The sequence below is a fragment of the Trachypithecus francoisi genome, unplaced genomic scaffold (genome assembly GCF_009764315.1).
Source record: "Trachypithecus francoisi isolate TF-2019V2 unplaced genomic scaffold, Tfra_2.0 Lachesis_group2, whole genome shotgun sequence".
Classification (NCBI taxonomy): domain Eukaryota; kingdom Metazoa; phylum Chordata; class Mammalia; order Primates; family Cercopithecidae; genus Trachypithecus; species Trachypithecus francoisi.
The window spans coordinates 58,427,521-58,715,878 of NW_022681465.1; the positions used below are offsets into that span (position 1 = coordinate 58,427,521).

General features: G+C 35.3%; 1 protein-coding gene across 1 annotated transcript; it reads right to left on the reverse strand.

Moving 5' to 3' along the window:
- Window positions 1–8,689: 8,689 nt before the first annotated feature.
- LOC117064974 (cadherin-10) lies at window positions 8,690–174,789 on the reverse strand. The gene is made up of 12 exons (XM_033179263.1): window positions 174,398–174,789; window positions 121,414–121,767; window positions 60,782–61,076; window positions 58,751–58,870; window positions 58,163–58,330; window positions 33,843–34,030; window positions 32,084–32,337; window positions 27,295–27,431; window positions 20,657–20,778; window positions 14,448–14,556; window positions 13,198–13,449; window positions 8,690–9,741 (listed from the first exon to the last, which is right to left on the reverse strand). Exons 2-12 carry the CDS (start codon window positions 121,642–121,644, stop codon window positions 9,251–9,253), a joined length of 2,367 nt encoding a protein of 788 aa, XP_033035154.1. The 5' UTR covers window positions 121,645–121,767; window positions 174,398–174,789; the 3' UTR covers window positions 8,690–9,250.
- Window positions 174,790–288,358: the final 113,569 nt, after the last annotated feature.

The window sequence follows — 288,358 nt, forward strand, 5'->3', positions numbered from 1 at the left end:
GGCAGGACACACAGTGAATATTGGGTTTAGACAGAGGAAGAAATGCCATGGGGACTGGGCCACACAACAGTTTCACAGTGAATTTTGCTACAAGGAAATTCCTCCAAGGCTGGTGGGCAACCAAATGTCAATCAACCCACTCTCTGATCAACCCATTCCGTTGTCATTATATACACTAAAGCCAAATTATTTACAATACAAAGTAATGTCTGGTACCTCCAAAAGCCAAAAGGTTAAGGTAACACAATCCAAAAGAATACAAAAAACAAAAAACAGAGGTTTAGGTTTGAAAGGACTCTGTTCATTCCAACTCTTGGGAGTCCCTGAAGAAAAACAAACAAACAAACAAACAAAAAACACGGCAGTTTCTCTAAAAAAAGAATCTCTGGTGCCTTTTCTGTTTTTTCTTAAGGAGGGAGAGGGGGTTGGCCTGGGGGTTAGAATTCCTGGGGTGCTAATTTTTTTCTTTTTGTCCCCTTATGTCATACCAAGGGTTGCAAGAGAAAGGATGGGCCTGTATAAATAACAGACAGAGGGAAGTCGTGTGGCTGGCAGAGGTTTAAGAAGACAGAAATTTAGTTGACTGAGAAAGCTTCATAGAGAGAGCAAATAGAGGTCTTAAAACTACATATATATCCATATACAATCTAAATGTCAGTTTTTATTGTCGACTTTTGGTGATGGAGCTATTAAAAATTCCTTTCAAATTTTCTTATTACTAGATTTTAGATAAAACAAACAGTTAATATTTCTGGCTTTTGAACTGCTTTAACAAAAAGTATACTCCCAAGTACCTTAACCAAGGATATCACTTAACCTTGGATATACAAGCTGTCTCCAAAGAGGTGACAAGCAGATTTTTACAGAATCCAGAATCACCCAAAAGATAGCTCAGAGAAGGACAGTTTCACTAGCTGTAAATGAGGTATAACCCACATTTCTGTCAGGCCATACTCTCTGGGGTCTTCGTTTCTCAGATGACCTTCCACTCACAAAGGCCCAAAACCCTGTGAGCTCCCTGCAGATAGAAGAAGGCAGGAAATCAAAGGTTGTTCAAGGAAGGGGGAAAGATTAATAGTAAATTGGTACCCCCAAAAGTCACAGAAATATCAAACTAAGAGAGACTGGTTCACTGACCAGCAATCAAATCCTTGCCATAGAGGTGAAGGTGCAGAATTGAATTTTAGCTATTATGCCATAAGGTTAAGTGGCCCTTGTTCCCTGACCAGATATAGCAAACCTAAGCCATGGTGGGAATTTTAAACTGTTTTGGGTCAGATTTTTTTTTCTCTCTTTTGATTTAGTCAAGAGAAATTTTAAGGCTAGCCATGACACTATTATGTGTCCTTTTGAAATTCGATGTTTTCATTAATTATGTAGAATAACAGATTTCTAAAATTTTTCAATTAATAGCACACAGAAAGAGGCTGGGATAGAAGGCTTGTTATATAAAGAAAAAACTCTCAGGTAGTCAATCTTTTTAATTTTTCTTAACCGGCCAGGGTTTTTTAGAGGTGGAACTTAACTTCATATAGCTATGAGGGTTTCAGTTGACATTAGAGGGAGCCAGGAGGTGGTTAAATCTAAGGGAAGATAGGCTAATATTTAAAAAAGAAAAGAAAAAAAAGTCCGGGTGCGGTGGCTCACACCTGTAATCTCAGCACTTTGGGAGGCTGAGGTGAGTGGATCACCTGAGGTCAGGAGTTCGAGACTCACATAATGAGTCTCACGCCCACGTAGTGAAACCCCATCTCTACTAAAAGTACACAAAGAATTAGTTGGGTGTGGTGGTGCATGCCTGTAGGCCCAGCTACTTGGGAAGCTGAGGCAGGAGAATCATTTGAACCTGGGAGGCGGAGGTTGCAGTGGGCCAAGATTGCACCACTGCACTCTGGCTTGGGTGACAGAGTGAGATTCTGTCTCAAAAAAAAAAAAACCAAAAAACCAAAAACCAGAAAAAAAGGCAATCACACAATTTACGTAAAGTCAAGATCACTGAGCATAAAAAGAAGTGATAGCCAACTAACAGAACTTGACCTTTAGCTACCAAACCTCAAAATGAAACCCCAAACCACTTACCTGGAGATGCAGCCCAACCAGAAGCCTGTTCTCCACCATCCCGGAAGCAGAAAACTCCTAGAAGAGGTGCTCAGCAGCAGAATAAACCTCAGATCTCAACCAAAAAGTATTCGAAGATGAGGGATCTCTGGAGGGAGAAGCTCCCGGACTTCAGCTAATCAAGTCATTTATCAGGACAATACGAGCTCCAGCTTGTAGCAGGGCTACAAGTGCTGGGATTCAGGTGTGAGCCAACCATCGCACCTAGTGGAGTCTACTTTTTACATGAGAAAATAAGAGAGTAGAAGGAAAAGTCAATTATGCATGCCTCTTCTGCTCAGTAAATCTATGTTTTACTTAATATTAAACTTTAAAAATATTTAATTTAAGCATGTGGGATTATAGCTATCTGTTTGGGAACAAAAGAAAGTCAGTGACGCAGTTCCCAAGTTTAACTTTGCTTTTGGCATAGTGAGTTTGGGGTCCTAGGATTCTAATTTTCTTTCAAAAATATTTTGGACAGGGAGTTTGAGTTCTTAAAACTCTGGTAATCTCTTCCACTTCATCATTCCCTTTGATAACAATCTTTCTGAACTGAACCAACTGCCTGAATGGCAGTCCCTTTATTTGGCCTTTTCATTGTCTTTAAATATGAGGTTCCCCAAAACTGTGACTCAGACTTCAACTGCATGAGAACAGAACCCGAAAGGGTAGTCATTCTCTGACACTAGTACTTATTTTGTGTTAAATCCTACTATCATTATCACTGGCACTTTGCAAATGTTCTAAATATATTTGCAATGTAACTTCACTTTTTCTCAGATTCTTTTAAGGTTTATTTCTAATTTCCTAAAGCAATTAACCAAAATAATTACTGGCTATCATTTATTCTTAAAATGGTGGGCAAGCACTGTTGTATTTTGGGGAAAAAATCAGTTGTCTTTATAAGAGTTAAATAAAGAGGAAAGAAAAACGAAACGTGGCTGGCAGTTAAAGACAGGTTTTCTTTAGTGAAAACCTGAGAGGCGCTCCTGGCTGGTTTCGGTCAGGCGCGCTTTCTCTTACAGACTGAGAGTGTATATTAGTTTTAGGGTGAGGGGGCTTATCACAAGCTTGGAATGTTTCTGTGTGTGGAGAAGTTTTTGACGGGATTAGAATCTCTCTGGGAGGACGGGGTGTTATTTTGCAGCAGGCAGCTTTCCGCACCGGAGGGGGGTTATCGCGGGGCTACCATGTCTCTGGTTGGGGAGGGATTTGGAATGGTTTTGGTTGGAGATATTATTTGCGGCTTATGGTCATGCTGACCTTAGCCATTAGGCTGATGCCCTTTGGATTTAGGTGGCTTTTTATTAAGGTGAACTTTAGAATCAGGGGCTTGTCCAAGATGGCAATGCTCCTGCTCTGTCAGTCATAAAAGGAACAAACAAATCACTAAGGCACCTCCTATAACTTTAAGTAGTTCACTAAAGGAGGAGGCAGAAATATTGCATACATATAATATGTTTATTGCCTACATTTCAGTGTAATATGTGATAAATTTAAAAGTAAAGTGTGTGTTAATTCTTCCAACAAATGTTTTTGAGCTCCTAGGCAGATAGACATCATTCTATATATTTGGTCATCATAATGACCAAATTTACAATTAGTGACATATTGTCATGAATTTTACATTCTGTCTGAGGGAGACAAAAAATAATCAGTGTAAAAAGTAAGTTACATAGCATACTCAAAAGGCGGTAGCGTTCAGGAGAAAACAAATGCAACGTAAAGGAGGGTCTAGGGAAATGCTGTAGTTTTAAGAGTGGATAGGGTAGACCGCAAATCAAAAATAGCATTTGATCAATTGATCAAGAACTTGAGCTAGGTAGGGAGACCAGCTGCAAGAAGAAGGAATGGCCAGTGTGAACACAGAAAGGAAAAAAGAAAGAGTATCGAAGAAGAGATCAGAGGGAAGTGAATAAATGGGAAAACAGCAGAAGAGAGGTCAAAGGGGTATGGAGAGACTTTCAGTCATTATAAGGAGTTAGTTTTCTACTCTGACCAAAATGACAAATGACTAAAGAGTTTAAAAGAAGGAAATGACCACATAGACAATTTATTTTGAAGATTCTTCTGACCACAATGCTGACAGTTGTGTGTAAATGGGGCAGGATGGAAAGCTATGAGTTAGGAAGTTAATTGTTCCTAATAATTGAGGAGGAAGGTATTGGTGGCTTGGATCAAAAATAGAAATGATGAGAAGTTGTAGGACAATGTGTGTTTTAATACGAAAACTAATCTGTTTGGAGGTGAGATTTGCAAGAAGCAGTATACGGGGTGACTCCAAAGTCATGGGCCTGAGCACTTCACTGGAGTGAAAACATTGCCAAACAGCGCTGAAGCAGATTGCAGGTGAAGTAAGTTTGGCATGTATTGGTGGGGAAACGTGTGGTACTCTCCTGGATATGTCAAGTATAAGATGTTACTATTAAGTAGTAGGTATCTTTGGAATTTCAGGAGAAATTCAGACTTAAATAATAAATTATCTGGTCACAAGTTTTAAAATGACAATTCAAATCGTCATAGAAATGAGAGAAAAAAACAACTTGAGGGAAAATAATATTCTATACTAGGAGTTTGGAATTGAGCCTCTAGGCAAGAGGGTTCAGGGAAGTATTTGACAATGACTTCTTTGTTCTTTGAAGATTACTAATCTATTTTTTGATTTTTGCTTTTAGTTTTTTTTTTTTTCCTTTTCTTTCATTTTTTATGAAAATAGATGGGTAAGCAAAATGCAAAATTGTATTGCAGGAAAGAAGTTTGAAGACTGTCACACTGACAGTGGCTCAAGTGAAAAATACAAAGGGCTCAACTGCAAGGAGAGCATCTTCACGTTAATACCGCAGTAGTTTGCAGCTCTATTTGTAAATCTTGTATGCTGTGGGGATATTAATACATTGGAGAACTTATTGTAAAGATTAAGGGCAATCTACTTTAAGTGTATGGCAAAAAACTGACACAGTGGTGCTTAATGATTGTAACTGAAAAATTTCTTTTAAAACAAGAATGGCAGTAGATCAAAGCATATTTATTTTGGGAGAGTCTATAGTAAATGAAAACTGATGTGATAGGTATGGAAGAAAAAGAAGGCCTCAAGTCTACCTTGAAGAGCCATAATTGATAATGAGGCCATTGGAGAATGACTATAGGAAATATTTAGAAAATGTGTTGGGGAGAGGTAATGAAATTATTTAGCATTATTAGTGACTATAATGTGCCAGGGACTGATCACTGAGAAAATAATGGGAAGAAAGACATACTCTATCCTTGAATTAAAGGAGCCCACAACATTTTTTATTAATTTCTTACTTTCCATGTTGTATGCCACTTAGTTAATCTTGGGACATATATGTAATATTTATTATACCATAACTGACTAGGGACAGTGTCCATAATTCAGTTATTGCTTTTGTATCCTTGTACAAAATAATTATATGTTCTGTATAATTCAGTTCTTGCAAATTTATAAACTTTATCTCATTTTACTGTTCACCAAAATCTCTGAGGCAAATATCAAACATGATTAATAATCGAGTTCTGAATGAATGTAAGAATCGCACCATCTTTCCATTCCTTCATTTGTCTGTTTGAGCACAAAGGACCTATAATGAGTAAGGGATTTTGAAAAGTGGCTCTATTTTCTTGTTAATAGCTATGTTAAGCTGAAATTTTTAACAAAGACATGTGAATATAAGTGTGTGTATGTGTATTTGTAAGTGAAAAAATAAAAGGAATAATTTCCTTGAATGTTAGAGTCTAACAGTTATGTTTTATAAGTACATACACATATATATATAATATAGACATAAATTATATATGGACATTTAGATAGCTATATTGATAAATGAATACAGATATGTAGATCTCCTTAATCTTAAAAAACCTGAATGTTAGGTTTCTATAATTTTAGAAGATCCTAGACATCGAATTACTCACACTTAATGTCTACCAATAAATATCTGTAATTCTTGAGGTTGCGTAAGAGTATCTACTTGATATACAGTGAAATCTCAGCCTATGAGTGTATCATTGCATAAATTTTCTTTCATATTTTGTTGGTAGTAGAAACAATGATAATTGATGAACTTAATCACCATTTTGAATGATCAAAAGATTTATAAATCATCTTTTTTTAGCTTATTTAAATTATGAAAAATGAAGAGCAAAGTGGTTTATTTATTTGCTGTTTAGAAAAGTAAACAATCGGGCATAGCATGGTGGCTCATGCCTGTAATCCAAGCATTCTGGGAGGCCAAGGTAGCTTGATCACTTGAATCCAGGAGTTTGAGTCAAACCTGGGCAACATGGCAAAACCTCATCTCTATGGAATATAAAATAAAAAAAAATAAAATAAAATACAATAAAATAAAATAAAATACAAAATTAGCCAGACGTGATGGTGTACACTTGTACTGCCAGCTATTGAGAGGCTGAGGTGGGAGGGCTGTGTAAGCTTGGGAGGTAGAGGCTGCAGTGAGCAGTGATCAAACCACTGCACTCCAGCCTGGGCAAAAGAAAGAGTGAGACCCTGTCTCAAAAAAAAAAAAAGAAAAAGAAAAAGAAAAATTAATAATAGTACAAGTTAGATACTGTGTTAACTATTTTGCAATATTTTAATTTTAATTAATAGAAAAATCATGCAGTAATATAAAATAATGATCTATGATTTATTACATCTCTAGTGTTTAAAACATCCCTTGATTTTATAATAGCTGCTCAAAAGATATGTGATGAATGAAGGTGTAAGAAGATGAATAAAAGAAAAGCCCACATTTGTCAATGAAATCAATGATACAGAGAGGGTTGCCCCAGTCCCCATGTAAAGGAGATTTGGGGCATAGAATAATCTGCATATTGGCCATTCCTTTCTCTCCATTGGGAGAGCACAATGGCAGGGAAATTATTGAGAGAGTTTTAGCAGGTAATTATAGGCATACATTTTACATTTCAGGATCACCAATTAATTTTTAACATATCCCCTTCAGTATCAACAAGTAAGATGGCTGTTACTGAATAATTTCTCTGCGACATAGGCCTTATATCGACAAAGAAGCCTGTTACTCAATCTCCCTAAAGAGAATTATTGTAAACCTGGATTGGATGATGTTAAAGATTAGTCCTTTAATTTAATAAAAACCAGAATGATACAATAAATGATAGCAAGTTCATGTTACTTTAAAATTACATAAATGAGGAAACTTAAAATTATCCAAATAAGAATTCCAAATATTAACATCAAGTATTAATAAAAATAACTAATGCTGTAAATTTTAAAGGTAATTTTAATCAAATGTATATTTTGAATCATATCTAATATAAAATTCTTACAATTTGTACCTTTTTAAATTTTTCCATTGTTAACTGATTTTGTTTTTAATGAGTAGTCCTTTTAGGACATTGAGGATTTTCTCTCTGTTTAGTTCAACATATATGATCAAACTTTTTTGTTCCTTAAACTTTGTCCTTTTGACACCTAGCCTTCAGTAAAAATGAATGGGTTCTTGGAAAAGAGGAAGTCTGCCAAATCGTGTTATCATTTAGCCTTGTCACATGACTGTATTTTTAACTAGAATATATTTTTTTTCTTTTATAATCAGACTAACATGCAAACAAAAATATCTGTGTTCAGAGTGATGTGGGGCCCTTTCAGTCTGGAAGTTGGGAAAATATTACCATTTAATAAGATTGAAATAATTCTACTTTAAGGACACATCAGTATTGCACCTTGATTCAATCGAAAAGCACAGCATTTTCACTAAGTAGAGAGCACATAGATCTTTGGTATTATTTACAATATACTCAGCAGGGAATGTGGTTTCCTAGCCTATGTCCAACAAAGTGCTCCTTTTATAAATAAATCATGTTGTGGAGGTTGAGAAATAAGGAATCAGTTAGTGTCAGCTAACTTTCATGATCCTTAGGAACTCTGGATAATTAGCTGCCAATGTTTTACTTTTTTTTATTTTTATTTTTTTGCTTTCTATGGAATCATTGACAGAAAAGCAGGCTTTGTTACAAGCAGATGCATCATGGCTTTTAAACTCTTGATATAATTGTAAAGCTATGTCTTAATGGAATATTCTGCATTATTACTGTCATTAGTAGGCATTTTCAAAGTCACCATGGGAGGTAAGGATATTTTCCATTAAAGGATTATTTTAGTCTGAAATCTGTCTGAACTATTATTCTCTATAAACTTTAATGGCATGAATGCCATAAAAAATGAGAAAATGTTTTATTCTTTCAGGTATGATTTTAGTGAACATAAACAAAATGAAATTACTGCATTGCTGGTGTCTTGGGATATTTAGCATAAGGATGGTCATGTTTTAAGTTGTTTGAATGGCAAATTTTTATGTGTTTTATAAATGACTATTACTTTGTATATGAAGAGTTTTCCACATACCACAGCGTATCAAAACTCATTGGAAAAATAATTCTTACCTAAATCATATTAATTTGGTTAGTATTTTCAATGCTAATGATAATGACATTGTGTTCTTACCTGTATGTAAGGTAATTTTGTATCAAGATATTTAGTTCAGGGAGAAAGTCTTCCATCCTAGGGGAAAAAAAGAAGCTACAGACAAAGTAGTTGTAAAAACTGGTTTATTTTTTTAAAAATAAATACAAAAATATAAATATAAAACATTAGCAGATAGAATTTGATGAAATGAAATTGCACAAATGTCTGTATACCAGGTTGCATATCACACCTACTAACACCACATGTACATTTTTTTTAAATTTAATGTACAGAACAGGATATACCTTAAAATTTTTCTTCACCTTTTTAAAAGCTTCATTTGCAAGGGCAGGACATGTATCTAACAGAAGCGGCTTGTTTGTGAGGTTGCTTAAGGGAGAACTATCCTGTTCATGTTTCTGAAATTATCTTTTATTTACTAAGATGGACAACACTGTATTTCCATAGCTTTGGCTCTTGGAAGTGATTAAATAAAATGTTGTATATATTCCATGAGACATCCTACAGGAAAGAATTAATGTAATTAATGAACAAATTAAGAAGTAAATGGGAAAAAAAAAACTGTGCTGACTGGCAGGAAAAACCTCCTGAATATCAAATATTGTGAAGTGGAGACAGCATGGGTATAGTTACTTTCTCTTGTTTGAACAGAACATATATCCTACGTTAAGAGTCTTTGTCACTTTCCCCACCACCATACATTTCTGCTAGCTTATTAAACCGAGGGCCCCATTCTCGGAGGTAATCATAGTTTTGGTCTCCTTCAGTAGTACCTGATTCTAATGAACTCAGAGATTCAGCAATGGAATCATTTCCTTCATAAGCATAGGTTGCAAGTGAGTCGTATGGGGGTGCGGTGGGGTCAAGATCGTGCTCTTTTAGCCTTTCATTAATGAAATCCCGGACGTCCGTGTTATCTGGAGCTGTAGGAGTCCTCCGAGGAATAAATAACGTTTCTGGAATAATATCTCGCCGGAGCTTTTTTTCCTCAATGGCTGCAGGATTCCTCAGGGTGCCGATATCAAAGGCCTGGGTGTCCTCCTCTCCACCACCCTCATCGTTATAGCTCACAATGTTGTCTCTGATATCTTCTTTTGACAAGATCAGAGGCTCTTTTTTTCGCTGTCTTTTCAGAGCTGCAAACAGTACTACTATAACTTGAAAAAAGACAAGAAGATACATTAGACGTCCGTTCAAAACACTGTAAGAAGTGGAAATACTATAAAGGAGTTTAAGCTACCCAGGCTTTCTATAACAGGTTAGACTTTCAGATTAATTTTATGCTTCCCACAGTTTGGGGGAGGTGTCAGGGGAGATGCTGAAGAGTTTAGCAAGGGTGGGTGGTGTTTAAGATCAGTGTCTCTAATTTATTTTTAAAGCAACGTAAAATATTCCTTAAATACAGTGACTTATTTTTAAAGCAACATAACATATTCCTTAAATATAGTGACTTACACTTTATTTTTCTAGGAACCATTTAAAAAGGTTCCTCATTGTACAGATACTATTTATCTTTTGCATTAAATAAGGAACATAAGATGCTATATAAAATTTGTGTGTATAAATCTATACAAATTGAATTCAGCTTCAAGTAAGATAATTTAAAAGGACAACCTGAGGCTTACTTTTTTCAAAGCCTTTACACAATAGCAAAAAGCAACATCTTTCACAAGATACTGAGTACTGACTTCTGTTAAATAGCTTTGCTGATGAACTTACATATTTTTTGTTACTTTATTAAAAGAATGCTGTAATTATTGGGAAAAAAATTATTTAGAGTTAGATGGATTTAGAAATTTCTAAGGTTTCCATGAAAATATATACCTTGCATGAGACCCCCCCCAAAAAAAACATTGTTAGGTTACAAGATGGCAAAGAGTAAATTTCTCAAATTACAACACTGGATTAACTCCCCCCCAAAATTATGAATCTTGGCTAGATTCACAATAGAAAAGTGTATTGCTCAAAAAGGACATTTTCTCACTTCAATGAGAGACAATATTCATAATCATAACAGTGGTAATAGCATAAATGATAAGAGAAAGTTAGTATCAAATTCTTCTGATTGCAGTAGAGTTTCTCACCCTTACTCATTATTTCCAAACATTTTGATCCTCAACCTTTAAAAGGATTTGAGGGAAAAAGTGTGAACTCAGTTATACAAGGATGGGAAGACTCTTACTGGAGATGTGTGTGTGTGTGTGTGTGTGTGTGTATCAGAAGAAATATTGATACAAGTATTGATTTACCTTCTTTGAACACACATTTAAAGAGTATGTAATTAATTACATTATTATATGAAGGGGTATTAAGTTATGTTTTCTGTTTTAACATCGAACGCATAGACTAGTCTATCTTCAACCTGTGTGAGAAGGCAAGCAATAAACTATTTTAATGTAATGAAAAAGAAAGTTTTAGCCATTGATAAGTGTTCTTGTCCGAGTAATTAAAAAGCAAATAGGCAGAGCTTTTTAAAAAGTGTCTTCTTCAAGCTTTTAAGAAAATATGCCATTTTATTTTGTCTAAATTCAATTATTTATGCACATAAAAATGTGTAAAGATTTTAAATCTCAGATTATTTATCATCAACCAAATGACCTTGCTCAGCAAAACCCTTCTAATGTTGAGAATAATGACAACTCATTACGATTTGCTCCAAGTTCAAGTTCATTTCCCTTTTTCTTGAATGTTTTTTGATTAGGGTAATAGAAATATAAAAATAGGTTTAAACTAACAAAACTAGAGAGAATACTTAAACTGATTTTAATTCAAAAGCAGTTAAAAGCAGTCTGCTCCTGATTATAAAATGAAGTATCATTGTTTGAGGGGAAAGTAAATCAGGTAAAAATCTATTTTAATATTATTTTGGTGAATATGTAAGATAGTGAGGCCTCCATCCAGCCATAATAAAAGTGGAAATACAGATTCCACAGGATCTCTGCATACACTAATACCAAGGTACCTTAGCTCAAACACTCAGAAATTATGTGACCTTGGAAAATATTCAGAATATTTTGAATTTTCAGTTTCATTATGCATAAAATGAAAATAACACCACACATGCCAGATATTTTTTGTCAAGTGAAAAAGGTTGTCATGGCAAAGTGCCAGTGACAGAGTCTGAAACACAGTAAACACATACTAAAAACTTACCACCATTAATATTATTCATACTAGAGACTTTCATTTTAATTGCATATTTTAATAGAACAAGTTTTCTATATGATTTAAAGTATAAATCCCCCAAATAAATATTTATATTACTCATATTTGCAATTGTGGATTCAACTATTGTAAAGCACATTTATTTTTCCTCAATGTTTGTTGTATTAATGGTAAGTCAAATTATAAAAACAGAATTATACCAAATTCTCATTCTATGAAATAAAATGAGGCATATATTTTTTGTGGTACAGAGAAAAGTTTTGTTCTGGATTTCATTTCATAGTAACAAATTATAAAATGTGTATTTTTTAATATGCATGTTCTCATTTCCTGAACTAGATAAAAATCTAATCTAGAATTGTTCGAATCATCCATTCAATGATTTATCTGTCATAAGTAATTTACCTTACTGCTATTTAAACACAGAGTGAAAGTGCATAAGTGCTATGATAAAAGTAGAGAAATGGAAACTTCTATAGAATGAAGTAGACATAATCAAATCAAATCAAGAACGTGGAAATATTTTTAATCCATTTTTTGTTGTTGCAGGCCTTAACTTCATACACAAACGTGCTCTCTTTTTGTAATCATAAAAATATTGCTACAATTTATTATTGTCTACATCATTTTAATATTTAAAACAAATGCTAAAGTTTTACTTTATTTTGTATGTATGAAAAGTTAGCAATTATTGAATACAGGAATGCTGATGGGAAGTGCTTCTATATCAAGTTTTTGAATGGCTATTCTAACAAATGTTATCAACTTAACCTTTGTCTTTGTTGTTTTTAGTCTTGTTGAGATTGATTAAAGTCTACCTTCCAGAGTTGCGGTTTGAGACCCTACTATTTATCTTTCATCTCTTCCAACTCTTACTTGATTCCTGTATGGAAGATGTTCCAGAAGAACCATTGCCCCAGACTCTGTTACTACACCACTCAGGAGGAAAATAATGGGCCAGCAATAAAATAATTGGAGTCCTGGCCACTGATGTGTCTCCTTTCATTTGTTCACTGGACTCAGGTTCTAAAGATCTCTTAATTCCATCAGAACATTCAGCATGGCTAGCAAGAATTTTGTCTCTCAAATTTCCAAGCTCCTACACAAGCCATTCTGCATTCATTCTTCTTGCCTTTTCCTTTGTTTACTGCATTGTGGTGAAAGATAGTTGTTGTTTTTTCTAAATATTTTGATTCGCATTACAATGAATTCTAGGCCTCATGAGGTAAAGTTTCGCTATTTCTATGACTACAACAAAAATTCTTTATATATTCTTATATATTCTGATCAAATAAAATATTTTAATATAAAGAATATCACATAGCTAATTTATGTCTATCTTAAAATTTGGGATTGGTTTTGGGAAAGGGATTTTAATAGCAACGATTCTTCTTCAAAAACATACTAAAGAGCCTAGAAAATGTTCCCATTGTTTTAAGGTTTCTTACCCAGTAGAATGATGATGCAGAGGAGGATGGCGATCAAGGCCCCTGTGCTGAGGCCAGCAGGGAGGAGCAGGGCTTCAGCACTGCAGGACTGCATGTTGCCTTGGCTGTCACAAGCACACACTCGAATGGTCAGTGTGCCTGTGCTGCTCTGAATTGGATAATCATTGTCTGATATCACCACAGGCAAGAGATAGGTACTGATTTCATGTCTATTGAATCCATTTTTTCTGGTTAAGATTCTGGCAGTATTATCTAAAATAAATTTTAAAATATTACAATTGGTTTGGGATAGTACATTTTTCCCAATGTGATAACCAAGGTTTAATGTATAAATAAAAGCGTATTTATGTAAAAAATAAAATTGATATACATTTTCCTAAAAAAAGTCCAATGCAATTAATATATAGATAAGACAAATAATTACTTTGAAAAATATACTATGAATTGTTTATTTATTAGGTTTTCACATAATTCCTCAGTACTGTTTTCAAAGTGGTAAATTTTTATAAGTGAATCATTTATGAAGATTACATAGATAACAATTGCTTTCTCTTTTCAAAAAACTTATTTTGCATACTAAGAGAAAAACCATACTAAATGTGTGTTTTTTAAATTTATGTGCATCTGTGTGTGTGCTTACACAATACAGAACACACATCAATCCAACATTCAGGAAGAAATGGATTAGGTAAATTTCATGCGTTGTTGCACGTTTTAAATCAATAACGAAGAAGAGGAAGGTTTTTTAACCTTCAAGAGGCATACATCTTGCCATTGCAACAGTACCTTTGTAACAATGCCTTTGTACTGAATCAACTCACAGGCTACTTCTCATTCTTTTCACTCATTCTTTTCACTCCCTTATGCATATTTGGCTTTGGTGAATCTGCTGCTGCTAAATCTCACTGAAGTCTGCTTGAGAGTCTTACTGAATCATTCATTTCTCTACCATATGTGTCCTATATTATTGTTGTAAGAATTATTTCCAGCCTTTCTAATCTTATCAAGACTCAATCATTTCCTTAACATCCATAAAGAGACCTCTTTCACATATTTTATTATTTTAAAATTGAAGAGAGTACACATTGCCCAATAAGGATTTACTAAATATGTCATTAAATACTCGATTAAAACAAAATTGTGTAATTCAGATCAATAGATTGACATGGCATATATATTGCAATGATTACATTAGGGACATTTCCTGTTAATATCACCATAAGTCATAGCGAACAAGTTCTAAAATTTACCTTCATTATCCTGTACTGTGAAGTTTGGATTGACAGCAGCTAAACTGAAAAAAAATTTCTGTCCACCTAAAGGGTCATCTTTGTCTACTGCACTTATAGTCTGTATTAGCTGCAGAAAGAGAAAAATATATCTCATCAATATATCTCTTATCCATGAGTATAATCTGCACCTTTTTAAGATCTTCATGTTGTCTAAAGTTGTTCAAAATAATTGACTTTTATTTCTTGTGAATGTATCCTTGAGTTAAACCATCTTTTTATTATTACTTTGATTTTAATAATCTCTCCCTCTCTCATCTCTATCTCTTTTGGATCGTACCCTTTCCTTCAAGATGGTAAACAAAAATATATTATTTGGGGTTTTGTTAATTTAGATATAGCACTTAAAATGAGATTATTTTATATGCATTTGCACAGTGATATGGAAGAGTTTTTCTAATGTCAGAAAAATTTAGGAAATTATTGTGACTATGTTTTGCTTCTCCCCAAAAATAAAATGAAAAATGATTGAGGAATGTAGAGATTTTATAGGTAATGTTATATATTACTTTTTAACAGAGCCTTAAACATGATTAGAAACTTTGACAGTCCAAGTTCAATTAACTTACACTTTCAGTAAAATTGTATTTTAAAAATTCAACATATGTATATTATGTGGTAATTATTTTAAAAGGGTAAACTCTGATTGATTTTATGGTAAGAGAAAACACAAGAAGCTATATGGTAGCAAAGTACACAATTTAGCTCCAATACATAATCAGATCACTGCTTTGGACATATATGATTAATATACAAATATGAATGTAAGATGTATATGTATATGTAATATTAGGGTTTTTTTGCATCTATATTCCTTTTGTTCTTTAACGTATATTTATAATACAATTCGTATATGTTTCATGTATTTTAATTTTGAAGACAGCCTCAAAAGTTGTTAAATATGTACACTGATGCTTATATAGTCAAATTAATGCTTAACCAAAAGGAATATACTTTTTTACTGCATTAAACTCAATGTTATGTGGATGTTGGGTTAAAATATTTGTTGCTGATGTTTTGTTGGTTTAACAAGTGATTTCAAGTTAAAAATAATATGTAAAAAATTACAAGAAACAAAGAAATTATTACAACTATCTGTATTAGAATACTTGTCTTTTAAAATGTCTTAGAGCAATGAAAATGTGATGTATTTGTGGTATTAGCCTATTTAATTACAACCCTAACCATTTATTTCAAAAGGATACAAGAAATATAATTGGACACAAAGATGTATATTTATTGCCTAGAAATAAGCAGCAAGAAAAACATCATTTAAAACTTCGAATTATTTCAAAAGTACATTTTAAAAACATAACAACATAATTATTTGACTAAATTTTAATTGTAAGTTAAAATTAAATATAAGAGATAATTATAAAAAAGCAAGAATATAAATCTATTAAAATTAATAAAGTCAAAATATTGTTAACTAATACTTCTTAAGATATGCCAATTCAGTGAAAAAACATTTCTTGACTGATTTCTTGTCTGTCAAATATACTCTTAAGGATTTCGTTTTCAAATAATGATTTATAAGAATATATTGAAGAGGAAAAAATGACATAAATGGAGTAATATCAAAAAAGACAGTAGACTACTAGAAATCCTTAGTCATTAAGATTAATATTTTAACATTCACATACAGACACAAAAAGTGATGGAAATGTAAAAATAAGGCTAATGGCCTTTGAAAATGGAAACTCAAACATCTCAAAATAAATATATATTTCCAACTGTATATTTTCCCTCAAAATAAACTTATAAAGTATAATTTCAATTTATTTTTATGGATCAAAATAATGCAGTTCAAAAAACAAATGGCAACATCTTTACCTATATCTATAAGAAATTTAAAAAATTAACATTAAAATCTTTAAAATGTGCTATTTTAATCAAATATTATAGCACTATTGATTTAAAGATCAGTAGTTAATTTATACATTTTCAATGAATATTATAAAAGGGGTAAGTCAAACTCGTAGAGATGATACAAACAAAATCATATGCTACAGAATCTATATTACATTACAATATATTTTTATGACCTTAAGACTTCACTATTGCAGATGCAGGCACTTATATCCTTTACAAGATAATAGGTTTTTTTTTTTTCCTTTGAGACATTACTTCTAGTGTTCAACTTCTTCATATCCTGAATTTACCTCTCAGTCTTCAACCATATATTAAAAATCACAATGCTTTTGTTTTGGTAAATATGCCATGAAGACTGGTAACAGATATCAGAACTTGGCAACAAGGAGGTAAAATTATTTTCCCTGGCTCTCTCTGTAAGCATCCACTGTCTTTTTTTGTCCTGGAGAAAATCTCATTTTGATCCATTTCCAATAAAAGAGTTTGCCACAATTAAGAAACAAACAAGGCCCGGCGCGGTGGCTCAAGCCTGTAATCCCAGCACTTTGGGAGGCCGAGGCGGGCGGATCACGAGGTCAGGAGATCAAGACCATCCTGGCTAATATGGTGAAACCCCGTCTCTACTAAAAAAAATACAAAAAACTAGCCGGGCGAGGTGGCGGGCGCCTGTAGTCCCAGCTACTCGGGAGGCTGAGGCAGGAGAATGGCGTAAACGCGGGAGGCGGAGCTTGCAGTGAGCTGAGATCCGGCCACCGCACTCCAGCCTGGGCAACAGAGCCAGACTCCGTCTCAAAAAAAAAAAAAAAAAAAAGAAACAAACAAACAGAAACTAGTGATTTCCAGTATTCGTTGTGAGCATATGAAGAAAAGTACACAGATAAGTCATTTACATTTTATCTCCTTAGCAACAATATAATTGATTTCTATTTTCACTGGACTATTCTAAAATAATCTTAAAACAACTTGAGGAGTGTTTCAGTGATTATATTATTATGGTGTCTGGAACAATGAATGGGTTTTAAGATATTTAAAGTTAGAAAACTGGTTAAGTTTTAATATGTTTTAGCTTTTTCTGTGGGAAGCCTTGGAGTTTCTGTTATTGAGAACATTTCCTTTGTGCTGGTAAAATGCATCCTTTTGGCTGGGCACCGTGGCTCACGCCTGTAATCTCAGCACTTTGGGAGGACAAGGTGGGCAGATCACAAGGTCAGGAGATCGAGACCATCCTGGCCAATATGGTGAAACCCTGTCTCTACTAAAATACAAAAAAAGATCAGGCAGGCATGGTGGCATGTGTCTGTAGTACCAGCTACTTGGGAAGCTGAGTGAGGAGAATCGCTTGAACCGAATCCAGGAGGTGGAGGTTGCAGTGAGCTGAGATCATGCCACTCACTGCACTCCAGCCTGGCAACAGACAGGCTCCTTCTCAAAAAAAAAAAAAAAAAAAAAAGCACTGTTGCACCCTTTTCAGTTTCAGGGAAGTAATAAGGATAGAATTGATTTCTGTTTTCACTGGGCTGTTCTAAAATAATCTTAAATCAATTTGAGGAATGTTTCAATGATCATATTATTATGTTATCTGGAACAATGAATGGGTTTTAAGATATTTAAAGTTAGAAAACTGGTTAAGTTTTAATATGTTTTAGCTTTTTCTATGGAAAATATGTAATGGGATATTTTTGATTTCTTAAAGGCTTAGTTGCCATTTGGTTTGATATCTGTTGTTAGTTGGCATGTGGTTTGATAAGTCACATAGATACTATTGAAGGCAAAGGTAAGCAGCATCTCTCCCTAGAGAGACACCTTGGGAAATCTGTGGTATTAAATTCTTTCCATGAAGATTAAAATTATTAAAATGTATTTTATTTACTTAAAATATATTTTACTGACTCCAGGAGTAGGCATGAGTGAGACAAGACAGAATGAAAAACAAAAAGAGCCAGCCCTGGTCGGGCATGGTGGCTCACGCCTGTAATCCCAGCACTTTGGGAGGCTGAGGCGGGTGGGTCACGAGGTTAGGAGATCGAGACCATCCTGGCTAACACGGTGAAACTCTGTCTCTACTAAAAATACAAAAAATTAGCCGGGCGAGGTGGCGGTTGTCTGTAATCCCAGCTACTCGCGAGGCTGAGGCAGGAGAATGGCGTAAACACGGGAGGCGGAGTTTGCAGTGAGCCGAGATCGTGCCACTGCACTCCAGTCTGGGAGACACAGCGAGACTCCGTCTCAAAAAAAAAGAAAAAAAAAAAAAAGAGCCAGCCCTCTGTCCTCTTTTGCTGAGGTCCTCTGACTCTCTCTGTGATGGAAATGGTAAAGGGTCAAGCCGCCTAGTTCAGGCGCAGGAAGGGATTATTAATATTACATCAGTTAAAAGTTGTAACATTTCCAAGGAGAAATTCTACCCTTAGATCAGAAAATAGGCAAGAGCAGAGAATGGTCATTAGTTTTATTTGTCACCTCATTTTGTCCACAACCAAATGAATGGATTATTTTCCATGCCCGTGTCACTCTTAAGTGCTACTCTTAAGGAGCAGTTAATTCAGAGGAGTGTTGGGTGGATTGAGATACACCATAAGTAACTAAAGCACACCTTGAAACGCTGACATTCTTCTGCTTTCCTAGGAGAAGGGGAGTCAGAGCTAACAAATTAATTTTAAAAAGGTTCTGAACAAGAATTTTATCAAATTACCACTTTGATTTTGCCTGCTAGGATGTCATAACCTAGAATTTCATCCCTTAATATATCACAGTTTAGTTTAACCAAGGCATTTTTCAGCTATGAGACCAAAGCGACATCTAACAAACTGGTGTTATTAGAATTTGCCTGTATGGGAGGCTATTGCACAGGCAGCCAATTCGACAAAAAAATATTAATCATCCTCTTCCTATCAGGTGGGTCAAGACAGGCTAATTCCCTTTTTATTGAAATCATCTTTTATTTGATTATTTTCCTTCAATATGCCAGCTGTTTTTTAAATGTCCAAAAGGTATGGAGACATTGTGAGCCAGTTATAGTTAAAAAGAAAATCGGCAGAAGGAAAATAAACAAACATACTTTCCATTTTGTATATTTTGAATACATTTGTAAATCAGTATTTATAATGACTTGAATGCTCTGAAAAGATATCTTTTGAAAATCAAATAGAATAACCATAGAGGGAGCAATGTATGCAGCAGTAGCAAAGTCGGTAATTTATCTCTTAGAGAAAAGACTTCAGCTTATATCATGCTGAGCCTGCCAAGCAGAGGATGATTTGGAATGGTATTTTCGGGGCGTGAACTGTTTCATTAAGTAGTAAGTGGGAAGCAGCTAAGTCATTTAAATATTCCAAATGAAACATTTCCATAACATTTTCAAGTTAAAAAAAAATGAATCAAATTGCAGCAATTTTGCCATATTCAGACAACAGACAGGCTATTGAATCCTTGTTAGAATCTTCAAAAGGAAGAATTTGAATTATTCCACAATATAATTTGCATAAAAATGTAACAATGACATTGATGTTTATAAAGAGTATCAAATAATGTCAAAACATAATACAATTTCATGATGCTTCCTTTTTTTAATAAAACACATTTGATTCCCAATTATTATTTATACCACGCAGCTTCCTTCTGTGAAGATAGCACTCAAACCAATTAAGAGCATTCTCTTTCAGCCATATACACTGGAGCTTTTCAATCAACAAAACGAGTCCACTGAGGAAAAGACTTACAGAATTATAAACAAAGCTGACGCAGAAAAAATGTTTTAAAGTACTAAAGCCAAGTCATTAAGCACTTCATATGTTGCTGTAATGATGAAATGCAACGTGTAAGTCTAAGGTGCAAATTCTGCTGCTGCCCCGATGCAAAACCATATCTGTACACATCAGAATAGTGATTAAATATTCTGCTGCTCCGGTACATTTGTCTCTGGTTTTCCACAGCATTCATCTCTCATCTCTCTAGCAGGTATCAGTAGTTACTTAATGACACAGCAGGGGGTCTTAGGGGTTTGCTTGTCTTTGTTTTTGAAAGTTTTGAAAGTAGTTATTTCTTCTTATATTTTGACTTTTGTGGCAAAAATAAAATTTTATTTATGCATTAGAACTTTACAGAGGAAATATGAAACCTGGTATATGGCTTTTAAAAACGCTTTCACCTTTAAAAACATCAGTTGCGGTTTTTAAAAATGATATCGGGACTGTATACGAATGTCTCCATCCCTGTGTATTCTTTCCTCTCAGGATTTTGAAAACAAAATATTTCGCAGACAGTTAAAATCTTTCCATAGTTTTAATCCTGTAGGTGCTTACCTGCCCTGGTCTGGCATTTTCACATACAAAAGTGTCATAGAACACAGCAAACTGTGGGGCATTGTCATTAACATCCAAAATTCTCACAAAAACAGCGACGCGTGTTGTCTCTTTGGGATTGTCTAGAAAAGGGGAAGAAAAATATTGTTTAGGAAAACAAATTTTTGCATCAAAGTTAATTTATACAGGCATCTTGTGGATATGAAATGCTCACATATAAATAAGCATTGCAATCATTCTACTAACATAATGAGCAAATGCAATAAAGAAAATTACTGCAGAGCCTAATTAAGTAGTCATGGATTCAGTTATCATTGGGCACAAGGGTACTATTATTATTTTGGAAAATCATGTTAAAAGTACAAGCCAGTATAATTGAGTTCACACTATATTTGTGTCCTTATTGTCCAAATATATAAAATAAGAACACTTATTTATTAAATCCTTGTTATATTTCATTGTACCATTTAATTTTTACCTATATTTTTTCGGATGAAGAAATAGTTTTAAATAAATTGGTAATTTATCCAAGGTCATTTGCTCGTAAGTGATAACTGTCATAAAACCTACATTTGTGACTAGTTTTATCACCAAAGTGTATTTCAACAACTGCTCTCAAATTTCTGTTTGAAAATTTTGTTATATGGCTACTTACTTTACAAACTAGTTGAAAAATTTATGATGAAATATGAAGATTCAAATATTTTATTAATATAGTTATTGCTGGTACCATCTCAACAATCTAGCTCAATTTTGCATTACAATCTATTGTCACAAATTAGCTCAGTAGTAAGACATTGCATACTAATCATACCTTTTGCAACAAATGCTGAAATCAACAGCATCAAAGTTCTCACATAGAAAGATGCATTTCTGGCTGGTCACGATAGCTCACGGCTGTAATCCCAGCATTTTGGGAGGCTGAGACAGGTGCATCACTTGAGGTCAGGAGTTCGAGACCAGCCTGGCCAGCATGGTGAAACCCTATCTCTTTAAAAAAAAATACAAAAAATAGTCATGTGTTGTGACGAGAGCCTGTAATCTCAGCTACTTGGGAGGCTGAGGCAGGAGAATCACTTGAGCCCAGGAGGCAGAAGCTGCAGTGAGCCGAGATCGTGCCACTGCATTCCAGCAAGGGCTCCATCTCAAAAAAAAAAGATGCATTTTCAAACTTGTTTTGATATGCAAATTAAGAAAAATATAAATGCCTCTTTATTTAGTTTAGCTTTGAGTAACAACCCTGTATTGGTTATAATTGCATTTTTTTCTATTATAGATTTTTCTAGGCACTTATGCCAGCTGAGAGTGTGTTTACATTTTAAATTCAGTTTATATTCATCAGTTTTTATGATGTCAATATCTCAGTCTTTGGATACCGTTAAACTTCTGTGTAAATTTTGGAAAAGTGAAGCTGAAGAGCAATATAATGCAATAAAGACTATAATTAGCAGAAAACAAAACAAAACAAAACAATAGCAGAATAGCTAGGGGACAGCGGCAACCTTATTAAATGGTCTCAACCAACATCGGCTGTGGATATCATTTAGCCCTGTAAAATTTATTTGACGACTTAAGGTAATCTAAATAATTTTCAGATAAAAAGGTAAAATATACTGTCACATACAAACAGGAAGTATATTACTACTAAAAATAATTTATATCCCCTTGTTCTGTCCATATAATTGAATGTTACTCCAATATTAAAATCAACACTTTAAAAAATGATATATAAGAACAGACTACTTAGCAGGGATGTATCAACAAGGCTGAGAGAGATTAAAGAAAGGCAGACAGAACTGAAGTGTATTTATCCCTCTTTGCATAGAAAATTTAAAATGCATCCTTTATTCACCATTTCTTTAAGTCTTACTGCAGTCTACTGAACCCACATGTATTCAGTTGTCAGGTTCTAACTTCATATTTGCTAATATGTTGTTGCATATTATCCACTCGTTAGTGTACCAGGAGGTTTAGAATTCAGACCCTGGAGTCTAACATAGCTGCTGCTTTGATTCACAAGTTCACCACTCATTTGTTATGTTACTTTGGCCAATTTACTCCACGTATTCAATGTCCTAGTTTACTCAATAAAAATCAAAGTAGAACCTCTAATCTCACAGAGTTACTTGTAAAATTAGGAGTTAATGCGGCCGGGCTCGGGGGCTCACGCCTGTAATCCCAGCACTTTGGGAGGCCGAGGCGGGCGGATCACGAGGTCAGGAGATCGAGACCATCCGGGCTAACATGGTGAAACACAGTCTCTAATAAAAATATAAAAAATTAGCCGGGCATGGTGGCGGGTCCCTGTAGTCCTAGCTACTCAGGAGGCTGAGGCAGGAGAATGGCGTGAACCCGGGAGGCAGAACTTGCAGTGAGCCAAGATGGCGCCACTGCACTCCAGCCTGGGCAACAGAGCGAGACTCCGTCTCAAAAACAAAACAAACAAACAAACAAAAATAGGAGTTAGTGCATGAAAGTTTCTTATCAAAGTATCAGTTTAATGATCAGGACTCAATATGAATTGACTATAATCATTACCAGCATCTTTATTATCATTATTATATCTTCTTTACTTTCTTATGTTACTTAAAAACTTATACTTTCCACATAAAGTATCTACCTAATAAAAACACATTAATTAGCCTTCCTACCATCCATGTGAGTCTGTAGAGGTGTGCGTTTGGGAAGAAGTGGAGAGAGGAGAAAAAAATAAAAAAAAAGGAGAAAAATGCTATCTCATTATTTTTCGCTTCCTCTAAGCCGGATAATTTGCTAATGCCTAGAGCCATGGTGTTCTCTACAAATGGACCTTTTGCTATCTACTTGTTGTTATGGAGAAAAGTGGGAAGCTATACTTCTTCCATATTTTCTGGAATGTGCTCTTTAACCAAATTATATAGTGAGTAGCAAAATATTTCCTTTCAATATAAAGTCTTGACATTAAAAGAACTTTGTTGGTAACAATTCACTTTCTAATGATGCCACAGGAGCCAGGAGAGACAAAAGTTTCATATCTAAAAAATTGCATCGTCAGCCACTTCCCTCATACAATATAGAGATTCTCCGGGATCTTTACAAATAACTCAAGGCTCTTAAAATCAAAATCGAAATCCACAGGGATGAATGTGCTTTGTAAAGCATCGAGCCTGGAGCCACCTATTCAAAAAACAGTGCTTACACTAATCTTTTTTTGCTGGCAGACGTTGTCGCTTATGTATAAATAAAAGTATAAAGTGTTCCAAGGAAGAATCAAACTGAATAGCAGTTGGCATATATTTACCACCTGAGTTTCTCTCAAAGTTCTTCAGGGAAACACTGTTGCAGCAAGAATGGATCAGCAATAAAGGATTGTAAAATGTATATCCTATGGTGAAGCCATGACTATGCATCCACGGGCCTTTTCATGCCTCCCGATGGAGAAAGTTTAAATAATTATCTAGAAATCACAGGCATTAGAAAAATATAACTGTTTTACCTGCTTTGGGTAAGAATTTCTATGAATAAGAACTACAGTGTAGATAATGGAGTTCTTTAGTCATAAACTCAGTTCTATTGTCCTCAGAATGTATTGCAATGATTATAGTCAAATTTTCACATGTAGTGAGAGGAGCTCTTTGGTTTCTCTAACAAATATGCCCTAAAATCCCAAATTTATTATTAAGTCATTGATTGTGACCTTAATTTTAGATTCCACATGGCATTTTAAAATATTTTTGCAGAAGGAAAAGAGGAGTTATTCCATGATATGTGCACTAAATAAATACCTGGAGTGGTACCTGCCGTACGATGTGATATATTTGTATGGAATGTAGACTTAAATGATTAGAAGTCAAGCCTAAAACATATTGGTAAGAAGTACATTTGAACGCCATTTTGTCCTGCTCAGGGTGTGATGTATGACAAACTGACTGTAAAGTCAGTGTTTAAAATCTAGTAGAAAAAAAATCCTTACATGTTTTTTCCCTCTCCTCCTCATTGCATTTAATGCCCAGAACAGAATAACGGGATCCTGATTGTTTGTGGTTTGGCAGGTAGGCATTTTTGGCAGTTGTTCTACAGATTGATTTTATTTGAGGACAAAAAAAGAAGATTCAGTCCTTTAAAAAAAGAAGTAATTGGCTTAGCTTTTTACAGAATTGTAATTACTTCAACTAGCTTTAGAAGTTAAATCTCACAAAATATCTGAAAGGGAAAACGCAGTTCCTTGTTCACTAGGCTTGAATAAGGATATTGAATCAAGCAGAGAGGACAATCATAATTCTGACATGACCAGATTGTATCATGTTAGGTACATCTAACTATGGGGATGTGGATACAGATATAGAAATAAAAACTTTCTTTAAAATAAAAACTTGGAAGTATTTAGTTAGCTTTAAAATCAAAAGCTAAATTCGTAGGGTATTTAGCTTTTATATGTCATATATAGCAATTATATGGAGAGAACAAGGGGATATAAACAGATATTTATATCTCACAATGGAAAAAAATTGGACCATTTGAGATTAATCTGTATTTCAGGGGCAGATGTAAGCAAGACACTAAATCTATTACTTTGTCCTGAAGCTTTGAGTTCATTGCTGATGATCTGTCTAGCCTAATTCAATTGCTCTGGGACACTTGGTGATTCAGCCTCATCCAATGCTTTGCCTTCCAAAGCCTGTAGCAGTTACTTCAAATAAATAACTTGAAGTTGATACGTGTTTGTGGATTCAGCTTAGTATTACAGATCTAAAATTTATGGGCTTAATTTTTAAAAACGATTCCGTCCCTAATTAACGCTTATTTTAAAAACAGTTCAAGAGTTGCTCTATACCACATACATCACAACATGGGAATTAGAAAATCTGAACAGGTTTGCATGTACATGTGCCAGTAGGGCTGGCTTCATGGGCATGTGATCCAAGCAGTTCCACAGGGCCTTACCCTTAGAAGAGACTCATATTTGTTTTAATGCTCCATCTTACATTTCTTAATTTACTTTTAACAAGCACCTGACATTTTCATTTTACAATGGGCCCCATAAATTGTCCTAGTATGGGCAAGAACTTTCACTATTAGAGGCAAACGTGACTTGAATCTATCAGGTTTTAATGAACACAATTTTGTAAATTAGCTGTGGAATTAAGTAATGAATCTAGAAATGACATGGTTTCAAATCTCAGTTGTGCTAACTCTGACATTACAACTTTGGACCAGTTGCTAAAGTTCCCAGAGCCTCAGTACCTTCTCTGTTAAAGGAGGTTAATAAAAATATTAAGAGAAAATCTTTTTTTTTAGAATGACACCTGACATATATGATTAATGTGAACTCTGATTAACAATATATACCTGGGATTCCTCATCTGTAAAAGAGAAGTTGTAATATCTACCTACATGTTTGTTGATAAGATTAAATTGCATCATATATACCCAGCATTTAGCATAGATCCTAATTATTAGTATGCGAGTGACAAATTTAATACTTTTAATTTTTCCACAAATGATAATATCTTTAGTCTATAATTCAAGCTCATTTTTATTAGTTAATGTTAAATATACATTTACATATATGGAAAGGTGGCAAAATATGCCTTTTTGGCATACAGATTATTTTGAGTTAAAGGTACTTAAAACAACAACAACAACAACAACAACAACAAAAAAACCAAAAACAGCAGATGTAAAAAGGGTGTTCTGCTCCTCCCCTTTTCTTCCTGAAAGCAGGAGATAAAACCCCCATATAGAAGATGTCCTCTCTATACCAGAAGAAAAGTAACATTCTTATCATCAAAAATGGGAAGTGAGGCCAAGAAAATTCCATAAAAACAGATTCAGATTTTGTTAACATAATTTTTATCTTTATTTATGCTCTGCATATACATTTAATTACTTTTTCACAATTGCCTCTCTTTATCATCCTAGTATAAAAACATTACAGTTTTGCCACTTCATTGGGTCTTTATTTCTTTATGAGAGCTCCTATGTCACGTAAAATTTATATTAAATGCTTTTGTCCTGTTAATCTATTTGTTGTTTGTCTTTTGTTTGGTTGGTTGATATTTTTCTTTTTTTGAGAGGGAGTCTCGCTCTGTCACCCAGGCTGGAGTGCAGTGGGCGATCTCAGCTCACCTCAAGCTCCGCCTCCTGTGTTTACGCCATTCTCCTACCTCAGTCTCCAGAGCAGCCGGGACTACAGGCGCCCGTCACAATGCCCGGCTAATTTTTTTTTTTTTTTTTTTTTTGGTATTTTTAGTAGTGACAGGGTTTCACGGTGTTAGCCAGGATGGCCTCAATCTCCTGACCTCGTGATCTGCCCACCTCAGCCTCCCAAAGTGCTGGGATTACAGGCGTGAGCCACCGTGCCCGGTCCGTTAATCTGTTTTATGTCAGTGTTATTTTGAGGCTCAGCCAAAAACTCCAAGAAGGCAGAAATAAAATTTTTGCATCTTCTACCAATACTTATAGGTGTCTCTCTATGTATCGATGTAGGAAATATTAAAAAAAAAAAAAGTATAAGTGCTGAGAAAATTACAATTCATCTGTCCAATGAGAATGAATTATTTCTAATATAAAATAAAACCTATAAAATATGTTAAAATACTTAAAATATATAAACATAAACATCTAGATATATGTTAGATACATAAAATTCATCTTACTGATTTCAGCAGCAATAACAGTAAGATTATGCCACTGAGATAGTTCTCGGTCAAGAGGTTTTGAAGTATAAAGAGATCCATTTCCTGAATGAATGTTAAAGATTCTGTCAAGGTCAGTATGGCGATCCAAGGAAAATCTGAACATAGAGAACAAGAAAAAATACATGGTAGCATTATTAATAGTTTACAGGAAAAAACAGTGAAATACAAAGACACACATATCACTGATAATTACAGGAAAGAACACAGTGCTGACCCAGGATGTAGATTGTTTGAATGACTTTTCAAAGTTGCACACATACATTCTCCTCAAGGCAAAAATTGGTACTTTGCTCTGCATTCAAATGCTATTCTCCTGAATGCTTGTGTTATTTAAATTAAATTATTATCTTTTGTCATATTCATTCAACTGATTTTGATATATTTGGCCACAAAACAGTTGGAATTACAGGCAGTTACATTGCCAACTGACATTATTTGGTTATTGGAAGTTCTACTGAATAATAATACACAGATTTATTGCAAAAGATTATTCTCAGAAGCTATGTGTTCTTAGAAAATTGAAGACAATGTTAGTTTCATCAAAGTAATAGACTATCAACTTCTTATGGTGTTTAGTAGCTTCATGGTATGACACTCATGCAGCTTCAATTTCCTAGCTATTTGTATCATTATTATACATATTGCTTTTAACGCAAAATATTTAAAAAATAGAAAAGTTTTGGATGGCCGGGCACGGGGGCTTACGCCTGTAATCCCACTTTGGGAGGCCCAGGTAGGTGGATCACAAGGTCAGGAATTCAAGACCAGCCTGACCAATATGGTAAAATTCCATCTCTAATAAAAATACAAAAATTAGCTGGGTGTGGTGGCACACGCCTGTAGTCCCAGCTACTCGAGAGGCTGAAGCAAGAGAATTGCTTGAACCCGGGAGGCAGAGGTTGCACTGAGCCAAGAATGCATGCCACTGCACTCCAGCCTGAGTGACAGAGCGAGACTCCATCAAAAAAAAGAAAAAAAAAAAAAAGAAAGAAAAAGAAAAGAAAAGTTTGGGTAAGAGTTTTTAATATATCCGTATCAAATAATGTCTATATGCATTTAAAAAATATCAGCAAACTATCCTGCAACTTGATAGCAAGCATGGTCTGCTGTGTGTCATTTTAAAGCCTAAAACTAGATTTAACATTCTGGTTGATGTAGTTTAAATAAATCTCATTATCTTTATCAAACTACATATCTAACATTCACATATTAAGAAAATCGTTGTGTCTCTCCACTTGGAATAATTATTTTATTACCGAAAGATCTAACATAAGTTTCACCTCTTCATTGTATTCCCTCATGATCATGTAAAGTAGAAGCTATCTGTCCCCCCTTCACTCATAAAGCAGCTGTACCACCATCTTTCCATTTACCACATTGTATTAGGAATTCATTTCATATAACATCTCAAACAGACAACAAAACATGAAGACACCAAGCATCAAACTCTACTAGGCACTCAATGAATATTATTTGATTCTCATTGTGAGTCTTCTTTTCTAATAGACTGAGAAGTCCTTAAGAAACATGTTAATAATATCTGATATGGTGATCCACAAATATTTGTTAAATGAAAGAAAGAATGACCTAATCATTTGGCATTTTGGCAAATAATAAAGTTCCTTATTTCTGTAGAAATATGATATAAAGTTGAAATATATAAATCAATAAAAGCCTCTGCTGTCATGCATCACTGATTTTGCTAAATCCATTTCATGTGTGTTCTTTCTTTTTCTTTTTTTTTTTTTTTTTAAGACGGAGTCTTGCTCTGTCACCCAGGCTGGAGTGCAGTGGCCGGATCTCAGCTCACTGCAAGCTCCGCCTCCCGGGTTCACGCCATTCTCCTGCCTCAGCCACCCGAGTAGCTGGGACTACAGGCGCCCGCCACCTCGCCCGGCTAGTTTTTTGTATTTTTAGTAGAGACGGGGTTTCACCGTTTTAGCCAGGATGGTCTCGATCTCCTGACCTCGTGATCCGCCCGTCTCGGCCTCCCAAAGTGCTGGGATTACAGGCTTGAGCCACCGCGCCCGGCGTGTGTTCTTTCTTAATTATTTCTTGTAGTTCAGAATGAAGAAGTAATGACAAAATTTCAAACATTATGTCACATTATCTTGCAGATACACAGAGATCACAGTTCTTTTACAAATATGATTCAAAGTATATAGCTTGCAATTCTGTATTGGAAAGTTATGTGTGTTAACTTTCATTTTCCTTTCTAAAATAATTTCCAGAGCACACATTTTAAGAAAATCCCTTTGAAGAGTGTATTAACATTGACAAGATATGACACAATTTATAGCATGTCAAATATGATTCTTCCCATAATGACATATTGCATTAGTAAGGCTATTCTATTTTTTTGAATATATATGTTCTAACCAAAGAATGACATCCAAGAATATTCATTAAATTTTCTACATCAAATTAGTATAAAGTCAAAGTATACAGCAACTTTAATGGCATACCCTCTGTCATTGATAACCAAAGGAGTTATTATTTTTGCTATAATATGTATAATATTATACCTAGGAGGACTATAATATACATATATAATATAATATATGTAACAGGAATATATGTATAATAATAATATACATAAGATGATTCTTTCCTCCTAGTCTTTAGACTTGCATCCTCATTAACCATTTTATTTTATTTTAAATATCCACAGGTATATTTTGACATATAATAATTATATGTCTATAGGAGGATTTAAATTCTATTTCATTGTGTGGAGAAATAGCTTGATGTTACAATTTAAGTATGCCACTTAATATACATTTAACTAACAATATTATATTTTATTTTGTAAAGTCCATTTTAAATCTGAAACACAGAAGACAGCTTGCTAAACCTTAGAATCTCTGCCAAGAAAATGCTTGGTAAGTATTTAATGAAGAAAATTAGGCCTGTGTATTGGTTATATAAAACCTCCAAAGGAAAAAACAAAAACAAAAACAAAAAAACAGAAGGAATGCAGCAATTTAGATGTTGGTAAATGAACTGGGAAAGAGGCATTTATGGGAACATCATGTGGCATGTACAGATTTCTTCTGCCAATATGTAACCTGTGATGCCGTGTGAGAATCTAAGAAAACATATTTATGTGAAATTATATAAATAAAAAGTAACATAGATATTCATAAAATATATGATTTCACTTGAAGATATGGCAGACCCTACAGAATTTTTAACTGGTTCAAGTCATGTGGCACATAAAATTAGAAGTTTCCTGCATGAGCTGTGGCATGTGTAGGAGAAAGATAAGCGTGCACTCCGAAAGTGAACAATAACCATCTGAACTCATACTTGACTGGTTCACATAGAAAATGGGCAAGCAAAATTAGCCTGCAGAGATTTAGAAAACAAATGAAATCCAAAATACAGGATGGACTAACGGATTATGGTAAGCGTTCATTTTCATACTGAATAGTGTATATCAACGTACGTATTTCTTTAAAGTAATAGAACAAGTGTCACTGAAACTTTTTTTTTTTCATTTTCAGGAGTTTATGACATTTCATATGTTTTTAAGCTGTCATAAGAGGGAAAACAAGAATCAAAAAGACTCATCTTTCTAGAATGTTCTCAAAGATTTTGAAAAAGGCAGAATAAATAAACATAAAACAAAACAGAATCCTCTCAACTTTGATGGCTGTGTATTTAGGGGAGTTTCTAATATCATAATATAACCCACATTGCAGCATCATAATTACTTTTTTCTTTTTTCATGGAGACAGGGTATTGCTTTGTCAATGGAGAGCTGTGGTGTGAATGCAGCTCACGGCAGCCTTGACCTCCTGGGCTCAAGTGATCCTCCCATCTTAACTTCCTGAGTAGATGGGACTGTAAGTGTACACCACCATGCCCGGCTAATTTTTAAATTTTTTAATAGAGACGGGGTCTCAGTATGTTCCCCAGCCTGGTTTCGAACCCCTGAGCTTAAGCAATCTGTCCAACGTGGCTTCCAAAGTGCTGAGTACAGGTGTGAGCCAGCACATCCAACCTACTTTATAACTGTTAAAACTTCTCTCATTCAACCTTACATTTTATTTAATACCTTTAAAGCACAAATAAAGTGGTTTGGTTGTACTGTAAATGCAGAGTTGACATAGTACCCTGGATCTGTACCAGGGATCAGAACAACGAACACCGTAAGGAGACATGCAGGTGTAACAAGCAAGATTTCAGTCTAAAGGCCATGATAAAAATAAGAAAACCATGAAGCTTGTGCATGCCATACCCCAAAAACATTCAGAGGCAATTTACTAGAAATGCCTGTGCTCACCATATTTGTATACAACTTATGGAAGGACTCTTGTATCTTTCATTGCAATAAATGTTTTAAATAGAATTTCATGATCTCTATATGTATCTCCGCTTCTTTTTTTTTTTTCTCATTTTAAACTACATTTTGTTTTCCGATTTATTTATTTATTTTGAGACAGAGTCATGCCCTATTGCCTAGGCTGGAGTGCAAGGACATAATCTCAGCTCATGCAACCTCTGCATCCCAGGTTCAAGTGATCTCCTGCCTCAGCCTCCCAAGTAGCCAGGATTCCAGGTGTGTGCCACCATAACCGGCTCACTTTTTGTATCTTTAGTAGAGACGGGGTTTCACTATGTTGGCCAGGCTGATCTCGAACTCCTGACTTCGTGATCCACCCACCTCAGCCTCCTAAAGTGCTGGGATTACAGGTGTGAGCCACCGAGCTCAGCTATTTCCATTTTTAAAAGGCACACTTACCTAATAGGGCTGGAAATAGAATCTGGGTCCCTTGCCATTACAGTACCAATGATTGTGCCAACTTCAATATCTTCATGAACTTCAAACAGATAGGAGGACCTACTAAAAACAGGAGGCTCATCCACATCTTCTATAGAGATTTTCACTATGGTAGTATCTTTAAATGGTCCTAGGTAATAAAAACGGGGATCTACATGGGTATTTTCTGCTTCGACTTTCAGAGTGTAAAGTCTTCGGCTCTCATAGTCAAGTGGCTGTATAAAAAAATAAATCATCAAATTAAAGTGAGGGAAATTGGATGATATGCTCCCACCAAGGTACAATATGATTTTTAAGTTGTGGTTGAGTTCTCTTATGTAGTTCATTAATTATAAATAAAAAAGACAAACACAAATAATACAATCTTCATGTTGCATTTAGGATTCAACTTTTACTTTTTATGCATTCAATTAGTAATACTTTGGAACATAGGAAATTGAGAGTTTAAACCTTGGAAAAATTGGGATGGGTATTGAAACCTATCTTATAGTGGTAACATTACAAAAAGTGGGCTGATGGATGTTATATGTGTTTGTGTGTGAATGCGCATGTGCGGAGGTGTTAGCTACTGCTCAATGTTTCTAAGTAAATACATGCAGTTACCGTTTTACATTTATGCCATGATGTTTCCATTCAATGCAATGGGCTTATGATATTATAAAAGCATCATGAAACCCTGGAGACTAATATAAAACTTTCAAGTTATATCAAATATTCAAGATAAGAAAAACCTTCTGTAATAAGAAATATTTTGATAGTAATTTGGTAAATAGGTTATATGATAAAACAAAATACCTTAAATATTCATGTAGTTTAACTGTCAGAAGTATAAAATCAAGTATTTTATATCTCACCTATTCTAAAATGTATGTTTTGTTACCAGATAAAAGACGTTGTTAGTTCGGATTCCCTCAACCTTCTATTTTTGTTTCAAAAAGAAACAGATTCTATTTGTATTATTCCTGCTATCTGGTCTGAAAAATGACAAGACAGTTGCTTTCCCATTTGATAGTTACTGTCTATTTAATAACAGTTGGTTTGTACTTTGTACCTTGCAAAAGTATCTCAGGATAGTTTAATTATTAACTAATGCCTATGTAGTTACTCTATGTATGGCATTTCATTAGTACCTAAAGTTTAATGTGCCTTATTTTTTCTTCATAATGATGGCACTGTTGCTACAATAAAAAAACAGGTTACCTTTAGATTGTATCACTGAACATATGTTAGAAGAAAACTTACATTTATACAGCAGAAGGGAAAATGTGAACAATTAAATTATGTTCCAATCCATGCTGTCTCTTTTATTAGTAACTCTAATTATTGCTTCATCAGCTGGATAGATGGCATCACACTTTTTATACCTCCAACTAGGATGATATATTGCCATTATTAGGTATTAACTACACATTTTAAAATAAAACAATGTGATTATGATGTGCTTTTATTAATGTGGCTTAGAAATACGATTACACATATATTAACTTGCCTTTTATATTTTCTAAAATTTCAGGTTTCATGTCTCAATTAACCAAAACACGTGGTCAAAATTTTCAAGGAGCTCTTTGGCTTTATGTCTTTCTTATGTATACACAGTATAAATCACATTTTTGGAACATGAGAGTGGCATTTCCCAATGGATAATTCATGAGTGAAGAGGATATAATGCAATCCCTACTCCTGAAACACACAGATACTTATTTATATGAATGCTTTGCACCTGTTTCACAGTTATGATGCCTTCCTGTGTGTCCTTCTCAGTCACGATGTCAAACATATCAGTACCATCACCATCAATAATTCGGTATTCTACTTCAGCATTTTTCCCAGTGTCAGCATCAGTTGCTTTGACACTTCCAATGGCTGTGCCAACTGGGGAGGATTCAAGAACTCGAAGATGAATAGTGTCTGTAAAGTATAAAGAAAAGAAGAGAGAGAGAGAGAGACAGAGAGAGAGAGAGAGAGAGAGAGAGAGAGAGAGAGAGAGAGAGAGAGAGATTTCTCAATAGAATAGCCAAAAGCAAAATGTGTACAAGGCAATATAATAGATCTTAAACCCTAAATCAGATGTTGACAAATGATGAATACATCTAATATGGATAACATTAAGGTTTAGGAACTTTGGGGGCTTTGGTCTGTGCGTATTATGAATAGTAGGAAACAAGTCCTAACAGTAGGAGAAATTCTGGTTTAAAAATGAGTATGTTCATAAAGAGAGACAAGTTCATATCTTTTGCAGGAACATGGATAGAGGTGGAGTCCATTATCCTTAACACACGAATGCAGGAACAGAAAATCAAATACCACATGTTGTTACTCATAAGTGGGAGCTAAATGATGAGAACTCGCAGACACAAAGAGAGGAACAACAGACAGTGGGGCCTACTTGAGGCTGGAGGGTGGGAGGGGGGAGAGGAACAGAAAAACAATAACTACTGGGTAGTAGGCCTATTACCTGGGCTATGAAATATATATCTGTACAACAAACCCTGATGAAACAAGTTTACCTATGTAACAAACCTGCACATGTACCCCGAACCTAAAATAAAAGTTAAAAAATATTAGCATGTTGTCTCTTTATTTATTTATTTATTTAGAGATGAGTGTCTTGCTATGTTGCCCGGGCTGGTCTGAGCTCAAGCTATCCTCCCACCTTAATCTCTGGGTAGCTGGGGTTACAGGTGCAAGCCACTGCACCAACCAAGTATGTATTTTTTCATTGCATAGATCTGTTTTGAGTGCAGATATGTATTTATGTGTGTTTATACAATCACAACAAACCACAGGATATACAGTGAATGTTTCTATTTAGTTGTTTTGACTGTGCTATATTTAGTTATTTACTATTCATACTTATTTCAACTGCATGGCAGAACATGACAAAATCCAGTGAAATCAGCCATTATGGGTAGGAATCCTATTTCTACTTGTGACAGCAGGAACAAAGGACAGTCTATGGAAAAAACATAAAGATGCCCTTCGCAGTGTCAGAGTAAAAACACTAAATACTGACAAACTCCCCTTCATTCCAGAGCAAAACAAAAATTTATGTATGCTTTTGGTGTACTTAGATGTACTTCCAGCATGAACAACCTCTACTGCTAATGAGATTTATGTTTCAGCACCTGGTCATAAACTACGTATTTCTGATGCATTAATCGACCTCAAGTACACTTCTGATTATAGCACCTTCTTGCTCATAAACCTTAAGTAATTCTCCTTAATATATATAATAAAGTCCAGACCTCTTAGCTTGTCACAGTCTTGCCTGAATATATCTCTCCTATATCATTTTGCATTTAGTCACTTCCATGAAAGATATGGACCAAACTGGGCTTTTCAAAGTTTTCTAGTCAAAACTTAATTTCCTATATCACTATTTCTTCTTTCTTTGTCTCTTTTTTTCTTTTCTTTCTTTTTTTTTTTTTTTTCTAAATGGAGTCTCACTCTGTCACTCAGGATGAAGTGCTGGAGTTCTGTGACATGATCTTGACTCACTGCACCCTTGCCTTCCAGGTTCAAGTGATTCTCGTGCCTCAGCCTCCCGAGTAGCTGGGACTATAGGCACCTGGCACCACACCACAGCAGGTTAATTTTGGTATTTTTAGTAGAGACAGGGTTTTACCATATTGGTCAGGCTGGTCTTGAACTCCTGACCTCAGGTGATCTGCTCACCTCAACCTCCCAAAGTGTTGGGATTACAGGCATGAGCTGCTGTGCCCTGCCCTTATATCACCGTTTCTGTATTTCTCATGCTATTTCTCTCACATAAAATTCCTTCCCCTTAGCCTCATGTTATCATAATGCAGTTTACCAAATCTGAGAAAATGATACTGTTCAAAGCTGACTGTTTGTTGGGCTATGACAAGCCAAGGAGAGAGATCTCAGAAAAAATGAGCCAGCAGACACCTTGTTCTTAGGATTCTACTTCCTAGAACTGTGAGAAAATACATTTGTGTGGTTTAAGCCACCCATTCTGTGAGACTTTGTTGTGGCAGCCCTAACACATGACTGTGGGCATTTACATACACTACACGTTGGAAGACACTTCCTAAGAGACATCATTAAAACTCAGTTTCCATCACACTGTAGTTGGTGCCTTAGCCTGTATCCTTCTTCATTTTTCCATCTCTGGTAACACACCACTGAAAGCAATTCTCAACTCGTTACTTTGCCACCATCTTATTGGTTCTCTTTGCCTTTGCGGATTCTTCTTGCAACACCTGTCCCCTGGATATTCTGATGGCTCCCCTGTTCTCTTCCTTCAGTTGTCTGCTCTACGGGGACCTCCTCAAGAGCTTTCGCTAATAGCTTAACTGAAAATAGACTTATCAAAAATAGTGCTCGCAATCACTTCTCCTATCACCAGTCATCACCAGGCATTCTATTATCTACTTACTTATTTGTATGAAACATAAGAATGTAACAGTAAACAGGCACTTAGTATTTTTATCTAAGGGTTCATTTGAGTGTAGTAGCCACCATATCATTATTTGTACATTATCTTATACAATAAAATAAATTGTTTGTATATTGTATATTGCGCAGAAGCTTCCTACGTAGTCTACTAGCTCCTATGCTTGACCAAATCAAATCAATTTGTACACACTCTTAGTCCACATTGCTGCCCTGTTGCTCCTTAAAAACATTCTTATTATTAAGCTTTACTCAGTTTCAAAACTCTTTGATTGTTCCCATTTTACTTAAAAGAAAATATCCATAGGCTGACCCTTCGTAATTTATTTAGATCCTCTGTCCTGTCAGTTTCTCTCAAATTAATACATCCAATTATCTTGGTCTCTTTTAGCTTTGTCCAACAAACTTTTCCTACCTCAACATTTTTTCCTTCCCTATGAAAGATTTTCCACACAACTCTACCTCATAACCACATACTCTTTTAATATAGTTCACTATGATTCTACCACAGAACATCATAAAATCTAATCTGTTGATTGCAAGAACTTTCTTTAAAAACTAAATTTTATACAAGTGGCACCTCAATAAATGAATTTATTACTCCTTAGCAAAGGTGACCTTTCTAAAATACAAAAATGATTTCACTGCCTCAGTGAAAGCACTTATTGTTGATGTTAAATGTTTAATTTCATTTGGTGTATAAAGTCTTATAAAATTTGATTTCTGCTAAAATCTTCGTTGTTACTGGTATCTATTCTCAAAGCTAGACCATAGGAAATGCAGCCACAATATATTTTTTCAATTAATAAGCTTTCAATGAAAAATTTTAAATATGAGGAATATTTAAGAAAACAAATACAAACATATGGATAATGAAATCGAGATATATATACAACTTGAACACATCATTTAGAGAGCACAGATTCTTTTAGAGTCGACATAAAACATTTAATCCAATCTAACCAAATACTAAGTTATTAGGCAAGTTTAAATACATTTTGATAAACCACTGTCTACTAAATACTCTGACCATGCCACAATTAAGTTAAAGGTTAACACAGAAAAGATAAACTCAAATCCTTATATTCCTGAATATTTTAAAAGAATAAAATTAAAAATAACAGATAATACCAAGATTGTGAATGTTCGAAAATATTACCAACACTTATCTGCTAATAAAATTGAGTACTTAGCCTTAGTGGAAAATTCCTAAAAATAAAAAATATACCAAAATCTACAAAAGAGAACAAAAGAGAAAATCAAGTATGATTTAAAATATTCTACCCTTCCAAATCCAAAATGTTCACTCAAACAGTTTTTAAGGAACATTCACGGAAAAGAAAATTCCAGTCTTAATGGAAAGTCTTCTTGAGGAAAGAAAAGTGGGGTTCCTATTGCAACTCATGAGAACAGTATTACCCTGACATAAAACCAGACAGGAGAAGAAGAGTGAAGTGGGCATATAGTGTGGTCAAGATTCGGGCTGTATCACACCGTATCACATGGAAACGTATAATACTTAGTAAGTTCATTGAAAATTTTTTTGGTTTATGATCACTTATGTCAAGTTTAGCCTATTACAGACACTATTCTAATCATTTTACTACTAACTAAATTCCTGACTTCGTTCAAATCTCATCTTTGCCATTACAGTCACTCTTCTTTTCTGGAGATCTCATTTTGCATTTGATTGTCATATCTCCTCTGTCTTCTCCAATCTGTGAGAATTCTTTAATCTTTGTCTTTCATGACTGATAGTGTTTAGCTGTGTCCCTGCTCAAATCTCATCTTGAATTGTAGCTCCTGCAATTCCCACGTGTTATGAGAGGGACGTGGTGGGAGGTCACTGGATCATGGGGGCAGGTCTTTCCAGTGCTGTTCTCGTGAAATTGAGTAAGTCTCATGAGATCTGATGGTTTTATAAAAGGGAGTTCCCCTGAACAATCTCTTTTGCCTGCAGTCATGTAAGATGTCCCTTGCTCTTCCGCCATGACTGTGAGGCCTTCCCAGCCATGTGTAACTCTGAATCAATTAAACCTCTTTCCTTTATAAATTACCCTGTCTCAGGTACGTGTTTATTAGCAGCATGAAAACAGACTAATACAATGACTCTGACACTTTTAAAGAATACTTGTCAAGTTACTGTGCAGAATCTCTTTCAATGAGGGCCTCTCTGATATGTTCTTGTCATTAGATTAAAGTTATGCATTTTTGCAAGACTATCAGAAGCAGTCTGTTCTTAGTGTATTATATCATAGCAGGGAGTATTCAATATCAATATGTCTTAGGACTGATGATCTTAAGTCAATTAAGGTGTTTCTGCCAGTTTCCTCCTTTGTTAAGTTACTACTTTTTTTCCTTCACAGTTAATATATATCTTGGTGAAGACATTTTGAGTATATGCAAATATCCCATTCCTCCTAAAAAAAAATGCCCACTAAATGTAGCATCAATCAGTGATCTTGCTGGCAACAATTAACACTGCAGTTTACTAACAATGATTTTCAATTATTTTCATTCAGTTCCACATTTATTATTTGAAATTCTTCTGTAAGGAAAAGCTACCCCTTCTCTCTCATTTATTTTTACTTACACTTTTATTTATTTAGATCAGTATAGATTCAAAAACATTTATTTTATTTTATTTTATTTTATTTATTGGAATATAATAATATGGTTATTTATTGTTTTCTGCAAATTCTTCCAGATTCAGTTATTGGATGATATTTTTAGGCTGGCTCTGGTACTTTCAACATGTCTCCATCATTCTTTCAGCATGCTTCCTTAATTTCTGGCATCAAAAACTGTTCCAAGTTTATCTTATATTTTTTGTGCCTAAGCCCTCAAATCAAACAAGTTTCCATATATACATATATACATAAGTCTGGTTGCTTCTGCTTGAGAAAGAACCATAATTGTTTAATATAGTGCAGTATTAAGAATAAAAAAATAACTTCATAATGTGTAAATATGTCAAAATATGTACACGAAAGTAATTATTTGTATTTGAAATAAATCTGTGTATTGAATATAAAAAACTAAATAACAGCAAGTTATTGTTTACATGTTAATTGACCTTCATTTTAGAAATCAACGTACCTGCATCCTCAAAAAGTAATTTTGAAATCTATGATTTATAATATTAGTATTTAAGACTTTTCAGCAAAAGAGAAAAATTCACCACAAGAATAAAATGAAAGTATTTAAATAGCAACACTATAACATTAGAACTGATTATGTATCTTTTCACAAATGTGTATTTGTAAAGTAGTCACACATTTTTGTTTAATCATTGTTGCTGAAAAAGGCCTATAATTTCATTTCTTGGCAAGAAACACAACTGTAGTGCCCAAACACTGGTCAGCAATACCACTGTTTTCACATTGATATAAACTAAATTTTCTTAGAGATTTGCTGTCTTCTAAGTTTGAGGAATTGAAGAGAAAGTGAGAATAGGATTTCTTTTTGAGACGAAAATTAAGTGAGATATCAAAGATTAATGGGATCACAGAAACATACAAAGAAACCAGTCAACTTGCCTCCACTGGCCAACATTTAGAAAATTTGATAATCAATAAGATAATACATTCAGGTGATTAAAATACATTAAATCATATTTGGTTTTTGACAATGCAAGCTAAATAATTCAGTTCAGTATCTTAGTGACAAACAATTAATAGTTGTGGATTATATGTAAAGATAAAGATAGTCATATGAAGGTGGCAAAAAAAACAGAAGCCCAAATTGAAGGGAAATGAGAACCTAGAGAAGTAAGCACAAGACTAAAAGCTTTTATGGCCTGGGGATATTTGCCCTTTTCACAACATTTATCTTTATTTTTATGGCCTCTTGAAGCAAGCAGGAGATAGACCAAAGTCTAGGTTATCTACAAGGTTATTTACTGAAGCCGCCGATAGACTCCACAACAAACTAAACTTAACGAGCTTTGCGCTAGGTTTAAGGAGGATCCAGATGTAAGCCACCCTTGACAACATTTTAGATTTCACAGTGTAGGCTCAGATAACCCTGGTGATATCTATTTCTACAGACACAGATAGCATTAACTGCTAGGGGAGAGGGTGACACTGTGGTATCCACGACGGAATGGGATGAAGGATCATAAAGCAGTCTAAAATTACCTGAGGGAGATTCTGTGTACAGACAAGAAAACCTCTAAGCTTGTCCTAACTGACAGGACCCTTCCTGGCTTCTTCACATACATTTTTCTCTCAAGCGTCTTTTGCAAAAGTGAGGGACATTAATATCTCTGAAACGTTTATTATATAGCTCAATGAGAGTATAGTTGTAAACATTTAGCTCATAAAGCCAAAAAGAAATGAAAATGATGGCATTAGTTACCCTAAAATATAGAACAACTCATCAAATGTATATTGGAGAGAGAGATACATACACACACACAGATATACACACATGTATACACATATTCATATATACACACACATAAATATATTTATATATACATGCATATACATAATTATATGAGTGTATATATACATATGTGGATATACAATGGACAGTTTTACCAAGCTAATAGATCTTCAATATTTTCATTTATTCACCCTCTTTAGCAAAAATTAACTTTTGAAATTTTCCACTGAGGGCAAATTCAGCCCTGTCGCAATGTTGCAGTTTTTCCTGCCTTAAAGATCACAAGATCTCCCCTTTCAATGAATATCATGGTTTTTTTTTTCCCCCTGTTCTCTTCATGTCTCAACATAATGCTTGAACTGAGAAATATTAAAGATCTCCCCTTTCAATGAATATCATGTTTTTTTTTCCCCTGTTCTCTTCATGTCTCAACATAATGCTTGAACTGAGAAATATTAAGTCATATCTGTATATTAATCAAGTTATTTTATTGCCAAAGGCAGCTTTGACCTATATGGGAGAAGGATTACACTGAGGTGGTAATTTCTAAGTTTATCTTGCCAGGGACTAATTTTGATTTTTTCACACGTGCACTTTTTTTTTTTTTTTTTTTTTTTGAGGCAGAGTCTTATTTGGTCACCCAGGCTGGACTGCAGTGGTGCAACCTTGGCTCTCTGTAACATCCACTTCCGGGGTTCAAGTGATTCTCATGTGTCAGCCTTCTAAGTAGCTGGGATTATAATCGTGCAGCACCATGCCTGGCTAATTTTTTTTTTTTTTTTGAGGCGGAGTCTCGCTCTGTCGCCCGGACTGGAGTGCAGTGGCCGGATCTCAGCTCACTGCAAGCTCCGCCTCCCGGGTTCACGCCATTCTCCTGCCTCAGCCCCCGGAGCAGCTGGGACTACAGGCGCCCGCCACCTCGCCCGGCTAGTTTTTTTGTATTTTTAGTAGAGACGGGGTTTCACCGTGTTAGCCAAGATGGTCTTGATCTCCTGACCTCGTGATCCGCCCGTCTCGGCCTCCCAAAGTGCTGGGATTACAGGCTTGAGCCACCGCGCCCGGCCAAATTTTTGTATTTTTAGTATACATAGCTTTTCTCCATGTTACTCAGGCTGGTCTCAAACTCCTAGCTTCAGGTGCTCCACCTGTCTCAGCTTCCCAAAATGCTGGTATTGCAGGCATGAGCTACCGTGCCCAGCTCACATGCAAAATGTAAGTTAAAAATTCTCAGTCTGCATCTTTTTGGTTTTCCCCAGCAATCCTAAATTTATAAAATAATTTTTAGCAAAAGTTTAGTTTATAAAACAACATAGATCAATATTTTAATGATCTTCAGTTAGAAAGGAATTTCTAAAACAACAAAACAAAATTTAAAAAGGTTGATAAATCAGTCTATACTTAAACTAAAACCTTCTATAAAATGAAGGCAATGTAGAGAAAGTGAAACATTTTACAAATAAAGAGAAGATAGTTTCAGCACACATATTTACAAATATAGTATGTTTAAAGATCCATAAGAAAAGGCAGAATAACCTAGTAGAGAAATTAGTCAAGGATGTTGATAGAAAACAATTGACAGAGGAGGAAACATGAAAGATCAATAAACAGAGACAACTGTCCTAAAATTAAACCAGGTAAGTGCAAATTAAAGGCAACTTTATACTTATGAAATTAATAAAAGTTAAGTCTGACAATCCCAAGTGTTAAAAGTATGTGGTAGAATAAAAACTATTATGTAGAATTGATGGATGTTATATTTGACACAATGACTTTCGGAAATGTAGTTTCCTACAGCTGCTGTAACACAGTAACGAAAGCTAGGTGGCCAATAACTATAGAAACATACTGTCTGGCAGTTCTGGAAGATACAAGTCTGATAAGGACAATACTGTTAGAGGATCTTACCTTGCTGCTTCTGCTACTGGAATTAACTAGAAATTCTTGGTGCCCCTCAGCTTGTAGCTGTACCACTACCATTGCATAGCCATCTTCTCCCTGTGTATTCACGTGGCCTTCCCTGTCTCTGTGTCTTAATTGTCGCTTTTCATAAATATACCATTCCTATTGGATTAGGGCTTTAACTCTAGTAACCTCATTTTAAACTGATTTTCTCTATTCCCAAATAAGCTCAAATTCTGCGGTACTGGAGGTCAGTAATTCAACACATATGTAGACATAGGACATATAGAATTATTGTTTGTAAAATGAAAAAAAAAGGAAGTAAACCAAAGTGTCAAACAGCATGAGAACAGATGAATAAATCATTGTATAATCGCACATCTCAACATAATACAAAAGTGAAAAATGTGAGCTATACTTATATGAAAAAATATGGGTGAATCTTAGGTACATATTATTGAGTGAAAAAACCAAGTTTCAGAAAATGAGGTACAGTGTGATACTAGCTTTGTAAACCTAAAACAAGAAGAACTCAGTAAATTTTCTAGGAATACACACATACTACTATGAATATATACACACAGTTATATACATATATGCCTCCCCAACCCTGTCCCTTTCTATATCTATCATAGTCTCAATGATCAGATAGTATCACATGGTAACTAACTCTGGACTATCTAAAAGCAGAGGATGATGTATGTCCATGTGAAGTATTCTTAAAATCTTTGTAATGTAATTTTTCAGGTGGTGCTACTTATATTCTTTTGTATTTATTAAATACTACTAGAAAATTTAAAACAAACTAACAAACACATATACAACACAAATAGCTTTTTTTTTTTTTTTTTTTGAGATGGAGTCTTGCTCTGTTACCCAGGCTGGAGTGCAGTGGCCACGATCTCAGCTCACTGCAACCACTGCCTCCCATGTTCAAGCGATTCTCCCATCTCAGTCTCCCAAATAGCTGGGATTACAGGCGTGTGCCACCATGCCCGGCTAATTTTTTTTTTTTTTTTTTTTTTTTTTTTTGTATTTTTAGAAGAAATGGGGTTTCACCGTATTGGCTAGGCTGGTCTCGAACTCCTGACCTCAGGTGATCCACCAGCCTCCGCTTCCCAAAGTGCTGGGATTACAGGCATGAGCCACCGCACCCAGCCACAAATAATTTTCAAGTTGATAATTTAAAGTATGGATAGTATTCCTGGCACTCAACAGAGGCAAACACAGCTCTGCTATTTAAGATTTAAACAGAAAATCAAAAAACAGAAAAGCAACAATAACCCAAACATACAAAACACCTCCAAAACAAAACAACCTCTAGCAGAATCTGATCAACAAAATGGCTAATGTTGGAGTCATCAGATGCAGAACAATCCACACACAAACTCATGTTAAATATGTTTAAATAAGTAAAACTTGGCCAGGTACGGTGGCTCATGCCTGTAATCCCAGCACTTTGGGAGGCCGAGGTGGGTGGATCACCTTAGGTCGGGAGTTTGAGACCAGCCTGACCAACATGGAGAAATCCCATTACAAAATTAGCTGGGCATGGTGGCGCATGCCTGTAATCTCGGCTACTCCGGAGGCTGAGGCAGGAGAATCGCTTGAACATGGGAGGTGGAGGTTGCGGAGAGCCAAGATCGTACCATTGCACTCCAGCCTAGGCAACAAGAGTGAAACTCCATTTGAAAAAAAAAAAAAAAAGTAAAAGTTGACATAAAAATATGACTAGACTATAACTCTAAAAATGACTCAGCATATTTGATATTAAAACTAAACATAACTGAATATTAAAAACATAATCATTGAAGTTAAGAAAATAATGGATGAGTTAAAAAGATTAACATCATCCAGCAAGAAAGTAAGTGAGCTGAAGGATAAAAGGAAGGAAGTACAAGCATTTAAAAACAGTATGTAGGCTGGGCGTGGAGGCTCATGCCTGTAATCCCAGCACTTTGGGAGGCTGAGGTGGGCAGATCATGAGGTCAGGAGTTCCAGACCAGCCTGGCCAATATGGTGAAACCCCGTCTCTATTAAAAGTACAAAAATTAGCCAGGCGTGGTGGTGGTTGCCTGTAGTCCCAGCTACTTGGGGGCTGAGACAGGAGAATCGCTTGAACCCAGGAGACAGGCATTGCAGTGAGCAGAGATTGTGCCACTTCACCCCAGACTGGGCTGTAACAGAGCAAGACTCTGTCTCAAAAACAAACAAAAACTAATATGTAATTGTGAACGTTAAAAAAAAAAAGATTAAAATGTCAGTGACCTTTCAACAGCAACCCCTGATCCCACAAATTATTGAACAATATTATCAACATTTTATGATAACATGATTTTGAACCTTGAATGCTCATTTAGCCACCATATTAATGAAGTGTGATAAATCAGTGAAGATGGTTTTAGATTCAGCATAGTCCCTTTGGACCTTTTTAAGGAACCTAGTAAAGAACGCATTCTAGGAACATAAGGGACTAAAAATCAAGTTTTAGGAATGCATGAGATCCAGAAAGCTTGAATCCAAAGCAAGAAAGTAAAAAATAAAATAAAATAAAATAAAATAAAATAAAATAAAATAAAATAGTCCCCCCCATGCTGGAACCAGAATACTGAGGGCTCTAAGATTGCATCTTCAGGTCTGCCAAGTTGAAGCAAATGCTATAGAGCTGCTCACTAACAAATTTTCAACAGCTGCACACACAACACATCAAAAACACAAGCCTGTGATATCTTAGAAAATATCACCTTGCTAAAGAAGATCTATAATATTCATCAGTTGGAAATAATTACTTAGGAAATAAAATGCCTACCTTTTTTTCTCATTGACCTTTGGGAGCAATGCTATGCTCTGTTATACATTTTAGCACACGAGATCTAAATTTTATAGTTAACAGCACAGCATTTTTGAAAATTACACTAAAAAATCAGTTTGTGTCTTAAACAATAAAAAAATTTTGATACATTTAGTGCTGTTGTGAGATTGCTCTTGGGACAGAAAGCCAAAGAGGGAAGTTGACAATGGTGAATGTTAAAACAAAATACAGGCACACAGAAAGGAAACCTTTCATAGCATGGCATTTAAATATGCAAAGATAACTAACACAGAAAATGGGGGTGTGGGGGGGTGGGAAGGGAGGATGGGGAGTGAAATTATATTTGGGGAGAATAGAATGATGTGTAACTGATGTCCATTTTCATTAATCGTAAAAGCAAGTCAATGAGCAATGTATAAAAATATCTCAACAAATAACAAGAGGATATTAGTTAGAAAATTGTAGCTTAATCCTAGGTGAACTAAAAAGAATAATAAAGTTGTTATCTGTGAGAATTAGAGTTATAGATGAGAATGGAATGGATGGCTTATTTTATTTATGTATATATGCACACATATAGGCATACATATACACATTTAATACTCTAGTAAAAATTGTTTTTAAAAAATCAAAAAAATGTCCTAATGATAGAAGAAATAATCAGTTTATGATAAAAAGTTACCATATCAATGTTCTCTTCTGAAAGAGAGAGAACAAAGGGAGAAAACATTCCTTTGTTACATTAATTTTACTTTCACATGAAATTCATTGTGAATATTATCTCTGGAAATTTGTTCTCAAACATTTTATTTTTAGTTTGATCTCTTTGAGATTGTTTGATTTGTATTCTTAGGCACATGCTTAGAATCTGAAAATATGTCTGATTTAAACTTGCCATTACAGTTCTGGTCAAATATCCAAAATTATTTATTACTGTATTTTATTTTTTGATTGGTATAGAGACAATATTTGTTACAAGGTGTATTTCATGTTTATGAGAGTTAGTGTTTTTCATATTAATTCTATCTACTTTCAAGACTTAAACAGGAAAGTGAAGCATTTAATGCTTCGCATTAAAATGAATCTAAATTTTTTAAAATTTTACTGATGATACAATATAACTACATTGATGGTCGATCAGTTCTTTTCCACAGTAATTTCTCTGAAGAAATATAGATGGGGTATGTGTGTGCATGCATGCACATACGTACATTAATTTTTTTCTAGAGCACACATGCACATAAACATATTTATTTTTCCCTAAAACAAAAATTGATTATATGGCAACATCCGTAATTAATTCATTCAACAAATTTATATTCAGTTCCCTACATACATATGTTTATCGTGCTGTCTCTGGAATTACGTTTATGCTCAGAAATCATTTTTAGGACAAGATTTATTGGGTCCATTTCAAAATTGAAAAGTTAATTTCTATATTTTAAATGTATGAGAGTAATTCATTCACACTTTCTAATTTATTTCTAAGATGAGTCTGTTGAATACAAGTATCCTACTTTGTCAAGCAAACTGAAATTACTAATTGAGAACCAGCATGCTCTCCCTCCAAGGGTGTATGCCATTTCGGGCAAGCACTAGGCAGAGAACTAGAAAGCAGGCGTAGATCGTTTATGCATATGCTGACAAAGGCAAATGAGTGCTTAAGTTTCATTTCTCCTTAAAGACACCTATTTGCATGCTCCTTATTTTTTATCTTACAGTGATGAAGCTTTAATTATGTGGTACACTTTCCTATCAATTCTAATTTATAGTTGTTTTAAATTCATTTCCAGGTGTCAGATTGAATCATCTGCTTCCCTTTGAATGTTTAGGCAGATAAATATTTCCTCCTGGTGAGTACATTCTTAGTGTGGTTACCCATTGAAGCACAAAGGCATGAATGTGAGAAGGTGAGAGGTAATTGCCATTTCTATATCACATAAATAAAGTCGTATTTGTTGGGTACAGTGGCTCATGCCTGTAATCCCAGCACCTGGGAGACTGAGGTGGGTGGATCACGAGGTCAGGAGATCGAGGCCATCCTGGCTAACATGGTGAAACCCTGTCTCTACTAAAAATACAACAACAACAACAAAATTAGCCGGGAGTGGTGGCGGGCGCCTGTAGTCCTAGCTGCTCCGGAGGCTGAGGCAGGAGAATGGCGTGAACCCGGGAGGCAGAGCTTGCAGTGAGCCAAGATCAGCCACTGCACTGCAGCCTGGGTGACAGAGACAGACTCCGTCTCAAAAATAAAATAAAATAATAATAATAATAAAGTCGTATTGAGCAAGTAAAAATCTAGACGGTAATATTGCAAAGAAAGCTTCCAAAGGACTGAGCAAAATGTGGGGCTACATAAATAAGTGCAGTTTCATCCTGATACTGACAACCTACCACAGCATCTGCACTGTCAGTTATTAATGATTTCAAACAATTTTGATGCATTTATGGTTTTTCACTATTTGAGGCTGATATACCTGGTCACTTCTTCTATCAAAATTTGATCAGTAGGACCTTTGCACTTGAATATTTAAAATACTGCCAATTTGTGTACAAGAGTTAAAAATAACTGACAGCTCAATGTGAGTAAGAGACTTTGGAGGAAAGATATAATAGGTGATTTAAGAGATGTGACAGGGTGACTTCCTTAAGAACAACAAAATGATGCCAGAAATCAACTGGGAGGGCGACAAAGGCAAACTGCTTACCTCTAGATTTTGTTTAGCGACAAACAGCTGCTGTTTCTTTTTGTTGATAAAAACCAATAAAGTTCAAAGAGATATAATTTGTCCTCATCCTTTATTTTCTACTCTCGTTGCTACTCACATTTACATTAAAATTCTACTTTTCCAGAGTTGAGATGAAAAAGGCATCACATATATGAATCAACAAAATAATTTAACATTAGCTTATTTTTTTATTTGCTTTGTGTATAATCATATTGTAACATCTCTATGCTACATGATAATCTCGAACAATACTTGCTTTAAGAAAAATGACATAATTATGCATGTTTATAAACCATTCCATTGTATAATGCTTAAAAGATGTTTTTTAATGAGCTTAAGAGGAAGAAATTAAAAACAAGATAAAGCTCCTTGGAGGGAACTGCAGAGTAGTTAAGGAAATTATGCAATGCTAAATGGGCATTTAGGAGAAAGCAGAGGAGAGCTGAAAGTCACACCAGAGACTGAGAAACTACTGAGGCTTTCGAATTGAAGATTCTTACCAGAGGAAAGAGAGAAACCCAAATTTGTGAGCACTGGAGATACTATCATCAACTCAGCTTTGGGCATTTAAGTTAAATTAGAGCAAAACGAGATGCTGTACGATGTCTTAGTTTCCTGTTTAAGCTACTGAAGAAAGTAACTTGACAAAGCTTTCAGTGAAGCTGCCATGGATCCCCAGAGTCCTGGAAATCCGTTTTGCTACATTCCTCTAAAGCGGTCCCCAAGTTAATTGGCATCAATAGATAACACACAATTGCAATGTGTATAAACAATAAAAGCATATAGGATTCAGGAAAGTTAAGATAAACTTTAATCACTCATAAGTACATGATTTTGTCCTAGGTATTCTTTACAATGGATCTCACCTGAAATTGTTAAGTGTACTAAAAACTCTGTAACAACAGCTTTAATTGTGTCTAAACAGGTATGCATAACTGGTTTTACATCTATATTTGTAAATTTATACCTACAGAAGGTTATTGTCCACGTTGTCCTAGAGGATATCACGATGAAGAAGGAGTGTGAATCCCATTATGTAATATGCCAAGTAGTTCGGTCTAAGGCAACTTTCCACTGGACTAACTGGAATGTTCCAAGTAGGTTTTTGTGTAATTTCCATATACATGATTTCTCTTGGAAAACTATACACTTCATCACACACGGAAAATGTGTATTTCCCTGGGTTCTGTCATGCTAAACATTTAGCCTAGCTGATATCTTACATGTCTATTTTCACTAATATCTCGTTTGCACACATCTGATTGACATGCTGTATTTCACTAGCTACTAGATAGCACTGTCTTTCTGCAGGCATCTCAGTTCAAAATGCTCAAGTCCAATTGAAATCCCTGTCCCTCTCTTCAAATAAACACTTCTGGTAGAAAGCTTGAAAGTATCTTTTCATTGATATTTTACCTTTTATCCCTCAAATCTTTTATTTACCTAGTTACTAAATTGTCTTAAATATATCTCAAATTCCTCTTCTCTTCAGCATTAGTTCAGACTGCATCAACTCTTGCTGTTTCCATCCAGCAATGTGCTTTATCGCTATCAAAATAATTGGTCAAAACGAAGAACTGTGCCTGATGTTCTCCGAAAAAAAGATCTCTTAAATAATACATGTAGCATTTTATCTTTTTATTCAACCCTTTCATGATGCTAACAATGTCTTATCTCATAATCTCACCTCTCACAATCCCTGATTTAAACCAAATTACACATATTTCACTGAAGTCTGTTTTTATTCGTTTTATCTTCTCTAACAACAATAACCACCAAAAATGTTCTTTCCCTCAGCGCCCCTTATTTTCCTGCCTGGAAAATTCTTATTCATTTTAGAAGTAGTTTTAAATAATGTTCTTTTTCATGATTCCCTTATGTCTAAAATATTTAATTATTTAGGCAATTATGGCACTAATCTTATTGCATTACACTCCAGTTATATTTGTGTACATGTTTATGTTTTGTGTATATGTGTATAAATATAAGTATATATAATCATATATATTTTTGTGTATATACAGATAAATATAAGTATATATAGTCTTATATAAACTTATATAAATATATGTAGCCTTATATATACTTATATAATTAAATATATAGTCTTATATAACTTATATAAATATATGTAGCCTTATATATACTTATATAATTAAATATACTTATATTCATACATAGATACACAAAACATAAACATGTACACACATATTATATATATTTATTTTTATACATTTATACACAAAACATATATATATATGTAGAGTTATGTTTCACTTAACAGGGATACGTTCTGAGAAATGCACTGTTAGGTAGTTTTGCTGTACAAACATCACAGAGTGTACTTACACAAACCTAGATGGTATCGCCTTCTACACAACTAGGCTATATAGTAGAATCTACTGCTCCTAGTCTAGAAACCTGCACAGCATGTTACTGTATTGAATACTGCAGACGTGTAACACAATGGTATTTGTGTGTCTAAACATAGCTAAACACAGTAAAAATTAAGTATTGGTATTCTAATCTTATGAGACCACCATCGCAATAGGTGGTCCGTCATTGACTGAAATGTCATTATGGAGTGCATGACTGTACAGTTACAAAGGCAAGCGAGAAAAAGTGAGACAGACAATGAGTATAAGAGAAACTGAAATGAAAAAAAGTAAATGTGTGTACGTACGTGTGTCTGTGTGTGTGAGAGACAGAGAGAGAGAGTTTGGGTCTGTTTATCCCACCAAAATGCAAATTAGTTGTGAACGTATCCTGTACATAATTTCTTACTTTAAGACAATTACAGTTCATTTTTATTTCTTAGCACAGTTCTCGGCACATATAGGGCTTCAGTTAATGTTTAATAAATCAATGAATGCTTTAATGATATAATTTCTTTTGTAACTCCTTCAAACTATAGGCATTGGGAACATGAGGGAAAATCACTCTACATCTAACCAACATAAATTGTAGAACAGTGCTTTTGCATGTCAGTAGGTTCATTTATTTCTAGATAATAAAACAGGGAAAAAGAGACATTTTTAATTTTATTCTCTTCTTTCTCATGCTGAACCATCTTCCTTGGGGCATACCTGACAGTTGCTGTAGTTGAAAAGTGCTTGATAATTTTAAAATATGCAAATCAGCCTGGGGCCTACATTACCCTGGGATCCCCGGCAGAGGAGAGGTTGACTCTATTTACAAAGTGAAAATCAGCACTTATTAAATCAAATCTCTCTTGTACCAGGCAGGGATTATGATAGTCTCACAGCTCACTGAACGTACGTGTCTTAAATCCCTATGTATATCATATAGATATTTCCTTGAAAGACCTTGTCCCATGCAAACTTGTTTATCTGCCCAGGCAGTATAAAGATCCCAGAAAAGAGGTCAGTCGTGTTTGGTCCTTGGATACTGCAAAAGCACCAAGCAATAAAAGTATGATTTACCTGTCTCTGTATCAACATGCATACACATTTTAAGAATTCAGTGTGTCCTGCCTGAATTTTGCCCTATAATCTATATAAAAGTAGTGAACCACAGAATCAACTAAAGTGGGATGCACGAAGGAAGATTAAATTTTTGATGTGCCAGTATCTTTCTAGGTGTAGTGCTTTGAAGCATAGGCTTAAAAGCCAAATAACCTGGATCCTCAACCTGCTTCTTATTTATTTCATGAACAAGCGACTTTACATTTACATGATTCTGTTTTTTTAACTAACGAAAAGGGGTAGATTTATGTTGGTGCAAAAGTAATCACAGTTTTTGCTATTAATGGCAAAATTACTTTTGCACCAACCTAATACATTATCCATCTCATACGGATGATGTAAAGATTAAGTGAGTTTATATTTGCACTATATTTTATAGTAGCATTTAGTACATGCTATAACAATGCCTAATACTATTATTTTTATACTGTTGCTGTTTTATTTGGGCAAACCAGATAATCCTTTTTAAAGTAATTTAATGAAATAAAGTCGGTAGCCCATCAATGGCATTCAGATAAACAAACAAGCATGCATAGCTATGACATCTCTTTTAGATGATTATTCTGTAAATAATTCTGGAATTGTTTACAGTTGCTTCTGAATTGGTTGTAGTTGTGGATAATCCTTAGAGTTAATTTGATGGGAAATATGAAGAATTGATGTTGAAATTCTCAGGAAGTAAGATCTTACCTCACTTTATTTGTATACTCAAAGTCTTCCATCACGTATAATTTATTTTAATAAAAACTGTCTTTTAAGTGTGGAAATTTTTATTAATTTTCAAAACTAACATTAACCAAATGATGAAAAACTATTTATATTTGTCCTTATTGTCAATAATCCATGGGAAATTATAGTAGACAACAATACATTCACTCGTTTGAGTGCATTTAGGATCGATCTGGATGCTTACATAATAAATATCATATCAAATTCTCATTTAAGTTGACATTGGTTATCTATATACATGATACCCTGCATACATATGAGAGAGTCACTCAATCACACAGTGACCTTTTGCTTGGAGTTTGTAAGTTTTTTTCCTCCCTCAAAAAGGCTCAGCAAAGCTGACACTACATAAATGTACATGTTATTGGTCCATGACTTTTATTTGTCAACCTAAATTGTGTGCAATAATGTCTGTGAGTCAGTGAGTGTACAGAAGCATGATTCTATAAAAGTCAGGTTTCTTAGGAGCTCACACCATTGGTAAGTGGAATTTGAAAACAATCTGCTTTCCTTGACTTTTGTCCCTGTGATGGGATGTATGGAAGAGCACCTACCTGTGAATAAAAGGCTCTGTTTTCTTTCTTTCTTTTTTTTTTTTTTGGAACTAGTTCCCAATCCTAGGCACCAACCAGTTGACTGGGAACCTGACCTCCTGCTTAGCTGCTTTTGCAAACTCTTTTTCTCTAGGCCTTGGCCTTCTTCTCTGGTGCCTATTTTTGTTCCTTGAAGATATTGGAGAGCCTTTTCAAATAGAGATTCTCTGGAGTGTTAAGGCAAAGATGGAATTAGCCAGACCTCAGTACATTAGATGTCCCTTAATCATTAACTATGGACGGATGAAAATCAATATTGTAACATTTTCTCAGGGACTTTTTTTGTAAAACCTTTTGGAAACAAATACTGTTGTCCCAGTTGGTTTTGCAAAGCCCTACAATGATCATGTTTCAGTAATTTAAGCTTTTCATAGACCTTTCCAATGATCTGCTTTAACAATTTTACATAATTTTATGATTTTCTATGTTTTTATGATTTTAGAGAAAGAAGGAAGGAAAAGGGGTAAACAGGACTAAAAATATTCAAGTGAAAATACCAGGCAAATAGATTTAAGGTATGGAAGTATAATATTTTTCTAATATTAGCACAATGAAGGAGAAAAACTTAAGGATTATTGAATGTTTGGCTGGAGACCAGGAAAATTTGCTCTGGAATCCTCCTTAATGGAACTGTTATTGGTACACATGAAGTAAGTGCATTTATTTTGTATACATTTTAATATTTAGAGCAAAAGAGTAGAAAATACTTTTAGATATCAGTTTTAAGGTGCATCCCGACCTTCCAATCCATGGACTCCTTTTTAGAATTATACTAATGTGCATGTATTAATGTTCACATATTTATATACTTTTAAAACCATGAGACTATAAAGATAACTTCGATCAGGCACACAGTTATTATTTTGTTAATGCCAATGATAATTTATAATTATCAATGTTACCCTGAGGATAAAGCCCTCTAAACTCATCTCCCATCAACCTCCTCATTCTTTGGAATGTTTCAGTTGTGGATAGACTCCCTTCAATTTCCAACCTCAGGGTTTCCCACATGCTGATCTTTTTGCTAAGTGGATTTCTCCCTCTGTTGGTGGCTAGATATTGCAGTGCTTAGGTGAAATATCACCTTTTGAATGAGAGCTTCTATTAGCCTTCCCCCTCCCCTAATCGTTAAATCCTGCTTACAATGGAATTGTTTCACGTTACTCTTTTTATACAGGACTGAACTACCCCTTGCCAGTGTACAATGCTTTTACTTATGTATGATTTGTCTCTGCTGCTTTAAAGAAAGGCGACAGGGATACAAACCAGGACTTTTTGTTGTTGTTTTGACAAATGCCATATGCTTGGACTTAGTTTCTGAAATGGCTATATTAGTCTGTTCTCATACTGCTAATAAAGACATACCTGAGACTGGGTAATTTATAAAGGAAAGAGGTTTAATTGACTCACAGTTCCACATGGCTGGTGAGGCCTCACAATCGTGGTGGAAGGTGAATGAAAAGCAGTCATGTCTTACATGGCAGCAGGAAAGAGAGAGCTTGTGTAGAGGAACTCCACTTTATAAAACCGTCATCTCTCATGAGACGTATTCACTATCACAAGAACAACATGGGAAAGACCACCCCTGTGATTTAATTACCTCCCACTAGGTCCCTCCCATGACACGTGGGAAGTATGGGAGCTAAATTCAAGATGAGATTTGGGTGGAAACACAGCCAAACCATATCAATGGCATTTGGTACAAGGGTGATCTCAATAAATATTTCTAAATCAATGAATTTGTGATTTACTTGAATTGTCCCTCATATGACATCAAAATTTCTCACTTAGATGCTACTGGAATATTGGGCCAGATAACTCTTTGTCATTGAAATTTTAAGGATGCTTAGAAGCAGCCCTAGCTCCTACCCATTAGATCCCAGTAGCATTTGCCAGTTGACATAATCAAAAATGTCTCAAGACATTGCCAAATGTCCAGGGCCATGGCTGGGGAGGGCAAAATTACCTCTGAATTAGAAACATTGTTATAAATCCACACAATAAAATAAATGAAAAAATAAAGCAACATATCTGAGTTTTCATTTGTCTCTGTCTCCTCCAAATGACTGAGATTGTTGATACAGCATATAGGGAAATAATGAATTTGGATCAGCGAACCTAAAAGAAAGTTTGAGTTGCGACCTAACTTTTATAATATTGAATAATAAAAATAATAATGGTAATAGAGAACTAGCATGAATCAACATTATTGGATGCATAAATACACTAAATGCCAGCCACTGAGTCAATGCTTCTTAGATATTAAATTATTTAGTCTTACATTACTCTGCAAAGAAGAGACCGCTATCCAGTGTTACTGATGACAATGAAAAATAGAACGTCAGTTTAACTGACCCAAGTGAAAAAACTACTAAGTGAAAATTACTGGGACTCATGCAGGATGACTGCAGGGCCTGCTGCTGAGCTATCCAACATGGCAGCCACTAGCCAAGCCACTAACCCTCATATAGCTATAACTACAAATGTAGTTTTTGAATTGAGATTTGATGTAAGTTGAAAATACTTGATAACTTGGTATAACCTTAAGACTTAGAGAAAAAAAGAATGTAAATTATTTGTGTAAGTTTTATATTGTCATATTCAAAGGGTAATATTGGGTTAAAGAAAAACATATAATGCAAATAAATGTCTCTTGCTTTTTGAAAACTTTTCCTATGTGGCTTTATCATTTTTACCCTGAGCCTCCTTTTCTTCTATGTATGGGTATAATAATAGTAATGGTTTCTATAGATTAGTTGTGAGGTTTCAATGATATGCTTCATATGAAAGGGTTTGTGAACTGTAGAACTCCCTCCAAAGATTGGTTATTTACTTAAATAATATTAAATACTATTTTCCAGATGTTGTATGATTTAGACAATCAAATAACATTCTAATTCCCATGAATGTGGGTTCCCAAAGGTTAGATGAGGTTGTAAATATTCATAACAAAAAAGATAACTTAGAAAATAAAAATCCATAAATTATATTTCCATCTACAATTTAAAAATAATGGGACAGTTCAGACAGACCAGCCTGGGCAACATGGCGAAACCTTGTGTCTACTAAAAATACAAAAATTAGCTTGTCATGGTGTCATGAGCCTGTAATTCCAGCTACTCAGGAAGCTGAGGCAGGAGAATCATTTGAGCTTGGGAGGTGGAGGTTGCAGTGAGCCAAGATTGCATCACTGCACTCCAGCCTGTGCCACAGAGTAAGATTCACTCTCAAAATAATAATAATAATAGTGATAAAAATAATGAGACAAGATACGGGATGATCTAAAAATCTCTAAATGTATTGTACTATACATTTGGAGTTGGAGGTAGATTTAATTTAATTATTGAATGTGTCATTCGTAAATGGACTGTATTTTAGACACATGTGTATATATGTTCCCAAAAATGTAAAATACAATACTACTCCCAAAGGAAATTCATTACTGATAAAATACTTTTTTTTCCAGTAATAGTTTTGCTCATTGTAGATTATGTAATTAATTCGTTATGGTTTATTGTGCTGAATTTGCATGCTCGTTGTCCTGGTAAAAGGCTCAAGCTAAGAGATGGTCAAAAATACATGTAAAATGTGAAATTTAAATTTTAAACGCACGCATCTTTAAACCTGTTCTAAGAAATATGCAGGATTATTATTGCTTTTATTTTTGTTACCAATATTAAAGGTAACCTGGACCTGACACCTAATGATTTGAAACAAGCATAAGCACATGCCTTTCCCTATGAGTTCTGGAGCCCAGCACCATACCAGCAGACCTTATGGGCATACTTTAAATATCTAATCAAACAACCATCACAAATACATAGGCATGTGATTAGCCTGCTCAAGAAAATTCTATATGAATTTTGAAATCTTTCCAAATACATGCTTTTAAACAATTTAAATCGAATTAGGTACTATTAATAATCAAAGTTAGGTAAAAATAGTACAGAAAAGAGAAAAAATGCTTTTAAAGAGTCAAAACAATGCTGTTAATTCTAGACAGTAATTCCTCTCAGCAATGGTCTTTAATATAAAGATATAAATATTACAAAAAAGCTACTGCCTTTAAATTTTAATATTTTGTCACAAGGTATTTAAAGTAAATTACAAACTAAAATGGGGAGACCAATTCAGAGGTTAATATTCAGCATATACGGAAAATTCAGGACATAGATGGTAGTCGTATATGTTTTTTTGTGTCACCTTTCTGATGACCCTACATTCTATCTTTAAGTACAGGATCTTCTGGCAAAGCAAAAATTTGGGAGTTTCCATTGAGACTTGATACCATCCTCTCTAGTATGCGAGTTGACATGTAATCTATCAAATTTGTACAAGAAAGAAGAATAAATGCATGTGTTTTTATGGTCAGGGGCTAAAGGTTCTTAACCTATTCTTAATGTATTTTAAGAATTTGAGAGATCAGTTCAAAATAGATCTATGTGCAGATCAGGAATACAAAATGTTGTACTAAGTTTATCACTCCACACATAATAACATTACATGCAAGCCAGATAGTTTCCTGAGGTTCTCCCTCTACAGTGCTTTCTGGCTTAGTCCTTATAATTTGTCAAATTAGATTTCTTGTTGAAAAACTGTGTCCTCAATTTAGGATCCTCATTTTTAAATTTGAAACAGAAACAAATACGTTTATTGTAAAATTATGACTTAGTTTGTTTTCTAATAAACATTGTTTCCTTTTGTTAGCTGAAAGAAACATTTCTTAAACTACAAGTATAGATGCCAAGCTCACATATGAAGAGGTCTGGGATCATAGGTCCTCCTGTCTCTGAGTGAAATATGCTTGAAATATTCAATTTTATTTTATAATAACAGTAATTCATCAGCATGTACACCTTCACTTTTGTAGCACATTTTTAGTATGTTTTAAATTAAATGAATGACAATTGCTTTTTGTTTTTTTCTTTGTCTCTCTTTTTTTACTCTAAATCTTTTGCCCTGCAGAATGACCATTAAAGAGTGCTTACTCTGGGGAAAACGTGGTGGGTTGTCATTGACATCTGTCAGCGTGATGTTCACGGTGGTTGTCCCTGATAGACCTCCCATCTGGCCGCCCATGTCTTTGGCCTGGATGACCACTTGGTATTGTTCTCTGTTTTCTCTGTTCATGTTTGGTAAAGCAGTCCTGATGATACCTTGAGAAAATACAAAAACTTCCATTATCTTCACTGAAATCTCCATTATTATTTTATTAAGTCCACAAAAAATATTTTTAAGCTAGTGATTTTTTGAAAAACATGTTTTGATACTCATTTTTATTGTCTAGAAATTATAAAAGTGAATCTGTGGAAATATAATTTGTATTTTGTTTCCATTTCCTAGCAACATCGCATGTGCTTAGAGTGGCCTAAGCCTATATGTTAAAATATCTACACAGAGGTTTCCATTAGTTCACTCTATCATTTAACTTTGAATTCTTACATCTTTAAGTGTTGCATCCTCACTCAACTGTGAGTATTAACGTTAAAGTTTTGTTCTTATTCTCCCATGGTCTTTCTACCGATAAAGGTCACAAAGATGATCAAATGAACAAACAGCAATTCATGATTCCTGACCTGTTTCAGGCTCCACAGAGAAATAGGGCTGCCCTTGAAGTATGCTGTAAATGACTCTGGCGCTGTTCCCGTATGAAGGGTCATCGGCATCTGTAGCTGTGACTTGCACCACAGAAGTACCTGAAGTATCCAAATTCAGCTTAGTTCTGCACAGTACCAGAAGGAGGAGCAAAAGCACTGGTTTTCATTGAAGACTTGAATGATTTCTGGCTTTAATAATGACCTCTTAAACTTTCATATATAATTTGGATGAATATGTACAAATATAGTGTTATTACAGGTAAACTCTGAGTTCAAATACATAATATTTATTTAGTCAACATGCCTATTTTGTATGTATGCAATAAATAATGCTAGTATATCAGAATATGATAAATACAATTACTTTACAAATGCTCAAGTTGGATACTGAAATTCATTTTCACATAATAGATTTGTTTTGTGTAAAGGGCATATCTAATCACACAGGAGTAAGTGTATTCTTCTTCCTGCTCTCCACTAATTAACTCTAAAAATAATTAACATCTGCTCTAGAATACAATTTTATGAATAGATTAAATTCTAAGTTTAGAAACAATTCAACATGATCCCAAGTCCCATGAACTACTAAAATCTATTTAATAAAGTTCAAGATATTTAAAAGGACTTTATAGTGAGATTACTGCCAAAAGTTCTTGGGATTTAATGAAGCAAATATTAAATAACAATCCCAGAACAATGCTTTTGAGAAATGCAGAGTCTGAAAATGTGCTATTATGACTGTTAACAAGTAAAAAAAAAAAAAAAAAAAAAAAAACTTCAGATTTGTTTAATCAGTTTAAACAACTTCACACATATTTGAAAAGTGTCTATTCTCCTACTGAATCCAAACATATTTCTCTAAAAATATTATCACTGTTCTCTGATGCTTTTCACTGCCTTTCATTCTATATCTAAATGCAGTTTTAATTTTCTTGGCCTACTGATACATCTCCCATTTATTATTATTATTTTTTTATTTTTTTATTTTTATTTTTTGAGGCGGAGTCTCGCTCTGTAGCCCGGACTGGAGTGCAGTGGCCAGATCTCAGCTCACTGCAAGCTCTGCCTCCCGGGTTTACGCCATTCTCCTGCCTCAGCCTCCCCAGTAGCTGGGACTACAGGCGCCCGCCACCTCGCCCGGCTAGTTTTTGTATTTTTAGTAGAGACGGGGTTTCACTGTGTTAGCCAGGATGGTCTCGATCTCCTGACCACGTGATCGCCCGTCTCGGCCTCCCAAAGTGCTGGGATTACAGGCTTGAGCCACCGCGCCCGGCCACATCTCCCATTTATTTACACTGAAGAGAGAAATTCTATTTTCTTGAATGTTATATTTCTACCTTTTTTCATGCCTTATGTTTTACAGGTTCCACAATCTAACTTGGTAATTCTGTATCAGTATGTATTTAACCATGGCTTTTCAACTGGTTTCTTTGAATATAAGATTTCAAAGAGTTTTAAAGATACCAGCAGAGTTTTATATATAATAATTATAATGATAGGATATTTTATGATATTTAATAAAAAAGAAATAATCTAATCAATTTCCTCAATTGAAATATGTAGATAGTACATATTCAAGATGAAATCTTTTGGTAAATTATGACTAGAGTATATGGGAAGATTATATAACCTGTATGGTATTCTAAATATATTTATATTATATTGGGATCAAAAAATTACACAACTTTTATCTGAATCCAAGTGACAAAAAACAATTTATTTTCACAATTTTCTACTGAAGTTCAATGATAGTTTCTTGATTTTTGAGGAAAGTATCTACCTATAAGTATTATAAAGATTCACAAATCTGTAGGAAGTGTAAATTGCATTGATCTTTTTTTCTGATTATCTCCTAAAAGAAATATATATATATATATATATATATTATATATATATATTCATGGTAGCAAATCAAAGAGGATTTCAATTAATTGATTATACTACTATAAGAATTTCTTGATTTTTAGAACACTTTTTGAATACCATCATAAATGTTGTAAATGAACTTACCTACAACAGACATTTCCGGAACACTTGCTGTATAGATTTCTTCTGGAAACGTGGGCTCATTGTCATTGATATCATGAATTTTGATCACAAACTCTGACTCTGGCTCTACTGGCCTCAGAGTTCTTCTGTTAATAGCTTGTGCACGTAGAGTATAAAAGGCCTTTTCCTCCCTATCAATTCGTCTTGTGGCATGAATATCACCTGTTTTTTCATCAATAATAAAAAGAGTACCAGCTCCATCTCCAGATAAGATATATTTGAGTGATCCATCTCCTTTATCTTGGTCTGAATGTAGCTAGGGGAAATAAAAAAGAGTATATCCATGATAATGTATAAAGGTACATGAGGCTGAAAGAATTCACAGAAGGTTTTTCAAGTCTCATCACTGAGCAATAGGGTCGCCTACAGTAGTTCTTGAAATGAGAGTTGAATAAGTTTGATCACACTCATTTATACACTTTAAAGAATATGAATAGCCTTTTATATATCAGGATAATTTTTATTCTAAATGAAAAAAATGTAATAAAATTCAACCAAGCTCCTCTCTTTGCTTGGTAAATACTCATTTTCATGGGCAAATAAATTCTGTTTCAGATATAAGATATCAGTCTTGATAGGCTGGTGTAAACACTGCTCTCTCATCTCTTTCTGTGAATGGAAGATTATTTTATTCTTATAATGTACAAAAAAACCATCTGCTATAAACTTGTTATTAGCTATTATATTTCTGTTGATGAATTAGTAATGTCTTAAGAACTGTAAGACAAGCAAAGCTGTAGGAGACAAAGCTCTTACTTTAAAAACAATGTACATCATTTTTTGGCTTATACAATAGACAGTGATTACCCCACAAATATTTGTAGTAATCAGAGCAGACAGATATCTACATAACACATGTCTTTATATTTTAAAGTTATAAATCAAATTAATGAACTATAAAATAAAATATGTTCTAGCCTCCTACCTAGTCACATCTAACTTTTTAAAAACCTACAAGGACAAATTCTGTGCAGGAACAAGGCAATACAAGGCCTGTGTCTTGCTCCTTTTCCTAAGCCTCTAACATAACCACACTGAAGTTTTGAGAATCAATTCATCATATCAAAGAGCTCTGCATACCTTCATGTGGACATCTCAACCCAATACGAGTGCAAATGCCAGTCCAGGAGGCCACATGTCATGGATAAATTCCATGTAGGTTATTTTTCAACAAATGCCCTGAAGGCTAGCCAATAGGCTTAGGAGTACATGTACTAGTGACTGAGTCTAATCTTTGGGCAATGGACTTAAAGAAGAGCCTCTTCTAAAACCTAGAAGCAAGCTCCGGAATGTTTGGGAAAGAAATAATAGGCCCCAATGACCTTGAGAATTCTGGAAATGGACAGGCAGTTGCCAGATGGGTACACCTCCTGCCCCATATAGAATTCTTACTCTGAAAAGTAAAGCTTGGCCATAGGAAGAACAGATCTTGGCTTTGAAAAACATAAGAAATGTAAGATTTTTTTTTAGTGTTACCACCCTACCAATAAAAGTTTTTACATGCTGGAATCACAGTTTTATTATGTGCAATGTGATTATGCTTCAACAAATTTTTATGTTGTTACACTTTTGATAAGAAATATTTAAAAAACTGTAGATCTTAATTTCTACAAAACATTTATTATAACAGACATCATTATAGACATGTTTTATGTTTTAATATTTATATAAAATGTAGACATAAATCAGAATAGGCACACTGACCTACAGTCTACAGAATTATGAATTCAAGACAGTAATCTTCAATTATATGAAAAAATACATAGAGTTACACATTTATCTAAATGTTTCATTTTTCCTCTCTAGACTGTTTACATCAACACTCATTTTCATCTAATTAAGTATAGAATTTTAAACTAATTACTTCCTATTTAAGAAGACTTTAGTTTATTTAATTGAAAGGTTCTTTTTTACTTATGAGAACTTATTTCAATGAACTTGCCCCTGAAAACATTTTTATGTAGACACCAAAATATTTAAAATAAATAAAATTTTATGCATATTTATCTTTAATGTATTACTTGTTATAACTGGGTCTACAAAAGCAGTCTACTTTTTGGTTAACGGAAGTAGTAATTAGCACTTAGCCATCAACTCTGGATAAAACTACATTTCTGGATAAACTGTTTATTAATACAGATATAGCAGATTAAGAAAACTCCAAATGGACATATATTTTGGAGAAAAACATAAAGAAGTCAGGGAGCAAATAGTTTCTTACTACATTTTTAGCTATTCATAAACAATAAAGTAAGGTTGAGAAACTCAGGAAATAACTCCTTTTAACTAAAAAGCTTTCCGAAGTAACATGTGACTTTTATCCAGGAAACCACTCTTAAAAAAAGTCACAAGACTGATGCTTTACAGGAACTGAAAATGTACATAGTTGCTGGGAAACTTTCCAATTATATGCATGTGCAACACAGTGGCAATTTTCCAAGTTACAGATTTAAGCACTGCATGTTTCTTGTTCTATCTGAGAATCAAAATAATTCAAGAAAAATTATTGATATTATCAATAATTTGATCAGATAACATTATGTTTTATAGTAGACAGTTATATTTATTCTCTATGCATTCAATAATTTTAACTGGAAATATTTGTTTATTCTCATAAGAATCGTGTACTTCTTAATCCAAATCAACAATTCCAGTTTCTGTGGAAGATTCAAACATTTTGTGAAATGGAAATTCACAAGACAGCCCCTAAAAAAGCCCCCAGGAGTGAATGAGGATTTCTTAAGCTTACAATACCTAAATTATCAAAGAATGAGTAGAGGTTTGAACCTGGGGAATTTTTATATGTTACTAATTTTGCATTTTAGAAAGAACACTGCATAAATATAGAATATAGATTTGTAATGAAGAAGGATCTAAGGCAAGATAGGGGTCATTAAAACCCTTTCTCCTATTCTAATCAAAAAAGCTGCTAAGATGGTGAGATTTTAATTTTTATAAAGCTCAGTTTTGGAACATAAATTATAGCAGGATTTATTATCTTCACTTATACTACAGAGAGTGAAAATTAAATCTTATAATTGGACCACATACTGTGGGAGTTTCTGTTGGATTAGAAAATTGAACATGGTAGTAGGGAATCAAAGAGATGGAGTTTGCAAGTAGACTGTGGTTTTGAGAATCAGAAAATGAAAAGATTTCTACCTTCACCAATGGGAATACAATTAAGAGAAGCAAATTACAACTAAGAATTTATACCGATGGATTCTAAGACGACAGAATTACTATATGATTTTCTCAAGCCACTAGAGCTTGTACTAATGATAATGTGCACTAAAAAAGTCACAGAGGGAAATAAGTGATCGCTAGCACTAGAATAAAAGGCAAAAAGGACCATATTTGAGGGCATGACATTAGTCTATGTTTAATGAAAGATGGTCTTTGAAAATATATTTGATACATGGACAAGTAAAGAAACTACAAGAGATATTTACTGTAATAATGAGATTATGTGAATAATCTTACACTTCTTATGTTTTTCAAAGCCACAATCTGTTCTTCCTGTGGCCACGCTTTACTCTTCAAGTAAATAAAGGAAGCAGAAAGATGAATTTCCAGATCTCCTGAGACTTGGGGAATAGCTCCTCTTGTAGATGAAACTGATGGGATACAAGAACTAAGTAATAACAGATCTATTGATATTGATGATTTCCTAACAGTTACAGAAACAGACCAAAGGACAAAGTTCTTGAGTTATAGTCCCCTTCCTAAGCTCCCCATCTTCTTTTTAAATTTCTCTTTACTTTTTAAATTTTCTCTTACTCTGCATATTTTTTCAACAGTTGTTCTGGTATTACCACCTTCCCTCATTCTTTGTGTGTCTGTGGCACAATTTTATTTCCTATTCCAATTCATACACTGAGTAATGATCAGGCAAGGGTTAGTCTTTATAACTGCAGCTTTCTCATGACTCTTCCTTTTTTATTTGGATATCAGGTAACAACACTTGGATTTGCAAAACAAACATTTTATTGAACAAAAGAGTTCACGTTGCTGAGAAGCTGGGATCAATGGGTCACATGCCAAAAAACTTAAAGCATCTACTTTGAAAGATATGACTTATATATTGATTTGTGTGTTACTATTTTATTATGTGAGATATTAAGTTTTCTTTAAATATAAAAAAAATAGATTATTGTGGTTTTAGTTCCTCAGTAACACCTGTTCTTCGGTGTGAAACATTTGTGTCACACATTTTTGAAAAGAATTTTATGTTAATACTGACCTTTTCTTTCCTTGAGAAAAGTCTATTAAAAATTCACAACCTGCTGTGTTCCTTGTAAATTCACAACCAGATAAAGGACATGGCAAGATACATGACAACTAATGAAAATAGAACAACTGGCACTGCCCTGCACATTTAAAAGGCATTTTCCCATTCTTTAACTTTTTTATTCAGACATTTTAAAATTATAATACATTATTACATTTGTTTGTATTAATTTAATATTTAAAACCAAATGGTAGATTGAATTTAAAGAAAAATTTAAAGAAATTTTTTAATGAATGTCTGGTCACTTGAAATGTGTCAGTTTTCTGATAATTTTATAACATTTCTTGCAAAACATCTTCTTTGTATAAAATGAAGTTTATAAGCTAAAGGGGTCTTGCAGCCTATCTAGCTTAAGAGCATTTTGTTCGTTTGTTTTTAAAGAGGACGAGAAGAATATCCCATCAATTGTTTATCAAGTGGAAATGAAATAAACTTACACTTAAATATAGGGACAATGTTAGCACAACATTTTAGTTTTTATCTGTTCAGTCTGCTGTAGCAAACTACAATCACGGGCCACGTGAAAACATTTCAATGACAGATTGCATAGACAACAGTAGTCCCATAAGTTTATAATACTCTATTTTTACTGTACATTTTCTACATTTAGATACAGAAGGACTTATCATTGTGTTATAATTGCCCACAGTACTCAGTAAAATAACATGCTGTACAGGTTTGTAACCTAGCAGCAATAGGCCTTACCATATAGCCTAGGTATGTAGAAGGCTATACCATCTAGGACTGTCTGAGCACATTGTACAATGTTTGCACAATGACAAAATTGCCTAATGATACATTTCTCAGAAGGTGAAACTATGCATGATTGGGCCACAGACTGGGTGGCTTAGAAACAACAGAAATATACTTCTCACTATTCTGGAGACTGGGAAGTCCAAGATCAAGGTGCCAACAGATTCGGTGTCTAATAAGGGCCCACTTTCTGGCTCATAGATGATACCTTCCGGCTGTGTCTTCACATGGTAGAAGGGCAAAAGGTCTTCCTTGAGGATCTCTTGCTAGAGCACTAATCCTATTCATGAGGTTTCTACCCTCACACCTAAGCGCCTCACAGAGACCCCACCTCCTAAAACCATCACCTTAGGAGTTAGGATTTCAACATATGAATCATGGTGGCCAGGGCACAAATATTCACACCACAGCAAATCTTTAACTCTTAATTCATTTTTAAGTTACATTAAATGAGGAAATAGTACCAAAAAAAAAAAATCTACAAAGTATAGAAAATTTAAGTAATTTGTTACCAAAAGGATAACAGATAAAATATTTGACTCTTATTTTCACCATTGGCTAGAAGAAAAATAAAAAAAAAAAATTAAAATAGTGAAAAAACCGTATCTATCAATAGACACTTATATTGCTATATTGTGAGATTATTTCTCATTCAGAATACTGATACCATTTTAGATATTGGTATTTGCTGGTATTTGATTTCATTCCAAAAACTGGGAAAGCAGAGATAATTAGAATTATATTTGTAGCACTATATTACAAATATATTTGTAATAGACTAGCTTTTAGAAAGATAAATTTTGATGAATGAATCACAAGGATTATAACATTAAGTATCTGAGTTAAACAATTTATGCTAAGTTTTTACGTACATTAACCTGAAATAACAAAATTTTTGAATAGATTTTTCAACTTACAGTGATAATTTATGCCTGATTTTCTTTCAGACAGCCAAGGTATTTTATAATTGTTGAAAAAAATGTAGAATGTGGCAAATACGCCGTCCTCTCCCAGTGGCATCATTACTATTCTCCTCTAATTGCTCCAGTTGATAAACATAATATTACACAGAAAATAAAGCACTGAATCAAATAACTTTAAATTTGCACCCAATAAAAAAACAAAAACACATAGGTGAAAAATTATCTGGCATGAGAAAGCAGCTGAAAGCATGTCAAAGCCAGCAAACACAATCTGGTCAGAAATAAATAAGTAGTTTCAACTCATGTTGTTGGGGCTGAAGAAAAAGGAGGAGAATGGGAGAAAACCTTGAATTGGATGGAATATGGGATATATTACACAGTAATACCGGCAATATAGTCCTCCAAGTGTAGTTTGCTCCCTCCAGAGCACTGTTTTAATATTAATGTACAGAAAAACAAGACCAATTTCATGAATCTCGATAAAACAATTCTTCCTTCAAAAATGGAAGGCTGGGCGCGATGGCTCACGCCTGTAATCCCAGCACTTTGGGAGGCCGAGAAGGCGGATCATGAGGTCAAGAGATCGAGACTGTCCTGGCCAACAAGGTGAGAACTCGTCTCTACTAAAAATACAAAAATCAGCTGAGCATGGTAGTGCATGTCTGTAGTCCCAGCTACTTGGGAGGCTGAGGCAGGAGAATCGTTTGAACCAGGCAGGCAGAGGTTGCAGTGAGCCAAGATCACACCACTGCTCTCCAGCCTGGAGACAGAGCAAGACTCTGTCTCAACAACAACAACAACAAAAATGGAATAGGAGAGGGCAAAAAAACCTTAAAAATAAAATAGATTGTAAAAACAACTATAAAAATTTGCCCATGTATATGATGTAGATTGATAAGTACTTTTCTGAATAATTTCTTTCTGGGACCAGAGGCAAGTTTTGAAGATGTAAACGATGGGTGGGCACACATAGCTGCATAAATTAGTTCTTGGCAAAAAAGTTAAGTGGTTCATTCTTCACATTTGACAGGGTTCCCCAGAGATTTCCTCCAAGAGGAAAAATGTCAATAGGATCTGGATTAAATAACTAGGCATTCCTCTTTCCCATTTAGTCTTCCAAGTCTGCAGCCTATTGAAAGTTGGCCTTGTGCTTGTGGCCACTTCTGACTGAAGTGTCCAATCTGGGATGGTCCTGGAGACGTTGGAGCTCTCTTTGAAGTCAACTTGAATTACTCAAGAACCTACAAGAGATCAGACTTCTTCATGAGAATGCTATATAATTTTAGAAGGCAGGTCCTGCTAAAAATGTTGCTATGTCACATCTTGAAGCATCTCAACCAGGATATATTTATTTGCTAGCATTGGAAAGATATTGAGATTACAATGAAGGCAGTTATTTATTTCAGAGACACACTTTCACAGGCATTATCTGCTTCCAAGGCCAGAAATTTAAAAAATATATTTACAGGCATTAATTGCTTCACAGGTCAATAATTTAAGTACATAACTTAAGGCACCCGCCTTGTAAGTCCTTAAGTGATATATAAAACACAAAATAGACACATTATTTCTCATGCATTAGCTTACCACTTGTAAAGAGAGTTATTGAAGAAATGATTTAGAGAAGGTTCATATTCTTTTAGAAGCCTGGAATCTTATATTTTTGAAGATCACTGAATTATGAAAATTATCTCCTTGTGGTCTTAAAATGACATTGAATGTTTTTACATCTTATTTCTTCCCAACAACTTGGAGAAGTCTTCTTAAGCATCTTGGATTTGCAACATAGGGATATATGTACATAGGTGTCTAAGAAGTTGTTAAGTAAATTCACAACATTCAAAAGCAAGAGATTCATTTAAAAGGAGATCACAGAAAAATTAGTAGGGAAAAATAATTTCTCTGCTATGAGATATACAAATAGCTGAGAATCATTCTTTCCTCCTTTTCACCAAGAAAGGCATAGTGACAGACAATTTTAAATGCAGATGAGGGCTCGGTGTAAGTATTCACTAAAGGAGTCTTTTAGGCCTGGCATGGGGTGCACACCTATAATCTCAGTGCTTTGGGAAGCCAACATTTCCTTTTGAGGCCAGGAGATCAAGACCAGTCTAGGTAACACAGACTCCTCTCTACATTTATTATTATTATTATTATTATTATTATTATTATTATTATTTTAATTAGCCAGGCATGGTGGCATGCCTGTAGTCCCAACTACTTGGGACTCGATTGGGACTCACAGGCAGCATTGCTCGAGCCCACGCATGCAAGGTTACAGTGAGGTATGATCCTGCCACAACATTCTGGGAGACAGAGTTGAACTCTGTCTTCAAAAAAATAAAAATAAAAAAGGAAATATTTCTGTAACTGATTGAATGAAACTAAAGAAGTGATAGAAATTCGAAGGGTGGTATTTTTGGACTTTAAAAGGTTTGGAGACATTGCTGCAGAGACAATATTGGAAGGTCTGTGCTTCTAAGCCTTCTAAAGATGCTTTTATTTCAGAAGGTATAGGGTGACAAATACATGACTGGATGCCTGAAGAAGGATGAAACAGCAAACTACAGTCTCGAGGGACTATGGTCAAAGAGAGGAAAGAGATAAACGAGGCTGGATCTTTACATTTATTTGATTTTTGAGACACGAACTAAAATGAGTATTTTTTAAAAAGGCTATGAATGATATCCTTGAAAAAAAATTGTGTGTGTGTGTGCACAAAACACACAAAAATGCTAATGCAGTATCAGGGAGTACAAAGATCCTCTAAAATATAATCCAAGACCCCTAAAAAAAGAAAAAAAGAATTCTTGTTCTAGGTTAGCTTTCTGTGTTGTCCCCAATAAAAAAGAACTAAGAAATCAAGATCAATACTCTCACCAGGAAAAGGGATTGCTCGATTGACTGGAAGATATTCATATCTTCATCAGATGAATATACCTATCCCCAAACATACCAGTGTCATGCGTCTGTGATTTGCCTCCTCCCTCATGACATCGATTTATCCACCCTAAAAATTCATACTCATCTATAAAGATCTTATGTATCCAATTATACTTTTTATGTGTAGGTATATGTATATACAATAGTATATAAAATTAAATGTTTAAATTGCTTATGTATGTATATATAACTGAGTATGTAAGTGTATATGCATATATAAATTGTGTGCACAAATATATACACATATAAACTCTTATAACACCTGTAACAATTTTGAACTATTATTTTTGTAATTTTTTCTGAAACTAAAAGTATATTTATTTTGAAAATAAGAACCAAATTTTCTACTCTTATGGACTCCAAAATTTTCACAGCACATGGTACATTTTCCTTTTATCTATTTTATTTATTTATAAAAGGAACTGGACATCCAAGTCAAATGTCACACAAATAAAATAAAAAGATGAGCAATGATGGGTATATTTTGTGCTATTGTTTGGAAATCCTGAATATTCTGAACAAAGTGCAAGAGAGTCAGAAATTCATAATGAAACATGTGGTCAACAATTACTCTACATTAAAAGTGTGAATCTGCACAAAGAAAATTTTAGCTTTCAAACTGAAAAAGATGGGGCTGTGTAAGATATACAGGAATTCCAGTTAACTATGAAATTGGATCAGTGGACAATTAAAAATTTTTAGTGAAGTGCTAATAATGGAAATGCTCATCCAAATTTGCCTTAGAAACTGGAAGTTAGATCACTGTAAACATGTGTAATTTATCTTAAGTGTAGGATGAGGTAGGTAAGTAACAGCAGGCCAGCGTTCCCACTGACAACATGTAGAACAGCTAAGTAAATCACAGAAAATCATATTGCCAGGGCCAAATTGCTATGTAAACAAGAACTGAATAAACTGAAACCTGAGAGAAGAGAATTGTACAGATGCAAGCTTATGACTGGCAGCTGCTTTTTCCTGAGGGAATTTGCCAGTTCTTGGCAGGGGGCTTGAAGGCGAATATCTATAACTGGTCAATGAAAGGGCAATTCTAGGACGAAAAAAAAAAAATTAGAGTTTGTATGGTACTGGAGTAAAAATATTGGTAAACTGTGGGTCTTCAAGCACATTGTCAGCCTCCCCAAAAGACTTTTGTAGAATAGTCTGTAGGAGGCTAAAGGGCAAGGCTGAAAGCTGTAATATAATCATCCACATTTCCAGAGACTTGTGGTTCTTAGATTCAATTTTTTTTTTTTTTTTTAAGTAAAATGGTGAAAGTTGGAAGTCCTCCAGAGATTTTGGAGTTGAACCTGAGGATTTACAGAGATTTATTTTTTAACCTAAGGGCATTCAACAATTCTCAGTGCCTCTAGAAACTAAACATACACACTTGGTCCCTTGACAAATGGCCATCGCTCAGGAGAAGAGAAAGTAGAAGATACGTTGCTCTTCATGTCAAGCTGAAGTGGCAAAACACACAAGCAAATTCCTCCTAGTGACTTCTGTCAATTGTTGAAGAAGCATAAAGCAAATAAACGTTAAGACATTGGGTCATGCAATTGTGGGGGTTGGCAGGTCCAAAATCTACAGGGAAGGGCAGCACATTCAAAATGCATGTAATGGTTGATATTCCAGTCTTGAATCAGAAATCCACAGACTAGGCCACCAGATGGGAACCTCAGCAGGGTTTCTTTCTTTCTTTTTTCTTGAGACTGAGTCTTGCTCTGTCACATAGGCTGGAGTGCAGTGGCGTGATTTTGGCTCACTGCAACCTCTACCTCCCAGGTTCAAGCGGTTCTCCTGCCTCAGCCTCCTGAGTAGCTGAGACTACAGGCTCCTGCCATGATTCCCCACCAATTTTTTTTTTTTTTTGTATTTTTAGTAGAGACAGGGTTTCACCATGTTGGCCAGGATGGTCTTGAACACCTGACCTTCGGGGATACACCTGCCTCAGACTCCCAAAGTGATGGGATTACAGGTTTGAGTCACCGAGCCCAGCCAAGGGAACCTCAGCAGAATTTCTATGTTATAGTCTTGAGATAGAATTCCCAGTCCTCTTTTTTTTTTTTTTTTTTTTTAAGAAAACCTCAATCCTTGCTCTTAACTGATTTGATGGGGCCCAATGGTATTATGGAGAATAATCTGCTCTATTTGTTTTCTGATTATAAATGTTGAGCATATCTAAAAATTACCTTCATAACAACAATGAAACTAGTTAGTTTGATCAACTGTGTACCACGTCTTAGCCAACTTGACATATAAAATTAAAAATCAGAGTGATAAGCAAATAAATAATCCGATAAACAAAAATAAAACTTTCCAGTAAAAAATAACCCACTCTGGAGTCTTCGTGTTCTTTACATATATTGTGTGGTTAAAAATAAATTTTACTATACATGCAAAAATGCATGATTATGTGATTAATATGTAAGAATAAAAGTAGAGGTAGAGAAAAACCATAATTGAATAACAGATTTAGCAAACAAAGCTGAAAAATAGCTATATTTAATATATTTAAAAATGTAAAAAATATGGAAAAATAGATAGTAATTGAGATAAAATGAATCAAAAGAGCATTCTAAAACTGAAAATAAAATATCTGATATTCATAAATCAACAGAGAGGTTTTACAGCAAATTGGATACAGAAAAATGTAAGTTTAATCTTTCAGAAGCCAAAACAAAAATTCCCAAGTGAAGTCAGATATATAGAATATACACAAGATGCAGAAAATAAAAATATGAAAATGAAAATTACATAAGGTCATTGAATGCTTGTGAAGCAGAATCAAAAGTTGCAAGACATGAAATCAGATTTCTAGAAGGAGAAAGAAAATGAAGTCGAAGTTGTATTCTAAGAGAAAATAGGTAAGAAAGTTTTAAAAACTGGTGAAAAATGACAGCCTACACATTCAATAAAATGTGAGAACTCTCAAAAGGATAAATGAGAAGAAAACCACATCTAACTCAGTTATACTCAAAATGCTAAATACTCAGGACATAGAGAAAACTATAAAAGTACCAAGGAGAAAGACACATTAATGTCAAAGTAGCAAAGTGGGTAATAGTTGGTGTTTCAGTAAAAATAAGAGAAACCAATACACAATGGAAGGACTTTTTTTTTTTGAGGCGAAGTCTCGATCTTGTCGCCCAGACTGGAGTGCAGTGGCACGATCTCGGCTCACTGCCACCCCTGCCTCCTAGGTTCAAGCGATTCTCCTGCCTCAGCCTCCCAAGTAGCTGGGATTACAGGCACCTGCCATAATGCCCTGCTAATTTTTGTGTTTTTAGTAGAGACAGGGTTTCACCATGTTGGCCAGGCTGGTCTCAAACTCCTGACCTCAGGTGAGCTGCCCGCCTCGGCCTCCCAAAGTGCTGGGATTACAGGCATGAACCACTGCTCCTGTCTTGGAATGACATCTTAAAGCATTGATAAAAAAATAGCTAGCAGTTTAACATTCTATATTGTATTAAAATAGGTTTCAAAGAAAGGTGAAATAAGTATATTTTTGGAAAAAAAACAGGGAATTTATCTCAACAGCATTCAGTAAAAGAAATATTAAACTGATATTTTCAGGCTTAAGGAAAATGATCCCAGATAAAATCACAGAAAGAAATGAAGAATACCAGAACAGCAACTACGTGGTAAATATAAATAATTGCTGAATATACAAAACAAAAATAGTCATGTCTTTGGATATAGAAATAAAGTACATGAAAATAATACATAGAAGAAAAGAGGGCAAATGTTTAAAATATTCTAAATTTCAACCAGTTTGTGAAAATACATTGAATTGTGCAGTTTTGACATGCACATTTTTCATTATTATTTTTCTTCAATACAAAGTTTTCATCTTTCATGTCTTTCCACTTTCCATTTGACTCCACCACCTTCACCCACCAACAACATCCAGGCTTGTACATCCAATTATAAATCTAAAAAAAAAAAAAGATGTAATCCACCAAAATGGAATGTAAAGAAAACTACATAGAATAAGAAAACAAAACAAAATAAGGAAATACTAGTATTCCATAAATGTCAATATTTTTCCAAATTTATATCAGATCTTTTTTACTTTAAGAATTAAAATTAAAATGAGCTGTCATTCATTCAACTGAAATCTCCTCTGTCTTTTTCTCCCTTTCATTAGATGCTTACACAACCTCCATCCTGAGGTGAGTATGCATCTTTTTCATTCATATTTTATATCTTTACAATTTTGGTAAGAATACTTGCCCTTAACAGAATGCATCATTTCCATCCTCCCCACAAAACAGTCCTTCTCATTTTACTAACCTGCATGATAATCAAGCCAATTTTTCAAAATAAAAACCTAGGAGTCATTGAGTTTTTCTCCAACTTTACTCATTTATTCCATAAGAAAATCCCTTCTGACTTCTAATGTACGTCCAATTCCTTCTCACTGTCTCTGCTGTTCCCATTCCAATACAAATCATCCTAAGCCATCATCTCAGCTCTCATTTAGTCCCTTTGCTTCTTTTTCCATCATTCTACGGCTACTCTCTACCCAGTAGTGAGAATGATGATTTTTAAATGCAAAACTATGCATGGAATTTCTCTGCTCAAAACCCACCAATGACTTTGCATCACATTAGAATACAATCTAAATCCCTTAGCCCAATTTACAACATCCATATGATGCAAGCTCCTGTCTGTCACTTTGGCCTCATCCTTTTCCCTTCTTTAGCCATGTAAACCTAAACTGGCCTTTCTGTTTCTTAAATATGCTACATTTATTTCTACCTCAGCGTTTTGCATTTACTATTCCATTGAATGAGACTCACTCCCTCACTTACATTTTTATAGACTATTCAGCATTCCTCTTTAGTACGTTTATATTTTATTATTCCCTCTTGTTTCACTTGCTCTGTCATATTCTTTTCAATTTGTAACAGATACTTTATATATTCTGATTTAACAATAGGATAATATATTACTACAAATATCTTCTTCAAGTTTGAGATATTTCTTTTAACATTGGTAACAGTTCATTTTGTACTAGAGAAATGTTTAATTTTAATATAGTCAAATTTATCAAGCATTCATTTTATGGTTACTCTTCTTTGTATCTTATTCAAAAATTATTTTTCTAAGCCAGTGTCATCAATATGGTCTCATAGTCTCTTCACTTTTATATTTTTAAAGCTTTTCTTTTGATATTTCAATTACTTTTACCATGCAGATTTGTGCTTGTGTGAATATGTGTGTGGTGTGAGCAACAGATCTATTTTTAAATGAGAATTTACTGGAGATATTCATTTAATCATTGATTTTAAATTTCAATTTTGTAATGTAAATATGTCTGGTATGCCCACCATCTGCTTTAGAGCCTTCTCTCTGTTCCATTTATCTATTGGCTCCAGTATTACACTAATAACATACTGTTAGCTTCTTACTCTTTACAACTATTACCTGATATCTATCCAAATAAACATACTTCCTTATCCATCTTTTAGAAAAATCATCTTAGGGTTCTGGGTCTTTGTGACATGGATTTTTATTTATTTATTTTTCCTTTGGACATGGATTTTCTACATGGATTTTTAACATCAATATGTTATCTTCTGTTAAAAACAAAGCAAAACAATAAACAAGAACAAAATATTCTTGCAAAATATTTTATTGGAATTGCAATTAATTTATGTGAAATATATAAGCACTTCTTGGTCTCAAATACACATGTATCTCCATTTATTTAGGACATCTTAATGCCTTTCACTATAATTTTACATTTTTTTTTGATACGTAGCTGACTTTTCCATATGAATTTGTGGGACTCTATTGGCTTTCTAGAGATATTGTGCTATTGTGAGTGAGATTTTTTAACGTAACCTTTTGATAAGAATAGTCACTTCTAGTGTGCAAAACTGTTATGCATTCTAGTAACTTTAAGAAAATTCATTATGTATGCATATTAACATCAATATAATTACAATCAATATAATAAATAGGTTTTTCATTATATACCTCTGTATAATTTATACTTTTCTTGTGAGTTTTTCTTATAATCTGATAGAAATAACTCACTATAGTATGCTGTTAGTAATTTTTTGTTTATTATCATATTGTTAATCTTTTTCTGTTAATGTTTGATTGGTGCCTCATTTTCCATTCCTTAATTTCCAACTTTGTCAATGTAGATTCCCTTGTTAGCATAGGCAATAATAGGTTGACTATAATACATACATAGAATTGACATTAGTTCTATTTCTCCACCCCTCCATGATTAATTAATTTTCCCTTAAATTCAATATTTTTGTCACCACTATTATTTCCTTCTTTCCTCACAGCTACTAATTGTCTAAATTCTTATTTTTCTGTGCTCCCTTTTATTTTTTTAACTGAATCACAAATTATTCCATAACTTCATAAATTTCCTCTCAATCTCCTGAGGATAAATGGGTTTCATCTTGTTGGAGATAAGATAAATCTCCCAGAGCCTTCTGACAGATTCCAAAAGGGACCGTTTGTGATTCAGACTTTGTTTAGAGCTGTCATCCTGTAATATTTCTTCACCAGCATCTTTGGCCTCTCCAATCTCCCAAGTTTTCCTCTTTTTTGTGTTTATTCTTTGATTTTAACGTGACAACAAAATGCTGGATGTACATGAACTCTCTTATTGGGCAAGGCAGACAAGACTGATTTTTTTTTAAAGAGAATATTGAACCGAACATTTATTTCATTCACTTCTTCTTAATATTGCTATTAAGAAATCCATAGTCATTCTGATCTCTGTTTGTATAAGAGCCACGGATTTATTTATTTCAGAAGCCTGTAGGAGCTTCTGTTTGTCCATATTCCTGAAACATTTTGGTATTGTTCTTCGGTGTGTGTATGTATTTATCAAAATTGCAGAACGCTCATCAGGCACTTTCAGTCTGCAGTTTCATGCCATTCTCTTCTGGGACAGTCTATAAGTTTTTCATGGTCCCTCTGCTCCATTTTTCTTGTTCAGTCATTTTGGAATTCCTATTTATTAGATATTGGTCCTCCTGGCTTTTCCCTTTAATTTTACAGTCCCTTGACTCCTACTTTCCGTCTTTTTGTCTTCTTGCTTTGCTTCGTAGGACATTTTCCTGTTATTCTCCCAGACCACTATTGAAATTTTTATGATTCATACTATATTTTTAATTTCCAAAGACAATTTTTCTTCTATGTGACTTCATGCTTTGTATTATATATATAGCATATAATATTTTCCACGGGTGGTTACAGTGACACCTTCCACCCTATATCTTCTTTCAGTAACTTGCCATTCCATAATCAAGAGGAAAAATTCTATACCCCGCCCACTGAATCCCCATCAAGATGTGGAATCTAATTCCTCTCCCCTTGAATATTTTGTAATGGACAGAACGTAAGTAGCTAAGGTGATACTGCATCATTTTTGAGCTTGGGTGGGGCAAGGTGAAGAAAGATGCCTTTGCCTTTGGAACTTGAAAACTTGTACTACCGTCCCCCGAGTTACCATGGACGCTATCCAGTTGTCTGACTACAACTAGACTTTCAGGAGCTCCCATTGGGCTGTGCAGAAACCACGTGGGAAAGTCATTGGACCACATAAGGACAGAGTGAGAGTGAGAGCAGAAGTGAAAGAGCAAGCAGAAAGAGAGAGAGAGAGAGTGGGGGGGGGGTGTTGGGGGGGAGGGGGAGAGAGAATGAGAGAGAGAGAGAGAGAGAGAGAGAGAGAGAGAGGAGAGAGAGAGAGAGACATTCAGTCAGTCCTCAGGAACTCTAGCCCCTCACCTACCATTTGACTGCAACTTCATAAGTAACTCTAAGTACTTAGAGAAAAACCCGGCCAAAACCTTTCCAAGGTCCTGAAACCCAGGAATCCCGGCTGATAAAATTATTGCTGTTGTACTAAATTATTAAATTTTGTAATGCTAGGCAGCAATGGCCAACTAAAAATGTAATTGATTATTGTTTTATGAGTATTATGTATATAAAATTACATTGCACAATATCTTACATACCTGTGAAACTTGGTGCTTCTTTGGGGGATTTTAGTTTCTCTGCATATTCCCTAACTTTTCCAGTTGCTCTTTCTCCCTATTCATGTGTGTGTGTGTGTGTGTGTGCATGAATGTGATTTTTAGTGATGGCTTTCCTCAAATGTCTTAACTGATAATTTAACTAGTTATACATCCTATGATCCAAATATTTTTTAATCAGAAAATTTTAGAAACTGTCATTTTCTTCTAATACCCATATGGCTTTTGGAAAGTCTAGTCAAATCCGATTTTCATTTAATTATGGTAAAAAAAGAGAAAGACTATTCTGAGAATGTGTAAAAGATCTTGTCCTTGTGGTTTTAAAATCTCATAATAATAATCATAGAAATTGCACTCTTTCATTTATGTGGTAATGTATCATCAATTACCTTTGGTCTGACCATTAATGTTTTGGAAACACTATTGTCCAATATTATGTCTTTGAAAAATATTATGTAAATTAATATTTTATCTTTGCATTTTCTGATCTTTATTTGCTTCTTGCCCTCTCTTTATATTTTATATTACAGATTTACTAGACCTCAATTAATCCCTATTTTTCCCAGAACCTCCTTTAACATTTTCTTTGATTATTTATTTTTGGAATACAATTTGTGCTTGCTTCAAATAACTCTTTTTTATAAGAATGTACTGTACTTTTTCCAGTCCCTCGGAAGATATGATTTAATTTTTCTAATGTTCTTAACTCTTCTCTGACTTATTTCTTGGTCCCCCAGAGAGTGATGCTCTATTTATTAAATGAGGTTTTTTTGTGCTACTGGATTTCCTAAAGTATAAGTGACATTTTATTATTCTTTTCTAATTTTGCAAAAGTTTCATTAGAGGCTTAGGTGACTTTTCTCTTTCCTTGCAAGTCTGACCATTAAATGAACACGAAGACTATAAGCTATCCAAATAGGACTGTCAAGCAGTTCCCAAGCAGTAGCATGGTAGCAGCTGCCAGGTTGGTTTGTCACACTTCCGTGGATGTGGTCACTAAAGACCCAATGAGTTCAAACAGATGTAGACATTACTTACTCCGTCAGCAGAGCAGGCAGCATAAGTTTCATGCTAGTATCAGTTTCTCTTGCCCCCTCGTTCACAGGGGTGATGTGGCATCACAACTCACTGATCATATAGTGGGTCAGTATCACAGCTGAGAGACACTGAGCCCAGGAGACCATCAAGAGAACCTGTAGCTTTATCTATTTACCTGGAATGTATGCAAGCTTCATCAGAAATGAGAGGGAGAGATTATCATCTATCCTCAAATATCACTTGACAGTGAGCTATATTATTATTATGAAATGTAAATGAATCTAAGTGAATTAGCTTTCAATCTCTAGAAGTGAAGAAAAGTGAGAAATCTATAAGCAATCGTCTTCTAGCAAGGTTAGCATATGTCTATTGGAATTGGAGAACTCTAATACAAACTGCACATGAAAAAACATGAAGACAACGAGCTGCCATCTTTACTATACTGCAAAGATAATAAGCTTGACGCTAGGTAGTGATATCCAATTTTGAAACCACAATCACTTCTAGGAAGATACCTTATTGGGTGTTTTGCTTCTGTTAATAGCAGAGGTGGGTATAAGGGAAAGAGAAGTGAATTGATGTAGCTCCTTGTTAAGAAGAAAGTTAAAACAAAAATAGTGCAAGTTAAAGGTGACAATTAAACCCACTTCCATATCAGCTTTCTTCTACATTACTAATCATCAGTGTTTATGTCTGCTGTGGTGATTAGCATAGCCATTATGGAAACCCAATCCACGTTTAATTTATAAGTGTTGTTGATCTGTTGTATCATCTGGTTGTTCCTTGTGCTTCTAATTTATACTTAATTCATTTTTTCTTTAGCTAGGAAAGCAAATAAGAGTGAGTAGGCTATGATGTTGAAAGAAGCTTAACTTTAAAAAAATACACTTTTACAGAATCAAAATGAATTGTAATTTCTAATTGCTTTTAAAATAATTGTGTTTGATGCCTATAGATAAATAAAATATAGTTGTGAAGATCGTGTTAATTTGTATATTTTGGTAGAATCTCCAAATTTCAAAAATATTTTAAACATTTTTACATATTATTTTATATGATTAGCTCTGCAAGCCTTCTTTAATAATATTTAACTAAAATCAAAGTTATAATGAGCTCCATCCTTATTTAAAAATATCTTAAAAGTCTTAATACTACTAAAAATTAAACAATTTTTTTGGTTAAACTAACCATTAAATACTTATTGTTTGGATGATTCTTAAAAACGTAATGACTAGAGAATTGTAAGTAATAGAATTAAAATATTTACATAATTTAATAAAATATTTAATATAGCTGTATTAAAAATCAGCCCGTCCATTTTGTATGCCTGTCATTCTATATATAACAAAGTTAATTGAGCATAATTTATTCTTCCTAATTCTGTTATAATTATTACACATTCAATTGGCTTCTAGAGATGTTCACAAAAAGTATTTCTATACATATTTCCAGTTACTTCAAAATTTTTAAATCAAATAAAATTTAATCTGAAGGTTTTTTCATATTTTTCTTTAAAAAAGTACAAAAAGAAAACATATTGGAAGGTATTCTTTTCAACTTGCCTAGACAAACTCATTTGATGTGCTTAAAGCCTATAAAAAAAGTTGTTGTGTATATGTAGTGGTCAAGTGTGAGTAGGGTAGAATGATGGTGAACGGCTTTCTGTTAGTACTATTAGTATATTCTGTAACTTTAAACAAAGATCATAATAGAATTATTAGCATCAGCTTTTTAAAAAGAAATTACTTACTATACTTTAATTTAGATTATTTCTATCACTGATACCTTTCAGATAATTTTTTAACTTGAAATTTTCTGGGGTTTTTTGTATTACTTGTAATTTACTTTTGTTGCCAACTAAAAAAGATGTGGTTTTTTTCTTTCCAACATTTTAATGTCCCTAATTTAAAGAATCACTCTTATTTCCCATTGTGTATTTTCAATTTACATCCATTTCATTTTTAGTAAAACAGAACCAATTGCTGACTGAAAAAAAGAACTCAATATATTTTCATATAATTTCATGCTTAATTTCATTTGTGATCCTCGGCCCCCTTCACATAGCAATAAAGATAACACCATTAAAATTCCACAAGTTAATCTCATTTTTTAGCTAAGTTGTTTGCTTGCATCCTTTAGTCTTGTCAAGGGAAATGAATTGAGATGAATTCACGATGCTTACTTCTAGTCAGTTTATAAAAAAAAAAATAAATAAAAGCCTGAGGTTACCAGTAAGCATCTCTGTCTAATATAAGAATAAATAACTACTTGAGCTTCTGCAGCAACTGATTGTATTACGATGTTCCAATAAAACCCTCCCTGCTGAATCTAACAATTACTTAAAAATTAGTACAGTCACTAAAGAAAATAAGATGAATGGAATGGATTAAAGAGGTAACTAATGATGCATAGCAGTTTTCTCAAGCAAGAACCAAATTTAATTGTTTTTAATCCCTTTGAGAAAGCATTACGGTAGTTTTATATTTGGCTTAAAACTTTCAAGCACTACCAGAATTCAAATTTTTAGAAACAAGAGGCAAAGTACGAAAATAAAATATTTTTTTGTCTATTAGAGTTCCAAGTGATACTTAGTAAACTAAACAGGAAAAAGGGGAAAAAGACAAAATATATTTTGAGAATCTAGAATAATAAATGCAATATTAACCGCTCACTTAAGTGTTGGAAGTCTTAAATCCTCTGTAGGACTTTCTGTAAAAAATGTTGAGAATTATTCATGTTTTGGGGCAAACTTTCTGTATTGGAGGCTGTTTAATGCTATGTTAGTGCATTTTATCATTTCAGAACACTTTGTTATATAGAAACTATATATTTGTTTAATAGTTCATTATTATAAACTATGACCAGGATTCTGAATTTTCCGGGACAGTCACAATTTCAAATATTTCCCCAGACTATAATTTGGATTTAGCAAGCAATGACAGTATGGCAAAGGAATTAAAATAAATTAAATAATAGTAAAAAAAATCATAATTAGTCTATATTTAAAATACATTATTTAACAATCAAAAATGTATTTTAAATAAGTGAAAATAATTTTAGACAGCCATACTTTATATAGAATACTGTATCCAACTTCCAAAGGATGTAAGTATAATAGAATACATGTCAAGGAAATGAATCTAATCAAGGAAAAAAGTCAGTCAAGAAATGAAGATATCTGCATAAGAGTCAAAAGAGAAAAAGAAACAGATAAATGCTTTTAAATATTGTAAGATACATTTATATTATTATAATTTATATCAGTTTGGTTCAGGCAATGTTTACAAAGCTTGTGCAATATGTTAGAATCAGGACATTTAATCATGAAGTCTTAGTTTTTGCTTTGCTGTGGCCTGCAAATATAAACTTTTTAACATATATTAGGTATTAAAATATTCCATTTCAAGATCCAGATTATTCTCTCATTAAATTAGCTTAATCTCATTCAGTATCCCCCTTTTATTTTCAATTATTTTAGAGATTTTAGAAATCTCATCTTTTTTTTTTTTTTTTTTTTTTTTTTTTGTTGAGACGGAGTCTCGCTCTGTTGCCCAGGCTGGAGTGCAGTGGCCGGATCTCAGCTCACTGCAAGCTCCGCCTCCTGGGTTTACGCCATTCTCCTGCCTCAGCCTCCCTAGTAGCTGGTACTACAGGCGCCCACCACCTCGCCCGGCTAGTTTTTTGCAGTTGCTTGGGGTGATGTCATGGGGAGGTCTGTCTAGTTTGAATTATTTGTTTTAACTTGTCTTTCTAGTAGAATAATTCTTCTCATAAAACTAAACATTGGATCCCTTATTTTGTTTTATTATTGTACACAAATAAATAGGCTGTTAGGAAACAGGTATTCAAGGAATTATTTCTGTTTGTTTAGTAGAAATAAATGACTAAATAAAATAGGCTGTTAACATTTTACTCCTTGAGCAAATCATTCCATAAAACTGTTTTAGTCAAGTTGTATCAGGCAGCCAATTTTAGCAATAAATAAGCCTTTGTTGAAATTTATTACTTGATTCTGACATTGTTTAGCTACAAATATGTATAAACAAATGTATATCTGGGCACATAAGAGAAACATTCACAATAAATTATCTTTTTAATCCAACTGAATGCATAGCTACAATATGCATAAATTTATCTTAGATCAATATCCAATCAACAACACTCCCTTCAAACATTTCACTATTGAACTGATTCACACTGTAGTACTTTATATTGAGATCTCTGTATATGGGAAAAGAAAACTGAAAATGTCTTTGGTCAACTGAAAACATGGGAAAAAAGAGAAAAATAGGTTTGTTCTGATATTGCGAAATTGTGGTTAAGATATTACCACAACTGATGAGGCTACATGATAATGAAACAGGTGACAACAATAATTCAAAAGTTTTTATTTATAAGACTGACTGCAAAATGATGCTTTGAAAGAGAAGGCCAAGTTTCATACAAAGTAAATGTTAAAGTCTAGTTCAAAATTACTATCAAAAATAAGAATTGAACATTTTCATTTGGAATCATTGAACTGATTAAAATGCAAATAACCCTATCAGTCTCTTTATTTTATGAGCCAGATTTCAGTTGCTATATGGCTTGTGGCCAGAAGACAAAGGAAATGTGTGGTCATACTTTCTGTGTTTTAAAGTGTGACTGCATACTATTTTGCTTTCATATCACTGTTCTTAAATAATTTACCAGTTTTCATTATTTTATCTCCAAATTCATGAACACCTATTTGTGTCTTTCCTTTAACCTTTTAATTTAACATGTTGGCTGATTTCACTTTGGTAATCCATGATCCCAGATGATCAACTTAAAGCGAGATTTATTCTTTTTTATTCTCCAGGTTAAGTTTAAATAAGATGATAATCTTTCATTTGGAAATATTTGCAATCCTGTGTGTGTGTGTGTGTGTGTGTGTGTGTGTATGTATCTGTGTGTGTGTGGGCGTGTGTTTGTGTGTTTCAACATTCTACACATTTCCTCTGGTTTGCATGCTTCCTGCATATTAAACAGATCTGTAGGGAAATATGTTGGGAAAGAAGCCCAGCCACCAACCCACTAATATGGCGCATGGCCAACATGTAATTACAACTTACACTGACTTCCACTTCTTACTATTTCCTTTAGTTTTTTCTTTTCATGTATATAATTAAAACTGCATTGAATTAAATATGCTTTTTGAGAGAAACTATTGTATTTTTTCATTGAGGTGTGCCCTAAGTTTGAATAATGCTGGGCATTTGAATAAAACCTGAGAGATTTTAAAGGATTTGCATATGTATCACCTAATTCTGATTCTCAAATTACAGTTTATATAAATAGATGCTATTATTTTATTTAAAACTATAAAAACTGAGACTGTAGGACATGAGGTCATGTTTTCAAGGAATCTTGGCTGCTAATCCATGCTGGAGTTAAAGCTCCACGGTTCTTTTCTCTATAAATGGTTGTCAATGTATTTTTAGACCAAAGCAACTTCAGCCTTTAAAATGTATTGCTGATAGGTGGATGTATTCAATCTGAAACTTGTCCATGAAGATAAAGTTGTTACTCTGTGGTGTCTTACATATATTTACTAATATGCTTCTTTTTTACTAGAGTGAAATAATCCAAGTTTCAGAAGTATTCCAAGAAGTATTACATATATTTTATTTTTAAAAACAAAGTGCTAATATCATGTCAATATATATGTAGTAAAAATGAATGGAACAGAGTATGTTTGGGGTTTAAAAAGAGTAATCTCTGGAGGACTAACAAAAATTTCATATCCTATACTAGTCATGGCAAATATATGTATTTGGTATTAATTTATTTCATAATCAAGACAAATAAAATTAAAAAAATAATTATTTGAGAAAATTGTGAGGATAAACTTCAGTGGGAAGAGGTAAAAGACAAAACTGTATCAGTTTCTAGGAATGTTACAGTAAATTTACTCTGAACTTAATTTAAGGGTAGTTCACCTGGAGATTAGCTCAAAGTGAGCCATCGTTTGTGACCCTACTGCATTTTTCAGTTCCCGTTTCCCTCCCTGTAGTAATTCTACAAGGCATATACCAACTTACAGTCATCCCTTCTCTCCCACAATTAGGTTAAAATGAAAGAATCAGGGGCAACCTGCTCAGGTCCCCTTCCAGGGGGACCTGTTCTTTTGTGCTTTGTAATAAATCTTGCTGCTGCTCAAAAAAAAAAAAAAAAATGAAAGGATCAGAACAAAAGCTATAAAGTTTTTCAAAAGTACCCACATGTTAAGATTTAATGCAGATTATTTGGAATAATGGAAAATTAAAGCAAAGTAAAACCGCAGCATAAGACAACTGACAGTAAGATCAGTTCATCTCTAGGAAATCCTGAAGAAGCTCAAGCTTGGAGCAACAAAACATAATTTTGTAAAGAAACCACAGGACACTGATCATAGTAATTAATTAAAGATTTGGATTCAGAACGTTAAGGGAGGTCAGGCTCATGTTTCTCTTCCCACTATGAACCATGCACAGAAACTTAAAAAATAAAAACAAAAACAAACAAAAAACATATGTGATCAAGACTTTAGTCGAATTTGATTGGAGTCTTTCTCTGTAGGCCCAATAAAAGGTTTGTTATTGTTGTTTCTAATTTGCTGGATACATATAATAAAATACTGTGCAACAGTTAGATGCAATAATACAGATGTAGAAGTTATGATACTATAAATCTTTATATATATATATATATATACATACTGTTGAGAAAAATGAGAAAATAGAAAAAATGAGAAATAATGAAACTATATTCATGTAAATTTAAACATACACTTCTAAAACTATAGTCACAATTTTTATGTCGCCATGCCATATTCAAATTATACATTCATAATTTAAAACATTCCTCTTAAAGAGATTTAAAAAGAGACTTAAATATGTCAAGAAGTATTATCTCCCCATCCTGTATTTATGAGTGTATTTTCCTTCTTTTATGTTTATCACCACTGTTGATACAGAATTAAAGAGTCTAATGGTGTCTCAAATTTAATTTCACTCAACTACTCTGCTTTTAGTTTTCATCAAACTGGAAACCAAAGGAATTAAATGATTTTCCTATAACCATACTGACATTTAGTGGGAGAGCATGGAATTCAACTTGTCTTATGATATACCCTACGGAAAAAAAAATCTACAAGACTATTTGACTGTATTTTATCTTATTATTTCACTGTAAGCCACTTTAAAACTTGGTTGTCCATTTAGTCTACAAAAATTTCTGTAGTTAATATCATATATGATGTAGAAAGACAAAAATGATTTCCCTGTAAGTTAAACAAAAAGAGAATATCTATTCTCACTCCTTGCACTTAACCTAACACTAGAGATCCTAACCACTGCAATTAGTAAATAGAAATACAATCACAGGTGTACTAATTGGAGATGGAGAAAAATACCTCTTTTAAAAAAATCCTTTGAAACACTAACAAACTTATAGAAAGGTAAAACTAACATATAAATAATTTATTTTTTCTTCATCCATTTGACAGCAAGCTGTCAACTTGACGAATCATTATTCCTGAGTAATTCAGTGGACAGATCCTACAAAAGGATATTCTTACATGACCTCAAATGCTCTGTAAAAATTGGTAATGAAATATTAATTTGTTATTATAATCTAATTCTCAGATTCCATTTAAACTTCACCAATTATTCCAATAATATCCTGTGTAGTACAAATAACCACCTCAAATCAAATGCTACATTTAGTTGTCTTGACTTTTGGCATCTTTGAGGCTAGAAGAGTATCAGTCCTTCCTCAACTTGAAGATTTAGGGGACTGCAATTATAACAGATGAGTTGTATTGTAGTATCTACCTCGATTTAGCTTTGATATTTCCTCATGTTTATATTTAAGTTAGGCATTTAGAGCAGGATTATCATAGAAACGGTGCTATGTTCTTTCTGTAGACAGGTGTGTTTCCACTTATTCCTTTACTGACAGTGATATTCAATTTGGTTAACTAATTAAGCCTTCTCCACTAGAAAGATTTACATCTGCCCTTCAGAATTAATACATCTTTTATAGAAGCTTAAAAAATAAACAAACAAACAAAAAAACTATGTAAATAGCTGGGTGTGGTGGCTCAAGCCTGTAATTCCAGCACTTTGGGAGGCTGAGGTGGGCGGAGCACGAGGTCAGGAGATGGAGACCATCCCGTAACATGGCAAAACCCCATCTCTACTAAAAATACAAATAAATAAGTAAATAATATAAAAATAAACATATTAGCTAGGCGTGGTAGCAGGCGCCTGTAGTCCCAGCTACTAGGGAGGCTGAGGCAGGAGAATGGCTTGAACCCAGGAGGCGGAGCTTGCAGGGAGCTGAGCTTGTGCCACTACACTCCAGCCTGGGCGACAGAGCACGACTCCGTCTCAAAAGAAAAAAAGAAAAAAGAAAAGAGAAAGGAAAGGGAAAAGGAAAGGGAAAAGGAAAGGAAAAAGGAAAGGAAAAAGGAAAGGAAAGGGAAAAGAACTATGTAAATATCCCACTCTTCATAAAATGTTCTAATCAATCAATTAATAAATTGCATCTGTATAGACTAATGGTTTTCTATCTTCTTCAATGGGTTGTAATCCATCACTAATATTTATTTTGATGTTCAAGTCATATTAATCTGCTTCTGAATACTTTAGACAAGTTCCGTTTATTCTTTGAGCATTTACTTGCTTTTTGGCCCAGAAGGGTTGAGTTTATCTTGTACTTACAGTGGATCACCTGTGAAATCACCTATATCTCAAAAGATCTCTGGTTCTTCTTAGTCAAAAATGATATTTAGAAACAAATATCTCTGTAATATGTGTACTCATTGCTATTGGGATACTGCTTTCCTCAGACCCTCCTCACTGGACACAATGAAGAAATATTTGTACACACACATACTATATATAGATATATTTCTTTTTGTTGTTGTTGAGATAGCTCTGAATATAGATCATACCAAAATGTTGAATGCTTTATTTGGATCTACTTCTGTGAAGAAAAGTAGAGAATACTAATTGGCATATAGAAACATTACTGGTGGTGGCATTCGTCTTTCTTACAGGGTCTACATGGTGTGTTTTCAGTTCAGTGAAGGATGAATAATCTTTAGAAAGTAATCATTTCTATAATGAAGTCAAGAAGACTTTTCCTCTTCATAATGGTAGAGGTCAGATCCTAGCACAGCGTTCTTGGGTTCTGTGCTGCTGGTGGAGCTAAGACTTCTGCCCCTACAGGGGTTGTTAAAAGTGAGCAAGTCCCCCATGGCCCCCTCCAGGACATTTTTATATCAATCTGAATAAATATGTTTAAAACATGAGTTCACACCAGTATTTCTAATTGCTCTCCAATAGCACAAAAGTGATTCTAATTTTCTTGCTTTTCTTATTTGCAACTTTCTTCTATGAGAGAAAGAATACTTGTTCTAATGCTCCTTAGTATATTTACTTATTGGATCAATCCTCCTGCATATAACAAATCTCCCATCTCTTCCACCTCTCTCAGGATACTTCATCTAGTAATTCCTGCCCAGGGTCTGAAACTTCATGCTGGACCCTCCTATGCATGGCTGCCCTGCTCATTCTGCCCTCATCTGACCCTCTCACTGGGCCACTCTATTGAGTGTATGCCCACCATACCCTTTGCTGACTCTGAATGCCCACATCAGTCCAAATCCCTGTACAGTAACTTTCCATACCTCTCCTGATGCTCCACATCAGTTCCCATCTCTAAGAATGCCTCCTTACCCCAATTTAGTTCTGAAACCTCATTCTATGCAATAGGGGCCTTTTTAACCTGGAAAGTGGATATATAGGTTAATCTTCTTCAATAGAACTGAATTGTTTAAGAAAGAAGAGACGAAAAAGGGAGGAGGAAAGAAAAGATGCAAAATTGTTTTTATTCAGACAACATGATGATGTATATAGAAAATCCTAAGAAGTCTATATTTTCAAAAACTTCTATAGTTGCTAAGTAAATTAAGGTCATTTTTCACAGAGTCAAAATAAATACAAAATATATTTCTATGTACTAACATTACATTCTTGGAAATTGAACTCTAGCATACTATGCCTTTTATAATAGCACAGAGAACATAAAACACTGATGATAAATGTAACAGGATAATATGCAAAATCTCTACACTAAAATCTGTACAAAATTGTTGAATGAAAGAAGTGCTAAATCGATGGAAAGGTATAACATATTCATATATAAGAAGATTCAACGTTAAAATTTATTATTGACTGGATGTTTTTGACCCCCACCAAATTTAAATGTTAAAGCCCTAATTCCCAGCATAATTAGATTTAGAGATGGGGCCTCTAAGGAAGTAATTGAGGTTAAATGAGGTCCTAAGAGTGGGACCCTGATGCTCTAAGATTAGTATCTTTATAACAAGCCAGGGAGAATTCTTGCTCTCTGTCTCTGTCTCTCTCTTTCACACACACACACACACACACACACACACACACGCCCACCTTGGAAAGGACATGGGAGGACATAGCAAGAAGGCAACCATCAGCAAGTCAAGAAGAAAGCACTCATCAAAAAGCAATCCTGGTGCACCTTGATCTGGAACTATTAGCCTCCAGAACAATGAGAAAATAAATTTCTCATTTAAGTAACTCAATCTATGGGATTTTGTTATGGCAGCCCAAGCAGACTAATACAAAGTATTAGTTCTATCCAACTTGGTTTACAGATCCAATAAGATTCAAATAATATAATCGATTTTTATTTTGTTTGCTTTGTTTTGTTTTTGAGACAGAATCTCGTCCTCTTGCCCAGGCTGGAGTGGAGTGGTGCGATCTCAGCTCAGTGCAACTTCTGCCTTTCGGGTTCAAGTCATTCTCATGCCTTAGCCTCCCGAGCACCGGGGATTACAGATGCGCACCACCATGCCTGGTTAATTTTGTATTTTTAGTAGAGGCAGGATTTCACCATGTTGGCCAGGCTGATTTCGAATGCCTGACCTCAGGTGATCCACCTGTCTCAGTCTCCCAAAGTGCTGAGATTACAGGAGTGAGCCACCACTCCTGGCCCCTAGCATGTTTTTTTTTTTTTTTTTTTTTTTTTTTTTTTTTTTGAGACGGAGTCTCGCTGTCGCCCAGGCTGGAGTGCAGTGGCCGGATCTCAGCTCACTGCAAGCTCCGCCTCCCGGGTTCACGCCATTCTCCTGCCTCAGCCTCCCGAGTAGCTGGGACTACAGGCGCCCGCCACCTCGCCCGGGGTTTCACCGTGTTAGCCAGGATGGTCTCGATCTCCTGACCTCGTGATCCGCCCGTCTCGGCCTCCCAAAATGCTGGGATTACAGGCTTGAGCCACCGCGCCCGGCCACTAGCATGTTTTAAATATATTTTTGGTAAAGGTAAAATATATGTGAAAATGCAAAAGATACAGAATTATTTTAAAAACACTTGGAGAATGAAACACAGTTGGTGCCTTACTTTTGAAGCTACAGTAATTAAGACAATGTGTTATTGGCCTAGCTCTATATATAGAACAACCGAACAGAACTGATCATTCATAATTAGACCACAAAGTATATATGGTCAATCAATTTTTGTCCAAGGTATGAGAACATATCAATGAGGACAGAAAAGTTGTTTTCACAAATTATGCTAGAACAACTGGTTCTCTCTATGGAAAACAAACAAAAAAAAATCACCTATTTATATATTATTATACTATATACAAAAATATATTTACGTTCTAATGAAAATCTAAAACTATATATTGTCTAGAAGCCAATACAAAAGAATAACTTTATGATCTTAAGGTAATAAAGGATTTGTTAGACAGGACCCAAAAACACTAACCATAAAAAAATAACAAAATGGAATGCACCACAATTAAAACTTCTCCTAAACATAAAGAAAATGAATGAGCAAGTCGGAGACTGGGAGTAAAATCATTTATAATGCCTACATATTTGGTAAATATCTTATATCCAGAATATATAAGCTTTTATAACACAATTATAAAATCCCAACCACCCAATAAAATATTTGGGCAAACCTCAAAAACATCCTGAATAAACCGATATATACAAATAGCCATTAAGCCATTTTATTAAGCCATATTAAGGATGCTCAACATCCTTAGTTATCAGGGAAATGCAAATAAAAACTACATTACACTGTTATTATATACCGTTTAGAATGACTCATTTAAAGACTCTAACAACACCAATATTATCCAGGACATTGACTATTAGGAGTTCTCATGTACTAATTATGATAGCGTAAATTTTTACATACAACTACCTGAGAAAATGAGAAGGTTCTCATTAAGTTAACACATCCCTAGGCCATGACCCAGAACTCCATTTCTACACAGTTGGAGAAGAAGTGAAACTATATGTACATAAAAGACCCTAAATGCCCATCAACAGGAAATGGGATACACAAACTATGATATACTAATATTGTGGAACAGCACTCACTGAGCAAGGAAAGGAACCACTGATTAATGCAATAGCATACAAGATCCTCAAAAAACACGCTGAGAAAAAGAAGCTATCTAGGTAAGAGTATATGCTCTAAAGGTCCATTTAAGTAAAATTTTAAATAAAAGAATATTAATTCCTATTGAAAAAAATCAGAAAGGTGGTTGCCTATTGAAATAGGAAATGGACTGGAAAGACATAGAGGGAAATTTCAGGGTAATGAAAATGATTTGTATTATCATGTAATTGCAAATGTATATGTATTTGTTAAAACTCATCGAAGTACACTCTATGTCAGTGTACTTTGCTATATGTAAATTATACTTCAAAAATGTAAAAAAGGACTTCTTATAAGGACATTTAGAGAGAAAATTTAAATAAGCAAATAAGTGGTATTCCTTCTTCCTGTGACTTTGTATTTTTCATTTCTTTTCTTTTTATTTTGTCAGCAGTGTTGATATAAAAATGTAGACTTCAATGAGGTCTCAAATTTAATCTCACACAAAAAATTCAATTTTTAATCATGATCAAAAAAGGAACACAAGAAATTAAATAACTTTCCCATAATTTTATGGAGAGTAGCAGAAGGTGGAATTCAACAGAGGGTTCATGATCTACTCTCCAGAAAAATATCCACAAGACTGTTTGCCTGAATTATCTATTTTTGCTTTGAGTTTTTAATATAAGTAAATTAAAAACCTTCTTTAAGAGAGTCTTGTTATAAAAATAAACAAAAAACATAGAATATAAACCAGAGAGGAAATGTTAATATGTTGGAATTATGACCTCCATAAAGAAATATTGGGTATGGAGAACGTATTCTTAATTCACATAAAAAGTAAAATTATTCAAAACTAAGGAATTTTAAGCAGGTAACACAATTTAAAAAAGATCAAAGAAATGTAATAGACATTTCTCCAGAGAAGACATCCAAATGGCCAATAAGTACATAAAAAGGTACTCAATATCACCAGTCGTTAGGGAAATGCAAATCAAACCACAATGAATTAGCATTTCATACCCATAAGGATAGTTATTATCAACAACAACAAACAGAAAAAGTATTGTCAAGAATGTGGTGAAATCAGAACCCTTGTGCATTGCTGGTGGGAATATAGAATGGTTCAACCGCTGTGGAAAACAATATGATACTTCCATGAAAATTAAACATAGAATTACCACATGATCCGGTAATTCAACTTTTGGGTATATACACGAGAGAATTGAAAGCAGGAATTTGAACAGATATTTGTATAGCAGTGTTCATACCAGCATTATGCACTACAGCCAAAAGGTGGAAACAATCCAGATGTTCATCAACAGATGAATGGATAAACAAAATACAGCATATACACAATAGAATATGATTCAGACTAACAGAAAGGATTTCTTGTCCGGGAGCAGTGGTTCATACCTGTAATCCCAGCACTTTGGGAGGCCAAGGTGGGTGGATCATGAGGTCAGGAATTCAAGACCAGCCTCGTCAAGATAAGGAATCTCCGTTTCTGCTAATAATACAAAAATTAGCCGGCTGTGGTGACAGGCACCTGTATTCCCAGCTACTTAGGAGGCTGAGGCAGAGAATTGCTTGAACCCGGGAGGCGGAGGTTGCAGTGAACCAAGATCCTGCCACTGCACTTCAGCCTGGGCGACAGAGGGAGACTCCTTCTCAAAAAAAAAAAAAAAAAAAAAAAAAAAAAGGATTCCTGAGACATGCTATAACGTGAATAAATTTTGAAAACATATAATTCCACTTATATGAATGACTTAGAATAAACAAATTTATAGAGACAGAAAATAGCGTTAGTAGTTACTATGGGTGAGGGAGATAGAGTAAAGGGGAGTTATTGTTTAATTTGTACAGAGTTTCCATTTGAGATGATACAAATATTCTAGATAGTAGCGATGTTTGCACAATGCGGTAAATTAATAAACTGTACACTTAAAAAAGGTTATAACACTAAATATGCTGTGATTGTGTATTTTTTTATAATAATAAAATAAAAAATCATAGGAATTGTGGTAGCATATTGATTTAATAAACTTGATTTATAATGCCTTTTTCTATATGTGCTAAAATACATGCTACATATGTATGCATGTAAATAACTCATTGAAATATTTTCAAAATAATTTTCATAAAAATAATGGGTTTTTTAAATTTCCCATTAATGTATCATTAATCCCGAATCATTAATGTAATTTCCAAAATAATCTGTACAAATTTACGCATTTAAAAATTACTCCATACTTTTTCATTAAAATAATGTATTTTTAAAATAAAATTGTAGCAGACATTTCAAATATATACTCTTTTTTTTCAAAGATTCACTGGGGAATTTCACTTTCATCAGCGTGAATCTTTGTGTGTGCTTTTTTTTTTTTTTTTTTTTTTTAATAGAAGGAATCTGGAGTGCAGTGTCGCCATCTCAGCTCACTGCAACCTTTGCCTACCAGGTTCAAGCAATTCTCCCGTCTCAGCCTCCTGAGTAGCTGGGATTACAGGCACAAGCCATGACGCCCAGCTAATTGTTTTCTATTTTTAGTAGTTCAAGCAATTCTCCTGTCTCAGCCTCCTGAGTTGCATGGGACGACAGGCGCATGCCACGACGCCTGGCTAATTTTTTTGTACTTTTAGTAGAGACAGGGTTTCACCATGTTGGACAGGCTGGTCTCCAACTCCTAACCTCAGGTGATCTGCCCACCTCGGCCTCATAAAGTCCTAGGATTACAGGCGTGAGCCACCACGCCCGGTCAAGAAGTGTGTGTTTTCTATGAGATTTGTTTTTGTCTGAAATTGTTCCAATTTTCTGTTAAATTGGGAATCATCCTCTTACATATTTTGTAGAAACTTTTGCGTATGATTTTAACAGATAAAGTATTTCTATTCAACTTTGTTTTAACTGAAATAATACGTTAAAGAAAAAAAATAAGTCAAACAATAAGACAAAAATAATCGTCTAGTTTGTGCATAGATATATACCTCCAGTTCTGCCTTCAAGGATAGAGTATTACTACAGTTGTACGAAATCCCTTTCAGGGATGCTTCACAGGGATGCCTAGCTCCATTACTGTCTGATAGAAGTGGAAGGGTAAAGGCCTGGTCATTTCACTTCAAAGAAGGACAATTCTGGTAGGATATTTAAGCTTTAGAGACCAAAGAAGGTGGGTGGAGGCTGTAGAGACTGCATCACTGCCCAACTGTTGACGTTATCAAATCCTATCCGCAGATGTTTATACAAAGAGCATTACCGAATATATATTCTGATAGGCTACATCCTGCGACACCCATATCCAAATTATACACTGCTTGTTACCGTACTGTAAAAAAAAAAAAAAAAAAAAAAAAAAAAAAATTCTAGAGTAAAGTGGCCTCTCTGCATTTCTATCTAATCAAATCCTTAAAACTGTCTCTATGAAATATACAAAAAAAGTCTGCTTATGATAGTTTTGTACTTCACATTTTTTATCTAATTTGCTTTGGAAGCTTTCAAATTTTACCTCATAGATAGAAGCTCGTTTTGAGAATGATTTGAAATCTTTTTTTTTTTTTACAAACAAAAATATGACCTGGCTAGACTCACTTCGGCGTGTAGTGTGAATGTATTTCAACCCCTGGTTTTGAAGTCCTGCTGGTTTATTACCTATTTTAATAAAGACTTGTTCCTGATGACATGTTTTAAAATTTGATCTGGATAAAGTAGAGGAACGGTGTCCATGAGCCCATTCTTTCATTCAGAGGTTTCATATTCTTCATAATGGAATTTTCTGTCAGTGAAGAGCCAATTTAAGAGTTTTATGGAGAAACAATCTTTTCTTTTCATGGAATCTCTCACAGTCAGCATCTCAGTATTCTGAGGACTGTAACTGTATACATGGGGTAAATATATTAATAATTCATATGCTTCAGTGCATTTTAATTGCTATGTTCATGATAAGCCTTGAAGATTATAGAGATAAAGGGTAAAACCTTTTTAAGAAGTTGGAAAAAAATTAAGAAAAAAAGCAGGATGTGAGAAATAACAGGGACAATTCAATTAAGCTGAGAAAAGACTGATTAATGCTGAAAGCCACAGGGGTCAACAGTAAGAAAATGCCTCAGAGAAAGGAATAACTGAGAGGTTTATGTGACAAGAAAATAAATTAATTTCAGTCAGATGCCAGGAAAGCATTATTAACCAGTTTGGAGTCAAGGTCAATATAAGAACAACGAAACAATTCAGAAGAAATTTTATATTGGCCATGAGAGCTAAAGTTAAGATACTGAGTAGAATAGAGCAGCAGGAAGACAAAAAGTGGAGGAGATTTACTAAGCATTTATAATATGCTAGACAGAAAACCTATGTAAGGTAGTCCATACATTATTACATCAATTCTATAATAGCAATAGTTCTATGAAAAAAAGTAATGTTATGTATCGATGAGCTGGAAAATCTTTATCAACTAGCTCTCTGGGAGCAGGAGTCCTGACTTGTAGTGTTTGCCAATTTCTGTGGTGTAAATACTGCACCATTCCCGACTTAAAACTACCCCCATGACCTCAGCTGGGCATGTAAAAATCCTAAAAAATTAACAATGGGCTCTTGCAAAGTAAGCATGAGCCAGCTCCAGCACACCACACCATTGCTATATATGTTTTACAAATGAAAACACTGCTACAAATTAAAAAAACGACAGAAGGGTGGACTCAAATTTATGTAAAATTTTTCCGGTTTAAAATCCACATTTTTACTAATCTAGTATTCAGGAAACAAACAAATAAAAACAATTGTTGTCTGGATTTCTTTTGTGAAGTCTGTATTATCTTGGAGCTCTGTCTGAAGAAGAAATCAAAATTAACCTGGAACTTACAAGGACCTGGGAAACCCAAGGAGCAGAGCTTGAGAAGTGAAGTCAGCCATCTTCTGGGAATCCGGAATAACACCTTTGAACCATGCCTTTCAACTTCCAGGTAAAGAAGTAGCAATGCAGAAAGAGAATTTCCCACTTTCTTTAAAAAAAAAAAAAAAAAAACTAAAGGAATTTGGGAGATCTGGAAGGAAAAATGCCAGCACCTTCTTTGAAGAAACCAAGAGATAGCCTGAAGTTATCTGAATACTGTAAATTTTAAAATATTAGGAGAAAAAGACATGGGGAGAGGATTTCTGGAGCTGAGGATCTTAAAAACAGAAAAGCTGACAGAATTCAGTTTGACAAAACAAGTAATATTAAATGCCCCCCGCCCCTCCCCCCCAAAAAATCAACACTATCTTGTTTAGAAAAAAGGGAAAGGTTATATTGGCTGATGGCAGGGAAATAGTGGATCAGTTCTGGCAGAAAAATAGCAAGGTAAAATGAAACAAAGAGTAGAACTGTATTTTCAGGAAGCCCTGTATGTATGAGACTAAAAGAGGAGAGACATTTTACGGTATAAGTAATCTTAGAGCCACCAATTTCAGCTGACAATAAAGAGGAAAGCAAGCTGACAATAAAGAGGACATATAAATCTTGTGTCTTTCTCACACCATATTCACATATACAGAGAATTCCTCATTCTTGCCTCTGCTTCACATATTATCTATAAAAAACTGGGACAGAAAAGCTTTACTTTATTCAATCGTAAGGATGGGGTCAGAATCTGTATAATTGTACTTAGAAGAAGGAAAAAAAACAAAAAAGAGCAGAAGACAGAACAAAAAGATGTACGCAAAAAATAAAAAAATAAAGATCATCAGAAAATTATGATAAAACAAATATAAATTGATTTTTAAAAGTAACAAGAAAATGTGCTTTTATGTAACAAGACTACAAATATTGATGAGTTCATAGAAGATAGCGCAATAAAATAAAAGCTACTACAATAAAATAAATGATAAATATATAAATAAACAGAGTTCAGGAAAAAATTTGAAGAGTTAAAAAATAGTGACAAGAATAAAGACATGATTGTAAACAATTAAAAAGATAGTAGAAATTGTAAACATAGTAAATGAAAGAGAATACAAGATGAAGAAATTAAGCAAAGGTAATTATAAAAATAGAGTAAAAAGATTTAGAAAGAAAAATGAAAGAATGAAAGGAGTTATTTCCGAGAGTATCAGAATAATGAGGGAAGAAAGTTTAAAGACAAAAGCAAATAAATAACTTGACTTCAGTAAAAATACTCCATTAATCTGTTTATGAATATATACTCCAATGGTTAAAACACAAAATATATTGGGACAATATATTTGCAACTCATATCAAAACTCTTAGAGAGAGACTATCGTTTTCAGACATGGTAGAGAAGTTTGTTTGGAAAACAATTATGTTAAAATCAATTTAAAATGCTGGAAATAATACAAGAAATAGTTCTGCAAAAGTAATAAAGACAAGATGTCAGAAGAAAATCTAAGTACTAGTAAAAACATAGAGTTGTAAGTAGAACAACAGATCACAATCCTGCTTTTTCTGTGAGAATAGATTTTGTATGGGAAAATTTGCTTTTCAGCTTTGCTGCTGTCCTGGGGTAAGATACACAATTCAAGGACAAAGATGTAGACCCAATGTGCAAAGACTTAAACAGTTAAAACCAGCTGCTCATCCTATGTAGCTGAAGAGAAAATTGACTTATGAGCAAAGCTAGAGGAAAAAAGAAAAAAATCATCAATTCTATAATAGCAATAGTTCTATGAAAAATGTACAAGAAACTAAAGGTAAAGAAAAATCAACTAATTCTGGGAAGCTATGGCTGCAGGCTGGCCCTCACCAATATTTTGAGCCAGATTTAAAATATGTAAGTAAACCAGAAGAGCCTAAGATAAAAACTTGGAAGCATCGGACAAAAACGACAAATTATGATCAACAGACAGGCAGACTGTCAGCTGATCTCTCAGCAACAACAATCCATTAATAATCCAGGAGATAGAGAAAATTTAACTGAACTAGCTGTCATCTTTAAATTATATACCGACAAAAATTAAGTTTTTAACAGAAGGGCAAAAATATCTTCAGATAAACAATGCTAAGAGATATCAACTTTAGCATACACACTAAACAAAATGATTTCATAACAAAGACAAATGACCTACAATTGAATGTGAGATAGAAAAAGAAGATAAAGGGAATGTAACATACATGAATAAATCTATATGAACAAAGAACACAAAAAACAATTGTAATGTAATTCAGGTCAGAGATGAGCAGTTATAATGTATTCTGTGGTACTTTTATAATGCAGCATCCAGATAACATTATAGATTGAAACTAGATTTTGATAACTAATGGTACATAATATGATTTGTGGGGCAAACTATAAAAGAGTTACTAAATAAGTATTAACTAAATTTGTAATAGCTAAAATAAATTAATAAACTGGTAGAGTGAAAAACTAAATGATTAAAAAAACTTTAAGAGAGGAATTTTTAAATTTCTAGGTTTGATTTTGGAAAGTTTTTTTTTTTTTTTTTTTTTTGAGACGGAGTCTCGCTCTGCCGCCCAGGCTGGAGTAGTGCAGTGGCCGGATCTCCGCTCACTGCAAGCTCCGCCTCCCGGGTTCACGCCATTCTCCTGCCTCAGCCTCCCGAGTAGCTGGGACTACAGGCGCCCACCACCTCGCCCAGCTAGTTTTTTGTATTTTTTAGTAGAGACGGGGTTTCACCATGTTCGCCAGGATGGTCTCGATCTCCTGAGCTCGTGATCCGCCCGTCTCGGCCTCCCAAAGTGCTGGGATTACAGGCTTGAGCCATCGCGCCCGGCCTGATTTTGGAAAGTTTTTATTGTTTTATCTTCAAGTTCTCTACTCTTTTCTTCTGCAATATCCTAACCTACAAATAATCATATCTCTGTAACTTTCATCACATTCATTTTGGTTTTCAACTCTAGTAGTTTAATTTATATATCTTGTATATATTCATATCTTTACTTAATTTTTGTCACATTAAATATTTATTATAAACATTTTCATATTCTTATCAGCTAATTATAATATCTATTTCATTTCTGGGTTGATTTTAACTGATTTATCTCCTTGTCATGAGTTATTTTTCCTGCTTCTTTGCATGGCTCATAATGTGTCTATAGGATAAACATTAAGAATTTATTTTGGAATTCTGAGTATTTTTGAATTACTATAAAGAGCCTTGCACTTTATTTTGGGACTGTTTGTACTTTGATTCTTGCTTTTGTAAGACCATTATTTCTTGTATGTAGAACTGGAGTAATAGCTGTTGGATTAATTGTTCCCTACCAGTAAATCAAGATTTTCATGTGTAATCAGCCATAGACCTTGAGGTTTTCCATGTCTGCTGATGAGAACAAGCATTATTCTCATCACTCAGTATGGGGCACCGTTTCCTCTAATCCCTTAAGTGGTTCTTTCTCCAGCCTCAGGGAGTTTCCACAGGTTTTGAATGATTGAAGGAAACACTATGAACATCCACAGAGTTCTTTCTCTCTGTGTGCACCTTTCTCATCTCTGCTTCTCTGTCCTGTGAGCACCAGCCATCCCAGTCTTCCCAGACTCAGATTCAACAACTTGTTATCACCATCAGCCTCAGCCTGCGTTCTTCTATGCACTTGTGTCTGAAGGCAGAATGCTGAGGAAAAGATAGTTTTTAATCTCATCTAATATTCTGTGTTTTAGGGATCATAACCTTCATTGACAAAAGGAGAGAAAAGGAAATATTTTCACATGATGCATGAGGTGATGAAATATAACAAAAACTATGATGTTAAAATTGAGTATGTGGAGTCCTCATTGTGCATAGTTCTTTTATGAATACAGCTCAGTTATCACAGTTGAAAAAATGCCATTCAGCCCGGCGAAGTGGCTCAGGCCAGTAATCCTAACACTTTGGGAGGCCAAGGCTGGCGGATCACGAGGTCAGGCAATCGAGACCATCCTGGCTAATATGGTGAAACCCGGTCTCTACTAAAAATGCAAAAAACTAGCCGAGTGTGGTGGCGGGCGCCTGTACTGTAGTCCCAGCTCCTTGGGAGGCTGAGGCAGGAGAATTGCTTGAACCCGGGAGGTGGAGCTTGCAGTGCACCCAGATCGAGCCACTGCACTCCAGCCTGGGCGACTGAGCAAGACTCTACCTCAAAAAAAAAAAAAAAAGAAAGAAAGAAAAAGAAAGAAAGAAAGAGCCATTCATCTAACAACACAGTTCAATTTTCAATTATATATATATATATATATGGCTCGCTCTGTCTCCCAGGCTGGAGTGCAGTGGCGCAATCTCGGCTCACTGCAAGCTCCGCCTCCTGGGTTCACACCATTCTCCTGCCTCAGCCTCCTGAGTAGCTGGGACTACAGGTGCCTGACACCACACCCGGTCACCACGCCTGGTTAATTTTTTTTTGTATTTTTAGTAGAGACGGGGTTTCACCGTGTTAGACAGGGTGATCTCCTGACCTCGTGATCCACCTGCCTCGGCCTCCCAAAGTGCTGGGATTACAGGTGTGAGCCACCGCTCCCTGCCTATCATAGTATATTAACTTGAGTAATTGCATGCTAGCCTAGCAGTCCTCAAGCCACTACATAAATAACAGTGATTATACTGACCAAATATGTCACTTTTTTCAAAATTCATTGGTGATTGACCACTGTGTATCTATTCTTCAATTCATTCACAGATACTCAAATGTGTATTGCACTGTCTGGTTGGTTCTCAGTGATAAACTCACATGACATGTTACAAAAATGGATAATTGGAAGAGGATATTGGCCAACATAGATGAAAGTGTAGTAAACTAAATATGACACCCTTGAAAGTAAAATTCGAATCAAACACAAGTGTAGCTGTAGAAGAAATTACAACCATAGGAATATGGACACAGTGTCACCACTTGAGATCTGATGCCACTCCAGATCTGATGCCAACTGAACAGTGAACAGGATATTGACATATTGAAGAATGTGGATGTAAAGAAAAGAATGAAATGTCACAGAGGAAGTAACACCAACACAAAATATCCTATTGAAGGAACTCCAGAGATGTTTTACAACAAACTCTGAAAGGAGTATGACAATTTGCCAAGGCAAAAAAAGATGCATAAAACATGATACAGAAGAAGGCAAGCACTATTTAAACTGTGCTTAAGTTTTGTTTTTGTTTTTGTTTTTGTCTTGAGACAGGGTATCTGTTTGTCGTCCAGGCTGGAATGCAGCTCAAGAGATCCTACCACCTTGGTCTCCCAAGCGGACTACAGGTACACACCAATAGCATCAGATATTTCTCACTTCCCCTTCCCATTCCCCTTCTCCCTCCCCCTCTTCTTCCCCCTCCCCCTCCCCTTCTCCTTTCCTTTCCCTTCTTCCCTCTTTCCTTCCCTTCCCTCCCCCTCCCCTCTCCTCCCCTCCCTCCCTCCCTCCCTCCCTTCCTTCCTTCCTTCCTTCCTTCCTTCTTTCCTTCTTTCCTTCTTTCCTTCTTTCCTCCCTCTCTTTCTCTCTTTTGTAGAGACAAATTCTTACAACATTGCCAGGCTGGTCTCAAACTCCTGGGTTCAAGAAATCCTCCTGCCTTGACTTCCCAAAATGTTGGGATTACAGGCATAAACCACCAGGCCTAGACAAGGTTTTCTTTCTTCTTCTTCTTTTTTTTTTTTTATAAAGAAACAAAACACTTGAATTCTCAATGTTTCTAGTGTGTCAAATTATAGCATACTCAATAATAGTTTCTTACTGTGTTTTTTTTTTCATTTTCTATACATTTATGACCAATTGTAGAAGAGTTTTAGAGCTTTGACTAAAAAATTTAAAGGTAGTAGAACAGTTGTGATTTTCTCAATTAATTATTAAGATAGATCACTTTGCACGGTTTTCAGCAGGCACAGATGTTTCTATGGTTTCTCACTGCCATACAACACGTAGTAGAATTCTTGAAGAAACCACTAAGAAGGGATCAACAAACTACTTTTTTTTGTAAAGAAGCAGATAGTAAATATTTTAGACTTTGAAGGCCACATATAATATCAATATCATCTTTTACTTTTCTTTTTAACCCAGCCTAATAAGATGCCAAAACCATTCTTAGATCAAGAGCTAAGATATTGCTTTCTAGATTTAGCCCACTAGTCATAGTTCACCAACTTCTTAACTAAGATAACAAAATAAAGACTTAAGAGTTAATGAACAAATAATAATATTATTTTTTAATTTAATTAGTTCAAAAGATGATAGAAAAAAAACAAGAGAACAAAAGTAGATGATACAAATAGTAAACAAATAGTATGATTATAGATTCAAACCTAACCCATGAACGATACCTTACATGTAAACAGTGCAAATATCTCAACATGTTATTTAGAAATGAAGTTAATCATCATTACAAAAGTCTGTTTGCAGGTAAATTTTTCATGGTCAAACGGATCTGAGACAGGGAGGTTAATTTCACATTCAAAATGTCTCCTGCTGGCCCAGCACCAGCACCATGGCTCACGCCTGTAATCCCAGCACTTTGGGAGGCCGAGGTGGGCAGATCACCCAAGATCAGGAGCTCCAGACCAGCCTGGCCAACAAGGCAAAACCCCCTCTCTACTAAAAATACAAAAATTAGCCAGGCATGGTGGTGTACACCTGTAATATCAGCTACTCAGGAGGCTGAGGCATGAGAATCCCTTGAACCCAGGAGGCAGAGATTGCAGTGAGTCGAGGTTATGCCACTGCACTCCAGCCTGAGCAAAAAAGAAAGAAAGAAAAAAAATAAAGTCTCTTGCATACTCAGTCTGTAATTATAGAGTAGTTTATTATTTCCATCTTTTTTATGAATTGCATTATGATATTTTACCTAAAAATCAACAATGCTTAATGAACACTTCGCTGTATTATATTGCTTTCACATGTTTGGGTTTTTGTCAAAATATAAAGTTTTTGAAAGCCAGAAGTAGATACTACTGGTCATAGTATTTCCTCAGCATCTAACTGAGGTTCTCAAATAAACATTTTTATTGAATGATGGAATAAATAAATATAAATGAACAAACATATATGTCCACTTAAATGTAAGGACTGCCTGCTTTGCTTTTGGCAACATTCTTTCCAGTGAGGGAAATATTCCTTTCCAATAACATTTCCATGTGCTTTTGTATTCTGTATATTTAAAGACCTGTGCGAGTTTTATACTGTGTTTAGATATCTTAATGTTTAGCCATTATTCTGTTGTTGAGAGTTTGAATAGGTTTCTATTGTGTATTTTATAAATAGTACTTCCATAAACATTTTTTTTTCTCTTTGGAGTTAACTTCTAAAATGTTCAAAATGCTATTATTGGATCAAAGATATAAAAATGTACTGTTTGTTACCTATTGTCTGAAATATTGATTCCCAATGATTTGAATTAACCCACAGAGCTATCATTCATGCATATCTGTTTCTTACAAACCTGCCAATAACATTTTTACTTATTTTTATAACTTTAATTATTTTTAGGGCATTTATTTTTCTCATGTGGAGAGACAATTTGACTTTTCTATGTGATAATCTGTCATCTGTATTTCCTCAATTATATCAGCTATAGACCAAAATTTAATTTCCTTATTGCTAGTTACAATAGCAGTTAAGGTGAGGATGACTTTTTCCATTACTGAGTTGTTCCTGATGTGTATTACATTGATATCTCACAACACTTTATATCACCTTTTAGAATTTCTTTTATTATTTTCAATTGTTTTTTCAACTTAGAGCTACGTGCTTTAGAAAATTATGATATAACTTGACTTAAATTCTGGTAGGTTAAACCTCACCATCTTTTTCTTTGAAAAATGTCTTCTTGAAATGTCTTATTCGATCACTGGGCTAGAAAATACAAAATGATACTGAGACATCTTGCAGTGCTCAAAATAAGAAAGTGAAAAGTGCTCAAACCCCAAAACAATAAGCCAGGGTTCCCAGTAGTAAAAGCTGGATCAATCTGAGTAACGAAGTCAGTCAAATAGCATTAGATTATAACCCAAAGTAAAAACTAAATATCCAGGTGTAAAGGTAAATATAAATAAATTACCAAATAAATAAATGAAGAGGGGAGAAGAGACAAATATCCTAGAGAAGAATTTCAGGAAATTTTGTAAATCTACACTTCAAAAAGTTAGAGAAAAACTGGCAGTCCCTCAAGTGTGGACTATGCTTAGTGACTAGCTTCCAAAAGGACAGTTTAGAAAGCAGCATTCCAGTGGAGACCTTACCTAGGTTTCAAGGTTAACATGATCACTAATGAGCAATATTGAAAACATCTGCCCATGCCATGCTATGATGTGCTGAGAATGGCATTTTTACCTCTGTAGTCTTCCTCCCAAAGCCCATAACCAAGTCTGTCCATTAGCTAAAATATTTTTAAAAACCCAAACTGAGAGACATTCTACAAAATACTCGAGTCCACCTCAACAATGTCAAAGTTATTAAAAAACAAAACAAAACCAACAAAAAACAAAACTGTGAAGCTTCCACAGCGTAAAAGAATCTAAGGATACATGATGGCTAAATGCAATGTGATTTTCTGGTGGAATTCTAGAGGTGAAAAAGGTTATTAGGGAAGAAACATGAAAATCTGAACACACCACAGAATTTATTTAGTAACAATGTATCCCTATTGGCTGATTATTTGTGACAAAAGTACTAAAGTAACTGAAAATGACCGAAAGAGGGAAGTGGGTTGTGGGATATATAGGACCTTCATACTATTCTCTAACTTTTCTACAAACCTGAAAGTATGATAAAATATAATAATTCATTAATATGTCTTTCAAGTTTTTAATTACATAGATTTTCCATCACTCTTTATTACAACAATATTCATCCCATTTCCTTGTCTGCATACATGTAAGAAGACATGACAATAAAATAAACTCTGGCAGGAAATATTAGATAAACCAACTGATCTGTTAATGTTTCTCTTTCACTACATATAGTAAATAGTTAAGACTACAGAATTTATAAGTCAAACATCATAATATTCTTATCAGGTATATGTCTGGCTTTAGAAATTGATTTAATTTATAAATTTCCTAGATTTATATTTCTTCCAACTACTAGATTAATTCTAAATCTGTATTCTGTTGAGAGGATCGAAGTCATCACCTTGTTTCTGAGGCTATGGGACGGCCATGCTCCTCTCATATATGTTATAAAAATTGAAGTCCTTACCATATAACAAGACCATTTTTAATGGGCCCCACACAAATAATAAGGACTGAAATCTTTGTTAAGTGTTATTCAAGAGCACAATGATCAACACAGTCACGATCTACTAAATCACTAAGTGTCATTAGAAGCCAATTCCATATTCTAACCCATACTGTCACCATTCTTCAGCATTGAAGAGCTTGACCTTCACTTGTAATGTCTCTATGAGGAAATGTGTAATGGAGATGACAAATACCCGCCTCACCCCACCACAGTGTTGGTGAGGAGAGGACACTTTCCATTGTCCCTTCAGAGGGAGTAGAAGAGTGAAGCTCAACAAATGGGGCAGCAGCTAGATCTTTCATAAAGTAGGTGTCCAAAATGAGAAGATTTCCTTAATGCCAATGCATACATCCTAAACAAGAAAATGGTTTTCACAAGCTTTATTATTTTTTGTCTAAGTTGGGTAACATGAAACTGACTCAGAAATGTTCATAGAGTTCACACTTTTAAGCTAAAAAGTAATTACATGTTTTTAGCAGAGTCCTGTCTTCAGCAGTTGGTGTACTGAAAGAAGCATCTTCATCTTCTTCATCTAGCTACAGATGACCAGAAGACCATGGAGACTTTATTCCTTTGCCATACAAAGAGTAATAGTCTGGTTTAAGAATTTCTGCTTCAGAATCACTGGATTCACCAGCTACATAACTTTCTGAAATACTCTGATCCATTAGAACTGCTGGAAACTCCTGCTCTGCAAATATATATGCATTACTATATATTTGTCAAAATTAATATTTTGACAAATATATACAATACAAATATTAAATACAAATATTTTTGTAAGTAAAATACAAATATTAATTTGTCAAAATTAATATTTAATAAGTGCTAAAAATGAGGTTTACTAAAACTAAGGCAAGAAGCAAGAAGAACTCAAGTATCTCTATAACCATTGAAGAAAACAAATCAGTAGCTCATTTTTTCTACAACAAAACTGTGGTATTATAGGATATCTTTAATAAATTCTACTTACCATTCATGAAAGCAATAATTCCATCTCACACAAATTATTTGAGAGAATGGAAAACATGTTGATACTGCCTACCTGACTTTATGTGGTTAGTATAAGTTTGCCATCTAAATTCAATAAAAAGCGCTGAAGAAAATATATTTTACAGGGAAATATCTTGTACAAAAAAATTTTATAAAACTCAAAAATGTTAAACAAGAAAATGGAAGATAATAATTTTTAAAAGTTATAATTACCAATATGGACTTTTTCCAGATCTTCAAATTTGGTTCAAACGAGAAATGTTATTTAAGGTAATAGTTCAGGTTAATTTATTAAAAGGGAAATAAACAGGTCAACAGAGTTATAAATATAGGTGAAAAGATTTAATATTCATTTATGAGTAAAAAAATAAGACACTATGATTGAAAGGCAATTCCTTCTTCTGCTAAAGGTATATTTAAAGACAAACTTAAGAAACTTTACGATTAAGAGTAAAATGTTAAACATTTTCTTTGAATCAAGAACAAAATAAGAATTTTCCCTATCATATTTTTTATCTGATTTTGTTTTAGATTCCTTATTCATGCAGAAAGACAAGGAAAAATATATATCTATGTATATAGATGTATATTTTTTTCTTGATTACACTAACACCGTTCCCTGCCAGATACTGCTACATATATTTGCTCCTTTCTAGCAAGACTTTCTCAAGTTTGCTCTCATGTGCTTTCTCCACTTTTTCTCACTGCATTCCCTTTTAACTCCACTGCCAAAAGAATCCTGGACCCACCACATCAAGTAATTATAGACATCAAGCACACCTATAATCTCATGGAAACCAAAGTTAACAGTCAATTCAAACCTTTTGTCATTCTTGACTTAGTAGCAGCTTTTGACAAGGTTGACACATTCTCTTCTCCTTACATTTTCTTTGTCTTATCAGATATCTCTGACTGTTAGGTTTTCCTGCAGCTTAAGAAATATTTATTCTCAGTTTCATTTTTTTTTTTTTTGTCTTCTCTCTTCCCACACCCTCATCTACCATACACATGTCTTAATGAGGTCTTGCCCCGAAAACGGACCTAGTTCTTCTCTGACTACACTCACATTTTTTTACATATTATCTAGTCTCATCACATTAAACACCATATAGAAGGTAATTACTGCTAAGAAGTTCCAATTTACAATTCAAAACTTCATGGCTCTTACTATATCCAAAGCTGAAATCTGTTTTATCCTCCCTAATGCTCTATCACTTCAAATAAAAGCAGATTTATAGTTTCCAGTTGCTCAGGCCAAATCTTTGACTTAGGAGTCATCCTTAACAACATTCCCCAAAACTCCATATATAATACTCGAGAAATTTCTATCGTATCAACTTTAAAGCCAGAAGACAGAGTGAAAATTTCATTTTTTTTAACTTTTATTTTAAGTTCAGAGGTACATGTGCAGGTAAACCCATGTCATGGGGTTTTGTTATACAGATTATTATACAGATTATATATAATTTTTGAGTTTTATAAAATTACTCATTTTATACAAGATATTTCCCTGTAAAATAACTTATGTTTAACTATTTTTATTGGATTTAGATGGCAAACTTATATTAGCCACATAAAATCAGATAGGTAGTATCAACATGTTTTCCATTCCCTTAAATAATTTGTGTGAGGTGGAATTATTGTTCTCATGAATGGTAGATAGAATTTACTAAAGATATCCTATGATACCTCAGTTTTGTTGTAGAAGAAAATGAGTTACTGGTTTGTTATACAGATTATTTCATCACCCAGGTATTAAGCCTAGTACCCATTAGTTAAACCGTAATTAGTATAATATCAGCCTTCTGCTAAAAGTTCTACAGTATCTTCCCATGCAACATAGAGTAAAAGTCAGAATTTATAAAAGACCCTACATATTAGTTTCCGATTCCTATTGTAAGAAATAACCACAAACCTAATGAATTAAAACAACACAGATTCATTTTCTTATAGCTGTTAAATGTCAGAAGTTTAAAACCAAGGAGCTGATAGGTTTGCATTCCTTCTAGAAGTTTCAAAGGAGACTCTGTTTCCTTGCCTTTTCCAGCTGTCTGCATTCTGTGGTTTGTGTCCCCTTCCTTCATCTCCAAAGTGCATCATTTCAACCTCTACTTCCATTGTCACATCTCTTTTTTCTGAAATTGACTCTCTTGCTTCACTCTTAACGGAGACCAATGAGTTATATTGGGATCACCCATGTAATCCAGGATACTTGCTTCACATCAAGATCCTTAATTTTATCACATCTGCATAGTCACTTCTGACATTTGAAGTGACACGTTCACAGTTGTGAGGATTAGGGTATGGCCGTCCTTGGGGGCCATTATTCAGTCTATCACAGCCTAGGGATTCTGGGCACCCCCCGGCCTGTTACCTCCTTTCCTGCTTCACCTACCACTTTCCTCTTGCTTCTTTTGCTTCAGCTACACTTGACTCCTTGCTTTCCTCAAGTATTCACCAGAACCTCCCAATTTAAAACATTTGCAGTAATTATTTATTCTTCATGAAAATAGTAACCCTCTTGATAACTGCCAGTCTCATTCATTTCCTTCCAGTCCTTTGCTCAAATATCACCTTCGCCATGAGGAAGCATTGATCACCATGACCTGTTTTGCCCTATTCCCAATATTCCTCACCTTGCTACATCTCTTCTCTTCTGATTGCACTTACCATTTGCAACAACTATAAGAATATGTCTCACGTTTATTTTGAATTTCCTATATTTCTCACTAAAAATGCAAGCTTCATGAGGACAGGATGGTTGTTTTCCATGCAGTGATGTGACCAAGCGACCTAGAGATTGCCCAGAAAATACTTGGTGCTCCATGCATGTTACGAATTTGTGAACGAAGCAATCCACAAGAAAACAATCAGTAAGAAACTATCAGTAAACTATTAGTAAAACACTTGAAAAACTTCAATACATAGTTATAATCATCCCGAAGTGTCGAAGTAACCTAAAATTGAACTGTTTACTAAATTCTAGAAGAGAACCCAGGATGGAACCCTTAGCAAATTTATTTATTTCGTTATCTGCTTGGATTTATTTTTGGTAACACAAAAAGTAAATGTTTTGATCTAAAAAAACTTAATTACAAAGATGAAAGATTACTGATATTTAGAAAAATGTGAATAAAAAAGATTATTAAAATTCTAAAAATAAGAAATTAAGATGCTGACATCAAATAACAGGAGCTCATTCACTGCTGGTGTAAGTTGTCTTGGTTACAACTTAGGAAAGTACCATGACAACTTCTGAAAAGATTAAAGCTAGGTACATACTATAGAAGAACAATTTTACTTCAGATTATATACTAACGTACATGAGTATCAGAATGCACGTACAGAAATGATCGTAGGAGCATTGTTAGTAACATTGAAAACTAGGGGAAGAGGTAATTCCACATACCCACTGATATGTGCTTAACATATCCATTGAAATGTGATCCATATTAATAGGATTGTACCAAATTCAAATACATTTATGGAGAAAGACACTCTACACAACAATATTTGGCAAAAGAAGAAAGATAAAAGATTATCTGAACTATGATTGCACTTTAATTTCAAAAACAGCCAAAATTCTAGTAGTTTATTTAGAAATACTTATGTAGATATTCAAACCACAAAGAGAAACAGACATTACTATCACAAAATAAAGCTTAATGGCACCCTCTCGGAAGGAGAAATGGTGTTGCTATTAACACACCACAGAGAGGAATTATTGGGGGCTAGAAATTTTCCATTTCCTGGACTGGGATGAGGACGCTTCCATTGATTTTTATTTATTTGTTAAAGTTTATATATGTTTTATGTAAATTGAAATATGCATTCTGTTTAAAATTTTTAAAACATAAAGGTCAATTAATAAGGAGAGACTGTGGATCAAAAGAAATACTACCATGTCAATGGAAAGATTGACAAAGGATCTGAACACATTTTCAAAATGCAAAATGCTTTAAACACATAGATGCTCATGTTCACTTAGCATGAACAATAAAATGTCACTCATAAGCCTTTTCACTTATAAAATAAATAAAAATGATAATGGTGATATAGTGATTTGCTACAGTCGTAGAAAAATAGTTACTTTCATAGTCATTGGTTTAAGTTGAAACAACCTCAATGGAAAGCAACATAAAATCCCTATCAAAGTTTAAAACTTTTCAAGACTATAGTTCAGCATTTCTACTTGTAATCATATTTCCTAAAGACATAACTCTGTGTCAAATTGCTATATTAGCATTTTTTTAAAAAAACTAAATGTCCTTTAAAAATGTTAAAACAATTCTAGTGCGCCCATTAGAAAGAATATTATTCAGCCTCTCAGAAAGAGAAAAATGTCTTTATGTACTGTAATGCAATGAGTCCCAGTTTATATTTTTAAGTAAAAAAAAAAAAGCAGATTACATTAACATCTCACTTTTCATAAAGTACACTGCTATGTTTCCAAAAAAAGATAACACACATGCCTTTACATGTTTCTCTGGGAATATGTAACAAAAAATTGGAAATATATGTTTTTTTAAAGAAGAAAACTGGGGGTGTCTGAGGATCATGATGCGAATCTTAGTTTTAGCTCTATACCTTTTCTGTATAAAGTGCATACATCATCAATTCCAAATATAAATTAAATAATAAACACATAATGGCTATGAAAATTAATTGGATTTTTCTGTGAAATAGTCAAAAGAGCTCTATTACATATGCAATCTTAGTTTTGTATTTAACTAGAAAAAATCTGCTAATTTATTCATCACGCTACTTAAACAAAAATATAACTGTTTTGATGTGGTAATATATAGTAATAAATATAAGAATTTTTTTTTTTTTTTTTTTTTTTTTTTGAGGCAGAGTCTCACTTTGTCACCCAGGCTGTAGTGCAGTGGCGCAGTCTCTGCTCACTGCAACCTCCGCCTCCCGGCTTCAAGCAAATTTTCTGCCTCAGCCTCCTGAATAGCTGGGACTACAGGCATGCGCCACCACGCCCGGCTAACTTTTGTATTTTTGGTAGAGACAGGGTTTCCCCCACTTGGCCAGGCTGGTCTTGAACTCCTGATTTCATGATCCACCTGCCTCGGCCTCCCAAAGTGCTGGGATTACAGGCATGAGCCACCGTGCCTGGCCAAGAATAGTCTTAATAATGGTGAATGAGATATAATGTTGGTGCTAATCCTGGAGTCACACATTCAGGGTTAGAAGCCCATCTTTACAACTTTCTCAATTCATACCATTAGAAAACTTAGACAATGAGGGCGCATATTTTCTCTTAATTATAAATGAAAGATAATTGGATCCACATCATGACGTTGTTGAAACCCTAAAAAAAAAAAATAAACTTTAAAGGTATCACTATCAGGCTACATCAAGTTTCAAAATATTATATATCTCATTTAACTGTATCCCCCAAATTTTATGTGACAGTAATTATACAATATTTTGATTCCAGAAGAATGTTAAGAACTGCTGATGAGAAAGGTCTTTTTAAAAACTGGTGATTTAAATTAGCATGGTTTTTGTTTGCTGATTATGTATGATGGTGACTTTGAGCTTAATATAGATATATTTAACTACAATTTTTAACAAAAAGAGTGAGCTCACCTGATGTTCAGATTCACATCCTTTCTTTTGCCTTTTCTTTTTTCTTTTGTGAGACGGAGTCTAATTCTGTTGCCAGGCTGGAGTGTACAGTGGCACAATATCGGCTCACTACAACCTCCGTCTCCCAGGTTTACAGGATTCCCCTGCCTCAGCTCCCCAAGTAGCTGGGAATACAGGTGCGTGCCACCACGCCCGGCTAATTTTTTGTATTTCAGTAGAGACAGGGTTTCACCATGTTGGCCAGGCTGGTCTCAATCTCCTGACCTAGTGATCCAACTGCCTTGGCCTCCCAAAGCGCTGGGATTACAGGCGTGAGCCACTGTGACCAACCTCACACCCTTTTTTACTATCCACATCATAATATATCTTACCTTTCTAGTTGTTCATCATTTCAAATATAGCTTTTTTTTCCCCCTGATACAAGGTCTCACTCTGTCATCCAGGCTGGAGTGCAGTGGCACGATCATGGCTCACGGCAGCCTCAAACTCCTAGGCTCAGGTGATCTTTTCACCTCAGTCTTTCTGGTAGCTGGGACTATAGGCACATGCCACCATGCCTGGATAATATTTTGCATTTTTAGTAGAGATAGTGTTTTGCCATGTTGCCCAGGCTGATCTCAAACTCCCAGGCTCAAGCACTGGGAGACTTTTCTTCAGTCTCCCAAAGTGCTGGGAATGCAGGCGTGAGTCACTGCACCCGGCCCACTTAATTTTTAACCTTAATAATATGACTCTGAAAACCTAACATGTAGCCTTCTTCCAGTCTGACTCAAAGCCATTTTATTCTCATTTGCCCCAATTATTACAACAAGTCTCTCCTGGGTCCACACTGATCTCTAAATTGCTACATCTGTCCCTGTGATGAGTTTGCATCACTCAACAAGATCAGTCATCAATTCCTTCAAATATTTTGCTTCTTTGGCCTCTAGAAGGGTCATAGTCTCCTTCCCTCCACCAACACACAAACATACTTTTTCTTTAGAAAAAAAAAAACAAATGGAGTTTCACTGTTGTTGCCCAGGCTGGAGCGCAGTAGCGCAATCTTGGCTCACTGCAACCTCTGCCTCCCAGGTTCAAGCAATTCTCGTGCCTCAGCCTCCCAAGTAGATGGGATTACAGATGCTCGCTACCACACCCAGCTAATTTTTTATATTTTTAGTAGAGACAGGGTTTCACCTTGTTGGCCAGGCTGGTCTCAAGCTCCTGACCTCCGGTGATCCACCTGCCTCAGCCTCCCAAAGTGTTGGGATGACAGGCGTCAGCCACCGTGCCTGTCCCAAACATACTGTTTCTTGGATGTTTTCTACATCTAGGAGTAAACATAATCAAAGGTCATTTCCTAGATTTTTTTTTTTTTTCTCTTTATTGTGTCCCTTCAGAAGCTCAGTTATGACAGGAGCAGAAACCTAGTACACTCATGATTCACATTTCTGTCCCTCTGCTCTGCTAGACTCAGGAAAATCAAACAGACACAAACTAGATTTGGTGCTACGCCTATGATGTAGACTTGTAAATAGCGACAGAGAAGTGTCAAAGGAAATTGAAAAAGCTCAGTCGTCTTGGGCTTTTTTTGGGGTGGTATTTGAAAATGACACCACTGAATGCTGAGAAATTTGATGATGTAAGTTAAGCTAAACTGCAGCCAAATATAAAATGTTCCTTTAGAAAATTTGATATAATAGTATGCATTCTTACAGCTCAGTCTCCTACTTGATAATATACCTCTAATCTTGGGGTAGGATTTAACATTTTAATTTAAAGTTTTCCATTTAATAGCTTTATGTAATCTATAAATGCATAGTATATTTTTAAACATGAAGTTTGTGAGATAATTTTGCTAAAGGGGGAATCTGAAATTTACATTAAATTCCTTTTGCCTATTATGGATTAGAGCTCTAAGGAGAGAAGCAAAGGTTTTAAGTTATAGTTTAACAAAGTTGCTGCTCCCCTCTCAATTTTAATTCACCTATCTGAAAATGTACATGCTTTTCTTTAACTCCTCTTTTTTATTTTTTTGAGACAGTTTAGCTCTTTTTGCCGAGGCGGAGTGGTACAATGGCGCAATCTCAACTCACTGCAACCTCCACCTCCCGGGTTCAAGCGATTCTCCCGCCTCAGCCTCCCACATAGCTGGGATTACAAGCATACACCACCATGCCCGGATAATTTTTTTGTACTTTTAGTAGAAACAAGGTTTCACCATGTTGGTCAGGCTGGTCTCGAACTCCTGACCTCAGGTGATTCACCCGTCTCGGCCTCCCAAAGTGCTGGGATTACGGATGAGAGCCATCGCATCCAGTCATGTTAACTCTTAATTAAAATTACTAGGAGTCATGGAACACAGTTCAGTGATTAATAAGAATAATAAAACAGTAAGATAGCCCATATTCTTTAATAAAATGGATGTAGACGTTTAGCTATGTGAAGTGAATATTTAAGAATTTACTTTAGGAAACCTATTAAGGGCTCCCTCCTATTCATGCTTTCATATGAAACAAGTGAGAACGTGAATATATGAACATATGCCAAGTATGAGATATTGATGAGCAAACACATTAACATACATCCATCTCTTTCACTTACTTTACAGAAAAGAGCATTATTCTTCAATACAATGGGTACAAAATTTAATTGAACTTATAATTATATATTGCCTCCAAGAAAGAAAATGACAGAGCTCTGGTAATTCATAATATCATATTAACAATAACCATGCTTCATTGCTATTATATATGTACTTACTTGTTATTGACAAATTATATTGAGATAACTTCTACAGAGCAAAATTTATGTGAGATTTAATACAGTTTTCATTTACCAAGATTTCTCTTGCACTTTTACTAAAAATCACTAACTCCATTTTCATATAATCTTCATTCTTGACTACATGTTTTAAAAATTCTGCATTTGAAAAATGATTGGTTAAACTATAGATATAAACGTTTTATTTTACTTTGAATATTTTGATTGAATAAAGTTTTTCAAATTTATGATGAAGAATTATGAATGCAAAATTTATGCATTCAGGATTTTCCTGAATATTTTGTTAAAATGATATAGTGAGATTTGAAGATGTATTTTCCCTACATAACTGCTAGCTAAAATATTATTGTATGGAGAGATACATACATTGTATGCATTCTGAGAACTAAAAAAAAGAGGTGGTCTGCTCTGCAAATTATCACGGTTTTCTGCAAGTCATGCCTCTATTTACAAATGCTTTTATTACCTCTTACTTGAAGTCCCTAGAGATTTTAATACAGGTTTACATTTTGTGTGTTTGTGTGGTCTTTACATATCAAAGAAATAATGTCTATATTCATGCAAATGTCCACTCGTCAGGAAGATATTTATAATCATTTAATCCAAAGAAGTCTCTGTCAATGTACATCACATCAACCTGATTAATGTTTTCCAGGACGTTTTCTAAGTAAAATTTACTAACATATTTATGTTTTCATATTCTATTCATATATGGTTGCAATGGACATGGTTCAAATAAAAAATAACTGTGTCCCAAAATCCCTATATCCCCCTACCCCATTTAACTACTAAAAGCAGGTTTATATTTAGTAAACAGTTGTTTTTCTTGTAGGTCGTTTTGGTCATGTTTGGATAATTTTTTTTTAATCACTTGGGAATGTTTAGTCTCAAGAACAGTCTCATTTCAATTATCAAACAGAGTGTTTTCTACATACTGAACTCTCATAAAATGTAAGGATTGTCCACTTGTGCAATTGAGATTTATTTTAGCCTAGGAAGTTTGAAGTGGTGGAGGTCAGAACAGCTTCTCCTCCAACTTCGTTCCAGCTACTCCTTCTCCAGCTGCAGCCAGTTGACATGACTGTGTCCATATTATCAAGAGTAAAAGGGATGCAGTCTAATATGGTGGACATAGTTGCTATTTCTGGGCTTTATTGATATTTAAATTTGAGTTAGTCTCTCATGGATCAGTTTTTACAGTTTCAGAGAGATCCTCCAGAAATTCTCAATTCTAATTTCCTTATGAGGTATTTCACATCAAAAATACATTCCCAAGGAATAAATAGATCAATAAAACAATAAAAGCATGCTTTTTGAGTCTTCAATCTTAACATTTAGTAACATTGATTCATACAGAAAAAAAAAAACCCAAACTGTTTCATTTTCACTGTATTTACAAGTACTGCAGAAACAGAACATGGGAATATTTGTCGACTATTGTTTTGTTCTTGGTTTTGGAGTCTCTGCTATATTTGAGACAAAAGAGGCCCATAACTTGCTGTTATTCTTAGTATTTGTTCTCTTTCTTAAAGGCCGGCACTTTGTGAGCAGAGAGCTTATATTTTCCCTACTGTGTGCATAATACCAGAGTGGTACCTAGAAGGTCCTCCATATATTTACTGAAAGAAGGAATATATACTTCATGCATAGTGGGTGTTTGCAGCTGACAAGTCTGTAGAGAAGGATGACCACGAGACTGGAGAAAAATATATGCTTTAAGATTGGACATAAACAGGAGGTCAGGAGGTCTTGTCAGAAGTCTACACTGTGGGAAACAAACAGTAATGCTAACTCTGAAGGGAAGAATATAATTGAGAGCATATTTAGAAGTACTGAGAGCATATTTAGAAGTAAGAACCCATGAAGAAATAAAATTAGAACTGTTAGGAAAAGGCAAGAGAGATTTTACCATAAGGACTTAGAATCAGATTTATGATTGTCCCTCTATGTTATTGATTTTTTTTTTTTTTTGGTGTTTTGGGATTTTTCTCAATTTTTGGTTTTGATTAAAATCTATTTTTAACATGCTTTTTTACCACCTGAGACTAATTATCATATAAAATATAGACAAAGTTTGTGCAGTAAATATAAAATTAGTGATTTGCTTAGAACTGCATATTTGTTACAACTAAAAGTAAATTCAATATTTTACAGTTTAATATCATTATTTACTTTAGATTTGAAGATATGGAAGCTGCGGAATTTGAAATTATCTCCTCAACCCAACTGGATTGAGCAATAGGAAACTGACTAGAAACTACATGTAAAAAAATATTAAACTAATAAAAAATAGGAGTTTATATATTCAATGTTCCTTGAATTTAAATTTGGAAATTTTAAAATATTTACAGAAGGTTTCACTACAGAAGTAACATATTTCAAAAGTAGGTTCCTTGAAGTTCAACATGTGAAGCTCTTGCCTTGGAAGATAAAGAGAGGGGAGTAAGTATACAGGAAATATCCACATATTCCAATAAATTCCAGTACACAGGAAGATTCTTAAAGGTCAGTGTTATGATTAGATCACGGAAAAAATGGAAAAAGAAAGCTCTTACATTAAATATGCTTTTGTTTAGAATGTATTTAACAGAATGATTTACCGGAAAATGTTTCTTTTTATGGTGAACTCAACAAATAAATGTTTTGAATTGAGTATGTTTGACTTTGTTTCTTACAAAACAAAAGGAGTTGTGGCAGTGACAATTAGCCAATGGGTTTTACTCCTCTCCTTTCCCTCTCTCTCTCCCTCTCTTAATTTTTTTTCTAAATGAGTTTTTAAATACACATATAATTTATATTTATAATGTAACATTATTAGAAGTGAGTACAATAATAGAAATTATTTAGTATACATATACTATATATAGTATATATATTATATATAATGTTAGTGTGTTAGTGTATATAATATATTATAATCATGCCCTTTGATTTCATGGATAAGTAAATGAAGGCCAAGAGGAGTTAAGAGAAGGCCAAGAAACAGTGGCAAAAACAATGCCACATCCTAGGTTTTCTGATTGACAGTTGTATTTTTTGTTAAGTTCCTCTCTGCTTTAACCCAATGAGCAGTAATGGTTTTTTCATTTTGCTTTAACCACATAGTAGTAATGGGTTTCTATCTGAGAAATTATAGGCATCAATTCTTCCTAGAGTCTGGTTAGCTAAATTGTATAGGTATTTAAAAATTTTTTTCTTCTGCTCCACACAGGTGCTTTCTAGTCTTGTCCTCATCAAACCAGCATAAGCCTCTCCATCGCTAGTGGGAGAGTGCTTTGTGAACTCCCAAAATATTCCCGATATAGAGAGATATCTGTCACTGTGTTTTCATATATCTAGTGATTGGAACACATATTACTCCAACATCTAAACCAACCCAGAGGCATTGAAACACTTATCACCGTATCACATGCCTACTTTAAAGGATATAAAAACTGGAAGAATAATTTCTGAAAGAAAATATGACTATATGATAAATTCCTTACAAATAATGATGGAGAGAATATGTGGGGGATTTTAAGTTTTGTATACTTCACAAGGAAAATATATTTTAGCCTCAAGTTATATTTATTAAAATGTTTGTTTATTAAAATATCATAGTTAAACATTGCCTTTTTGGCATATCTTCATCTGTATGTTTATCTCTTTTTTTAAAATTTTTTATTATACTTTAAGTTCCAGGGTACATGTGCACAATGTGCAGGTTTGTTACATATGTATACATATGCCCTGTTGGTGTGCTGCACCCATTAACTTGTCATTTACATTAGGTACATCTCCTAATGCTATTCCTCCCCCCTCCCCCCACCCCATGACAGGTGCCCATGTGTGATGTTCCCCACCCTGTGTCCAAGTGTTCTCATTGTTCAATTTCCACCTATGAGTGAGAACATGCAGTGTTTCGTTTTCTATTCTTGTGATAGTTTGCTGAGAACGATGGTTTCCAGCTGTATCCATGTCCCTACAAAGGACATGAATTCATCCTTTTTTATGGCTGCATAGTACTCCATGGTGTATATGTGTCACATTCTCTTAATCGAGTCTTTCAGTGATGGACATTTGGGTTGGTTCCAAGTCATTGATATTGTGAATAGTGCTGCAATTAACATACGTGTGCATGTGTCTTTATAGCAGCATGATTTATAATCCTTGTATATACCCAGTAATAGGATGGCTGGGTCAAATGGTATTTCTAGTTCTAGATCCCTGAAGAATCGCCACACTGTCTTATCTCTTAAATAATATTTTAATTGTACCAGTAATTAATGTAATACAGATAATAAGGTAATTAATACAATACTATAGTATAGACAAAAAATGTTAAAGCATCTATTTCACAGATTATGACATGAATACACCATGGAAACTACAAAACTGATTGAAATGTGAACTAAAATCTAGATACTCTGGCCATTAAAAGACTCAGAGAAGTCTGAGAGTTATAACACCTAAATCATTTCTGTTACTCTAGCAGTTCAGCACAGTCTATATGGAAAAGAACTGGTGAACACATTCATAAATTCCTGACACCAATACTCATTAAAGAGTTTTCTAATTTGTTTTCATAAAGCAGAGTAGGAAGCATAAAATTTGAGTTGTATATCAAGATGCATATTATCTTAAATTTACCAACTTAATCGTCTTCAGTGATTAAAATTTCTAGACTAGTCTTCTCTGCCAAAGAGCCAAATGCCACCAGATGGCAGAGGGAATTCAATGTAATATGACTCAGGTTAATTCAATCAGCTAAATAGTTATTAAGATCTACTCTAAGAGCTTAATACTCTCTCACTGCTCTAAGAGATATGAACAGTTCTTGAGGTCAAGGTGTTGATATTTTATGAGATAAAAATAAAAAGAAAATAAGAAGTAGCTTGACTATAATGAGAGAGTATGTAATGTAATGATAACTCAATTTACCAACATTTATTAGATCATCATAAAGTACTAGATGAAGGGGAATAGATGCAAACAAGCTAACTGCTATGTACAGGAAGAACCAAAGAAAACTATTTATAGTTTCTACAGCCCAGATTTCAATTATTATATTTTTACACAGTTAGTTTCATAAACTAAAAGTTGTCTATGAGAGTAACCTTCACTCTCTATTCCCAGGCTTTCAATCAATGAGATCTGTGGAAAGCTTGCTACTTTGTGCTTTCTGGTAAGATTCCTTAGGGTGCTATTTCTTTGCCTTTTCTTTCTAGTCAATATGATATTTAACCTTTAATATCATCGTTCTCATTTTACCAAATATTTTAAAAGGTCTGAAATGATTGCAATATGACAAAATATATCAGTGTTTCAAAATCAATGAAAATGTTGTCTCAAAAATAGGATTTTTAGAAGAAAAAGGCTTTTGCACAATTTTAATTATTCCAATGAAGATATCACAGTTAAGTTTAATGCAAAAGTTGGCAATGCAGCAATGTAGCCATCATAATTGTGTAGTGTTAACATGTGATTTATGTTAGTGTACTTAATTGCCTTTTATTTATTTGACATATTCTCGTAGACTATCTATAAAAGTAATAATATTGGCTATTAAATGAATTTCTTCTTAAGCTCTCAAGTCAACAAAGGCATTATCTGACTTCAATTAGATTCAGATCGTGTCAAGAAAGAAAATTTGAACTTAATACAACCTAGTGTATAAAGGCATTCATTAGTGCTTTTATGTTAAGCTTCTCATTTCATTCCCAATCACAACTAATTGTCCTCACTAACTTTATAACTCTGTAGAATGAAAACTCTCCTCTGTCCACCTCATATTGCAATAACTGAACTATTTTTACCTGCTTTTCTTCCTATTTGTTTTTCTTTATACAAAGGCACCCATAGTGTGGCCTAAGAAAAATAAATAACATTCATACTTAGAATACATTTTCTTATAATAAGTAACATTTTAGTCCTTTTTTTTTTTTTATTTTGAGACGGAGTCTTGCTCTGTCGCCCGGGCTGGAGTGCAGTGGCCGGATCTCAGCTCACTGCAAGGTCCGCCTCCCGGGTTTACGCCATTCTCCTGCCTCAGCCTCCCGAGTAACTGGGACTACAGGCACCCGCCACCTCGCCCGGCTAGTTTTTTGTTTGTTTGTTTGTTTTTTGTATTTTTTAGTAGAGACAGGGTTTCACCGTGTTAGCCAGGATGGTCTCGATCTCCTGACCTCGTGATCCGCCCGTCTCGGCCTCCCAAAGTGCTGGGATTACAGGCTTGAGCCACTGAGCCCGGCCCATTTTTGTCCTTGAATCATATTTTGATGACATTTGCTTTCTCGTTCTGTAGAAGATTAAACAACTTTGAAATGTTTTTGCTTCCTCACTGAACTCAATAGCAATGTGAAATATACATATACATATATGTATTGTCATTTAAATGACCGTATTTACATACAGCTTTCTCATTATCATTGCTTTCTAACCATAAATACTAAAATCACAGTTTTGCGTACCTCTTTAATTCATAAGTTATTGGCAGAATTAGTTTTAATAAATAAATGTATGCATTTATCATGTTATATTCATTCCACAGTTTTTATCACATTAGAATTTGTATCCTGTAACCAAAAATGCTTTAGGGAGATTTAAAGAATTATATTTATAAAAACGATGGTTTGATGGCCGTCAAATTTTCATCAGTAAAATATATAAAGAGCAAATGTAAATATGTGCCATTTTAACACAGACTTACCTTGCCTACGTATTGATAATCAGATCCTGTATATTCTTCCAGTAGGAAAAACTGATTCCACATCCAACCACGTTTTTGACGATGGAGAATTTTGCCATCACTCCTTGGTACACGTGAACTTAAAATTCTTTGCTGTGGTACAGGCGTCCTTCTGAACATTATTTCCGGAGAGCAGAAATGTGGCAGGCATACCCAGAGTAGAAACAGTAGTAAAAATTGATATATTGTCATAGTTCACTCCTTGACAAATCCCAACGTAGGTGAAGAGAAGTGGTCCTATTTTACCGAGTTGATTTTACTGTGTTTCAACTGGTTTCCAACATTTCATCAATGTTTTGTACATGTTTCCCAAAGCTTCAAACAAACAAAAAAAGTTAGTTGACAACATTACCATTATTACTTTTGATTTTAAATTTAAAGTGACAATAGTTTGTTAATAACAACCAAAACATTCCTTTTCTTTATTTTTCATACAATAATGAATAGTTTTGAGAAATATTACTTGTTTAGCAGTATGTCCACAATTTATGAAAATATTGTAAATGTTTATTTCCACCAAATCCTAAAGAAAGGACATTATTAGGCTTTTTTTTCTTTTGGCACTTTAACAGTTTTTAGGAATTACATTCCTATATAAACAGGAGATATAGTTCATCTGCATGTCAATTTTTTCAGAGTAATTTAACATGAATTGAAAATTTGAAAACAAAACTGTGATTTAAATAACCTACAGGAATCATGCCTTCTGTTGTGCAATTTTATATTTTAATGTTTTTAAACAGTGGCATACTTTCTTCAAATTTAATCCTACTCAGAGGTAAAAGTAAAAGCACAAACAAAACAAAACAAGACAAACAAGCGAGAAAGCTAGGAATGCCTTCCTTTGAAGACCTCTCCTCTCTTCCCTGTTAGGTTGGACTGTGGAACACCTAGAGATTCCTTAAGTAGAAAATAATCACTACCACAGTGAACCAATTTGTAGTATAATTAAATCTAGCAGATAGTCTGCTTCTAACTACCTCTACTGCCTGGCCTAGAACTCTATTATACCCGAGGCTGACTATGGTAACAGCCTACTGACTGCTCTCTACACCCTCCCTGCCACTATTTTCTTAACAAAATTTCCTTAGAAATCTATTAAAATTTAAGTCAGATCATGTCATTTTTCTTCACAAAACATGCCAGCGGTTTCTCATCTCACTTTGATAGAAACCAAAGTCTGTCCAATAATGCTGCACTCAATTTCATGATTGCTGGCCACCTCTCTGACCATGTTTCATTTTAACCCTGCACCATATCTCCCTAAACTGACTCATCTCCAGCCACAGGGTCCTTCTTGCTTTACCGTGCAATACGTTTCACATGCTGCCTTCCTTAACCAGCAACTTCCTACTTGTTCTCTATGCATAGAATGATTTTCCTGTAGATACTGACCTAGCTAGATCCTCTGTTTCCTTCAGGTACTTCTTTAAAACCACCCCTGAAATTTCATATGTTCCATTATACTACATGTATTTCTATTTATTTATTTATTTATTTATTTATTGACTGTGTACATATTCTGTTTTTCTGCTGCAATCCCATGTAAGAAGATAATTTTATTCTTTTCTTCATTACTGTATTCACAATGCCAAAAAAAGAATCTTGTTTATAATAGATGTTCAATAAGCACTTTAAATGTATGAATAAACAAATGAATGAATTGCAAGTGAATGCAAATATTTGACTACCATTTACCTGCTATATGTTCTTATGCCCAAGCATTTAGGTATAGAAATACATATTTTTGAATTACAATAACTTTTATATTATTCTTCATTTATATTATCGTGAATATACTTGTTTTATTTTTTGTATGCGCCGATTGTCTTTTCTTTCCTAATATGTATGGATTTTATTTCAGGATGTGATAAAGTATTTGTTATAAAAAGTGATTTGAGAACCAAAAGGATTTAGTTTCACTTCTCTAATACGGCATTGCATTATAAATACTCCTGCTTTTACATTTATGCTTTCATCCACAGTAATTTGTTAGCAATCTCTTTACTTTTTGTTTCATTATTAAGAAGATTTAATAGTTAATATAAATGTTTCAAGGAAATAAGATTAATAGTGAAGCAGTGTCTCCCTTGAGTGTATTAAATGACAGTGGAGTTGTCCTCAATGCTTGAAGATGTACAGCATGATAGATGGAAATTGTATTTCAATATGTCATGTAATACTCTACTTGGAGTTTAGAAATTATCTGATGCATAAAATGGTCTTACATCACAAAGCACTGAAACTCAAATTGATTGGATTCTAAGTAATAGGAACATTTACCAAAATAGGGGCTTTCATATGTATTAGGATGTGCTAGACGGTATTCTCCAGAAATGTACACTATTCCCAAGAGGCAGAGGAGAGTTTGTGTAAGTGAAGGTTTCTGCTTTCTTCTACAAAAGCTTTAAAACTTATTGAAGAAATAGTCATTCTCGTTTCATCTCTTTTCTCATTTTTAAAAATTGTCAGGAATTCTATGATGCATTGGTGATCATTTTCAATACAGTTATAACCTTCCCTAGTGTGAAAAGCCTACGCACCAATGTTTTGGAAAAGAGTAGGTGGGGACTAGAGCTATAAAGGTTGCTATTGAATAATTGGAACCCCACATAATGCATGAGATCATTTCCTTTGTTATTGTCCAAGTTTCAAATATTTAATGATAAATGTCCTGAAGAATCCCCAGTAAAATGCATTATTTAATACTGATGCAAGATAATTAGAGAATATTTAAAATACATTTTACATAAAGACTACAGTATTTGACAAAAACATTGCAAACAATGACATGGCTAAATAAAAATAGAAAATTATATGAAACAAATCTAACATTTAATTTGTCTGCAGGTGGTTCTTCCTAGTTATGTTCAAAGTAACTAGGAGCCTACCTATGAGGCATTTCACAACATTGTGACTTTATTATAAATATCACTAATCATCATCCTTCCAGTAGCCTAACTCAAATTACAGAATATCTTGGGCATTTCCATTTAACCAAGTGTACCTTTTACATGGTCAGTCAATATATTGCATTGCTGCTTTCCGTACCCCCCATGGCTCTCAGCTGTCCTTTTTTTCTGTCAGTGTGTCATCACATTATTTTAAATGATCATCATTTCATGCAAACAGCATACAATAACTACTAACAGCCATTTTCCTTAACCTCAATCTTTCTTATTTAAAATATATCCTACAGGGTGTTAGCTAAATTAATTTTCTAAAACCCACTTCTCCAAGGCTCAAATCAATTAAAATTTTTGAACATGTCTATCACTGGGAAGATTAACATCAAAACTTTATATTTCATTTCAATATCTGGAACCAGATAAGTTTTTAAACATCACTTTGCAGTATTTCTAGTTGTTTTAATTTCAACCCGAATATGTAACTTCTTATATGTATAAACTATTTCCCCGCTAATATACAATTCTGAATAATATCCAGGTGATTAGAAACGTATTGAATTTCTCTCAACAGTAAAAAGTGGTATATACAGATGTATCAATATATTTAATTAACTGATATATTTATAAAAGCCTCTAAATATGTTGGACTATTTATGATGAGAAATAAAAGCTAAATTTTAGAATATAAAAATATTACATAAGGGAGCTGTTGTGCTTGCTTGAAATTATTAACAGAATTATAATGAAAGGAATCAGGTGGGTTGAAACTATTGCCAAACTACCTCTCTGACTAAAACTGCTACAATTAATGAAATTCTATAATTTCAGTTCCAGTCAATTTTATTTTCAGAAAATATTTTCAAAACTACAACTTTATTTTAATATAAAAATAATTTAATATGAATATCATATGAACTTTAAGAATTATTAAAGCATCCTTTAGCCATTCTGCAATCCCATATTTCCTTTAGACCAGTGCTCCTCCAAATTTAATGTACATTCACAACTCCTGGGTCACTTCCTAAATATCTATGTTCTCATTCAGCGGGTCTACTGTAGGGCATAAGATGCAACATTTCTCATATGTTCACCTATAATGCCAATGCAGGTGGGCCATGTGCTTTGACTGGCAAAGCTATAGACCTCCCTCAAACCTAAAATCATCCTCAGAATGTTTTTATAACTTTTTCCTATTTAATGCTTCAGTCCCCAGATACGTAGCCTACTACAATGAGGGGAAAACAAGCTTTACGGTGACTGCAGTTAGAAGAGCAGAAAATTATTTCTAAATAATCTAAGGCCTTTTTCCATATTTTTTTTAACCAGAAGAGTTTGTTTGCTTCAAGCTACAGTACATACGATAGCAATTTTTCTCCTAATCATACTGTAAACCATGTTTTTCTTTATATGTGTATTTTAAAGCATTTGTCTCACTGGGTCTCATTTCATTTTTACAATTACAGGACTTTCATTATTCATCTGAAATAGTTATCACAAATATTAGTTTCTCTATAACCTGTTAATTTTATTATATAGTCAGCCAAAACCAGCAGATCACAGAATATAATATAATGGGCATTTTGGCACATCTCAATTACTAATTAAGTCTCCACACATCACAGATGATCAATTAAGCTATAATCTATTCTTGGCTAATAAAAGGAATTAGTCCTTCTTCAGTCAATTTATTATGTTGATTAGGAACCTAATTACCAGCTTTTAAAAAATATACGTATTATTTATAAGAGTAATCGAAAATGATAAGATTATAGATATAAAAGTTCCTATAGATAGACAATTTTAATCCTTTTAAAGTTTCATAGAACGAATACAGTCTAATAACATTTCAACACTGAGAAATAAAGGAACATTTTTCAGATGTGTTTATACAATTAAAATGAGTCAGTGCATACTAAAGTCTTCCTTTTTATTCAGCTGATACCATTTTATGCATCTAGTATAAAACACCATGTGAGATAATTGAATCAAAGCATTACACTAAGGACTCAAATAATATGAGTCCATATGCTTGATCATATTATCCAAGAGTTCACTACACATTACCTACTGTGCTCCATTGTCATAGAAAATGTATAATTCTACACTGAATATTTATCACTCTATTTTAAGTATTCTGCATTTGTATTTCTGTTTAGACTGTAAGTTGGAGGCAGGGTTTTATGTCTGCCATACAAAGCTAACAATATAGAGATTAATACAAAGTGTTAAATAAGTATTTTTAAATCGGATTGAATATTATAATTAGTTGTAAAACATTTCAATAAGAAAGAAACTTGCCGGCCGGGCGCGGTGGCTCAAGCCTGTAATCCCAGCACTTTGGGAGGCCGAGACGGGCGGATCACGAGGTCAGGAGATCGAGACCATCCTGGCTAACACGGTGAAACCCCGTCTCTACTAAAAAATACAAAAAACTAGCCGGGTGAGGTGGCGGGCGCCTGTAGTCCCAGCTACTTGGGAGGCTGAGGCAGGAGAATGGCGTGAACCCGGGAGGCGGAGCTTGCAGTGAGCTGAGATCCGGCCACTGTACTCCAGCCTGGGCGACAGAGCGAGACTCCGTCTCAAAAAAAAAAAAAAAAAAAAACCAGAAAGAAACTTGCCTTGTTTTTCTTAACAAAAAAGGTCAAGGACCATTTTATGCCTGTATCTTATTTGTCTTTAACATGACAGAACTCACATAAGACATTAACCAAAAAGGCAATCAATATATCACTGTTGAATGAAATACAGAACACAAAGGTTTGGTAGTCTTAGATAAGTTATCAACCATTGCTAGGATTTTTATCAATGCAGAAAGAATCCCAAGAAGTTCTGGTCGTTGCTATTCTTTTCAGATTAAAATTCTCCTTCAAGCAAAACTGTTTGAAATTAGTTTTATTCTCCAGGAATGTGACCTGAACACAAACTGGTAATACACCTCTCCAGCTATACTACATGCTAACATCTTTATGTGATAATTTGAAAAACCAGACATAAACCAAATAAATTTGGGGTCAGTGGGTAGATGAAACATATGGCAGGGATAAAGAGGATTGTTGAATGAGGTACATAACTTCACGTGGCCGTTATCTCTAAGATTCCTGCTAATAGGCTAAAGAATAGCATCCAAGAGTTCTTGCTACTCTCTGAGCAACCTTTTTAACTCAGCAGCCAATGTGACAGTCCCAGATGTAACTTGATCCACAAGCAAGTTAGCAGTGCTAATACAGATGTGACATTGACCTGCTACTTCCTGAAAGTCTCATTTTACTGTAGCCAGGATTTATTTCATTCTGTGGAGAATGATAGCAAGAATGCTCTGAGGGTTACTTAAAGATGTTCGCATAAAAGCCATCTGGTACCCAGTTTTCTTTGATCCAGGATTTGAACTGCTTCTGTGAAACAATGAGTGAAGAGATAGGAAGACAGAGTTTGGGAGATTATTAGGATTTCCTGCCCAAGATGCTTTGTCGTTCTTTACTTAATTATGATTAGGACATCAAGAAAAATAGCCCTAGCTGGAAGAAAGAATCCATTAAAAATTATTTTTCTTCTAAGTTACTTCTAAGAAGACCATTTGTGCATGTACTAATGAATGGTGTGTAAACTAAATTACTAGGCACTTTAGCATGTTCAAATATGAGAATGTGTAGAACATGCATCAGACTAGCATAAACTGCCTGTTAAACTTGAAGGTGCAAAAATACACATGACACTCATTTGTGAAAGGCAATAAAAAGTATAAACATATGGAGATATAACATTGGCCATTATATCTACTTAAATGCATAAATATAGATCTTTACACAAGGATAAGCACAGTAATCATAAGACAAATCTTTGTGGCATGTATTTGTGAGATAGTCAAGGTTAAGAAAAAGAAGCAGAAAAAAACTTATCAGCACTAATTTTTGACTCTAATCATGGTTTAATATTTGCACAATACTAAAACCCAATTTTAGATGGCCTGTCTTATCTCTATGTGTAGTCCCATTTTATATAAAAAAGATTATCTCCTAAATTATGCATCTGTAGCTGATACATAAAATTGGAATACTGTTCCATTAGTTAAATTTCATTTTCCTGAGGGCAGAAAGGGACCAGATTGTAACTTATTCTTTATTTTTTTAAATGCTTGACTCAATTCTAAATTGTACTTACACTGTAGTTTTCAACTCACCAAAAAAGACAATACAAGACTTATTCCTCATTTTCTAATATCCAATTTTTGATTCTTAAGGGGATCAGTCCCAAAATATAGAATATAGAATCTGAAACATGTTATAAGTTGTGCAAATCCTTCAACTATTGAGCTATAATATAGTGAGCACCTCAGTGAACCACTTATTGAAGAAATCATTGTATTTTTTGCTTCACATCTTAACAGAGTATGTTTAGAATTTTCTTTCTATACATAGGGTCATTGACACTGAGAATTATTCCTTCAGCAATGTCCATGGAGCTCTGTCTCTATGGAGCCATGAATTCTGCTGTGTGGAAGCTGTAAAATGTAAACAAAATTGAAATGGTTCTCACAATCTAAGAATTAACAATGGGAATCCATGAAAATAGCACCTAATCCAAACATGGGTGGTCTGAGAAATCTTTTTGGAGGAAACCACATCCTCTCTGGCACAAAGGAAAGAGCAGAGTGTCATTTGTGTGTGTGTGTGTGTGTACGTTTGTGTGTACGTGTGTGTATGTTCTGTACATGCATGCAGATGTATGTGTTTGCAAACAAGGACAGGAGTTAAAATGAGTTGTGGCAACACAACAGAGAGAAATTGCATTTCATGAATTGACATAATGGATCATGAGTATGTAATGGGCTATGAAAAAAGAATGTGCAAAGCTCGGGGGAAACAGAAACATATGCATTAAAGAAATAAAATTATTTTGTGTGACACTTCTAAGGTGACTAAGTTCAAAAACAGATTTAGGTCTAGGTCTGATACAATATGGAGTTCAAAGCAGCTAATCCTTCAGCCACAATTTTTTCTACTGTAGCCTGGATCGGGTTATGTCTTCGATGGGCCCGAGGAAATTAGTATTTGTGGCCTCTTTTTTTCTTAAAAAAAAAAAAAGAAGAAAGAAAATATATTTTACAATTGCATTTAAGCAAAGACTCACATGTTACTATTATATGTTACAGAATTTTCTTGCATCTAAAAGTTCATTTTTTTTTAATTTTAAAAGAAATTAAATCATTTTCATGGGCCTCTGAAAGTATCATGGGCACTCAGCTGGGTGCCTACTGGGCTTAATGGAAAAGTCAACCATGTCCTGAGCAGCAAACATATCATCATGGACTTCTGTACCCAGCTTCAGAAGTCAAATTTTTCTCCCATGGGTTAATATGACAGATAAGGAAACAGTTTAAGAGTAATGTTATGTGATTTGCTCAGTCTCAAACAGTTAGTGTCATAACCAGAAATACAACTTGGGTCACCAGACTCCCTTTGCACTATTCTGAAATCTACATAATTTAGTAATGAATAGACGTTACTATGATTAAAATTTACATGCTCATGCCCTTATCTAGGAGACATCCCAGCTAGCTTCCAGTTTGCTGAACACAAATAAGACAGACCCACTGGGAGTTGGAAGCGTATGAACTACAGACCATGAATGTACTTAGACACACAAAGTAAGGGTCCAAGAAAAGAATACTAGTTCAAAACATTTAAAAAGATGTGGGATATCTAAATTCCATAGATTGCTTTGATTTTAAACATATAATTGTTATGTTGACTGTTAAGTATAAATTTGTTATTCAAATGCCCTTGAGAATAAAGATTCAATAGTTAATTTTTTTTTCTTTTTTAAGAATTATGGAAGGAAAGCTTGAATGGGTTAAAGTTGTAAGTTAATTGACAAAAAGATATTTTAAAATTTACCTTTAAATGTGTAGACACATTAAGTGGTTTCTTCTCCCACACTCATTAAATTCACACCCTGACCATAACCCTACCATTACCATCCCCTGATACTGCTCTTGCAATTCCAACTAAATCACAGTTCGCAGTTTTTCATGCAATAGGTTTTAAGACCACCCACTTTAACAAATTTTGGGTTTTGTGTATGTATGTCTGACTTTATTTGTAGTGCACACTAATGGTGAAATCATTACTTTTAATTATGTGTAACCATTAGAAAGTATTAGAGTTTATAAGTCTGATTCAGTGAATAATTTGGTGCACAAATCCAGTATAATACTAAACTAATCACTACAACAAAAATTCACACTTACTAAAGGAAGTGAAATTTGTAAGCTTTCAGACATTAAAAGAGATTATGCATTAGTCCTTGCACCAATTATATACTTGATCTATATTCAGTCACAATTACTGTGGGAACCAGAGAGATTTATCATTTCAGTAAGTATTTAGTGGGCTAAGATCACCGCCAGAAACAAAGCAGTACATCTAAATTCTGGACCATTAAACCACAATCTGTAAAGTGCCATTCATTCAGTTTAATTGCAAAATAGTATGTCAAGCAGAGTGCTGCTCAGCATTTCCTGTCTCCCTTGGATAGCTGGTATACCTTTTGTGTATACCCGCTCTGTGTTTAAATGATATTTCTTGAATTTCTGCATGATGATACTTACTACATGATGTTACAGCACTTTTTACTTATTTCCCCAATTAGACATTCTGCAATTTGGGAAAAGGTATCATTGTATAGATTTGCATGTGTGTGTATATGTGTACCTGTGTGTGTTCCCTTAATGACCTTCAATGGACTGAGTTAATCAAAGAAAAAATTTATTTTTGAGTTTATTTTAACTTACTCTCCTGTCTCCTACCTCAGTCTAGAAATATGCAGTAGTAGATGCTAGAGATAAGAAGATGGGAAAGAGATTAAGGAAAAAAATAGTTTATTTAGATTGAGTCGTCTCACTTTCTTACTCCCCTAACTCAGCTACGGAATGAAAATATGGAGTCATAAGGGAATAATATGTCTCAAGGCCTAATTTTCTAGAATAGATGCTTCCTGAATACATTCACTGTTTATCCTGATTTCTTTTCTAAAATGTTTATTCACCCTTTTCAAGACAATCTATTGATCATTTTAATAACTTATCTTGGGATTACAGCGGCTTTGTCTGATAATGAAACTCTAAAAACTAGAAGATTTCAATTTTTTAAATAGGAGGAACCAGACAGCCACTAGGATAGAAATAAAACATCTGTGATATATCAAGAGGACACAACAACATGATAAGAAAGTACAAGTCTCTGTATAACTACAGGTGCCAGTTTCTGCCTTCATCAGCTTTTGTTGTAAAGACTGTTCAATACAACCTGCACATTTTATCTTTGGGGTCTAACACAATCCAAACAGGTACTATATACGTAGAATATAAAGAATAGAAAACACTTCGCGACACATTTTATGAAGGTATCATTACTCGGACACCTAAATTGGTAAAACATTATTACAAGAGGAGAAAATCAAAAACAAAACAAAATTGAAAAACAACTTTTGTGAAGACAGATACACAAATCTGCACCACAATATTAGCAAGTGGAAGCAATATGGAAGACATATAAAACATCATGACTTCACCTTAGTATAATGCTAGCTCAACATTCAAGTGCCAATCATTGTTGTAATCATCATAGCAACAGATTTTTTAAAACTACGACCATTTCAGTGGATGAAGAAAAAACATTAGAAAAAATTTGACATCCTTCATGATAAAAATTCTCCACAAAGGATGACCAAAACTAACTTCTTCGAGTCTCATATAGAGGACCCACAAAATCCTACAACTAGCATAATTGATGGAAAAAAAAAAAAGCTAAAATTTCCCCCTGTATATTCAGGAACAAAGTGTATATAAGATATCTACTTTTACCACTTGTATTCAACTTTACACTGGTTGCCCTAGCCAAAGTAGTGAGGCAAAGAAAAAAGAAATGGAAATCATACATATTGAAAAGGAAAAAATAAAACGGTCTCTATTTGCAAATGGCATGATCCTGCACATGGAACATCCCAGATAAGTTACATTAAAAGCTACCAATCTAATCAATGAGTCCAGTAAGTGGACAGGAATATATGATCAAACAAAACCAAGTTTTACATACAAACAGTTAATACTTTTAAATTGAAATAAAAATAAAAATTAAAAATATCTGGCATGTGGCTCACTCCTGTATTCCAAACCCTTTGAGAGACAGAGGCAGAAGGACTACATGAGGCCAGGAGTTCAAGACCAGCCTGTGCAACATAGTGAGATCCCATATCCACAAGAAAGAATTTTACAAATTAGCCAGGTATAGTGGCACATGCTTGTAGTAGCTACTCTGGAGATTGATGTGGGAGGATTGAGTCCAGAAGTTCACAACTGCAGTGAGCTATAATCGTGTAATTGCCCTCCAGCCTGGGTGATGAAGCAAAATTCTGTCTCCAACGATACAATAAAAAAAATTTATCAAGGTGCAAAAAAATTGGGTAGAAATTAAACAAAATATATGCAAGATCATTATGCTGAAACTTTTGTGTTTTGTAATTGGTAAAGATTCCTTTGAGATGATACCTAAATCATGATCCATAAAAGAAAAAAGCTGACAAATCGCATTTGATGAAAATTAATAGCAAAAGTCTCTTCAAAGACACAATAAAATGAAAGATGTTAGAAACTCTTGGCCGGGCACGACGGCTCACGCCTATAATCCCAGCAGTTTGGGAGGCGGAGGCAGGCAGATCACCTGAGGTCAGGAGTTAGACACCAGCCTGGCCAACATGGTGAAACCCCGTCGCTACTAAAAAATACAAAAATTAGCTGGGCGTGGTGGCAAGTGCCTTAATCCCAGTTACTTGGGAGGCAGAGTCAGGAGAATCAGAATCCTTTGAACCCATGAGGCGGAGGTTGCAGTGAGCCGAGATCAAGCCATTGAACTCAAACTTGGGGGACAAGAGCGAGACTTCTCTCAAAAAAAAAATAGAAACTCTTAGAAAATAATTGAAAATGTATCTCTGATAAAGCCTTTTTTCGTACTACATAAAGAACTGCAAATCTCCATAAATGAAAACAACTTAATTGAAAATAGGCAAAGAACTTGAACAGACATCTTTTGCAAAGAAAATATACAGATGGCAAAGAAAATATATAGATGGAAAATAAGCATATAAAGACTTGCTCAACATCATTCATCCATATGGAACAAAAATTTGAAAATGAAGACCACAATGCATACCACTAAATTAAATTAAAATAGCTAAAATATTTTTTTTTTTTACTATACTTTAAGTTCTCTGGTACACGTGCAGAACATGCAGGTTTGTTACATAGGTATACAGGTGCCATGGTGATTTGCTGCACCCATCAACCCATCATCTACATTAGGTATTTCTGCTAATGCTATCCCTCCCCTTGCCTCCCACCCCCCGATAGGTCCCAGTGTGTGATGTTCCCCTCCCTGTGCCCATGTGTTCTCATTGTTCAGCTCCCACGTATGAGTGAGAACATGCAGTGTTTGGTTTTCTGTTCCTGTGTTAGTTTGCTGAGAATGATGGTTTCCAGTTTCATCCATGTCCCTGCAAAGGACATGAGCTTATCCTTTTTTTATGGCTGCATAGTATTCCATGGTGTATATGTGCCACATTTTCTTTATCCAGTCTGTCAGACACATGCACATGTATGTTTATTGCAGCACTGTTCAAAAGCTAAAATAAAATTTTAAGAAGACATTACCAAGTGTTGGAAAGGATATAGTACAGGTCTATGGCCTCTTAGGAACCAAGCCACACAGCAGGAGGTGAGCAGCCTGTGACCAAGCATTACCACTTGAGTTGCGCCTCCTCTCAGATCCAATCAGCAGTAGGGGGAGGGGAGATTAGCTTTTCATAGGAGCAGGAACTTTATTGTGAACTGCACATGCAGGGGATGTAGTTTGCACACTCCTTATGAGAATCTAATGGCTGATTGCCTGACAATCTAAAGTGGAACAGTCATTCTGAAACAATTCCCCTGACACCTCCTCTCATCCACAGAAAAACTGTCTTCCATGAAGTAGGTCATTGGCACCAAAAAGGTTGGAGACCACTGATACAGAGTAATTGAAGCTTCTATATCTTGCTGGTGGGAATGCAAAATATCACAGACACTTTAGAAAACAAATTTGTAATTCTTTTTTTTTTTTTTTTGAGACAGAGTCTCACTCTGTCGCCCAGGCTAGAGTGCAGTGGCGCGATCTCGGCTCACTGCAAGCTCCACCCTCCCAGGTTCACACCATTCTCCTGCCTCAGCCTCCCGAGTAGCTGGGACTACAGGCTCCCGCCGCCACACCCGGCTCATTTTTTGTATTTTTTAGTAGAGACGGGGTTTCACCGTGTTAGCTAGGATGGTCTCGATCTCTTGACCTCATGATCCACCTGCCTTGGCCTCTCAAAGTGCTGGGATTACAGGCGTGAGACACCATGCCTGGCCTAAATTTGTGGTTCTTAAGATGTTACATATGTACTAATCATTCGATACAATATTCCTACCCTAGGTACTTGTAGAGGAAAAATAAGAAAATTTGTTCACATAAAACTTTATACAAATGATTATATCTTCTTTATTTATAATCATCAATTGAGAACAGCCCAATTGTCCTCAAATGGGTGAATGGGTAAACAAACTTTGGTGCATCCATACAATGGCATACTACTTATTAATATAATGGAATGAACAATTGATACATGGATGAATCTCAAATGCATTATGCTAAATAGAATAAGCCAGCCTCAAAACCACATACAATGTATGATTTTATTTATATGGCATTTTTGCAAAAGCAAAAATATCAGTGATGTTTAATGTTTAGTCACCACAAACTGACAGGAGGTAACTCCCTGGGGAGATGGAAATGTTCTCTATGTAGACTACAGTGGTGTTATAAAACTGTAGGCATTTATCAAAATTCATAGAACTTTACCCTAGAAAGGATGAATTTTACTATCTGTAAATTTTACCTCCCTGCAAATGGCCAAAAGTTACATGAAATGATGCTCAGCATCACTAATCAGGGAAATGCAAATCAAAATCACAATGAGTATCATTTAACACCTGCTAAGATGACTATTACAGGCCTGGCACAGTGGCTCACACCTGTAATCTCAGCATTTTGGGAGGCCAAGGTGGGCAGATCACTTGAGGTCGGGAGTTCAAGACCAGCCTGGCCAACAAGGTGAAACCTCTTCTCTACTAAAAATACAAAAATTAGCTGGCATGGTGGCATGTGCCTGTAATCCCAGCTACTGGAGAGACTAAGGCAGGAGAATCGCTTCAACCTGGGAGGTGGAGGTTGCAGTGAGCCAAGATTGCACTACTGCACTGCAGTCTGGGTGAAAGAATGAGACTCTGTTTAAAAAAAAAAAAAAAAAGAAAGAAAGAAAAGAAAAAAGAAAAAAGATAAAAAAAAGATGGCTTTTATATAAAAGGATTAATGCAATGTATAAAAAAGATTTTTACCTTCATTGTATTTTCGTTATCAAATATTATTTTAATAATTGAAAATGTTTAAGAGTATATAATTGTGTGGATTACACAGGAAACAAAACTTACTACATATCCATTATATACCAAGTATGCAGCATCCAGAAAAAAGCATTTGTTTAAAAATGTTATTTAGATCAATGGTTCCTTTATTCTACTCTGAGACATTGGCATTTCAAAGAAAAAGATGCCCTAAATTGAATGTTCCATTTTGTTTCCTGTTATTCTTTGATTCTACTAGTTATCAGTTGTCAAAACAACAGACTAAACCTAACACCTTACGGCATGTCAAATATATATTTTTTCATCTCTGTAACCTCCTCAGAACTTTATTTCCTCAGCTTGGCCTGGACACCCTCAGCTTCAGCAAACAGGGAGTCAGTGCAATAGTGCATAAAATATGAGGGCTCTGAAAGCCTGGGCCTGCTTAGGGGAGTGTGTAATTTAATAAAGTGTTCATTGATGTCAGCACACAGGCTCATCAGACTCATGTTGATGCCGATGCCCGCAGCACAGAGACTCCTGGTCCTAATTAGATGACTGAAGTAAGATTACATTTTCCCTTGGAGACAGGCACAAGGGTGGGAGAGTTACTCTCAAAGGGATTTAGATTTACAAGTATCTGATGGAAGAGAACAAAAACAGGGAAAGGCACACTTTAGGGAAACCAACCAGGGAAATGAACTTAACAGAGTTGCATTATTTATAAGAAGGAAAGTTAAAAAAAACACACCATCAGGTGTCTGTTGTTTCTACTTTATTCACACAGAAAGTCTGACATAAATTATAAATAAGGAAAAATATTTTTATGACTTATATGTTAAGTTTTCTAACAATCCCTTGTAAATCCCACAGAAATTTTAGCAATATGACTTCGAATTTTAAGTATTATATTATACACTTTATTGTCTAGGGATGTCCATTAGATTTTTATAACTTTTAAAATTCTATCTGAAAAGGTCAAATTAATGATTTCTCAAAAAATTAAATTATGTATTATTCACAGAGCAAGGACATTTTATCTTAGATCACACAATGAAAATTTTGTCATACTGAGGAAAAAGCAAATAGGTACCATTTTTATAAGTGTTTCATTAATATTTTAAATATTTTATCTCCTAGCCTAATATGAATATGAAAGATTATCTGGTGATTAAAAATTATTAACTATGTATTGCTATATAGATAATTTTATATTTGAAAGCAGGCCCTCTATTTTTTGTTTAATTTGACAGCCTCAACCTAGACATTTTGAGATTCCTGACAATGTTCAAATCCTCATTCTTGGCTACTGAAATATCCTTGGCTAGAAATATTAATCTTTGGAGGAAAACCACTAGTGTATATAAGATAATATTTCATATTTTTAAATAGTAGTATAGCCATATTTTTATCTTAAAAAAGATTGCTAACAGGACTATCCCATCTTAAACCACTGGTTATGAGAAAGAATATGGAACAGTAATGGGTTCTGTTGGCAAACCAAGCCATCCTCTACGACTTTTCTTACTCTATTTGTCAACACATGTGTTGTTCCTCAGTGGTTTAATTTATTTATATCCTGAATTTTTTTTTTTTGAGACGGAGTCTCACTCTGTCGCCAGGCTGGAGTGCAGTGGCACAATCTTGGCTCACTGCTACCTCGGGCTCCTGGGTTCAAGTGATTCTCCTGCCTCAGCCTCCTGAGTAGCTGGATCTACAGGTGCGCACCACCATGCCCAGCTAATTTTTGTATTTTTAGTAGAGATGGGGTTTTGCCATGTTGGCCAGGATGGTCTCAATCTCTTGATCTCATGATCCACCTACCTTGGCCTCCCAAAGTGCTGGGATTCCAGGTGTGAGCCACCGCGCCTGGCCTACATTCTGAATTTTTTAACAACAGGTTTCAAAATATAAAGTAGTAGTAAAATTGCATTATCCTAATATCTCAGTGAAAAGACATTTAAAAATTTTAATCATCCCATCACTTAATTAATCTGTTTAATGAACAATTATTTAATACTTCACATGAACCAGATACTTTGCTACATAACAAGGATATAATGGCACAAGAGCACTGGTTTAAGGAAAGCTTACATTTCAACAGGGTGAAATAGATATATTAGCAATATAAAATGAATAAGCTACATTTTCAAAGTTATTGAAATTTGTACATTGAAAAATTTCCCATAACACATTATGCATAGCTGCAACCCAATTAACTTAACATTATTCTTTGAGCTGGAGGCTTTGGATATAAGGCTCCAAGGGTGTGGCTAGGATTAGAATAAAGGTGTGATTATATACTTCTGAGTTTCAAATTGTATTTTCTTCAGTGGATGTGCAGAATCAATGATTGAAAATCAGTAATTGTTGAATTTCTAAAGTTTTACTCAAAACCCCAGTGTAGACAAAACTAAGAATAAAATGTAGGAGAATTCCCATCCCACTGGGGAAGGGGGAAACCATTACGGATTCTGAAGAATGGCTCTCAGGGAAAGAAACAGAATGAAGATCATCAAAGAGGGTGAAGCTATTGAGCCCTAGTTGATTTTTTCCCTTTCCATGCCTCTAGTCGACATCCTTGAGGCTTGGTGGAACGATAGTGGAGGGGGAGTTAGAAGCACAGGCTGGGTGGAAAATAAGAAATGGTTGATCAAAGTATCTAGGTAAATGAGTAAGAGGACAACCTCGCAGAGCCCCACACAATCCAGTGTGTGCTGATGATGTGACTCAGAGTAACAGAACAAAATTTGGAAGGGAGGAAAAGACAAGAAAGCTTGGACCACAGACTTCAGCAGGAGATTATGACAGGACACTATGAGAATCTGTTAAGACAACCACACTACATCAGATGCCAGCACAACTCGGGAAGTGTCTATCAAAATTAACACGTCTTAAATGATTACAGCATAAGTGTACTGAAGGACTAGCTACTCTACAGCAGAGACCCACAGAAATCCAGGAGATGATGTGTCACCACTGCAAGGCTGTGCAAGTTTCCCCATAGTGTTTTGATTTCTGCTCTTTCTTCTTAGATCTCTCTCTCCTACACCTTTTCCGGCCTGGCTCGAGTCATCCTCACAACAGCTGATAGTCTCCTAACTCCCCAGTAGCTGGCTTCACATCGATGATCAGGCACCCATCAGAATGACTAATCGTGCTGCTCACTGCCTGTCAGATGTTCATCCAAGTCTTCTCCTGCCATTCACAGAATTCACGCTACAGCATCTGGTCACCATTACAATGTGCAAGCCAAGGTACAGACTAGAAGAGCAGGGAGGGAAACCCAGTAAAAGTCATTCCCTCGCATATGGTAAGGAGGCCCTGGGCCCAGAAACGTTCCATATTATTACTCATACATGAGAGGTATTTAGCTAGTTGATGATTGTTTGGAGGGCCTAATTTTATCCTGAGACAGTTCTGCAAAATAAACTTTCTTATACTGTCAATTATTCCATGACAACTGCTTAGCAGTGTACTTTCACAAATGCTAAATTAATTTTTTAAATATTGTGAAGTAGATTCCTAATGACATAAATGGAAAAATGAGGCAAAGAATCCTAAACACACATGTGTTGGACTATAGAAAAGAACATTAAATCACTTCTTAAATATAAACTTAATTTTTAATGTGAGTTACAACAGTTTTGGAGTACATTTAAAAATTGTATTGACTAGGATTATCTTTATTTTTGCTTCCATTATGCTAATTGTATTTGATTAAATTTAGAGAGATTTAAATATTAATATGTTTTTTTCATATCATAAATATGAATGTTTGGCCTCTATTTCAAAATACACATGAATAAAACATTAGGTTTCCTCTGAATGGCAATGTTAAACTGCTCTACCAAATGGAATTATGATCTCTGAATATAGAGATTATGTATTGATTTAATTTATTTCTGGTGAAATCTTCATACTAACATCAATAAATATTTCCTGGCAATATTCTCAACCTCAGCATTTTATTTTTCTCAGTTCAAATCCTCAAGAAGATTTTAAGTGACTTGTACCTATGTGCACTGAGGGGATAGGGAAGACAGTTTAGAGATGTGAAGAAGTTAGAAAAATGTAAACAGGTTAGAGCTGGAGAAAGTGGGGAAGCTGCACTTTTAATTGATGTCCTCCTAAGACTGTAACAATTGCTTCTTTGTAGTCACTGAAGGCTACAAGGTACAATATGTAGTGAGGCTCAGCAATCAGTATTTAGTAAAGAAAACAGGAAAAGAACAATATCCCTCTTTAGTACCATCATTTGCTGAATGACGATTACAGGCCAAACACATTTATGCATAGCTTAAACATTATTTCTCATCCTATATTATTTGTTGTTCCAGGAAAAGACTATCTATTCCTTACCTTTTTATACCCAGGATTTAGCATAGATCCTTGTATCGATAGTTGCTCAATAAGTTTCTGGAAAATAATATATTGTTATTCTTCCCTCACAGGGTGCCCATGACTAGGCCAAATTAAGTATTCACCCCTTTAATTGATACACCAAACAATGCTGATGAATTAAGTAATGTGATTAGCATAATATAGCTCATAACTGGTTAAACTGGGATTTTCTAAAGTCTTGGCCTGATGTGGGGGCTCCATGCCTGCAACCCCAACAATTTGGGAGGTGAGAGGATTGCTTGAGACCAAGAGTTTGAGACAAGCCTGGACAACACAGGGAGACTCCATCTCTATAAAAAATAAAATTAAAATTAAAAAAAGAAAAGTCTCTGTCTCCCTTATTATGTTGTCTTCAAACAATAGACTGATCATAACTTGTAAAGTATCAAAAAACATAGTTATAGGGAGAGAATAAAATAGGATTATTAGAAAAATTGTTAAATATGTTGTGTCTCCTATTTTTCAGAGTAGATTCTTGTTAACAATGAACTTTTAACAGGGTCCCCCACCAATGGTCCCTTCCTCTGGTATGCAAACCCTATGTGATCCCATCTTCTTTCATGGGCACGGATCTAGTGACTTGCTGCTAACCAATAGAATTCAGCAAAAGTGAAGAGATACATTCCCATGATTCAGTTACAAAAGATGGCAACTTACATCTTGCTAGGAGACTCTCTATTGCCTTTTCAGCTTGAATGCTTTGATGCACAAGCCACCATGTTGAAGAGGATCATGGAGCCAAGAACTGAGTGTGACTGAAGGCGAACAGCCATCAAGAAACTGAGGACTTCAGTCCAACAACCCATAGAAACTGGAACCTACCAACAACCATCCATTGAGTAACCCCTCAGACGAAACCTGAATTGCAACCTTCAAGAAATCTTAAAGCAGTGGATCCAGCTAAGCGTGCCTGCATTCCTGACCTACAGAACTTGTGAGATAATGGATGTATGTTGTTTTAAACAGCTAAATTTTGTGATAGTACATTACACATTAATAGATACCTAATACAATATCAAACAAATTAATAAGAAATATTACAGACATCTAATTATTATTTTAATAAGAATTAGATATTAATTTTTTTAGAAAAAGGTATCAGCTGCTTATGATGATATGTGTGTGAAGGGACAAAGTGTCTTAGTGGCCCACTGGAAGTAAGAATAGTTCCCTGAACTACAATAAATGCCATAATCAATGTGGTTTAAATTGCAATATGATATCCCAAAAAGGACATTTTAAAAAGTTTTGCAATTTGGCTTTGGTGAAAACTTTATTGCTTTTGTTTTTTGTTTTTTTGTTTTGTTTTCTTTTATTTTGAGGTGGAGTCTTGCTCTGCCACCCAGGCTGGAGTGCAGTGGCGCGATCTCTTTGGCTCACTGCAAGCTCCACCTCCCCAGTTCACGCCATTCTCCTGCCTCAGCCTCCCAAGCAGCTGGGACTACAGGCGCCCGCCACCATGCCCAGCTAATTTTTTGTATTTTTAGTAGAGACGGGGTTTCACCGTGTTAGCCAGGATGATCTCAATCTCCTGGCTTTGTGATCCACCCACCTTGGCCTCCCAAAGTGTTGGGATTACAGGCGTGAGCCACCACGTCGGTCGAAAACTTTATTGCTTATCATCTTCTCTCACAGATACACTTCTTTTTTGCATATTTACGACTGTGAATATAGAAAATGTATTTCAACTGATAGTAAGGTTGAATTAAAAATAGTTTACTCACTTAGTGTCACAAAATAATGGAGCTTATACAATTGAGAAACCTCAATAATTGATCAATGTGTTAATGGTATACATTAATGCTTTTTGTATTTCTTTATTATTGGGGGTAAAAGCTACACAAACACAATGGCCCTTAGAAAGTCAGAAGTCAACTGAGAAAAGCTCTCAGGTTTATATACATAATTCTTGCAGCAAAAATAACTCTTGGAAAAGTTATTTGTTTCACTTGTTCACATTTACTGGTGTGCTCCTATTTAATCAATACAGTAAGATTAATATGATGTAAATGGAACTTTTGAAATGTAAGGTAGTTTTTCAATCTATCATAAAGTATTTGTGGTAATCAGAGCCCCTGATGGAATATTACTATTGTATTTTCAATTTTTTAAAAGATGACTAGACTTATCAAGATTGTGCAGTATACTATTTGCAACACATTGAGGACACAGTCCTCTGAGAGATGTAATCCAAATCGACTGCTTCAGAAACATACTAGTAACGGATCTGAGTGCCACTGTCATTACTAGGATAATTCTAGAGTACTTCCACATAGAAAAAAAAGTTAAATAATTCAATATAATTTGTATTCCATTCCTACTGAAGGTATCTCTTTCTTAAAAGAAAAAAATGTATAACTGAAGTGCAAATCTGCCATAGGGAATATGTGGAGAGTATCAGCACTGCCTGTAGCTATTTCATGTTTTGTTCAACTATAGTTGTGGTGAGTAAAATACCTTTTAAAAACTCAGGAAAAACAATGCATATGTATTCTCTGCTGTTAATATATCTATGAGCAAGTATAAACAACACGTGGTTAGATAAGACTCATTTTCATGCTTTTGCAGCCTTCCTAGAAAAAAAGGAAGACTACATCATCCTTATTTTCTGTGTGTTCTCTTTCTTTCCTGTGTAATAGTTTTCACATTTTTGTTCATTGTTTTCACTGTATTTTTCTCTCTATTGTTTGGCTTGCAAGCATCCTCTTTGCTGGAAAAAGAAAAAAAAAAAAAAAGGAAATGACGGCTTTTATTTAACATAAAAGTGAAAGAATGTCCTTGGAAGTATTTGGGGCAGCTGGAGAAGAGTCTCAGAAGTACAAATGGGGACAATGTTGCTACCTAGGACGCTGTGGCAATTTTCTCAAGCTTTAAATAAACTTGGGGGCACATGAATTATTGGTCACTGAAGAATTGGCTTCTCATGAACATACATTCTGTGGTACAGATAAAATATTTTCCTTAGTTTTTGTATAGAAAGGACTTTTTCAAACTGGGTATTTATTGCTCCCTTACCCCACTAAAAACACCTTCTGTGTTTCTATTTATTTATTCAATATTCTATGTCCTATGTATTTATTCAATAAATAAATGTTGAATGAAGCATTCATTTAAGAATGGGAAAAGGACAAATTCAACTTTGCGTCTGAAGAATTACCTATTTAGAGAGATATCCAAACATCAAAACCAAGAATTCAGTTTGTGAGTTAAAAATGTGCATTCTGGAACAGTATAACTAAGTCAAAGCAGACAGATAAAGAACATAGTCTGATGATAATGTTGATAAAGGTGTTTTCTGGTTCTATTGCGTGGTCAGTGTCATTATATATCTATAATACAATCATAGTGGATCCAAAAATGTTAAAACAATAATTACTCTCTATTGATAGGAAAGACTCTTTAAGTTCTACGGATAGGCTACATCCTTGCAATGAACATTTATGAAGTAGAAAAATGCAAACAAGTATGGATAAAGTTATGCTTGAATAATGGAATCTGGTATTACACAGCACACAATATATTCCTTAATTACTTCTAAAACTATACATAAATAGAAACATATCTCTGCAGCTTGCACCCTTTCAGTGTTATCCCTCCTGATCCAATGGTACAGAATTTGGAAAACACTAACTGGGTGCAGATCTCAATGTAATTGATGATGCGCATATTAAATAATAGCAGGATGATAAATTAAGTATTTGAGGAAATGACTAGCACAACATTGCAGAAGCCAATAAAATGGGTCAGGGATGAATCTCTCCATCTTTTTTCTCTATCACTGCCTTTCACAGCTTCTCATTGTTGGGGCCACCATCGGATGAAGAATAGAATTTAGTTTTGGTTTCCAGACCGAGTAAACAGAGAACCAGTCACAATTATTGGTGTCCTCATGCCTGCGATAATTGTCTTTGCCAACTAGATTAAAATTTGATATTTGGGAGTACTTTATATGTACCCATGTAAACTGGGGCATAGTACAAGACTCATGTTTATCTCACGTTTGCTTCTTAATTTTGCCATCTAATTATTCTGTGAAAACCCAAGGCGGCAGGATTTATTTTCTGTGTGGTTCTCTCCTGCACTCCTATTCATCAGAGCAGTAACAGATGACAATGCACAGGCTCTGGTTTCTGCTATCTTCAGCTGCAAGAGTCAAGCACCGAGAGCATCTATATATTCTGTTGTCTCTGGTGAGTGTGGCCACCTCCCCAACACGTAAACATCCACTCTCAACTATGCTTTCTTCTCAACTTGCCCACGTTACCCACAATCCATGATAATACTGTTCCCGCCTATTTCTCTAAACTCCTTTCTCACTGATTTCTCTTGATCAATTATCTTCTGGCACAATAGCCTCCATTCATTTTTACCAGTACACCAAGCTCATTTCTGCATCAGAATTTTTGTACTTGCTGTTCCTTTTGCATGGAAATCTCTTCTGCTCACTTTTCACATATTTCAAATATTTTATATTTCTGTTCACATTTCTCAATTCTCAAATATCACCTCGTTGGCACTAAAAACTGACCTTCAAAGACATTCTTGTTCTGTTTATCTTGTTTATTTTATTAATGTTATCACAATGTGATTTTTTATAGTATTTAACTGTTAATCATCTGTCACTGAAATACATTCTACATGAGTACAGAAAAGTAGTTTTGATTGTTCCCTTGGGAGCCACACTGCACGGAACAGTGCTTGGTATATTGTAGGTATGGAACAAACGGAATGAAACAGATAATACATGAATAACTTCAATTCTTCCTAAGACTATGGAGCTTCCCTATAAACTCCTACATCTTTCATGGATGGCTTTTGCTCTCTGAAGCCTAAAGTGTTGGTGAATATAATTCCCAAATAATAGCAACAGAGCTCTCTAACCTTCACTTAATTTCCAGGTACCATTGGATTCTTACTGCCATGCCTACTTATTAGACTGGCTCTCTTCACATAAATTAAATCATATATGCAGTTCAACAAAGTGACCAAAGCTGAGCACAGCATATATTTTGGAAATTCTGCCTTGAGGCATGAGGAGGTCCTTACTGAGATCAACCTTAGTAGGCATTCATTTCCCAAATCCCTTGGCAATTAGAAGTCATGAGCCTGATCATAGTGTTTTAGTGTTTTTCATTTATCCCTTCTCATTGCCAAGGTGTTAGCATGTCTTGTGTTTTATTTACCCCAAATCATATAAATTATAGCTATATTCTTTTTATGGAAAGTTGACTGTAATTATTTTGTTCTTTTTTTTAAAAAGTATATATTTCATTGCATTATACACATTTAGTTCTTTCAGCAAGTTAAAAAAAAAAAGAAAGAGGAAGGTCTATGTGAAATAAGTTTTAGGAAGAAGTATCTAGCCTTGGCAAACAAAGTAAACTTCCATTTTCTCATTTTTCTGTTGCAAAGACAAAGTAATATTTAAATGTTCATTAATTAAGGAACTAAGTGAATAACTTTTGTGTTTACCAAGGCTCACAAGAACCAGGAATTTGTTTTCTCAGAAACAAATTTGGATTATGGTTAACATCGTAATTTTTTAAGATTTTTTACATTGTAGGAAAGAACACTGAATATAGGTTCTATACCTGGGGGTTGGATTAGGTTAAAAGGTAAAAAAAGGAATGAAGGCACAAAGTATATAGAAAAATGAATGGTAGAAATAAATGGCAGCATTGATAAATGTGAATAAAGCTCATACAAATAAAAGGCCATTAGCAGATTGCAATTTTTTTTTTCAAAATCTGCACATACCTCATACTTTCTAGTTTTAAAAAAAGAATTCTACAATCAATTGTTCTTGTTCTGTGAGTACTTGAACATGAGGCTAAATAAAACTTATTCTCCAGAATAAACATTCTCAGGCACTCTGATGGTTTCATTGATTCCAGATAAGTAGGAGTATCAAATTCATATTTCTATTAGACCACTGGACTAAGGCCAAAGTCTTGTGTTTATCAATTTGTATGTCAGCTAAGTTCACTCTGTGGCATGACCATAAATTATACTGGTCCTCAGAGTGCATATACTATTTTTCCTCTAGCAGTTATCTCATCAATATATCTTTTTCAAAAAAGTCAAGGACATTTAAGCAAGAAGTAATTTTAGAAAAGCACAAATCTCTCATTGTTATAATTCCATTGAATTTAACACCTCATCTTTTGAAAACACATATTCCTTTAGTCAAAAACCTTTGCATCAGTTATTATGAAAGGGAATGGTCAATCCAGCCCCTTGCAGGTGCATCAAGCTATATTCAAAATGGGTATATTTCAGAGTTTATCGAGAGTGGTACTCTTGATATCTTAGACTAGACAATTCTTTGTTAGGGAAGTGAATCTCGTGCATTGTAGGATGTTTAGCAGCAGCCCCAGCGTCTACCTACACCATGCCAGTAGCAATGCATCCCTCCTGCTTTTGCCCTGATCATGGCAGACAAAAAAATGTCTCCAGACATTGCCAAATACTATCTGGAGGGAAGGGAGAAAAATTACCCCAAATGGAGAACCACAAAATTGTCATATTGCCTAGAATATCTGTATTGAGATCAATAACTTAATAACCAAAAGCAAACTTTAAACAAAATGTACAAGTTTAAAGAAAAAAATAAGACTGAAAGTAGGACCTGGCTAAAATCTGGAGTAGGCATGAAGCATATGTTTGTTAATTAATTTGTAAGCAAACTTACAATGTAAGCAAAATATTTATAGTATACCATTGTGTTTTCCCAATTCTAGGCTATTTTTATAAAAGCTTAAAGCTCAAGACTCATGAGTTAATCCAATCCAAATTAGTAATTGTATAAATGCAAAAAATGAGTCTTCACGGAGGTAAATTATTTCCTTAAGGGTTCTTACTAGCATAGGTGATCCAAAAACCTAAAATGGTAGTCTTCAGTCTCACACAAAATTACCTAAAACATTCTGTATACTCTCAAACATACATGTAGACTGTCTTCCACAATGCACCGTAACTCAGGAAAAGATTAACAAGCTCATTTAGACTAAAGTGTGTACTTGATTGATAAGACTTAGTAAGTTCTATTTTGCAATAATTGACAAAAACACTAGCTAGAAAAACTGGCACTTGAGGTATGGGGGAGAAGGTAGAGGGCAGAGTGCTTAGGTTCAGTGGAGTTCAAAAAGTCAATTTCTCTAACCAATAGTAGACAAAATACATAATTTGTAAAGATTCTACCTTAAAAGTCTGTCTCTCTGTCTACCTTAGCTTACACTTTGATTTTCATTGGAATGAGTTAACTCAACATGATTTCTGAAATAATGTCTCCATTTTTGTGTATGGGGCAAGTTGTGAAAAAGAAATGTCATTTGTGGAATTTCTGGCAACTTAGCCATCTTTGGTTACACCTTTTTCAATACTTAATAATACTTTCCCATATTAAAAAAGAAACTGCTGCTACTCATTTACAATATGGAAATTATAATTTCTGAATTATAATTTGTTGATAATTAGTAAAATTTGCTGATAAAATTAGTTGACTATTTGAAAAAGAATTGGCTCCTCATAGCCTATACATGCCAATATGAATTCTAAATGACTTTAAGAGCAAATGTAAAAGTGATACTATTTTTTAAAAAGCTCTAAGAAAATACCATTCACTATTTCTTAGATCTTAGGATAAAAACAGAACACAAGAATAAAGAAATATCTGACCACAAATTAATGGAAGATGCAACAAAGGAATAACCAAACAGCTGCTTCTAACTCTTCATTTGTTCCTCTTTAGGATTACATATCCATACTCCTTTGCTATGTGCCTCCCAGAGCCTCCTCATAGAAGAGATGATACCCACCTCCCCACCTGATGCACTTGGATCACTTTGTCATTATCAATACACCTGTAAACCCAATTGGTCTTCTTGTGAAGGGGTTGTTTACAAAGCCACATGGTTTTAGAATTGTAAGGAATCTTAGCAATCAGTCTGTTCTCCACCCTCTATTTTACATATCAGTGTCAAACATGTTATGTCATTTTACCTGTACCATGTGCAATGGCTAAAAGGGTAGATTACACTTCTCAAGAGTGTCCAGTTTCAATGTGTGTTTGGTTAGGGGTTCATTTTCTGGTTTTTAGAATTTTTTCCCTGTTAAATGTAAAATATGAGGTAGTTCATCATCTGTTCAGAAACCCAACTCAAAGAATGGACCATTATTATTAGCATAGTTATGGATAAAACTGATGTAAAATCATTTAACATGGATGTGATTGTGAAATTTCTGAGTTTCTGGAAACTACACTCTTATGAATATGACTGAAGGATAACTTGTTACGAAGCAAAAGTTGAAATAATTTGAAGAGACAATGCTGTTGTAGAGTAGCTACATGGCTGGGTGTTTCATTGCCGTTTATTTTTAAATCCTTTCAATTAACAAGATATTTACTTAATAATTTAAATATCATTCTTAAAACTCATGTGATTATTCTACAGTCTTGAACAAATACTAAGTGGATAAGCATGAAGCCTTTTTCTTTTCTGTATTTTATATTTTTGTTAAAGTTCTAAATTTGTATTAGCTATTTCTTTTAAATGCTGGCTCCTTAATTTTGTTTGACACAGAGATTTCAAACTGGTTCTATCTAACTGATTAAACAAATAGTCCAGTAACTGGCACTGGTCATTTTAAAGAATCATAAAGAGGCAAAAGGTATATTGTGTAATTATCTAAATAATCCTTAAACTCTCCACAACAGTTTAATCAAATGTTTATTCATAATCATGCAACTCATTATCTATAGGAATATTTTCTTTTCTTTCATTTGACTTCCTGGTCTTTGTAGAGCTTATTTTATAATAGTATTAAATGACATATTAAGAAACACCTAGAGGTACTGTATATTATTTAATTTTGAATTTTTTACAAACTGCAAAGGACTGTAGGTCAGACATCTGATTTTAATAATTATTTGTAAATGTTTTAATGTGCTCTATAGGATTGTTGAGTAATATACTAAGATAGTCTATCATAAAACAGCCCAAAATATGACACTCCTTTCTTCTCTCCTATTTCTCTACTTTTGAAATGGGAATGTCTATCCTGTACCTGTCCCACCACTGTATGTTGGAAGTACATAATATGTTTGATTTCACAGATGCATAGTTGGAGAACAATCTACTTCAAGATGAATGGTACCGTGAGTCTCATCTATATCTGAATTAGATGATATTTAGATGAGACACTGGACTTAGATTTTAAAGTTGATGCTGGAATGAGTTAAGATTTTCAAGGCTATGAGATAAAACAAATGTATTTTGCCTGCAGGAAGGACATGAATTTTGGAGGGCCAGGTGCAAACTGTTAAATATATATAAATATTAATTGTCTGAATATTTATGTTCCTAAAAAATGTGTATGTTGGAATCCTAACCCCCAAGATAATGATATTACAAGGAAGAGTCTAGGAAGATGATTAGGTCATGATTGGGATTAGTACTCATAAAAGTGATCCCAGAGCACTAGCTAACTCCCACTACCATGTGTGGTCACAAGGAGGAGGAGTTGTCTCTCTGCCAGAAAGAGGGCCCCACCATATACTGACTCTGTTCGCCTTTATCTTGGAGTTTACAGCCTTCAGAACCGTGAGAAATAAATTTCTAATGTTTACAAGCTACCAACTTTATGGTAGGTTGTCATTGCAACCAGAAGGGACTAAGAAAGTCAACATTGAGGTTTGTTCACAAAAAGAAATGGCTTGTAGCAGTAAAATGAATGATATATATTTACACACATCAGAATAAATACTTCTCCAAAAATCTACCTCAAATTATCTCTTTTTTAGTTTTACCTTACTAACTTCAGCTCATAAAGCTCTTATCTCCTCACACATATTAATAGGCATAATATTTTTATTAAACATATCAATAGTTTTTCTAAAGTTAACAACTTGTTTTCTGATGTCCTTTGACAGCTCAAAATGCAGTAATTATTTATATCTATTATAGTCTGACAAAACAATATACATTAAAAGAAGATTGCAAATCTTTCTGAGATGCACATTAGCTCCATCAATAATCACATCTCCAAATAGGCTGAGAAAAAAATTATTAAAAAGCAAAGTTATTCATGTTTTGTCTAAAATGAATCAGCCTTAATGATTAATAAATTAAGATAAGACCTTGAATAAGGTATATAAAATGTGATTGTGTCCTTTTTCTCTTCAGAAAATGGTTATTGAATAAAGAGAGATCTCTGAAAGTGAAAAAACACCTTAGCTCTGTGTTTGATTTAAAATCATACAAGTTCAACTATTTTTCCATGTATATACTAAGGACAGTACACATGCTTGTTAAAGTTGTACTTTTCTGACCTTTGTATATTGTTTAGAATTGCTTTAGGCAATGAACTTTGAATACTCCAGTTGTGTATTACCACAGTTACAGGGCAGAAGAGATTTTTTTTCATCCTTTTCTTGTTGCCACTGTTCTGTTAAGTGGTGCCCATACCAGTCTGTATTCATATGAGACATAAAGAATGTTGACAGAAGAGGCACAAACGAAATATACAAATCCCATAAAGCAGCAATCAATTTAGCTGACTGACTAGCTCTGGACAGCTTGTTTCAACTTTTGAAGGTTTATGGAAATCTCTTTTTAGTTCCATCTTATCATCAAGGTCTAACTGCCAGCATAATATACAAGACGCTTGGACCTATCAGCATTTGACTTAATATTGTGAGATTGAAACTGGGATATATCTGCCAGCATGCAGCAAATTTCGGTAGGTCTGATGCAGTTTAATTCAGGAGGGAGCCTCCATCGGCTGCCTCCTCAAGGACGTCAGATTTGTCTCTAAGAGCCCCCACTCTGCCTCTCATCTACAATGCCAATGAGTGTCAGAGAAGCAGTGTGGACAAGGAATCCCAAAGAAGAAACCGAGTCTCCCTGAGATCTCTGGGACTGGCTGTCATCTAGAAACCCCACAGAATCCCCATATCCATTGATCTAGTCATTCATTTGACCAAGGCATATCTACTAAGAGGACACAAGACTAAACAAATCAAACAGCCTTCTCAGCCATAAAAAGCTTGCTTCTATTTTAGTGGAAAGATTCAGATAACAAATACAATATATAAGTAACACAGCAGAAACAAAACCAACAAACTCACTATCAGCAAGAAGTTTGATCTCACTGAGAGGATATCAACAATAACCACATGGAAAAAGTAAAATATAGAGTATACTGCATGTAACAAAGCTTTAGAAAACACCAAAACAGGAAAACGGCATAGGGAATGTGGAGAGATTTCTATTTTAAATTGGAAAGTCCAGGGAAGCCTTCCTGAAAGAGTCATTTTGACTAAAGAACTGAAGGAAAAGAGAGAAAGACTCGTTGATCTCTCTGTCTTTCTCTCTCTCTTGCTCTCTCTTTCTCATCTATAGAGATAGATAAGACATATTTATGTGTGTGTGCATACACACATATATAATCCATTTATATGCACATATATAATCCATGTATATGCATTATATACACGATATACATATGTGTATACACACACACACAGATATAAACATCTTTCATTCATAAGGGACAATAACAAGTAAAGGCCCCACTCAAGGTAGAGATATGATGGAATGTTATATGACCAGCCTAAAACTAGGATGACTAGAGTGGTGTGAGTCCTGACAGAACAAAAGAAGATGGGGTTAGAGAGGAAATGCAGATCCAACTGCATTGGCTTCTTGCCAGCTCTTGCAACGTCTTTGGCTTTTACACCAAGTGAGACACTTGCACAGAAGACTAACATGATCTCATTTACTTGGGTTGAGAGAGATTGAGGTACAGCAAGCACAGAAACAAGCAGACCTGCTTGAAGGCTACTCAATTCAGTTAGAACGAAGACTTCAGAAAATGTCAGCACAAACTCAAACTCACAAGTCACAGCTGACCTTTGACAAAACATATTAATTTGATGTGCGAATGATTGTTGACAAAATTTTTCAGCCTCTAAATGTTATGGGAAAGAGTATGCATGATGAATCAAGAATATATTTGATCGCAATTTGGCTGTGAGAACTGGCAAGGAGGCAGAAGAAAGAGCCTGAGGGAAGAAGGGACATTTTCCCGGCTAGCCACAACAAATTCATAGCTCTGCTGATATTGAAGGATCAGTTTTAGCAGGCTGCAGAATTTGGAATGCATTAGCGTGGATGAAAATTTGTAGATCAGATATGTACCTTATTCAGATCACTCTAGTGTTCTGATTAGAGAGTGGATTACCATTCTAAAGCCTAGCCAATTTCGACAGTGATAATCATGAGGCAATTGAAATCTGCTAAACTTTGGAATACAGACTCTAACTCCTCTTCAGGTCCCCAGGACTTAACAAGATCCTAGGACAGATGAGGCATTTATTGGTGGTGCTAGCAGGGAGGTTCTCAATATTCAAGAGACAACAAGCATTGCTTCATGTATTTTAATCACAAAGAAATAAAAGTATAGGTAGTTAGGGGGAACAACCCTCTAATGTCAGGTTTATATTTTACTCCCATATTTTTAAAAATAAAATCTTCACTTAGTATCATTCCATTTTGTACATTTTTTAAAAAGTTAGAAATTATTTAGTTTAATCCTTTTATTTTCAAGAGGAAGATTCTGAGAACACATAACTTGATGTGACTAGCATATTTGACCTCAGTGGTAGCACTTTCTAGGACATATAAAACTGTGAGATAGCTTCAAAAACTGTTGTTCTTATAAAGCCAGTTGTAGGGAAAAGGGGAAAAATGCTATGCCTCTGCAGGAAATGAGAATTATTTCACCTTTCCTTTGTGTCACGCAGGAAGAAGATATGACTGGGAACTAGAGCTACTGGATCAGAGCAGCCTCACAGCACTCATTCTGCAGCCAATTCTAAGCCAGCAGTCCTGCAGATGCAGGGAAGCTAGTGAGGCACACTCCTGGTGGGGATACTAGTTTTATTTAACAGTCTTGAACAGCTGGACAGCACAATGCTAACGACCACTTGAGCATGAAAGTGTCTGATGATTGCATATAAAATATGGCATGCAATGAGGAAAAAGGGTAATAACAATATACCACAGAACAAATGTACAGTGCCTGGCCAAAATGCGTAAATCGCATAACAAATTTTAAAAGAGAACTGTCATTGTAATGTGCATTCTTAGAGTGGACTATTTCTTTCAAATCAGAAATAATTTAAACAATCAGAGAAATTCTCTCTTTTCAATCACCTCAAACATATGTAATTGGAAAATGATGCAATATTAGCAGTAGAGAAATAAGAAAATCCTGAAAAGAGAGATTTTCAGGTCCAGTAGGAGCTTTTCAGTGACATTTAAGCATCATATGAACAAAAATATTTATGAATTGAAGCAACACTGAGGTCTGAATATCTCTTACCTTGCAGAAAAGGAATGCTATCAGAAACAAAGCATTTAGAAGGCAGTGCTGAATTCCAAACGCAATTGCAGGGTGAGCTGTTTTTAAATAACAGCATATGTGTTTTTAGGGATTTGCCTCGCAGCATGTCTCTCTTTTTTTTTCCCCATGGGACTGTCAACTATATCCGTGATGAAAATGAAAAATGTATCACTCAAAACTTTTTGTTTTCTGAACTGTACCTTATCTAGTGAGAAATGAAGTTCTTTCTCTCTCTTTTTTCCTAAGAAATACATTCCTGTAACATTTCAACACTATCAAAGTGTAACAGCAGGTTGAAGGAAACGCAGGACATAGCCAGATACCCACACAGCAACTGCTTTTTGCTTGTTTTGTTTTTTGAGAGCTCAGTAGGTACTCTGAGGTCTAGTAGAGAAAAAGACTCTGTCATCAAGTAGCAGTGTCCTGTTGTGAGGAGAAACAACTTATAAACCAATAACACTCCTCTTCTCTGCACTGTTTCTTCCATAGCACTTATTACAAATAAGCCATATGAAATGTTTTTATTATTCACATAGGTTTATTCAAAATAGGTTTACTGTCTGATGCCACCCTTGAAAGTAAACTCTATGAGATCATAGATTTTCATCTATTTTATATATGGATTTTTCCTCACTGCCTCAATCAATATTAAATAAATCAGATAATAATTATCAAATATTCCTGTTAATATTACAAATTATGGGTAAACAACATGTACAAAGAGATAGGAAAATTCAATTCCCTCTGAGACATGTAAAGAGACATATGATGAGGTGACACACTGGGTATGGTGATCTCTAGGTCCTAGAAAGTTTCCACGTCAGAATATGAAATTGCATGGCTAAAGTCTAAATGACTTCATTTTGCTTCCTGTCTCATTGACCACCCCAAAGTATTTCTTAAAGTAATTTTGTAGTTTCATTTCTGAGATTCCAGGTTCAGAATGGAATTTAGAACCAATTCTTCCAAGTGCCAATGTTTGATGAAAGCAAACTCAAATCAAGAGGTAGTAAGGCATATGTTGAAGGTCCCTTCATCGGTGAAAAAGACAAGTCTGGAATCCATATGCTGAAATGCTCATCCTCTCTATCATTAGCTTCTATGAACCATGTGCCTGCATGTTCTCACACAAAGAACTGCATTACTTCAAAGAAATACAATAGAGCTGGAAAATGCTAACAGGAAGACAACTAAAGTATCATTAAAGAAAAGAAGTAGCTTTGTAAAGGAAGACCTTAAAGATTAGAATCTTCAATCTGGAAACTCTGACATCTATTAAATCATGAAGAAGGTGGATAGTGTAAAGGCCAAGTTATCCACAAACTTCAATTATACTAGGTCTTAGGGCACCCTTTCACGTTTAAAAGAGATAAATATAGGAAAATAATGGGAAGTGCCACACTACTTTATTTATTAGGTAGAGTGCTCATGGAAGTAACACAGGCTGAAAATATAATAGGTTCATAAAAGGTTTAGATAAAAAACATACAATAAATCAATTCCAAACTATTAAAGGGAATTGGCCCAATATACTGTTACTACCACTTTTATCTTTGTCAAAGTACAGAACTCTCCTTGCTCTTTAGTTATATTGGAAGTGCCTAAGCCTGAACATTGTTGCACTGATATTAAAAAACCAGGTGTCGTAGTAATATGAACTAAATAGCAAGAGTAGATATGGTGCAATATTCTACACATAAAGCCAAGGTGAAATTTCCAAATGACCATTACGGTAATGTGATTAGATATATTAAACGCTCTCTGAACACAAATTTTTCAACGGTGTGTATTACATCTTTAAATTTAGATGCAAGATCTGACACCTATCTGTCTGTCTGTCTATCTATCTATCTATCTATCTATCTGTATACATATATATATTGATGAATTCACAAACAAGAAAATGTACCAAAGGCTATTTCCCTTCTAGATGTGCAGTTTAGATTTTTGTAAATGGTTTCAGGTTTTGGTACATGGCATCATTTTGAAGCATCTCAGGCTCTTGGTGTTAGGGATTTACAAAGTTCTCCTACATCACAAAACTCATTACATTTTTAAGTATTAATCTTTGTTGCAGAATAAAATATTTTCATTATATAATGCTCTCATTTAGTAATTACGATCTGAAAAGTTTTTACTAACCTTTAAGAGATAATTTATTTATCTTGGAGTCTTAGGTTGAATCATGTTCTCTTATCACGATGCTTGAGCTACATGAATATGAATTACTTGTAGAATAATGTTGCTGGAACACATGTAGATTAAGCATAAAAGCTTATCATATAAACGTTTGTGCTTACAATACTTACAAAGTCAACACAAAAAATAAAAATAACTGCAAACACAAATCACAAAACCAATGGCCATTCAAGTTCATGTTAATTTTATGGATCAGATTCTTTTGGTTCCCAAAACAATGTGGTTGATGACTATGTGAATATGGTACTGGGAGCTAACAGAGAGAGTTTTAGAGATTGATAGGCTTGAAGTAAACTCTTGATTCATTTTTTCTCTATATGGCAAAATTTTTACATAATTCTTCTAATTCACCATTATATAATTTGAAGCTTATTTAGCAAAAACTGATAAAATATATAGTATGACTTTATCTGTTCCTTTTTCAGAAGGCTCAAGGAGGCATGAAAGGGACAATGACCACGATGGAAAACAGGTCCTAAAATAACATGAAAGTAATTTGATAGAAGAGTTACCCACGTTAAACATGATTATATTAAACACATTCATAGTATCACATGAAAGTTCTCAAAAGTCATACAACTTGAATCAGGTTTGAGAAACACTTTTTCATATCATAACTTCGATGTAGATTTCTAATAGTAAATTATTATTAAAAAAATATAATCTAGCTGGGTGTACTGGCATACGCCTGTAATCCCAGCTACTTGGGAGGCTGAGGCATGAACCCCTTAAACCTGGTAGGCAGAGGTTGCGGTGAGCTGAGATCATGCCACTGCACTCCAGCCTGGGCAAGAGAGTGAGACTCTGTCTCAAAAAATTATATATATATATGTATACTTCCTTTTATAGTTAAAGCCACAGGAAGAAAAAAATGCTGCTGAATATTTTTCCAGTAATAGCTATTCAGGTTGCTAAAACTCAATGAGGTGTGCATGTGTGTGTGTGTGTGTGTGGTGTCTGTATGGTGTGTATGTTGTGATGTGTATCTGTGTGTGAGGTATGTGTGTGTGTAGTAGTGTGCGCGTATACGATGTGCTACTTTATGGATAGGGACAATGAGTGGTCAGCTTATGTTATAAAGATGAAATTAGAGTTTAGAATCTTTCATCTTTCTCCTGCACAACAGAGTTCATTATGATCGGCAAGTTTTTCAAAGTTAATTCGTTTTTATTGAAAACTTAATCCATACTCGTAAGAACAATTTCTAAAAAAAATTAAGTACAGTGAAAATCCTCTAGATGCAGACATGCAAATTCCTTATCCTTCTACCCAGAAGCAACCATTGTGACTATTTTCCTGTATATAATTAAAAATATTCTATGCACATTAAATAATATCACCATATGCCTTATCTGCCGTACTAGGAACATTTTTAAAAAATAAACTATTATATAATGCTAAAGGGATGACATGAAGTTCACTGAGGAATTCATGGCTACTTTTATGTTAGTTTTAGTGACATTTTCTTACACACAATACTAATCTTCTCACTGCTGTGAATATATTTTGAAAACTCGATTTTACATATTAATAAAATAAAACAGTTTAAAATATGACACATTTGGTGTACTCTTAAATGCTTAAATCCTACTTAATTTTAGGGCAATTTTCTCTCATTGAAAAGTAAAACAATAAGTCACCAATAAATAGAAATTTTATAAAAGGAAAAATATAGAGTGAAATAATAGGTTATATATTTTTTCCTCTCAGGAATACAGGCATGTATATTTAAATATGCAGTCGTGGTTAAGAATGGAGGGGCAGGGACCATATTATAAGAGTTTCATTCTGGTTCTCTCGCTTGCTAGCTTTGTGATTTGTGAAAGTCATCTAAACTTCTTTGAGCCTCAGGTCCCTCATCTGTAAAATGGAGGTGATATAACCTGCTTCCTTTAACATGATGATGAAAGGAAATACTAGAGGCAAACCACTCTATACATTGTCTAGTATGTAGAAAGTGCTCAATAAATGATAGCTGTCATTTATTTATTTGTGTTAACACATTTTAATAGCAGAAGAAAACATCTACATACAATCAGTATTAGTGAAAACACAATGATAGCTTTAAATACACGAACAGTATGTACCGCACAGCACACACACACACACCACACACACTAATATAGTATATGTATTACCTTAGTTAATTAGAAAAAAATAAACTTATGAAGTTGATATTGTCCAAGTTTTCATTTTATAGTGAGGAAAACTTTGACTACTTTTATAGCATCATGGTAATAACACAGGAATGGGAATTTTAAGTGTAAGCTCTACATCATATTTTGCTGATGATCAGCTACAAGATTAAGAGCAAATTGTTTTCCCAGGGGAAATAAAAACCATAGAGTTTGAAATAATGCCTCCCCTGGTTACACAGATGAGCCTAAACTGAGGCAGGATTTAAACAAAACTATCTTGCACATCAAAGACTCATCAGTGTGACCATCAGTAGTTCTAACAGCTACAAAACACCATAACACCAACAACAAGCATACACTAGAGACAATTATACTTTCATCAGTGGGAGAAGATGCTATACAGCAATCAAACCAAAACAATGATATTTTAGAGATATTAAAGACATTTTAAAGCTATCTTTACTGGAAATGTAGTGGAGACAAACTGCAGACACCAAGTGGTAATTCAATATACATATGAATTTGAGAGCACATATGAGAAAAATGCTAGGAGTGGAGAACAGGCAGAACACACACACTATTTGTTTAATTCCATTGCCACCCCTCAGGTTGGCTTATCTGAAATCTAAGCTTCTGGTTGACTTGGAAGCATTTGGGTGTATATTAACACCAACAACCATGCATATAAAATGCCAAGAACAGAGGTTGATACTTTTTTACCCTACTTGTCTCTTTGAACTTCTTTTAAGTGAAGTTTTAAAATTATCCCTCCTTCATAAACTTTTTCATTACATCTGAACCCTTTAAGCTTGTATTCAAGTTTCTTCACAAATGTATTTTCTTAGCATAAACCCAGGTTGGTGTCTCAGTAACTAATTAAACTTCCATATTCATTCCTGCCCTTGCTCACAGAAATACAAATTCTGGAACACTTGCTGCCCCCATCCCCCGCCCTGCCTTGCCACCGCCCCCCAATACACACATACATTCTATATATTCTCCAAGCCAAAGTCAGGTAAAAATTCCATGCCCTCCATTACGTCAGTTTTCTTACTTATACTGATGATCCTAGTACTTTATTAATTTCTTTTAGTGCTTAATTATATGCCACCACGTACTTCCATGCATTATTTTATTTCTCAAAGATATAGTATGTATCTTAGTTTTTCTACTATATTCATCTCACTAAGTCAAAGTTCTGTAGAGAATATGTGTTTAAAACAATAAATGGCTATAAAGCAAGAATCAATTTAACAAAAATCAAATAATTTGTATTTCTCAAAATGAGTAATGTCCTCTTCAATAAGCCTACTTTAAAGAATAAATACTTGTCATTTTCAATGTATTTAGAAAACTTTCTCTTTTGAAACTGATTTTAGGTTCAGTTTATGAGCTTGGATATAAAAACATCTCAGTATTTTCTAGTTACAGTTATGAACATCTCAATATTTTCTAGTTATAACTATGAATGTACCTAAACCACCCAGCAAGAATTTTAAAATATATTTCACCATACCATAACTTTTACTTCAAAAATTCGGATTCAACAGGTCTTAGGATGAGGCCAGTTGTATATATTAAGTGAAAAGGATAACAAAGACATAAATAAAAAGCAAACTCATCAGGTGAAGAAAAAAACTACTTTAAAGTTTCTCCTCTTAAAAAGACAATTGCTTTAGCTTAAAGAAGGAATTGACAGGATTTGGCTTTGTGTCCCTACCCAAACTTATCTCAAATTGTAATCCACAGGTGTTGAGGGAGGGGTCTGGTGGGAGGTGACTGGATCATGAGGGCAATTTCCCCATGTTGTTCTCGTGATAGTGCATGAGTCTCACCAGATCTGATGGTTTTATAAAGGCTCTTCTGTCTTTGCTTCCTTCACAGGCTCTCTTGCCTGCTGCCATGTAAGACATGCCTACTTCTTCTGCCATGATTGTAAGATTCCTGAGACCTCCCCAGCCTTGCAGAACTATGAGTCAATTAAATATCTTTTCTTTATAAATTACCCAGACATGGGCAGTTCTTTATAGCAGTGTGAGAATGGACTAATATAGGAATATTTTCCAGTGGAAAGAAAAACAACTTTTGTGTCTCTCATGAGTCATTTAATCTTCCAATTACTCAATGTTAGTATACTTGTCTGTAAAATGCAAACTATAATATATGTTCTACTTATATGGTGCATGAGTTGGGGATGTAAATAAAAATCAGAATGATCTTGGTTTTAAGAAAGTAAAATTATACAAAAGGAATAAGGTATGCAAAAAAACAACTCAGAGCGATGATCCACAGTAAAGAGAGGTATAGCCGGACGCGGTGGCTCACGCCTGTAATCCCAGCACTTTGGGAGGCCTAGGCGGGCGGATCACGAGGTCAGGAGATCGTGACCATCCTAGCTAACACGGTGAAAACCCATCTCTACAAAAAATACAAAAAACTAGCCGGGCGTGTTGGCAGGTACCTGTAGTCCCAGCTACTGGGGAGGCTGAGGCAGGAGAATGACGTGAACCCAGGAGGCAGAGCTTGCAGTGAGCAGAGATCGCGCCACTGCACTCCAGCCTGGGCGACAGAGTGAGACTCTGCCTCAAAAAAAAAAAAAAAAAAAGAGGTATAAATTAAATTAAGAGTGAAGAGTTTTCCAAAGCTAGAGAGTCCTAGTGCCTGGAGAACTCAGGGGATATCTTAAGGAGGCCACACACAGTGGCTCACACCTATAATCCCAGCACTTTGGGAGGCTGAGGCTGGCAGATCACTTGAAGCCAGGAGTTTGAAACCAGCCTGGCCAACATGATGAAACCCCATCTCTACTAAAGATACAAAAAATTAGCCTGGCGTGGTAGCTTCTGCCTGTAATCCCAGCTATGTGAGAGGCTGAGGCATGAGAATTGCTTGAACTAGGGAGGCGGAGGCTGCAGTGAGCGGAGATTGCACCATGGACCTCTAGCCCCGGTGACAAAGAGAGACTCTGTCTCAAAAAAAAAAAAAAAAAAAATATATATATATATATAGAATACCTTAAGGAAAAAGTAACATTTGAAAACTACTTAAGTGTGAGTGTTAGTAGCCAGAACCTGAGGGCAGACTGATCAATAGAAACAAAATGAAAGAGATTAAAATAATAATAATAAAATAAATAAACAGAACTCCTAGAAATAAAAACTGGTCTATTTGTCAATATTATGAGACAAATTACAAGAGGGTCAGAGAATGATACAATGAAGAAAGTATTAGAACAGATTTAAAAATTTGACCCTCACCTAGTAAGCAGTAATACATGCTGATAATATTTAATAGGCATTTGTAACTGCAAAAAAAATCTGCTAAGTGCTTTGTAAGTTTCATTTAATCCTTTCAGCAGAGCTAGGAAGCAGCAACATTACTGTCCCATCTTCTAGACAAGGGAACTGAGGTTTAGCTGGATTGAATAATTTGGCCAAATTTTCAAACTCCTTCCTTGGTGGAAGCAGTAAAACTCTTAGTAGATCTGCCTCGTCTGGAGTGAGAGCAATTTACCACTATGCAGTACTGCCTCTGGAAATGGGATTGTACCCAGAGTAAATACTGAGCTAGTGAGTGACACAAAGTGTCACTGCCTTAAGGACTTAGGTTAGTCTCATCCCTGAAGGAAACCTAACACTGTATGCCATCAACTTTAATTCTTATAATATCCTATATGTGTACCGTTCTGTGAAATTTTCATAATATATTGTAGTTTCTGTAGTTTCTTTATAAAAAATCAGTACACATTACTGAATGGATAATTGTGGGAAAAAATCAATGAAGAAAAATGTATTTCAGGAAGAATTGGAGGGGGAAGAGACACAGGCATGAAGATCAGCTCAGCTAGGTCTTTGGATTTGCAGACAGCCATGCCTCCTGGCTCATCACCTTCATCTTTTAATACCCAGTGAAAGAGTACTCACCTTTCAAGTCCATCTTCAGCTTCCCATGAGTAAATGACCATGTTCCCTCCTCCACATTTTCCTGAAAATCCATTCATATTGCAAGCAAAACTAAATAATTGGCAATGTATTTACTTTAAAAAATGACTCTCTCCTACTATATTTCCATTTCATTGAGAAAGGGGACAAAAAATCTCAACTACATCCATTTCTCAAGTTCTTAACACACTTTATAATATATATATGAAAACTCTGAAATGTTGTTGACTTGTGAAGGAAAGATGTAATTTGAACCTCTTCTTTAGTGTGGAGTCAGAATCAAAAGGAAAGGATCATTTTTAAAATACAGAGAGAATTAAATTCATTTGTCAAATAATTTGATTTGAGAGAAAAAAGTTGAGATTTATAGAAAATACATTTTTTGCCTTAAGTTAATGAAAAATGAAAAGTGGTTCAAAAACGATTCCAGGGTGATGGTTGACTATGAAAATCTCCCTTATCACTTGAGGATAATTATCTTGTATAAACAAGTTTGCTATATTTTAGACAAAAATTGAGAAGGAAGTAGATATGTTTAGCTAAAATTGTTTTGGGTTGTTTCTTGGTTTTTACTTTTACTTGGGAGGTGCTTTCATATGCTTCTTCCTATATTTATTACCCATTTACTATTTATTCTGCAAAAAACCTTTGCCCTAAAATATAGCACTACATATGACTATGACATCATCAAAAGGTTGCATGCAAATTTTAAACATTTCTATACTCTTATATATACCATTTCAATTTCTGTCTCCCCTCTGAGGTTGAAATAAATGCTTTATATATTCATTTGAAATAATACCTAGTGTGCAGCATTGCAGAGAAAGAAACTCCATCAGTCTTTTGAGAATAAAAGCAAATCAATAGTAATATCTCTCAGAATAGAAGCACTTTTGTTGACAGAAGGAGCATGGTTTAATGGGAAGCAAAGTAATCTTTGTTTTCAGTAAGACTATTGGGCTGTGCATGAGAAATGACATGCTCTGACCACTTGTTCTACATTAAAGGGCAGTATGGAAGGTTCAAACTAGAGAAAATAATTTGCCTAATAGCAATGGACAACTCATAGCTTTAACACATAACATAGAGATCATTGTTATAAGATTTGTATGCAATTTTATAAATTTGTCTTTAGTTCCCATTGAGGTCTATTTCGTTAATTAAATCAAATCATCCCAGTGCCCCAAAGATGGGTGATACAGAACCTATTCCCATGGTATCCTGTAATTGTGATTAAGCTATTCCATGTCCAATGTCACAACTGAAGTTTTACTCAGGTTCTGATGATGATGATGATGGTAATGATCATGAGGAGGAGGACAATGTTGATACTTTAGGATGTAACATAAATGTATCCAGATCGATTGATAAATAGATATCACTATAGATATATATATATAGAAATAAAGTAGGGGTAAATTTTGTGCTCATATAGTCCTATGAGCTATATACAAAGAAAATTTATTTTGACCAAATTAATTCGTGTTTACCTTCAGATAATAAAGTAAAGAAAATAACGAGGAGTAAGACCACATAAGCAATCAATGACTATTCTTGACTTAAATACCTAGGTCAGTGCTTATTTTCATTTTCTAGAAAATAATTATATTATTTTCTTTTTAAGTAAAGGTACATCCTAGTAAAATTACAAGCAGTAATTACAGGTCTTAGTCCTCTGCAAGTACGATGCTATGTTATAAAAAAACCTAGTCAAAGAGGCTTGATATTTGGTGAATATGTATATTAAACAAAGTAAACATAAATTGTTTCAGAGTTTATAAAAAAAAAAGTAAACAAATTTGTCTCTTTGAACCTCCAATGAACCCACTGAAAAATGCATTCAATGACCAGAGTTTGCTGGTATTAGTTCTCTGCTTTTCTTGTAGGTAGCATATTTACTTTTAAGTTTTACAAAATGCAAAAATAACAATTCAGTCCCTGGTTTCTTTGCATTGAACACCAGAGGATTCTGAAAGGAATTTTTCCTTGAGAAGGTTAAATGTATGAGTCATTAGAGCTTACTTGTAACTGTACAGTAATATATTTTAGTTTAAAAATGATATCTTGCCTCAAAAATATTGTTTAAAAGATCTCATGCGGATTTTGTAAAACAACATTTGCTATAATTCATGTCAATATGTAAACATTAAACGGCATTCATTTAAAAATGATTCATTTTCAATGTCATCTTATAACCCTTAGTGTAAATTCACATCTGTTTCAATGCTTTCAAGCGCAATGTTCACTTGGAAAAACATCTAAAGCCAGAAACATTGTGTACTATAGAATGATAATTCTCAACATGACCACAAGGTGGCTCTCAACACCGAAATATGTTATTTTCCCTCCGGACAGGTGAATAGAAATTTACCAGAAAGATTAGCAGCTATTTACCCTATAAATGGGTCAATACTTCAAAAACGTAAATTCATCTCAACCCTCTGATGACATTGTGAAGCCTAATTTATATTGTTTTAAACTTCAGACATTCAAAACAACACATGAAATGGTTGAAAACCTTTAAAGAATTTGAAGGATTTTGAAAAGAAATGACTATTTCAGTAGTCTGCATAATTAATTATTCAATAACCATTTCTTGGGCTTTAAAAATTTATTTCTCCTCTAATACTTCCAACTACATGAAAGCAAAATAGATGCAAGTTAACAAACTTTGTCTGTACTATGATTAAAGAATATGAAAATTAAAGAGAAAGTATGTCAAAGTTTTTAGCCCTTGTAAAGTCCAGTTATAAAAGTATACATACATTTAGATGATCAATTGTACTAAATGTAAAATGTATATAATATTAATAGAATATTTTAAATTAGCCATCCTGATGAATAAGCCATGAGGTCAAATTATTTTGCCAAATATTATAGTGAAGTTGTGAAAAAAAAAGAATCCTATGAAATGGCCACAGCATTTAATCAAGATGATTAGAAAAACAATAACTGTGACTCTGATTCAGCAGATAACACAGATGCTTTTTAAATTAACATATAAATAGAGCCACAAAAAGGAAAAAAAAAAAGAAAAAACGAAACAGTAGTTTCAAATTGATCTTCATATCCCCTTGAATGTGAAGGATGAAGAGAATGAGTGATCTAAATAAAACTTGTTAAATTTTTCACATTTTTGCAGCAGGTTCTATGTCTTCATCAGACAGTTTCAGGGACCTAGTCTAGGAAATCAGTAGTCCACTGACCTTTCAGCTTGTAATATAGACTGCAGAATTATTCTTGAGATTTATAGGTATCAAAACTTTAATGGGATAATTTCTGTAATGCACTGCCTCTGTTCATCATTCTTTTTCTTATTCTCATTACTCTGACCTCAAGAAGGAGAATCTGTGAAAGGAACCATTACTAGAGTGTATTCAGAAATAGCTCATGTTTCACCTGAGTGAGTTTATGTGGCTCATGGACCTCACAACAGTTAGTCTCACTCTTTCTTATGATTTTTTCCTCCTCTGTCTCTGTTTCGAGTCTTTCCTATCATTTTCAAAATTCATATCCAATAATTTCCTAGTTCATGCAATGCCTCTCTGAGAATGAAATTTAAGTTTTCAGGTTACATTCAAGTCTTTATGCAACTGACATTTTCACAATCATTAGAGAAGGAATATACTTACAAAAGTTTTATATGGAGCTCTTTCCAGTTACAATCATAGACTTATGAGCCCTTTCCAATTATAATAATAGATAAATCAACTGTGTACCTGGAAATGTTATGATTCAAACTCCCATTTTTCCAAAAACAAAATTCAGAATGAAGAATTTATTACATTGTCAGAATTAGTGAGAGAATTAGACTTAAAACACCAAGAATTTCTCACTTCAAGTACAAAATCATTACATAAGTTAAAATATTTAAATAATTTAAAGTTATAGCCCTAATGATATTAAATGCTGTGGTAAAAATACAACACACTCAATATTAATGAAAAAGCATAGGTCATATGAATTAACATCTAATAATAATACCAATGACAGTACTAGGTAGCACTAGAACACCTATTGTGTATTAGGTATTGTTGTTAGACATTATAGTAATTGCTTATTTTAATCATGACAATTGCCCTATTATGTAAATATAATTATTAACCCCATTTCACAGATAGAAAAATCTACAAGTGACATTAAATATGAAATATATGGTAAGTGGCACAGCCAGGATTTAAATCTAGACATTCTGGTGCCACGATCCATGCTTTTATCCGTCAAAGGACCTTGTGAGAGCACTTAGGTTAGGGTCATTGCATTTTCTAAGAAAGGAAATCTCAGTGCTTCTAGAATGTAGGTTTAACACTGTATAGTCTCCTATTAAGCATGACCTTCATCCAGTGTCCTCACAAAAACAGACTATTATATAGAAGAGTCTTTTTCCCAGAGTGACCAGGTTTTAAACACAGTGGCTTCTATGAAGTGCTTATTTTCGTTGCTTTATGAGCAACGAAGCTCCTGTTCATAAATATTTTCTGTATACCAAACTCCGTGACACACAATATATCTATATAACAAACCTGCATATGTACCTCTGAATCTAAAATAAGTTAAAAAAAGAAAGAAAACAAAAAAATTAGCAATAGAAATTTGGGATACATTTGGCCTCCTGACACATAATTTTTCTGTAGGTTTCTTGATGGGGATGGGTATACTCAGCTTTGGGCCCTTGCTTTACACCATATAGCTCCCCGTGTCTGCGAGATGATAATTGGCTGTTGCCAATTTGAAGTACACCACATATCACCAACCAAAATGTTGCTCCTAATGGAAACATCCATTCAAAATCCATTCTCAGGTGTTGACTGAAGAAATCTTAGGCTACACAAAAATGTATCTTGAACCAAACTGCTAACTCTGATATTTTCTTTAATGATGTGGTATGGCTGTAAATGCAATGATACAGCTTGAAAAATATAGATAAGTTAGATCCCCGTATTAGTCACTTTAAACACACCTCATACTTATCTTTCTTGTATTTATCAAAGCTGGAATATAACAAGTCGTGATTATTCACACAATGGTTCACAGTAGCAGAGGCTTTTGTTTGTTTCTCTCTCTTTCTTTCTCTTCCCAAGTTTCTTTCTGGATGCTTGCACAGTGTCTGGCTTATGGTAGGCACTTAAAGAATACTTGGCAAATGAAGGAATGAAAGAATGGGTGAATGAATGAAATGCTTTTGAGGGTTTTTTTCAGCAGTATTTCTAATGGAAGATGAAAACTTAACACTGTGTTAGGTGGAGGAGTACATTACCACCCAATGATGTTCTACCATCTAATTCTACTACTATTTCATAAAAATGGAAACATTTAGAACACAACTACTGATATTTCCATTGTAAATTATATGATATTTAATTATGAATATCTCAGATTAGAACCTGCCTCTTCTCAAGGACAAAATTTGAACTAAATTCATTCCCGTATCTCCAGGTGTGACAGAAGGGAATGGCTCACAGTAACTTCTCCCAAAATGAGTGAAATTAATTAGGAGCTAAAGAAAATTTGAGCAAATTGTTGTATAGATACCAAGATATCAGTTAAATAATAATGGAAACTGCAAAAGAAAAAGTATAACACATGTAATAATAAACAGCAACATATGATACCCTAAAATCAAAAGAGAGTTATTTAATGATTGTGAATTTTAAACTCAAAGTACTCAGCCCCTAAGTACTATCAAAAATTTCAAATTTCCATGAGGGCGTTTCTGGAAACAGTGGTTCCTGTGCAACGTTTCCTTTTGCTTCAATGAAGGACAAGGCTCTCCCCCATCCACACTTTTTTCTTCTTGGACCTACCTAGAAACAGGCTTGATCTAGCCTCTACCTACAAAGCAAAGTGATTAATTTCATTGCTCTGAAGTCAAGATTATGGTTGCCATTCATCTATTTTCGCATCTCCACTGGGCTGGATTTCAGATTTCATACACCATCATGATGGCTAATCTAACTCCAAGGGGAGAAAAAAAATTACTAAATATTTTTCTCAACTTAGATTTTAGGAGTATTTCATTTCTGTCATTTTTAAAGTATTGATAGCAAGTACTTACATCTATTCTCAAGTCAGTGAAGGCTCATAAATTAATTTTTAAAATATTATGTAGAACTATCTAGTACTAACCATTGAAACTAGGATATATATTTTAAAAGACAGTAGCTAGAAGAGAAGAAAGTCTCAGAAAAGGTAGAGTTTGTATTGATCATTTTTAATTCCATACATCCAGAAGGGGGTGAAATAATTTATTTAGTGTAGAAATTGTGTAGAAACCATCTACTCTTCACTCAGCAGCTGAAAAAAAAAAAAAGGAAAAATAGACAAAGTGACAGTGCCTCTAAATGTATGTCTGTGTTTAGGATTCATTTTTTAACTAATTTCCAAAGGAATAACTAAAGCCTTGGTTGAGGGGGTAGATAAATAAAGATTTTTCTGTAAGTTTCTACTCATGGAGAAGTATTCAAATTTAGGGAGCTAAATGCAGGCAGAATAAATCTGCATGTTGCTGGTTTTCACTCTTCAGGGAGTACATATTGAAAAATTACTCTGGTGACAAAATACGGTTCAAGACTACAGAGTAGCAATAACCCCCAATGTATAATGCTTTAAGAAGAAGTCAAAAAAGAAAAGAAAATACATTATCATTGGCTAAGCTAATAGATAATCATTGGATAATCAGTTTCATATTGGATGTAATAAGTTGACATATATTTTACTCCAACAGTTTATTTTCTTCAGGTCACCACTAAAGCAAATCAACACCACACTGTTGGTTTTGAAAGTATGTAATTCATGTTTTTGATCTTATTCGCAATAGATTTAAACCACTTGAGTTAGAGGTATAAAAATTTTAATGTTTTGGTTTATTTAAGGGAAATATTGTAAATAAAATAATTGATAAATACACTTTAGAGGTTGAAGATTTACATGGAAACACAAAACCCTTAAAATTCCTCAGGTAGTTTAAATATTTCCAAATCTATCAAAAAATGAGCCTATTAATTTAAAATTCACCTTTAGAAGTCAAATTATTTGGCAACATTAGAGTGCCTCATTTAAATTTGAAGTTTGCTTTAATAATTATGAAAATATTCCTTAATTCAGATCCCAGAGTTTACAATGGTTTCAAAGGAAGTTTATTTGACTTAATTTTATTGAGAGTGGAGCTATATTTTTACAAAAGGAAAAACAGTTACATTTTAAAAGCTTACATTAATATTATGTACAAGATTTACTCTAAATTTTCCAATTACTGAGGCAAATATATTGGTTGCCTTTGATCTACTCAGATAATGATATTGAATTTCAACTTTAATTCTTGTATTTATACATATTACATTAACCATGGAGAGAATTCCCAGAATAACTCAAGGTAGAATATTTACTGTATTCAATTTATTGATTATTTCATTTTGTTACATATTATGGCTACCTCAATTATTGCTATAGTTTCTGTTTCCCAAATTTCCAACTGGAAACAAAGCAATGGTAGTTCTTTACTCCACAATCTCTAAAATAGACATTTCCTTATTATATACCGGATTTCATTTTTAGATTCCAAACTGGTAATATGTGTTTCTTGCAGCAAAGAAGAATCAACATGTCTAGTGAAACATTGCTTTCCAGAAACATGTAATTTATGTTTGTTTTAAAAATCAGGGCTCTGTCAAACCATTTCAATATCCTCTCTTATAGTAAATCAATAAAGAGTCCTAATCAATAACTTATGCATTGAGCATAATAATTCATGTCTATACATTCTACATGCTGATAATTTGAAGGAGTCATTTCAATAATAAATGCTGAATTCCCATACTTGGCTTGCTAGTGCAGTAAACTACACTGGTGCCAATTTCAACTCCTTAGAAGCCTCAGCATTACAACATTTATAAAAGAGTTGCTTTCATTTAAAAGAATAGATTCTAGCCAATTGTCATATACTTTGTGCCATAATGTGAAGTTTAATGCAATAAATATAATGTATAATGTGGCAGATGATAGAATACTGGCCATAAAAAACACCAGATTTACAGAAATATAACTTTACAATAGGGTAATATTTTTAAAAGCACATGGGACATTTATTCAAGGGGTTTTGTAATTGTTTTAAATGAGGAAGGAGAGGAAAGGAAAAAAGAGAGGGAGATGGAAATAGACACAGATTTACAGAAAGAGAGATGGGGTAGAAGTGAGAGAGAGAGAATACGACCTGCTAAATTTATGGGGACCAGCAGGGCTCTCAAGTGTTTAGAAATGTCACTTAATACTGAATTTCCTGTTGTGAAGCAATGTTGTATTATATCTTATAGTCTATTGTTTAATTCTGTCCTGAAGCTTGAAATGTCATTTAACTTTAATTTATATCACTGCCTCATAAAGAGTATGTTGAATCAAGATTGCTTTCTTGATAAAAGATTGAAAATTGAAATCACGTGATTTGGTAAAGTGCTTATAATGTTTTTTGACAAACTCTCTAAGGATACGAATCCCTTCACTGAAAGGGATTTTTATATGAAGGCATTTCAACCTCCCACAAGCAGGCATTATTTTGAAGGAATGTTACATTTCACTTTCAAAAATGATGTAAAATGTGATTTTATTTTGCTCCTTCTTATTCAATTTGCAGCTTTCCCTTTCTTTAGTTCCAACTCCAATATGGTTAATGTTTAACCAATGTCTCTTAGTCATAAAGCGTATAGGTCATCACATACATTGCAAGAAAGAAATAGGATAAAAATATAAAGAAACTGATGAAAATAAAGCACTTTCATTCTTAAAAAAAAAGAGTTACTTCTTTGTGAGAAGTTGCATTGATAATAGAGTTGAGCAAAAGTTGTATTAAAATTTTTTAAACAGGTCAGATTATTTCAACTTATCACTGTTATTATTTGTTTAAGAATAATACATTCCCAGAAATCTAAAAATTTAATGTGATGGGTCTTACTGTTTGACAATATGTGTGTACAGTTAGTTCAAGTGAATGATGACAAAAAAGTGTGGGAAAAGCAAAATGGCCTTATACGCTTTAGGTGCCCTTCTATTCAAGAAAGACAGAACAACTGGATTGTAAAAGGGCTCAAGGGCTCATACCAAAATGTCAAGTGAGGTGAGACTGCTCTACAGTCAGAAAAGAAGAGGGCACAAGTGACCCAGAGCTGATATTGTTATCTTACAAAACAGGCATTGCTTGGTAATTGTTTGAAATAGTCTCTTGTTCTTATACATGAGAAAAAATCTGTAATTTTGAAGGTTGAACTTATTGGGGTAAATGCAGAAAAGTATATGAATGCTTTGTGAATATCATCTAAAGGTTTCAACTAGAAAAAAAAAGGCAGATTTTCTTTTAAATTTAGAACTTGTATTTTTTTTCTGTAGATTTCAGATTATTGCAATTATGACAAAACAATATACTTTTGTGAACTCATTGGTCTGTATGAGTGTCAAGAAAAGGAAAATAGATTTGTCTGTGCTAACTTTCAGTTTTTCAAATATGCATCTATGGTGTCGTTCCAAGTACTCTTCTTTTTACTCCTTAAAATATCATAATAGGAACCATATATTGTACTTAGCATAATGCTTAATCAATTTTACCATTGCTCAGTATAAGTCTAAGAAGGATGAGGAAATTTTTCTTGCTACTTGGTTTTTAACTTCAATCTATTCCAGACATGACTCTTAAATATATAATATGGTTAGTAAATTGTCTCTTTTGAAACCCTATTCCAGATAATATGTTGGGTTAATCAAAAGTAGAGTTTTCAAACATAGACCTGAAATTTAGAGATCAAATATCTGCACAAAATTACTTATAATTGGCATAAATAATTTTTATGTTTTTCTATTTATAATTTCAGTATTTTACAAGTACGTCTAATGTGACAACAGTATTAGAATGTAATTTGCATAGTAGAAATAAGAATATAATGTGGCTAATGCTTTTAATGCCCAAGGGCTATACTAGAGGTACTTGGGTTTACATCACTGATTTGTATTAATTGCTTACTATGAAACACTATTACTGATAATAACACTTAACAAGAATATGGTTCACTTTGCTGCTGAATCAGCATCATCAGAGCCAATACTATTGCTGTGCTGCAGCCTAGTGGAATGATTTGGTATAAAAATGACATATTCCAGTAAGACACGTTACCACTTGCTGCAAAGTAGGTTAAGAAACATAGAAAATCAGTCATAAGCACAGAAACCCCCCAGATAGTATATACTGTGCCTTAGTTATTTGTTTATATAAAAACTTAAGTAACGGTCAAGAAATTCACCTTATTTTTTATGCAAGAGTCACATATTTTGAAATTAATCTTTTCAGTTTCAAATAGTCTATTTTTCACAAGAGAAAAAAAAAATACCTCTTCCAGATTACACTAACTTTGTAAATAATGTGTCAGAAATATCACTCTAAATTAAAATCAATTTTTTATCCTCTTTTTTCTTTTTTAAAGAAAACCACAGTGTGGGTAAAAATCTAACAATGAAATATTCAATTGATTACCTGCATAGTACTGTTCTAATTAAGAAGCAGTTTCTATAAACATCAAGGAACATCACCTAGAGCATTAATCAGGTACCAAACCATTTAACCACTGACTTCACACATATGCATATGTAGGTGGATGCTCATACAGTTTACCTTCTTTTTTCCCATTTCCCAGAGATTTTGGTTTTGTTTGTCGGTTTTTTTTCCCCAAACCTTTAAGTGTATGGTTCTATTCTTTGATTGGAGTCAGGGAAGGCATATGCATTCACCAGGGAAGTCAATTTGTTCGCAGCAAGTATTTGAAACCCAAGAAGTATTTGATTTAATGAAAGCAGACATTGACTCATACTTTAATAACACAGCCAAAAAAAAAAAAAAAAGTGAAAGAAGCATTTCTTTATATTTTTATCATCAGAATGGGTTTGTATCTGATGTGTCCCTAAGGCACAGATCCACGCTGTTTATACTTGTGCACTCTCCAGTCTCTTCACCACATCCCTCCCCAGATAAACCATTCCTTCCTTATGCATTGCATATTGAATACATATGTGCCACATTTAGTACACTGGGGGGAGCAGGGGGCCAGATTATCTATGCAACTTAGCATTTACCTATGTTTCTAGGACATAACCTCTTCCTTTCTTCTTCATCACTTTAACTAAAAATGAACATACGGCTCTGTCAATGACATAATGTTTTCATGAAAGTTCTACTAATTAAAAATCCTCACCATACCAGACCTAAAAAATGAGCACACTCTTGCCAAGTGTTATTCACCACAGAGAAGCTCTTGTAGCTACATTTTAAAGGAAGATAGAGAGGGGGATGGTGTGGAAGGAGAAAGTCTACTAACATATGCATTGAAGTATAACAGTTGTCAACATCAGAAGGACAGATTATTTTTAATATAGATCTTCAAGAAAAAAAAAAAGAGGAGAAAAAATAATGTATCTCCAAAGAGCTGAGAAGTAATGGATGTGCAGTTTTGGATAATAGAAGCTTTTACTGGAATGAAGGACCACAATTTTTTTCAGATCTGTTTTTTCCAAAGCAAAAGATGATAGGTCATTTTTAAAACAATATTTGTCTTTGTACCTGTAGACTCCCGTTTTTTAATAATAAGGAGACAGTAGGTTTTTATTTTAGTGGCATAAAAACAATTTCAGACTACTGCTTTTCCCCATACTTACAGTGTTATCAATAGTTACTTGTTGGGGACATGCATTTATACTTGCAATATGCTGCATTAATTTAACACCACATAAAATATGGATTTTATTGCAGCAGAAACAATAAATGCTGCAACTGCTGACTACATGCATTTACTCTCCCTCTCTTTACCTCTCCCCCCCATACTTCTGACTCAGATATAAAATTGAAAATAAGAATTCTGCCTATTCTATTTCTGATGAATGTCAATCTATTGTATTTATGTAGATGCTTAGTGACCATTGGCAGTTTCAAGGAATCTGTCTTCTGCCTGTCATTTCTCTTTATATTGAACGTACAATGAACTAGGACTATGAATAAGTGCAGAGTGAATCCATTCATATGGAATGCAAAGTAATGTTAGATGATGTTAAGAGTTCACAGCAACAATGTTATCTCTTGAACTGATTTTTAAAATAAAGATGAACATGTCTGGGCATGACAAATTCACTTCATAACATATTTTTTAGCATTTGTTCCAAGTGAATGAATTCACAAACTCTAATATCATGACCCACTGTTGAGCATAATATATAATGTATCCAGCTTTACATTGCCTATATAGATATTCGAAGCAGTTGTTTCTAGAATTAAATACATAGAGTTGTATGCTTATTTATTTAGGTACTAAAGATAATTATTTTGAAATAATTGCTAAACACAACTTAAAAACAAACATTTCTCTCCTCCCTCTCCCCCCCACCCCTCAAGTGAAAGAATATAAAAATCCCTTAAGGGAGTTAAAAGAAAAGAGGTGAATGAAGTGTTCCTACCTTTTTTATCAGCTTCTGGATAGTGGAAGTTGGTTCCAGTCAAAATAACCCAGGAGAAATTGTCACTATGTCCCTTTTTTGTTTGTTTTCGGCTGTTATTTTCTATCACTGATTCTACTTCAATCTAACTCAAGCTCTTTCTCAGCATCACTTTTAACTCTGGACAGCAGGGAACCGAAGAAAACGGGGGCGAGCTCTCTTTCTGATTGGCTTTCATTCAGTGCTTCTGATTAAGGGGAAAGGAAAAAAAAAAAAAAAAAAAGGAAAGGGGGGAAAAAAGCTCTTCCTCACACGGAGAGAAAGGTTCTGCTGATAGAGCTGCAGCACTCGCCATGGGAAGGTTAGAGACTGGGGAAGCGCTGGCTTCTGCGAGCACACAGCGATTTGCAAGTGAATGCGAGGGGAGGGCGCATCCGAGAGGAGGGCTTTGCTTGAAAGGCGTCCCCTCCCCCGCAGGGCAGAAAGACTCTCTGTTTCAAGGCTAAGGTAATCAGCCCAATCTAATCCGCCTGTGTCCGTAATACAATCTCAGGAACAGGACTGCTTCTTGCAATTTTTTCTTAAAAAGATAGCTCTTCTGGCATATATATTCCTGCACCATCCTGACACCAGACTACCGAAATCCAGTATTATCGGAGCGCCAAGTCAAATTGCAACCAGATCTGATGTGTTACCAGAGTCATTTTTCGTTGGGGTTTTAAATGTTTATTTGTTTTTTGCTTTCAGGGAACTTTCTAGGCTTGATTTCCCCAATCCCTTTTCTTGTTGCTTATTGTCGGAGGAGTGCATAGCTCGTTCATCATTTTGGAATGTCCGCGAGCCAGTCTTCTCTGCCTCATCTTTGCATTTTAATACTTTATAGATAAAATATTTTATTAAAAATTTAAATATATAATTGGTGTTATTAAAATATTTGGGCTTTGAACTTGACACAGTCTCCTTTTTTTCTTATTAACTTTTTTTTTCTCATAAATATGAGTTTCATACCCAAATGAGTGTCTGGGCAGATATAAATACATTTGGATTGTTCTATCTACTTACACAGTTAACTGTCTCACTATTTATCTATCTCCACATCAAATTGCAATCAACCAAACCTTACCAAACGATGTCAGTATAGCGCCACAAAGTAATTAACATCTTTGCATTTTTCCGGCTACAGGTAGATTCCTTTTAAAGTGCCCTCCATAAATAAATTATATACATATATATGCACATAGATACATATATGTCAATTATAGTTTTAAAGCTAGAGGAGAAATTATGAAGATCATTTTGGCCAGTTATTATCATTTTTTATCGGATAATAATGCTCAGAATGTTAAATGGTCACAGGACTAATTGGAGGCGGTGTCAAAGCTGTAATACTGCACCCCTACTTCCGATTTAGTATTGTTTCTGGTATGCCATACTGCCTCCTCTGTACCTATTTCATCATTCAAACAGTCAGCAGGCCCCTTATATAATCAGCATAATGAAAAAGGAAGGAAACTTAATCTGGGGGGCGGGGGGAAGAAGTGAGAGGGAGATTCTAAATTAGATTCCAAAAAGGTTTTAATGTATCACAGTGTTATTATTATGATGAATTTTACTAATTAGTTTTATATTTGAAAACACCAAACATTTCCACTGAACTAAACAGTTAAATGATATTTAGAGCAGAAATGGACTTTTGAAACTCTTAATTTTACAGATGATACCATTAAGACCAGGACAATTCTATGGCCTCTGTAAAGTGTGATAATAATAGAACTAGAATTCTGAATTATCACTGTTTCATTTGCTCATAGTTTTTTTATGTTTTGTATGTTTTTCTCAACAGGGTGCCTTAATTTCAGGGTCAAGTGAAAATAGATATTTCATTTTTTTACCTGTGATATGTATATTTGTGTGTATTTGTGTTAGCCTGGTATATGTGTGTATTCAAAATAATACTGTTATTAACATGCTAAAATTAGCTATCAAGAGAAATTTATAATATTTAATTAAATGTAGCAGGTTAGGTGCACACACACACATTGTTATGTTATTGGATTAACTGTTTCCCTATGTTTGTTTAGTGCTAGTTTCAAAATATATGACTACATAATGTGAGGAATTTGGGGGTTACATTTAAATGGGTTGAGAAAATAACCAAAGGCTAAGATCTGAAGTAAATTGCTACTTTATTAATTAGAATACATGTTGCAATGATGTATTGCCAAAATAACATTTTCTGAATTATATAGAAGTTTAGGATTCTCTTACATAAGTTTTTGAGTTGGTTTGTTTATTCTGCCCTGTCTAATCATCAGAAACTCAGGTTCCTTCTGTCTTGATGCTTAATGTTTCTAAGGAATTGAACTCATTTATATGATCTGAGAGAGATCACCCCACATCTATCTTCTAGAAAAAGGAATAAAAGGAACAAGAGAAAGTTGCTCCCGTCCCTTGAAAAATGTGACCCTGAAGATGTACATGTCACTTCCATGATCTCACTGGGTGGAATTTAGACACTTGGTCACACATTGTTGCTAGGGAGGCTGGGGATGTGGTATTTACTCTCACTTGCCCAGCTAAACTCACTAGTGCTATTAGGGAGGTGACAGAATTGGGTACAAACAGTGACAGAATTGGGTACAAACAGCAGGATTGTCTATTAGATCCATGTATGATACAGTAGCATATTTTGTACAATGTACTTTTTTGGAGAAAAGCAAATTTTCATTCTAGTCTAAAATTAAAATTGTGTCAGAATGCTAGTAAAAGATATTTATACAAAATACTGTTAATAATATTTTAACATTTTGAAGCATGAAAAAATTGTCAGTTATTGCTTTTTTTCTGTTTTTTGATCAGGTAATATAATTAATAAATAATAGGCAAAGCATCCATGTATTCCAAAGTTCAGGGGATCTAGTTACAGATATGAGAGAATGAAGAGGAAAACATTTGAACAATAAATGAATTAAACTCATTCACATTTTTCTTAATCTTCATCTCATAAAAGAAAGACTATATCTGAGATCATTTGCCATCCTATCTAATATATGCCCTAGTAATTAAAATTAAAATAAAGAATAAACAGAACATTGACTAACATGTAAAACTTCTGACAATGGGTTTTATTTTATTAAACAGTATTATTTTTCATTTTCTTTATTTCACAATATAAATGAGTTAACTTGGGATTCTGCAAGCTTTTCTATTTCTTTATAATGTTCCCTCCAAATCTTATGTGAAATAGTCTTGTGAATTAGATAGGGTTTTCCTGTAGTTACCAATATCAGGAAACTGGTAGCACATGGGAAGTGAAATGAATAAACGAAATGTAAAAGGGACAGTAAACTCTCAATGAAAAGAATGGGTCAATATCTTGCAAAAGTGTCCTTCAATGTGAGGAGAGACCATATATCAACTACAAGCAAATAAAAGCTGATGAAAACTTTTGCGAATATATTTCTATATACAACTTTTAAAACTAAATAGGAAAATGCACAGAAAATACCTTAATATAATCATAAAGCACTAAGAAAATTTGAAAGCATTATATTATTAATACAATAATGGGACTCGGTGAAGGCTGACCTCTTCATTGCAAATGTGAAAGATCCAATTTGAGTGAAATCAATTAAATGAAACAATCTTCCATTTTGTATGAAACTATTTCATGCCTAGAAGTTGTCATGCTGTTGCTAAACAATAAGCTTAACTGCATAAAGTGTCACTTGCTGAATAGCGACATGCTTCTTTTTTTTTTTTTTTTTTTTTTTTTGAGACGGAGTCTCGCTCTGTCGCCCAGGCTGGAGTGCCGTGGCCGGATTCAGCTCACTGCAAGCTCCGCCTCCCGGGTTTACCATTCTCTCGCCTCAGCCTCCCGAGTAGCTGGGATACAGGCGCCCGCCATCTCGCCCGGTAATTTTTTGTATATTTTAGTAGAGACGGGGTTTACCGTGTAGCAGGATGGTCTCGTATCCTGACTCGTGATCCGCCCGTTCGGCCTCCCAAGTGCTGGGTTAAGGCTTGAGCCACCGGCCGACATGTTCTTTTAAACAGTAGTTCTTAGCACCCTTTCCTCGGTTTCTTGAGTGTTATGAAAGAAATATCAATTCTATTTTCTGTTAGGAAGTTACTGAAACCTAGTTCTCCCTCTATGTCTGTGAAACAAAAGCAAAGAGTGTCCACATTGCTTCACTCTTCATAAATATGTTGGCAGAATAATAATTTGTCATAGTTTGTTTGACAACATTTTTACTAAACTCCTTCTAGTCTGCGTTACAGGACTGTACAGGCTTGGAAAATTAAAAATCACATTTTCCTTACAGCTACTGTTTAGGGTAGGAGTGGAGGGTGATTCATATTCAGTTTTTCAGATGCCCTCATCATCTTTAATTAGAAACAGAGTTAAATAAGCAGAAAGGCAAGACGCAGGGTATTTATTTCGCTACCATAGTAGCTGAGGAAGCATAGTTTTGCAGTTACCGTTATCTGGGGCAGTATTGGGAGTTTTTTTGTTTTGTTTTGTTTTGTTTTGAGACGGAGTCATGCTGGAGTGCAGTGGCATGATCTCAGCTCACTGCAACCTCCACCTTCCCGAGAAGTGATTCTCCTGCCTCAGCCTCCCAAGTAGCTGGGACTACAGGTGCGCACCACCACGCCCAGCTAATTCTTGTATTTTTAATAGAGACAGGGTTTCCCTGTATTGGCCAGACTGGTCTCAAACTCCTGACCTCGTGATACACCTGCCTTGGCCTCCCAAAGGGCTGGAGTTATAGGCATGAGCCATCGCGCCAGGCTGGGAGCTTTTTGAACCAGGACAATGAATGGGTGATCCTGGGAGCTAGAAGTACTTTGATCTTCACCTAGTGCCTCTCTTTCTACTTAGGTTGTTAACCACACATCATTCCAAATTAAATTGTTATTATTTGTCTAAAATAGTGAGAGTGGTTTCTGTTATCTGCAACTGAACTGTTACTGATATTTTTCTACTTAATCATATCTCAACATTTCTTAAGTCCTATAACTTGCAGATGGAAAAAGGGAGAATGAATCCTGGGGAAAATAATGAAGTGTCAAATAGCGATGTTTTAAAAAATGCAATCATTCTGACAAACGATCAATAATTAATTAAAGAACATATGATCTTAAATTTATTTTTATCCTCATGTCCTCTTCTCTTTATAAGTTACTATGCTCTCTGTGCTTTACGTATAAAGGCTACTGTTTGCTTTCTTGACTTTTTTGGGAATGCAGAGAACAATATCTCAAAGTACGGTGCTTTGGTATATGAGCATGTTTCAATTAAAAGAAATTGAAAGGCCTTAGAAACTGCCTCAGAACCAAGAACTTCACCTTCTCTTGTTTCTCCCTCTCAAGGATTCACTCTGGAACTTCCCTTATCTAACTGCAGGGAGCCAAAGGCCCCGAAGGCCCCGTGAGACATGACCAACTCATCATTCCACTGGAAGCTATGAGATCAAACAGCAAACTGTTTATCGTGACTGGAGGCTGTGAGCAAACTCATGACTGCTCCTGCCGACAGCAGGTTTGCTGGAGGCAATCACTCCCTGGCACTGAGGTTATCTACTGCAACATCTAGACAATACAGTCTTTCAAGCCTACTCTGGACTGAGCAGCTGACCTCTTCTTCCACCCAGCTTCTCACTATCTCTTTTGCCTAATAAAGTTGATTCTTCTGTTTTCTCCACTTGGAGTTTAGTTCATACTGTACTTCTGCCATTATCTCCTTATTATTCTGCTGGACAGCAGGCTGAGTCTAAAAATCTGAAAGAATCGGCCGGGTGTGGTGGCTCATGCCTGTAATCCCAGCACTTTGGGAGGCCGAGGTGGGTGGATCACAAGGTCAAGAGATTGAGACCATCCTGGCCAACATGGTGAAACCTCGTCTCTACGAAAAATACGCAAATTAGCTGGGTGTCATAGTGTACATCTGTAGTCCCAGCTTCTCGGGAGGCTGAGGCAGGAGAATCCCTTGAACCCAGGAGGCGGAAGTTGCAGTGAGCCAAGATCACGCCACTTCACTCCAACCTGGTGACAGAGCGAGACTCCGTCTCAAAAAAAAAAAAAAAAAAAGAAAAATCTGAAAGAATCTGTTGTCCCACCCATGGCTCCAACTGAAAATAAAAAACTGGAGAGGAAGGATAAAAATTGGCCTGAACCACCTTCTCCCATTGTAGAAACATCTGTACCACCTCCTTTGGTAGCAGAAATAGAATAATTCATATTTCTATAAATATAAATTTATAAATAAATATAAATTAAATTATAAATTTATAAATTGTATTTATTCTAAATAAATATAATAGAATAACCCCAATACAAATAATTTTACGCTCTGTTGTCATAGCTGGAGAGCCCTAAGGACCTCGCGCTTTTCCTATTTCCATAAGGCCTGATGCAAACAATCCACAGCAGGTTATTCATGAACACACTCTGCTAGACTTTAAGTTGTTGAAGGAATTAAAAGCGAGTGTGGTAAATAATGGCGAACAGAACCCATTCACCTTAGGATTGCTAGAATCTGTGTTTGGTCCTATGCGTCTTTTACTCTTTGATGTGAGACACTTGGCGTGAACTTGCTTGTCCGCTAGTGCATATCTGACATGGAATTTAAAATGGCAAGAAATATGTACAGACCAGGCTAAACAGAACTGTGTTGCTGGACATGCAGACATTACAGAGGATATGCTGTTAGGTAATGACCCTTATTCAGACCTGGAGCATCCAATAGCCCTCTCGGACACTGCTTATCAGCAGTTTTCACAGGTCGCTAAACGCACCTGGGCCACAATTCCTGAAGAGGGAGTCCCAGTACAATCCTTTTTACATATCATACAAGGGTCACGGGAACCCTATATGCAATTTCTTGCAAGATTACAAGAGGCAGTGAAGCATCAGATTCCTCATACCGTGGCCGCAGAAATGCTAACCTTAACTCTAGCTTTTAAGAGTGCAAATGCGGATTGTAAACATGCACTGGCCCTGGTGAGGTGTACAAAAACCTTGAGAAATTTTCTCAGAGCTTGTCAAATGTAGGAACTAAATTTCATCGCCTTGCAATGTTAGCACAAGCAATGGCTAATTTAGCAGCTGACAATTCTAAAAGGAGCCAAGGGTCAAACCCTAAAATGAGAAAATATCATAATTGTGGAAAAACTGGACATTTTAAAAAAGAATGTGGCCAGATCTCAGGACAGAAAGGACTTTACAATGCAGTACCCCACCCAGCGGAAAAAATGCCATGACTTTGTCCTCGCTGCAACAATGGAAATCACCGGGCTAATCAGTGCCACTCAAAATTTCATCAAAACGGCACCCCCCTGCCGGCAAACAAGATGGGGGCCTGGACCTGGGCCCCACAGAGAATGAGGGCATTCCCAGTCCAGACCTCAACCCTGTTTCAGGGATGGCTTCCCAGAGGCACATTGATTCCCTCACCCCAGGAACACCAGGTAGTACCGGATTAGATTTACCCTCCGGAGAAAGAATCGCATTAGTTGGTGGAGACAAACCTATCAAACCACTGGCATTTGGAGACCTTTACCAAAAGGATATATGGGACTAATTTTAGGCAAAAGCTGCCTTAACTTGCAAGGCATTACTGTAGTCCCAGGAGTGATTGACTCCAATTATGAAGGAGAAATTCAAGTTTTAATGTCACAAAATCTTTGAGTTTTTGAACCGGGAGAACATATTGTTCAATTATTGCTTATTCCCTGCAAATTACACCCTTCTCCACGAAAAGAGAAACGAGAAAATAAAGAGTTTGAGAGCACAACTACATGGGAAATCTATCTATCCCAACCCATAGCCTCTAATAGACCCACCTGTGTATTCCAAATTAAAGGAAAGAAATGTTACGGACTTATGGATATAGGAGCTGATGTATCAGTAATATCTAAAGACAATTGGTCCCCATCCTGTCGCTTGCAATTAACTTCTGCATCTCTAGTGGGAGTAGGAACAGCTGAAAGTGTTCAACAGAGCGCTGAGATTTTACCTTGCCTTGGTACGGATGGACAGTCACGTACTTTTCAACCTTATGTTGCAAGTATAGCCATCAACTTATGGGATTGAGACTTACTTACAGCATGGGATAGAAGACTTACAAATGAAAACTTTGATAACCCAGGATTTAAAATGTTGAAGAACATGGGATATCAGAGTGGAAAAGGTTTGGGGAAGTTTCTACAATGAAATCCTAACCCGATATCAGTACTGAAAAAAAACAGATGGAAAAGGGCTAGGACATCAGGATTTCTGGCGGGGGTCATTGATACTTCTCCTCCACCCATGGCCTTACCGTTAGAATGGCATAGTGACAAACCTGTGCGGGAGGATCAATGACCCCTAACACAGGAGAAGCTAGATCAACTTCATCTCTTGGTAAAAGAACAATTGAATGCAGGATATATCGAAAAGTCAGTTAGCCCCTGGAATTCTCCAGTGTTATTCCAAAAAGTTCCAAAAGCAGTAATGACCTCTGGTGCTTCAGTTCAAGGCTCAGAGCTAATTGCAGTCATTCAGGTTTTACGGCTCACAGCTTCAGATCCTATCAACATTATCTGTGATTCAGCTTATGTTGTAAATGTAGCCAGTCACATAGAAACTGCTACAGTTAAGAGTACACTAGACCCAGAACTGCTTAATGTATTTCACTTATTCTCATATGCTGCATGCCAAACAGGTGAGGCAGCTGGTCATGTACTTGTCTGCCATCATTTGCTCATATGGGGATACCTAAACAATTAAAAACTGGCAATGCCCCCACTTCTACTAGTCATGCTTTTCAAAATTTCTTACAGCTTTGGGCTATAACCCATAAAACAGGAATTCCTTATAATCCTAGAGGACAAGGCATTATAGAGCAGGCACATCAAACATTACAACACGTATTGAAAAAACAAAAAGGGGGTATAGGAGGCCAACTACCACCTCAATCAAAACTACATTTAGCCTTATTTACTTTAAATTTTCTGATTCCTGCTACGGATGGTAAAACTCCAGCAGAAAGACATTGATTGGCAAGTGTTAGAGGAAAAGAGGAAAGTTTATCCAAAAGTGTTATGGAAATCCCCAGAAGAAAAACAATAGAAATGTCCAGTGGTTTTACCGATGTGGGGACGAGAGTATGCTTGTGTTTTTACAGGAGACAGACAAGCCATGTGGATGCGTGCGACCATGGAATGGGAGACTGGAGGAACCCAGGGTGGCCAACCATGGGCCCAGTCCCTCTGGTCTGAGCCATGAGTCAGCTGAGCCTGAGTGTAAAGACAGAGAGAAGACTGATCAGAGTCACAACACAGTTCTACTGTTACATTTGTAAAGAATATCACCACTCAATTTACAGTTTGTGTTTTTAATCCTTATGTCTTTTTGGCAGCTAAGAAGGACCAGCTCCAGGTAAACAATACCCAATTGACTTGCAAATTTTGCCAGTTACATCACTGCATTAATCATATTACATTGCAAACTCATAATATCTCTACTTTGATGATTTTTAGGTCACATTCCTGGACTATGGATTTCTGTTAATTTGTCCAGAGCCTTGGGCTGCCAGACCTGCTTTGCATTTTGTGAAACTTCTAGCTCAGTTTACTCATCATGTCTGTAGAGCCTTAGGCATGATAATTTTTGCTCTTGTTTCCTTGGTCACACTAATAACTTCTGTTGTGATATCTTCTGTAGCTTTGCATAGTTCTGTTCAAACAGCTCAGTACTTGGAGCACTGGATACCTACAGCTAACCAAGCATGGCTACTTCACAATAAAATTAACACTGAGTTACAAACTGAAGTGTCAATGTTTAAATCCATGGTTCTATGGTCAGGGGAACAAGTATAAAGCTTGCAATTGCAGCAGCAATTGCATTGTCATTTTAATGACATCCATATTTGTGTAACTAACTTAGAATATAACCAAAGTGAGTATCCATGGGACCTTGTGAAAGCCCATTTTCAGGGAGCTTTCACATTCAGCATCACCTTTGATATTGGTGAATTACAAAACAAAATTCTTGATTTAAATAGGCAAACTCAAGACTTCAGCCTTCTTTAGAAGACCGTACTGAATTCCAGCAAGGCCTGGAGAGTCTCAGCCTTTAGACCTATTTAAAGGGGCACCACATTAACATCTTATATGTAGTTGGAATAATGTTGTGCTGTCTCTGTCTTCTGTTTATAGTCTGTAAAATCAGATGGACTACCAGTCAGGAATGAGAGCTGCCCAACCTGGCCTTACATTCTTTCAATTAATTCATAAATAGAAAGGGGGATGTGCAGCGAGCTGAAGGCCTGTGGGATGTGACCAACTCAGCATCCCACTAGAGGCTATGTGATCAAACAGCAAACTGTTTATCGTGAATGCAAGATGTGAGCAAACTCATGACTGCTCCTGCTGGCAGAATGTTTGCTGGGGGCAATCACTCCTTGGCGCTGAGGTTATTTACTGCGCCATCTAGAGAATACAGTCTTGCAGGCCTACTCTGGACTGAGTAGCTGACACCTTCTCCCACACCTCTTCTCATTATCTTCTTTTCATTCCATTTCTTTTCTTTTTCTGTTATATTTTAAGTTCTAGGGTACATGTGAACAACGTGCAGTTTTGTTACATATGTATACATGTGCTGTGTTGGTTTGCTGCACCCATTAACTCATCATTTACGTTAGGTATTTCTCCTAATGCTATCCCTCCCCGACATCCTCACTCCACAACCGGCCCCAGTGTGTGATGTTCCATGCCCTGTGTCCAAGTGTTCGTATTGTATAATTCCCACCTATAAGTGAGAACATATGGTGTTTAGTTTTCTGTCCTTGCGATAGTTTGCTCAGAATGATGGTTTTCAGCTTCATCCATGTCCCTACAAAGGACATGGACTCATCCTTTTTTTATGGCTGCATAGTATTCCATGGAGTATATGTGCCACATTTCCTTAATCCAGTCTATCATTGATGGGCATTTGGGTTGGTTCCAAGTCTTTGCTATTGTCAATAGTGCTGCAATAAACATACATGTGCATGTGTCTTTATAGTAGCATGATTTATAATCCTTTGGGTATATACCCAGTAATGGGATCACTGGGTCAAATGGTATTTCTAGTTCTAGATCCTTGAGGAATCGTCACACTGTCTTCCACAATGGTTGAACTAGTTTACAGTCCCACCAATAGTGTAAAAACATTCCTATTTCTCCACATCCTCTCCAGCACCTGTTGTTTCCTGACTTTTTAATAATCGCCATTCTAACTGGCATGAGATGGTATCTCATTGTGGTTTTGATTTGCATTTCTCTGATGACCAGTGATGATGAGCATTTTTTCGTCTGTCTGTTGGCTGTGTAAATGTCTTCTTTTGAGAACTGTCTGTTCACATACTTTGCCCACTTTTTGATGGGTTTGTTTTATTTTTTCTTGTAAATTTAAGTTCTTTGTAGATTCTGGATATTAGCCCTTTGTCAGATGGGTAGATTGCAAAAATTTTCTCCTATTCTCTAGGTTGCCTGTTCACTCTGATGGTATTTTCTTTTCCTGTGCAGAAGCTTTTTAGTTTAATTTGATCCAATTTGTCTATTTTGGCTTTTGTTGCCCTTGCTTTTGGTGTTTTAGTTATAAAGTCCTTGCCAATGCCTATGTCGTGAATGGTATTGCCTAGGTTTTCTTCTAAGGTTTTTATGGTTTTAGGTCTAACATTTAAGTCTTTAGTCCATCTTGAATTAATTTTTGTATAAGATGTACAGAAGGGATCCAGTTTCAGCTTTCTACATATGGCTAGTCAGTTTTCCCAGCACCATTTGTTAAATAGAGAATCCTTTCCCCGTTTCTTGTTTTTGACAGGTTCATCAAAGATCAGATGGTTGTAGATGTGTGGTGATATTTCTGAGGCCTCTGTTCTGTTCTGTTGGTCTATATCTCTGTTTTGGTACCAGTACCATGCTGTTTTGGCTACTATAGCCTTGTAGTATAGTTTGAAGTCAGGTAGCATGATGCCTCCAGCTTTGTTCTTTTTGTTTACGATTGTCTTGGCAATGTGGGCTCTTTTTTGGTCCCATATGAACTTTAAAGTAGTTTTTTTCCAATTCTGTGAAGAAAATCATTGGTAGCTTGATGGGGATGGCATTGAATCTATACATTACCTTGGGCAGTATGATCATTTCACGATATTGATTCTTCCTATCTATGAGCATCGACTGTTCTTCCATTTGTTTGTGTCCTCTTTTATTTCATTGAGCAGTGGTTTGTAGTTCTCCTTGAAGAGGTCCTTCACATCCCTTGTAAACTGGATTCCTAGGTATTTTATTCTCTTTGTAGCAATTGTGAATGGGAGTTCACTTATGATTTGGCTCTCCGTTTGTCTGTTATTGGTGTATAGGAATGCTTGTGGCTGGGCATCGTGGCTCACACTTGTAATCCCAGCACTTTGGGAGGCCGAGGAGAGTGGATCATGAGGTCAGGAGATTGAGACTATCCTGGCTAACATCGTGAAACTCCGTCTCTACTAAAAGCACACAAAAAAGTAGCTGGGTGTAGTGGTGGGCACCTGTAGTCCCAGCTACTCCAGAGGCTGAGGCAGGAGAATGGCATGAACCTGGAAGGCGGAGCTTGCAGTGAGCCAAGATCTTGCCACTGCACTCCAGCCTGGGCGACCAGAGCGAGACTCCACTTCAAAAAAAAAAAAGAATGCTGGTGATTTTTGCACATGGATTCTGTATCCTGAGACTTTGCTGGAGTTACTTATCAGCTTAAGGAGATATTGGGCTGAGACCATGGGGTTTTCTGAATACACATTCGTGTCAGCTGCAAACAGGGACAATTTCACTTCCTCTTTTCCTGATTGAATACCCTTTACTTCTTTCTCTTTCATGATTGCCCTGGCCAGAACTTACAACACTATGTTCAATAGTATGAGAGAGGGCATCCCTGTCTTTGTCAGTTTCAAAGGGAATGCTTCCAGTTTTTGCCCATTCAGTATGATACTGGCTGTGGGTTTGTCATAAATATCTCTCATTATTTTGAGATATGTTCCATCAATATCTAGTTTTTAGAAAGCTTTTAATATGAAAGGGCTCTTGAATTTTGTCGAAGGCCTTTTCTGTATCTATTGGGATACTCATGTGTTTTTTGTCATTGTTTCTGTTTATGTGATAGATACGTTTATTGATTTGTGTATGTTGAACCAGCCTTGCTTCCCAGGGATGAAGCCAACTTGATTGTGGTGGATAAGCTTTTTGATGCACTGCTGGATTCGGCTTGCCAGTATTTTATTGAGGATTTTCACATTGATGTTCATCAGGGATATTGATCTAAAATTCTCTTTTTTTGTTGTGTCTCTGCCAGGTTTTGGTATCAGGATGATGCTGGCCTCATAAAATGAGTTAGGGAGGATTCCCTCTTTTTCTATTGTTTGGAATAGCTTCTGAAGGAATGGTACCAGCTACTGTTTGTACCTCTGGCAGAATTCGGCTGTGAATCCATCTGGTCCTGGACTTTTTTTGTTTGGTAGGCTATTAATTATTGCCTCAATTTCAAAGCCTGTTATTGGTCTATTCGGCAATTCAACTTCTTCCCGGTTTAATCTTGGAAGGGTGTATGTGTCCAGGAATTTATACATTTCTTCTAGATTTTCTAATTTATTTGCCTAGAGGTGTTTATAGTATTCTCATATGATAGTTTGTATGTCTGTGGGATCTGTGGTGATATCCCCTTTATCATTTTTTATTGCATCTATATGATTCTTCTCTCTTTTCTTCTTTATTAGTCTTGCTAGCAGTCTATCAATTTTGTTAATCTTTTCAAAACCCAGCTCCTGGATTCATTGATTTTTTTGAAGGTTTTTTGTGTCTCTGTCTCCTTCAGTTCTGCTCTGATCTTAGTTATTTCTTGCCTTCGGCTAGCTTTTGAATGTGTTTGCTCTTGCTTCTCTAGTTCTTTTTAATTGTGATGTTAGCATGTAGATTTTAGAACTTTCCTGCTTTCTCTTGTGGCCATTTACTGCTGTAAATTTCCTTCTACACACTGCTTTAAATGTGTCCCAGAGATTCTGGACATTGTGTCTTTGTTCTCATTTGTTTCAAAGAACATCTTCATTTCTGCCTTCATTCGTTATTTACTTGGTAGTGATTTAGGAGCAGGTTGTTCAGTTTCCATGTAGTTGTGTGGTTTTGAGTGGGTTTCTTAATGAGCTCTAATTTGATTGCACTGTGGTCTGAGAGACAGTTTGTTGTGACTTCTTTTACATTTGATTTGCTGAGGAGTGCTTTACTTCCAACTATGTGGTCAATTTTGGAATAAGTGTGATGTGGTGCTGAGAAGAATGTATATTCTGTTGATTTGGGGTGGAGAGTTCTGTAGTTGTCTGTTAGGTCTGCTTGGTGCAGAGCTGAATTCAAGTCCTGGATATCCTTGTTAACCTTCTGTCTCATTGATCTGTCTAATATTAAAAGTGGGGTGTTAAATTCTCCCATTGTTATTGTGTGGGATTCTAAGTCTCTTTTTAGGTCTCTAAGGACTTGCTTTATGAATCTGGGTGCTCCTGTATTGGGTGTATATATATTTATGACAGTTAGCTCTTGCTGTTGAATTGATCCCTTTACCAATATATAATAGCCTTCTTTGTCTCTTTTGATATCTATTGGTTTAAAGTCTGTTTTATCAGAGACTAGGATTGTAACCCTTCTTTTTTTTTTTGCTTTCCATTTGCTTGGTAGATCTTCCTCCATCCCTTTATTTTGAGCCTAAGTGTGTTTCTGCATGTGAGATGGGTCTCCTGAATACATCACACTGATGGATCTTGACTCTTTATCCATTTTGCCAGTCTGTGTCTTTTAATTGGTGCCTTTACCCATTTACATTTAAGGATAATATTGTTATGTGTGATTTTGATCCTGTCATTATGATGTTAGCTGGTTATGATGCTCAATAGTTGATGCAGTTTCTTCCTAGCATCAATGGTGTTTACAGTTTGGCATGTTTTTGCAGTGGTTGGTACTGTTTGTTCCTTTCCAGGTTTAGTGCTTCCTTCAGGAGGTCTTGTAAGACAGGCCTGGTGGTGACAAAATCTCTCAGCATTTGTTTGTCTGTAAAGGATTTTATTTCTCCTTCACTTATGAAACTTAGTTTGGCTGGATATGAAATTCTAGGCTGAAAATTCTTTTCTTTAAGAAGGTTGAATATTGGCCCCCACTCTCTTCTGGCTCGCAGAGTTTCTGCTGAGAGATCCACTGTTAGTCTGTTGGGCTTCCCATTGTGGGTAACCCGACATTTCTCTCTGGTTGCCCTTAACATTTTTTCCTTCATTTCCACCTTAGTGAATATGACAATTGTGTGTCTTGGGGTTGCTCATCTCGAGGAGTATCTTTGTGGTGTTCTCTGTATTTCCTGAATTTGAATGTTGGCCTGCCTTGCTAGGTTGGGGAAGTCCTCCTGGATAATATCCTGAAGAGTGTTTTCCAACTTGGTTCCATCCTCCCCATCACTTTCAGGTACACCAATCAAATGTAGATTTGGGTTTTTCACATAGTCCTATATTTCTTGGAGGCTCTGTTCCTTTCTTTTTATTCTTTTTTCTCTAAACTTCTCTTCTTGCTTCATTTTATTCATTTGATCCTCAATCACTGATACCCTTTCTTCCATTTGATCGAATTGGCTACTGAGGCTTGTGCATGTGTCATGTAGTTATCGTGCCATGGTTTTCAGTGGCATCAGGTCATTTAAGGTCTTCTCTACACTGTTTATTCTAGTTAACCATTCATGTAATCTTTTTTTCAAAGTTTTTAGTTTCCTTGTGATGGGTTTGAACATCCTCCTTTAGCTTGGAGAGGTTTGTTATTACTGACTTTCTGAAGCCTACTTCTGTCAACTTGTCAAAGTCATTTTCCATTCAGCTTTGTTCCATTGCTGGTGAGGAGCTGTGATCCTTTAGAGGGGAAGAGGTGCTCTGGTTTTTAGAATTTTCAGCTTTTCTGCTCTGGTTTCTCCCCATCTTTGTGGTTTTGTTTGCCTTTGGTCTTTGATGATGGTGACCTACAGATCTGGTTTTGGTGTGGATGTCCTTTTTGTTGATGTTGATGGTATTCCTTTCTGTTTGTTAGTTTTCCTTCTAACAGTCAGGTCCATCAGAGGTAGGTCTGTTGGAATTTGCTGGACGTCCACTCCAGACCCTGTTTGCCGAGGTATCACCAGCAGAGGCTGCAGAACAGCAAATATTGCAGAACAGCAAATACTGCTGCCTGATCCTTTCTCTGGAAGCTTCATCTCAGAGGGGCTCCTGGCTGTATGAGGTGTCAGTCGGCCCCTACTGGGAGGTGTCTCCAAGTTAGGCTGCACGGTGTTCAGGGATCCACTTGAGGAGGCAGTCTGTTTGTTCTCAGAGCCCAAACAGCATTCTGGGAGAACCAGTGCTCTCTACAGAGTTGTCAGTCAGGGACATTTAAGTCTGCAAAAGTTTCTGCTGCCTTTTGTTCAGCTATGCCTTGCCCCAGAGGTGGAGTCTACAGAGGCAGGTGGACCTCAATGAGCTGTGGTGGACTCCACGCAGTTTGAGCTTCCTGGCGGCTTTGTTTACCTACTCAAACCTCAGCAATGGTGGACGCCCCTCCCCCAGCAAGGCTTGCCGCCTCGCAGTTCGATCACGGACTAGCAGTTAACAAGGCTCTGTGGGCGTGGGACCCGCTGAGCCAGGCACCAGATATAATCTCCTGATGTGCCATTTGCTGAGACCGTGGGAAAGTGCAGTGTGGCTGGGTGTGGTGGCTCATGCCTGTAATCCCAGCACTTTGGGAGGCTGAGGTGGGCAGATCACGAGGTCAGGAGATCGAGACCATCCTGGCTAACACGGTGAAACCCCGTCTCTACTAAAAATACAAAAAATTTAGCTGAGCATGGTGGTACATGCCTATAGTCCTAGCTACTGGGGAAACTGAGGCAGGAGACTGGCTTGAACCTGGGAGGTGGAGTTTGCAGTGAGCTGAGATCACGCCACTGCACTCCAGCCTGAGCGACAGAGTGAGACTCCGTCTCAAAAAGAAAAAACCAAAACACGAAAAAACAAAGTGCAGTTTTTAAGTGGCAGTGTCGCAGTTTTCCTGGTACAGTCTGTCACTGCTTCCCTTGCCTAGGAAAGGGAAATTCCCTGACCCCCTGCACTTCCCGGGTGAGGGAACTCCCCGCCCTACTTTGGCTCACCCTCCATGGACTGTACCCACTGTCCGACCAGTCCCAATGAGATGAACCATGTACCTCAGTTGGGAATGCAGAAATCACCCGTCATCTCTGTCAATCACACTGGGATCTGGAGACCCGAGTTGTTTCTATTTGGCCATCTTGGAATGGCCTCACTATCTCTTTTGCCTAATAAATATAGTGGGCTGTGTAAAGCCCAGGGCCCTTGTCCACTAGAGGCAAGATGCCCCCTGACCCCTTTTTCCAAATATACTTTTTTGTCTCTTGTCTTTTATTCCCATGTTCGCCTCGCTTTGTTCAGTCCCCCTAGGTCCACGTGGGTTACACAGTGGCACCCCGAATAGAAACAGAATCAGGTGCTCCACATCTAATTGAGGAAAGCTTCTTCCACAAGAAATGCAATTGTCTTAAGATCCCTTCCCTAGGAATCTCATCAAATAACCAATAAAGATTAACCCCCCCCCAGAGAAAAGACTAAAAGTTGTCACTGTGACCAGGCAGACTTTTCATCTGTTCTTCCAAGAGTTGCTCAGAAAGATTACCTGGGACACTTTATTTGCATAAAGTTCAACCTTTGATAACAGTGAAGTTCTGCCTCTTGCTTTTTCACTACTTCTCCCAGAGCTCAGAGGAACTTTGTCCCAGCCCATTGTCTGTTCTTTGGGTTCATTCATTTCCCCTGAAAGTCATTTGCTACCCCTCACAAATGCCTTCATCTCCCATTTCCTTCTCCCCTATGCTATTTAAGTCTCAACCATCTGGCTCTTCTTTGAGTCTTATATTTTATATGGCTCCTGTGCTTATACAAGTTAATAAATTTTTATGTCTTTCTCCTGTTAATCTGTCCATTGCCAGTTCACTGCAGAAGATTCAAACCTTCAGATGGGGAAGAAAAATTATCTTTAACCCTATACTTTCTTAGATAAAATCTGAATCCCACTGCTTGACCTTTTTCCTATTTTAATGTTAAAACAATTTAATTACGTATGAAAAGATTTACGAGTAAATTAAATGATATTTTCATAGGAAAATTGACAAAAAGTAGAGTGAATTATTCTTACATTGATTGAAAATTAAATTCTTACTCAAACTGACTACTTGAATCCATACCTAAATAAGGTCAGCAGCCTAGTTTAAATTTTGAGACATTGGTGAAGTGAAAATAATCAAGGATGAATTGTACATTGTTTGGCTGTGATATAACTTTATGCCTGAGGAAGCGAATTTTAAAAACCTTCGATACAAAAAAGTGACAAATAAATCATAATCTGATGTATCTGTAATTGTGTTTAGTGAACATAGATATAATCTTTTATTTTTATACTTTATTTAGGCTGTAATTTTAATGCAGAAATGAGGCTTTGGTGCTAAAACTAGCGTTTTAATCAATATTGCCATTCTGAAAAGCCATTCTAAGAATTCTTAGATGCTTCTTAATAAAATGCAATATTTTAAAATAAGTAAATATGTATTATAAAACACCAGACAAACCACAACTATACTTTTTATTTATTCTCTCTTAAAATATTATTTCATTACTTCTATGCTTTTTCTTCTCTTGTTATTTGTCTAGAACTATTAATTGTGTGAGACTATTACTTAAATGTAAACCAACAAACCACCTTGCCCGTTTCATGGATGCTGACAGAAGATATGAGACTTCTGAGTGAGAGACAAAGGGCACAGGAAGCAGCATGACTATCATATTTGTGACGTTTTTTCCCCCCAGTATCCCATAGCGGCCATACCTGAGATGGACTCAAGTGGATATTGCACATAGAATGGTTTGCATATTAGCTGAGGGACAACAGGGAAATGCAGCATTTTGTTATAATGGTTGGTGAGCTATACTGTCTGAATTTTGTTCCCAAGGAAATCCTTATCTTTATTTTATTATGCTGTCAACTTAAAAAAAAAAAAATACTCCAGAGGAAATTATCTTTAAGTATGTTTGGTTCATTCAGGATTAAGTTACAAGGATTATAATCCAGAATGCATGAAATAGCAAGTCCCCAGTGCTTTTAGTGAGGGTGAAAGAAGGGTGAGGGGAGCTTTTTAATAAAAGAGATTTATGTAAGCTGCTTAGAAACAGAGTTCATTGGTTCTGGAGGTTCAAACCCAGAGATGTCAGTTCATATATTAAAATGCTGTTTGTTACTGGGCAAGTCTCCTTCCCAGAATATCTTAACTGAATTACCGCAGTCCCAGTCTAGTGATAACCCTAGCAAAGGAGGAGATGCATGAAGGGTTCCTTGTAGGTTTTTATTTTTTATTTTTTTAATCTAGAAAGTTCTTGTAAACAGTTCTTTTATTTATTTTTATTTATTTATTTTTACTTTTAAGTTCAGTGGTACAAGTACAGGTTTGTTACTAGGTAAATTTGTGTCATGGGGGTTTGTTGTACAGATTATTTCATCATCCCAGTATTAAGCCTAGTATCCATTAATTGTCTTTCCTGATCCTCTCTTTCCTCCTTCCCTCTGCCTCCAAAAGGCCCCAGTGTGCATTGTTCCTCTCTATGTGCCCAAGTGTTTTCATCATTTAGCTCCCACTTGTAGGTGAAAACATGTGATATTTGGTTTTCTGTTCCTGTGTTAGTTTGCTAAGGATAATGGCCTCCAGCTCCATCCATATCCCTGCAAAGGACATTATCTCATTCTTTTTTATGATTGCATAGTATTCCACAGTGTGTATGTACCATATATTCTCTCAGACATGTAAGCATACACCTCCTTTCCTTTGAGCCCTACTGTCTCTATTTTGTCTGGGTCTGACAAAAGAGATTTCATCTTGGTATATGCAACATTCACTGTACAATATGCAAACTTGTTATCTGTCTGATGGTGACACTATATCATCCAAGACTATTCTTATGTCAATGTCCTTAAGACAGTTCAGGAAAAAAAGGCTGTTTATACAGAAATATATGGAAAATTGTCTCACAGGATCCCACCTCATTTTATGCTATGCAGGTTCTAGGTTCCTTATTAGAAAGTGTATCTCCTTCTCCTCTTCTGACTCTATGTCATCCACCTACACCATGAAGGGTTTATATTTGACCATTACTCCAGCCAGAAATTGATCCTGACATGGGCATAACATTAAAAAGGCCACTAATTCTCTCAAGATACAACAGCCACATCGACCACTAGAGCAATGTATGGCTGGACAGGCTACAGGTTCCATAAGGCAATGGGAGGCCGAGGGTGAGAATATTAGATAAGAAATTCAGATTTTGAAGACTCTATTCAATCAGACTATCAAATACACTAGGAAGTATGTTTAATAAAACTAATATAATCATTCTCATGATATTTAATTCTCACTTCAGTTTGACTCAGTATAAAGGTACCATGTAGATCAATTTCTTTTCCATTTATTTTTATAATCTTACTTCAACTAAAAAACAATTATGAGGTTAAGATTTTTGTCCCCTACACAGTAATCTTTGCTCTTTAAGCTACTTAATTCATTGTTCTTCCCATTTTACCATTTAAATGGTGGGAAAGAGGGTGAGATGAAATCTTATTTTTCAAACATCTATTCTTTAATCTCTTTTCACCCTTCCTAACCTTTCCTCTGTACTTTTCCCCTCTCTAAATGACTGTAACAACCCCTTTACTGTTAACCAGGAGCTCAGGCAGAGATATCCCACCAAGAATATGCAAGCTCAGTGGAATGCCACTCCTCTTCCTGCTCTAGGAGTGAATCTCCGACTTTGTCATTCATAGTGAGTTCTTAATCTTGCCTCAGTGTGTCTGCTGGGAAACTCACTGATACACGGCATGTGGCCGCCCCAATCCTTAGGAAAATTCAAAAGAACATGAATATTCTACCTCTAGAATCAATTTTATGACTTGAAGCAATGGTTCTTGAAATGTAGTTCAGGGAAAAAAGCATTAGCCTCGTCTGGAACTTGGGATCACTCTCACAGTTTCTGATTTAGTAGGTCTGAGACTTTTCAATCATATGGTGATCAGCATTCTGTGTTTTCAAAAGTCTCAAGACAATTCTGGGAATGAAAATTTAAGAACCCTCACCCTACAACAATTGCTTCGGTTAAGAAAATAAAACACCTCTGAATTAAAACTCACAGTTCATATATGAGAGTTTTGTTTATGCAATCACTTATTTTTACACATATATATCATATGCAGAATCACTGCAAAATATTATGCTATTTATGAGATTGTGGAGGACAGCTATAATCTTGATCCTGGCTAAATAAGGATTTAAACATGTGATGAGAGAGACAAATGAAGACAAGTGATACACAAAAGTAAATGAAAGGGAAGAAAGGAAGGAATTTTGCTATATGTGATGAATATAGATATAGTTACTCTAGATATTTCAAAATAGAGTATTACAACTCTGATGAATGTCAGTTTTGGTATTCATTTCAGCAGGCAACATCCTAGGGGAAGGACAGCAGTGAAAACTCCTGGGTTGTGATGTTCCATCCTGGAAGTATGTTGATAATGCAGAGTCCCACAAGAGTTGCCGAGAGAACAGACCAGAAGAAGGAGGAGCTCTTTACTCCTTTCTAATAATCTCCAATTGATGATGGTAGCTTGCTTTGCATACAAATGTCTGCCCTTTCCCCAGTCCCTCTTGTAACAATACCTCCCCTGTGTAATCCTTAGCTTGACATCAGAGAAGAAAAAGAAGAGGGAATTAAGACAAGGAGAGGAAACAGAAGAAGGAAAAGAAGTTGTATAAAGTCAGATTCTAAAACTAAAGGAAACCAGAAATGTCTTTTTCTTTATTGACAGGGTTAGCTTTAGAAATGTGCATCTTGCATAGTTGCATAGGGCCTTGTGCTCCCAAAGGCCCCTTCTTGGTTTAATGCACTGAGATTGCATCCCAGAATTTCCTAAGATTTTTAATGAAGGGCTCCACTTTTCCATTTTGCATTGGGACATACCATTTTGTAGCCTATCTGCTTATTCACTGGCTAATAATGCCAATGCAATAGGATGGCCCATGGACTAAAAAGGTCCTTCACAGGTGAATGTTTGCACAGTAATCAATGTTGACATTTAACAGACAAACAACATTGATAAATCTGTTTCATTAGTAAACAAGGACAATAAAGTGTACTTGACTCCTATTAAGCTGGGCCTGCGTCTGTGTATCATCTGATCTCTAGTGTCAAGGCAGTGGCCTAAGGTTTCTATGAAATCAGCAGGTAAAATTTTGTTCTTTTATGTATTCAGCTGTTTATTCTCCAGCTATTTATTGAATAGCTACACTTTGCCAGATATTCTGCTTAGCACTGGGGATATAATGGAAATCAGTACCTTATTCAGTTCTCACCTTCACAAAGTTCATACTCTAGCAGAAGAAAAGAATCATTTAATCATATAAATGATTATATAATTGTACATCATTATATGTGCCCTAAAGGAAGGCACTTGATTCTTTTGCAGTTTATGAAGGTCTTGACCTAAATGGGAACAACATAGAAAGGAAGGGGCTGAAAAGAGGGTCAGAGAAGTTTCCTTGATAAAATGAGCCTTAGGGTAAAACAGGAAACACAGAAGAATGCCATTTGTCTCACTGACTTTTAGAAGAAATCATTTTGGGTATTGCCTGGTAACACTTGAATCCTACCCTCCTAACACCCAATTGGCCAAGAGATTTCATTGGTGCAAGTATCTGTAACCAGTACATGGTAGATAACCAAATTATCAGACATAACATGCAAATACATACTCTTCGAGTTGCCCTAAAAGATCTTACTCATCCTGTAATACATTAGAAAAGAGCATAACACACCCCAATTATTACAATGCAAAGGTTATATCTACAAAGCCCCTGTGAAAGTACTTTCATCTTTATCAGCTTTTTGTCCAATTTTTAGCACTAGCAAAAGGAAATAAAAACAAAACAACTATTGAACTATATATGTTTATTCTTTGGTATCAAACCATCTTTCAGGAAAACCATGGGGGAAAAATCTGTGTTTAAACAGTTCATTTATATAAGGAATTATGCCATTGTTTCTTTAATTTTTATTCTTTTTTAATATCATGGTCTCTTCATAAAAATACTCTTTGGCAGAAGAGTCACCAAGATTAATCAAGTATTTAAATTTTTTAAAATATAACTTGTAGCTCACAGTTAAACTGAGACACAAAATAAATATTCTGATTTAGAAGAGTTTTATTTTCAGATAAAATTTTATCTTAAATATATTTGATTACTTAATTAATACAGTAACTATTCAACTAGATACAAGATCTCAACCTAAGTATAGTTGCTTAACATTTTTCATTTCTTATCCTGCCTCAATTAAAACAAATGAATTAAAAGTCTTTACAAAAAATACACAATCAAAAGCAAAATTTGGGTGATTTGTCAAACTAATTAGCAATTCAATTGCTGCCTTGTATAAAATACTAAATTAAAAATTAAGAGCAAAATCAATCAAATCATAAGGATCACTTAGGAAAGTCCTGAGCTGGTTTCTGTAAAAATGTTGTTCCAAAGGTAGAATTTTTTAAAGTGTGCATTTTATCAATTTTATTTTTTAGTTGTTATCATTGTAGTGTAGTAAAATTTTCTTTCTCCAAACTAAAAAGAAAATGATTAATATTTAAGAAAAGCAAGAGAACAGCATCATTTAACAAAATGAGTAAATGATAAACATAGAATTCCAAACAGTGGGATAAATTTAAGATGCAAAACTATCAGTGACTTTTAATGTTAATGCTCATAATCATAAAACATATAAATGTGTTTGTACAGACATGATATTCACAGCATTGTAGCTATTAAAGTATGTTAAATATTATTACTGTTATTACATTTTTATTTCTCAAAAAAAAGTTCCCTTCTGCTTCTCCACCCTGAGTTGAACTTTCCTGCTCACATCTCCTTTCTTAGGCCTTTTAGACATATTTGCTATTTTTGAATAAGTTCATGATTATGCTGATATTAATCCATTTGGATCCCTACATCTTGCACTAGGGGTGAGAGGAAAGATTAGCAAATAGAGATGATCTGAATTCCAGAGGTAAGGTGCAGTGCCCTAGAAAATAATGGGAAAGAGCTGAGTTTGACTTGGAGGCCTAGGATAGAGAGGTCTCTGAATTTGGGCTGATCACTGGAAACTTCTAGTCCTACCTTGGCACAGGCGGTTGTCCCCATAATCAGGGGCTACTTTTTTTCCATAAAACTAGGATGGAGAATAAGGTAGACTATACTAAAACAGGAGATTATGATCCTGTAACCCCTCATTTGATCCTAAAGCCCCACAGACATTCTTAAGTGCCTCCATGTTTCTCTGTAGCATCTACATAATCAAGAATCGCTTGAACCCAGGAGGCAGAGGTTGCAGTGAGCCGAGATTGTGCCACTGCTCTCCAGCCTGGGCAACACAGTAAGACTTCATCTCGAAAAAAAATTTTTTTCATTTTTGTCTAAATTTTCTTCAACAAGAAAATTATACATGAGTAATTGAGAAATAAAGCCATTGACAAAATAAAGAAATTAATAATGTAGCCAAACACAGATCAGAAAGTGAGAATCCTTATTGTTTCAGTAGTGTTGATATAGCAAGATGAATCATAGGTACTATGTGGATGTATTTAAATTCAGTGCAATATATCGTCACACATAAATGGCTATGTAGTGTCGTGAAGGGAAGTGAATTGCAGGTAATTATTACTAGAGCTTTGAAAATCTGTATAATGATGATTACCCTGTATCCTCTGTATCCTTTGTGTTCACCTTGATGCTTACAGTCTATAGTGCAGGCAAGATTGCTTGTGCCTTTCTGAAGCTGATCAATAGAAAAAAAAAAAAAAAAACACTTAGATGTTTATGTACAATCCCTCAAAAATATGATGTTGAGCCAAAAGTTAAATAACAGGTTAAATTTAAGACAATACAGAGGGAATGAATTCAGATAATTGCTTGAATGAGTGTTAACACTTTTCAATTAGAAGACATTGATGTACAATACTCTTAGTAGGAAATGTTTGCATTTCATTTGTTTAAGTCAATCCCTCTTCCCCATACATACTCTGAAATATTTGTCAAGAGCTTAATCTAGTTTAAAGCTAATCTGCTATTGTGTTTTCTTATTTGTATTTTTAGAGATGAGGGTCTCACTATATTGCCCAGGCTGGTCTTGAACCCCTGACCCCAAGAGTCTTCCCACCTCAGCCTCCCAAAGTGATGGGATTATAGGTGTGAGCCACTATGCCTGGCCAGTTTTCTTTTTATGAAAAAAAAAAAAAGTAAATTTCTTCTGGATCTAAACTTTCAGTACATTATTTGTTTTTGTTTTCTTTACTTAACCTATCCTTCCTTGTGTGAATATGGAAGATGTGGTTTGCAGACAGATTTCTATACTAAGAAACATGACATAAATTATTTTACTACACCTGTTTTAATTCTGTTCTTATATTTAAACAAAATCACAAATATTTTGTGTACTATTTACTGTTTACAATATTGAATCTACTATCCTTGGTCACAAATACGTTTTAGTTATTAAATACACCTGACATTTCTTCACTGTGCAAGTATTTCTTTAATGCCTCCTAGATCTCAAGCACTGTTATAGGCCTTATGTATGCACCAGTAAACACAACATACAAAGACTCTGTTCTTGAGAAAATTACCTTTGACTAAGGAGAGACAGACAGCCAGCAAAGAAGCATGTAACACAACAGATGGTAATATGAGCTATAGGTAAAAATGAAGCAGGGGAAGGTAGGCAGAATAGTGGTCCCCAAAGATGTCCACATCCTAATCCCTGAAACCTGTGAATATAGTAATATACATAGCAAAAGTGATGTTGCTGATATAAGTTAAAAAGCTTGGCCAGGTGCGCTGGCTCAAGCTGTAATCCCAGCACTTTGGGAGACACAGGTGGGTGGATCACGAGGTCAGGAGTTCAAGACCAGCCTGGTCAATATGGTGAAACCCCGTCTCTACTAAAAAAATACAAAAATTGGTTGGGCGTGGTGGCACATGCCTGTAGTCCTAGCTACTCTGGAGGCTGAGGCAGAAGAATCGCTTGAACCCAGGAGGCAGAAGTTGCAGTGAGCCGACATTGTGCCACTGCTCTCCAGCCTGGGCAACACACCAAGACTCCATCTCAAACAAAACAAAACAAAACAAAACACCTTGTGATCCAGTGAGTTTTTGTTGTTGTTGTTATTTTTTTGCTTTGCATGATTCTGAAGGGCCCAATGTAATCAAAGAAGTCTTTAAAGCAAAGAATGTTTCTCAGCTCAGAAAGCAAAGATAGAAGAAAACCAGAGTGACAATAGCATAAGAAGGACTTTCAGCACATTGCTGCTGGCTTCTCATATGGAGGAGTCAAGAACTGTGGCCAGTCTCTAAAAGCTGCAAAATACAAGAGAACACATTCTCAGAGTCCCCAGACAGGAATTCAGTCTTTGCTGATACTTGATTTTAGCCCAGTGAACCACACCCCCACCACATGTAGGACTTCTGGCCTACAGAGCGGCAGATAATAAATTGGTGTTATCGAAGCCACCAAATTTGAGGTATTTTGTTACAGCAGCAAGAGGAAACTAATACAGGACATCAGTAGAGACTGGTAGGTATATGCCATTTTGTGTAGCATGGTCAGGAAAGGAGTTCTTGATGAGGGGATGCTTGAGCAGAATTGAATGAAGTGACAAAGTCAGCCATCTGCATACACATGGGAAGAGCCTTATGGGCAGAGGAAGCCGCAAATGAAAATGTCCTGAGACTGAAATATGCTTAGTTGTTTGGGAAATAGCAAGAAGAACATAATGACTGAAAATCAGTAAATTAGTGACAGAGAATTAGTCAATGAGATGAGTGCCAGCATCGAGAAGCCAGACATTCTGGGGCCTGGTATGTCCTGGCAGCTTATTCTGATTGACATGGGAAGCTCTTAGAGGTCTGGGGGAGGAGAAACACATCATTTGAAAAGGAACATTTTGGTTACCTAGTGGAGATCAGACTATAGGAAAGGCAGGAGTAGGAGTGAGCAATCTGAAGATCAACCAAGAGATCTGTCCAAATAGAAGATGGCATCTTGGATGAGTTGATGAGAAATAGATAGATATATTTTGGAGATAGATGTAATAAGATCTGCTAGTAGATTAGACATTATTAGTATCAGAGGAAAAAAGGGGAGAATAATTCCAAATGCAAAATGGAGTTGCCCTACTGAGATCACAACTAAGGATGGAATTAGTTTGGGGACAACCAAAATATTTGCAAATGTTTCTTTTAGGACTTTAAAACATTTCTTATTTTTCCATACTGCACATATGTTGAATTTATCTGTCTTTTACCCTACCTCCAACCATGCACATGACTATTTCATTAATTCACATGCTCCCTTATGCTACCTTAGAAGAGGCCATCAATGCTACCTTAGAAGAGGCCATCAATATTTTCATGCTTAAATCGCCACTGCTGTGTTGTTCACTCAGAAGTATTTATCTTCAGAGGTTTCTATCTGTCTTCCTAACCACTTTGCAAACTATACATTTTTCACTTGAGTACTTTCTAGTCAATGTTTTTTTCAGCTAAAACATAATTTGAAAATCTAAATAAGAATGATATTTGAAGGTATATGCAAATTCATTGAAATGAGAAACTTCTGCGCTTGGATTCTTCTTAGCAATGGTAGTTGGTTCCTAGGTAATGTTATGTAGGGATGAACAATTTTGGCTTGTTAGATGGTAGGTTTTGAACATTAAGCATGACTACTATAATTTGCATTATTTAAAAGTGTCAGCATTATATATTAGAAATATACCATACTAAGATTGAGGCTTAAGTTTGCACATTTAATACTAAATTAAAAGTAAGTTAGAATAAAATCAAAGGTAATTTAAATCTAAACAAAATATTTACAGCAATTGCCACTTTGTGGAAAAGTAAATCTAAATAATAAACTATCTTCCAACTATATGAAGTAGCCATACATTAATATAAAATTTTAAATTGTATATAAAATAATAATTAGTTTAACATAACTGAAATATTCATGTCTCATATTTTATTATAGCAAAGTAATATTTTAACATCTACTGATAAACTCCCATTAAATCACTTACTATAAAAATAATTTTAATATAATTATTTTGATTATATATTTGTGGATTATTACCAAATACCACAAGGATTTATGAATTCTTTCTCCTTTTTTCATTAATTTTTTTGTTGATAAATTCTTAAAGGACAAATAATATTATTTGTCTGGGCATTAGCTTTCTACAGGCTAATTTATGTTTTTATATGATTCATTGTGTTAATCTTAACTTTTGATGATATCATGAATCCATATCTAGGTAAATTTTTCTAAGCATGTCGTATGGAGAATGCCACATAGATGAAAAACAAAGAATGTTTTTTAAATGTAAAATAGTTAATAAATGTTAGTACCAGCCAAGTGATGACCTAATTACTGATTTAATAATATAATAAGATATACTTACTAAATGTCTAAGCATAAAAATATAATTTATTCCAGAAATATACCTCATTGTATTTCACAAAAATAAGGCTATTTTACCACATTTAGATATTTTGATAATAATAGTATTAAATTATAATCTTGTTCATATATTGAAATTATCTAAGAATCTGATGAAGAATAGCTTCTTTTAATGTCATTAAAAAAAGCAATGTGTGATATGATCAGTAGCCAAGCAGAGGAGACTGTAGTGCTATATTTGTGTTAAGATCATCATTGATCAACAAAATTTTTTCTTTTCCTCGTACATAAAAGTTAGAGATGTCAGGATAAAAATGTGCAGTTTTGCTTTCCAAATATTTAGTTAACATAGTAATTTAGTTACGTATAAGCCTTATTTTTCCTCAACAAAAGAAATCAGATAACTACTAATTTTAGTTTATTCCATACATTTGTTACAAGGGATTTCAGTTATAGGTGAAATCATGTGTTTTGTGACTTAGTATTTGTCCATCACTTTAACAAAATTTTTCTGATGTATTATAACAAGCATTTGAGAAAAGACTATTTCTGGTATTGAATAGCGTTCTCTGATTCCTGCTTTATTTTCCTTTCATTTTCAGTCTATGACTATATTGTGTAACCTTTGCAGCATACTGATTAACTTACTCATTAAATCATGCCTTAGGTCTGTTTGGAACCTTGAAAATAAACTTCTTGGCCGGGCGTGGTGACTCACTCCCGTAATCCCAGCACTTTGGGAGGCCGAGGCGGGCAGATCACGATGTCAGGAGATCGAGACCAATAGGGCTCGAGACTAATAGGGTGAAACCCCATTTCTACTAAAAATACAAAAAATTAGCCGAGTATGGTGGCGGGCGCCTGTAGTCCCAGCGACTCAGGAGGCTGAGGCAGGAGAATGGCGTGAACACAGAGGGTGGAGCTTGCAGTGAGTGGAGATCGCACCACTGCACTCCAGCCTGGACTACAGAGCAAGACTCCATCACAAATAAATAAATAAATAAAAGGAAATTAACTTCTCCAAAATCATTGTTTGAGAGTTGAGTTGTGTTGTGTGTTGAAAGTAGAGGAAACTGCAGTTGTGTTGTATATTGAAAGTAGAGGATTAAATTTTTGAGAACACCTTTGTGTAAAGTCCTTTGAGTGTTACTCATTGATATCCTCTGGAGACTCCGCAGTTTTTCCTTTCTCTTTCTCTCTCTCTTTTTTTTTTTTTTTTTAGTGAAAGACTGAAAAAGACTTTAGCGATCTATTTTTACATTTCCATTTACACTATCTTATCCCATTCCCCAAATGTAAGAAAATAAATATTCCCAGTTTCAGAATTACTTTTCAAGGGTAAGGTACAAATCTATAGCTGATGGATGGAATTAAGAGTACAGTGGAAATAAACCAGTGACCTTAGCTATTTGTTTTGATTTATTGTGACCTCACCAATTGAGAAACCAGTTTTTGTGTACAATGTAGAATTATTGTGACTTTGCTGGCTGTAACTTATTTGACAAAGGTTAAGGCACATGGGTCAATGTAGCCTATAAAGAAGCTTTCATCACAATAATTTTTCCCTAAACTAGAATTCTAAATATTTTTCTTTTTTGTCCAGCATACAATTCAATTCCCAGAAGAAATTTTTATCTCCTTATCTACAAAAAGCACAGTAGAGCACAGAATAATAAGTCCATTAGAAGCTAAAATAATGCAGAGTTTTAGTTTAAGGTAATATACATATTTCAAAGAACAAACATACAACAACAACAAAAGCAAATGAGGACTTTAGGAGGCCAGTAACCTTTATTTTTCATCTGTAAACTCGAAACCAGCAGACGGTTTTTGATTTCAGTTCCTTTACTTTCATGGCTTCCCTAAGAAATCATTTACGAGCCTTCTCCTCTCTCTCCCCAAATCTAAGTTCTGGAAGTTTCTAACATGTGGTACTGAATGACCTTAGGAGGTAAATGAAGGCCTTCAGCAGATGATTAGCCCAAACTTTAAAGGCTCGAGATGTTTGCTTTTGTTTGTTTATTTTGCCTATGTTTCCACTTTAAAAATCCACACGGAGTTAAGAATTAAGGAGACTTATACAAAACTTCTATTCAGTGTCATACTTTTTTTATTTTTTATTTATTATTATTATTATTTTTTGAGACGGAGTCTCGCTCTGCCACCCAGGCTGGAGTGCAGTGGCCGGATCTCAGCTCTCTGCAAGCTCCGCCTCCCGGGTTTACGCCATTCTCCTGCTTCAGTCTCCCAAGTAGCTGGGACTACAGGCGCCCGCCTCGTCGCCCGGCTAGTTTTTTGTATTTTTTAGTAGAGACGGGGTTTCACCGTGTTAGCCAGGATGGTCTCGATCTCCTGACCTCGTGATCCGCCCGTCTCGGCCTCCCAAAGTGCTGGGATTGCAGGCTTGAGCCACCGCGCCCGGCTCTCTTTTTTATTTTTATTTTTTTTTGACACTGTGTCTCGCTCTGTCCCCCAGGGGGAGTGCAGTGGCATGGTCTCAGGCTCACTGCAGGCTCTGCCTCCCGGGTTCAAGTGATTCTCCTGCTTCAGCCTCCCAAGTAGTTGGGATTACAGGCATGAGCCACCACATCCAGCTAATATTTGTATTTTTAGTAGAGACGGGGGTTTGCCATAATGGCCAGGGTGGTCTTGAACTCCTGACCTCAAGTGATCCGCCCGCCTCGGTGTCCCAAGGTGCTGGGATTACAGGCATGAGCCACCGCGCCCGCTCTCTTTTTTATTTTTATTTTTTTTTGACACTGTGTCTCGCTCTGTCCCCCAGGGGGAGTGCAGTGGCATGGTCTCAGGCTCACTGCAGGCTCTGCCTCCCGGGTTCAAGTGATTCTCCTGCTTCAGCCTCCCAAGTAGTTGGGATTACAGGCATGAGCCACCACATCCAGCTAATATTTGTATTTTTAGTAGAGACGGGGGTTTGCCATAATGGCCAGGGTGGTCTTGAACTCCTGACCTCAAGTGATCCGCCCGCCTCGGTGTCCCAAGGTGCTGGGATTACAGGCATGAGCCACCGCGCCCGGCCCCGTATCATATTCTTATAGCAGAACTATATTCAAGCACAGAGTTATTACCAGACATTTTGTCTACTCAATGTTATTACCAATATAAAAGTACTTTTGTAGTTCTGAAGTGTTAATATTAATAAAAATCTTAAAATAATTTGTTTCCAATAAAATTCCAGCACAGGCAGTTTGAATAATGCTCCATATGCATGCCTTCAGGAAGAATTTCTTCTAAGATCATTTCTTCCAAATATTGTTTCAATTATAGAACATTACATGACAAAATTCAGCTATAAATTGAACACCATCTGACAATATCTTTTATTTTTTCCTCTCATTTACGTTTTCATTACTGGTCAATTATAAATGTAAAACTGCCAAATAATCACTCACTCTGTCAATGACATTTTTAGGGGAATGAAAGAGAATATATAAAATAACACAGTATATATAAAATTTTATGCAATATAGAGCTGTGTTTTGCTGCTTTAAAAATACCAGCTTTGTTATCTGTGGCTGTATCAACAAAACTACTTAAATTTCTTTTTAAATGAAGTCAACTTGTTTTTAAAATTCTAAATAGTTTTTTTGATGGCTTTTGTAAAAAAAAATCCATTGATTTTTTTTAGTCCTGAGTTAAGCAAATTTTGATTTAATATAGACACTGGATCCAGTCAGAGAAACAGGCATGGCTTCATTTAGAAAGGTATATTGCAAATGAAATATTTATATGTGCCTTTGGTGCTTAATTGATAGTGCTTAAACTGAGACATATTTATTTCAGAGGAAATATATTCATCTCAGTATATTTGCTGAGCTAAAATGGCACAGTCCTGTATGTTTTTCACTTTTCCTCCCTCATCTTGGTGGCAATGCAAGTGATATAATAGTGGTTACTAGAATTTATCTTGCTGATGGGAAAACAGATAAAATATTTTGTCATATTTTACATTAGAGAATGTGTGCAGTAGTACTCATATTGAGATTATTGTGTTGTCATGCAGTGGCTGTGTGACATGGTATGAGCGACTTAAACTCTTTCCACCTCCATTTTCTCAGGTGCAAAATGGAGAGGAAAACAATCCTGTTTCTTTCAGCATTACTTTCAGTAGATACTATCAACACGTAAATATTCCAATAAACTAAAAATGTATTTGAAATTTTTAAAAATTTTCTTGGAATGAACCAAATAATCTTCCTAAATAATGCAAAACAGTGTTGCTTTTATCATGTGCTTGCTGATTTGGCCCAGATTTTCTGAAAATCAATGGGTTCAATGGAGTGTGGTAACACCTTTCTATTATTTTTGCTTACTGAAAAATGTCATCATTTTTAGCCAGGTTTGATGGTTCATGCCTGTAATTCCAGCACTTTGGGAGGCCAAGGCAGGCAGATCACTTGAGGCCAAAAGTTCAAGGCAAGCCTGGCCAACATGCTCAGACCCTGTTATTACTAAAAATAGAAAAATTAGTCAGACATGGTGGTGCACACCTGTAGCCCCAGCTACTCAGAAGACTGAGGCATGACATTCCCTTGAACTGGGAGGTGAAGGTTATAGTAAACCAAGATTATGCCACTGCACTGCAGACTCAGTGACACAGCAAGACTGTCTCAATCAAACAACAAAAAAATCATTTTTATTTCAAAAAGCCTTGAAAACAAAAACTAGCATATTACCTTTGAAAATACACAGTATTTTTATTTCTGATTTTTAAAATGACTATAAATATTAGCTACCAGTAAATCAAACATAGCTTTAATACATTGAAATGAATTATTATTAGTTTTAAGAATAAATTTAGATTTGTTTCATGTTCCGAAGGACATGTAGATCTATTTGAAATGTTAATTATTCGTTTTCAATAAAATCAACTGTTTAATCAAAAGATAGCCACAAAACTTTGTTTCTTCGAGTTCTCATGTGGAAAAGCCTTGAAATATATATAAAATTAAATTATTTCTATTAATAAATACTATATACACATGTATTTCCTTGAAAACTAATTTGTGTGTATACTTATTTATGTATTATGATTATTTATTAATATGACCACATGTAATTTTTAAAAAATAGTTTGTAGTTATTTTGCTTCCAAGGAAGGAGCTAATTTGGTTGGATGGTTATCATTATAAGAGAACTTAGAGAGGCTTCCTTCCCATTTAGTGGTTCAGCTGGGACGCAGAACTAAAAAGGATGAGCATTAGCTAGATGGTTCCGCGTAAAGAAAAAAAGTGGAGGTAGGGGCCCATTTAAACCTCTCTGGAGGAAGGCTCCCTATACTGAGCTTGTCTGAAGTAGATGTCAAATGGGATTTTGGATGAGGAATGCTCTCATGTAGTAAGAGAACTCTATCCTCAGTATATTTAACAGTATATTTAACAACATATTAAATCAACATTGGTCAGTGATATAGTTCGGATGCTCATCCTTTCCAAATCTCATGTTAAAATGTGATCCCCAGTGTTGAAGGTGGGGCCTGGTAGAAGGTGTTTGGGTTATGGGGGTGGATCCCTCATGAATAGCTTGGTGCCTTTCCCGTGGTAATAAGTGCATTTTCACCCCATTTATTCACATGAGGGCTGGTTGTTTAAAAGAGCCTGGAAGTTCCTCCTCTCTTTCTTGCTCCCTTTTTCACTATGTGACACGCCTGCTCCCCCTTTACCTTCTACCAACACTGTAAGCTCCCTCAGCCCTCACCAGAAGTGGACACTAGCATCACACTTGTACAGTCTGCAGACTGTGAGCCAAAAGAAACCTCTTCTCTACTATCCAGTTTCAGACATTTCTTTATAGCAATGTGAAATGGACTAATACAGTCAGTAATGTCATGTAGAATGGGATTTGTATTTAGAATACATGAAGGTGTATGCTACAGTGTTGTTTTAAAACAGAAATAAAAGTTTTTGAGAGTAAAGACAATCATATCTGACTCTCAATGTGTGGGTGTATGTGTGAGCATTTGTGTGCGTGGTTGTATGTCTGTGTGCTCCCCATGTAGGTTAAAATCAGAGACTACATTTATAAGAACTAAAATAACTTATGAACCCTAGTTTTTTACATGTACAGTCAGCACTCCATATCTGTGGGTTCCGTATCATGGATTCACCAACCCGGGATTAAAATCATTCACAAAAATATCAACAAAGTTTCAAAAAGCAAGACGTGAATTTACTGCACACAGAGTACTGCATTGAATTCACATGAATAAAATGATTTAGGCATGTTGTAGAAATCATAAGTAATCTAGAGATTATTTAAAATATAGAGGAGAATGTGTGTAGGTTACATTCAAATACTATGTTATTTTATTTAAGAGACTTGGGTATCCCCAAATTTTGGTATACAAGGGAGTTCTGAAAAAAAAAACCCACAGATACTGAGACAACTGTATGTATCAAAATTCATAATTTGCAGAAATATTTATTAAATTATATTTTATCTCCTTTTTATGAACTGCCTGTATTTTCTGTAGCTTCTCTCATATGCACTCATTACCCTTTCAACCTACCTCTACCCAAAAATATCTTCCAAATCCTATAGCTGATAATAGTACTAATGTATTCTTCTTTTCTTTTTTCTTATTCATTATGTAAACTGTATATGTTTGTCTTTTCATCTTAACTTGGGCCATTCCAAGTTCAAAATAATTATCCATGTATCTATCTACACTAGTGATTGGCAGTTTTAGGCACACATATACCCTGAGAAAGAATTGAATAACAGTCTTGATTTTCCTTTGATCACTTCAGCAGCAAAGGCATGTCTTTAACTTTAATAGAGCAGAAAAACAAGATATTCTTCAACACCACACATCATGGCCATTTTGACATTCAGCTTTTTGCCTGTTCATGCTTAGCAACCTGCTCATTTTTTGAGTTTTTTTTTTTCTGTGAAAGGCCCATTAAGTGTTAGGAAGAATAAGGCAATGGATAAAAGATTGGATCCTGCAGTCAAAATTCCAGACTCCAAATACAGGCTTTGCCATCAACTAGTTGTGGAAGTCTCTCTGCAATTCATTTTTCTTCTCTGCAAGATGTGATAAAAATAGTTCCTATTTCATAGCTAGGTTTTGATAATTAAATGACATAATTTATACAAAAGAACAAGGTAGTTAATTGATATAAAAGGAAACTATGTGACTCCATTTTCACCATACACCAAACATGAAAATTACCTGTATTACAGAACCAAGGATTAAAGACTCAGCAGATGTGCAATGAGATTTAAATAATTACAATATTTAAATTGCAAATTATTTAAATCCCTTATTTTGTTCTATTGTTAATAGCAGCAATTTTTTTTATTTTTTCAAATGTAAATTTAACTATATATAGTCCATAGAATAATAGCAAAAAGGAAAATGACATTTTAATACATGATTTCCCACCTATACCATAGTATCATGGAGCATGCTTCAGTAACTTAACAGATGAAAATAATATTTATCGTCATCTTTCTCTTCCTCTTTAGAAAAACAGAGTAACTATTGGTTTATAGGAAGTAAAAAAAAAAAAATGAAAACAAAATCTAAAAAGGCAAATAAACCCAGCCAACATTTTCATATTCAGGTACAAAATACAGTTTTTCCCCTCGGGATTAAAAAGAAAATACAAAAAAAAAAAAGTTTCTACATTTAGCAACTTCAAATTACAGCTTGTCTTAATTCTATCAATTATTCCTTACATGTATTTTAGCAATTAAAAGTGCATTGATCAAAACCAAGTGTTTCTCCTTGCACTTTTTATTTAGTTATATTCTGAATTTATGTAAACCTCTGTGTTTGGTTAGCATTCATATAGTTAAATATGCACCAATTCAAAAAATGTAATTTCATTATCCTATTACAATAATCACAAACATGTTCTTTAAAAAAATCTGTTTTTTTTCTTTCCATAATCATCAAGATATGGCCTACAAATTTTTCCAGATTTGTTTTCACCTAAAAAAGATCAGAAGATGGCTGCTGCGAAGAGAGAGACATGGTAAAATACAAGAGGATATGATGACAACTTAACTAAATCAAATGAATATTTTCAACTTCTTATCTAAATCATAGGCTGAATTTAATATGGTGTTTGTACAAATTATTTCACAGTTTTCAGATGCTGGGAAAGTCAGTGTCTAGAGCGAGTATGTGTAGTGTATAAGCGTATTTATTATGGTAAATTAAATAAAGCACCATCCCATTTATCTTTGATCATAATATAATTATCATGATTATTTCAAGGATCCACAGTTTAGAAGGTTTGTGTAATAATTATTTTTTGGGAAAAAAGCTTTGGTTTTAATTTTTCCCCAAGGGAAAATTTCTATATTTCCCAATGCTAACTCTTCTGTTTAGTAGAAGACAGGCATTTCATCCAGATAGTTGAAGTAAAGCACAAAACTGATAAAGCTTGCTATCATTTCAAATTAAATTTGAAGTTTTGGAAATTCAGTTTCTCACCAGCCTACTCATTTCGCATTGAATTTTTTAGCCATAGTGGTGTACTCAATTTGATACCTTTTGCATGTCTTAAAATATCTATGCAACCTTTATTACGAATATCAGTGATGTACAGGTTTTAACATCCTTAATTTGAAAATCTGAGCCAGGTGGTGGCTCACACCTGTAATCCCAGCACTGTGGGAGGCCAAGGTGGGTAGATCACCTGAGATCAGGGGTTTGATACCAGCCTGTCCAACATGGAGAAACCCTATCTCTACTAAAAATACAAAATTAGCCAGGCATGGTAGCGCATGCCTGTAATCCCAGCTACTAGGGAGGTTGAGTCAGGAAATTGCTTGAACCCAGGAGGCGGATGTTGTGGTGAGCTGAGATTGTGCCATTGCACTCCAGTCTGGGCAACAAGAGTGAAACTCTGTCTCAAAAAAAAAAAAAAGAAAATCTGAAATCCACAATGCTTCAAAAATCTGAAAGTTTTGAGCACTGATATGGCACCACAAGTGGAAAATTCCACACCTGACCTCATGTGACAGATCACAATCAAAACAAATGTATAACACACAGTTTATTCAGCATCCCCAAGGGGAAAATTAAAATTATCTTCAGTCTACCTGTATAAGTTGTATATGAAACACAAATAAATTTTGTGTTTAGACTTGGGTCTCAGCCTCAAAATAGTTCATTATGTATGTGTAAATATTCCAAGCTTTTAAAAAAATTAAAAACATAAAACATTTTTGGTTCCAAGCATTTTGGATAAAGGATGCACAACTTATATCATATAGGATTAGTATTCCAGAAATGTTAAATTTTTGTCATTGAAGGTGTTGCATAAACAGAAACACACAGATTAAATTCACTTTTAGTACATAGCCAGAGTACACTGGGAACAATATAATAGAATTATTGCTAAACTAGCAAAAATTTTGAAAACAAAATGTGTTTACAACATTAAAATATTATCCCAGGCAAAAAATATAAAGACATTGATAAAACAACTTATGAACTATGGAACATGTTCAGTTACATTTTCCAGAGGGAGAATTTGAGACCAGGAAAATTTTTAAATGAGTCAAAGTAACACAGCCAAGCATTATGTCAGAACTGCAGTTTATTTCTATTTGAGTATAGAACTTAAGTTCTTTCGTTACCACTATGAACTATTTAAAAAATAGCCTTAAACTTTGTACTTATCTTGAAGAAGTTTGCTCTCAAGTTGAGATGGCATGAGTAATATATATGACTCAAAAAGTGAGAAAGCCAAGTCAGTATGAAAAGTAGTGCTAAATCATGTTTTAAATATCAGTGAGTGTTAACAGTTGTTGAAGAATTCTTTATTTGGAAGATAGAAATTGACTTTGATCTTAAAGGAATAAATAATTTGGATAGATTAGTATGCGTACTTGGGCAAATACCACTTGTAGTTATTTGGAATAGTGCAAATTAAAGGGTATATAATGGCTCCTTAAAATGTAGTTGGAAGAAATTTCATTTCTACTAAAAATGTGTGTGTGTGTGTGTGTATGCGTGTGTGTGTGTTTGTAGAGGGGTGCAGATGTTTGTGTACATAAGCATGCATATCTGTTAACATACAAATGTTTGTGAGTATAATTTGTATATAAAATTAAATGAATTTAAAATAAATATCTAAATTTGAAGACCAACTACAATCAAACTATTATTGTTATTAGGGTCATCGAAATATTTGTTAACATTTTAAATAAATTTCAGTAGGAAGATCTGGTTTAATAGTAGCAACAGAGTTCAGTATCAGCTGGTATCAGAAAAATCTGCTCATAAGATAAATAATAACCTCTGGACAAAATGTAAAATTAAATAAATGAAAAAAAAAACATTATCCTCAACTTTTTGAAGAAAAATCATTAGAAAGTCACTTGAATAAAAGCACTGGAAGGAAAACCAAAACATAAAATTCTGTGTAAATGTAACCCTTGAAAAAAAGGGAGGCATACTAAGTGAAAGTGAAATACATTCTTTTTTTTTTTTTTTTTTTTTGAGACCGAGTCTGGCTCTGTCACCCAGGCTGGAGTGCAGTGGCCAGATCTCAGTTTACTGCATGCAAGCTCCACTTCCCGGGTTTACGCCATTCTCCTGCCTCAGCCTTCCAGGTAGCTGGGACTACAGGCGCCCGTCACCTCGCCCGGCTAGTTTTTTGTATTTTTTAGTAGAGATGGGGTTTCACCATGTTAGCCAGGATGGTCTCGATCTCCTGACCTCGTGATCCGCCCGTCTCGGCCTCCCAAAGTGCTGGGATTACAGGCTTGAGCCACCGCGCCCGGCGTGAAATACATTCTTAAAATGTTTTAACCTGATTGAAACGCCATATCAATGAGGCCTAAGTTGGCTAAAAATAAAGCAGAAAGATCCCACCCTATTAATTTAGGGTGTTCAATAAGAGTTCTGGGCTACCAGAGTCACTGGAAATTGAAGAAGGAAATACTGAAAAGAAGGTAGCCACCCACAGGAGACAATTCTAAAACTTGCATACAAGTCGCTTTAAATCCTTCAGTGAACTCTGACTTGCACTTGAACACTATTCGGGTGTATTCGTGTGATGGTTACAATAAAAGCCCAGACGTCATCTCTACAAAATACATTTATGTAACAAAATGGCACTTGTACCCCCCAAATCTACAAAAATAAAACTTTTAAAAAAGGTGACAAAAGATCCCACCAGAAAGTAATCATTGTAAGGCTAAGAGAGCTGAGCTGTGAGACAAAAAGAGTGTGAAGCTTGACATGGTTTTGCTGGGCACCCACTGAAATCTCATCTTGAATTGTAGTTCTTATAATGCCCATTTGTCATGGGAGGAACCTAGTGGGTGGTAATCATCTAACACAGGAAAGTTTAGAAGTTCCTAGAGACTTGCTGAATGACTTTGACCAAAATGCGATAATACTATGGACAATGAATTCCAGGCTGAGGTGGTCTCAATTGTAGATAGATTTGTTGGGAACTGTAATAAAGGTGATTCCTGCTATGTTTTCACAAAAATACTGACAATATATTGCTCCTGCTCTAGAAATCTGTAGAACTTTGAACTTGAGAGACATAATTTAGAGTATCTGGTGAAAGAAATTTCTAAGTGGCAAAGCATTCAAGAAGAATGCTTAAAAACCTTGGAAATTTTTGGAAAAAAAAAACAAACCCATTTTCTGGGGAGAAATTCAAGCCTGCTGCAAAAATTTGCATAGGAGAAGCCGAATATCAATCACCAAGACAATGAGAAAAATGTCTCCAGGGCATGTCAGAGACCTTCACGGTAACCTTCCCTTCAAAGTCCTGGAGGTCTTTCAAGGAAAAATGTTTTCAGGTCCTTGTCCAGGGCCCCCTTTCTCTGTGCAGCCTCAGGACATCATGCCCTGCATCCCAGGTGCTTCATCTCCAGTCATGGCTAAAGGGGCCAATAGACAGCTCAAGTTGTTGCTTCAGAGGGTGCAAGCCCCACAATTTGGTAGCTTTCACGTGTTGTTGGATCTGTGGGTGCACAGAAGTCAAGAATTGAGGTTTGGAAACCTCTGCCTAGATTTCAGATGATGTATGAAAATGACTGGATGTCCAGGCAGAGATCTGCTGCAGAGGCAGAGCCCTCATGGAGAAACTCTACTAGGGCAGTGAGGAAGGGAAATGTGACATCAGCACCCTCCACAGAGTCCCCACTGGGGCACTGCCTAGAGGAGCTATGAGAAGGGTCACTGTCCTTCAGACTCCAGAATGGTAGATCCAGCAACTGCTTGCACCATGCACCTGGAAAAGCCACAAGGTCTCAGTGCTAGCTGTGGAAGCAGTCAGAAGGGAACTCTATCATGCAAAACCAGAGGATCTGCCCAAGGCAGTGGGAGCCCACCTATTTCATCAGCATGCCCTGGATGTGAGACGTGGAGCCAAAGGAGATCATTTTGAAACTTTAAGGTTTAAGGAGTGCTCTATTGCATTTTGGACTTAACATGGGGACTGTAGCCCCTTTGTTTTGGCCAGTTGTCCCCATTTGGAACAGGTGTATTTACCCAATGCCTGTATCCCCATTGTATCTAGGAAGTAACTAACTTGCTTCTGATTTTACAGGCTCATAGGAGGAAGGGACTTGCCTTGTCATAGGTGACACTTTGGTCTTGGACTTTTTGGTTAATGGTAGAATGAGTTAAGACTTTGGGGTACTGTTGGTCAGGCATTATTGTGTCTTAAAATGTGAGAACATGAGATTTTGGAGAAACCAGAAGCAGAATAATATGGTTTGACTGTGTCCCCACCCAAATTTCATCTTGAATAGAAGTTCCCTTAATTCCCATCTGCTGTGGCAAGGACCTGGTGGGAGGTAATCGAATCATGAGGACAGTTACCCCCATACTACTTTTGTTATCATAGTAAGTGAGTTCTCATAAAATCTTATGGTTTTATAAGGGGCTTTTCCCCCTTTTGCTCAACACTTCTCTTTCCTGCCACCCTGTGAGGAAGGATGTGTTTGCTTCCCCTTCTGCTGTGATTGTGAGTCAATTAAACCTGAACTGTGAGTCAATTAAACCTCTTTCCTTTATAAATTACCCAGTCTCTGATATGTTTTTATTAGCATCTCAAAAATAGGCTCATGCAAAGTTTCTTTCCCAAAACATTAGAAGGGACTTGGCAAACATTTAAAGTTTATCACTGAGAACTTAAAATACCCACACCTTAAAATTGTTATGATATTACAGGATTAAAAGAGTTTCCCTGGACAAAAAAGCATAACATCAAACTTCATTTAACATTACAATTATATTCAATAATTTAATCTCATACTAGAACAAAGATAAACATTTCTGAAGAAGATAACAGAATTCAGTCTCTTCAATGTACCATATGAACTATCCAGTTTATAATAAAATGTACCTAAAGTGATATGGTTTGGATCTATGTCTTCACCCAAGTCTCATGTCAAATCATAATCACCTGTGTTGGAGGTTAGGGCCTGGTGAGAGGTGATTGGATCACGGGGGCAGATTTTCCCCTTGGTGCTGTTCTCATCATAGTGAATGAGATCTCATGAGATCTGGTTATTTAAAAGTGTGTGTCACCTCCTCCCTCTGTTCCTCCTGCTTCCACCATGTAAGATGCTTGCTCCTGCTTTGCCTTCCATCATGAGCAAAAGTTCCCTAGCCACCCCAGAAGCAAATGCTGCCATGCTTCTTGTACAGCCTGCAGAAGCATGAGCCAATTACACCTCTTTTCTTATAAATTACACAGCTCAGGTGTTTCTTTATAGCAATGCAAGAATGAATTAACACAGAAAATTGGTACCAAGGAGTGGGGCATTGCTGTAGATACCTGAACAGGTAGAAGTAGCTTTGGAACTGGTTAATGGGCTAAGGATGGAAGAATTTGGAGACCTAAGGAGAGAGATGATGGAAAATTTTGGAACATTCTAGAGACTGCTTAAATTGTGACCAAAATGCTTATTGTTACATGTACAATGAAGTTTAGGCTAAGGAGGTCACAGATAGAAATGAGAAACCTTTTGGGATCTGGAGTAAAGGTTACTTTACTTTTGTTATGCTTTAGCAAACAACTTGGCAACATTCTACCACTGTCCTAAGGATCTGTGGAACTTCGAACTAGAGAATAATAATTTAGGGTATCTGGTGGAAAGAAGTCCTAAGCAGCAAAGTGTTCAAGATGTGGCATGACCGATGCTAACAACCTACACTAATATGTGTGAGCAAATAAATGATCTAAAACTGGAATGTATATTTAAAAAAGAAATAGAGCATAAAAGTTTAGAAAATTTGCAGCCTAGCCATATGGTAGAAAACAAAAGCCCGATTTCAGGGGAGAAATTCAAGGGGGTTGCAGAAATTTGCATAACTAAAAGGAAGGCAAATGCTGATAGCCAACACAATAGAAAAAAGGCCTTGAAGGCATTTCAGAGACCTCTGGGACAAATTCTCCAATCACAGGCCTGGAGTTGTAGGAGGATGAAATGGTTTCCTTGGCCAGGCCCAGAGCCCCACTGCCTTGCACTGTCTCAGGAGACTGCTCCTGACATCCCAGCTGCTCCAGCTCCAGTTGTAGCTCATGGGGCCTGGGTACAGCTTGGGTCATTGCTTCAGAGGGCACAAACCATAACGCTTGGTGGTTTCCATGTTCTCTTAAGCCTGCAGGTGAACAGAATTCAAGAGTTGAAGTGTGGGAGCCTTTGCCTAGATTTCAGAGGATGTACAAAAAAGCCTGGATGTCCAAGCAGAAGTCTGCTCAGGAATGGAGCCCTCATGGAGAAACTCTACTAGGGTAATGCAGAGGGCAAATGTGGGGTTTGAGCCCCCACACAGAGTCTCCACTGCCAGTTCTCAAAAGCCGCCATGGGAACTGAACCCTGCAAAGTCACAGAGGTGGGACTTCTCAAGACCTTGGGAGCCCACCTCTTGCCTCAGTGTGCCATGGATGTGAGAAATGGAGGCAAAGGAGATTAATTTGGAGCTTTAAGATTTTTAATGACTGCCTTGCTTGGAGCCTGTAGTCTCTTTCTTTGGATCAATACCTCCATTTTTCAATGTGAATATATACCCAATGCATACACACCCATTGTATCTTGGAAGTAAATAACCTGTTTCTTATTTTACAGGCTCATAGGTGGAAGGGACTTGCCTTGTCTCAGATGAGACTTTGGACTTTGGACCTTTGAGTTAATGTTGGAATAGGAGAGGACATTGAAGGACTGTTGGGAAGGTATGATTGGATTTCACAATGTGAGAAAGACATAAGGTTTGGGAGAGGCCAAGAGCAGAATGCTATGCTATGTGATGTGATGCGATGCGATGCGATGTGATGCGATGCGATATGATATAGATCTGTATTCTTGCCCAAATCTCATGTTGTATTGCAATCTCCAATATTCTAGGTGGGTCCTGATGTGAGGTGATTGGATCATGAGGGCAAGTTTCCTACTTGGTACTGCAGAACTGTGAGACAATTAAACCTCTTTTCTTTGTAAATTACCTAATCTCCAGTATTTCTTTATAAAACTGAGAGAATAAGCTAATACATAAAGTAACAAATATGTAATCAAAAGTCAAAAGAAAAGCAGTCAATATTAATTGAAATTTAGATGACATGGATGTTAGAATTAACAGTCAAGAACTTCAAATAAGTCATAAGCAATATCCTAAAATAGCCCATAAAGATTCACTGTCTTAATTCTGGGGATTATAAGATGAAGAGATATCACACCAAAGACTATGGCATATAACATTGCAAAAGAAATTTAGCACATATAATTAAGATCTACAGTTGTGAAGGTTAATTTCATGTATCAAATTGGAAGATGTTTATGGATGATGGTAACATTTAAATGAATTAAATTTGAGTAAGTTGATTGCCCACCATAATGTGAGTGGGCCTGATTGAGTCAATTGAAGGCCTGAATAAAACAAAAAACAGGCCTCCACAAGCAAGGGGAAATTCTCCAGCATACTATCTTCAGACTTTATCTATACCATCAGGTTTCCTGTGTCCCCACCCCGCTGGCCTTCAGATTGTAAATGCACCATAGGTTCTCCTAGGTCTCCAGTCTATCTGGTCTTCAGATTGGCAATGCCTCATCAGCTCTACTGGGTCTGAAGCCTGCTAGCCCATATTGTAGATTTAGATTCACCAGCCTCCATAATCATGTGAGCCAATTCCTTATAACATATCTCTTCATATGCATGTACATTCTATTGATTCTCATTTTTGGGATATTCTTGGTTAATAACTAATCAATTGATTTTGATTTAAACAAAAGAGAGTTTAGCCAAGTTGAGCCAATCTAAGCAAATTAGCCCTTTAGAAGTGGATAGTCTTCCTGGATGGTAGCAGAGTGATTTGAAGCACAGGAAAGATTTTACATACCAGTTCTGGTTTTCATGATAGAGGGGCTACATGTAAAAGACTAGAAAGGAATATTCATGATCTGAGGAGGATGTCTAGAAGTTGAAAATACCACAGTCTAAGAGATAGAAAGATGATGGGTAGGTCAGTCCCACAACTGGAAATAAATTAATTCTGCTAAAACCAAAAATGAACTTGGAAGGGATTTCTTTCCCATGGCACATGGACAAGAGCTCCATGCCTGACACTTTAATTTTAGCCTTGTGAGATCCTAAGCAAAGAAATCAATAAAGTGTTTTTACCAAATCGAGCTAAAAAATGGATGTTATTTTAATTAGCTAAGTTTGTGGTAATTTGTTACACAGTTATAGAAAAATAATACAAAGCAAATATTATAAATGTACCTAAGGACTTAAAATAAAATAATACCTTAATAAACAGAACATCTCAGAAGATAAAAAACTATACCTATGAAAAAATGGAAAATCTAAAAGTGAAAATAATACTTGAAATTTAAAAAAATGCATGTGCTTAACAGCAGACTGATGATGTCAAAAGTAAGAATATGAACTTGAAGAAAAATAGAATTTGAAATAAAAGTAGAATCAAACTGAAAATTAAAAAAAGAAACAGAACCTCAGTGAATTGTAAGAACTATTAACTAGACTAACATATATCTAATTGCAGTAACAGTGAGTACAGCCAAAGCTATCCTAAGTAAAAACAACAAATTTGAATAAATCACATTAGCTTTCTTCAAATTATACTACAACACTATAGTACCCAAACAGCATGATACTGGTATAATACCAGATAAGTAGACAAAGGGAATAGAATATATAACACAGAAACACATCCATACATCTACAGTGAGCTCATTTTCCACAAAGGTACCAAGAACATACATTGCAGAAAGGACAGTATTTTCAACACTTTGAAAAAATTGAAAATTGAAGACAGTATTTTCAATAAATTTTGGTGGAATAATGGGACATCAATATTCAGAAGAATAAAACTAGACCCCTATTTCCTTCCATATGCAAAATTCATACCAAAATGGAATATAGAATTAAATCTAATACTTTTAACTATAAAACTACTGTAAGAAAACCTCATGGAAACTCTCCAGGACATTGGACTGGGTAAAGATTTCTTTAATAATACCCTACAAGAACAGGCAACCCACTCAAAAATGGACCAATGGGATCACATAAAGTTAAAAAGCTTCTCCACATCAATTAAGTGAAGAGACAACCCACAGAACGGGAGAAAATATTTCCAAATTATCCATCTGACATGGATTAATAATGAAAATATGTGAACAACTATCCAAAAATAAAGCACTGGCATAAGAACCAAAAATCAGGTAAGCAATCACAGTACCTGATTTTAACATCATATTAATAAAAGAGGCTCCGAGGATGATACAAAAATCAATATTCAGTGGCCTAAACCACCCCTCCCACACATCCTCGCCACAGCCACATGGTGTGGAGTGTGAATCTGTGCACTTGGTGTATGAAGAATACAGCAATTGAGGGAATTTGCATTGGAACTCAGTGCTGCCCTGTCTCAGCATACAGCAACCAGGGCAGAATTCAGCTGCTGCCCATGGAGGGAGCATTTGAACTAGCCCTAGCTAGAGGCAAATTGTCCATCTGGGCAGTGAGAACTTGAGTTCTGGCAAGCCCCACCACCATGGGCTAAACTTCTTAGGTGTCCTAAATCAATTTGAAAGGCAGTGTAGGCCATGAGGGATGCAATTTCTGGGCAAGTCCTGGTGTTATGCTGGGCTTACAACCAGTGGACTTAGGATGCACACCACCTAGTGAGGTACAATGAGGGGCTGCCTATGGAATGCTTGCATCACCCCTCTTTCAACCCCAGGCAGCACAGCTCACAGCTCTGGGAGAGACTTCTTCCCTCTGTTTGAGAAGAGGAGAGAGAAGAGTAAGGAGGACTTTATCTTGCAACTTTGTTACCAGCTCAGCCACAGTAGAATAGGGCACCAGGCAGAGTGCTGAGGCCTCCATTCCAGGACCTAGTTCCCAAACATTTCTAAACACCCCCTGATCCCTTGGGCCAGAAGAGAATCTGCTGCCTTAAAGGGAAGTATTCAGTCCTGTAAAAATTCATTACCTCCTGACTAAAGAGCACTTCGGGTGTGAATAACCAGCAGTCATAGCCAGGAAGTGCTTGTCATGGGCCTTGGGTGAGACTCAGACCCATGTTAGCTTCAGGCATGACGCAGCACATACCTAGCTGTGATAGCTGTGGGGATGAAAAGAGAGGGAAGAATAAAGGACACTTTGTCTTGCACCTTGGGTACCAGCTTGGCCTCAGGGGAGTAGAGCACCAAGCAGACTCCTAGAGTCCCCAGTTGCAGACCTTGGATCCTGGGTGGCATTTGTGTAGCTGCCCTGGACCAGAAGATAGCCCACTGCCCTGAAAAGAGAGATTCAGGGCTAGCAGCATTCATCACAAGCTGACTGAATAGCCTATGCTCCTTGAGTGAATATCAGTAGTAGCCATGCAGAAATACTGAAGGAAGTTCTTCAATCTGAAGGAAAAGGACACTAATGAGCAAAAATAAATCATCTGAAAGTACAAAACTCACCGATAATAGTAAGTACAGAGGAAAACACAGAATACTGTAATACTATAACTGTGGTGTGTAAATTACTCATATCTTGAATAGGAAGACTAAAAGATAAACTTATTAAAAAATGACAAAACATTTTAAAACATAAAAAGTATAATAAAATATAAATAATAACAACACAAAATTTTAAAAAGGGAGGTTGAACTTGAAATGTAGAGTTTTTATTAGTTGTTTTCTTTGTTTGTTTATGCAAGCAGTATTAAGTTGTCATCAATTTAAAATAATGGGTTACAAGATATTATTTACAAAACTGCTGACCTCAAATTAAAAAAAAAGATATACACGATGCATACAAAAAATAAAAAGTAAGAAAATTAAACATATCACCAGAGAAAAATGTACTTCATGAAAAGGAAGATCGAAAATAAGGAAAAGAATATGACAAAACAACTGGGAAACAAATAATAAAATAGCAGGAGTAAGTTCATATTTTCAATAATAACATTGAATGTAAATGAACTAAATGTTTCAACCAAAAGACATAGGCTAGTTGTATGAACAGAAAAAAACAAGGCCCAACCGTCTGTGACCTATAAGAAACACAATTCACCTATAAAGACACATATAGACTAAAAATAAAGAGATGGAAAAAGATATTTCATACAAATGTAAGCCATAAAATAGCAGGAATAGCTTTATTTATAGTAGACAACATAAATTTTAAGACAAGAAGTGTAAGAAGACACAAAGAAGGTTATTATTAATAATAACAAAATCAATTCATTAAGAGGATATATCAATAGGAAATGTGCATGCATCTAACACTGGAGCACTGAGATATTTAAAGCAAATATTATTAGAGCTAAAGAGAGAGATAGATTTCGATATGATAAGACATGGAGACTTCAACATTTAACTTTCAGCATTGGACAGATCATCAGACAGGAAATCAACAAAGAAACATTGAACTTTATCTGCATTATAGACCAAATGGACCTAATGAGTATTTACAGAAAAAGTCATCCAATGGCTGCAGGATGTGTATTCTGTGAAATTAGAAATGAAAAAGGAGACATTACAAATGATACCACAGAAATCCAAAGGATCACTAGAGGCTACTCTGAATTTATATGCCAATAAATTGGAAAATCTAGAGGAAATGCAAAAATTCCTAGACATCTACAACATACCAAGAGTGAATCATAAAGAAATCCAAAACCTGAGCAAAATCAAGAAATGAGTTTGAAGCTGTAATAAAAAGTTTCTCAGTAAACAAGAGCCCCTAACATGATGGTTTAACTGCTGAATTTTACCAAACATTAAAGAAGAAATATTATCAAAGATATTTACACTATTCAGAAAAATAGAGGAGGAGTGAATACTTCCAAATTCATTAAATGAGGCCAACATTACCCTGATGCCAAAACCAAAGACATGTCAATAATAGAAAACAAAACACCAATATTTCTGATTAATATTCATGTAAAAATCCTCAATGAAATACTAGAAAATGAAATTGAATAACACATTAGAAAGATTAGCCACCATGACCAAGTAAGATTTATCTCTGAGGTGCAAGGATGGCTCAATATATGCAAATAAATAAATGTGCTATATTACATTAACAGAATGAAGGACAAAAAAACCATATGATCATTTCAATTAATGCTGAAAAAGCATTGAATAAAATTCAGTATTGTTCATGACCAAAAAAAAAAAAAACACAAAAAAACTCAAAAACCTGGGTATGGAAGAAACATACCACAACATAATAAAAGCCACATACAACAGACCCACAGCTAGTATCATACTGAATGGGGAAAAACTGAAAGCCTTTTCTCTAAGATCTGAAACGAGGCAAGCATGCCTACTGTAACCACTGTTGTTTCACATAGTACTGGAAATCCTAGCTAGAGCGATTAGACGATAGAAAGAAAGAAATAGCCTCCAAATTGGAAAGGAAGTCAAATTATCTATGTTTGCAGATCATTTGATTTTATATTTGTAAAACCCTAAAGACTCCACTGGAAACTATTAGAACTGATGAATTTACTAAGGTTGAAGGATACAAAATCAACATACCAACATCAATAACACTTTTGTCAAAGGATGCTTGGGGTGTCACTTTACCAGCCAGAACCTCTGTGGGTGGTAGTGTCCCTGCTCAAGATTTGCTTGGGCATACTGGGCTCATTCTGCCTACTTAGTCTGCCAGGCTGCACTCAACTTGCACTACCAGCCTGAATCCCATGTCTGTTAAAGGGGGCAAGGTGCAGAGTGGTGAGGGGGTGTGTGAGCAAGTGAGCATGGGGTCTGGTCACCATGTACATTCAGGCACGCCTGCTGCAGTGGGGTGGGCAATTCCAGGTGCTGGCACAGGCTCCAGCTCCCTGTGAGGTTGTGGTGGATCAGGCATACCACAATCAGCTTCCACAGCTGGCTCTGGGGAATGCATTTCTGACTGGAAGCTTGGAGATACCAGGAACTGCAGATCCTCAAAGAAGGTGTCACAGCCCTGGCGCAGGGAGCTCCTAGGTCTGGGCTCCCCTAAGTGCTGCAGCTTTTCTCTCCTTCTTTATTCTATCCCTCTCATTGCCCACAACTTGGTGAGTCAGGGGCATGTTTCAGCCCTGTTTGTGTTACAGCTCTTTCAGCCCCACCCTTAGTGGGTCCCAAGTTCTTGACTTGTGTCCAGGAAAAAGTGAGGTGTGCAGATAAGTGGAGGGTGAGCAACACAAAGTGATGTTTTATTCAGCTACAGAACAGCTCAGAGGAGAACCACAGTGGATAGCTCCTCTCTGCAGGCAGGTCATCCTGACAAGTGTCTAACTCTCGTTAGAGAGAAGACTCACAGTGGCTAGCTCCTCCCCACAGGCAGGGCATCTCAATGAGTGTTCAGCTTTCAGCAGAGAGGAGACCCACAGTGGGTAGGTGGGTAGTTCCTTTCTGCAGGCTGGTTGTGCCATTATCTGTTCAGCTCTCAGCAGAGAGGAAACCCATAGTGGGCAGCTTGTCCCTGCAGCCAGATCATCCCATCATCTGCCCAAGTCTGGCTAAGCCTGGGGTTTTTATGGGCCTCAGGGTGGAAGAAGTGTGTCCATGGGTGGTGGTCCCTGAAAAAGCGTCATAAATTCTTACTCTGGTTCACAGAACAGGCAGCCTGGCCCACAGGCCTCAGGCAGTCTCTGACCTAAAAGTGGGATTTCACCAGGGACCTGCCTTTTTTCACCCAGGAGCCTGTCTGCCTTGCCTTCTGCTACAATTATCTTGCTGTCTATGGTGTCCAGAGGGTCGAAAGTCCAGAGGGCACCTAGGTGGCAGAGGGCTGGCATGTCAGTGCTGCCCTGAGCAGATGCACACATGGCCAGGTTGTGACACTGGCCTGGGCTCGGCCACAACTTTGCTCCAAAATTAGGGTGGGTGCCAGGAGCAGAGAGAGGCCAGGCAGTGGAAGCAGACACTTCTGAGCTTGTAGAGGTAAGGGGGGTTTCCCAGGCTCCAGAGAGAGCAGAGATGCCTGGGTTCATAGCTATGGCTGGGAGGCTACAGCTGTGACAGGTATGGTGGGGCTCCCACCCCTCCAGCTGGGAAGGGGGTGGGACTTCTGCCTATCTCCAGTCAGCAGACAGCCCTGGCCACTCCTCCCCTGCTGTAGCCAGCATCTTTGCAGCAGCTGCTCCAGATGGACCTTCACTGCCATCACTTTTATATGTCAACAGTGAACAATCTGAAAAAGAAATCAGTCAAGTAATCCTACTTGCAATAGCCACAAATAAAATTACATATCAAGAAATTAGTGTAAACAAAGAAATGAAAGATCCCTACAATAAAAACTATAAAACATTAATGAAAGAGACTGAAGAGGATACATAAAAATGAGAAGATATTCCGTGTTTATAAATGGGTAGAAGAAGCATTGTTAAAATGTCCATACCACCTGTATTAGTCTGTTCTTGCACTGCTATAAAGAAATACTTGAAACTGGGTAATTTATACTTAAAAGAGATTTAACTGGCTCATGGTTACGAAGGCTATACAGGAAGCATGACTGGGGAATCCTTAGGAAACTTTCAATCATTCCATAAGGGAAAGCAGGTATGTCTTAAATGATTAGAGAAGGAGTAAGAGAAAAGGGGGAGGTGCTACACAATTTTAAGCAACCAAATCTCATGAGAATTCACTATCACAAGAACAGCAAGGGAGAAATCTGCCTCCATGATCCAATCACCACCCACTAGGCCCCTCCTCCTACATTGGAGATTACACTCTGACATGAGATTTGAGTGGAAACACAAACCCAAACCATATTACTACCCAAAGTAATTGACATATTCAATGGACTTCCTTGCAAAACATCAAAGACATTCTTCACAGAAATAAAAAAAAAAAGTTTCTAAAATTCATATGGAACCACAAAAGACCCCAAATAGCTAAAGTCATCCTGAGCAAAAGGAAAACAAAAAAAACTGAAGGAATTATATTACCTTTCTTCAAATTATACTACTGAGCTGTAGTAACCAAAACAGCATGGTACTGGAATAAAAACAGGTACATAGAACAATAAAACAGGATTGAGAACACACAAACAAATCTACACCTCTACAGTCAAGTCATTTTCTTTTTTTTTTTTTTTTTTTTTTTTTTGAGATGGAGTCTTGCTCTGCCACCCAGGCTGGAGTGCAGTGGCCGGATCTCAGCTCACTGCAAGCTCCGTCTCCCGGGTTTATGCCATTCTCCTGCCTCAGCCTCCCGAGTAGCTGGGACTACAGGCGCCCGCCTCGTCGCCCGGCTAGTTTTTTGTATTTTTAAGTAGAGACAGGGTTTCACCGTATTAGCCAGGATGGTCTCGATCTCCTGACCTCGTGATCCGCCCGTCTCGGCCTCCCAAAGTGCTGGGATTACAGGCTTGAGCCACCGCGCCCGGCCCAGTCAAGTCATTTTCAACAATGGTGCCAAGAACATACATTAGGGAAGGGAAAACTGAATAGCAACATGTTGAAGAATGAAACTAGCCCCCTATCTCTTGCCTTATACAAAAATCAAATCAAAATAGATTAAAGACTTAAAACTAAGACCTCAAACTATGAAATTTCTACAAGTAAATCCTGGCTTAACTCTCCAGGAAGCAGATTGGGCAAAAATTTATTTAGTAAAACCCCACAAGCACAGGCAACAAAAGCAAGGATACACAATGGGTTCTCAAGTTAAAAACCTTCTGCACAGCCAAGAAAACAATCAACAAAGTGAAGAGACAATCTGCAGAATGAGAGAAAACATTTGCAAACTACTCATCTGACAAGGAATTAATAACCAGAATATACAAGGAGCTCAAACATCTCTTTAGGAAAATTCCAATGATCTGATTAAAAAGTGGGCAAGGAATCTGAGTAGACATTTCTCCAAAGAAGACATACAGGTTCCAAACTGGCATATGAAGAGGTGTTCAGCATCACTTATCATTAGAGAAATGGAAATGAAAGCTACGGTGAGAAATTATCTCACTCCAGTTAAAACAGCTTTTATCCAAAAGTCAGGCAATAACAAATGCTGGTGAGGATGTGGAGAAAAGGGAACCCTCATACACTGTTAGTGGGAATGTAAATTAGCATAACCACTATGAAGAACAGTTTGGTGGTCCCTCAAAAAAACTAAAAATAGAGCTACCATATGATCCAGTAACCCTACTGCTGGGTATGTACCAAGAAGAAAGGAAATCAGTATATTAAAGAGATATCTGCACTCCCGTTGTTGTTGCTGTTCTGTTCACTATAGCCAAGATTTGGAAGCAACCTAAGAGTCCATAAACAGATGAATGGAAAAAAATATGGTACTTATACACAATGGACTACTATTCAGCCATAAAAAAGAATTAGATTCAGTCATTTGCAACAACATGTGTGGAAATGGAGCTTCTTTTGTTAGGTAAAATAAGCCAGGCATAGAAAGAAAAATATTGCCATGTTTTTACTTACTTGTGGGATCTAAAAGTCAAAAACAATTACACTCAGAGAGAAAGATAGCAGAATAATGGTTACCAGAGGCTGGAAGTATAGTGGGGGATTGTGTGGGAGGCAAGGATGTTTAATGGGTACAAAAAGATAGAAAGAATGAATAAGACCTAATATTTGATATCAAAACAGGGTGACTATAGTCAAGTATTAATTAATTGTACATTTTAAAGTAGCTCAGAGGATATAATTGTGTTGTTAGTAACACAAAGGATAAATGCTTTAGGGGATGGACAGCCCATTATTCATGATGTGATTATCATGCCTGTAACAAAATATCTCATATACCCCATAAATATATATACCTATTATGTATCCACAAAAATTAAACATAAATAATTAGATAAAAGACGTATGGCACAATCATAAAGAAATTAGATGGGCCAGGAGCAGTGGCTCATGCATGTAATCCTAACACTTTGGGAAGCTGAGGTAGAAGGATCACTTGAGGTCAGGATTTGGAGGCTGTGATTGCACCACTGCTTTCCAGACAGCAGCAGAGCAAGACCCTATCTAGTTTAAAAAAGTATGGGTTCAACAAAGAGGGAAAAGAGGGCCAAGAACAGAGTCAATTCTGATTCAGAAAGAATTGCTGAAAGAACATACATTTCTGTGCAGAAAAAATATAAAGCTTGGAGTAAAGAGATGGGCTTTTAGACCTCAACCTGCTACTACCTAACTAACTTTGCATAAATCATTACTTCTCTCTGGACCTTCCTAACATGAAGAACTTGACCTGGATGATTGTTATAATTTTTATATTTTGTTTGATAACTAGCTCTTTTATATAATAAAGTAATTTATAATGTACTCTAAAATACCTTCATGTGTATATTTTTTAGGTTGGCCTTATTTCCCTCTAATTATGTAACAGTAGTACTTTAATTGTGAAGGTTTATTTTTCCTAAAAAAATATAGATTCTAGAATTTACATTTAGAAATTTAAGGTATAAAGCTATAATGAATAAGATGTTCTGAGTTTCCCATTCACAAGACTAGTGGCTGTGTATTCCAGGGAAAGAGATGTCAAGGTATATACAATCAGAGAAAGAATAATTAAAAAATGAAGTATAGAACTGAGGGTGGTGAAAGGACAGACGGTTTGGAATGACAACCACAATTTGTAGGTCGCAGTGCAATCTTCAGATTAGTAAGAGCTTACCTGGATGATACGGTTATGCCTCTCCAGTAAATAACTCCTTATGGAGGGCAGATGGCATGTTATTTTCCAGGTGTCAGGACCTAAGAATGTCTGTTTTACTTGGTTTATTTTACATAAACATTTATTCTTCTGTTGAAATATTATACTATATGCTGCAGAAAGCAGAAGGGATGATGATGCAGCGTAAAAATTTGAAACAGTAATAAGAAGCCATGGCAGCAGGTGCACTTGGCTAAAGAATGAAGAAGGCACAGTGTGGCACAGACAGCAGGAGATTAGATGAAATGCACAGACAGTTTACAGGGATAAAAAGTTGGTAACAAATAAATTTGAGAAGAGATCACAACAATATGACTCTGGACTGGGTGCTGAGAACAGAAGTAGTATCTATATAGAATAGAAAACTAAGTGCTCAGAAAGAAAAGAAAAGCAGAAGATAGAAAAGATACAGTTAGGATGTCACTATAATTAAGCAGTCAGAGAAATTATCATAACTACTTGTAAAGTAATGCAGAGATCTGTGAATTATGATCCACAGGGCAAATCTGGCTGATGGTCTAAATGACTAAAAATCCAGAGTCAGAAAAACAATCAAAATCCATATAAGAATACGTCACAGGAGCTATACATTGTTGCAAAGCCTTAAATATTTACTATCTGGCCTTTAACTGCAAAAGTCATTCTCCCACTAGGGTAGTCAGTTAGCAAATATTTAGTTAATCAACTCATTTCTTTGACTCATTTTCTTTGACTCATTAACGAATACGTTTAACAGTTACCTTTTGACAGACATGGCTTGCTGTGTGCTGGAGCAATGCCAATAAAGGCAACCACCTAAAACACTGTACTCCTCAGTACAGTGAATCAGGAGTATAATTCAAGGTCTGCTTAGATTCCTTGCCCATTTTTAAATCAGATCATTAGAAATTTCCCGAAGAGATGCTTGAGGTCCTTCTATATTCTAGTTATTAATTCCTTGTCAGATGAGTAGTGTGCAAATATTTTCTCTCATTCTGTGGGTTGTCTCTTGACTTTGTTGATTGTTTTCTTGGTTGTGTACTTCTGTTGGTAAAGGAATAGAAAATCAACAAATCTTTAGAAAGTAATTACAATAATGACAAGCTCTGAAAAGAAGCATATATGTTTTCTAACAGGGAGCAATGTATAAATGGACTTTCCCTAATCTTGGAAAGTATTGATGGCTTTCATGAGAAAGTGGTCAAGCAACTGAGGGCTGCCAGATAAATACGATCTAGTCAGGGTGAAGAGGAAGGAGAGATAGTCTAGAGAGAGGGAATATCACATGTAAAAGCTTTCAGGAATAAAAGAGATTCGATGCATTTGAGGAAAGTAACAAGGCCAATGAGTTTGAAACACAGAGAATGAGGCAGCACCTTGTGGGCTATGAGTGATTGATAATATTTTTTGTCTACCTAGCTCATGGGTGGATCTAATTTAATCCAGACTTTTAGTCTTTAGCTCAAAGATAAACGGGAGACAAGAGACCCAGGTTAGCAGCCCAGTGGTTGGCTTAGAGAGGTGTACACTTAAATTATGTTGAGACCATCTTATCTCCTTGAGACATTTACCAGAATGATGTATCAGGAAACATACTTTCTCTTCCTCTGGAAATTCAAGCTATAATGGCATATATGTTTGGAAATGCCAATGGGCATCTCAAATTCATATTCAGGTGTCTACCTGAGAACAATGCCTACACAAAGAGAGGAAGAGGAAGAGGAAGAAGAAGGAGAAGAAGAAGCAGAATGAGGAGGAGGAAGAGGAAGAAGAGAAGGAGGAAGAAGAGAGAGGGAGAAACTGAATAAAATTCCTGAGGTTATAAATAGGACATCTATTCAGCCATAATAGAAGATTATATAATTAATTATTTACTGGCTTGATGAAACAATAATTTAGTTGTTTATTAAATCTTTTGAGGTGTATTTTTTTTATTGATAGTTAAAAGAGTCTTTAAGAATTCTAGATTTCATAAACTGAGAGACTGGGTAATTTACCCGTGTTTCTTATAGTGATTTTCCTAAATTTCTCATTTTGAGGCAAATAGGAAAAAACTAAAAGAAAGTGGAAATTCATGTGAAAGATAAATATATATATATATATATATATATATATATATTTTTTTTTTTTTCCAGAATGCTATTGTTTTATCTTTCCTGGATGAAAAAGATGGAAATATACTTAGGTGTACTTGCTCATTCAACATATATATATGAAGCACCTCTTATGAACCTGATATTTATTTAGATGCTAAGCACATAAAGGAAAATAAAACAAAAAAATTCCCTGCTCTCATGGAACACCTGCTTTAGTAAACCCAAATTTAAATATAGGCACACCTTGTTTTATTGTGCTTTGTTTTATTGTGCTTCACAGGTATTGTGATTTAAGTTTGTGGCAACCTTGTGTCGAGTAAATCTATTGATGCTGTTGGTGTCATTTTCCCAAGAGCAGACATTCTTTTCATGTCCCTGTGTTACATTTTAATAATTCTTGCCAAAGAATAGCAAACCTGACAAATGTCCTATGTGCTCTCACTACTCTACCAACTGGCTGTTTTCCATTTTTTCTTCCCTCTTCTTGGGCCTTCCTATCCCCTGACACACAATATTTAAGTTAAACCAGTTAATAGCCCTACAATGGCCTTTAAATGCTGAAGTGAAGTGAAAAGTCACACATCTCTCACTTTCAATCAAAACTAGAAATGACTCAGCTTAGTGAAGAAGGCATGTTGAAAGCTGAGATAGCCTGAAAGATAGGCCTCATGTGCCAACCATTTAGCCAAGTTGTGAATGCAAAACAAACGTTTTTGAAGGAAATTTAAAGTGCTACTCCAGTGAACACACAAATGATAAGAAAGCAAAATAGCCTTATTGCTGATATGGAGAAAGTTTTAGCAGTCTGAGTAGAAGATCAACCAGCCACAACATTTCTTTCAGGAAAAGCCTAATCCAGAGCAAGGTCCTAACTCTCAATTTTATGAAGGCTGACAGATGTAAGAAAGCTGCAGAAGAAAAGTTTGAATCTAGTAGAGGTTGGTCCATGAGGCTTAAGGAAATAAGCTATCTTCATAATATAAAAGTGCAAGGTGAAACAGTAAGTGCTTATGTAGTAACCACAGCATATTATCCAGATCATCTAATTAAGATAAATTATGAAGATGGCTACACTACACAACAGATTTTTCAATGTATATAAAACAGTCTTCTATTGGAAGAAGATACCATCTAACGCTTCCATAGTTAGACAGGAAAAGTAAATGCCTGGCTTCAGAGCTTTAAACAAGGCTGACACTCTTGTTAGGAGACAACACAATTGGTGACAGTATTAGTCAGTCCTTGCATTGCTATAAAGGCATAACCGAGACTGGGTAATTTATAAAGAAAAGAGGTTTAATTGGCTCATGGTTCTACAGGCTGTACAGGAAGCATAGTGGCTTCTGGGGAGGCCTCAGGAAAGTTACATTCATGGCTGAAGGCAAAGGGGAAGCAGGCACTCCTTACATGGCTGGCACATAAGAAAGAAATGGGGGGAGGTGCCATATACTTTCAAACAATCAGATTTCCTGAGCACTCTATCACAAGAATAGCACCAAAAGGATGATGCTAACCTTTCATAAATGATACACCCCCATAATTGAATCATCTCCCACTCAAGCCCCACCTCCAACATTTGGGATTATAATTAAATATGAGATTTGGGTGAGGACACAGATCTAAACCATATTAGTGACTTTCAATTGAAGCCAAGACTATAGTGTTAAGGCCTTTAAGAATTATGCTAAATGTAATTTGGGTGTTATCTATGAATAGGACAGTAATGTCTGGATGATAGCATATTTTCTTACATAATGGTTTACTAAATATTTTAAACCCACTGTTGAGACCTACTGCTCAGAACAAAATATTTCTTTTAAAATGTTACTGCTCATTGACGATATACCTAGTCATCTAAGAGATCTGATGGAAATTTACAAGGAGATTAATCCTGTTTTCCTGCTTGCTAACCCAGCATCTATTTTGTATACCATGGATGAAGGAGCAATTTTAACTCTTAAACCTCATTATTTAAGAAATAATTTTTAAGACTATGATTTCCATAGATAGTAATTCTTCTCTTGGATTTGGGCAAAGTAAATGGAAAACCTTCTGGGAAGGAATCACCATTTTTGATATCATTAAGAACATTTGTGATTAATAGGAAGAGGTAAATAAATAAGCAGTACTAGGAATGTGAAAGAAGTTGGTTCCACAACTCATAAATGACTTTGAGGAGTTCAAGATTTCAATGGAGGAAGTTACTGCAGATGTGGTACAAATAGCAAGAGAACTATAATTAGAAGTAAAGACTTAAGATGTGACTGAATTGTTGAGATTTCATGGTAAAATGTGAACAAATTAGGGGTTACTTCTTTTTTTTTTTGAGACGGACTCTCGCTCTGTTGCCCAGGCTGGAGTGCAGTGGCTAGATCTCAGCTCACTGCAAGCTCCACCTCCCGGGTTCTCGCCATTCTCCTGCCTCAGCCTCCCGAGTAGCTGGGACTACAGGCGCCCGCCACCTCACCCGGCTAGTTTTTTGTATTTTTAGTAGAGACGGGGTTTCACCGTGTTAGCCAGGATGGTCTCGATCTCCTGACCTCGTGATCCGCCCGTCTCGGCCTCCCAAAGAGCTGGGATTACAGGCTTGAGCCACCGCACCCGGCCTAGGGGTTACTTCTTATGGATGAACAAAGAAAGCAGAATCTATTCTGTGTAAAGACACCATGAAAATTGTTCAAACGACAACAAAGCGTTTTGAATATTACATAAACTTAGTTGACGAAGCAGTGGAAATGTTTGTAAAGATTGACCTCCAATTTGAGAAAAATTCTACTACAGCTGGAATGTTGTCAAACGTCACCACATTCCACAGAAAAATCTTTCATTAAAGGAAGGCTATTGCAAAATTCGTTGTTGTCTTATTTTAAGAAAGTGTCCCAGCCACCACAATGTTCAACAACTACCACCTTGATCAGTCAGCAGCCATCAACATTAGGGCAACAAACTCCACTAGCAAAAAGATTATGACTCACTGAAGGCTCAGATGATTGCTAGCATATTTTTGCAGTAAAAAATTTTAAAGTTAAGGTATGTATATTGTTTTTTGGACAAGTTGATATTACACACTGAATAAACTACAGTATAACATAACTCTATATACCCTTAGAAATAAAAAGAAACATGTCACTTGCTTTTTGCTGTGATCAGGAACCAAATACACAATATCTTGAAGATAAGCCTTATTGAGAATATCTTATTTTAAATGTAAAATAAATTAATGATATTACAGTATGGTTTTTCATGAACTGGATAGAAAAACATTGTGATTTATCAACACCACTTTCATAATTAAATTATTATTTCTCTGATTAGGTCTTAGGAAGAATTAGCCAAAATAAATAGTCTCTGGCTTCTGAAATGACCACCTTTTCAAGACATAAGTACTGAGGTGGTTGTTTTGATCTATTAGAAATCTGAGCTTCTGCAATTTGTATCATGTTGTAATCCTAAATGTGTTACTCTCATTCTTCTTGGACAAAATATAAATGGGGACTGGTCTATCTAAAACATTGGTTCTGGAGTAGTCAGTGGACAATCACCTTCAGAGATCTCTTCCCAGGAAAAATCCCTGACCTGGTTTGATAATGCAAAAGTAGATAATTTGTGTTACTTATATCCTCATTCATAAACTTGTTTGTAATGTACAGTTAGTGGTATACGTTAAGGCACAGTCTATACCGATTTGTTTTTCTAAGACCACCAGAGTGGGCACAAAAGAACCAGCGACTAGGCAAGTGTAGGAGCAAAACTGCAAGTTTATTTTGGTCACCTAAGGTGTGGGGAAGAGGTCTGTCGGCGTCCGGCAAAGAAGGCCGACAGAGTCCCCCGGTGGGGCTCTTGGACGGAGTTCCCACAGTCCCGACATCCCGACAGGAGTGGGGCTGTGAGAAGGCCGCGCGTGGCGTCCCTCCGAAGCGGCTTTTCTAGGAGTGGGAGGGCAATAGGCGGGGCACGGGCGTGTCAGGGGGGGTTCCGCAGGTGCGACCAGGTAAATCTTGGTCTCTTCGGATTGACATCACCTGGCGCATGCCTAGTTGGTCTGCACCTTCCCGGGTCGCCGGCTGCATTTTCGCGCCCGCGGGAAAAGTTGGGGGGGGATGAAGAACCCGGAAGTGTACCATCTTGCCTCCGTTCATCCAAACATATGCAAGTGCACCAGAGTCCAGATCCGGGCCACTGGAACTAGTATGAAGGTCCAGGAGCAAAAGAAACCTAGATTAAAGTGATTTTTATGAGTCTGACTCAACTGTAGTTTGTGATTTGATCATATGTGGAAAACATGACGAAAGTGTCATTCTTCGCTTTCTGATCCATTTCACAGGGTAGGTATCAAAGTAAAATTTCTGTGTGTGCTTATACTAAAAGGAAATTTTTAACTAGTGCAATATGGATTACAAGATATGAATTAAGTTTGGAACACTTAAATTACCCTAATGTATTATAATTTCACTTTGATTTGCCTGACCCTGCCTTTATTCTCTACCCCAACTCCCACCTCCAATCTATTGTAAGCTCCTATAAGTAAGGGACTTGGATTTGTTTAATAAACTATACCCAATTCTTAGAACCACACTTAGCACCTTTTAGGTAAAAGATGCATTTAAATCATTAAATGAAAGAATGAATAAGACAATTAATTAAATATATTAACATATTTTTAAAATAACACTCAACATTCAAAAATACATGTCTAGAGACCTTATCCCAGAAATATTTTGTGCATAATTACAACATTTCAGTTGGCAAATAATTGAAACAAATAATCTTTTTACAATTTTATTTTAAGTTTTAATTTTTGTGGATACATATAGATATATATCTTTATACAGTACATGAGATATTTTGATATAGGCATGGAATGAGTAATAATCACATAATAAAAAATTGACTATCCTTTCCAGCATTTATCCTTTGTGTTGCAAACAATCTAATTATGCACTTTTAGTTATTTAAAAATGTACAATTAAATTATTTATTGACTATAGTAACCCTGTTGTGCTATCAATACTGGGTCTTATTTATTCTTTCTATTTTTCTTAACCCATTAACAATCCCTGCTCCCACTTTCCACCCACCTACTACCCTTCCCTGCCTCTGGTAACCACCCTTCTATTCTTTATCTTCATGAGTTCAATTGTTTTTGATTTTTAGATACCACAAATAAGTGAGAAAATGTGAAGTTTGTTTTTCTGTTCCTGCCTTATTTTACTTAACATAATGACCTCCAGTTCCATTGATGTTGTTACAAATGACTGAATCTCATTTTTTAAATAGCTGAATAGTACTTCATTGTGTCTAAGTACCACATTTTCTTTATCCATTCATTTGTTGATGGACACTTAGGTTGCTCCCAAATCTTGGCTATTGTTAACCACGGTAGAACAAACATGAGAATGCAGATATCTCTTCAATATGCTGATATCCTCTGGGTATATACCCAGCAGTGGAGTTACTGGTTCATTTGGTAGTTGTATTTTTAATTTTTTGAGGAACCTTCAAACTGTTCTCCACAGTTGTTGTACTATGAAAATTTACATTTCCAATAAAAGTGTACGAAGGTTCCCTTTTCTCTCCATCCTCACCAGTGTTTGCTATTGCTTAACTTTTGGATAAAAGCCATTTTAACGGAAGTGAAATGATATCTCACTGTAAGTTTTTACTTCCATTTCTCTGATGATCAGTGATGTTGAGTACCTCTTTATATACCTGTTTGGAATCTGTATGTCTTCTTTTGAGAAATGTCTACAAATATCCTTTGTCTGTTTTTTCAGTCAGATCACTAGAAGTTTTCTAAAGAGGTATTTGAGTTCCATACATCTGGTTATTAATCCCTTGTCAGATGGGTAGTTTGCAAATATTTTGTCTCATTCTGTAGGTTGTCTCTTCACTTTGTTGATTGTTTCCTTCATTGTACAGAAGTTTTCTAAGTTGATGTGATCTCATTTGTTCATTTTTGCTTTGGTTACTTGTGCTTATGGGGTATTACTCAAGAAATTTTTACCCACACCAATGTCCTGAAGAGTTTCCTCAATACTTTTTTGTAGCAATTTCACAATTTGAGATCTTAGATTTAAGTCTTTAATCAATTTTGATTTTTTTTAATCAGACAAGTGATAGGGGTCTAGTTTAATTCTTCTGCATATTGCTATGTAGTTTTCCCAGCCCTGTTTATTGAAGTAACTGTTTGTTTTCCCAGTGTATGTTCTTGACCCCTTTGTCAAAAATGAGTTCAGTGTAGGTATGTGGATTTATTTGTCCATTCTCTCATCTGTTCCTTTGGTCTATGTGTCTGTTTTTATGCCAGTACCATGCTGTTTTGGTTACTATAGCTCTGTGGTATAATTTGAGGAAAGGTAATGCAATTCCTCCAGTTTTGATCTTTTTGCTCAGGATAGCTTTTGTTATCCTGGTCTTTTGTTATTCCATATACATTTTAGGATTGTTTTCTCTATTTCTGTGATCAATGTCGTTGGTATTTTGATAGATATTGCATTGAATCTGTAGATTGCTTTGGGTACTGTGCACATTTTAACAATATTGTTCTTCTAATTCGTGAACATGAAATATCTTTCCATTTTTTGGTGTCCTCTCTAATTTATTTCATTAGTGTTTTATAGTTCTTGTTGTAGAGATCTTTCACTTTTTTGGTTATGTTAATTCCTAGATATGAAATTTTATTTGAGGGTATTGTTTATGATATTACTTTACTGATTTCTTTTTCACATTGTTCAGTGTTGGCATTTAGAAATGCTACTAATTTATGTGTGCTGATTTTGTGTCCTGCAGCTTTACTGAATTTATAAGTTATAATATTTTCCTGATAGAGTCTTCAGAGTTTTCTAAATATATGATTATATCATCTGCTAACAAGGATAGTTTTTCTTCCTTTCCAATTTGGATGCTATTTATTTCTTTCTCTTGTCTAATTGTGCTAGCTAAGACTTCCAGCACTATTTGAATAACTGGTGAAATTGAGCATCCTTGCTGTGTTTCAGATGTAAGAGAAAAGGCTTTGAGTTTTTCCTCATTCAGTATGATACTAGATGTGGGTCTGTCATATATGGCCTTTATTATGTTGAAGTATGTTTCTTCTATAAGCATGTTTTTGAAGCTTTTTATCATGAAGTGATGTTGAACTTTTTCCATCCCTTTATTTTCAGTCTATGTATATCTTTACGTATGAAGTGTGTTTCTTATAGGCAACAGATCATTGAGTATTTTTTATCCATTCAGTCCCTCTTTGTCTTTTGATTGGAGAGTTTAGTGCATTTACATTCAATGTTGTTATTGATAAGTAAAGACCTACTCTTGCCATTTTGTTACTTGTTTTCCTTCTATTGAAGATAATTTTATCTGGCAGTATGCTTTGATTTGTTGTTTTTTATTTTGGTGTATTCACTGTGTATTTTCTGATTTGAGATAACCATTAGGTTTCCAACTACTATCTCATAACCTATTATTTTAAACTGATGAGAAGTTAATTCTGATTGCATTACAAAAACACAAAATAAAACTAATGAAAACCCTATACTTTATCTTTATTTTCCAGCTTTTAAACTTTGCTTATTTCCCTTTATGTCTTATTGTACTGTTAATATCTTGAGCAGTTGCTGTACTTTTTTTTATTGGTTCATCATTTAGTCTTTCTACTTTAGTCAAGACAAGTTTACACACCAAAATTATGGTGTTACATCATTTTGCATTTTTTCATGTTCTTCTTATTAGCAGTGAGGTTTAAATCTTCAAATGATTTTTTGTTATTGTTCATTAATATCCCTTTCTTTCTGACTGAAGTGCTCCTAGCATTTCTGGTGGGAGTTCTGGTGTTGATGAAATTACTCAACTATTGTTTGTCTGGGAATATCTTTATGTCTCCTTTATGCATAGAGAACATATTCATTGGATATACTATTGTAGGGTAAAAGTTTTTTCCTTCAATACCTTAAATATGTTGTGACACCCTCTTCTGGCCTGTATGGCTTCCGTTATAAAGTCTGCTGCCAGACATATTGGAGCTCCATTATATGCTACTGGTTTCTTTTCTCTTGCTGCTTTTATAATCCTTAATTTATCCTTGACATTTGGGAATTTGATTATTCAATCCCCTGTGGTAGTCTATTTTGGGTTAAATCTGCTTGGTGTCCTATAAGTTTTTTTGTAATTTAATGCTGAAATCTTTCTCTTGATTTGGAAAATTCTATATTCTCCCTTTGAGTAAGCTTTCCACTCCTATTTTTTTTCTCTACTTCTTCTTGAAGGCCAATAACTCTTAGATTTGCCCTTTTGAGTCTATTTTCTAGATCTTGTAGGTGTGCATCATTGTTTTTTATTTTTTATTATTTTGTCTCCTCTGACTGTGTATTTTCAAATAGCCTGTCCTCAAGCTCACTAATTCTTTCTTCCTCCTGATCAATTCTCCTATTAAGAGACTGTGATGCATTTCTCAGCATGTCAGTTGAATTTTTGAACCCTAGAATTTCTGTTTCATTTTTTAAAATAATTTTAATCTCTTTGTTAAATTTATCTGATATAATTTTGATGTTCTTCTCTGTGCTATCTGAAATGTTTTTGAGTGTCCTTAAAACAGCACATTTAATTTTCTGCCTGAAAGGTCATGTATGACTGTTTCTCCAGGATTCATCCCTGGTGCCTTATTTAGTTCATTTGATTAGGTCATGTTTTCTTGGATGGTGTTGATGCTTGTAGATGTTTTTTATTGTCTGGGCATTGAAAAGAGATACTTATCATAGTTTTCACAGTCTGGTCTTATTTGTGTTTGTCTTTCTTTTGAGGACTTTTCAGGTATTTGGAGGGACTTGGGATTCAAGCCCAATAACACTGTGGTTTTTTCAAACTTGTAGCAGTACTGCCTTGATGGTCTTGGATGAGTTCTGGAAGAGTTCTCTGGATTACCAAGCAGAAACCCTTGTTTTTGTTTTATTTTGTTTTGTTTTTTTCATTTACGTTTTCCTAAACATACCATCTCTCTCTTTTTACTGAGCCATCTGGAAATGGGCAGTGTAGTGATGCAAGCACCCCTGTAGCCACTACTGCCGTGATGCCCAGGGTTTTTAGATTTAGAGTGGCAAGTTCCCCCAGGCCCTTGGAGTATCCCAGGGATTAGAATTAAAAAACTTTAGCAATTTATTTAATATTCTATTCTACTACAGCTAAAGCTGGCACTCAAACCACAAGATGAAGTCCTTTTTACTCTTCTCTCCCCTTTTCACAGGCAGAAGAGCCTCTCCATGTGGCCCCTACCACCACTGGCCCATGGTGAGTTCTGCCAGGTTTCTGAAGATGTTTGCTTAAAGCCCAGGGCAATCTGCATCAGCTTGTGATAAATGCTGCCAGGCTTGGAACTCACCCTCCAGTGGAGTGGTCTCCCTTCTGGACCAGAGCAGTTCTAGAAATGCTGTCCAACAGCACAAGATCAATACTTTTACCTATGATCCAAGACTATTAATATGCATGCCTAATTTTTGTAGGAAAGGAGTCACAAACACCAGTGTTTTCCACAAACACATCAGTGGTGACTGACATATTGCTAAGATTTATTGATTATAAAAGCTTATTGCTACCTTAAAATGAGTGAAGTTTGCCTGGAAAATATACAAGGACAGAGAACAACAACAACAACAAAAACAAACATAATCCAAACCTGAGAGACATGGGAAAACTTAAAAGTTTCATTGCGAAGTCTAATTTTGATCTTCAGTGAGGAACTCAAACAGGCTTAATAATGGTTTGTCACACAACTGATGTTCAAAAGTGCTGAAGTTAATAATGCATCTAATCCAGAAATAAATCATCCTTTGAGATAACCAGCTCGACTATTCTTAGATTGCCAGTGGAGCTCTTATGTTTCCATGTGGAACAGTAGCAATAGCAACAAACTCAGTAGAGACTTACCTTAGATCTTTCTGCGCTGATCCAGTACATGATACACCGTGACAATGAGTAGGTGCACTGGAGGAATGAGTTGATTTTGAGAGTCAGTTCTGTTATGAAAACCTGTATGTCATGTGCAAAAGGGGCCCAGCATCCACCAGGAGCTACTGGCAGTGGCTCATTGATCTTTCCATTTACTGCACACGAGCTGGAGTAGGGTTTTGCTCAATGATGGAGTATAAATGTAGTGTGGATCCCAGGAGATGATAATGGTCATGCTAAGTTTAAAATAATTGTTTCATTGCATGACTTTGCAAAGCAGTATAAATAATCAGATGCTGAGTATTATATACAAAACATAGAAAAAGATTTGGACATATAAGGCTGTCTATGTAAAAAGCAATTAACTCACGTCTTGACATGTCTATCAAAATGTCACTTGCTAGCACAACATTGACTGTTGAGTGCCTTTTCTCTAGAATTTATATTCTTTCCCCACACTGGGAATCACCAGAGTAACCTTTTTACTCTGTTTTCTTTGCTCTCACCCTACCTCCTTCTGCTCCTTACCGTCTGTCTCTTTTCATTTGTGAATTTGATTAGCTTACAGGGAAGAACATAGAGTCAGTACCCTCCAAAGTTTAACTAAAAAGCCTGAAAGCTTATGTATTTAAAACAGCACATATAATGTAAATAACTTATATCTGTGAACTATATCCCTTTATGACAGAGATTAAGTTAAAAGTGTAGTGTTTAAGTGTGACATGAGCCTTGAGTACCGCAAATAATATCACATCAGGGGAAATGTCACCTTTTTTTGCAGTCTACTTCAGTGCTAGTGAGGAAAGACCAATTAAAAATAGGAATCAGTAAATATGTTGTCTTGATAATCTAGGGTAAAGGATATGTTTGCATACAGATTCTTTGCTGTATTAGCTCAGCTGAACTTTATCTTTTCCCTTGACACCCTGCTGATTTCCAGCATATGTGTGTGTAATCACTAGTGTGTGACCTTCTATTGTTTGCCACTTAAATATCTGTTCCCTTGTCTTTTGCCAGCTGTACTAAGCAATGTTCTCAGGTATATTTTTGGTCCTGTCAGCAATATAAACATCAGAAAAAACATAGCTGTGAATTTCTCAAAACTCTCCTTTCCTTTCTCATTGTGTTCTCCATTCCACTCTTGAATATAATTGATTACAAGTCTAGTGAATGATCTTACTATTTTTAATACATTAATATTTTTCTTCAATTTAAATTCAGCATCCAAACTATATATCCTCAAAGGGGAAATACCCATGCAAACAAGAAGGAGAAATAAAATGCACAATAAATATTTGAGACAAAATGCTTAGGATAGTCACTTGATTACTTATTTGCTGCTTTTTCTCCTATTTCTCCCCCTGCCCAGAGCAACATAATCTGAACTAGTTATAATATTAAGAGAATGTCAGTGTTAATTGGAGTATTTTGCCTTCATCAGGAAACAACGAAAAATCAGAAGCTCTTAAAGCAGTAAGTTTAGTCTTGTGGGAGGTTAATTTCCTTTGGAAGTTATATTAACTCCTTCTCACCACATGGGCATTATGTACTCTTAGTTTGTTACTGTTGTCTTTATAAATAGCCCTCCAGTGGCCCTAAATAGTAATTAAAGCTTTGCAATATGCCTATATTGTTAAAGTATAAAAAAGAGTAATTTAGATATGTGAAGAGTGTAGCTTGACAAATTACAATGATCACTTCTTTTCTTTCAGATTGAACATTTTTCCCCCCAACTATATTTTCCTCTTCCTTGAACAGGATAAATTTCAACTGGCTGGGCCACTAATAGTCTCAGTTTCACTATCTAATGATAACTGTATTCAGATGCAATGGTCTTTGACAAATTGAATTCTAATGTTTAATGTTTGCAGATCCTCTTTGTTCTGAATGTGGGAAGATGGAATTTCCTGTTTCAAGCTGACAGCAGTAGTTTGCAAAGTAGTACTGATTGTGATTTTAAGAATATCTTGTGATATATGATCTACTTCCTTACTATAGAAGAGGATTTAAACCTTGAGACACATGTCTGCATCTCACTATTTGATGTTTCTGCAAAAATAATATTAAACTTTCGCCATTGACTCAATATAGGATTCACAGAATATGAGTGTTTTAGAGTGAATTAGAGTGTTCCCTCAATTTGATAACTCATTTTTTTTTTTTTTCAGATGGAGTCTTGCTGTGTCACCAGGCTAGAGTGCAGTAGTGCGATCTTGGCTCACTGCAACCTCCACCTCCTGGGTTCAAGCGATTTTCGTGCCTCAGCCTCCTGAGTAGCTGGGATTACAGGCATGCACCACCACACCCAGCTAATTTCTGCATTTTCTTAGAGATGGGGTTTCACCATGTTGGCCAAGATGGTCTCAATCTCCTGACCTCATGATCCGCCTGCCTTGGCCTCCCAAAGTGCTGGGATTACAGGAGTGAGTGACAGACCATGCCTGGCCCAAATTTTTTTTTAAATTGAAAATGTTGTAATTATTTTTGCTAAAATATTGGTATTCTCATTGTTAAGTTTTATAAATCCTTGTTATATTTATCTTAGACCCTCAATTTTCTTTTAAACACACACATGCATTGTGCATGCACACACTAACACACAAACAAAATTAACATCCCCATGATTTCTGAATTCACTTTATGTACATATACAGATACTTCTTAATTTACAATGGGGCTATGTTCCCATAAACATGTTGCTGGTTAAAAATATTGTAAGTTGACATGCATAAAATATACCCAATGAATTGAACACAATAGCTTAGCTTAGCCTACCTTATACATGCTCAGAACACTTATATTAACCTACAGATGGGCAAAGCCTATTTTAACACAAAGCCTATTTTATAACAAAGTTTTGAGTATCTTATGTAATTTATTGAATACTAAACTGAAAGTGAAAAACAGAATGGTTATAACAGAATAAAAATGTAACCTGTAGAAAGAAAGAAAATATTTGCAAAGTTATTCATTTGATAATGAATTGATATTCAGAATACACAAGAAACTCAAACAGCTCAACATCAAAGAAAAAAATTGAAAAAAATATTGGCACATTAGTTGAATTGACATCTCTGAAAAGAAGACATACAAATGGCCAAGAGGTGTATGAAAAAATACTTAACATCGTTAATCATCAGGGAAATGCAAATTAAAACCATGATGAGATATAATCTCCCTCTAGTTACAATGGCTATTATAAAATAGATGAAAGATAACAAATGCATAGAAAGGGGAATTCTTATACATTGTGGTGGAAATGGAAATTAATATAGCTATTATAGAAAACAGTATTGGCCGGGTGAGGTGGCTCACTCCTGTAATCCCAGCACTTTGGGAGGCCAAGGCAGGCAGATCACCTAAGGTCAGGAGTTTGACAACAGCCTGGCCAACATGGTGAAACCCTGTCTCGACTAAAAATACAAAAAATTCACCAGACATGGTGGTGCATGCCTGTAATTCCAGCTACTTGGACAGCTGAGGCAGGAGAACTGCTTGATCCCAAGAGGGGGAAGTTGCAGTGAGCTGAGATTTTGCTACTGCTCTCCAGCGTAGGCAATGAGAGTGAAATTCTGTAGAAAGAAAGAAAGAAAGAAAGAAAAGAAGGAAAGAAAGAAGGAAAGAAAGAAGGAAAGAAGGAAGAAGGAAGGAAGGAAGAAGGAAGGAAGAAGGAAGGAAGGAAGGAAGAAGGAAGAAGGAAGGAAGGAAGGAAGGAAGGAGAGAGAAAGAAAGGAGAGAGAGAAAGAAAGAGAAAGAAAAAGAAAGAAAGAAAAAGAAAGAAAGAGAGAAGGAAGGAAGGAAGGAAGGAAAGAAAGAAAGAAAGAAAGAAAGAAAGAAAGAAAGAAGGAAAGAAGGAAGAAGGAAAGAAAGAAAGAAAGAAAGAAGGAAAGAAAGAAAGAGAAAGAAAGAAAGAGAGAAAGAATAGTATGCAGAATAGTATGCAGGTTTCTTAGAAGACTAAAAGTAGAACTACCACATGATCCAGCAATTCCACATTAGGTATATATCTAAAAGAAAAGTAATCAGTATGTTGAGGCAATATCTGCACTCCCATATTTATTGCAGAACTATTTGCAACAACCAAGATATGAAATCAACCTAAACACCCATCAACATATGAATGGATAAAGAAAATGTGGAATATATACTCAATGAAATACTATCCAGCAGCAAAAAGGAATGAAATTCTAAAATTCACAGCAACATGCATGAGCTTGGAAGACTTTAAGTGAAATAACCCAGCTGAAAAGAGATAAATACCACATATTTTCATTTATATGTGGGAGCTAACAATTGATTTATAGACGTAGAAAGTAGAATAGTGGTAACTAGATGCTGGGAAGAGAAATGAGGAGGAAGAACAGTACAAAATTGGTTAACAGATAAAAAATTACAGCTAGATAATAGGAATCAGTTCTACTGCTTTAAGCACTGTAGGTGACTATAAATAAAAATTTATTTTTTTATTTCAGGCCAGGAATGGTGGCTCATGCCTGTAATTCCAGCACTTTGGGAGACCAGGGCGAGTGGGTCACCTGAGGTCAGGAGTTTGAGACCAGCCTGGCCAACATGGCAAAACCCCGTCTCTACTAAAAATGCAAAAAGAACCCGGGTATGGTGGCACACCCTTGTAATCCCAGCTGCTCGGCAGGCTGAGGTGGGAGAATTGCTTGAACTTGAGGCTGCAGTGAGCCAAGATCGCACCACTGCATTCTAGCCTGGGCAACAAGGCTATACCCTGTCTCCAAAAAAAAAAAAAAAAATTGTATTTTCAAATAACAAAAAGAGTAAATTTTGAATGATTCCAACACAAATAAATAATAAATGCTTGAGGTGATGAATATACTAGTTACCCTGATTAGATCATTACACATTGTATATATACATGAACCAAATTTTACACTGCACCCCATCAACATGTACAATTTCTATATATTAAAAATAATTTTAAAAAACAAAAAAACACCCTCAGAATGGTTGTATAGCTACTTGAAGTATGGTTTTGCTTTTGTAAATTCAAAAAGTTTTTGACCTATCATCACTCAGAGATCCATCCGTATGCACTGTATATGTATATCTTTAATATCTTTGTGCTTCTGTTTTATATTATTTTGCCAATATTATGCTTTCTTGACATCATTCACTTACTTTTAAAGACTAAAATTATACTTTAATAGAATGAATTATGTGTCATTGTCTAATTTTAATTTGTAAATAAATTTTCTTTTATGGCCTATTTGCCCATGTGTTTAAGAGTATGTGACTGGGTTTCATTCTAGATGTAAATTCATTTTCCCTTTTGCATCTATCTCTTTGTGTTTTATTCTCTGTGTCTAGAAGTTTTGGCAATGACTTACACCAACCACAGTTTCTATCAATCCGAAAGCAGCATGGGGACTTTATCCCCTTGGTGACAGCAGATATTTGTAGATCTAGACACCAAGCCATCGGGTGGTTTGTCTCAGTCCCCACCTCTCCCAGGTCCCCCAAATAATTCATAGTCTCAGGGAGTGATGAGCTGGCAGCAGCTTTTCCATTCTCTTCTCAGCAAGTGGTTCTCACCCCAGGTGCCTGTTTTAGTGTACAGAGCCTTGTTTTGTTTTTGTGTTTTAAATGGAATTATTTACTTTTATTACAGAGAAAGCTTTTCTTCTGATCTCTGTTGGTCTCTTCCTGAGGGTCAGGAAGCTTGAAACCTTGGCCCCATGCTCTGATGTATGTTTGAGTTTTGAATATGGGTTATGGAAATGGTTACCTTATAGTTGAACAAAACAAGTTCTTTTCTAATCTCAGGTTATTAATGGAAACGATCACGGTGTGTGTGTGTGTGTGTGTGTGTGTGTATGTATATGTATTTAGGTTTGGGAATTATACTCAAATTATGATCTTAAAGTATCATCTTTATTGAAAGTCATGTGGATTGCTGTTATCCAGTGAAATTTATTGCATAGTTTCAAATTCTGCCACTGTAGCTATGAATAAAGCTGCTTTTGAAATAATCAGTAAACACTAAGCTCTGTATAAAAGAAAAACTTGTATTCTGTAGCATTTTTATAGAACAGTGTGTGTGCTTTTCTCTGTTAACTTTATCTTGAGTAGCCTAATAACATTAGCTATAGATTGAGTCTACAAATAATAATCCTAGAAATTCAGTGAACAATAACGTTGATTATTGTTATAAAAGTTCCTTGATATTAAGATTCATAGACAGTGATCATTCCTTTAGTAAATTATTACATAGGAAACAAAACATTGTCTCTAAAAATTCAGATTCACAATCCAAACAAGAAAATGAAAATAAAAATAAAGCCTTTTAAATATGTTCAATTATGTTCATCTTACATATTTAGTTTTTTTCAGTTGAGTGATCATTGATTTGCTGGAATAAAATTTTATGTTCAGGGTTAAATAGGCTTAAATTTTTTAGACCATGAAAATATAAAAATATAAAAATAAAACATTAAATTTGCATTGTGTAAATAGAACAATATACATAATTTACTACTGGAAGGAAACATCTCTATTTGAACCTGTTTGATTTATAGATAATGATATGATCACTGTTTATATTTAAGTCATATCATATATATTTGAAATAACATAAATAAGAAAATTGTATATTTGAACTATTAAGTGTATTTGAAGATGCATTCATTAGCATTAAATATTTCATGAGTGTTGAGTAAGATACTCTCTCCTGATTGGTATTATCATATATTAAACTGGTAACATTACTCAGATAATTGTTTTCTGGTATTTTCTCTGCTAGAAGTTAGCAGTAATTGAAGGATAAGGCTTATCTGATGACTACATTTTTAAAAAACATTAGAAAAGGCATAATCCAAGAAAAAATTTAAAACTAATTATATATGGTGTAGTGCTATTATATATGTTTCTTCCTTAAAAAAGTGGATAAATGATATTTATTTGGAGATTTTGAGACTTCTAAAATACTTTTGTTCCATTATATCAAGAAATCTGATAATTTTTTTCTTGCCAAAACTTGTGCATGCCTCTTTATCCAGAATTAATTAAATTTAAAATTTTCTTCCTATTTTTCCTATTTCTGCTTAGGCTAATTAAATGAGTTACAAAACTTCCTAGTTGGCTAGAAGGCATGTAGTGTTTTAATCCTTCTGTGCTACAAATAGTATCTAATAGGGTCTTCTACAATACACATTGAAAGGTATAAATTAGTCTTCGTTGTCCTCTGTATCTAATTTATATAATAAGTTTTAAATATGTTCTTCAAATTGAGAATCATAAGATACTCAGATAACCAGTAATCAGTAACTTTAGCCATATGATATATAATGCATAGTTATAATATATATGTGTATTTATTAAGATTTATGGGCATGTAATAAACGTTTTAATTCTACCAACAAGAAGCTTAAATGTTTTCTTTTCCAAGATTATAAAAAGTAAAACAAATATCACTGTATCAAGAGAAAATATAGATATCAACATTATAATTAAACCATTATCTATCTTTTCATACATGCATACATACATACCTAATACATATTTCTAAATTCTCATGGAGGACAAATGAAACAAGTGTAAGTCATAGCTAAAATGTTTCAGAAAAGGCAAAAAAAATTGTAAGTCTTGTTCTACCTAATATAAAAACATAGAAATAACAGACTCAAAATAGTGGGGCACTATTAAAACGAGTTATAAGGAATTGCTATGATTTAAATGTTTCCTCCCAATTTTGTGTGTTGGAAACAATTCACAACGCAATAGTGTTGGGGATGGGGACCTTGAAAGGAATTTGGGTCATTAAGGGTCTACCTTCAGGAAAGGATTAATGCTGTTATATAAAGGCTTGCAGGTGTGAGCTCTTATGCTCTTCTCCCATGTGAGAAGCAGCGTTTAAGGCACCATCTTGGATATGTAGACCAGGCCCTTTTAAATTTGCCTGTGTCTTGATCTTGGACTTTTCCACCTCTGGAAATGTGAGTAAATAAATTTCCATCCTTATAAATGACCCAGTCTATGGTATTTTGTTGTAGCAGCACAAAATGGACTAAATAGAAATCAATGCAATGAAATAGGCTAATATAACATAGAAATAATCACAAATGAATGAAAGATAACTATTTAAAAGTAGTATTTGTTACACATTGAAAATTTGTAATAGAATTTTTATATTTAGCTTTATCCAGTATGTTAGTCAGTTGTCAGTTCAGACTTCAATAACAATTACCATACACTACATGGCTTTAAGCTACAAACATTTATTTCTCACAATTCTGGAGGATGGGAAGTCCAAGATTAACGTGCTGGCTCACTCAATTATTGGCAAGGGCCATCCTCCTAATTTTCAGAAGGACGCTTCTTCCTGTATACTCACATGACACAAAGATAAATCTTATTCTTAAAGGCATGCTAATCCCATCAGGAGCACTCCTAAATAATCTCCCAAAGCTGCCACCTCCAAACACCATCACACTGGGGATTAGGGCTTCAACATATAAATTTTGAGGAGACACAAACATTCAGTCCATAGCACAACAAATAAGTTCATAAATGAATAAATGAACAGCATTCAAAAAGTTAAATGTAGCCAGTGAAATTACAAATATTATGTTCTACCTTCTACTACAAATAAACAAATTTGACTGACAGTGGTGGCTCACGCCTGCAATCCCAGCACTTTGGGAGGCCGAGATGTGTGGATCACATGAGGTCAGGAGTTCGAGACCAGCCTGACCAACACGGTGAAACTATGTCTCTACTAAAAATAAAAATAATTAGCTGTGCATGGTGGTGGGCACCTGTAATCCCAGCTACTCGGAAGGCTGAGGCAGCAGAATTGCTTGAATCCGGAAGGCAGACGTTTCAGTGAGCTGAGATCATGCCATTGCACTCCAGCCTGGGCGACAAGAGCAAAACTCAGTCTCAAAAAATAAATAAATAAAATAAATAAATGGATAAATAAACAAATTCTAAACAGAACATTAACAAACTCCCACTAGCCTTCAAAAAATGAAAAAGAAAAATCAGTGGATGCTTGTTGGATGTGACAACCTATGAAGGAATTATAACTGAAACCAATATTACCAAAGTTAACGTATACACATTAGGAAAATCTGTGCAAGAAAATACAATGAACAAATAGTTAAAATACAAACATTCTTGATTACCATCATCTAAAGAAAAATTTATGGAGTTTGTCAATTCTCAGAAGAGGAATCAACACAGCAGTATTAAAAGAATGACTTATAAAAACAAAATATTTCTTTTATAACTGGGACATTTGAAAATAATTTATAATTTTAAAATAAGATACATCCTAAAGAAGGTGTAGGGTAGACATTGCAATATTAATAGTGTATGTAGTAGCCCACATTTATTAAATATCCAATATGTGATTCGCGTTTTTCTAGGACTTGAGTTATATGTATTAACAATTTATCTTCAAAACATCCCCAAGAAGGCACTGTTAGTATTCCCACTTTACTTATGAGTAAATTGAGGCACATAAAAATTCAAAACTTGTTTTTATAATTAGTGCAGTGGAAAAACCAAGGTTCATCATCAAGTTGTCTGGCTCTATAGGACATGAGACTCTTAAACACAGGGCAGTGCTTGCAAGGTATAACAATAATATTTACCACTTATGAACACTACGCGTTTGCTAGGGATTATGGTAATCATTTATACATGGCATTTCAAGTAATCTCTAGAGGAAAGTTTATTTTCTTCTGAGACTAGAGAAGGAAATCAAAACCCAAATAGTTTAAGTAAATGTCCAAAGTTGAAAGAGCTTCTAAATATAGCAACTGTCTGTGAAATAGCAAAACCTTGCACACTCATGCCTTTTCCATTTTGGGATACTGTTTTCAATCTTTCACTAAAGCGAAATGAAGGTACAGTAGCCCCTTCATATCTGTGGGTTCTGTATTCCTGGATTCAACCAATGGCAGATCAAAAATATTTAAATAAAGAAACAATAAAAAATATGGCAATAAAAATAATGAAATAAAATATGATAAAACAAGTATTTACAAAGTATTTACTTTGTATTAGGTATTATAAGTAGCCTAGGGGTGATGTATATAGGATGTGCAGCATTGTATGTAGGAGGATGTGCAGAGACTGTACACAAATATTACATCTTTATATATAAAGGACTTGAGCATCCTTGGATTTTGGTATCGGTGGGAAGTTCTGGAACCAATACCCCACGAATACCGAGGAACTACTGTATGTCTAACTGAAAAAAAAGTCTTTAAGATGATGTTATTTCATTTGTATGAAACTCTACTAAAAATGGTAAGAAATGGATACAAAATGTTATGTTCATGAATGTACTTGGCAACCATGACTGTGAACAAAATAAAATAATTCAAATATCTAACTATAGAGAATTATCAAATTCACATACTGACTGAAGCATAGCTATTGGAAATCAGGTGTTCAAAGAGGACACAATGATATGTATATTTATTCATTTTCTCTATATACGTGTGCTTAGAGAGACAATGATTGAGGGAAGAATACAAGAACTATTAGCAGTGGTTAATGTAATATTTTACCATGTAATACAATTTTTTCTTTGCGATTTCTCTATTTTTTTTTTAAGTTTTCTGGTCTCAACTAATTTATTTCGCATATGTGAACCATGGGACAAGAAGAATGAGAATCATAACAGGAGTATGCCACAAAGGCAAGATAAATAGTTAAATAAGTAATACAATTTTTCGAAAAAGGTTTATTTTCTATCCTACAATGGACATCTCAAGACAATTGGGTAGTCCATTGAGTCTCTAAATTAGAACACAGTTGGATGTTTCTGACAATGTTCAGATTTTGTTTTCATCCTCTGAGATGCTGAGATTCACTAGGGAAACCTAGCATTCAAATGTGTTAGAAAATACATAATGCGTCAACACATTGTGACATGGGAGTGATACTAGTAAAAGCCGTTTGAGTCTATTAATAACACAAAACCAGTTCATTCTAATAGCAGAAAAATATGAGTAAATTTCAGGTTTCCTTCCTTCTTTCTTTCTTTTTTTCTTATTTGCATTTGTAGTATTACTTTATAAATTAAGAAAAATGATGTAATTTTCTAAAAGACGTAGGATGCTTTGTGTGGAAATTTCTACTCCCTTTGAAGCTGGTTATTCAGCATTGTATACCGAACTATTTTAGCCATGCATTGTTTTTTAATCATTTACTCATTTGCTTTTTTTTTTCTGTCTCCCTTGCATCATCTCTGATGCTAACATTCAGATGGCAAATGAAAGAACACTTTGCAAAGTTCATGAATTGGCACAACTGTAGTTGATAAAATTTATTTTCTGACTAATTTGCTGTTTTTCATTACACCTTTTCCGAAAGTAATAGAGAAAAGAGAGAACAGGATCAATAATAGATAAGTGAATATGACCTTACCAACATGTGTCCTCAATCGGAAAATATTCCCAGGTGGAATGAATCAGTCAGCATCTTACTTCATTCATAGGTGAAATGATTGACCTGTCTCTCCCAACTTCGCCTCCATTGCCTATGAGGAGTTACACTGAAGATGTGCTTAATGATTATTGGCTATATTATATTAGTGGCTACTAGTCATCTTTATTGTTTGTTATTGCTCTGGCCTAAATCACCTTTAGTAATAAAAAAATTGTTTAGAAACATCAAATATATCTATTTTTTTTCCTACTGACAGAACTCTGAAGGTTCTAATTTTGGCTAATATATCGAATCACTTCCGTTTTGTCAATAGATATTTTGGAGAGATGACATTGAAACCTATCTGGATGTATACTGATTATTGCAGTTTCTACAGAATTGTGTGTTAACTAATGAGATGTATGACAAGGTGACCCAGTGATAGTGATGGTAGTGATAACAAGGGGACTAGAAATCCCAGCACAGTTGTCACCTCAATTTAGTGAGAAAAAAGAAAGCTCTGAAGGATTTTTTTTTCTCCCTTGAGTAGCTTGTTTTCTTACTTTGTTCCTTCATTATTGTTATAAATTGAAATTAATTTATTTCCTCAGTCTAATCTTTAATATGCTAAGATATGTCAAATGTGTCCAATTGCATTGAACAATTTGAATACATTCTATTTTAATCTTATTGACTATATTGATCTTATTCTCCTCCTCAAACAACACGGCCAAAAATATGCAATCCATTTCAGTAAATGAAACCTCTGGGTGAAGGTTAATTACAAGGCTTCTAAATGCAACAACTGAAAAGAGACAATGATCAATTGAAAATAGACCCTAATAGAGTATGTATGTGCATTTTTCCTTTCACCATAAGGGCTGGAATTATAAGCCACAGATGCCAGTTCCCAGTTACCATGCCAGCTGGGGATACATTTGCCCCCACTCTTTCCCATTGGATTTGAAAACTGCTCAATTATCCTTGTATTCCAAGGTCTGTGCTTGCAGCAGGGCTCTGAGATCTAAATTCTTTCACAGATACAGCGATGGGTTCAGTTTATCTGTCTAAAGAGAGAAGTTGTAATGCACATACATATTTGACTTTCATATAGTGAGAAAAAGAAACATTTACATCTATCAAGTTAAAAAGAATGCAGTAAGTCTGGTGTGTGTGTGTGTATGTGTGTGTGCGTGTGTGTGTTATAGGGAAGGTTGGGGAGAGAGGAGCAAACTGGCACTTTTTCAGGGACAATCTAGCTATTTGCTATTCCACAGTTGCTTCTGGAGTCTGCGGGTGGCAGCTGGTAGTGCTTCTCTGATGGCCATGCTTCCAGGAAACAGCAGAACTAAGACAACCTAAAACAATAAACGCAATGCTATTGACAAATTACTACCCCTTCCCCCTTTCTACCGATTTCTTTCCAGAAAACATCTGTCTTCTCGGCCTCCTTTTTGCATGCATAAATTCACTTCTAAAGTTCACAGCTTCTTGAGCATGTTTCTATTCTCTATTTAAAAAATGTGTTTTTCTCACAATCATCTGACAGCCTTTCAGTAGCAGAGGTTGTGTGTACTATTTAGTTTTACTTTCTCTATCAAGAATACTGTTTACATACTAGGCAATGAAGAATATGCATGACCAATGAGATCAAAAATTATTAGGGGCAATAATATAAGATAATCTTTTTAGAGAAATTTTGCCTTAATAATGTCTCCCACTTCCTAGAGCCCATTCTACAATTTCCTGGCTTATACTGGCATAATTCATTTTATTTTAGTTTCATAATATTATTATTTTTTCTTTTCTGTGTACTTTTTCTGTTACAAGAATCACGACTTCCACTTGTTTTCCACACATCCATTATTTACAATTAACTAATTTTAAGACTGATGGATCACCACTGCTTTCCCCTCTCCTTTTGTCTTTTCTTTTGAAATTCATATCGTTAATTCAAATATTTTTTTTGAGAGTTTTTCATTGACAGTTTTCTTCAAATACATACATAAAGATGTATCCTTTTAATGTTTGTTGTTGCTCAAATACGCCTTTCTTTTGCCTAACATATGTTTGGTATTTTGCTTGGAGATGTGATAGTTGTAGTCTCAACTTCTCAATGGTCTGTAGATGTTCTTCCATTGTCTTCCACTTCCGTTATTGCAGAGGAGAGTCCAATGCTTTGTTTTGTTTTTAATTCTTGTTCCTGTGCAGTCACTTGTTATTGCATGGAAGCGTGTTTTTTTTTTTTTTTTTTTTTTTAAGATGGAGTCTCACTCTGTCACCCAGACTGAAGTGCAGTGATGTGATCTCGGCTCACTGCAACCTCCGCCTCCCAGATTCAAGCAATTCTCTGCCTCTGCCTCCTGAGTAGCTGGGATTACAAGCATATATCATTACACCCAACTAATGGTTTTTTTTTTTTTTTTTGTATTTTTAGTGGAGATGGTGTTTCACCATCTTGATCAGGCTGGTCTTCAACTCCTGACCTGATGATCCACCTGCCTTGGCCTCCCAAAGTGCTGGGATTACAGAAGTGAATCACTGCACCTGGCCAACTTTTTTTTTTTTCTTTTTCAATTTAAATTATGAAAGAAAGGATTTTACCAAGATATTGCCTCTCTTATTTTCTTTTCATTTTTCAGTAAAAACTTAATATATAGTAGGTATGAGAAAAATATGCAGGACGTATGAACAAACATTTGTTGAGTGCATACTAATACAAAGTACTGTGATAGAAAATCACCTCTTTCCCTTACTCATTAAGTTTGGAGTACAATATGGAAAGTATGCAGGTAAACATTTAATTATAACAAGGCATACTGAATTTGAACTCTTTAGAGATTAGACAAAGTTCTCTCTGTGGAAGCAAATAAAGGATTTGTTTTAATGGATTTACAGAAGTCATCTGGGCTTTTCAACAAAATAGTTTCCTCTCTCCACTGACCTGAATTGCCTTAACTGCCAAATGTCTGGGTCTTTACTCAGTAAAAGAGAGACACAGGGTGCAATTCTCCTTTTTCGTATCCTTGTTCCCTTTGTCAGTTGAATACCTAGTTGGACATTTATTGCAGAAGCACACTGAAGGCAACTTCAGCTGAAGGTGAGCCAATGTTCGTGTAAACTTGCAATCCAGATTAAATATTAGGGTTTGTGCCAGCTCACATAAGAAGCTAGAGTTATAAGGTTTAGAGTTCGAGGGAAGTCAGAGATTCTTTTAGACAGATGAAAGAACATATGTAAAAGGCTGGAAGCAAAAAAGTCCATGAAAAATACGTAAGAAAGAGATCATGAAATACAGAGAGCCATAGTACAATATGACCCTGAGTGCAACTGGGTGGCTCTGAATGAAAACAGATTCATGATGTGAACTGACCTGAAAAAGTCAGTGTAGGAGGCTCCCCAGACAGGAGGGATGCTGGACTAATCCAATAAATACATGATAAACACAGAAAAAATATCCTTATTTTCTTGAAATGCTTTTCATTTAAACCAAAACGACAGCAACCAGGAAACCCAACTAAAAAACAATCCACATAATAGAGCTACTTTATTTTTTGGAATAAAGAGGAACACTCTCCTATATTTTTGTATATGATTTATGTCTTGGCCAGCACAAAATATATTAGCATTTTTTTTTGAGACGAAGTCTCACTTAGGTTGGGGTGCAGGGGCGCGATCTTGGCTCACTGCAATCTCTGCCTCCCCAGTTCGAGCAATTCTCCTGCCTCAGCCTCCCGAGTAGCGGGGACTATAGGCGCGCAAGACCACATCTGGCTAATTTTTGTAGTTTTTGTAGAGATGGGGTTTCATCATGTTGGCCAAACTGATCTTGAACTCTTGACCTCAGGTGATTTGCCCACCTCAGCCTCCCAAAGTGCTGGGATTACAGGCATGAGCCACTGCTTCCGGCCATTGGCGTTTGTTTAAGGTTTGACTGCTTTTTCACTTTTGTATGAATCTATTTTAAAAGCAGTCTCTGAGTGTGGGAGGTTCCCTGGGACTTGCAATGCATCTGTTGGAGTCACAACTGAGAAGATTGCCTTTAAAAAGAAAGTAACCCATGAAAACATTGACCTGACCAAAGTGGACGAAAATCCCTGTCAAGATAGAATAACAACTCTGTTTATTGATCCACTTTACTAAAGTTGGCTAGGAAGAGGGCATAATAACAATTCATTTTATCTGAGGATTTGTGAAACTTGAAAAAGTTGATAGTTTCAGGTTATTTTGGAATTATCACTTAAAATAATAATTGAAATGTTTATATTCACATATTTTAAATATAAATTAATATTAGACTGTGTAATTTAAAAATATACAGCTGCTCCACAGGGAGCTTTCGGGGTTTTCTTTCCTGCACTGAGATCACTGTCATTAGCTATTATAACACATTTTTTGTTTGTTTGTTTTTCAGATGGACTCTTTCTTTCTAATCCAGGCTGGAGTGCAGTGATGTGATCTCGGCTCACTGAACCTCAGTCTGCCTCTCGGGTTCAAGCGATTCTCCTCCCTGAGTCTCCCAAGTAGCTGGGATCATAGATACCTGCCACCACGCCCAACTAATTTTCCTTTTTTCTTTTTTTTGATATTTTTAGTAGAAACGGGTTTTCACCATGTACCATGTTGGCGAGGCTAGTCTCAAACTCCTGAATTCAAGTGATCCACCCTTCTCAGCCTCCCAAAGTGCTGGGATTACAGGCCTGAGCCGCTGAGCCAGCCCTATTGCAACACATCTGATTGCATTTAAGGCATTATACTCTTGGAGATCAGAAAGTGCATTCAACCTGTACAGAGTTTGTGTGCGTATGCATATGTGTGAAGCATATGTCTTGCTTAGTTAAGTTGCAATTTTCTTCAATACATAATTTTTCAACACATAATTTTAGTGTGCTCTTTTACTTTTAACATGGAATCTTGAAAATAATTGACAGCTGCTACTTTAATGATTGATTGGTTGGCTGGTTGACATATCTCCTAGTTTCAGTATCATCTAACATTTTTTGTTGTTGTTTTACTGGAATCCTATTACATGATTTTCCTTAAATTTAAAAGAATATATGCAGTTTTTTTTTAATTTAAAAAAGGCAATTATTTCAGAATAGCTTAAAAATAATTTCACACTTCTCTGTCCTCAAAAACACAAAACTCCCTAAGGGCAAACACATTCAACAGTTTGTTTTTAATTCTCATAGATGTTGTCTTTATCACTCTTGACTTAATTTTAGACCTTACCTCTTTTTGACACTTTCTTTTATATAATATATAATTAGATAGAATGTTATTTCCACAATTTCTCCTTAAATCGTAAAGTTCCACTTTCAAAATTTTATTTGATTTTTTTAACTCACAAATAATAATTGTACATGTTTATGCGATACAATGAGATGTTTTAATACATGTATATATTCTAGAATGATAAGATCATGAAAATTAACAGATCCATTATCTCACGTTTATTATTTCTTTGTGGTTATAACATTTAAAATCTACTCTTTTAGCAATTTTGAAATATATAATATATTATTATTAATCTTGGTCACCACGTTATGCAACAGATCACTTGAACATGTTTCTTCTGTCTAATGGAAATTTTGGTAAGCTTGGACCAACATCACTTCTTTCCTCTTGCACCCTCCAACTCTGCTTTCCCCCTTTCCAACCTCACCCACTCCCTTGTGTCCACAGCCTTTGATAACCACCATTGTATTATTTTTTATCAAGATATTAATAATTTACTTTGACTTCAGACTATGTAAGATGAGAATATGTGTTGCCCAGATTACCTTTACCTTTCCTTTTCCATCTTTGACCATCAAACTTACATGAGCTATACTCTTCAATTTTAACATTTTTCTAAACATTGTTGGACTCTAGTCAGAGCTATGCATTCTCCCTGTAGAGAGAATGCTATCCTCACAATCTGTGCAGGTTTATTGAATTGTTTGTATTTGTATTATTCCATGTCCCTGTAGTAGCCAACCATACTTCTGGGCTATGTAATGCATGTTTTCCCAAAATACATTTGATTTTTTTTTTCCTTTTAATTGTCTTTGCTTTTGGTATCAGTAGTTCTATCCTCCTAAGATTAGCTTGGAAGTGTTCCTTCCTCTTCTATTTTCTCAAAATGTTTGCATAGAACTTGTAATAATTTTTTCTCTAAACGTTTGAAGGATTCACCAGCAAAGTTATCCATATAAAACTATACATTTTTTCTTTGTAAGAAAGTGTTTTATTATAAATTCACTTTTTTAATTGGTATGAGAGCACTCTGATGTACTCTTGCTTAGAGTCAAATTGGATAATTTATGTAGTCAAGGAACTCAACCATTTCTTCTACATTTCAAACTTGCTGGCATTATATTGCAACATAATATTCCCTTCTTAAAATATGTGTAGGATTTATGAAGATGTCTGTCATCATTCCTCTATTCCCTATTTGTTGCCACGCTATGAAATAGGCATAATTGATTACTGACAGTGTTCCTTAAGACTCTATTCTTTCCTTAAATATTCATTCCATATTACTTTATCTTACTAGTATTGTATTGTTTTAAATGCTTGTTTATTCACATTTCTTCACTTATTGCATGTTAAGCTATTTGCAGACAAAGATAGCAGATTGGCATGATTATTTAGTCAGTAAATTTTGATCCAATGAATGAAATCTATTGAATCATCACATAATATTATTTAAGAGTTGTTGGATGCATTCAGAAGGCAAACTGAGTGAATAAAATATACATATTTAAAAATATCTTCATTTTTTCAGATCACTAGTAGTGTACAAACACTTTTAAAAATTTAAGGGATAAAACTGGAAGTAATTAACTTTTAAGCATTGAGTGAAATAGTTTAATAAAATAATTAGAAATGAAACTACCAGCATCCTGTTGAACTGCATGGAAATACAAAATGTTGGCTTCCATAGTCAAATGTAATTCTTAGTGCATCTTATCTTTTAGCTATAGAAAGCATGACAGAGAGAACATACAGAGAATCCATGAATATTGCTGCTTAATATACAGAACTGAGAGAAAGATTGGTAAATTACTAATTTTTACTTGAAGATAAACACATTTATGACAGAAAATAATAATAAAATTTCAGTTAGATATAAACCATATGTATTATATTATTTTTACTGAGTGAATCAGATAATATACCCATGTTAAATGTACGTATAGAATACTTCTTTAAAATGAATTTTTTTACAAATAGACATGAAATATAGATAACTTGGGGTGGCAATTTACAAGTGCTGCTTTCAGAAGGGACACAAGAAATATTGTTCAATTTGAGATTCGGGAAGTGTAGATGCTGATGAAACATATAAAGTGACCTTCAATCAACACAATCTTTGTTTTCCTCCCTGATATCATCAAAAATGTTGTGAGCAATAAAAGAGAATGATCACATAGATAGATAAGAAATAGTAAGGTCTTAAAATAAATAACCATATGCTCTAGTTTCTGAGAAAGGAAGTAGAGTTTCCAGATAGAATGGAGAAAATCTTTAAGGATGTAGGCCAGGACAGAAAGAAATAAAGAAACAAGTATGAAGATATAGCAGCAAGCTTTTAGGAAGTTTGATAAAAATAACATGTGGCAAAATGAAGAAAGAGAGAAAAATATGCGTTATTATATAATGTCAAATTTTCTTTTCAACCTCTCTTCATGTTACGCTTCATTATAAAATAAAGACAGCAGTTAATTCTGCTGGCAATGTCTCACACCTTGTTATCATCAAATAAAATCTATCATCCATCAATCAATCTATCTATCTATGTATCTAAGTATCTATCTATCTATCTTTCTATCTATCTATCTATCTATGAAAACTTATAGGTAAACATTTAAAAGGCTGATGAGTTACTGATTTGTTTGCAGATAACTACATTGTTCTGAAGAATGAATCTTAATATTGGTGGAGAGTTTGTTGATTTTCTCATAAATTCCACTAGCTACTGTCAATAGCCAATATATGTTGATTCTTATAGAAATAAAAGATATACTTTTGAAGATATTTAGCTTATAACTTGAGAGATCTTAAAAAATTGTAAAGCGTGAAATGAGAGTTGATATTCTAAGTAGGGTTCTTTGCAAAAGACTGAAATTGCACATGGTAAATCTATGAAATTTTTGTCAGTAGCCATGAGAGCTTGAAGTTTGGAATTATTTTATTTTGCTCAACAATGGATTTGCCATACTAGTGTGCAGGAATAAATAATGTAATAAGTAAAACTATTAACAGTTGACCAAAGCCTTCAACTGAACCTAGCCAATCCTTCTTTCATTGTTCATAGCACAGTAATACTCATAACGAGGTATAAATCAGGCATACCAACATTTTTGTCATTTTTTTCTCGTGAAAAAATATGGTTAAGTAAAGGGTGAAGCTTTAATAAAACTGGAAAATAAATTGCATGATTTAAGTATAGGAAATGTGGTTAATTACAGAAATACAACAGAAGTACTGTCTCGGTAAACATTTCTGCACATTAGGTGATTAAAATACAAAGCGTGGAAATCTGGAAGAAGTTAAGGTGGAGAACAAGTACGAACGGCCTAACAGGAAGAATGTTTGTCTCATTTAAAGCAAAGTCATGAGGCTGATGTGGCTTGTGAAGAAAAGCTGAAGGGAAAGGTGGAAGGAGGTAAGATGAGCAAGGTAGCTATGAACTAGACCCTGGAAAGCCACGTAGACCATTCAAGATAGGTACAGAGTTTCATCTCATTCTGAAAACTGTCATCAGTGTATGATTAAATGAATATGAAAACTGAGAGTAAGCATTTGAAATTTGTGGGTGTAATTTTGTAAAATAATTATCTGAAGGGATTTACTTTTAATTGGTCTGAATTAACATTTATTATTTTACTTTTAATAATTTATTTGTGTATATTTATAAAAAAGCAGTACATGATTGGCTGGACACGTTAAAAGATACTTAAAAAAAATGTTCCCTGCTCTCAGATAGTTCAAAAGGCACTGTAATCACTTTGACTTTTATTCAATGAGATAAGTAGAGAAATGACATAATCCAAAATATTTTAAAACTTATTATATTGTCTCCTGGGAAAATAGGCAGCATAATGGTAGACAAGGATACACAAGTGGAAACCAGTTAGAACACTACAATCACAATCATTTTGAAGTCCTCTTTGAAAAACAAAACAAAAATATCTCAGTCCAGCAGGAAAATAATATTCCCACGGAAGTGAGAAGACATAGATTCTTGAGTAGCACTAACGCTAAGACCAGCAGGATTTACCAATGGATTGTGTCATGGTTTACAACTGCCTGGGACCGGCGCATAGTGGGTAAAATAATTTATCAAGACAATTTTAAGAAAGAAAAAGGCAGATTTATTAGAAAAAGCACAAAAATATGTTGCAAGGGTGCAACAATGGGCAACACAGCAGAGAAAGGGCTGTCTGCAAAGAGGCAGGGGCTGGAGGGAAGTTTTATAAGATCCTGTTGCTCAGGCTGAATGCTTGAAACTGGATACTTGGATGCCAGTGAGCCATTTGCAGTTAACCCTATTTCTCTGAACATTTCCTCCCTATTGACCCTATTTCCATTCCTGCCAGCTAAGTCCATTTTCACATTTCTCTTACCTCCTCAGAGCTCCACAAATTGGACCTAGGTATTAATACAGAATGAGATTTCTGACTGACTACAAGATTTTGCCTTGAGTTACTGGGAAAAAGTGGAGTTGGATTTGTCATTTACTGAGATAGACAAAGATGCAGGCAGGCTTATACATGTAGTGATGGGGGAACCTGAAAGGTCTGGTCATATTTCTTCCCTGGTTCTTCAGTGAAGTTGGAAACAAGGTATCAAGCAAAAATGAGGACTGTCAGGACAGGTGTAAGATTTGAAGGATAAATAGAATGTATAAAATAACAGAAAATAAAAATATGGTTTTAAAAGGTCTTCTCATGTCAACGGCCATGGATTTAAACATTCAACTGCATAGGCAAAATTATCAAGGAAAAGGATATGGTATTTCACCATGTTTGGAGTTGCTCCCCAGACTACAATGGACAGAGGAAGTAAATTGACAAATATATTAGGAAATGATGATAATGATAAACCAAGGGAACAAATTTAGTCAGAAGCAAAATGAAGACATGAGAAAGGGGAGTAATAGTAAGAAGTGGTAGGACCACAGGATTGATTGTCCCTTTGGAGACCAATAATTTTTGAAGTCAGAGACCTAGACAAATAAGAGGAGAAGGTAATTGTAAAAATGAAACTCTTGAGTTTGAAGTTGTGGTTGATTGTTACCTACCAATAACAGCTGCCTCCATTCTCCTCACATTTAGCTGGGAAATCTACATTCAACTTTGACATTACATTTTGTGACTTTGACATTACATTTGATCACAAAGCCTTTGGCTGACCCCAAAGCATTGCTGGGTTCTCTGTTTCTAAGTTCCTTCCATGTGCCATTGCTTGTTAAACTTAAGTCATTCATTATTGACTGTAAGCGTCATGAGACCAGGAGTTCCATATCCTCTTCGCTTCTCAGACATAGTAATGAGTGGATGTATGAATGAATGAGTGACTGAATGAAAACGTGCATGAATGCTATGGAGTATAGACTCTTTTCTGCAGGTGACTGAAGTTCAATGGATCAAACAGGGAAGTAACTAAATCCAATGTGTTTTAGTAAGATGTTGGATATGAACATGCATGGTCTGCATGGCAGAGAAGTTTAGATAGTATTTCGCTAAAGAATGTCAAGTCCAGGGCGTTAGAAAGATTGTCTTTGGGGATATTAGAATCATCATGGTTCAGGAAAGGAGTAATAGTGAAAAGAACGCTAGAAAATTAAGGGCCCATATCTTCAGGAAACAAGGAAAGCATAAGGGACTCCAAAAGACTGAGTACTGAAAGTAACAATCTAATAGCATTAGCTTCAATATGGCTTTAATATTCTGTTTTATCAATGCTATTGCTTAATGAGTGTTATATTTTATTCTGGGCATTGCCAAACTGTAACTGTCCAGGGAAATAAGTTCAATAACACAGCATAAAGTACCTAGAGATAGTTTCTTTCATGATTTTCATGTCTCCAGAGAGAACAACTTGGTACAATGAATAAAAGTTATAAGGCAAACATCAGTTCTAAAAATTCAACATTTTAAATACTGGTTTAGTTTAGAAAAAAAAAAATGAGCCACAAGTCACTGAATGTTCAAGCAAAGTCTGCATGGCCATCTGTCAAGAATTTTGTAGAGAAGATGACTTACTTCATAGGAAGATTCCCCCCCCCTTTGGCATTTTACTCTGGTAATAGAAATAGAAGGAAAATAACATACTGATCAAATAAACTCTCTCTCCTCCCCACCACAATTCACTTTCTCTTTTTTGCCATCCTCCCTTCCCTGTCTTTCATCAAGTGTCAGACACTGTGCTAGACATAGTGAATAAAGAGTTAAAAATGCATCCCGTGATTTTAGGTACTATAATTCTGGCGTAGGGACAGGAATTCAAAAAGTGGATATGTATCTTCGAATAAATGTGTTCATGAGATGGTAAAAACTCAAAGGAGAGCAGAATCAAATACGGCTTCACAGAAGACAAAATGCTAGAACTGGTTGTACAAGATGAGGATTTTGATGGCTTGAGAAAAGGGGAAGCAGATTTTAAGAACTAAGAAAAGCGGCTGGGCGTGGTGGCTCACGCCTGTAATCCCAGCGCTTGGAGAGGCCGAGGCGGGTGGATCACGAGGTCAGGAGATTGAGACCATCCTGGCTAACACAGTGAAACCCTATCTATACCAAAAATACAAAAAATTAGCCGGGCATGCTGGCGGGCGCCTGTAGTCCCAGCTACTCCGGAGGCTGAGGCAGGAGAATGGCTTGAAGCCCGGAGGCGGAGCTTGCAGTGAGCCGAGATCGCACCACTGCACTCCAGCCTGGGCGACAGAGCGAGACTCAGATCTAAAACAACAACAACAACAACGACAACAAAAACTAAGAAAAGCATGTATGTAGATCTTAACAGACGGAGGAGCAGACACTAGGAAACGGCCACGTTACTTCTGTGGGGGATATTAGGGGTAGAGGAAAAGAGGCACTGCAGGTGAGAGGAAGGGGTGAAGCGAGGTGGGGCCTATAAGCAGGATCTTGGTCATGAAGGTCCTTGCAATTCTTCTCTGCAGCCAGAGAGCTTGTTTTATCTGTTTGTTTGTTTGGTTCTTGCTTACGTCTCCTAAAATGCAAATGTGGGTCTGTCATATTTTTAAGAGTAACAGTAGGGTCCACTAAGCTCTTATGTCTGTATTCCTCCTAAATTTCATCTGTACCTACTCTCTCTCAACTTTTGTCCCCTCCACCGCTATCAGGTTTTTGTAAATCTATATATTCCCTTTTGCCCCAGAGCCTTGTTTACTCTGTTGCCTCTATTTGGAACAATAGTCTAATCCACGCCTCCATGCTTCGCTGCCTCCATTCTCCTCACATTTAGCTGGGAAATCCACATGCAACTTTGACGTTACATTTTGCAACTTTGATATTACATTTGATCACAAAGCCTTTGGCGGACCCCAAAGCATTGCTAGGTTCTCTGTTTCTAAGTTCCTTCCACGTGCCATTGCTTGTTAAACTTAAGTCATTCATTATTGACTGTAAGCGTCAAGAGTACCGGGAGTTCCATATCCTCTTCGCTTCTCAGACATGGTAGTGAGTGGATGTATGAATGAATGAGTGGCTGAATGAAAATGTGCATGAATGCTGTGGAGTATAGACTCTTTTCTGCAGGTGACTGAAATTCAATGGATCAAACAGGGAAGTAACTAAATCCAATGTGTTTTAGAAAATTCCCTTTATTGAACAGGGGGTGGGGGGGGGAGGGACGTGGAGGGAACCTGGAAAGAGAGAGGATTAGAGGACAAGTATTATATCATAATATGAATTAGGAGGATATTTTTAACAGTTTTAAAAAGAAGACATTATGAACCAACAGCAGAGGCCATGCAGTGAAAAAAATAGATTACAGAGATATTTAGAGGGTGAGCAATAATTAAGTGGATGCATAAGGTGAAAAAAACATGGAGGTGGCAGTGGTGGTGAAGATACCGTGATTGTGGCTGATTTCAGTAGAACAAGTATTGAAATCAGGATAGCAGGTCTTGGGATGAGGCAATTGGTTCAGTTTTAAACAGGACTATTCATGTAGAGAGAGGGCTTTATGACATATCTATTATTCTATTCTTAGGTTTGAGCAGGAAATCTAAATTATGGAATCAGTATATATGAGTTAATTTTTAAGTAATGAGAAAGAATAAGCAGCAGGTAAAATGTACAGTGATAAGATAATAGGGTAGAACAATATCCTGGGGAGCTTCAACCTGAAAAGATGGCCAAAAGTGTATATGTGTGTGTGTATGTGTACTCTATGACACCTATAGTAGAAAAGGTTGCTTGGATTTTGTAAATGACATTACATTTACAAAGGTAACATTTTAATGTTATTTTCTTTATAGTACGTTCACCAAGGAGTCAAATACATTAAATTTCTTCATGTAAATTGGCCATACAATCCTCTGTCTCTAGGATTTCATACGTGACTTTAGAAATTCTAAATTATGAATGTGTGTGTGTGTGAGAAAGAGAGACAGCAAAGTTATAGGAGAATGGGGGCAGATTTTTTACGTGGAAGCCAAGTGAAAATAAAATTTTCTAGAGCAAGTAATCAAAAATATCAAATGTGGTGGGGGGTTAAATAAAAATAGAGATGGGAAAGTGTTCTTTAGATTTCATCACACACAGGTTATTGCTACCTATTCTCGGAGAGGTTTCAGTCAAGTGGTAGGGCCAGCAACCGGACCATAAGTGCTGAGGAGTGACTGGAGGAAAAAAGTTAATAAAAGGATAGACATCGCCATGGAGAAATGTGACTGTGTTAGGAAAGAGAAGGAAAGTACTACAAGCATTCAAGCTAGTGGAAGGGTATTTGTTAAAATGGTGTTAGCCTCAATTGCAGTGATATTTCAGAGTAGGAATACTTGTTTTGCATAATGAAATAATATCACTTAGATAATTCTATTACCTACACAAAGCAACGTGATCACTCTAAAAATATCAGTGCTTATCCTGCTAATATTTATAGCATCCCGATTTTTGTTTTAGTGTGAGTGTATCAGAGTTTGCACCCTAATATTTTAATCTGAAAGTTAAGGTAATAAAAATGCTTGAGTAGGTACTTAAAAGTATTTTGTGACTCTGAATGGCTATTTAAATCTAAAATATTGCTGTTACTCTTTCAGCAACAACTGGTTTGGGGTACTGTATAGATATCCATGTCTACGGGAGCCTACTTTTAAAGTTCTACGTACCATAAGGAGACAAGATTTCTGTCCTGCTATCTCAGTAGACAATTTATCATTGACAGTCACTTCTCTTAAGACTGCAGTCTAATTTTTAAACACTCCTTTCCTCAACCTTCAACTAGTTACAATGTCACTCTATGTATTAAGTCATAAATATTTCATGTTGGAAATTTGTCAAGGAAGGGGAAAAAAGCAATGTGAACATAGTAATTCCCTGGGTATATTCTCTAATAGCTAAAGTGTCTTACAATAAGGAAATTAAGTAAATTATTGTGCATTAACTTGGTAGCATATTATGCTGCCTTTAAAACAATGATGAAAATATTTCGTGACATGTAAACATGGTGATTTAAAGTTCTATTAAAAAGTAGACTATACGATGATTTGGTTTTATTACTATTTCAACCATAAAATAAGTGTATCCCTATTGGCAATATTTGCAGGAGAATATGTAAACATAAAAATAGTGAAAAGTATGTTTTTTGATTTATAGAACATTTAAATTTTCTCAGAGATCACTTTAACCTTTTTCAATAAGAAGAGGCTATGTCATAGGCACTGTTGCTATTCTCTCAATTTATCCAGCTGCATATAAGAGAGATAGTAAAACAAATTGTCAGAAATTAACTCTATGACACCTATAGTAGAAAAGGTTGCTTGGATTTTGTAAATGACATTACATTTACAAAGGTAACATTTTAATGTTATTTTCTTTATAGTACGTTCACCAAGGAGTCAAATACATTAAATTTCTTCATGTAAATTGGCCATACAATCCTCTGTCTCTAGGATTTCATACGTGACTTTAGAAATTCTTATCTAACCACAAAAAATCCAGTCTTTTTGGTTTTCTTGAAAATGGCATTATGCTCTTTGGTGAAAGCAATACTTAGGCACAAAGTTCCAACTTCACAGATGGCTATTAGACTTGAGTTCCCCTGAGACAGCAGCCTTACGTTGATCTGTGTTATTCAATGTTGCTTGAAACTAGGAAGTTTTTAACACCTCGACAAAAGTTTAAACACACAGAGTTAAAAACAATAATTGCTTCCTTTGATCTATATAGAACTGAATGTCATGGAATTTTGTTGTTGTTGTTGCTTGCTTTCAGAAATTTATTGTTTAGTTAATGAGCCTCTGATTCCGCATCAGGCTAAGCCCTACAGTAAAGTCAAGGAGGTCTAGAAACTGTTTTTGGTGCCTTTCCTGGAAAGAACTAGATGCCATGGTGACTCTAATATGGCGTTTTTACTCTAATATCTTTCTTCACAGCTCTGCTTGGTCTAATTTCATGGTATTGTGAAAAATAGATCTGGGGGCCTGATGAATGTTTTTCAATTTAGTAAAAGACATCTACCCTACCCCTAGTCACAGAGACTAGGCTAATCTTTGGATGGATGAGTTAATATTTTGGACTAAAAATTCTGAAAGAAATGTCAGTATTAGTGAGATGGGCTAATCTTATTGAAGAGAAGCCCAGTAGTTATTTACATCATATTTTTTTTTCTTGGCTGACCATCTATTTCTCACTAAGCTTCTCTGACACAAGTTACTTAGGAATAATATGATCTCAGTTTTCTGATTCTCCTCTAGAATATAAACTTATATGAAGTCACAGAATTATACTATTTTTGAAGTTAGAAGATGCTAAGATGTTGCTTACCTCAATCTTCTCATTTTACAAATGAAGAAGTCATAGTTGTAGAGATAAAATATCTTCTCTAGGAAACTATAAATATGAAAAATGGTATTTTTGGCTCTCAGATCAATTATTTCTCTTGATCATTCTATCTTAAATGTTATTCCATTTTGACAACATCCCCCACCATCATTTTGCAATGTGAATATTTTTATATGGAAGGCATTTATGGCTATATTTAAAAGAAAGCACATATTCATATGTTTCATATATATATGCATTATGTTGTAGCTTCTGCAGCTTTCTATAGTATATATTTAAAATTCTTTCCTATCCCATAATTAGCTCATGTGGTCATGTAAGATTGATGGTTTGATTTTGTAAGTAGGTATAAAATTTTAAACATGTACAATGGTTCTAAAAAATGGTATACCTTTTTTTCCTTCAGAATTGTTCTTTATAGTGATATGTGATCAGGAAGGCAAAACTCTCAATTTTCTAAACAGTGTACATGCACAAGAGGTCACAGTTAAGGTTACCTTGGGAGTTCTAATTCTGAATTTCCTGACTTTTGTGGGTTTAAATCATAACTTTAATGTTCCATTAATTCAGGGTATTTTTTTAACACTGATTTGTTTTGTTTTTTATTCTGTACTAGTGGATATTGTGTTGATTTCTATGAATATCAAAAAGAGCTCAGTATTCTGGTAAACTCTTTTTAGTTGACGTTTTATTTTTTAAGTCCTTTTATTTGAGTTTGACTAAAACAATTTAAAAGCATTTCTATCATAAACAGTTTTTTTTATTTTACAGACAAAGACTGTACAATATTGCTCTTTGTATTTATCATTAAGAACTGCCTTCTAAAAACTGAAAATGTCATGATTTGTTGCATTGTTCTAGTAGCTTTAGAATACCACTAAATCATTAGGCCAGTATCTTTTTCATTTAAATTTAAAAGTGTTACACTGTTCATCAGAAAACAAATAAACAGAAAACTAAACTAAACAAAACAAAATCCCGCAGTTTGGCATGATTCTCTATCACGTGTATACCCATAATGCAGCTTTTCAATTTGGGGATAATTGGGAGGCTGAAGCAGGAGGATTGCTTGAGCCTCACTAAGTGAGCCAAGAGTTCAGTGAGCTGAGATCCTGCGATCGCACTGTGTCCTAGGTGACAGAGTGAGACCCTGTCTCAAAAACTAGATATGAATTTATTGATAAAAGAATCATGTTTTCATATTTTTGTGCAATTAATCAGAGTTCTCAGTTTATTGCTCAATTAATATTTATTGAGTTAAATAGAATTCTCAGCTTCTTAAGCTTACTGTGTTTCTCTTCATTTTCTATATCAAAACATGCCTCTTCTTAAGTTGGGAGGTGCCACAACGCCTATTTCAAATTAATTTAGTGATAGTTCCAGAACTGAGCACTATCCCAGATCAATAAAGAGAAGAAAGAAATGATTTGGTAATTATCTATAAACCTGTAATATGAGCTTAGTGAAAGCTTAGTGGAAGCAAGGATGGTGTTTTGGTTACCACTCTGAGCCAGTAATTATAACGTAATGCTATTTGAAATTGGTTCTCTAGATTTTAAATGGTGCCTTTACTATTTTAGTATCATGTTGACTTCTTTATAATACGACAAATATAAGACATTTTCGTACACATTTTACATATTTTTTTCTGAAAATGTAAATTGTCTCTGGAAATATTAAGTATATGAGTTTTTGAGGAATTAGAATTAATAGCAACAGATAGACTATTTGAAATAATTGATGATGTTTTATGCAAAACAAACAAAGGAGAAAATCCAAGTGGTTAAGTTACTAACAATGCTCAAGTAGTTCCAATGGACCAAATATGAATTATTCTTAATATGCCACAGTATTTAATTCTCACATCAATACTGAAGGGCTGTTCTTATTGTCAGATGTGAAAATTACTATTCAAATAAGTAAAATGTTTTGGCAGAGGTAAAAGGGATAATCTAGATGTGGTAGGACAAAAAGCTAAAACTAAAACTCACACCCAAAAAACACTTTGGAAACTTTTTGGGGGGAGCCATTATCTATTAAATTTGAATATCGGTATACTCTTCAATCCACAATTCTAGTCCTAGGTTACATACGACAGAAACATATACTAATATTTGCAGGGACCCAAAGGCCCGTGGGACGTGACCAAGTCAGCATTCCACTGGAGGCTATGTAATCAAACAGCAAACTGTTTATCATGCGTGCAGGATGCGAACAAACTCACGACTGCTTCTGCCAACAGAAGGTTTGCTGGAGGCAATCACTCCCTGGCGCGGAGGTTGTCTACTGCGACATCTAGACAATACAGTCTTGCAAGCCTACTCTGGACTGAGCAGCTGACCCGTTCTTCCACCCCACCCTTCTCACTGTCTCTTTTGCCTAATAAATACGGAGGGCTGTGTAAAGCTCAGAGCCCTTGTCCACTAGAGGCAAGGTGCCCCTTGACCCCTTTTTCCAAATACACTCTTTTGTCTCTTGTCTTTATTCCCGCGTTCACCCCTCTTTGTTCAGTCCAATAGGTTCGCGGTATAGTGGCACCCCGAACAGCAACAGGATCAGGTGTTCTGCAAATATTCACTGAAATTCATGCATAAAAATCTTCACTGACTTAATTATAATATTAAAAACAACAGAAACATGATGCTGCACTAAAGAAGGCAAACAAACGATTTTATGCCATAGGATTCCATTTCTATACATTTAAAACAGATGAAACTAAGTTACGCTTTTGAGGTAGCATAGTGATTATTTTGGAAGAAGTATTTATGGGAAGGAATGTTTCTGGGAGGCGGATGATTTTTATTCCTTGATTTGAGTTTTGGGTACACAAATGTGTTCAGTGTGTAAAATCCATTGAGCTGTACATTTATGGTTTGTGTACTTTCCTTTGCTGTGTAAATCTTCACTACAATTTCAGTTAATCAAAACATTGCTAATATGAGAGTGAAATGTATTTTGGAGTCATATAGATTTAGGTCCAAATGCATCTCTGGTATTTAAGCAACTTTTGAATTTCAGGTGGGAAAGTAGCACTGGAACATGCACGTTATTTATTTATTTTTTTTAAGATTAAAACCAGTGAATAGACTACTTAATGCAAAAGAAAAAGAAGATATTTAGATAAAGCTATTAAGTTTTTGTTTGTTCATTTTTATTTAAAAGTTTAAGTGCATAGCAAGCACAACTGGAAATCAAATCTATGTTCGATTCGAAAGCCATGGTTTTTCTTTAAATCTTGCTGTATCTCACCCGATGTGATTTTTCTCTTAAGGAAGAATTATGTCTTACAGCAATGAGGAAAAATTATTACAGAACGTTATATTAAGAAGCATGATTAGAAAAAATTCAACTCTTACTCATCACTTATAGCCTAAATCTTTCTTAAAAAAATTCAGAATGAAGGAGAAAATATTTCAAGTTTTACTTTGCCTGAACTCTTAATGGCCTCAAAACAACTAGTCATGCTGGTACCAGATGTTCTTAATAGCAATTTTGACTTACCAGTTGATATTTATTTCATGAAACTTCAGGATCTGATGACTTGCAACTTAACTAAGGAGAAGAAAAAAACAAGAGGGACAGAGAGAGAAACAGATAATGTTCTTTATAGATCTCTTTCTAACTGTATCATCCTGTCATTGAACTCCCAGGTAATGCTGGATTAACAGCTTGTATATTTCTCTGCCTTCAGACAGAACAAAAAGATATCCACTTTTTTTAGGGTACTCTTTCTTATATGTGAAAAATGCCATAATTTCCTGTTTGACTCACCATGTGTCTTCCAGGTGGCTTTTGAATCACCCCAACTTCTTTACCAACTGATTCACTGAAATCAAATAAAAATGTGGGTTTCATTTAAGTGCGGATACAGATTATTTGCCTCTCCTCATTCTATGAAAGTATAACTAAATTGCCTTGTCATTTCTTGGATGAGTTTGGACACACAAATTTGACTTTATAGCAATATTAGAAGTCGGGACAGGAGACAAACTTGGAGCCAGACATGAGATCTGCCCACTAGTTCTGAAGGAATGAATGCAGATGTTGACATTGATTAGCCAAGATAGTACATTGGGGATGAGAAGTTTTCCTACATGATTCATTACAATACCTCGTACCAGGGAGGCCAAAATGAGGTGTCAGAATTACAACCAGTGTGTACAATTTCTATGTTGAACAATAAATGACTATTCTGTTATGAAAGTGAGCATTTGACATTTAGGATGTGTATCCATAAGAAACAGAGACATAGTCTCTTACTCTGTGATTCCATTCAATGCAGAATTTCTCTTAAAGTGATGCCTTAAGATCGTGGGAAATGTCAAAATTAATGAACAACAAAAAAAAGTACAAGCAGAGTTAAATGAATATCAACAACTGTGGAAAAAGAGGTGTGTAGAACTAGATCTTTGTGGTATTGAACCCAGGTCTAATAAGCAGCACAGGAATATTGGACAAATAAGGTTGAGGCTTTTTTTTTTTTTTTTTTTGAGATGGAGTCTCGCTCTGTCACCCAGGCCAGTTTTCGGCTCACTGCAACCTCTGCCTCTTGAGTTCAAGCAATTCTCGTGCCTCAGTCTCCTGAGTAGCTGGGATTACAGGCACACCACCATGCCTGGATAATTTTTTTTGTATTTTTAGTAGAGATGGGGATTCACCATGTTGACTAGGCTGGTCTTGAACTCCTGACCTCAAGTGATCCGCCCGCCTCGGCCTCCCAAAGTGCTGAGATCACAGGCGTGAGCAATCGCGCCTGGCCAGGCTCTTTGTAGAATAGTGTTTAGAGTAAGAACATTCTAAGCAACAACACATGAGCCTGGGCCTTTGCAACAGCGAGTTAGCATGCTTGTAAACTGTTTTGTTGCTGTTGTTTTCTGGAAACATAGGCAGGGCCGCTTCTCAGGAAAGCTCAGATATTTGGAATCTAGGGCAATAGGCATATGAGGTTCAGTTCATATGTGTCTAAAATATTTATTAAAACATAACTGTATTCATTTTCAGAGCTTTTGTTTTTTCCAGAAAAGGCAACCCTATAGAGTAAGATAAGAAATTAGTGGTTGCTAGTGCTGTGCATGCAAATTGGCAATGCTTGCAAATGGATCTGAAGGATATTTTCAGAATGAGTGGAAGTGTTCTACAGCTGGACTATGGTGATTGTTGGACAACTCTGCAAATGTATGACAATTTATTGACTTGTACAATTAAATAGGGTTTCTGGTTAGTGGATGATACCTTCATAAAACTGTTTAAAAAGTCTTTGGTATTTAGACTCCTCTGATTAGCTGGCTTCCCCCCCACCCCCCCACTGCTTTTTCTTTATATCTTTCACATTAATTGTTCTTTCATTTTGTGTGATTCCTTGTAGTTAAGAAAATCCCTTAAGAAAAAAAAAAAAAAATCCCAAATGAGCTCACATTCCTTACATCAGTAAAAATACCATTTTTCTTTTTCTAGGAAAGCAGAATAGAGAAACAGATTAAATCAGTGTCACTTGTCTTAAGATACAAAACGTCTCTGGGCTCTTATCAAAATATAAGCCTCTGTTCTGTAATTAGAGTAGGACTATGTCATGCCTGCAAATCTCTTTTATAATCCTCTTTTATGTTAAAATCATACTAGTCTTTTAAAATGTATACTTCTATAAAAGAGTAGAAAGACACCACTTTGTGGGTATGAGAAAATTGGGATGGAATGCTACCATAGACTAACCTTGAAAGAAATTAGAAAAGATGACAGAATGGCATTCCCTCTTCCCAGCCCTCACCCTGCAGGACTTACTTGGAAATAGTTCCATAATATGTCCTTCTAAAACTCAATTGTAGCCCAGAGACAAATTCCTTTGTCCTGTGCCCTTTTCTTCCAACTAAAGAAGGCAAACTTTTTGGATTAAGATTGATGATTGGATAAGTCTGTCTTCAGGCAGAGGGCTTGAAGCAGGGAGCGGGGCACCTGTCCATTTCCTGGCCTTGAACTTGATAATACATGAAGCCAATGGGAAAATAGATGCCAATTTTTATCTCTAACAGTTCTGCAGTTTTCACTTTATCGTGAACAAGAAGACTTAAATTATGGCCTGGACGATACATGAGAGTAAGTCCAAACTTCGGTATATTCTAAAATTCAAGAAAGATTTGAAATGCTCAAAGAAATGTTTTCCAAGAAGAGCTTTATGAATGCAATATTGACTGGACAATTGCATGTTTGTGAAGACTTCCATATAAACTTTACATAGGAGAACAATCTGAGCAGGTATAATATACTTAAAATATAATTTTTGTTCTATATATCCAGTAGAGTGCAAAAGAATATGTTTGTGATTCCAGCTTTTTATATATTTTCAGGTTTGCTACAGGGCTTTAAAATTAAAATGTTATGAGAATAATTTGTAGCTATTTCTAAGCTATAATTCTCTTTATTTATCTATAATGCATTCTCATTTTTCAATGTACACCTACTGGTCTTTATCATAGGAAAGTGTTATTTCACTAAAGTTTTCTTTTTTTGCTTCTGCTTCCCCTTATTTCCTACTTTTTTCTTTATTAATATTAGTTTTGGAAGGCTGCATCTCTATTTTCTGTCCTCTATTGTGTTGTCTTTTTGATTTAACCTTAGAAATCTCTTTGATCTTTTCATCTGTATTCTGGGAAGGCTTTCTCTTACTCCCTCTTTTGTCAAGTCTGAAACCATTTTTTTTTTTTTAACAATATAAATCCTGCATTTACTTTCTCTAATGTGAGGGTTTGTTTTTTGTGTTTTTTAAGTTTCTTGTAAACATTTCTTAAATCCCTAATTTTCTTTAATCTCAAGTTATTTTACATACATTGAAATTTGTTGGCTGCTGATATAGTTTGGATATGTGTCCCCACCCAAATCTCATGTTGAATGTTAATCCCCAACCCTGAAGGTGGAGCCTGGTGGGAGGTGTTTGGATCATGGGGGCGAGTACCTCATGGCTTGGTACTTTCCTCATGACTGTGAGTTCTCATGAAGTCTGGTCATTTAAAAGTCTCAGGTACACCTTTCCACCTCCCCACCTCTCTCTCTCTCTCTCTCTTTCTCTCTCTCTCTCTCTGTGTTTTCATGTTGCGATGTGCCTGCTTCCCCTTCGTCTTCCAGCGTGATTCCTAGACTTCCTGAAGTCTCCCTAAAATCAAGCGGATGCTGGCATCATGCTTCCTGTAAAGCCTGCAGAACTGTGAGTCAATTAAGCTTCTTTTCTTTATAAGTTATCCAGTCTCGGGTATTTCTTTAAAGCAATGCAAAATAGCCTAACATAGCTCCTTATATTCTTTTGCCAGGTTTTCTTTTCCTTTCTTTATATTGCGATAAAAACACATCAAATCAAATTTACAATCCCAACCATTTTTAAGTTCATAGTATTATGTATATTCTTATTGTTTTGAAGCAGATCTCCAAAACATTTTTATCTTACAAATCTGAAACTTTATATCCATTAAACAATTCTCCTTTTTTTTCTCCCTCTAGCCCTTGGTAACCTGTTTCTGTGAATTTGACTACTTTAGATATCTTATATAAACAGAACTACATAGTATTTTTGTGTGTATGTGTGTGACAGGTTGATTTCACTTAGCCTAATATCTTCAAGGTACATCCATGTTGTAACATGTGACAGAATTTTCTTCCTAAGAAGAATAATATTCCATTGTATGTGCATAGAATACTTTATTTATTCATTAGTCAGTGGACATTTGAGTTGCTTCAGCCTCTTGGCAATTGTGAACAGTGCTTCTATGAACATGCATTTGCAAATATCTCTTTGAGACACTGCTTCTAATTCTTTTGGATATTTACTCAGGAGTGAGATTATTAGATAATGTGATAGTTCAAACTTTTCTGAGGAACGTCCATACTCTTTTCCACGTTAGTTGCACCATTTTACAATCCTGTCAAAAGTGGGCATGGTTCCAAATTTTCCTTATCTTAGCCAACACTTTTTTTTTTTTATGGTTTTGTTTTTTTAATAGTAGTCATCCTCATGGGTGTAAGGTGATGTCTCATTGTGGTTTTCATTTGTATTTCTCTGATTAGTGACATTGTGCATCTTTTCATATGCTTGTTGGTCGTTGTGTATTATCTTGAAGAAACATCTATTTAAATCCTTTATCCATGTTTTAATTGGGTTATCTAAATTTTTATTGTTAAGTTCTAAGAGTTTTTCATACATTCTGAACCTACCAATTATCCATAATACAATTTGCAAATATTTTCTCCCATATGATGTGTTGCTTTTCCAGTCTGTTGATTATGTCCTTTCATGGACAAAAGTGTTTAAATTTCATGTAGTTGCAATTGGCTATTTTTGTTTTTGTTGAGTTTGCTTTTGGTGTCATATCCAAAAAAAGATTGCCAAGTTCAATATTCCTCTATACTTTCTTTAGGAGTTTTATAGTTTCAAGTCCTATTAATCCAGTTTAATTTTTGTATGGTGTAAGATAAGGGCCAACTTCATTCTTTTGAATATGAATATACAGTTTTATCAACACCAATTGTTGTCCTTTCCCCACTGAGTGATTTTGCACTTGTTGAAGGTCATTTGACCATACATGTGAGGGTTTATTTCTGGGCACTTTACTGTTTTCCACTGATCTGTTTGTCCATCATTATGTCATGTACCACATTGTTTTGATTACTATAGCTTTGTAGTACCTTTTAAAATTAGGAAGGGTGAGTCCAACTTTGTTTGGTTTTCTCAAATTTTGGGGGCTATTCAGGGTCCCTTGGGGTTCCATATAAATTTTCCTCTCTCTCAAATAAGTGCTGTTGAGATTTTGATAAGGATTGTGAGGCCATATATTCACATACTCTCTTGAGATTATTAAATACTTTCCTTCCATTTTTTTCTATATTGTATTGAAGATCTCATAAACTGAGATTTCACAATCATGTTCACTCATTTGTTTACATTTCTTTGATAGGTTTCAGATTCTACAGTTTTTATATCATTTTTCATCTTTAAGCAAAATGAGATCTAAATATGGTCTATGTTTGTCACTAGAAATGATGTGTGAGTGGACACTGAATTTGTTTTACATTAATTTTCATAAAAGTCAACTTATGTGTTAAGAGCTATAGCTGAAATACATTTGGACAAACTTATAAGTCAGAATGTAGTTGACAGGAGTTATTCATCTAGACCATATCTTCTCAAGTGACACTTTCCTCTTCAACTACATTTTGTAATACTATGAAGTACACATAAAGCTACAACTTCAAACATGCGGCCATCTCTAGACTTTAATTGACAGTGTACAGTTACCATGGAGGCATCCACCTGCTTGAGAGAGAGGGCTATATCTTGGAGGAAGTAAAAACAAGCTGTCTAAGGAGAAAGATTACCAATAATTGTTCTGATTATTTTGAATACCAAGTCTCTGAGTCAGAAGCGAGTTTCTTTTTTATCACATGGTCTGTGCTTCAGTTCAGTGACTGGCAATCTTTAAGACACAACATTTATTTTTTTCTTATTTTTATTTCATTAGCATTAACATTAGCACATATTTCACTGCTTGACATTTTACATTTTGCATATTTTTGTGATTTTTAGTCTAGTTTTGTAGCTCTATGAGCATTTTAACCAAGAAAACCTGGAACTTAATCAGGGGACAATTGCAAACTTCCATTTAAAGTGGTAGTTTTAAAACATATATTTAATAAGAATATTTAAAAATAAATAACAAATTATTTCTTTAGAGATTAGTCTATATTCTGATATGGAATGACCCAATAACTCTTATTATCAGGAAGTCTACGTTCTATTTCTTTCAAAGATACATTTTAAGGAGATTTTTCTTGACTTAATTTGAAAACATTATATCCAATTGAATTTTTATAGTTTTTTGAAGATTGATATCTGTATGATTCAACCAATTCCAGATCTGGATCTAGATTGATACATAAATTCCATTTTTAAGAAAATGTCATTTTTTTTTATCTCCATATGGCAAACATCTTTCCCGATTCATTATCTTTCTGATTCTGCCTACATGCACTCTGGCATAGCTAATTTTCTCTTTAACAAATCCCTACAAATTGCTCTTCAATCCCTTCAAGTTCCTCTTTATTACATCAGTACTAAAATAAGCTCAGCGTGATATGCTATGCTTCTCAGCAAAATAGGTCTCTAGACCTTGGGGCATGCTTTGTTGAACTACACCCGTATGAACATACTATGGTCATGTTATTCGATATCTAGTGACCTGGTCCACAGTCAACCACTTCATCAATGCTATTAGAAAATGTTGGTGACTCAAATAGTTTATAATTGTAACAAGTTTAGTCTTGTCTTCTATATCTTCGTATCTCACCTTTTTATTCTATCTCTATATAAAAAGATGAAAATTAATGTTAATAAGTCCAGTTTCAGACTGTCTTATATAAAATTGTCTGTTTATAAAGGCATGTAAAGACAGAAATGTTAGGTCCCCAATACAGGTAATTACGTTTCTCCACACATTTATTACATTCTTTACCTAAAATCAAGTGTAAATTATTGAGAAACCAAAGAAAAAATATAACTCTTTGTTAGAATCTTTGCCTTTATTTTTTATTTATAAATGCTTCTCGACTTAATAAAATTTCATTAAAACTATTTTGTTTAATATGCTAAAGAGTTTCACAACAGTTTTGATGGTTCTGCAAAATTCTAAAGTCAGGTAGTGTATGATAGAAATATAAAATGAGTGTACTATGACTTTGATGAGCTTAATCAAAACAGAAAATAAATTTATTAAAAAATGAAAATATATATTGAAAGAAGAGTATTGGAACAGACAATAGTAAAAGCTAATTATTTATACATTTTTGTTTTAAAATACACATTAGTCATTAATAACATTGACTACAGGTAAGCAATTACAGATGAAAATGCTATCCTTGTCTCTATTAATCCACAAATTTCCATTGTGATTTAACAATAATTTAACTATGACATTGTCCTATGTATTACTGTGACTAAATTAACCAATAGTAAAGTTCTCTTGAAACATCAGGGTTAAATATGTTCAAAAATATATCTTTACTGTTATAATTTTATTCATTACAAAAGACATCTATATTTTAGCCCAAAATTAATATTTATAATTTAATGATAGCACAGAGTATGAAGAAATAAAATAAGGTTATAAGGTTAGTGAATTTAAACATGTTTTGATTTAGTTTAGGAAATGGCTTTGAAATGCACATTTTAGTAAGCATCTCAGGGGATTCCAATGTAGCTATTCAAAATCTTTACTTTTTCCAGTTCTGATTCGGTAATTCACAAAAATAAAATTTTAACAACAGGTGTAGATGTTAAACCATTTGCCTGATTATTGTTCAGCATTTCCACACCACTGCTCAGTACTGGATCTGGATATTTTTGTGGCACATCCATACTATATTTCTAGAATGGAGTCATGGCTCTTTTAAACTTTCTTCTTTGCCTCTAATTCTTGTGTCTTTTAGTAACACTTTTGTACTCACTATCCTCTTTTCTTTTTCTCCAACCCTACTGGCATCGTTTTATTTCAAGTGTACTTAAACTTACTGCCTCTTCCTTGAACTATTGCATTAAACTTCAATAGACTTCTCCACTCCTGTTCCGTTTGAGATGACAAAATGTTGCCAGATTAATATTCCCAAAGCCATAAAAATCATGTTACATTTTACATAAAATCCTTTTAAATGGCTTCATTATATACCAAATGAAATTACCTTAATTTTAATATAAGGCCCAGGATTATGTGTCCCCAAGATGACTTTTCCTATCTTGTCTGATTTTTTTTTTTTTTGCTACATAATCTCTGCTTTATTTTGCTTCCAACTACAAGCCAATTAAATTGTTCACTGTACACTACTTGAGTTACTCCACTTGTCTATTTTATGTTTATGAAAGCCTGATGTCAAATAATTTTCTAATTTACACAGCTGGAAGCAAATCTTCTTCTAAAACCACATAATAACTTTTGCTCTTGTACCATTAACCTTATATTTAATATTGTATTATACGATGACTTACATATGAGTATAATTTTCATTTCTAGAGTTTACATTCTAAGAATGTGAAGTCTATTTCAACCTGATACACCATCAGAACCTATTCAAAGCTCTGTAGAGATGAGCCATTAAGATTTATCAACAAAAAAACCTTGTTTTCCTATTTCAGCTTTTACTTCTTTTGAATCAGTGCCCACAGCTGGTACATACTATTTTACAGCAACAGAAAGTATAGAAATGCATTCATTGAATATTTAATAGACACTTGTATAGAGCTTACTTTTGCTAGATACACTTTGAATTGTTAAAGATACTGCATATATTCCATGGGAATTGTTAATATTATTTTCATAAATATAGTTGAAACAAGAAAAAACAAATTATGTTACCAATTATTTTGCCTATTTGAAGATTTAATTAAAAAATAGTTTATATAACAGCATAATCTTTAAATATAACCACTAATTTTCATTGATAATATGAAAATCTTTTAGGTTAGAAGTGTTAATGAGGCCGGGTGCCCTGGCTCACACCTGTAATCCCAGCACTTTGGGAGGCCGAGGCGGCAGATCATGAGGTCAGGAGATGGAGACCATCCTGGCTAACATGGTGAAACCCCGTCTCTACTAAAAAAAGCAAAAACAAACAAATAAACAAACAAAATTAGCTGGGCGTGGTGGCAGGCACCTGTAGTCCCAGCTACTCGGGAGGCTGAGGGAGGAGAATGGCGTGAACCTGGGAGGCGGAACTTGCAGTGAGCCGAGATCCCGCCACTGCACTCCAGCCTGGGTGACAGAGCGAGACTCCATCTCAAAAAAAAAAAAAGTGTTAATGATATAAGTAAAATTACTAAAATTATTAGGTATAATTATTGACCAAGAAACATTCTAGAAACAGATTGTATCCATAAATTGAGGTACATGTGATAAATTTTCTTGAATCAATTTTATAATCAACTGAATAGATCAAGTCATTTTTAAACTATCATTACAATATTTTAAATGACATGTCACAGTATATTTTATTAAAAGCAATATTTGCTGTTAATGTAATATAGTAAAGAGCATAATAAAAAATGAGATTCATATGTAAACCAAATCTTCTATAACAATTATGGATAACAAGTGGGAATTTAAATCTACTGTAGAAAGTAACATTTAAACTAATAATTTACAATTAAAAGTGAGCATATTATAGATGATTTTAGAGATGAACTACTGGGATTTATATATGCCCTTCCAGTAGGTGCATTAGCATTTTGTATTCAATAAGGAATAATTATATAATATTGTGTGTACTGCTAATTCAAAATCAGTATGAATATAACTTTTTCATTTAGAAATTCCCTTTAGTATAAGAATGTGAGAGTATTTACAAATCTTGAAATTTATGACATTTGATTTGCAAATAGATTCTCAGTTTTAACTAAAATTAGGCTGCTTTGTCTATGGAGGATTATCATTGTGAATTATTTTTCTATTTGTTCTACAAATGCTCTTTAAATGTTTTTGATGTTTACACAGAATTTGCATATATATAAATCAGAAGATAAAAGTTACAGCTACAAATTTCAAATCAACTATTCCAAGAATCAGGTATTAGGAAACATAGACGGCTAAAAAATTGGATAGGGTGAGGTGGGGAAGCAATAAGGAAATGTGCAAAATGATTTTTTTGGCATTTTGTTATAAAATTTGTTTTAAAAATAATTTTTTCACTTAGTATTTGCTTTATTATATTTTAATAAGCTATTCAACATGTATGTATAAATATCGTATAATTGATATTATATACTAGTTTGGGGTTTCCATTTTAAAAAATACTTCAATTTCTATTAAAAATATATACATATATTTAATCTATAAATTACTTTGGGCAGTATGGCCATTTTCATGATATTGATTCTACCTATCCATGAGTATAGAATATTTTTCCTTTTGTGTCCTCTTATTTCCTTGAGCAGTGGTTTGTAGCTCTCCTTGAAGAGGTCCTTCACAACTCTTGTGAGTTGGATTCCTAGGTATTTTATTCTTTTTGTATCAATTGTGAATGGGAGTTCACTCATAATTTAGCTATTTGTCTATTACTGGTGTCTATTACTGGAATACTTGTGATTTTTGTATATTTTTTATCCTTAGACTTTGCTGAAGTTGCTCATCAGCTTAAGGAGATTTGGGGCTGAGGCAATGGGGTTTTGTTGGGGTGATCAGACCCAACACCAGGTTGTGGGGGTGGCAAAGTCCAGCAGAGTCCAAGGATTGAGAAAAAGACAGTGAGAATTAAAGTGGGACCAGGAGGCCATCACGATTGTGGAGGCTGTGAAGGCCCTGAGATCTGGGAGCCCAGTTATTTATTAATGATCCAACAGAGAAACAGGTGCTGAGAACATGGAGGTGGAAAGGGCACATTACATTAAGCTCACGATTTACAGCTGTGATGGTTTAGCATTTGCTCTGCTACTTGATAATGGGGAGCAAGTTCTTTTAACTCAAGATACAATGGATCCTGGGAGAACAAGGAGCCAGCAAGTCTAGACACATTCCAGAGCCATGAGCCCTGGATTTTGTTCAAGCCACAAGGGATTTTATGCCCTGAGCTTAGATTATGGTGCATCAGGGTAGCCTTCCATCCTTTAGCAGAACTTCGTGTTCCAAAGGCCACAAGGGGTTTTAGACCCTGGACCCCGGACATGTTCCAAGACTCTTTTACATTATGTCAGACATGCAAGCCCTGCCTCAGCTTCTCCCAACACTTAGCTTTTCCCAACATGCCCCCTTTCTCATTTTTGTAAAAGAGAAGGTATCATTATTACTAGCATAAAAGGTAGTCTCTTAATTGAGCAAGGCAATTGAAGGCTGTGCAGCCCTTAATTGCCGGTTGGTGATTCAGCTTCATTTTGCTTAGCCCTTAGTCAAACTGGAGTCACTCTTGTTTGAATGCTTTCCACATATGTCCCCTTTATCTTTTATAAGAGGACCCTTAATTCTAGGTCTTCTGTAGTTTATTCATGCTGAATAGGGGTGATGATACTCCTGCCTAACTATTAGGGTCTCTTCTATTCAGGGTAGAGAGGAGCCAAGTCAGGAAGCATTGGTCCATTAAGCATCGTGACTCCAGTCGGTCTTTGTTCCATCTTCTCATTCAGATTCAACTGGCTCATGGCTTGTACTGGGGAAGCCAGTCAATGGTTGGGATCCATGGGTCCCTCCAGTTTCCCGTTCCATGGTCATACACATCTTGAGGGCATCCATATGGTTCATTATCTCCTGCAAAACACAAGCATTCCCTCACCCCCACATTAGTAAATCTACTGAAACAGAAGCAAAAGCTTTTGTGGTTGTAGTTGGGAGGCCACTGATAATGAGAAACAGGCCCCTTCTAACAGAAGGCACAGGGAAAGCAAAAGAGGCTCTTCAAACCTTCAATTCGCACTCTACAGGTGGGTCCACTAGATGCTGTGGCTCATGATAGATCTTCAGATGTTTGGTGGGCACCCACATAGGCACTTGATTGTCACCTGGAGATACACAAGCAAATCCTCTTCCCCATATAATTACCTTTCCTTTCCCCCAGTTCTTTGTGTGTGACCGTATCTTTTTCTAAGGCCTGCAGCATTAAGATGAATTAAATAGTGGAATGCTTGTGCATCAGCAAAAACTGCAGACACCAGTGCATCCACCCTTTGATTAAGTTTAAAGGACCAACATGTCCTGTTGGAAAGAAAAGAAAGAACATTTTTATCCTTACCTCCCTCTCCTCTATTCCTTTTATATTTGCTCTTTGAGCCATAACTAATTTCCATAATTCAGAATGTTATTTTCTGTCCCTGCAAATCTCTGCTAGTCTCTGCTTTTGTACCTCTTTAGGGCACTGACCTGATACTGCTAGTCTTCATGTATCTCTCTACCTATCTCTATCTCTACCTCTCTACCTATATCTCTACCTCGCTACCTATCTCCATCTCTGTTTATACTTAGCTTTACTTACTTACGTGTCTCTACTTTACTTACTTATCTCTACATTGTTCCTGGAAACCTTCTTTATGACCCTGGGTAGAGCTCACAAATCCACTTAAAGAAGCTTCAGCAAGAGACACGACAGGGACCTCAGAGCCAGTACCAGATTGAAGGGAACAGGAAGTGCTCTCCCTCCCCCAAAGCAGGAAAACCAGAGTTTCGTCCTTGCAAATGTCTACTCCATATCAGCGTCATCCTCAATTTCCTGGAATAAATTGTTGATCATGGAAATTTTAGCAAAACAATGACCATTGTAACATTATAGACTCCATAAAGAACAATATTTTCAATTAATTTGTGGTTATAGTTGATGACCACTGATTTCACTTCAGCAAGTCCAAATATAGCCCAAAACAGTGTCTTAAAACTCCGTTGTGAAGGCTTCATTTTGTTCTGCACCAGTGTAGTAGGAGTAGAGGTTGAACATTCCCATCATAAAAGCCACAAACACCACAATAAACGCATTCAGCCCATATCATGCCTGTGTGCTCATTAAATCTGTTTTTCCCTAGCAGAGGCAGGTTAATCATGAAACTGAAGCTTCAAGATGACTTTACTTGCCCTACGCAAAGCAGCTCGTGATTTATTTTTTCCGGAGACTACTGCCAACAAGGCCTGTGTGTCAATCTGTAAGCATCCAACAGCAGGTCTACTGTACAAATGTCTTTTGTCAAACACTTGATTAACCCAATATACAGCCTTTCCTGTTGGATTAGTACTACCAAAACCTCCTGTTCTTTTCACTGTGCTGATTCCCAGCTTTATGTCAACAACTGAGCAATTCTTTCTCCTAGGGAAGCAGACCATGGAGTTGAAGAACTAATAACTAATTGAACTTCTCCAGTATAATCAGAACCTATCATTCCCATATGCACAGTGACACCTCTAGATCTTTCAAGTAATAGACCGACTGTTCCTGAGGCAAGGGTCCCCCAACTCCCCTGGGGACCATCTCTGGTGGCTCCCCACAAAGCAGGGAAACAGGAACTGTACTGCAAAAGTCCATGGCAGCACCGCCCACCATGGTGGGAGACAATTGTTGCCATTTGTAAGGGCACTGACTGTGCCAGATATGTCTCGGCTTATTGATGTGCTCTCTGAATAAACAAGTCTCAGATTCCACTGGGTCTTAGTACTACCAATTGCTCCAGGGTTTAATGTTACAGCTACAGGAGGGGTAAGTTTTGTAGCTATTTTCTCACCCATTAAGGGGAGAGAGAGGAGGTGGCTATAAGCTTAGTTCAGCAGGTGGAGCTGAAGGGCTAGTAAAACATACTTTTTTTCAGTTTCCCTTTCTTTTAAGTTCCTTCCATTTCTGTTCCTCACATGCAGAATTTGAAGTTAGATTTTTACACTCATCTTCCTCTTCCTCATCTGAATCTGCCTCATCATCTGTTTGAAATGGCTCAAGAGTTGCTTTTTTTGCACCCACATTGACCAAACCAAGACTGGAATTTTTGCTCCATCTTTATACGCTTTTTAAAAATCTCTGCCAATTCTCTCCCATTCATCCAACTCCATAGTCCCTTGTTCCTGGAAACATGGGCAAAACTGCTTTACTGCACTAAAGAGTGATAACAAATTCTGAGTACTAACTTTCACTCCCCCTCTTTGTAATAAATGCCTTAAGAAATTTAAAGAAGTAGAATGTCTACTTTCACTTTGTTCCATTGTTACCCTAGTTCTTCCGGGCACTCAGCTTTCTCACCGAGCTTGTTTTAGACGTCCTCGGGTGTCCTTTGACAATGCATCCTCCGCTCTCACACGCTCTAGCTCTAGCGTTCCTTCACTGGGGTCTTTGACGCCCTACGTTGAGCAGCCAGGAATGTTGTTGTGATCAGACCCAACACCAGGTCATGGGGGTGACAAAGTCCGGCAGAGCCAAAGGATTGAGAAAAAGACAGTTTGAGAGAGAAATGTGGGAATCACAGGGCTATCATGATTGCCCTGAGCTGCAAAGGCCCTGAGCGCTGGGAGCCCACGCTATTTATTGATAATCCAACAAAGAAACAGGTGTTAAGAATGTGGAGGTCGAAAGGGCGTGTTGCATTAAGCACATGATTTACAGCTGTGATGGTTTAGCATTTGCTTTGCTACTTGAGATAATGGAGAGCAGGCTCTTTTAACTCAAGGTACAATGGATCCTGGGAAAGCAAGGAGCAAGGAGCCAGCAAGTCTAGACACATTCCAGAGCCATGAGCCCTGGATTCTATCCAAGCCATAGGGGATTTTATGACCTGGGCTTATATTATGGTACATCAGGGTAGCCTTCCAACCTTTAGCACACAGCTTGGTGTTTCAAAGGCCACAAGGGGTTTTAGACCCTGGACTCTGGACATGTTCCAAGACTCTTTTACATTATGTCAGACATGCAAACCCTGCCTCAGCTTCTCCAAACACTCAGCTATTCCCAACATTTTCTAAATATACAATCATGTTATCTATAAAGAAAGACAATTTGACTTCCTCTCTTCCTATTTGAATATGCTTTATTTCTTTCTCTTGCCTGATTTCCCTGGCCAGAACTTCCATTACTATGTTGAATAGGAGTGGTGAGAAAGGGCATCCTTGTGTTGTGCTGGTTTTCAAAGGGAATGCTTCCAGCTTTTGCCCATTCAGTATGATATTGGCTGTGGGTTGGTCATAAATAGCTCTTATTATTTTGAAATATGTTCCATCAATACCGAGTTTATTGAGAGTTTTCAGCATAAAGGGGTGTTGAATTTTACCAAAGGCCTTTTCTGTGTCTATTGAAATTATCATGTGGATTTTGTCATTGGTTCTGTTTATGTGATGGATTACATTTATTGATTTGCATGTGTTGAACCAGCCTTGCATCCCATGGATGAAGTCAACTTAATCATGGTGAATAAGCTTTTCAAAGTGCTGCTGGATTTGGTTTGCCAGAATTTTATTGAGGATTTTCACCTCAATGTTCATCAGGAATATTGGTCTGAAATTTTCTTGTTTTGTTGTGTCTGTGCCAGATTTTCATATCATGATGTTGCTAGCCTCATAAAGTAAGTTAGAGAGGAATCTTATTCTATTGTTTGGAATAGTTTCAGAAGGAATGGTACCAGCTTCTCTTTGTAACTCTGGTAGAATTTGGCTGTGAATCTGTCTGGTCCTGGGCATTTTTTGGTTGGTAAGCTATTAATTACTGCCCCAATTTCAGAACTTGTTACTGGTCTATTCAGGGATTTAACTTCTTCCTGGTTTAGACTTGGGAAGGTGTATGTGTCCAAGAATTTATCCATTTCTTCTAGATTTTCTAGTTTATTTGTGTGAAGTGTTTATAGTATTCTCTGATGGTCATTTGTATTTTTGTGGGATCAGTTGTGACATCCCCTTTATCATTTCTTATTCTATGTGATTCTCCTTTCTTTTTTTCTTTATTAGTCTGACTAGTGGTTTGTCTATTTTGTTAATCTTTTATAAGACTGGTTCCTGGATTCATTGATTTTTTTTTTTTTGAAGGGTTTTTCATGTCTCCATCTGTTTAGTTCTGCTCTGATCTTAGTTATTTCTTGTGTTCTGCTGGCTTTTGCATTTGTCTGCTCTTGCTTCTCTAGTTCTTTTAATTGTCATGTTAGAGTATTGATTTTAGATATTTTCAGTTTTCTCCTGTGAGTATTTAGTGCTATAAATTTCCCTCTAAACACTGCTTTAGTTGTGTCTCAGAGATTCTGGTATATTGTGTATTGGCTTCAAAGAACATCTTCATTTCTGTCTTCATTTTGTTA

What these genes read in the sequence shown, in the direction of transcription:
- LOC117064974 (XM_033179263.1), bottom strand. Translation starts at nt 121,644, where the DNA reads ATGACAATATATCAATTTTTACTACTGTTTCTACTCTGGGTATGCCTG. An exon ending in TCCGGAAATGTCTGTTGTAG is followed by an intron (nt 58,871 to 60,781) that starts GTAAGTTCATTT and finishes TGGATACTTCAG; the next exon opens with GTACTTCTGTGGTGCAAGTC. An exon ending in AAAATGCCAGACCAGGGCAG is followed by an intron (nt 14,557 to 20,656) that starts GTAAGCACCTAC and finishes CTCTTTCTGCAG; the next exon opens with CTAATACAGACTATAAGTGC.